Below are 288358 nucleotides of genomic sequence, written 5' to 3' on the forward strand. Positions count from 1 at the left end.
ATACATGATAAGACATATCATTTAAAAAATTTATAATAGTCAAGGCAAAGAGATTGTCTTATAAGTTTCTGAGGAGGAAAGTGTATATCATAAAGAGGATTGAGAGTAAGAATAGATTTAGACTTCTCAACAGCCACCTTGAGTGAGGACTATGAAACAAGTGCCATAAAAATTCTAAGAGAAATGTTTTCGAGCTAGAATTCGAATGTAGCCAAACCACAAATTAACTGTAAGGGCAGAGTGAAAACATTTCATATCTGCATTATCTCCAAACCTAGTCATCCATTCCCAGGCTACTCCTGAAGGATATACTCCATTAAAGCAAGGGAGTTACTAAGAAAGGGGAAAATATGAGATTCAGAAAGCAAAGTAAAAGAAATTCCTAAAGAGATAATAAAGGGAGACCCTGAGCTGACGCTGTACTGCATGTCTCAGGAACAATCAATCCAAACTAGAATACTGATTAATAAAGGAAGCAATAAATGCCTTGGCTTTGTTGACCTCTAATTAAAAAGGTTATTTTTCAGTTATAGCAGCTAACTACTGAGGCATTTTAAAACCACTCCAAAGCAGAGCAATTTAAAATAACAAACATTGGTTATTTCTCATGAGTCCACCCATTGACCAGGTGCTTCTGGGATCTGGCCAGGGCTCAGCTGAACATGACTGGACTGCTCATGGTTGTACTTAGCAAACAGGTCAGCTAGAAGTTGGCTGATCTACTATGGCTTCATCTAGGATGGGGGGACCATTGGAGGCTCTTTGTGTGTGTTCCTCACACACCTCCAAGGTCTGGCAGGGTTCCAGGTGAGGGCAGTTGCCCACAACACTTCTTGAGGCCAAGAACTTCTCCTCTACCCTAACACTATTATACTATTCACCAAAGCAAGGCACAAGACGAGCCCAGATTTGGACACTGGGAAGCAGATTCTACCTCTTCATGGGAATTGCTGCAAAGTCCTATCACAAAAAACGTAGCTTTGAGGAGATCAATGACCAGGGCCATCAGTACAATCAACCTATGACAGATGTGTTGAAAGATTCTTGTGCTCAAGGGCACCTCTCCTGTTTATGCATAAGATACACACTCCATTTTGACTGTGTTGGCAATAGCATTCTTTTAAAAAGCCATAAACAACTTCATAATTGCTATTCACTGGAAAAGGAAGGAGCCGGATCCTATGTAAAATATAGTTTGGGAGATAGGACAGTAGAAAGAACATGAGCTCTAGAATTAGACAAATCTGAGTTTTAATATCGACTCTACCACTCTACCACTGCTCAACCCTGCTCACACAGCTTAAATGCTTTTAGTCTTAGCTTTCTCATCTGTAAAAAAAAAAGACCACAAACCTTCACAGGCTTGCTGTGAGGGTTGAAGGAGAGAATCGGTACATGGCTGTGGCTGGCATATATCAGGTCCTTAAAAATATTCTTATCTGAATATTAATTCATCTCCCACAGACACACTCTAGGTACTTAATCTCCTTCTTCCTCACCCCCTCCAGTTTTCCAAACTCTAACCGGGTTTTTGTTTTTTTTTTAATTTTTAATTGGATGATGATTACAATATTGTGATGGTTTCTGCCATACATCAACATGAATCAGCCAGTTTTTAAATGTGAGTGACTATTAACTGAGGGTATCTGGACCCAGAATATTTCAGAATCCAAGGCTCTCCTTTAAAGCAAGACTGAAGAGCAGTCCAGGAAGCAGGGTAGCTGCTGTCCTTTGAAGAAATCTCACTATTCAAGCTGTGGTTGCAAATTAACCAGAGCTGGAGCCCCACCCACGGCTTTGATCCTGACCTCCAGGAAGTAGCCTCACCCACCCCCACCTGAACGGAGATCTTTCTTCCCCTCAGAGCACCTTTCCACCGTGTCCACATGTCCCTGAAGCAGGTCTTACTCTGCCATTTTCTTCATTTGCCTGTGGGCCTCTCTTTCATGAGACAAGTGAGTCTCTTGAGGGCAGATTTGGTTTTGTATCTCCAACACACAACGGAAGGCCCAGCCTCATAACAGCCTCAAAAGTTACCATCTGCTGTTCACTTATGGATACCTGGGTTTGCACATCTGTTAGTCTTCCCTGGGTTTCCCCGCTGGTTCTGTGGTAAAGAAACCACCTGCAGTGGGGCTTCCCAGGTGGCGCAGTGGTAGACAATCCGCCTGCGATGCAGGAGATGTGGGCTAGATCCCTGGGTTGGGAAGATCCCCTGGAGAAGGAAATGGCAACCCACTCCAGTATTATTGCCTGGGAAATCCCATGGACAGAGGAGCCTACAGGAGCATGGGAACTGCAGTCCATGGGTTTGCAAAGAGTCAGACACAACTTAGGGACTGACCATACACTCATGAGTCTTCCCTACTACCCATGAAGGGGAATTCTTACCCCATTTGAACAAGTGAGGTACTGGCAGGTACTGAGAAGTTAATGATGTCCCCCAGCTACACAAGTAGGAAGTGGTGGGGCCTGAAATGGAGCCCAACTCCATCCAAAGACTCTGACTTAACCTACTTTATTGCCTGTTGCAGACTTTCGGTAAACTGAACTTGGCAAACTTAAGAGATGGTCTCCAAGTATCACAAACCAGGTCAGCATGCCCTCTCTGTGCCTGTTGGGGCCAAAGGAGGGGTTTGGAAACCACAGGAAGGGTTTGGGGATGACTAAGTGAAGATGCATTTACCATTTTGGCCATAGTGGTAATAGAATTAATTTAGGACACCATAAACAACTTCATGGAAGCTGTCTTTATTGAAAAGTGAAGGAGTCAGACACACGTAAAGGTGATTTTTCCCATGACGCCTGGGGGAAAGGGCCAGGCGAGCAGGCAGTCTGGCTGAGCCATCCTTCTTGCCCAGTTACTGCGCGTCAGCCTCCAGCCTCATCTCATGCCTGTGTTGACATCTGGTCTTCATCACCAGTAGTTTGCCCATCACGGCTCCCCATCACCCGCCTCCTCAATCCCGCCCCCTCAGGTTTCCAGACTGATTGCTTCATCATGTGATGACTACTGTTTTCCAGGAGTCTGGTCCAAACCACTTCCTTCTTCCTAAGTCCTTGAAGAGGAGTGACAAAAATCTCAAGAAAGGCAGCTGAAGTTTAGTTAGAAAATGACGGTCTTTAAAATGAAACAGGGAATTTCCTGGTGGTAACTTCCCAGGTGGCACTCGTGGTAAAGAACCCACCTGTCAGTGCAGGTTGATGTAAGAGAAATGGGTTCAATCCCTGGGTGGGGAAGATCCCCTGGAGGAGGGCATGCCAACCCACTCCAGTATTCTTGCCTGGAGAATCCCACAGACAGAGAAACCTGGTGGGCTACAGTCCATAGGGCCGCACAGAGTCGGACACGACTGAAGTGACTCAGCATGCACACCAGTGGTTAGAATTCCATGATTTCTCTGCAGAGGATGTGAGTTCCATTCTCTGGTTGGGAAACTAAGATCCTGCAAGCTGTACAGTGCAGCCAAAAAGTAAAATAAAATAAAACTGAGTTCAAATCCACCCCCTGCCACTTACTCCCTTTATGACCTTCACAAGTCATTGAATGGCTCTGTGCCTCATTGCCTCATCTGTAACTTGGGAATAGTAATTACCACCAGAAAGACTGCTGGGGGATTAAATAAGATAATGCGTGTAAAATACATGGGATATTGTAGTTGAACACGCATTTCCTGTCTCTTGACATCTTCCAAGTTTTTATTGTGTGAATCCACAGTAGGGACCCAGATAAAATGTGAACCAGGATGCAGGGGAAGTCAGAGGTATTCCAGAATTTTTCAGCCCCTCCCAAACCCTTCTAGGAATTGGGGTCCTAAGAACCTCCCACCCTGAGATGCCCAAATAGAGAAGAAAAGAGGTTCCCCTCCTGTTTTCTAGGGAAGGGTGGAATTATCAAAGCATAGTATTGACAAATCTTACTACACAGAGGCCCTGCCAGAGCCAAGCTTCAGGGTGGCTCTTTCCTGGGGAGAGAGAGGAGACAGGTTGAAATTCCAGGGACCGAGCTCCAGAGATCACAGGCCCTCACCGTGGGAAGTCTTCCACGCAGAAGTGGGGAGACAGGTTTTAATCTGTAAAGGCTTAAGGGCAATTCCAACACAGGCAAGCTTACTGGAGTTCAGGAAGAGCTGCGCTTTTAATTTTCTACTCCTCCCAAGTTTCTTTAAATCTCATTAAGAAATGAAGAAAGAAATGTCAGGAAAAGCAGTCAGAAGGATAAAAATAGAATTAGAAGAAGACAAAGAAGAGCGAGACTTGAACAATTGTTCTGGAAAAAAAAAGGTAGTACCTATTTCTTAAGGACCGTTGGCATTTAGCAATCATAGAAAAAAGAATAGGTGTGTGTGTGTGTGTGTGCTCAATCGTGTCCAAGTGTTTGTGACCCCGTGGACTCTAGCCCACCAGGTTCCTCTGTCCATGGGATTTCCCAGGCAAAAATACTGGAATGGGTTGCCATTTCCTGCTCCAGGGTAATCTTCCTGACCCACGGATTGAACTCAAGTCTCCTGCTTTGGCAGGCAGATTCTTCATGGTCTGAGTTACCTGGGAAGCCCAAGAATAGGTGTAATTGGCCTCAAAAAGTCTCAAGAAGGACAGCATCGCTCCCCCTCATTCTCAGTGAGGTTTGCCGGCTGCACTCCCAGGACAGATTGAATAGGCCACACTTGGCTGCTCTTGTCTTGCGCCCCCAAAGCCACATTCCCTGGGCTCTGGGGTCTGGCACCTTCAGAAGGTCTGGACAGGTTACAGAGTTGTTGGTGATCTGGGGCTCCATCTTAGGACAGCACCAGGCTGAGACTTCTCTCAGCAGACAGACTTTCTGACCCTGTGTTTTACACCTATTTTCTCTTTGGCAGAATTTAGAGATTCATGGAAAAGCTAAGAAAAATCCTGGGTGTTCATCTGGCAAACAAAGGATGAGATCAACGTGAATTCTCCCACCTAGTTTCAGTCTTCTCAGAAACTGAGTATTTTCCCTGTTAAGTCCAACGTCCTTGACGGCCTTTCCTGACCTGTTGATCATGCGCCCCCTAGTGGACACTTCTAAACATCCCTGTGATCCACGTGGAAATTGAATCCAGCCATCTGGTCATAGCAAACACCCTCTTCCAACAACACAAGAGAAGACTCTATACATGGACATCACCAGATGGTCAACACCGAAATCAGATTGATTATATTCTTTGCAGCCAAAGATGGAGAAGCTCTATACAGTTATCAGAAACAAGACTGGGAGCTGACTGTGGCTCAGATCATGAACTCTTTATTGCCAGATTCAGACTTAAATAGAAGAAAGTAGGGAAAATCACTAGACCATTCAGATATGACCTAAATCAAATCCCTTACAGTTATACAGTGGAAGTGAGAAATAGATTCAGGGATTAGATCTGATAAAGTGCCTGAAGAACTATGGATGGAGGTTCGTGACATTGTACAGGAGGCAGTGATCAAGACCATCCCCAAGAAAAAGAAATGCAAAATGACTAAATGGCTGTCTGACGAGGCCTTACAAATAGCTGAGAAAAGAAGAGAAGTGAAAAGCAAAGGAGAAGAGGAAAGATATACCCATTTGAATGCAGAGTGCCAAAGAATAGCAAGGAGAGATAAGAAAGCTTTCCTCAGCGATCTGCAAAGAAATAGAGGAAAACAACAGAATGGGAAAGACTAGAGATCTCTTCAAGAAAATTAGAGATACCAAGGGAACATTTCATGCAAAGATGGGCTCCATAAAGGACAGAAATGGTATGGACCTAACAGAAGCAGAAGATATTAAGAAGAGGTGGCAAGAATACACAGAAGAACTATACAAAAAAGATCTACATGACCCAGATAATCACGATAGTGTGATCACTCACCTAGAGCCAGACATCCTGAAATGCGAAGTCAAGTGGGCCTTAGGAAGCATCACTATGAACAAAGCTAGTGGAGGTGATGGAATTCCAGGTGAGCTATTTCAAATCCTAAAAGATGATGCTGTGAAAGTGCTTCACTCAATATGCCAGCAAATTTGGAAAACTCAGCAGTGGCCACAGGACTGGAAAAGGTCAGTTTTCATTCCAATCCCAAAGAAAGGCAATGCCAAAGAATGTTCAAACTACTGCACAATTGCACTCATCTCACACGTTAGTAAAGTAATGCTCAAAATTCTCCAAGCCAGGCTTCAGCAATATGTGAACCATGAACTTCCAGATGTTCAAGCTGGATTTAGAAAAGGCAGAGGAACCAGAGATCAAATTGCCAACATCTGCTGGATCATCGAAAAAACAAGAGAGTTCCAGAAAAAACATCTACTTCGGCTTTATTGACTATGCCAAAGCCATTGACTGTGTGGATCACAACAAACTGTGGAAAATTCTGAAAGAGATGGGAATACCAGACCACCGGATCTGCCTCCTGAGAAAATCTGTATACAGGTCAAGAAGCAACAGTTAGAACTGGACATGGAACAACAGACTGGTTCCAAATTGGAAAAGGAGTACGTCAAGGCTGTATATTGTCACCCTGCTTATTTAACTTCTATGCAGAGTACATCATGAAAAATGCTGGGCTAGATGAAGCACAAGCTGGAATCAAGATTGCCAGGAGAAATATCAATAACCTCAGATACGCAGATGACATTACCCTTATGATAGAAAGCAAAGAAGAACTAAAGAGCCTCTTGATGAAAGTGAAAGAGGAGAGTGAAAAGTTGGCTTAAAATTCAACATTCAGAAAACCAAGATCATGGCATCTGGTCCCATCACTTCATGGGAAATAGACATGGAAACAGTGTCAGACTTTATTTTTCTGGGCTACAGAATCACTGCCGATGGTGACTGCAACCATGAAATTAAAAGACGCTTGCTCCTTGGAAGAAAGCTATGACAAACCTAAATAGCATATTTAAAAGCAGAGACATTACCAACAAAGGTCTGTCTAGTCAAGGCTATGGTTTTTCCTGTGGTCATGTATGGATGTGAGAGTTGGACCGTGAAGAAAGCTGAGTGCCAAAGAATTGATGCTTTTGAACTGTGGTGTTGGAGAAGACTCTTGAGAGTCCCTTGGACTGCAAGGAGATCTAACCAGTCCATTCTAAAGGAGATCAGCCCTGGGTGTTCTTTGGAAGGAATGATCCTGAAGCTGAAACTCCAATACTTTGGCCACCTGATGTGAAGAACTGATTCATTGGGAAAGACCCTGATGCTGAGAAAGATTGAATGTGGGAGGAGAAGGGGACAACAGAGGATGAGATGGCTGGATGGCATTACTGACTCAATGGACATGAGTTTGAGTGAGCTCCGGGAGTTGGTGATGGACAGGGATGCCTGACATGCTGTAGTCCATGAGGTCACAAAGAGTCAGACACGACTGAGCGACTGAACTGAACTGAACTGAACCTTTCAAAGAACCCACCTTCCAATGCGGGAGACTTAAGAGAGGTGGATTCTTTCCCTGGGTTGGAAAGATCCCCTGGAAGAGGAAATGGCAACCCACTCTGGTATCTTTGCCAGGAAAATACCATGGACAGAGGAGCCTGGCAGGCTACCAGTCCATGGTGTTGCAAAGAGTCGGACACGACTGAAGTGACTTAGCACTAGCACCTGACTTCAGTCCTTGAATCTTCAAAGTAAAACCAGAAAGAAGAAGATGAAGGTGGGAGTCTGTGCACTAAGGCTGTGTGGACTGGAAATGAAACTGGGTTGCCTGGGTGATGGGACCAAGGGTCAGAGTACAGCTGATGGTCTACATTTTCTTTTAAATCACTCCCTTGTGTTTTGAAAAGGATTCAAAGATGCTTAAAGGAGAAGGAAATATTAATTAATTGCCGTTTAGTCATAATACTGAATACCTCCTCCTATGTACTGGGCGTGTGCTGTGTGCTGGGCTTCACGTCTTTGTCTGAGGTACACAGAGAACTGTGGCAGAGGACCCGCTGCTGTGATGGGGGCTGTAGAGGAGGGTATCTGTCTACAGAGGCTGGCACTGACTGTTTATCATCTACCTGACACACTATTTAAAACATGTGGTGTGATGGGAGCAACTTAAGTATCCATCAACAGATAGCAGGATAAAGATGTGGGGGGTGTGTGTGTGTGTGCACACATGCACAAGCACGTGTGTGAATATTACTCAACCATAAAAATGAATGAAATCTTACCATTTGCAGCAACATGGAGGGTATTATGCTTAATGAAGTAAGTCAGGCAGAGAAAAATACTGTATACTTTCATTGATATGTGGACTCTCAAAAATAAAATAAATGATTGACTATAACCAACCAGAAACAGACTCACAGATACAGAGAACAAGCTAATGGTTATCAGTGGGAGGAAGGGTTGGAGGAGGGGCAAATAGGAGAAGGACTAAGAAGTACAAATTACTAGGTATAAAATAAGTAAGACATAAATATATAATGTACAGCCCAACTAATATTTTATAATAACTTTGAATGAAGCAAAGCCTATAAAAATATCAAATCACTTTGTTGTACACCTAAAACTAATTAACATTGTAAATCAACAATGTTTCAATTTGAAATTTTAATTGAATTGAAAAAATGTGTGTGCTTATCTGTTAAGTTATTTAACCTCTCTGGGGCTGTATAGGTCTTAGAATATAGCTTACAGTGTTATCAGAACTAAACAAATTAGCATCTTGAAGGTCTCAGAATAGTGTCTGGCACAGAGCACACATGTGTGCTAAAATAAGGAAACTGAAATAAGACTCACACAGCCATGTGAGATCTAGTACTTTATTATTCTCACTCTGCAGATGGGGAAACGAAGGCATGGGAGCACGGTTGCTCAATTAGTAAGTGGCAGAGCCAGGATGCCAACATGAGCAGCCTGGAGCCAGCGCCTACTTCCCTTCAGTTCAGTTCAGTTGCTCAGTTGTGTCTGACTCTTTGCGACCCCATGGACCACAGCATGCCAGGCCTCCCTGTCCATCACCAACTCCCGGAGCTCACTCAAACTCATGTCCATTGAGTCGGTGATGCCATCCAGCCATCTCACCTCTGTTGCCCACTTCTCCTTGCACATTCAATCTTTCCCAGCATCAGGGTTCTTCCCAATGAGTCAGTTCTTCACATCAGGTGGCCAAAGTACTGGAGTTTCAGCTTTAGCATCAGTCCTTCCAATGAATATTCAGGACTGATTTCCTTTAAGATGGACTGGTTGGATCTTCTTGCAGTCCAAGGGACTCTCAGGAGTCTTCTCCAACACCACAGTTCAAAAGCATCAATTGTTTTGCGCTGAGCTTTCTTTACAGTTCATCTCTCACAATCATACATGACTACTAAAAAAAACATAGCTTTGACTATATGGACTTTTGTTGGTAAAGGTCTGATTTTTAATAATATGCTGTTTAGGTTGGTCATAGCTTTTTTCCAAGGAGCAAGCGTCTTTTAATTTCATGGCTGCAGTCACCATCTGCAGTGATTTTATAGCCCAGAAAAATAAAATCTGCCACTGTTTCCACTGTTTTCATGTCTATTTGTCATGAAGTGATGGGACCAGATGCCATGATCTTAATTTTCTGAATGTTGAATTTTAAGCCAACTTCTTCACTCTCCTCTTTCACTTTCATCAAGAGGCTCTTTAGTTCTTCTTTGCTTTCTATCATAAGGATAATGTCATCTGCATATCTGAGGTTATTGATATTTCTCTCGGCAATCTTGATTCCAGCTTGTGTTTCATCTAGTCCAGCATTTCTCATGATGTACTCTGCATATAAGTTAAATACACAGGGTGACAATATACAGCCTTGATGTACTCCTTTTCCAATTTGGAACCAGTCTGTTGTTCCATGTCCAGTTCTAACTGTTGCTTCTTGACCTGTATACAGATTTCTCAGGAGGCAGGTCCAGTGGTCTGGAATTCCCATCTCTATCAGAATTTTCCACAGTTTGTTGTGATCCACACAGTCAAAGGCTATGGCATAGTCAATAAAGCCGAAGTAGATGTTTTTTCTGGAACTCTCTTGCTTTTTCGATGATCCAACAGATGTTGGCAATTTCCCTTAACTCAATATTTCCCTATTCCTTATTTCCCTCAACTCCTACATATACTGCCTGAACCATCTTTTTTTTAAACTTTTAATTTTATATTGGAGTATAGCTGATGAACGATATTGTGATAGTTTCAGGTGGATAGTAAAGGGACTCAGCCATACATATACTTGTATCCATTCTCCCCTAAACTCCCCTCCCATCCAGGCTGCCACAAAACATTGAGCAGAATTCCTCGTGTTATACAGTAGGACCTTATTGGTTATCTATTTTAAGTATAGCAGAGAGAACCTACGCATCTTTTCAGCAGGAATGATTCTCATTACATCTCTTAAAGATGCTGGCATCAGCATTCACCAGCTAGTAAATGAATTTCAGAATCATCTGGGATTCAAGCAGTCTGTGCCTATTAGTTGGTTCTAAATACAGCACATATTACTTGTCAGTTTGGTGTTTGAGGAAAAAGTCAATCCCATACCAAATTGTGGCTCCTGATTTTGGTTTGGAATTATTCTTTTGACTAAATGAATTTGCTAAAAGAATCTAGACCTCTTCAAAGAAGAGACGGGCTCATTTGGTGTTTTGTCTTGTTTCTTAGAGTTAGCATTTAAAACCCCAAATTTGGAACAGCCTCAGTGGTCCAGTGGTTAAGAATCCACCTTCCAACGCAGGAGGCGAAGGTTTGGTCTCAAGTTGGGGAAGAAGATCCCACGTGCCATGGGAATGCAGCCTTCCAAAAAAAGTTTTTTAAAATACAAAATTAATGGTCTACTCCATTACTATGGAAAGGTAAATAGACAACAAAATATCTGTTTTCTGGAAAACTCTTTATTCCTAGAAGTCTTTCTTTTGCTGGAAATATTTTCTGTCCCCCAAAGTATCCTCCAGTTTATTAACAAATTATACAAATGAGTTAAATATCAAATAACATCAGTGGGACCAGATGAACTGATATTTCCTCATGCCTTCAGAATTTAGGGTAACATGATTTGGATAAGATATTCTCTACTATCCAATATGGCAGAAAGTGAAGAGGAACTAAAAAGCCTCTTGATGAAAGTGAAAGAGATGAGTGAAAAAGTTGGCTTAAAGCTCAACATTCAGAAAACAAAGATCATGGCATCTGGTTCCATCATTTCATGGGACATAGATGGGGAAACAGTGGAAACAGTGTCAGACTTTATTTTGGCAGGCTCCAAAATCACTGTAGATGGTAATTGCAGCCATGAAATTAAAAGACGCTTACTCCTTGGTAGGAAAGTTATGACCAACCTAGATAGCATATTCAAAAGCAGAGACATTACTTTGCCAACAAAGGTCCGTCTAGTCAAGGTTATGGTTTTTCCAGTGGTCATGTATGGATGTGAGAGTTGGACTGTGAAGAAGGCTGAGCACCAAAGAATTGATGCTTTTGAACTGTGTGTTGGAGAAGACTCTTGAGAGTCCCTTGGACTACAAGGAGATCCAACCAGTCCATTCTAAAGGAGATCAGTCCTGGGTGTTCATTGAAAGGACTGATACTAAAGTTGAAACTCCAATACTTTGGCCACCTCATGCGAAGTGTTGAGTCATTGGAAAAGACTCTGATGCTGGGAGGGATTGGGGGCAGGAGGAGAAGGGGACGACAGAGGATGAGATGGCTGGATGGCATCACTGACACAATGGACATGAGTCTCAGTGAACTCCGGGAGTTGGTGATGGACAGGGAGGCCTGGTGTGCTACGATTCATGGGGTCGCAAAGAGTCAGATTCGACTGAGTGACTGAACTAAACTGAACTATCCAGTAAGAGTAAGGTGCCTGAAAAATGACCTCAAAGGCCAGGTTGGTATGAATGCTCTAGAAGCATATTTAGTCCAGCTATTAATTCTTCTAGGGGGAGTGTCAAAATGAATGGAAGAAAATATGTGTTATTTAGGTCAGAACAGGACGTTTCTGAAAGAAATTAATCCTAGAGATGATGAAATATGCCTAATTGGTGGTGCTACTGGTAAAGAACACACTTACCAAAGCAGGAAAGGCATGTTTGATTCCTAGATTGGGAAGATCCTCTGGAGAAGGAAATGGCAACCCATTCCAGTATTCTTGCTTGGAAAATACCATGGACGGAGGAGCCGTGGCGGGCTACGATCCACAGAGTCGCACAGAGTTGGACACGAATGAAGTGACTTCGAACAGCACAATCCAGGAGAAGCCCAGCCACCACCCAGGGTGGCAAACTTTCATCAGGCTTTTCCTCTAACACTTCAGTAACCAGCACCCAGGGCTCACCCCCAGGGGACCCGGAAGACGCAGACACGGAGCCTACCATTGTCTGTGGAGAAGCTATAACTTGAAGTAGGAGAAAAGTAAATGACATTTAACACAGCAGGCTGGGAAAGCTGAGGGAAGCCAAGAAAGCTGAAATCACAGAGATGTGATTATGTCTGTGGGAAGGGGTGGCAAATGCAAGGAGGAAGGGAGGAGACACCAGAGATGGATGGCATTAATGGAGGAGATATGATGACGGATGGGAATTAAGCACATCTCACACTGCCCACTCCAGGAGGAAACACCACCCCCTGCCACCCCCCCGAAACACACACACACATACCAGCTCGAAATGAAAATTAAATCAGTCCACAGTGTCTGGGCATCCTCCCCCTACTGTATTGCTGCAAATATGGAAGTTTTTTGAATCCAGTAGCTGGATTACAACCTTCACAATAAGCTTCCTGTTCCCTGCAGTGTCCTCTGCACTTGCAGGAATGCCCGGCACACAGTAGGTACTCAGTCATGCGTGTTGATCAAATGCACCGGAGAAGCATAGCAAGAGACACATCTTACGTGGCAAAAAATGGAGAGACCTAATTCACTGGCTGCTATTGGAGGTTTTTTCCAGGGTATTTGAATGGGGATATGGAGTCTGGTTATTTTCAATCCAAGTCATAACTTAGAATTAAGCTGTGAATGTATTCCCCAGGCCAGCTGCCGAAGAGTTAGCAGAATGCCACCCAGCTGTCAAAGTGGACCTAACTAGTGAGTGCACTGGCGGTGTATAGAAGAGTTTCTTTTATACAGTGATGCATATAAACAAGGGACGTGGGCATGGGCGGGGGGGCGGCCAAGTCCTAGCCAGGCACTTCCAGTTGGGAAGGGACATGACACACACTATTGTTCCCATTTGAGAACGGAGAGTCCAACTCAGACTTTCTGTTAAAGTCAGCAGATTGAATGTAAGTGTTTTTCTTAATGCTTACACAAGGACTTCCCTGGTCGTCCTGTGGTTAAGAATCCATCTGACTATGAAGCAACATGGGTTTGATCCCTGGTCTGGGACAATCTCATATGCCTTTGAGCAGTTAAGCCCTTGCACCACAACTCCTGAGCCCAGGTCTGTAACTACTGAAGCCCGCGTGCCCTAGAGCCTATGCTCTGGAACAAAACAAGCCTGCAGTGAGAAGCCCTGGCACTGAAACTGGAGCATAGCGACTATAAAAAGCCCTAACAGAGCAACAAAGACCAAGCACAGCCAAAAAAAACCTTACTCAAATGATAGCAAATGCATCAAAAGTTTAGACCAATCCACACAAAAAGACTGAAAGAAGACACTTAAGCAGAAAAAGAGACTTCGACAGATTTTGGAAGACTCAAAGTAAATGGTAAGGGATTCCTGATTCGGGCTGTGTAGGAAGCTCTAACCCGAGGTGTGTGCAGAGCAAGTGTCTCTGGGAAGAGGTCCAGCAGAACCCAGGAGAGCCCTAGGTCTTGAGGCATCACGTGGACACAGTGTGGGTGAGAAATGCAAAAGTGTGACTTAAACTTGCGCTAGGCAAGCTTGGCTAAAAGGACACACCTGTCTTGGGCTTTGAATCTTGAGTAAGTGACACACAGACAAGAGAGCCGCAAAGAGAGAATGATGGCTGTAGGAATGCGGCAGCATGGCCAGCGGTAGAGCTGGTGGTGGAGGTCATGGTGGCAGCATTCTCCCAGCCTCCAACTACCCAAGACAAGAATAGAAAAAGGGGTATCCTTTCCTCCTAATGGACATTAGGTGTGAGTGTGCTCAGTCATGTCTGACTCTGTCACCCCTTGGACTGAAACCCTCCAGGCTCCTCTGTCCATGGAGTTTTCCAGGTAAGAATATTGGAGCAGATTGCCATTTCCTCCTCCAGGGGATCTTCCTGACCCAGGGATTGAACCCATGTGTCTTGCGTCTCCTGCCTTGGCAGGCAGATTCTTTACCACTGTGCCACCTGGGAAGCCCAGTGGACATTATGCCTGAGAGCACCTTATTTAACATATTTGGGCCTCAGTTTCTTCATCTGTTAAATGGGGTTAGTGACGGCACCTATGCCATAGAGTTGTTGTGAGGATATAGATAAAGATATCCATTCCATAGACCAGTGTCTACCACCTAATACAGGTTCAATACATGTTAAACAAGAAACTGCCCATGTGCCCCACTAGGCAGCAGGAACATTCCCCAAAGCAAGAATCCAGCTGGAGAAAGGACAGACTTTCCTTCTGACTTCCATCATTCAGAGGACAGTGAGATGCCCATTCCACTGGGGCAGAGATAAAGGTGTAACAATAGTATTGTTAATTAACAATATTTTTAATTAGTCAATTCATAATTTTTGTTTCCAATAACATAGCTGGTTTAAAAAAAAATCTCATTCCTAATTTGAAATTGGTGCATTTAAAATATAATTTTTTGTGATTGTGAAACTCTGGCCTCAGTCTTCAAAAAACAACTTATTTTAATGCAGCCAAGACTGCCTTTATCTCTGCTGTCTCTCGTCCATTGTGCCTTTGGAAGCCTTTTTTGGCTTCCACAGGGAACAACTGAGTTCCCTTTCCTTCAGGACAGTTAGACATACATCATCCTCAGATCGTTACCGAATCATAAATGATTTTTTTTCCAAATGAGGCTGCCTCAGAGAGGAAACATTTAAGCTGAAACCCAGAGCAGGAAATAAATTTGCCTAATATATCAGGCAGCCGTTAGCAGTACAAACAACTGCAAATTCTCCGTGGCCCCAGATAACCAAACCGAATTGCCCACTGTATGCTGTGTGCCCATTCCAGGTCCCAGACAGACTCTGCCATCAGAGTCACCGAGAGACCCTGACAAATGGCACAGTGACTAAGTCAAATACTTTTATTATCTCCCCAGAGGGAAGGAGAAACTCTAGAAATGTGAAAACATGTAGAGCTGGAAGAAGTTAGCACTTTTCAAACCCAAAAAAATGGAGAGATGCTTTGTGCCCTAAAGGTCAGCTTAGCCTCAGAAACAAAGTCAATTCAAGTACATGGTCATCATGTCGATTGTGAAAACCTCTGCAGAAACTAATGTGGCATCCAGCATAGTCTTTCTATGAACAAAAGGTAGAGAATGTTTGTTCTATGAACAAAAGCAGAAATTGTTTCTGAGTATCCTCTTCATGTGCATCAAAAAAGTATAATGGAAAGAGAAGGGCTTACTAGGAGGTGGAATTAAGGGTCATTGGTGGGGTGTGGGGAATGGACTGGCTTCCAGGGAGCTAGATCAAAACCTAATCAAGAAATTTCTTGGGGGGCCTCTAATGTCTTCCCATCAGGATTTCTGAAATTCTGTGGCTCTAGGTCTTCTGTTTGTCTCCTGTCCAGATGGGAATAATTTAAGGTGACTATAGGGCTTCCCAGGGGCTTCCCTCATGGCTTAGAGGGTAAAGCGTCTGCCTGCAATGCAGGAGACCTGGGTTCAATCCCTGAGTCGGGAAGATCCCCTGGAGAAGGAAGTGGCAACCCACTCCAGTACTCTTGCCTGGAAAATCCCATGGACAAAGGAGCCTGGGAGGCTGCAGTAGTCCATGGGGTCACAAAGAGTCGGACACGACTGAGCGACTTCGCTATGGGGCTTCCCTGCTTGTTTAGACGGTAAAGAATCTGCCTGCAATGCAGAAGACCCAGGTTCGATCCCTGGGTCAGGAAGATCCCCTGGAGAAGGGAATGGAGACCCACTCTAGTATTCTTGCCTGGAGAATTCCATGGACAGAGGAGCCTGATGGGCTACAGTCTATGGAGTTACAGAGAGTCAGATGTTAGTTGTTAGAGCAACTAACACTTTGACTTTCACTTTTCAAAGTGACTAAATTGATCCTATTTCACTATGGGACTATGTTGGTAGGAGGGGTATGGAAGAGAGATTAGGAGCTGCAGAAAACTTGGATTTTTGTTTGTTTGTTTATTGGTTTTCAGGCCAACAGGAGCCACATCTGAACCATATGCAGAAATGTCCACACATCACCCCAAGATACTGGGCTTTGAGCGTGGTGCCACAATTGGGTGAGACTTTGATATGGTCTCCATTGGCCGAGTGGTAAACAGATTTTGCCTTTGGAAAACAAAGTACATCCGATAACAGATGACAAGAGAAGTGGGCCGTAATAATTTGTTAGTGCTGGTCAACAAATGTTTCTCCATCTCCCGCATCCTGAGAATGCAGTGAGACTGCATTGCCTTCTCCCTCGGGGCTGGGTGGGACCCTGTGATCCTTCTGGCTAATAAGTTGGAAGCCGAAGTGACATTTCACTGTTCATGTTGAGGATCTTCCTGGCGCTCTTTCCTCTCTATTATGAGATAGTAGCTGTTTGATCATTGAGGGATTGAGAGTAACTGCAGTGAACAGAGTGACCTCTGTAACCCTAACTATGGTTGAGCCAGTAACTTATCATGCTGAGGCCACCAAGACCTGGGTGCTCTTTGTCACTGCTGTGCAACTCAGACTGCTACAATGAAAGACGGCAGATATAAGACAAACATAAATCACAACCTCTTTGCTTGCAGTCATTATTGATAATCAAACAGGATTCTTCCCTAGTGAGCACAGATGGCAGCTGGGAATCCCCCTCACTCTCAGTTGATCAGAGTTGACACTCTGGATGACACTCATTGGCCTATTGACTTAGCAAATATTTTAAGGAAGAGAAAATGTTCTAACAACCTGGGCCAGCTAAGGACAGGTGTACCTTAGGACTACAGGTATCTTTTGAGATCTTCTCTTTACCAAACATGGGTTTCATGGTTCCTTGGAGCAGTTAAGTAGATGATGCGGACGTTATGTGATGATAAGCATGACCAATCCTCTTTGAATGAATGCCCTAAAGTCTCATGCATAATTGGACTTCCAAATTAGACATTGAGGACTATTGCATTCAGCCCAGAGGTTTAAATGCCATTAAAACAATCAATAATGTGGCAATGTACTCTGCTGGGTTATTAGGGGAAATGGAGCCTGTATAGTGGGAGATATTGAAATCAGAAAGACCTCCAGGCCAGCTTTTTAATTTTTAATTAATTTTGGCTGTGCTGGGTCTTTGTTGCTGCATGGGCTTTTCTCTAGTTGTGGCAAACAGGGGCTACTCTCTAGCTTCGGTTCCCAGACTTCTCACTGCAGAGGCTTTTCTTGTTGTACAGCATGGGCTCCAGGGCTGGCAGGCTTCAGTATTAATAGTTGAGGCTCCTGGGCTCTAGAGCACAGGCTTAGTAGCTGTGGTGCATGGGCTTAAGTTGCCCCACGGCATGTGGGATTTCCCGGATCAGGGATTGAACCCGTCTCTCCTGCATTAGCAGGTGATTCTTCATCACTGAGCCATCAGGGAAGCCCTGAGCCAGCTTCTTCTTAGGTCTATAAGTTTCTCAATCTCTGTTTATGTTACCTGTGAAACAGGGAGGGTGATAGCACCTGCCTCACAGAATTGTTACGAGAAGACAAGCACCCAAGGTCTACAAGAGGCTGCCACGTGTGGAAGGGAAACTGTAGCAGATGCCATAGGTATTCTGCCCAGATGCCCTTCTCAGGTTCATCCACCCATCTCGTAACCGCTGTGTTGACAGCTAACAGCTCATGGCTGCTTCTTCTCTAGTGGATGGCTTTCTGCAGATGAGAGCTGCCTACCCTGCAGGTTCTGCCCACACCTCCCCTACAGGGCCCGCAGTCACTGACTGACTGATACAGGTGCCAAAAACAAGCTTCCTTTCCTCAAGTGGGGACAACACAAGGTTAGACTCTCCCTGAAGCTATCTTCTTGCTCGGTTCTTCCCTTTCCCTCTTCCACTACTCTCCTAGTCTCTTAGGGTTTCCCGAGAAGTACGCCTCAGACACACCCTGTGAACTTGAATCCTGTCTCAGGTTCTGCTTCTAGGGATACCACCTATGATAATAGCTACTATTAATCATAACTATCAGGCTCCTCACTGATTCCCTGGTGGCTCAGATGGTAAAGCGTCTGCCTACAATGCGGGAGACCCAGGTTCGATCCCTGGGCTGGGAAGATCCCCTGGAGAAGGAAATGGCAACCCACTCCAGTATTCTTGCCTGGAAAATCTCATGGATGGAGGAGCCTGGCAGGCTACAGTCCACGGGGTCGCAAAGAGTCAGATGCGACTGAGCGACTTCACTTTCATCAGAGTGTGGCCATGCCCTGAAGCAGCTGCAGACTGAAGAGGGGCGCCATTTTGAGGTGATTCTAACACAGGAATGGATGAGCTCCCCAAACCAAAAGGTTCCACAAAGTTTCTCCCAAGTTCTGTTCTTGACACTGTTAGGGGAGAAAGCGAACATCATTCTTGCAAGAAGACAAGGCAATGGAGAAAAGGATGATGGGAAGAGAAACTGCCTGGAATAGACTCAGCCAAGGGGCTCTGAGGGACCTGCTGGGTTGGCCACATTCCACAGCAACAGCTTTTCTCATGACATTTGTCTCTACTACTACACATAACGCTGCAAGCTTGGGACTCCCCGAGGGCCTTCTATGTGAGGAAAAGGATTGCTTCATTTCTGGATGTCATGTTCTCCTTCCTGTTGGAAGAGCAAGCTCAGGCTTCCATCCCAATGAGAGGCCACTTGGGTAGGGCTGAGATTCAATTCCCGTCCCTGAAGAAATCCAGGGCCTTCCCTCATTGTCAAGAATCAGAGCTTTGGTGAGTAGCAGAAGAAAGTGTAGAGGGGCACCAGGAACAAGAGACTGAAAGGCTCGTGATGTTCATAAAGCTCCTCTAGGAGTAGAGATTATCCCGGGCTGGGTCAGGAGAGGTCATGGTCTAACAATAAAGCCCAGATTTTTGGAAGACCAGCTGAACTCTGTTTTACAGGCTAGTGTCAGTGTGGTATGGCTGAAAAAGAGGCCAAATTGGGAAAGAGAAAGCCAGACTTCTTCCAGCTTAGTCACTAAGAAGCTGTGACTGATAGTGCTAAGGATGGTAACAGTGACGTTGATGATATCTATCATTGACTGAACCCTTAATATGTGCCAAGTACTGTGTTAACTGCTTTATGTAGCATAGGCATGATTAGCCCCATTTCACAGATGAGGAAAGTGAGGCTACATAAACTCTCCAATAGTCCATAGTTGGAAAAGTTACAGAGTCAGGATTTAACCTTGGTTTGCCACTGTATTACCTCTAATTCATTTTAATTATGCTACTGATTTCCTCATCTGCAAAGAAAATGAAAGTGTTAGTTGCTCAGTCATGTCTGACTCTCTGTGACCCCATGGACTGTAGCCCGCCAGGTTCCTCTGTCCATGGAATTCTCCAGGCAAGAATACTGGAGTGAGTAGCCATTCCCTTCTCCATGGTATCTTCCCGACGCAGAGATAGAACGCAGGTCTCCCTCATTGCAGGCAGGTTCTTTACCATCTGAGACACCAGGGAACCCCCCATCTGCAAAAAGACATGGCTAAACTTCAAATATTTTCCCCTGAGGTCCTTTCTAACCTTCCAGTTTGAAATGATTTCTGTCCTCCTTACTAAGAGGTGAGGAAAGTTTGAGATCAGGAGAGTAAGCAACTGGAAAAGAGAAGCTGGGTTCCAGTTGAACTTTTCACTCAGATGAAGGCAGTTTGGAAATTCCTTGGCCCCTCCTTCTGTGAGCAATACATTACCCAGGCCTGGAAAGCATCTGAGAAGTGACAGAAGCCGTTGGAGAATTCCAGGAGAGTCAGCTCATGCAACAAAAGGAGTGTACCGTAGATGACAGCAGTTCTATATTTGTCTTTTTTCCTTCACTAGTGGCCTCTAGATTTTTCCAGACAGTATTTGGAAGGCTGAAATCTGATCACCCTAAATCACAGACAAAAATAGATGTTGGGGTTTTGCGTATTCATTCTGACCCAATCAAGAGTGACAGGGGAAATGCAATAATGTTTTATTTGTCTGCTTATGGAATTCAGAAGAATTTAAAGTCACTGCTTTTATTTTTAAAATTTTATCCGTTTATTTATTTTGGCTGCACTGGGCCTTCGTTGCTGTGCATGGGCTTCCTCTGGTTGTGGCGTGAGTGCTTCTCTTTGCAGTGGCCTCTCTTGCCGTGGAGCATGGGCTTTAGGGCGCATGCCCTTCAGTAGTTGTGCTGCAGGGGCTGAGTCACCCCCCCGCATGTGGAATCTTCCCGGACCAGGGACTGACCCTGTGTCCCCTGCACTTAACCACTGGGCCACCAGGGAAGTCCTAAAATCACTGCTTTTAAATGTTTGAGGGTAAGAACAGTATTTCTATTGGATGGCTTTTGTTCTCTTTAGACTGTTCTTGAACAGGCCGTGGAGGTCAACTAACACTCCTGAACTTCAGCCTCTGTGGCTCAGTTTTTCTTACCATGACATGGGAATTAAAGATGGCCTCTCACTGCCTCAGTAAGAAGATGAATGAACGGAAGTTTAAAAATTACCAGGAAGGAAAGTATTATTTGCTGGGGACTCCACAGTCTTTTATTCTGGCGGGCCCACATCAACTGTGTGGGCATCTCCACCCATGCCTTCCTGTCTGAGCTGAGCGGTGACGAGCAGGGAGAGCACCTCGTGAATGCTTCCTTGGAGGTGCCTAACCCTCCGTTACCTGTGGTTCTTTGAAGTACCGAGTCCTGGCTTCCTGTTTATGTCACCGCGCCTGGAAGGAGAGATGCCCAGAAGGTTCAGGGCTGTAGGTGGTAGCTGCAGAGCCCTTTATGGCTCCACAATCTTCCACTGTGGGGGTACAGAGTGCAGCTAATTGGGCTATTAGTGGTTCTTGGGGTAGGTAGAGATATTTCTTGTGACTTCCTCTAGCTTCTTCCTTCAAACCACTGTTTGCATCATAGCAAGCAACCTGCTGATGTTGGGTGGAGTTGCTGGGTGTAACACATTATTGCTTAAAGAAGAGGTCAAAGGCTGAGCGGGCCCTCTCTGGCTATGTCAGAGCTGTGCTCTCTGACCGTACGTATCATGTGAGCCTGAGGAAAGAAGGCTTCAGCTTTAAATTTAAATTCCTCTTTTAAAATGCTTGTTTTGGACTTCACCAGCTGTCCAGAGGTTAAGACTCCGTGCTTCCACTTCAGGGAGCATAGGTTCAATCTCTGGTCAGGGAAGTTCCACATGCCGCGCAGTGTGGCCACACACACACACACACACACACACATCATATAAAAGGGACTTCCCTGGTGGTCCAGCGGTCAAGACTGCCTTCCAGTGCAGGGAATGGAGGTCCCATCCCTGGTTGAGGAATTAAGATTCCACGTGTGGCCAAAAATTTAAAAATTAAAATACTCTGGTTTTGTCTGCCTCGGTGTTCCTGCCAGTGAGATGGACTCCATTAAATAGCCAGCAGTGTATGAATCACCAAGAGTTCCATCAGTGGTTCACAAATGAGTGCGTTCAAGGAGCCATGGACAAATAAATGGAAGACTTGAAGAGGAACTTTTCAGTCATGCGTGCACACATACACAGACACACAGAGACACACAAAAACACACATTATTTTATTTATTATCTCTAGAAGCACATGTGTCAAAGCCTCCCTAGGTTGTACGCCCAGGGAACATACAGAAACATTCATATCAGCCTTATTTAACATCAGAAAACAACTGGAAATGAGGCAAATATACCCTGGCAGGAAAGTGAGTAGCCAAAATACGGCACATTTCACATACTATGTAATTATACAGAAATGAAAACGAACCACAGCTACTTGTAACAGCATGAATAAACTGAGAAGCATGTTAAGAAGAAAAGAGACGTATTGGAAAAGACTACATGCAATGCAATACCGTTTTTATAAAGCTCAGAAATAAGCAGAGCTTGTGGAGTCATGCATATGTGTGAGATTTATAAAAAACTATTTTTAAAAGTAGAGGAATGATAAACAAAATTTCCAGTAGCAGTTTCCCCTGGGGAGTAAAGCAGCTGAATGGAATAAGGAAGGAGTACAAAGGTCAAGCGAAATACTTGGTGATGTTTTAGTGCCTACACTGGCTTACCGAGTCATAGGATTCTATAGCATGCTGCATTGTAACTTAGATATAGATTACACATGTCCTTTTGTATGTATGAGACATTATGCTAGAATAATCAGATTAAAAAACAAAATTATCTGTAGTCATGATAACTTACCCAGCTGATAGAATTCAAATTTCAGAGTTCAGAAGTTTAGAAAGTATCTACTTCAAACCCTTAATTTTACATATGTCAAAATGACTTCCAAATTGCTAAGGGACTTGACCACATTTGCAGAACCCTTTAGTGACTGTGCGAAGGTCAGAACTCCTGCCTGCTGGTTCCTAACCTATAATCCTTCCTTCCATTCTCAGCCTCCAAAGGATTCTTATTATTTTTCTTCTTCTGCTTCTTCTTCTTTCAATAAGTGAAACCAGTATAGTAAGTGGCCTTACAACCACTGTGGGTGGATTAAACACCTCTGTTCCAGAAGAAAGGGCAAGCAATTAAAACATGGGGATTATAGCCCCTGAACAAGCAAAGTCATGTTTCTTAGGAAGGAGTGGTTGATAATGATCAAATGGCATCCATACTGAAGTGTTAAGCTAACTTAACTCTAATCGGTGGCTCTCTGCTACTTTAAAACAAAACGGCAGCCCAGAAATTTACTGATGAGCATATTTTCTGTAAATAAGATTTTAATAACATTTGAACATGGATGTGATGTACACTTGACTCCAAGAGAATAAAGAAAAGTGTCTTTTCAAAGGAAGTGTCCATTTTCATCAACAATTTAAATTGCTAGCATTGGTGAAAAGTGTGGTGTGTCACATTTAGGTACTTACTTAAAAATCAAATATTTGCCTCCTTATCCTCCCCCAAAAGAATGAGAGACAACAATTCAACTAATCCAAAGTATCCTATTAAATCTGTGGGTTCTCTGAAGTGTGAAAAGAAAACATGTCTTGTTCTCGATGGGGGTCCATTCCTATATGTCTACCTTTCACTGGATGAGAATCTCATTCTGCTGAATGTGACCCTACTCTTGAAGACCATGCATTTTATTTCTACAATGTAGCATTAAATGCTAGTCACTTACTTCCATAGCATTGGTTTTTCCAATACTAGAGAAAAACTTACTGTGTTGGATTTACTGAAAGACTACATGTTTGCATACTATACTTTATGAATAATTTAAGGGTATTTTTTTAATGGCCTAATAGCCATTAGAGCTGTTCATCAGCTCTTTTCAGTTTTATTCCTGGACACCAGGTCAGGTTGCCCTTTCCTGTTTCCTTGAAGTTAGGTAGAGACATGTGACTTGTTCTGGCTATTGATAAATGAGCAGAAGTGAGGCATTATCAATAACCTCAGATATGTAGATGACACCACCCTTATGGGAGAAAGTGAAGAGGAACTAAAAAGCCTCTTGATGAAAGTAAAAGAGGAGAGTGAAAAGTTGGCTTAAAGCTCAACATTCAGAAAACAAAGATCATGGCATCTGGTCCCATCACTTCATGGGAAATAGATGGGGAAACAGTGGAAACAGTGTCAGACTTTATTTTCCTGGGCTCCAAAATCACTGCAGATGGTGACTGCAGCCATGAAATTAAAAGACGCTTACTCCTTGGAAGGAAAGTTATGACCAACCTAGATAGCATATTCAAAAGCAGAGACATTACTTTGCCAACAAAGGTTCGTCTAGTCAAGGCTATGGTTTTTCCAGTGGTCATGTATGGATGTGACAGTTGGACTGTGAAGAAAGCTGAGCACTGAAGAATTGATATTTTTGAACTGTGGTGTTGGAGGAGACTCTTGAGAGTCCCTTGGACTGCAAGGAGACCCAACCAGTCCATTCTGAAGGAGATCAGTCCTGGGTGTTCTTTGGAAGGAATGATGCTCAAGCTGAAACTCCAACACTTTGGCCGCCTCATGCGAAGAGTTGACTCGTTGGAAAAGACTCTGATGCTGGGAGGGATTGGGGGCAGGAGGAGAAGGGGATGACAGAGGATGAGATGGCTGGATGGCATCACTGACTCGATGGACATGAGTTTGAGTGAACTCCGGGAGTTGGTGATGGACAGGGAGGCCTGGTGTGCTGCGATTCATGGGGTCGCAAAGAGTCGGACACGAATGAGCGACTGAACTGAACTGCACTGAACTGAGGCACACTCCATTTGGAAGGGCGGTTTAGGAGTCAGTGTAAAATCTGCCCTGTTCCTTTCTTCTTGCATTTGGTAAAGGCAGAAGCACAAGGAAGAAGTCTCTCTCAGACTCCCTCATTGAGGATGGTGTGGACCAAAGTCCCCCAGACAAACAGTGATGGACATGTCATATGAGTAAGAAATCAACCTTGGTTGCTTTAAGCTCCTGAGTTGTGGGAGATAACCCATACTGGCTGATTCACAAGCGTAATTTTGATTATATGCCATTTTTGTCCAACTCATAACTTTATAGCATAAGATGTAACTCCACTGTATATTTAGGCTTCCTAGAAAATATTAATTTAGACATTGTAGGTTTCAATTCACAAATTTTTCCAAAAGGAACACTGGAGACACTTACTATGTAATAAACACTAGCTTAAAATTGGAATTGAAGGAGAGTCAACAGCCAAGAGAAATTGGAATCCACATTTATTAATGAGAGATATATACATAGAAGTTAAAACACTTAGTGAAATATTGGATTTAAAGATTATTTCCAGTATATAAAGAATATCCAGTTATTTTACACATGTAATGTTACAGTAATCAGTCCACATTGTAAGAAAGCTAAAGGTGAAAGTAAAATACTTCAAATACCCAAAATGTGCTTTGCCAACAAGGCATTTCCTAGTACCATATGTAAGAAACAACCCCCAAATTAGTTGAAATTTTTTATCTTTTTTCATTCATTAAACCCAATGTGCTATAGATGCTCTACATTACATGACTTTAGATCAATGGGGATTGTGAATGTGAGGGAAACAATTACTCTTATCTTTCATTCTGGATACACACAAGAATCTTCAAAGGTAATTCTACCTAAAGGCTAGATTTCTTTCAGTAAGGTTTCCATCCTGAATATGACACAAGTTGAAGAAGCCACATTTTCAAGGAAAAAAAAAATGTGCCTGTTCACACTTACATCCTTTCACCCCAGTCTCTGGAGTAGACACTGAAAATTAACATGCTTTGTGCCCTCAGAGGATCTCCTAAGCTTCACATTTCTTGTGAAAAGAGAGGAACACTCAGTGTTCCCAGCTGCACATGGTCATTTTTCTCTGTCCTTAAAGAAGGAAAAGGGGGTTACAGGAGCTATAGACCTCATAGCATTCAACTCAGTGATAATTAGAATGTGTGTTTGGGAGGCAAGTATATAATTGCATTAGTTAACCTTCTCTTCAAACACTTGAAACACACACAAAGCCTAGGAGCTAGAGGTCCTACTCCCTTCACATATGCGGGATCTGTGCTTCACTAGCTGTTTTTTTTGCAATCCCCCCAAGAGTATACTGACCATGCTTGTGCTTCTCATGCTCTTTCTAGAGACAGCTGTGCAATTTACTACCAGAAGTGTGCTTTCGTGGGATTTTACCTGCATGGCAGTTAGTGAATGCCTTTCCTGTACCCCAACTCAAGAAACCAAGAGGGACAAGGCTCTTCACAACCTTTAAGTCATGAGCATGATGATCGGTATTTGGCAACCAAAGAAGCAGAACTTTAACCTACAGACATAATGCTAACATGCTTATGCTCAGCAGATGAACCTTTCGTCTCTTTGAGCTCAATTTATCAAGCAAATACAAATGTCTTGGCTGCAGATAAATGTCCTTGTTCTAAATCTACCTAGGCCTAGATAATCAAAAGTTCCACAGATGTATTCACTGGGTACTACATAGACATCAGATGACCTTTGACTAAGGATCATGACACATATCCAACACCCCCTTGCCCTGAATCACATATTTACAAAGATACTGGATACACACAGACTTTCAACCAATCATCAGTACAAAGGATTCACAGATAAGTTCTTCACTGATATACATTCCCAAGTCACTTTAAGAAAGAGGAGAAATGATTTACCACTAGCTATCTAAGAAGGAAAAGAAGGATTTTCAAAACATCAATCAACATGTCTACTGCACTTAGATAAACAGCCAAAAATAACATTTAAATTAAATTACAATACATCTATATACCATTTCACTGAAATTACACATAGATATCTACATTATAGCTACACAAAGTGCATAGGCACTTTTCTTCATGCGTGAACCATGTGTTACTGTGTATACACAAGAACTTCATGCTTGACAGCTATCTGTACTTGAAAATCACAGATATAATTGTTGCCAGTTGAGGGCACATCTAATCTGATTGCTTAATGAGGAGTGGATTTAAATACACACCAGTACACTTTCTATGTATCTATTTCCTAAAACATAGCAAAAATACTAGCCCTACAATCATATTATCAGAAACTGTGTTTGGCGGAAGGAAGACCCTTCCTTGTCTTTGCAGTGATTATTGATTTGTCTTTTGGGGAAATTTACATAGATTGCTACTCACCTGAGGACAGAATCTACCTGGGCTGCTTCTGAATAATTTCAGTGAGACTTTAAGCCCCATTGATAAAGTATTGCTTCATAGCTGGTACTAATGTGTTTTATTTTAACCTTAAAAATATGTGCTCAATTCACATAACAATGTGACATTTACTACCAATTTGCTTGGCAAGAATGAACTGCAACAAATCTGTACTGATTGGCTTCCTCACACTCACCCTCAATCTCTGCTATCCGAAGTTTTCCTAAGCTAATTTTCACATAAATTATTAGGAAGGCATGGAGATTATAGAGATGATTCCACTATTAATCATCTTATTTTTCATGTTCTTGGAGAAAAGCAAAATTAGAAAGCTTAGGTGGAATAACCAGATGTGGTATCAAAAATAAAGAGTCAGCACCATTCCTTGAGTTAAAAAGCCTAATTGTTTAAATATTATACATATCCTAACCAGCTAAAGGATTTAACTGACTCTTTGTTCTTAATGGTCATTTTGTTCATTGCATCGCAAAGGACTGAGTTGTTACATTTTTCAAATGTGACTGTATGCTCAGGAAACAATGACAGCTCTAAATTGCTGTAGAAATGTCTTGTGCTTGAATTAGTTGTAATTATACATATGTGGTTATATAGAAAATACCGTAAGAAAATATCTGTCTGCAAAATTACAGATACTAAATAGATCCATTCAGTCTACACTGAGTTCTTTATGGTTTATGAAGAATAGATACAAACCTATATAAAATTATTAAAGGCTAAATCAATATTAAATATACACTATCCAGGACTCTAAATAAGTTTTCTCATGCTTTTTATAAATAACAGCAAAGAAGCCCAGGGATTTGTTTAAATAAGAATGTAAGGTTGGATTGGAGGAATCTGTGAATTTTGGAGAGTACAATACTGATCAGAGGGCAATATATTTTCCTTGGTAACATAAATTTTTACCAGGAAGCCAAAATATGTCTGCTGGCAGCAAGATCAAATTAGATTCACAGTTTGCCAGCTCTCTCCTCGAGCCATAGAAAACAAATAGAAAAACAATATACAAAAATCCTCACAAAAGTATCTTTTTATATACAAATCTCTAGAGTGACCAGATAACCTGGTCTGTCCTGTGCAACATGGAAATGTAATGCTGAGATTTCCTGGGGGAAGGAGTGAAGGTCATTTATGGAAAGATTTGGCTGCCAAAGGATGAGATCCGAGTAAGGAGGAGAACTCTCCTGGGGAAGTAAGAAACCAGAGTACCAGCTTGCTGATCATACATCTCAGAGAACTTGCTACATGGGGGCGAAACCTCAGAGATAGGCTAAACTAACTTCCTGGGCTAGTGTGTGCATTTCTCTCCTACCAAAGGCAACAGACTGTTTTTAGGCAGCTTACATGGTTGCCATGAGAAGAAACAGAACCCCAGAAGGAGTGAGGCTCCCACTGCATCATCTCCACCTCCGCGGGGAAAGATGACAATGGTCATGGTCATAAGTTACGTTCTAACACTCACCCAGGGATGAGGGGTGTCTCTGGAGAAATTGGAGACCTGTTGTTACCTGGGCTCTAGGTCAAGTGCTGACTCTTCAAGGTACAGGGATCTGTTCAGTAGCAGGTTTTATCATCAGCCCCAAAGGGCCCTGTATAACAATCAGAAGGACTTTAAAATATATCGAAATGGATACATGCTCCAGAGGTAAGAGAGTGAGGCAAGGCTGGACATAGGCAAGCTGATCAGTAGTTACTCAGAGTGAATGAAATAACAACTTGAGGGCTTCTCTTACTTTTTCATATGCTCTTATATGGGTCATACTACTTGATGCTCTGGTGTTAGGTCTTCTGCAAGAAAGATTTAAACAAACAGAAACTAACTCTATCCTTTCAGTACTAGCTGTACATCTCTCTGCCCCGCGTTTACAGAGCTGAGGTCTTTGTTAATGAAAATGAAATGTTAATGAAAATGAAAATGTTCGTGGCACAGTAACACAAATCCTATTCCGTATTTAGCAGAAGTTTGGACAAAGAGCAGGGATGCAAACAGCAGCCCATTGCAGTGATACTGGAATGTTCAAGAGATTGTTCAAAGGCCATGGCTGGTCACACGCCCCCTGCAGACAGACCATGCATCTTATTCACTTTAAAAACTCTGAGCATAGAAGAAGATCTAGGATCACCAATACAAGTCCACTCTTGTAAGATAGACCTTCTCCACCTGTGATGGGATGACCACAGTGAAAACAAACCAAGAGGAAATTTTGAAAATGAACTCAATCAAACATCTCTGCAAACCTTTCCAGAGAAAGGACTTGGCTCGATCCCACCCTGTATGTGGATGTGCGTGTCTGAGTACTGGTGGAAAGGAAGGTATTTACAGACAGCTGCTGTTATTGTGTAAGCCTTGCACCAAATTTCATAAGAGTGTTCAAGTTGATTTGCCAAAGGCTCCCAAATTCCCATACTGCGTTGGCAATTAGGACCGTCTGGAGGAAACTGTGTGTTTTGGGTATTCAGTGTGGGCTCTGTTGCTACAGCAGGAATGATGCAAGACCTTGAGGGAGGCCACAGATTCATCCTGGCCCCTCATGGTGACTGGGGCAGCATTTTTCCCTGAGCTGAATGGCTACTTCCACTAGGACAGCACATTAAGTAAAGGACAGTTTTATAAAAGGAGGTTGGTTTGTATTCCCAAACACCAAATGGTAGATGAACATGGCCATCTTCCAAGCTTGTTCTAAGACATCAAATGAAGAGAGAGGCTTGAACTTAATTTCTCCCAAAGGGAATGAGAAAAATCCAAATTGATTATTCTTTATTATGGGCTCCTCTGACTTACAATACAAATAAGTAATGTGTTATAGCAGTAAGTAAGTATCCCAGGCAGAGCTGGTGGTAAAGAACCTGCCTGCCAATGCAGGAGACATAAGAGACGTGGGTTCAATCCCTGGGTGGGGAAGATCCCCTGGAGCAGGGCATGGCAACCCACTCCAGTATTCTTGCCTGGAGACTCCCATGGACAGAGCAGCCTGGTGGGCTATGGTCCATAGGGTTGCAAAGAGTCGGACACAACTGAAGTGACTTAGCATGCACATATAGAAGTAAGCCTCTTAAGAAAAAGAAGTTAAAGCAGAGATAATTATATGGTGGTTTCTTAGGAATGGATGGGCATTTTAATAATTTAATCTAGCCTGTCCTTTTTTTTCCCCCCAATGGTGCTAATGTGTAAAGTGACTAGTGTAAGTTGTATGAATAAAAATGGGCAGAGTCTCAGTCAAATGTTTCTCTTCCTAACTGCATTATTTCTCCTCATCTCTGTTATTTCTGTTATTTCCTAAACTAGCTGTGCTATGAAATTAGATACTACTCAATTAAGATTCCTTGTCATCTGTTCTAAAAGCAACCTTTGCACTAACTTGGATGGTCATTTACTAAACTGAGCAACAATGATCACTGGAATAAGAAGAGAGGAAAAGGAAGAGCGGAAGTTGAATTTTCTTTTCAGAAAAAAATCAAAAGCAACTGATGTCTGAATAGCTTTGCACTCACTTCATCCCAGAGACCAACCTGCCAATACTGCAACCTGTCTGGGTTGGTGCTCAGTGGCCCTTCTTGGTTTTAGACAAAATTACCAGATACTGAGACCATTTATCTTCTTTGACAACTAGATTTATAAAACTCTCACTTCAAAATTCCTTCAGGCCTTTTGCTTTTAACCTTAATCTTTTCAGGCTCCTGGATCATCATATTGTATTCAAACAGCAAGTATTATATAATTGGAAAATCCCACTTGGTCCCTTTCCTTGGCTTGGAATGAATTTATTTGGAGAATAAGCAAAGCCCAACCAGCAACCCATGCGACTGTATGGCCCCAAGCACTGAAGAGTAATGAAGTGGGAATGGCCGCCTCCACTGGGTATAAATTCTGAGCATTTAGTCATCACAGCAGGCAAGAGCTGCTGAGGCTTATCAAGAGTCTGAATGATAGAGAATTCTCTCTGAACATGTGGGTACCTATTTGAATTCACTGCTGAATTTCTAACAGCTACTTGGTTCAGATCATGAAGATCTGCATGCTCTAGATGACTGCCTTAATTCTTTAACGCTCTTTGTATGGAAAACATAGCACAAACAGAACCCTTGATTCAGACAAAAGTGAAATATGGTACCATACCTTTTGCTATTGGGAACAAACTGAAGTGTGGTATTTGCAAAAACACGGCAGGATTGGGTTTCCCTCTGGAGATCCAGTAGGTGAATTGTTGTTACTTAGTCATTAAGTTGTGTCTAACTCTCTTGCAACTCCAAGGACTGTAGTCTGCCAGGCTCCTTCGTGTCCATGGGATTTTCTGCCTGACTCCAAAGTGGCTTCTTGACTAGATATACACTCGCAAATGACATATGTCTCTGTGCACAGGTGGAAATGATCTGAGACTTTCTAATTAACCAGCTGTTGGGATTCCTGACCTTACTGACCAAGAGTACATCTCCCCATAAACTGAATTTCCCCTAACCTTTCTTAGCATCCACCAGTTCAAATCCAAAAACCAGGCATTTTGGCAACCTTTCTTTAGACTTTCCTGAACATCGAAGCTGATGAGTAGTTAAAGAGAAGTCAATATTTATATTTTATGGAACATGGCAATTCTGCAGGCTATGGGTTGTGTTTCCACTCCCAAAAATAAGAATCAAATCTGATAACTACTTGATTCAGAACTTACCATCTAAAGTTTTATATCAAAGATCTGAGTGATTTAGATGATTGCCTTGAATTTCTGGTGCTCTTTTCATGGGAGGCACATCCCCAAAGGTCTAAGATAAAGCTCTGCCTTGAGAGCTACTCCATTCTTTTCACGAATAGGACTTGATTCATTGAATTGCAGTAGGTAATCAAATGATGATGCCACTTGGGTTTTTCAAAGGATATAAAGGAGAAAGGAGAGAATAAAAGTCTACTTGCTTTTCTCCTGAAATGGTTCTGATTCCTAAATATAGTAAATGAGTCCATAAAAAATGATGTTGCCAAAGCCCTGACTTAACAGAACTTACAGGGTACAGTGTGTATATCTAGCCTGCCATGTCTGTGTACAAATGTAACATTTATGCATGATCAAACATGAATGGAGTGTTATAAGCATTCATATTTGTGTTTGACTTGTTAAAATAAATCTGTGCATACAACTGACAAGTTATAATATCCTGTTTAGAAAATGGTTGTTAGAGGTATATTCTGGATCTACTTGTCCTGTTTATGGCACATATGCTGGACAAGGAAACCCCAATGGGCATGGCATGAGAAGAATGAGAGCAGCCTAAAAAACCAGAGGACACAGTCACATGTCAGTTCTACATATACCCTGGGTTTTCAAGCTACTCCTGAATTTGAGAAATTGCTTATTTTTAACTGATTTGTTGAACTTCCAAATAAACCGATTTCCTAAGGATATTCTCATGAAACTTACTGCATACAGTTTCAAACTAGAAAAACCCGCTTTGTTAAGCTGAGCAACTAGTTTCTTCTGAATACACTGTCCCCTTATATATGTATAGGCTAACTCAATAACTAGGAAAAAACTGAAGACAAGCAGTCATGGAAGACTTTCAGGCAGAATCTTTGGAAGACAATCTTGAGACCACTCCTTTGAGCAGCCTGTCAGTATGTTCAAGTGCTAAGCTGGCCTTAAACAACAAAACCACCTGTTCCTAGATGGACAGCTACATCCTTCTCCTCACCATAAAAAATGCCCTCAGAAGCCTGACTTAAAGAGACTCCTTAACAGTTTCACAGTTAAATCCAGGAACCATCCCTATGACCCATGACGTCTACTATAAAGGATGCATTTACCACTACTACATTTCAGCAAGCCCTTGGCCACCCTCTTAACCGTCCATCTAATGAAAATGAAGACCAATGCATTATTTTCTTTTAAAGCAAAGAGCTACTTAATACTGCTCAATAGTGATTGTTATTAAAAAAAAGAAACCAACTAGGGTTAAGAGACAAAACTACTAGACTCTCATGTCTCTTGTGTGTTCCAAAGTTTCCCTACAGGAAAGAGTAAGGTCACAAGGAGTAGGTAATGAAGGGCATGTGATGTCCATACACACCTTCTCCTGTGAAAACTTGGACTCTACAACTATCCATGAATATCTCAGTACACATCTGCTGGCCTCAGATGACCACCCTGCTCCCACATTGGACCAAGGTTTGCAACATTCCTTAGAGTCACCTTACGAAAATACTGTGGGTTATTCAGTAGACAATGATAGTACAGACACTGGAAAACACAGCTTGGAGATGCCTGCAGCATGCAAGGCACTGATGAGTTACTCCAGTATTATATTACGTATCCCCGCAAACTTCCACAGCTTGGAAAAGATTCCGTCTGTGAAGTTCCGTAAAGCCACACTTTTCCCCTACTCTATGGTTCAAGGCTGCCTTGACTTTGCTGTAGAAATGTCACCTTTATAGGATTTCGCACATGTGTTTGTTTTCTGGTTCTTTCCACAGAGAACACTGGGGAGGAAGATGGGTTCTGCTTTCAACTATGCCCTGTAATTGGTTTTAGGTGCTTTGATAAAATATAACAAGAAGCTTTCTACATATTAGATGACGAATCGTGTTTTGGTTTTGCTTTTATCATGAGATTAGTATGAAAAGAGGCACAGCCAACGTAACTGTTTTCCATCTGTGAGGACAGTAAAATGATTAAGTCTTTTAGTCTGATGAGAATATGACAGAAATAATTTGGAGATGAAGATAGAAACCCAAATAAGAATTTTATGGACAAAACATAGATCAAATAATGTCACTTGATTTCACTATCCAAGGTGATGTAACCCAAACACAAATTTGCATCTGGTTAAAATTTGTGTTGACTGTGCTCTCCAAGTATTGTCAATATATACAGCAATTCTATGTAAGCTACACCCTAATCCATTACTGAATTTAGAGCAAGTTATGAAACATACTTTGAAATTCAACAATTATTCCCATAGACTATGTGGGGTAGGGCAGAGACTCAGTGGGTTCCGTAATAGGCTGCTCTTAAGATATGGCTCCAAATGTGACTCTCTTTGAAACATTTAGTCATTCAACTTAAAGACAGAAATTCAACAGAAGAGAAACTGTCAGAGTTCCCTAAGATGGGTACTTTCTTTTCACCAAAAAACACAAGGGCAAACGCTCTAAGACGTTGAAGGGGATTTCTTACAAAGGCTCTAAGAGAATCTCTTGTGTGCTACCAGGTGAGGCTGGGGAACACTGGAAAGAGTAACACACCAAGTGTGTGCTCATTATTCCAAATCCCCAGAATGTGCCACATGCCTTTAGTTGTGTCTCCTGGAAAAGAGAGCACCCACGCTTCTACATCTTGAGAGAAAAGGGAAGCTGGCAAGAATGCGTCTTCAATTCAAACTGATTCCTCCAGCAGCATCCATTCAAACAATAATACAAGTGAGAAAATGAGACATTTACGAAGCATTATTTGGCAATGACACACAGCACCGTGCCTGTCACTGACTCACAACAGATCCTCTAAGCCTCAGCTAATAGATTAAGTAAACAGAAATAGATGTATTTTTTTTCTTTTTAAAGAAAGCTTGTTTATATCCTCTTTTACCATAAGATACGTTGGGGGGTTTATTCAAGAATTTGCTGAGAGTCATATCCTTATTTTTCATGTTTCCAAGGTTCTTCCTCAACACTGCAGTCGGCTGACTTTCCATTGGCTGCCAGAGTTACCTGAAAATAATTATCATCAACATCCAACTTACAGGTCATGAACCAGAAAACCACCCCGGGGGTTATGTGGAGGAGCACCAGACCCAGGTTCTACTACGCAACTTAAATATTAATGTTAGACACTGTTCTTTCCAAATTGATTTTAAGCTGGTCTTGGTTTTCAACAATGACTTGCACACTTTAAAAATGCGTATTTGCCTTGGGGAGGTATCTGAAGCACTAGAGCGACTTTGCAAGTTGGGGAATAAATAACTTGTATGACGCTTTTAGGGTTGTGAGGGGGTCTAATTAGCCATAGACTCACCACACAATAACACAGCCCTTAAAACACAGTGCCCCGTGCTACTCCAGACAACCGCAGAGAAACAAAAAATCCAGAACCAGCATCTAGTTCTACTCATGCACGTGAAAGGTTCGGTTTCAATGAGCCCGGGTGGATTTTATACATGTCCAATTTTAAAATCAGAAGTCATGGTGGTCTGGCTCCACCTTATAAGCTGTCCAGGCTTTAAACGTTGAAAGAAGAAAAGAAGGGAATTAAAAGCCGGGGATCAGTAAACCTAAATTATTTCAATGCAGACATTTATTAATCAACTATAATCACCAGACTGTCCGGATTATGCTTCCTGGGCTCTAAGCAAACTGAACCCTTCCACAAAATGGGAGGTTTCCCCCTCCACATCTAAATCGTTATCCTAGCTTACCTTCCATCTGTCTGTCCTCAACGTCATGTGCAAACTTAAACCCACGACTGATATTCCACATAATGGAGAGACTGGATTTATGGAAGCATTAGGACATGGAGACATGACAAACGGCAGCAATGATTGAAAGAAATCTGACCTTCTTCTTACCCAAGTGGAAGGGAGACACATGCATTATGAACACACAAAACATGCTAGGGACAGAAAACCAAATGCCTTTCATGAACCAAGCAAATGAAAATAAAAACTACTCCTTCCACCAGTCCCCATGAAGCCTCCATTTAAAAAAAAAGACCATGCAAGAAGCAAATGTAAGCATCACATGCAGTTATTCTGGTTAAAATAAAAAACATTGCATAATTTCCAACTACGGTTACAAGGCAAGAGTCTGAAACTGGAGAGGCCAACATGACATCACAATGCTTAAAATGGTTCAAGTTGTGACCAGAGCAGCAGCAAATTTGTTTCCCCTTCGGTGACCTGTCAGGAAAGACTGCCAGGGACAAACTGCCTGGAGCAAGCTGCCTGTTCTCCATGACCTCGGATGGGCCCATTTGCCTTTTAGCAATGAACCAGATCAATAGCTGTGCAGCATCATAAATCTCAGTGTGGTGCCTTTGGAAAACCAGACAGAACCTGGGTGGTGGTGGGGGGGGGTTGTTTTCAAATATTAGGACCTCTGTCTCTAAAGTAGCTGGGACAGCAGTTTTGGGGGGGCATTCCCTTTTTCTGACTGGATTAAAGGAAGTCGGGGCTCCACCACCCCCATCCATTCCACCCGGCTCTTTCCCAACATCTGGGTAATAGAAAAGCCTAAAGGGTAGAGGACTGGTGGAAAGCACTGAGGTCCCCAGCTCAGTTTTTAAAACAGTGGAACAAAACAGACCAGAAAGAGTTTCAAAGGCAGGAGTAAACATAACTCCAATACTCTGGGTAAAGCCTGCGAGTTCATCTCTGTAGCTCTGGCTGCCTCCTCTGTGCATGGGTGTCAACCCAGCGGATTGGTCAAGAACAAGAAGAGTCAGTTGCCTGACCTCACGATCTCCACAGAGCTGAACTCGATCACTTAACTAAAAAATGAAAACAGTGAATACTTATTAAACCAATATGGTCGTTTCATGACCTGCTCAGTTTCATTACTTGATTATCTAAACACTAATTCACCAATGAGTGGTTGGTTCAGTGGTTAATTACCTAGAGAGACTAAGCCACTATCTCTATGGAACAGCCCAGCAAAAAAAAAAAAAAAGGTTATCTGAATTAAAGCATAGGGTCAGGATGCTAAAAGGATACACTCAGTAAATATCTCTGCAGAGCCCGTTGCATCCCTGGCACTGCTTTAGGGCACAGCAGTGATAAATAGGAATACAGTTTCTTTTCTCATGGGCTTATTTCCTAGTGATAGGGAGAGCAGACCAACATTTCCCTTTGGGGGTTGAATTGTTTGCTAAAAAAATGAAAGGAATTTGTCCTGATATGCTTGATGTCCTTTAAGGGAAAAAAAAAAAAAAATCTGGGAAGTCTGAAATCTAAAACTATCCCCACGCTTACAAATCTTCCTCAAAACTTGTCCAGTACAATATTGTTAAGAAGTATGCTGAGATGCTCCAAAAGGGTCACTCCAAAGGTAATTAACTTCCAAGATCCTTCTATTATATAACTGCAAAATTAAAAAATACATATGGTGATTTTATTTTGGTTCATACTACTGTATTTCCTTGTATGGCAGCCATTGGGATCAAGCTGTATCTTTGCTATGTAATTGTACATTCATTTTGCTGTCCTCCAGTGCCTAATTCAGGGCTTTGCAGGTTATGGGCACTCTGTAAAATGTGATTAGTAATCAAAATGTAGGAAGTCATAGGAATAAGATGGGGGTGCTCAATTAAACCCCACAAGGCACACAATAAATACTTGTTAAATATAATAGAGCATAAACCTATTCCATGAAGTACTGACTCTTGTTGACCAAAACTAACGTTTTGATGGAGAATAATCCAGCATATTCATTTAGATGTGGAAAACACTGACTTTCCAGGAGAATGGAGTTTACCATTTAGGTCCATCTTAATTTCCAACAGTTTTAATTGTTTTCACAGAGTTAATTGATTTATGCAATTGCCTCTTGATGAGTGGGATCCCTCCCTAATTTTCATTAGAAAATTTATGCACAATGTAGCTGATACAGAGGGGATGAGCCACTGGACTATGTTATAGTCCAATAAAGAGAATTGCTTCTATGTCATCCTTAGTTGTCTGGCATATATTCGGAATGACCCAGAAACATAGGGAGAAATTAATTTTTAAATGAGATCAACAGGAGTCAAAAAGGTCTCAGAAACCTGTGTTGGGTTCGGATTGTCCTCAACTGCTGTCTAGACCCTCCAAAGTTGACCTTGCTCACCTGCCGGGGTTTCTCCAAGTTTGCTTCACTCTGGTCATGACACTCAGTCTTTGACAATGTCAAGTTAGTTACAATGAAGGCAAGACAGAGCCCATTGAGCTTTAAGACTTAGCATCCAACAGCTTGGAAAAGAGTCCAGAACATCCATGCTTCAGGGATAATGGTGCTGCCAGGCAATGTGTGACATGTTGTGTTTTTTAAAAGACATCTATGGATAATTGTCCTGAAGGAGACAATTGCTTCCCCATTCTTGGAGCAAAGTGGCTTCTAGGTCAAAACTCATGCTCCCATGAAAATAATTAAGAGAATGATAGCTTTGCAAAGTTATGTGGGCATGTTTCTCTTTTTCTTTTTTTTTTAACCAATACATGATATACAGCTAGGAGGAACACTTGTGCTACGTAAATCAAGTGATTCTGGGCATTTCTCTTGATGTTTCACTTGAGGAACAGAATATCTGAAAGTCAGCAAAGCCCTAGAAACCACAAATTCTTGAGCATAATATTCAGACAAAACTGATCAAATTTGCAGAGTAGGTGGACAGGGGAATCAGAATGATTGTTTTGTATCACAGAGACGAAACAAGCAACCATCTGACTCTTTCACTGTTAGACTTACTGATCTCCTGCCATGTTAGACACAGAGTTAGATGATCTGGGACTCATCGAAGCTTGAGTTATATGATTCTTTAGAAAAATAAATGTGATGATAATACATGCAGGGCTTTTGTGTTTGCTTTAAGAAACTGAGCATGCACTATTATATACAGGTCTCGATATCCATGAATGGGAAAGGTACCTTGCACTCATCTACTATGACTGAGTTGTGTGCGGCATAAACACACTGGTTTGAGTTGCTCTCCCTATGGTTCTTCAAGTCATCATAAATGGACTGAGTCTTGGTCATTTCGATATCTTCATGCACTCGGTGCTGAGAGTCAATGGTGTCCAGCTCAGACTTGGAGAGGTGATAGACAATCCCAGCCCCAAAAGAGTCACCCACAACATTGACAGACGTTCTCATTCTGTCCCTGGAGACAAAGAACAGAACACGCTTAGTGAGGAAGCAGTATGATGTGAGGGTTGAGAGGTCAAGGTCTGGACTGGAGAGCCCTGGGGTTGAGTTCTAGCTCTATCTTTCACTCTGGACTTGTGACTGGCCTGGACCAAGTGACTTCACTTTCATGAGCATTGATTTCCTTGTTTGTCAACTGGAGATAACAATCGTACTTCTCTCATAAGCTTGTATGAAAATTAAACGAAATGATGTACATAAATTGCTAGCAAAATGTCTAATGAAATGGTAAGCCCAATAAACAATGGACTCTCTAGAGTCCATGAGAAAAGAAAGGAGGCAGGAAGGAGGAAGAATTAGAGGGAAACAATGTCCAGTAGTCATGTAGTCATGAGAGGTGGACCATAAAGAAGGCAGAGTGCTGAAGAATTGATGCTTTTGAACTGTGGTGCTGGGGATGACTCTTGAGAGTTCCTTGGGTGCAAGGAGATCAAACCAGTCAACCCTAAAGAAAATCAACCCTGAATACTCATTGGAAGGATTGATGCTGAAGCTCCAATACTTGGTTACTTGATGCAAGGAGCTGACTCATTGGAAAAAACCCTGATGCTAGGAAAGATTGAAGGCAGAAGGAGAAGAGGGCGACAGAGAATGAGATGGTTGGATGGCATCACCGACTCAATGGACACGAGTTTGAGGAGGCTCCAGAAGTTGGTGATGGACAGGGAAGCCTGGCATGCTGCAGTTCACGGGGTCTCAAAGAGTCGGACATGACTGAGCAACTGAACCAAACTGAACTGAAAGGCGTGCAGCACCAGTAATCAAGTTTGAATCCTCTTTCTTTCATTTTGCTTCACATTCTGTGTACATGCTAAGTTGCTTCAGTCATATCTGACTCTTTGCAACCCCATGGAATGTAGCCCACCACACTCCTCTGTCCATGGGATTATTCTGGCATGAATACTGGAGTAGGTTGCCATTCCCTTCTCTAGAGGATATTCCAGATCTAGGAATTGAATCCATGTCTCCTGCACTGCAGGCAGATTCTTTACCATCTAAGCCATTCATATATGATGGGAAATTCAACGGACATGAACTTGGGCAAACTCTGGGAGATGGTGAAGGACAGGGAGGCCTGGCATGCTGCAGGCCACGGGTTCACAAAGATTTGGAATGACTTGGTGACTGAACAGCAACAACAACGTCCAGACCTCAGAATTAGTACCCAGACAGCAGCCATTTCTAGTTATGTCCAGCAAGTCCTCTTGATTTAAACTGTTCGAAGAGTCCAGATTACCTCTACTTATTTATTAATTTTTTGTGAAAGAGTAACCACCTATGAATTCCCTCATAATAGAATTTTATCTTTTTTGTAAGGATCTCTGCCCAACACACACATACACACAGACACAGCTGTTGGGTAAGACACCCAGTCACAATTTCCTCCCTGACTAATATGTGTAGTGACGATGTGCCCTGAAAAAAAACCAAAATACTTTCTCTTGCTCTTTCTGTTAATCTGAAAAAAATAAAATCTTCCAGAGGGCCTCTTGAACCAGGAAGGACTGAGAAAAATCCTTCCTCAAATCTGTTTCTCAAGTTCTGACTTGGAAAAAATAGGATGGCTCATAACACTCCCTCTCAAAATGTCAGCATCGGGAAAACTAATTAAGTTCTTAAGAGTAGGTTGTAATCTCTCACCCATAAGTTAAAAACAGTGTGAAGAGTCCTTTTGACCAGATTTGTGAGATACTCAAAGTTCTAAAAAAGAAGGATGCTGGAAAATCACAAAGAAAAGAAAAAGGAGTTTAAGTAAAAATGCTACCGAGACATCTTAGCCCAGCACTTTAGCATTCGATTCAAAATTTAAAAAAAGAAATAAAATGAGGATACCAGAAGTGGTTTAAGGCAAAGTGGAAACCTTAATTGGTTCTTGGAACAAAAGCTTAAAATAAATTCTACCTGCTCTGATCAAATCTATTTCTCATGTAAAGTGAAAGTCACTCAACCATGTCTGACTCTTTGCAACCCCATGGACTGTATGTAGCCTGCCAGGTGCCTCTGTCCATGGAATTCTCCAGGCCAGAATACTGGAGTGGGTAGCTATTCCCTTCTCCAGGGGATCTCCCCAACCCAGGGATCAAACCCATATCTCTTACATTGCAGGAGGATTCTTTATCATCTGAGCCACCAGGGAAGCCCAAGAATACTGGAGTGGGTAATCTATCCCTTCTCCAGGGGATCCTCCCAACCCAGGAATCGAACCCTGGTCTCCTACATTGCAAGTGGATTCTTTACCAGCTCTGTTACCAGGGAAGCCCGGTCATTATGAAGTTGCAGTAGAAGGAGTCTGGCTTGGTTCTCTTGCAAGGAGCTTGGGAGCCAGCCGTCCTTCTGGTTTCGAGCAGGAAGATACTGTCCATGAAAAAAATACAGATCACAGCCCGCTTCAACTCTCAGGGACATCTCTATATCTGAGAAGGTTCTTGCTCTCCCTTCTGTTTAGAGAATCTACCTCAGAGTGATAGTCTTAATATGAATGAAGACTGGGTCTTGAGGTCATCTATAAGTCTCAGGCACTTGACATGGAGATCACTAAGAAGCCCCAATATAAGGAGATGAGATGGAATTATGTAGTAAGAAAAAGCCTGGGACTTCCCAGGTGACACAGTGGATAAGAATTCGCCTGCCAATGCAAGGGACACGGGTTAGATTCCTGGTCTGGGAAGATCCAACATGAACCCAAGAAACTAAGCCCATGAGCCACAGCCACTGAGTCCCAGGGTCTAGAGTCCATGAGCCACAACCACTGAAGGCTGCATGCCTAGAGCCTGTGCTCTGCAACAAGAGAAGCCATGGGATGAGAAATCCATGCAATGAAGTGAATAGTAACCCCCACCCCCTGCAACTAGAGAAAGCCTGCATTCAACAACGAAGACCCAGAGCAACCAAAAAGAAAGAAAGAAAGGAAAAGCTTGGATTCTGGAGGCAAGCTAACTTGGATTCAAATGCCAGCTTTTCCCTTTACTTGTTGGACAACCCTGATCATACATGTTTGTGAGCCTTGGTTGTCTCATCTATAAAATGGAAATAATAATTAAAAAATGTTCCTTACAGAAGGGTTGTTGTGAAGATTAAATAAAATAACATAATTCTTAGAATAGTTCCAGACATTTACTGAGAACTCACAAAATTAATTATTGCATGTTGTATACTTTTACTTCTAATAGAATTATGGTGAAGATTAAATAAGGTAATATCTATAAGGTATATTCCTGTTCAGATAAATGTGAGCTACCATCATTACTGGGCTTCCCTGGCGGCTCAGATGGTAAAGAATCTGCCTGCAATGCAGGAGACCTGGGTTTCATCCCTGGTCTGGGAAGATGTCCTGGAGAAGGGAGTGGCTACCCACTCCATTATACTTGCCTGGAAAATTCCATAGACAGAGGAGACTGGAGGGCTACTGTCCAGGGGGTTGCAGAGTCAGACACAACTGAGTGACTAACACTTTCACTTTCATACTATTACTGTTAATCTTATTAAGTCAATTGTTATACTCTTTTGGCACCTCCTAGGTAGACCATCCAAACATGCCTGCTTAAGTTACTGTCTCCCTTTGAAACATCAACCCTATTTATAGGCCAGTTCCTAAGGCGGCACTCCCAACTAACCAGCTGAGTTATTTATTCCTCAGAGAGTTGTAGTCTACTTTGTCATTTTTCAACTATACTTCCCATCCCTCTTGGCCTATGCTCTGCACTCCTGGTTAACTGTTAATTCTGAAGAGAACTAAAGCCTCCAAGAAGAACGCTCTGAATACCCACTCATCTCATGGCCCAGAAGAATCTGTCTTATTGGCAAATAGAGGGACCAAAGTAATGGTGGTGGTGATGATCACAGTTGTTGTTTAGTTGCTAAGTTGTGTCCAACTAGTTGCCATCCCATGCGACCGGGAAAGCCTGATGATGATGCTGAAATGTGGTGATTCCTCACATTTATATGAATAGGAATACACTTTATAGATATTGCCTTATTTAATCCTCACCATAACTCTATAAGAAGGACTATTATCCAAATTTAAGAGATGGAAACACTGAGGTTGAAAGAGATTACGTGGCTTTTCAAAGTCACACCCCCTTGTAGAGTCACAGAACCAAATCTGGACACAGGCAGTGTGACTCTAGAATCTACTGTCCACCATATGACACAAAGCACTCAGGAGCCAGACAGCCCTGATTGGAAAAATGGCTAAGTTTGAAAATGGTTGCTGCTAAGTCACTTCAGTCGTGTCTGACTCTGTGCGACCCCATAGACGGCAGCCCACCAGGATCCCCGGTCAAGTGGAAACAAGATAAGAATGTGGACTCTAATACTTGCTGAGCTCTTTGTTATTGGGTTGGCCAAAAAGTTCATTTGGGTTTTTCCATACTATCTTATAGAAAGATCTGAATTACTTTTTGACCAACCCAATGGTTTATTGATTCATTCAACAAATACATAATGAGCATTTTAGTGTGTGCACTATGCCAAGTGTCCAAAGAGTAAAGAACAAGAAAAGATCCTTCCTATGCTCTCTTTTCTGTGAAAACTCACACTCTCTTTACTTGTCTGTATCCTCCACTAGAATAAGATAAATATTCTAATAGGAATAAGTACTGGATGTTCTTGGGTTTTGTAGGCAGGGCACTTTATTTACACTGGGGTCTCACCAATGGCTGGAATCGAAGTGTCTTGAGTTAGGCACTAAGGGTGGATCTGAGATGATGAGCTAGAGAGAAGAGAGAACTAATACGTGTGAACTCTAAGAGGTAGGTACTCTCAGGAGCATTCAGGATGGCTAATGAGTACAGTGGGAGTGGAAGGAAAGGACTGACCAAATCACATATGGCCTTATCAGTCAAGTGCAAGGCTTAGGACTTTACCCCAAGTGTGACAGGAAGGGAAGCATCACACTTGTTTCACTATAAAGAATGGCAAGACTGAAAAAGCAGAATCTGTTTAGTAAAGATAGATACAGAGAAGATCTGTAGATCTTCTCTGTGGTAGATACAGAGAAAGATGAACCTGAGAGACAGTTAGATAGCATCACTAACTCAGTGGACATGAATCTGAGCAAACTCTGAGACAGTGAAGGACAGGGAAGCCTGGTGTGTTGCAGTCCATGGGGTCGCAAAGAGTTGGACATGACTTAGCGACTTAACAACAAGAAGCAGGAGACAGAATTACAGGACTTGAGGACTGATTGATTACGGAAAAGAAACAAACAAAAAGAGTCAAGAATTCCTCTCAAGTTTCTGGTTTGGGCAACCAAAGGACAAGGCTACCACATGTAGGGGGCATGACTGGTTGGGAGGAAAAAGATTCTGGTGCCAGAGTAAATGTGAGGACTGCGACCCAGCCAATGGGAAATGTCCCGCAAATGACTGGGAACATGGAGCAAAGGTCAGGACAGATATCTGAGCTGCAGGTAGTGAATGAAGAGTCAACCCCTAAGGAGGCCATGGGTGAGTGCCAAGGCAGGTTCAGTTTATCCTTGGAGAGAAAGTAAAGTGAATCAAGCAGATAATCTAGTCCTGAGGAAGACAAATAATCTAGTCCCTGAGGAAGACAAAATAGTTAAGGAATGGGCAAAGGAATAAGAGCCTGCAAAGGTGGCAGGAATTTAGAAGAGGCTAGGGGAAGCACCCATGACTGCCTGGAGGTCGGGTAAGATGAGGAAAAGAAGTGCCTCTTGGCTTCAGCAATGAAGAGGCCATGATCAACCTGGCAAGGGTAGCTTCAATCCCCAGGCAGGGCCGGAAGCCAGCTCTCCACTGGAAGAAGTTTACATGAGAGGCAAGGAAGAGGGGAACACTGTGCAGAAGCACCTCATTCAAGATGCCTGACTGCGAAGCTGAGGAGACAGAACGGTAGAGGCAGGCAGAAGAGAGAAGTCTGGGTTTGCTTTTGAGGCCACCAGGGGAATATCTGACCGACTGTGGGGAAGTCCGACTCCAGCCAAGAGCGGGATACGGGGGTTTATGGCTCACGTGTGGAAAATTTCTCCACAGACAAATGCTTTCATTTTCTCTCCCAACAGCCCCAATTGTTCATGAAACCCCACTGATCTCAGGAGGTTTTTAGGCTGCTTCGTACAAAGAATTTTAGAGTGATTCCTGTTATTCTCTGGTCTGGATATGGCATGTCCAGACCATGAGAAGGGGAAAGACGTGAGCTTTTAATTGAATGAATTCACAAAATGATATAGCTATTCTTTGGAGTTCCGGGAATGAAAACCAAAATGGGGACTTGATGACGCTCTTTCATGCTGAGGCACTGGGTCGGGTTTCTTGCAAGAAAAAAAATTGCCAAGGTGCTCTCTCTTTCTCCTTCTCTCAGTCTAAATTGTCTGGCAGGAGGATGGTGGGATTGTCTGAAAGTCTTATTCACAGAAGAATAGTCTGGCAGGAAGATGGTGGGATTGTCTGAAAGTCTTATTCACAGAAGAACAGATCCAGGGTCACTCACAATTCAACTTGTGCCTTGTACTGGAGTGAACCCTATGAAACTGCCGTTTTTATAAGTCTAGAAAGGCCAACCACCCACTCCAGTGTTCTTGGGCTTCCCTTGTGGCTCAGCTGGTAAAGAATCCGCCTGCAATGCAGGAGACCTGGTTCAATCCCTGGGTTGGGAAGATCCCCTAGAGAAGGGAAAGTCTACCTACTCCAGTATTCTGGCCTGGAGAATTCCATGAACTGTAAAGTCCATGGGGTCACAAAGAGTCAGACTGAGAGACTTTCACTTTCTTTCAGAAAGGCCAACTATTGGCCATTTCATATGAGCCAGCCTAATACTCATAGAAACAAACCATTGTGTCTGCCTCTCAGGATGTGGGTGCACAATGTGGCAGACAGGTCACCTGAGGCCCCAGACCTTGCAAAGGCTGGCACCATTCTGGGCATCAGAGGGCTCAGACCACATGCGATTAGGGAAGGCAGGAAGGAACCACAGGACACTGAATTTTGGATTTGAGCCTGGATTGCAATCCTGGCTCCAGCAGAGAAGGTTGTTTGGTTTTTCTGCTCAGTTTTCTCATTTGTAAAATATGGAAAGCAGTATCCACTTCCAAGCGTGTTGAAAAGATAACAACGGCTAACCCACAGAAGTGCTCAACCTCTGAGAAGTCTTGGACCAAACTGCCTATAAAAGCCTTCACAGAGCACCTGACCGAAGTTCAGTGCTCAGCCCTAACTGCATCACCACCCTCATCATTGGTCCAAGCACAAAGGGGAGCAAATCACTTCCTCTCTTATTCCTTCATAACGTCTTAGACGTTCCTCCTCTGTACCTACCTCTGTTGGGATTTTCTGACCACATCTGTCCCCATGACCAGACTACAAGCCCTTTCAGAGTGGATACCATGTTGTATTTGTTTATGACACGGGCAGGAGGGGAGGAGGGCTGGAAAGGAGGTAAGCGGGTATGTGAAGGAGGCAGGGTGGGGATGGATCATTGTTTAAGAAGGGGAAGCAGATTAACCCTAGAAAGAGAACTGCCTTCTGTTCACCAAACCTCCGGCTGGCTATTGCAGTGGTAAAAAGTTCGGACACTGGGTGAGATCTAGAAAAAGGAAGAGGGAGACACAGCCCAGATTCCCTTGCAGAGCAAAATGAGAGCAGTGTCTTGAGAACTGAGGAAAGACACAGAGGTGGAGAGTGAGGAGGACCAGCCAGGTAGGCAGAGACTGGAACTAAACAGGTGCAGGAAGAGATTCCCAGGGGTGGGGTACACCAAAGGATGTTTCAAAAAGAAAATAGATGCCTATTATTAAGTTTTTACTTTCCATAAATTATTATTCTGATACAAGAGAAACACGAGATAATAGGGGAAGAAAACAAATTCCCTTCTTCCCTTCTAGACTCTTTGGCTGGTCTAATAATTAAATCTACATAAGAGATTAATGGGAAAATGTAATTTTGTATATGCCTGAGCCTTAATAAAATAGGAGACTCAAAGGCAGTCAGGTAATTGAGGCTTACATGCCATCCTGAGGGAAGGAAGGGGACAAGGGTCTGGGGCTTGAAAGGACAGGAAGACAGCTCACAGGAAGAGCAAATATTTGGTAAACAAATGTTTGCCCGGCCATGCAGATAAGCCTCTCCAGTGAAAAAAGTTCTCTCTGGTAATAGAGTTCTTCCTGGTATAGGCTTCCTTCTAAATCCTTTCAGTCAGTTAAGGAGGAGGAAAAAAGCTTGTCCTTAGTCTGATGGGTCCTGACCACTTTCGGCTTAAAATAAGCCACATGCTAACCAGCATTTTGGGGAGTCTCATATTCTGCTCCTTTTCAAGATGCAGCTGCAAGGAAAAGGAGATTTTTCTTTCTCATTTTATAGCTCTTCTGAGCTTGGCCCCTCCTCTAATCTTTCCATGAGTGTATATATATATATATATATATATATATATATATATATATATTTCTTTTGTAATGCATTAAAATGTGACCTACCTCCACCCCACTCCCTCGATGGGGAATTACACTGCGTTGAGTCAGGAACACTTTGGCAGGGGAGAGAAGGACTTAATCAAAAAGGGTAAGGCTGGCATGCTAAAGGATGACAAAAAAATGAAAGATGAGGTAAGATGCAGAAAAGAGGAGAAGTCAGTGGAAGTAGGAAATTGAAGCAAAAGGCTTAAACATAAACCTGTAGACTCTTCAGAGGTATGGTATGCATAGGAATTGGTTTTCTTTTCCACCAGACACAGAGCAGGGGTTACCTCAGCTAAGTGTGTGTAAATATGCATGTGTGCATGTCTTAAATGAGCTAATGAAAATGTAGATGGGCAAGCCTGGGACACCCAAGGAACAGCCAGATGGTCTGGGTTTAAATCCCACGTCAGCCCTTTAAGACCTACTAAATTGGGATATATTTCTTTGCTCTAAGCCTCAGTTTTCTTAAGTGTAAAACAGGGATAGTATTACTACTGCCTCATAATTTGCTGCAAGTTTTTAAACAAGTCCATGTGACACGTAGAGAACAATGTCTGACACTGAATGTTAGTTATCAGAGTCCGGGGTCCTCTTGATCTCCTTTCATTGAATGGATGCCCCCAATGTCAGCTGGAGCTCAGAAAAGAGTAGAGATGCTCACATACCACAGTCAGGAACTCCTGCTCCCCCTTCTCTACCTCTGCTCTGCTCCATTGCTTCTGGAGCTGAGGTCCCTGGATTGATCATCAGCATCCTCTGGGAATTTGTTAGACAAGCCACTTCTTGGGCCCCTCCCCAGATCTTCTGACTCTCCAGTAGGTTGAGTGCCTACTCACGTTTGAGAACCAAAGCTCTCTTCCCTCTGGGAGGCTAATGGGGGAACTTCAGGGTGCCCCCTGCAGGGTGGAGGCCCCCCTTAGGCTTCCTTATAAGGAAAGAACTCAACTATATCTCCAATGAGCAAACACGTCCCCAGAAACAATCTCATAAGCAGTCCTATGTGATAACCGGGCTGTAGGTCCACCTGGCTTTCCTTTTCCCACCTGTGGTCTGACTCAGTTATTTATCACCTTTCCCTGGTACTGGCTTCCTGGGTGGCGCTGGTGGTAAAGAACCCACATGCAATGTAGGAGACACACTGAGATGTGGGTTCAATCCCTGGGTCGGTCCCTGGCTGGTCTGAGGGCATTGGTGTTTACAATTAATTGATCATAGCCAGGTACAGATTTCTCTGGAGGAGGAAATGGCAACCCATTCCAGTATTTTTGCCTGGAAAATCACATGGACTGAGGAGCCTGGCAGGCTACAGTCCATGGGGTTGCAAAGAGTTGGACACGACTGAGTGACTAAGCAGGCAAGTCTGGTACTGATCCCCCAGTTTTCCTTCCATCCTGACGCCTTCACAGAGAGGGGGGATGTCAGTAAGGATTCATAAACATCTGCCAAGGACTCCTGACGCAAAGGGCTTCTTGGACCCTGGGGGAGGTTCTGATTTTACCAGCCCCTCCCATCCAGTGTTCTAGGACTCGGACACTTGCAGGGCCCAGAATCTTGGTTTTCACCATGACATTTACAGAGCAGCTAAGCCTGCTCATTGAAAATCATCCAGGGCTTGGCAGACAGTAATGTGGCTGGCTGACCTCCAGCAGTTGGCAAACGGCATGGCACACTAAATGTCACTGTGGGCTTTGTTTGGTTCTAAATTGAAAAATTGCTAGAGTTATGAAAGCTTACAAACCTCACAAACCTGGGGAGGAAAAGAAATGTCCTGCTTTTCTTTGTCTCCTGCACAGACTACATCACCAGGGAAAAACCAGAGCCCCCTGCACCCCTCTCTCAACCCATCCCCCTGCCCCACTCACACACTGAAGGGCATCCGACAGCCATGGAGCCCATGACCAAGAGTGTGTTTCCAGAACTCCTCTTGCTGGTGAGAAAGAATGTGGAACCGTTACTAATTCAAAGCAGATCTGACCTAGCTACAGACCCCTGCACACTTTCCCAGGATCCTCTACCCTCCCTTTCTCTTTGCTTCTGAAAAGGAATGTTCATGCTCATTTGTATATAAACATCCATCACCAGCAGATTCCTAGTCTGGGTCTTAAAACTGGAAGGGCATTCAAGGGCACAGGGGTCTAGACTGTGCTTTCAAGCTGGTAGGTTTACTGCTCCCATTGTCCGCATGACACAGTTGAATCCAGAAAGTAAGTACCTAGCCCACGGTCCTACCAGGAGTAAGTGCAGAGTTCAGACCCAGGCCTCTGGCTTTCTCCCCTTGATCACAGAGCCTCTTTCCCTCTGAGATCAGACCCCAGAACTAGAAGCGTGTTCTTCAATCACTCTACCCTTTCCAGCTGCAGCCTGCAATGACGTTTTCTCATATGCAATCTCATCAATAGAGTTAATCCAACCGGATCATCATGTTTTTGCTGTTGTTCAGCCAACTCCCTCCCGCTAGCACGTTTCACCTCCAGAATGAGGACACCTTGCTCTGGGGGCAGGTGTGAGCCTGGGAGCGCCCATTCGCTGACATTTAGGTCAGGAGGAGGCAGGGTCGTGCATGTTTCACGAGCTGACTCTCCTCCAAGAGGCTTGGAAGAAGATGACTGCCAGGAAGCCCAGCCCACAGTGGCCGATCCAAGGAGGCCGGAGGACTTGAAGCCTAAGAGTAGCTGAGACCTTCATTGTACCCTGCTTGTCCCCACTCAACCTCCTTGTTCTGTTTTGTTTTAATCCTGAGAGAGGGGGAAAAAAAACAAGTCAGACAAAAAATTCTCTGGTTAGAATGTAGCACGAGGGGTGCCCCGAATCAGCCTGTTTTTCCCAACCTCTCTGATTCTGGACCCCTTTGCGCCCGTGTGGGGTGGGGTGAAGGGCCCTGACCAGGCCGCACAAGCCACCCTGTGCCTTCGGACCTTTGGTCTCCTCATCTGTGAAACACACCACTGTGCTCTTTATGGATTAGCTGTAAACCAATGTAAAGAGCATGGTGTAAAGACCAGCTCCTTTTCTTCATTCCTGATAAATCAAGCGCATTTTTCCACTTAAATGAATTTGCATTATAATGGGGGGCAGCTTCAGGCCTTGGCAACAAGTCCAAGAAGAGAGTAGGCAATGTGTCTGGAGCAGGCAACGGACCCTAACAACAAAAGTTCAAAGGTCACAGAGGCAGAGGAGGCTAAAGTCACAAGGGAAGCAGCTGGGACTTCAATAGTTTCTTGTGTCATTCTTCATGTGTGGAAAGGCCCCTGGTTGTCACAAAGCAGCTCTGCGTGTCACTTTAGCGTGCAATTATTGAGCTCCTGCTCTGTGCTCTGTCCCCAACAGTTGCCACAACGTCTTTATTTCCACTTTGTCCTCCTCCTAACCAAAACCAACCCCACCTTAGTCTCTCTTATCCTATTTTCTCCAAATCCTTCCACCAACCCCCACCAACCAATCTCAGCTGCCCCCATACCTGCCTTGTTTGGATGGACATCATGAGAAAGCCTGCCCCTTGGGGCCAGCACAGGGCACAGAGAACTACCCCCATTGAAAGAGACGGGCAGGGACAGATAAGATTCATCTCCTGAAAGGCATTTCCAGGGTATTTCTCTGGTGACAGAAGAACCAGTCAGGAAGATCTGTGCCCCTCCTGAGTTGAACAGATTCTGTCTACTTCTCATTTCTAACTAAACCTCAAGAACAGGCAAGTTTTCTGGAAAGACCAGGCTTCCTTCTAACCTTCCACGATGTCCTTCTTCCCTTCGGCCACTTGCATGTTTCTCTCTTCGGAAGGGTGCTTGTAGAGAAGTGGAACTTCTTTAGCATAGAGGAACTCAAGTCCATAAAATGTGGCTTCTGGCTCTTAAAATCTATGTCAATAAATGTCAGAAAAATCGCTACTGGCAGGTAGGGCAATTTTACAAAATTAAGTGTGAACACTTTGGATCTCTGCACTTGTCATTCCGAGGCTCTGACTCTGAAGCCAAGGGCTGGCCCTTGTCATGGAGTGCCAGGACTGGACTGGAAGTATCAGTGTACATCCCATAGAACATCAGAGCCCCAGTAAGGCCTTGGCAAGAATATGCCAGCCTCCTACTGGGGGCCATCTGGATAGACTGACCCACCTTTGGGAACAGATAGTGAGTCTCACACCAGGATAATGTCCTTCACTGGAAAGCAAGCTGTGCTCATGTACACTGTCAAGTTCAAGCATCTCTGCACGGGCTCAAGGCTGTCTACCTTACGTCACCTCTCACCACGCCCTACCTTACACTTTGTGCTCCAACAGTAGCGAACCACTCAGAGGCCTCCACTTTATCTGTCGCCTCTGTGCCTTTGTGCAGGCTTGCCTTGACCAGAATGTCCTACACCCCACCCCGTGCGTACCTGGGTGATGTCTACCTACCTGTTAGGGTCCAGCTTAGGTATCACCACCTTTAGAAACTTGAATGTGGCCATGATTATGAATGCGGTGGCCTCCAAACCCAAGCAGGCCGAGGGTCGAATCTCTATTCATTCTCCCTAAACCTCAGTTTTCTTATTTATAAAATAGAAGCGAAAACATCAACTCTTTAGCGGTGTTAAAGAAAGCTGTGAAGGACTCAGGGTAGCTGACCCATAGTATTCAGTAGCCATTTCCCGTGTTTCCTCATTTCTCCACTCTGCCTTTCCATCCTAGTGTGGGCTGGGTGTCTATCTCTACTATTCTATGTGTGTGCAATTTAGAAATATACATTATTGAAGTATAACTTACATACAATAGAATGTACCCATTTAAGTGTATGTTTTGACGAGTTTCCATTTATGTGAACACCTGTGCATACCTGTGTCTATGGAACATTTCTATCACTCCTAAAGCCTTCTTTGTGCCCTTACTGGTTAATCCTCATGCCTCGATTTCTGGGCCCAGGCAACCATGATCTCTTTTTACTGCTAGAGATCATATTATCTTTTCCAGAGCATCACATAAACGGAATCATACAGTATATATTCTTTTGTGCTTTGTACACTCAGTATAATCAGTTCATTCAGTTTTGAGATCCCCAGCATGCTTCAACAGTAACTTGTCCCTTGTAGCTCTGCTTTTAACTTTGGCTTTTAATTAATTTGCTTCCTCCACTAGACTCTGAATCTCTCAAACATTCTTTTTCTTCTCTGGTTCCCAAAGAGGCACTCAGTAAATGTTAGGGGGAAGAAAGGGGAGAGGAAATGAGAGAGTTGTCATGGGGACTGGCGAAGATCTTGGCGCAACCTTGCATCTTGTCCACCCCTGGGCGGCAGTATTCACATTCCCAGCAGAACCACACACAGACACTTACAGCAGCCAGTCCACAGCCACCAGCAGGCTGATGTCCTCGGTCGGCAGGCCTACAGCCGTCAGAATAAGGAGCATGGTGACCAGCCCAGCACTGGGAATACTGGCTGCACCAACGCTGGCCAGTGTGGCCGTGAGGCTGTGAGAACAAAAAAGGTCAGGTCAAAGGAAGAGAAAGTAGCCTTGCCAAAACCATCACTGGCAGGCAATTTTAAGCTCTAATTTTCCCAGCAGTCATAAAATCCCTTTTTCCTCCCAAGGAATAGAGGAATTTGGAGTACCACGAGCCAGGAAATAGGGTCTATTTGAGTTTTGCTCATCTGATAGAAGCTTACAAATTCATGGATCAGAGTCTTGCCCCCATCATGACATGCAATTCACCAAATATATCACAGGGCTCAAATAAGGTAAGCATGGCTCTAAACGCAGGCAAGGAAATACTAAAGAAGAAAAACAAATCACCCTTAATCCTTCCACAGGAATACCACTGCATTCATTTCTGCTTACGTCTTTATGTCTCTGTGAGAAACAGAGACTTCTAGACTAAGTGGCAAGAGAGTCTGAGGAGGTCATTGCCAACATTAACATGAGAACTCAGAATAGCAAACATCCAGACTCAGTTGAGTGGACATCGGGGAAACAAACTGACAGAATTCCAAATGACATTAAGCTTTAGATGCCTGGACATTTCACCATGGGCTGGGAAGTACATTATTCAGAAAGAGGGTGCCAAGAAAAGATAATAAAACAATGGGAGCCCTTCCTCCCGAAACATCTCATTCCTTGCTTTCCAAGGAATGCCAAGGGCATACCCAGTGCCATTTTGAAGTTGTCTCTGGAAACGAGTTTAATCTAGGGTTCAAGCACCCCGCCTAGACACCAGAGGGCCTCTGTAGTCCAGCAAAGGACAGTGACTTTTTCTCCCTCTATTCTGGATGCTATTTATAAAAGCTGTCATTTATGAATGGACAGCTTATAAAAATATGGATTCCCAATTTGCTTTTCTGACTGCTGAAAAGAAAAAGGGGGCGGCTTTCTCTGTGGTTATATCAAGTTGTTTTTTTTGGTTTTTTCTTTACAGTTTTTATAGAGTTTTTAGAGTAGGTCTTCTGGCTTCAAACAAAGAATCAGACTCCCAAGCTGGGTTGCCAATTGGCGTGTCCATGTACAAAACCCTGGTATTACAGTAAAAAGGAACTTGAATTTACCTAATCTGACACATGAGGAAAGAAAGTTCCCAGGAGGCTTTGTGATTTGCACTGGTTTTTCCATATTGCCATCCTTCCCCCACTTAGGCTTATCACAAAACAGATACTCCCCCTAGGTGGGATTAGAACCCATCTTTGCTTCTACCCTGCCCCAGCAATACAGAGCTGATGTAAGGGTTTAAAGAGCTCCATTTTGGGGGGTGGGGAGCATCCACTTAGGTCATAGAAGATAGTAATTAGTAGTGGTTATCAGAGAAGGTTCTCAAGTTGAACGACCCAGCTTCAAATCCCAATTCTGCCACTTGTTAAGCACGTGACTTTGGGCAACTTACTTAACCTCTCTGTGCCTTGATTCCCTTATCTGTAAAATAAGAGACAACAATGGGGTCGCACTCATGGAGTATGCAGGAGCTCAGAAATTAAGCACTTAGAAGAGGCTGGCACACTGCAAATTCCCCTCCCCCTAATACATGTGAATTCTTATTCTTATTGGGAAATTCGGGCAGGATGAGGCCGCTTTGCGATGAAAACTTCCCTAAAGTCCCAAGAGCTGGCAGGTGGGAATTCTCAGTCATCTCCCCAAGATGGAGAGAACACACCAGGGAAGGGGAACTTCCCAAGTTCCAGCAGTCTCGGCTGAGGCTGTTTTTTTCGCAACCTCAATTGCTTCTGTTCTGTGAGTCACTCTTGCACATCCCTGGGTGCTGTGCCCACATTGTTACCCCTTGGTTGTGTGAGACAAACTTCTGTAAAGAAATCTTCCTGGAAGTTGGTTCTCTTTCTGTTCCTCCATCTGTCACTCCCTGACCTGAACATAGGCGGGGTGTCTATGGAATTCTAAGCCCTGCAATAGCCCCTAGGTGGAGATCTTCCCTCTCTTTATCCCTTCCAGATTTTCACATCATTCTGCTCCTCTGGCTCACTTCTCTGGCTGGTTTTTGGATGTTGTACAAGATACCACACACACATTAATTGCAGCAGAACCTCACAGTAACCCTGTAAGGTACATCTGGCTGTACCATCAATTGGACGGGTGGAGAAACTTAGGGTCACTCAGCTTGAACATGGTCTGCTGGGATTTGAGTACTCGTCTGCTCGATTCCAATGCCATGCTGCCTTTTTATGTCTCTTGATCCCTCCTCACATTGAACTCTGCTACTGCTACTGCTAAGTCACTTCAGTCGTGTCTGACTCTGTGTGACCCCATAGACGGCAGCCTACCAGGCTCCCCTACCCCTGGGATTCTCCAAGCAAGAACATTGGAGTGGGTTGCCATTTCCTTCTCCAATGCATGAAAGTGAAAAGTGAAAGTGAAGTCGCTCAGTCGTGTCCGACTCCTAGCGACCCCATGGACTGCAGCCTACCAGGCTCCTCCACCCATGGAATTTTCCAGGCAGGAGTACTGGAGTGGGGTGCCATTGCCTTCTCCGCACATTGAACTCTAAGACTTAACAAATTTGCTGAGAATTCCTGGCCACTGTTTTGCTACATGCAGGGAACTGAGAAGACGAGAAATGTACTTGGAAGCACAGCAATGAAGCTAGACTTGGCTATTTTCCTCTGACTAAATTGGAACTACATACACTACACATACTATGTAGCAGCCAGGAAACTATCTAACTACATATACTACATATACATATACTACATATGGAGTATATGAACTACATATACTCCTTGGTGGGGGGTGTCTCCCAGAGATAGCCCTTGTGATGTCTACAAACAGCAGAGTTGATTGAACTTGCCAGGGGCACCACTATTAAATATATTTGGCCAACTTTATCCTTTGTCCTGTGAAAATTCTCAGTACTATCATTATTAAAATAAAGGGTAGATTTAAATAATTCAAGCACTATCTCAGTCACCTGGTCCGATCTGCAAGTTCTCATCTAATGATGTGGGCTTGATGGGAAGCATGGTTGCTTCATCAATGAGAGACTTCAGAGACATTAAAAAGCCCCATTTGTCTTTGAATTTTAAAGTAAGGGAGGTTGGTTTGTCTTTGAATTTTAAAGTAAGGGAGGTTGGTTTGTCTTTGAATTTAAAAGGAAGGGAGGTTGGCAGTCCTATACACAATCTGTTAGGACATGACTTAGAAGGCTTGATAATTTGACGTAAAGCATGTTTTCCACTGAGTAACATCATGTTACTCACTATATCACTGTCACATTTTTCTGTCATATGCTAGGAGTACTGTATTTGATTAATAAGCATCAATAATAGTAATAATACTAGTAGCTAAGATTTATTGACAGGTAACTACATATCAGGCATGGTGCTCTAAACCACCCTAGAATACGTGATTATTGTCCTATTGTTTGAAATTGAGGCTCCTTTAGAGTACTGCTATAGACTGAGGTGCATCCTCCCCAAATTCATTTGTTGAAGCCCTAATCTCCAATGTGATGGTACTTGGAGATGGAGCCTCGGTCATGAAGGTAGAGTTCTCATGGTGGGATTAGTGCCCTTGTAAGAGGAGACATAAGAGAACTTGTTGTCTCTCTCCAGGTACCAAGGTAAGGCCATGTGAGTGAACATCTAGAAGGCTGTTACTTGCAAATCTGGAAGAGGACATTCTTCAGGGGCTGAACCCACTGGCACCTTAATCTTGGACTTCCCATCCTCCAGAACTGTAAGAGATAAACACCTTCTGTTTGAGCCAAATAGTCTGTGGTATTTTGTTACACAGCCTGAGCTGACTGAAAAAGTACATACCTCCTAGGATGGTTGTTAGGATTAGATAAATTAATACATACAAGTAGGTGTGATCTTTAAGTCTGCAGAGAAGCGATATGTCTTTAATGACATATTGGAAAAGTATTCTTTCTGAATTTTTAAAAATGATAATTACATAGATAAAATGACTTTAGCAAAAACAAAAAAATTATTATTTATTTGTAATAAAATGTTATGTGCTACATTGAGGAATCTCTTCCTCCAAGTACTTTATCAGTTATGCTGTCATTCCCTGGAATGCTGAAGGGAGCATATTTTAAGAAAAACTGGATCCAGAGTCAGTTGATGCTGGTCCCAGTAACAGCCCTTCTGGCTCATTACTGACAGTATTACAGCTTCAGACTGAAGCCTGTGCTTCTTCATCTATTAAATAAACATAGAAGCAACTGCCATGGAACATCACGTGATGGTTAAAAATCAATTAATATCAAATTTCTGAAGCAATTTCACATAGGTAATACAAACAGAAGACATTAGTGTGAGCCTGCTTCATTCCTCTTCCAATCTTCCCTTTGAGCTTGCCAATAATTCCTCTTCTCGTTTATGTCCTTCACCATCCTTCTACCCGGATAACTGAAACTGAAGTGGCCTCTGTGAAACGGAATTAGTGTGGAAGGGACAAAAAGGTAAACGGTTGTTTCAGTGCTTCACCCCACGCACTTCACTCACCTTACGGTCACAATCTGGCCTCCGTCTAGGACGACGCCATTCATCTGGGCTATAAAGATGGCGGCCACCGCTTCATAAAGGGCCGTACCATCCATGTTAATGGTTGCTCCGACTGGCAGGACAAATCTAGTCACACGCTTATCAATCCCCAGATTTTCTTCCAAGCAGCGGAAGGTGACGGGCAAAGTTCCAGCACTAAGGGATAACAAGAGAGACGAGAGTTATGTCCACTTTAGAGAAGCAGGACGAAGCACGATCTGAAATGCCAACACAAAGCTTTTGTTCTTTGTTCCAATCAAACAATGTGACTTGAAAAAAGCAGCATCTAGAACTAAATTAAAACCCACCGATTTGCCATATAGGCCATTACACAGTATTGAATAGAGTTCTGTACTCCAGTAAAAAATGTTCTAAATCCAAATAAATTTTAATTCTAGCAATAAAGCAAAACAAAAAACAAAACAGAAACAAACAAAAAAACCCTTGATTTGGAGGCTCAAATTCTATCTTATTAAGATGCTAATTAGGCAGCAAAATATTTTTGTTGGTTCTAGTTTTTGAGATCTACTCAGGGCTTCAGTTCTCCTTTCCCTTTGGTCCCTGTTTCCATCTTGGATTAAATATTCAAAACCTGTGTGATTGCCCACATTAATGGGGCTGCAAAATAAAGGTAAGGAAAAGGATCAGCTACTAATAGTAAGACAGAATGAGGAATTTTTGAATGACCCATAATTTTATGCTAGAAACACTGTTTCCAACAAGATTAACTACATGGGTTGTACCCAGCCCTTGGGAATTGCCCTGAGCTGGCTTGCTAATTTTGAGAAAGCTGGAGAAATATGGTAAGCACCATTCAGCAAGAATCCAAGTTTCTAGAAATTCCCTGGGGATCCTCAAAGACATTCCAACTCCCTGATAAATGGTCATTGCCAACTCTAGAGTCTCTCCTATGACTTAGGGCAGAAAAGCTCTGTAGCTAATCAAAGACCCAATGTGGAGTGACTTCACTCCCACTCCTCCCAGGCGTGGGATGCAAATTCATGACCATAGGAATCAATCTCAAAGGCCAGAACTCCTGACATGTTCAGTGTCTTCTAAAAGAGGAGACCTACAAGAGTAAGAGTTGCTGAAAGCCAGACTATTTATTTCCATGTGGATAGAGGTGATGGGAGGGCAAGTGGATTTGCTTCAAAGTTTAATGAATATGGAAAGCAACGCAGAACATTCCAACTGCCATGGGAATACCTTGTGAGCCATTCTCTTTTTTCTTATTCAAACTTGAGCAAACTGACTTGAGAGAAAGCCCTAGTGTGGACGGCACATTTGTCTCTCTTGTCTTTATAGCCTTAGTCATAGTTCCCTTCTACTTGTCAGAATTAGGGCTAGACAAAAACCTTTGCAAAGGTCTCGGTTTCTCAGAGCGGAAGAGGACCATCAGCTTCAGGCATGATAAATAAAACGCAGATTTCAGGACCAACTCAGAACCAAGGACCCTGAAGCTCCAAACTTAGGGTCTCCTAAATCTGCACCTTAACATCCCACAGACCCACAAGCCCTATTAACAACCTTAGAGAAGGCAGAGTCATCTTACTGAACCATTCTTTGTGATTTCAGGTCAGGGGTCTGTCTCATGCCTCCTCTTTGGCTTTAGGTAGGGAAAAGTTATGGATGTTTGGAGACCTCTCATTAAAAAAACCCTAGGAACCCCAGGGAAAAGGTTGGGGTCTGGCCTCATTTACATGCAGGGGTGTCATTGTACCTGGCTTGCTGCCCCAGCTATTTCAAGAGAAGTTAGTGTCCTTTGGCTTCCCTGGTGGCTCAGATGGCAAAGAATCTGCCTGCAAAGCAGGAGACCCAGGTTGGCTCCCTAGGTGGGGAAGATCCCCTGGAAAGGGAATGGCAACCCACTCCAGTATTCTTGCCTAGAGAATTTCATGGACAGAGAAGTCTGGTGGGTACAGTCCATGGGGTCACAAAGAGTCGAATACAAGGGAGCAACTAATATTTTCACTTTCACTTTCACTTCAGTTCAGTCGCTCACTCGTGTCTGACTCTATGTGACCCCATGAATCGAAGCACGCCAGGCCTCCCTGTCCATCAGCAACTCCCGGGATTCACTCAGACTCACGTCCATCAAGTCCATGATGCCATCCAGCCAAATCATCCTCTGTCGTTCCCTTCTCCTCCTGCCCCCAATCCCTCCCAGCATCAGAGTCTTTTCCAACTTTCACTTAATGTCCTTTATTCCTCTCCCACACCCCCAGCCCCTTTCTAAGACCCTTTGACGTCACCAGGACACCACGATTGGTCTGAAATGGCAGCACAGCTGTGGTCTGAAATGGGCAGCTAGATTCTCACTGGTATGAATCTAAGGACACTGCTGGGACGACTGGAATATATCCACTATTATTGCTGCATTCATTTCCCCACACTGTCATCAAAGGGTCTTTAGACAATTCAACAGACTAAGGAACACAATTGGTGAGGCATGAAAATATTCTTAGTGCCACTAGGGAATATGCTTTGTGTCTTAAAAATCCATATGTACCCCATCAGTCCAAATTAGGATTTGAGAATTTTAAGTCTTTCTTGTATTGACAGGCTGACATTCTGACATTGGTTTTTTTTTTTTTTTTTGGCTCCTGCCTCCATGGTCATATGACATTCTTCAAATGTTGCTGATTATAACTGTCTGGTACTCCAGATTTTTCTTTTTTTTATCCAGATTAGTTTTAACAGCAGGCACTGAAGTCAGGGGGATGCAGCGAGATGTGTCCCAGGCCACTCCCACCCCAATCCGGCTGCCCTGATACCAGCCCCTGTGCCTATTGAGAAAATGGGGCTAACCCTCCCCTCTATGTCCCATTCAGGCCAAGGTCCGAGGAGGTAGAAAGTGTATTTAACTGGCTGTCCCTGGGGCTTTTCCCTTGTGGTCATAATGGGAAAGAAACCTTGAGTTAATTCTCAGTACATGACTCCTGCCACAGTGACTTTAAAAAGAAAATAAAAGAAATTCTGCTGCTGCTGCTAAGTCGCTTCAGTTGTGTCCAACTCTGTGCGACCCCGTAGACGGCAGCCCACCAGGCTCCTCCGTCCCTGAGATTCTCCAGGTAAGAACACTGGAGTGGGTTGCCATTTCCTTCTCCAATGCGTGAAAGTGAAAAGTGAAAGTGAAGTCGCTCAGTCGTGTCTGACTCTTAGCGACCCCATGGACTGCAGCCTACCAGGCTCCTCTGTCCATGGGATTTTCTACATCCAGGCAAAAGCCACATTTTAACCAAAGATTAAAACCATATTCTTTTTTCAAACAAAATACAAGGTAAAAGGGGAGAAATGAGTCTAATATTTGTGGTCTTGGTCAGATAACCCAAGAATTTGTCTTTGATTTAGATATAATTTTGGGTTTTCCCTATGATTTTAAGATTTACCTTTGTTGTATAAAGAGACTAGGATAATTGTCTAGTCATTCAAAAGAAAAGATAATATTTTGAGATAGTATAGATATCAAAACCACAATGGCACTGGAAGAAAATATAAAGTAATATTTTACAATCTTTAGTGGAAAAGATATTCCTAAGCAAAGTCAGAATTTTAAATACTAAAGGAAAATATTGATGACTTTGTGCTCAGTCGCTTCAGTCATGTCCAACTCTTTGCAACACTATGGACTGTAGCCCGCCAGGCTTCTCTGTCAGTGGAATTTTCCAGGCAAGAATACTGGAGTGGGTTGCCATGCCCTTCTCCAGGGGATCTTCCTGAGCCAGGGATCAAGCCTGTGTTTCCTGTACTGCAGGGAGAATCTTTTTATCACTGAGCCACCGGGGAAGCTCCACAAATTAAAATCTGCTAGTGATACAAAGCACAGTAAAATTTTAAGACAAATATCAAGTGAAGAGGGGCATTATTTGCAACATATGATACATAAGTTGATATTTTTATACATGAAGAGAGCCGAAAATCAATCAGGAAAGAATACCCCAACAAGAAATTGAGCTCACAAACAATTCACAGGGCAGGGGAGGGGAGAGAAGGATGGTCAAAAAGAACACAAAAAGATGTTTTCCCTCCCCAGTAATCAGAGTAACGCAAACTCAGTGAGATCACTTTTCACCAATAGGTTTGGAAAGTGTTAAAATGACTGCTTTTATGTCCCCAGTTAGTAGGGACATAAACTAACGTACTTTTCCAAATAGTAATCTGGTGATATGCTTCAAAACCATCAAGGTGCTTACCAGCAGATTCAGAAACTCGAAATTTATCCTGAGATCATCAGACATCCTTGCAGAGATGTATTTACAAGGATGCGTGTCACAGCCCTATTCAATATACAAGGCTTAAATATACATTTGGGATGTGGTTGTAATATAGTACATACAGCGTATTATTACGAAGTTGAAAAATAGTAGTAATATAAATATAGTTATAGTAAGAGCTATATCATAACTCTTATGTTGACCAGTGAAAATTTTGTTGTTTTGGGTTTAGTCACTAAGTTGTGGTCCTACTCTTTTGCAATCCCATGAACTGTAGCCCGCTGGGCTTCCGTCCATGGGATTTCCCGGGCAAGAATACTGGAGTGGGTTGCTATTTCCTTCCGCAAGGGATCTTCTCGACCTGCTTTAGCAATGTACAATATCTGCACATAATAAGAAATGGAAATGTGCATAACTGTAAAGATTAACTAAAATGTTACTACTTAGGTATCAGTGGTGATGCCTGTTTTTTCTCCAAACTTTTATTCACTGTCTGAACTTGTCATAATGAGCAAACATCATGCTCGTAACCAGAAAACAAAAATAAAACTAAACCTGATTGTTTTTATTTTTGAAAAAAGTTAACTTTTTCACTAAAAAGACAGGATGTTTATGGATAGAACTCTTTAGCCATAAGAAATTTATAGGACCAAGAAGGAAAAAGGAAATTTTGGAGTGCTTACCTTCATCTTGGGAAACCAAATGCAGAATCTAGATCTCCCAGATTGTATATATTTTCACTTTTTCTGAAACCTTACATTCTACTAGTCCAAACTTCTCATTGATTTGCACGATGGAAATATAATTTGGCTTCCTAGGTATTAGCACTAGGGGCCTATTATGTAACTTAAGAAAAACCTGATGGCCTGCTCAGTAGTTCAGAAGCAGCAGTTTCTCTGTGTCACAGAGTAGCTGCCTTCCTGGCAGAGCATGGTCATGGGCTCTGTAACAAGGACCTGCCAACCTGTGACTCCAGAGATAACACTGAGCTGTGGGTTGCGGAGTTTGTTTGTCTCCCTGCCACCTACTTTATGGCCTCAATCTTTGTTTCTCGAACCAAGGATACATGTGCAGAAATAAAAGCAAATATTGCAGGCGGAGAAAATAAAACTCTCTTAGTCTTGGAAGTTCGACATTGTTTGGTGTTTCTTATGTACTTGTTTTTGTTATTTGTTGGTTTGTTTTTGCTAAATTCAGTCCAAAGTGGTATCCAAGAAAGAAGAGTTTTTGCTTTTTTTGTCTGCATATCTCTGGAGCCCTCGCTGCCTTCTGAGGCACTGGAACTAGGTAACGAAGAAGGAACCAACTCTTAGCCAATATCAAGTCAAATCAATACCAACTGGACTTTCCTCAAAATCAATGGGACTGAATAGTCCATTACAGGTTCAAAGACTTGTTTGATTTCCGGTTTGTTTGAAAAATCTCACCTAATCTACCATTCACCCTGCAAAACCTTTTTCTCTTATTCTTGAAAAATTACTCAATAGAGTGATATGCTGTAATAGCATTTTTCAAATCACAGGTGAGAGAATTTCTTAAATAAAATAGCATCCTGTTACACCCTTTTGGAAAATATTTAAAGCTGAACTAATGCTATATGTGCTTCCCTGGTGGCTCAGATCATAAAGAATCTGCATGCAATGTGGGAGACCCTGGTTCAATCCCTCGGTTGGGAAGATCTCTTAAAGAGGGAATGGCTACCCACTCCAATATTCTTGCCTGGAGAATACCAAGGATAGAGGAGACTGGCAGGCTACAGTCCATGAAGTCACAAAGAATCGGACATGACTGAGCTACTAACACTTTTCCTTAATGCTATATGTGGCAAATTATGCCTAAAGATGAACAGTATGCATTCACCTGGGAAATGTTATATGAGATCATAGTTCCAGGACAGCAGCATACCAGCAAAAAGTTCAGCAGAAAAATCAAAAGTTCCTAAAAGGATCCAAGAATCTACAGTGTTCTACTTTTTCAAAAATATTTTAATAATATGTGAAAAGTGTTCTCATTGAATATTGTGATGGGAAGATTTTGAAAAAGGAGTGGCAAGTTAAAGGAGCGAGCAGAGAGAAATGGTGATTTCTTGTGTTCTCTACCTGGAAGCGGTACCCAGGGCAGTGATCCAAGCTTGGAAAATGCCAGCAAAAAAGGAGAAAGGGTTTTTCCTGGTCACTAGAAAGTAAATCAAGGGGAGAAAGATCCCCCCATGGATGATGAGGCCGACAATCACCGTGATCATGTACATCCCCAGTTGCCTAGCAACCACTTCTAAGTCCTTGATTGCAATGATCTTCCCACAGATTAGGCAGGCAATACCCAGGGGAGAGTACCTGAAAAATAGAAAAGAAAAAGCATGAAAGAGCTGGTGATGGGATTTAGAATTTAAAATCTGGGCCCTCCTAGGTACCATACCCTGAGGAAAACCCTCCACATTTCTGTACAAAGAGTGTTTACAAAAGAGGACCAGGAGATTCAATACATACTATATTTTGCTTCTGACTAGCCACATCATCTGAAATCTTTCCTATGGACCCAGTGGCTCCTGCTCTGATGAAAAATCCCAAGATAAACTTTGTTGCTCAGGTAATTTTTTAGGGCTAGAGGAGACAAGTTTTACCACCTCTTAAGTAAGCACCACGCTTAAAGTTAAGAGACACCCAGGTTACATCTTTACTAATCTTGTTTGACTTCTCTATTCCATATCTCCTTTCTTGAAAACTGAGAATAAATCTAGAGCTTCCAAGAAAAATTATCCGAGTTTCATCAATTTATGAACACTGGTGTTTGTAAATTGTGCTTTGTTTTTGGCTTGGAAGGAATCTAGAGAAAGAGAGAGAGAGCTGCCCAAACAAGAAAATCATATGAGCCAACGAACATGTTTAGAGAAATGTGATTTTATCACTTCCAAGTTTGAAAGTATTTCTTTCCATACTTACTCCAACAAGAATGCTGGCTGCCACTCATCATATTTCAAGCATTATGGGGAGAGATCCACACATTTAATTCTTACCACAACCCTAAAACCAAGATCTCATTATGGCTGTTTGGCAAATGAGGAAATTGAGGTTTGGAAAACTTACATGACTGGCCCAAGATCATGAAACCAGGAAAGAGGAGGAGGAGAATAATCTCAGATCTGTGAAACTCTACCACTGGGGGTTTTCACCTCTACCCACCAAACCACTTCCTTGAAGGAGCAGTTGCAGCTTTTTGTACAGAAGCAAACAATTTGTCACCTATCAATCTATCCTAAGATAAACTTATTTTATATGTCTATATTATTATTATTTTATAGTATGCTTGGAAACAATCTACTATCGTCCTCATTCTTCATTCAGCCAACCATGTTTTTTCTCTCACCTTGGGTATACTTTTCACATTGCTGCTGCTGCTGCTAAGTCGCTTCAGTCGTGTCCGACTCTGTGCGACCCCATAGACGGCAGCCCAGCAGGCTCCCCTGTCCTTGGGATTCTCCAGGCAAGAACACTGGAGTGGGTTGCCATTTCCTTCTCCAATGCATGAAAGTGAAAAGTGAAAGTGAAGTCGCTCAGTCGTGTCCGACTCTTAGCGACCCCATGGACTGCAGCCCACCAGGCTCCTCCGTCCATGGGATTTTCCAGGCAAGAGTACTGTAGTGGGGTGCCATCGCCTTCTCCATCATATGTTTGGCAACACCCCTTTTTCACTGCTTAACCTGCTGGTGTTGGAGCATGAAATTGTTCAGCCTGTGACACTTCTGACTGAAATGAATATGTCTGTGGGAACATTGCTACCTTATTAAGAATTATGAATATATTTGAAAGAAAGACTGTGGGGCAAATGAAGTCAGGCTCCCAGCTGGGGGAGGGGAGTCAGAAAAAAGAGAAGGACAGCGAGCAGATTTGGTGGGTTTTTTTCTATCAGTTGTGTTTGGAGCAAGCAAGCACTTCCTGGATTAAAGCCAAACCATGAGGCGTGGATGAGAGTCATATGCACAATTGCACGAGGTGTGGAGCTTATCCAGCCATTTACCAGCTCTATAACCTTCGTTGATGACTTATTTCCATTTTACAGATGTGCAAGTCAAGGCTTAGAGAGGCTAACTACAACCTCATGGGATTGGTGTGAGAATTAGGTTTGTTTGTTTTTTTTAATGTGGATTTTTTAAGTCTTTACTGAATGTGTCACAATACTGCTTCTGTTTTATGCCTTGGATTTTTGGCCACAAGGCATGTGGTATCTCAGCTCCCCAAGGAAGGAAGGAAGGTGAAGTCGCTCAGTTGTGTCTGACTCTTTGTGACCCCATGGACTGTAGTCTACCAGGCTCCTCCGTCCATGGGATTTTCCAGGCAAGAATACTGGAATGGGTAGCCTTTCCCTTTTCCAGGAGATCTTCCCGACCCAGGGATTGAACCCAGGTCTCCCACGTTGTAGGCAGACATTTTACCATCTGAGCCACCAGGGAAGGGAATCAAACCTGCACCTCTGGCATTGGAAGGCAAAATCCTAATTACTGGTCCACCAGGGAAGTCCGTGATCACATTTTTGAACTTTCATATATGGACACACTATCAGAAGTCCTGCCCCCACCAATCCTTGTCAGCACCATTAGCTCTCCGATTGCTGACACAGGTGTGCATGCTTAGCCGCTCAGTCATGTCCAATTCTTTTCGACCCTGTGAAGTGTAGCCTGCCAGGCTTCTCTGTCCATGGGATTTTTCAGGTGAGAATACTGGAGTGGGTTCCTATTTCCTCCTTCAGGGGATCTTCCCAGCCCAGGAACTGAACCCACAGCTCCTGTGTCTCCTGCATTGCAAGCAGATTCTTTACCCATTGAGCCATGGGGAACCCCCCTGACACAGGGGTCCCTTGCATGTTCTGTTTCCACACATCTGCTCCATGTCCCCTAGTCACCATGCTGAATGAGTCAAGTCCGAGTTAAAAGAGACTTCCTAAGGCTTCCTTGGTGGCTCAGCTGGTAAAGAATCAGCCTGCAAAGTGGAAGAACTGGGTTCGATCCCTGGGTTGGGAAGATCCCCTGGAGAAGGAGTCGGCTACCCACTCCAGTATTCTGGCCTGGAGAATTCCAAGGACAGAGGAGCTTGGCAGGCTACAGTCCCTGGGGTCACAATGAGTCAGACATGACTGAGTGACTTTCACTTTCACTTTCAAGGTATCTCACAGGCTACTGCCACCCGACTACAGGTGATTTTATGAGCAAGCGCTCAAGATCACCACTTAAAGTGATGAAGCAAACAACCAAAGCCGTAAACCAAAGTGCATGAAGAGGCTGAGAACTCTCGTGAGGTTTCTAAAGTCAAGTGATGCCCAGCAGTTTCTAAATCAGAAGGATATGACTACAGAGTTGGGAGAGGGAATGGCTCCCATGCTGCCCTGAAACTGGCTGTATCCTCAGCTCTCGGCAGCATTTTCAAAGCCATTGATTCATCCAGGACTGGCCCGTGGCATCTTTTTCTTACTGTTGCATCACTCTTTCCTTCCTCCGCCCACTTCGCACCTCAGTTCTTGTTATCTTAAGGTTCTCACCAAGGTCTGCTCTCTACTCCACAAACAGGCTCATCCACAGCACTAATGTACTCCGATCTCAGTCTGTGTAACCGCAGACTCCTGCCTCCAAATCACCTGGCCTGCCTGAAACAACATGGATTCCCTAGACCCACCACATAGGGACTGAGTTAGAATTTCCCAGAGCTAGCCACTTTCACTTTTCACTTTCATGCATTGGAGAAGGAAATGGCAACCTACTCCAGTGGTCTTGCCTGGAGAATCCCAGGGATGGGGGAGCCTGGTGGGCTGCCATCTATGGGGTCGCACAGAGTCGGACACGACTGAAGTGACTTAGCAGCAGCAGCAGCAGCAGCCTTGGGGCATTTATACCTCAAACAAGTTCCCCAGGTCATTCTGATGTATCTAGAAATCACTGTTTTCAGCAATAAAACCTGATATGCAATGGCTGAAATACAGATATTCCTTGGTTAGTCTTTGGAAACCATTTCCTTTGTTTAGCTGCAACTTATTCTAGGCTTCCAGTTTTAACCCACTAAAATGATTAACTGGGGACTTTCAAAGACAGGACAGATGGTGGGCCAGATGCTTGGAGTGGATGGAGGTAAGTGGAGGGACTTTCTCAGTCCTGCCCTGAAGTCACTGTGGTTCTGTCCCACATGTTGCCAGTAACAACACTGGTCTACCAGTTTGGGGCAGATTTCAAGAGAACTCAAGAGGTGGAAGAGCTTGTCAATAAAGATAAACATTCCAAAAATTACCCAAGGTGCTGTCTGAATTCAGGGTAAGGAAGAAACACAAATCTCCATTTTCCCAGTTTACTTTGGGAGAGGTTCTGGCTATCCAAAAAGTCACTTTTGCTGAGAGTTACCATATGGGGGTTAGAACTTTTTATCAATACAGAGTGAAAGTCAGTTCATGGAGCCTCCAGGCTCCATTATATCACATTGTTGTTGGCAGAGAAGACATGCTCAAAAGTATTTTGGAAGTGAAAGAATAAATGGACGGATGAGTGGGTGGGTGGATAGGGAGTGGATGGATGGTGGTGGTAGTAGGTTAACTGAGAAGGAGAGTTGAAACAGTGAGGAGAGATTTCACTTCTTACTGTATGTTTCTATGGTGGTGAGATTATGAAAAGTTTTACTTTCTATATGTTTTGCAGATTTTGAAAAAAAGTGTTTTAAAGCATTCTGCAAAAAATGAGGATATGAAAATCACACCGAAATTAAGAGTTTTTCTTTCTTTCTTTTAGGTGATTCAGAGGGCTTTGCAGGCTTTTTAAGGAATTCATGAGCACAGAGAAACAAATGTTATGGATTGAATTGATAATAATGGTAATAACAATATTGTGCCTGCAAGCGTGCTAAGTCACTTTAGTCATGTCTGACTCTTTGTGACCCCATGGACCGTAGCCCACCAGGCTCCTCTGTCCCTGGGATTCTCCAGGCAAGATTACTGGAGTGGGTTGCCATGCCCTCCTCCAGAGGGTCTTTCTGATCCAGGAATTGGACTCACATCTCCTGTGCCTCGTGCAGATAGATTCTTACTGCTGGGCCACCAGTTAAGAGAAAGTCGCTCAGTCATGCCCAGCTCTTTGTGACCCTATAAAGCAATGGCACCCCACTCCAGTACTCTTGCCTGGAAAATCCCATGGATGGAGGAGCCTGGAAGGCTGCAGTACGTGGGGTCGCTGAGGGTTGGACACGACTGAGCGACTTCACTTTCACTTTTCACTTTCATGCACTGGAGAAGGAAATGGCAACCCACTCCAGTGTTCTTGCCTGGAGAATCCCAGGGATGGAGGAGCCTGGTGGGCTGCCATCTATGGGGTCCCACAGAGTCAGACACGACTGAAGCAACTTAGCAGCAGCAGCAGCAGCAGACTATACAGTGAACTATACAGTGAATTGAACTGAAAACTATACAGTCCATGGAATTTTCCAGGCCAGAACACTAGAATGGGTAGCCTTTCCCTTCTCCAGGGGATCTTCCCAACTCAGGGATCAAACCCAGGTCTCCCGCCTTGCAGGCAGATTCTGTACCAGCTGAGCCACAAGAGAAGCCCCCTGAGCCACCAGGGAAGCCCTAATGACAATACTAGTTCATATAAAATGCTTAGACGGGTCCCAGCACACAGGAACTGCTCCACAACTATTTGTCACAATTTCACTCAATTCTCACAGCAACCCTATGATGTGGATTCTATGATCAATCTATCTCACAGGTCAAGATGAGGAGTGTAGAGTGTATCTGACTTACCTAACGTCACTCAGCTCATAAGAGGAGGATCCCAGGTTCAGATAGAAGTTGAGTTTAATAACACTTTTCTATAATTCCCATTACTAAGGCTGTGCAACACTGGGCAAGCTAACCAATGTGCATGGTTTTCTCATTGGGAAAATGAGGTTCACCAAAGTACCTATTTTTGGTAGGTCTTCAGTTCAGTTCAGTCCCTCAGTCGTGTCCGACTCTTTGTGACCCCATGAATTGCAGCATGCCAGGCCTCCCTGTCCATCACCAACTTCGAGAGCCTACTCAAACTCATGTTCATCATGTCCGTGATGCCATCCAATCATCTCATCCTCTGTTGTCCCCTTCTCCTCCTGCCTTCAATCTTTCCCAGCATCAGGGTCTTTTCCAGTGGGTCAGTTCTTCGCATCAGGTGGCCAAAGTATTGGAGTTTCAGCTTCAGTATCAGTCCTTCCAATGAATATTCAGGTTGGATCTCTTTGCAGTCCAAGGGAGTCTCAAGAGTCTTCTCCAACACCACAATTCAAAAGCATTAATTCTTTGGTGCTCAGCTTTCTTTATAGTCCAACTGTCACATCCATACATGACCACTGGAAAAACCATAGCTTTGACTAGACAGACCTTTGTTGGTAAAGTAACGTCTCTGCTTTTTAATATGCTGTCTAGGATGGTCATAACTTTTCTTCAAAGGAGCAAGCATCTTTTAATTTCATGGCTGCATTCACCATCTACAGTGATTTTGGAGCCCCCCAAAATAAAGTCTCTCACTGTTTCCATTGTTTCCCCATCTATTTGCCATGAAGTGATGGAACCAGATGCCATGATCTGAGTTTTCTGAATGTTGAGTTTTAAACCAACTTTTTCACTCTCCTCTTTCACTTTCATCAAGAGGCTCTTCAGTTCTTCTTCGCTTTCTGACATAAGGGGGTTTCATCTGTGTATCTGAGGTTATTGATATTTCTCCTGGCAATCTTGATTCCAGCTTGTGCTTCAACCAGCCCAGCATTTCTCATGATATACTCTGCATATAAGTTAAATAAGCAGGGTAACAATATACAGCCTTGACGTACTCCTTTTCCTATTTGGAACCAGTCTGTTGTTCCATGTCCAGTTCTAACTGCTGCTTCTTGACCAGCATACAGATTTTTCAGCAGGCAGGTCAGGTGGTCTGGCATTCCCATCTCTTTAAGAATTTTCCACAGTTGGTTGTAATCCACACAGTCAAAAGCTTTGGTGTAGTCAATAAAGCAGAAGTAGATGTTTTTCTTGAACTTTCTCACTTTTTTGATGATCCAGCAGATGTTGGCAATTTGATCTCTGGTTCCTCTGCCTTTTCTAAATCCAGCTTGTACATCTGGAAGTTCATGGTTCACGTACTGTTAAAGCCTGGCTTGGAGAATTTTGAGCATTACTTTGCTAGATGAGTACAACTGTGCGGTAGTTTGAGCATTCTTTGGCATTGCCTTTCTTTGGGATTGGAATGAAAACTGACCTTTCCCAGTCCTGTGGCCACTGCTGAGTTTTCCAGATTTGTTGGCATATTGAGTGCAGCACTTTCACTAGGTCTTACTGTGACAAATAAAAGAGTCAATGCATGTAAAATACTGGAACAGTATTAGGCATGTAGCAGGAATTTGGAAAATCTTAGTTATGACCTAAAATAATAATTATAATAATTATTACCTTCTCAATAATAGATACAGGGGAGTAATTGAAAAAGTGCTGAACATATAGCAAGAATTTAGTAATTCTGTTATTAATTTAATATCCTAGTGGCTCAGACAGTAAAGAATCTGCTTGCAATGCAGAAGACACGGGTTCCATCCCTGGGTTGGAAGATCCCCTGGAGAAGGAAATGGCAACCCACTCCATTATTCTTGCCCGAGAAATCTCATGGACAGAGGAGCCTGGCGGGCTACAGTCCATGGGGTTGCAAAGAGTTGGACACAACTGAGTGACTAACATATCACACACTAGCATTGTTAGATTAATAGCAATCTCCTCAGTGATGCTTTGTGCTATTATTACTACTCTTTTCTAAAATTTTTAAACAACTTTTTATTTTACATCAGAGTATAGCCGATTAGTAATGTTGTGAAAGCTTCAGATAGACAGCAAAGGGACTCAACCATACATATGCATATATCCATTCTCCTGCAAACTCCTCTCTCATCCAGGCTGCCACATAACATTGAGAAGAATTCCCTGTGTATCCACTAGGACCTTGTTGGTCATTCATTTAAATACAACAATGTGTATGTGTCTATCCCAAAGTCTCTAACCATCTCTTGCCTCCATTCTTCCCCCTGGGAACCATAAGTTCATTCTCTAAGTCTGTGAGTCTGTTTCTGTTTTGTTCAGTTCAGTTCAGATCAGTCGCTCAGTCGTGTCCGATTTTTTGTGACCCCATGAATCACAGCACGCCAGGCCTCCCTGTCCATCACCAACTCCCAGAGTTCACTCAGACTCACGTCCATTGAGTCAGTGATGCCATCCAGCCATCTCATCCTCTGCTGTTCCCTTCTCCTCCTCCCCCCAATCCCTCCCAGCATCAGAGTCTTTTCCAATGAGTCAGCTCTTCGCATGAGGTAGTCAAAGTCCTGGAGTTTCAGCTTTAGCATCATTCCTTCCAAAGAAATCCCAGGGCTGATCTCCTTCAGGATGGACTGGTTGGATCTCCTTGTAGTCCAAAGGCCTCTCAAGAGTCTTCTCCAATACCACAGTTCAAAAGCATCAATTCTTCGGCGCTCAGCCTTCTTCACAGTCCAACTCTCACATCTATACATGACTGCAGGAAAAACCATAGCCTTGACTAGACGGACCTTTGTTGGCAAAGTAATGTCTCTGCTTTTCAATATGCTATCTAAATAAGTTCAATTGTATCATTTCTTTTTAGATCCCCCATATAAGGGATGTCATATGATATTTCTCCTTTTCTGTCTGACTTACTTCACTCAGCATGACAATCCCTAGATCCAACCATATTACTGCTGCTACAGCTAAGTCACTTCAGTCGTGTCCGACTCTGTGTGACCCCATAGACGGCAGCCCACCAGGCTCCCCCGTCCCTGGGATTCTCCAGGAAAGAACACTGGAGTAGGCTGCCATTTCCTTCTCCAATGCATGAAAGTGAAAAGTGACAGTGAAGTTGCTCAGTCATGTCCAATCCTCAGCGACCCCATGGATTGCAGCCCACCAGATTCCTCCGTCCATGGGATTTTCCAGGCAAGAGTACTGGAGTGGGGTGCCATTGCCTTCTCCGAACCATATTGCTACATATGGCATTATTTCATTCTCCTTAATGGCTAATATTCCATTGTACATATGTACCATATCTTCTTTGCTCATTCACCTGTCAATGGACATTTAGGTTGCTTCCATGTCTTGGCTACTGTAAACAGCGCTGCAATGAACATTGGGATGCATGTATCCTATCGGATCATATTTTTGGGGGGTATATGGCCAGGAGGGGGATTGCAGGGTCATATGGCAGCACTAGTTTGTTATTTAACTATTATTACTGTTCTTACTATTGCATAAAGAAGACTACAAAAGAACTCTGATGATTTAAGCCTTGAGGATGTCAGTTAAGATGTGGTTGGCTGTTTTATCCAGAACCTTCTTATACACATCGTTATCAACTGCTGGCAAGGCAGCTGAAGAATGAAATAAATGTGTAGGATTGACATCTCATGTCATACTACACCCTCCAGACTGCTGGGCTGGATGTGGTAACCAAGCAGCTGTCAGAAACCATTCCATAGGCCTTGCTCCTGACTCACAATTGCTCTTCATCTCCAGGGATATGATGTTAAATCTTTAGGAGTTTTGGTTTCAGTGAGGAGGAAACATTTTGATCCACACCCACTCCATCCCTGGGGAGAAGGGAGGCTACACTTTATCCCATGACTCATTTGATTTCCTAGAAGATTCCTCCTGCTTCAAGGGCTCAGTGGAAATGACATGGCATGGATGAAGGAAGGAATTTTCATACACAACCCACATCATTGGCATCATAGTAAAGAAAACTGAGCTGCATACTTGAGGGTGCTCACTTTGCTAGGAATTCTAGGAAGTAAAGGCAGATCTTTAATGTTTAAAACTAAGAGGCCTGTTCTGCATTGCATATTCAGTTCAGTTCAGTCACTCAGTCATGTGCGACTCTTTGCGACCCCATGAATCACAGCACACCAGGCCTCCCTGTCCATCACCAACTGCTGGAGTCTACCCAAACCCATGTCCATTGAGTCAGTGATGCCATCTAACCATCTCATCCTCTGTCGTCCCCTTCTCCTCCTGCCTTCTATCTTTCCCAACATCAGGGTCTTTTCTAATGAGTCAGCTCTTCGCATCAGGTGGCCAAAGTATTGGACTTTCAGCTTCAACATCAGTCCTTCCAGTGAACACCCAGGACTGATCTCCTTTAGGATGGACTGGTTGAATCTCCTTGCAGTCCAAGGAACTCTCAAGAGTCTTCTCCAACACCACAGTTCAAAAGCATCAATTCTTCAGCTCTCAGCTTTCTTTATAGTCCAACTCTCACACCCATACATGACTACTGGAAAAAACCATAGCTTTGACTAGACAGACCCAAAGCCTTTGACAGTGTGGATCACAATAAACTGCAAAACCCTGAAGGAGATGGGAATACCAGACCATGTGACCTGCCTCTTGAGAAACCTGTATGCAGGTCAGGAAGCAACAGTTAGAACTGGACATGGAACAGACAGGTTCCAAATAGGAAAAGGAGTACGTCAAGGCTGTATATTGTTACCCTGCTTATTTAACTTATATGCAGAGTACATCATGAGAAATGCTGGGCTGGAGGAAGTTTTACATATTACCATTTATTAAACTTTCAGCAAGCTCAGAATGGATTCAAAAGACAAAAGACTATTTTTTTTTGGCCGTGAGTATGTGGGATCTTAGTTCCCCAACCAGGGATCGAACTTACGCCCTCTGCATTGGAAGCATGGTGCCTTAACCACTGGACCACCAGAGAAGTCCTTAAAAGATATTTTAAAATATTTTTACAGCATGACATTGTGTGTGACTTTAAATCTTCACACAAAAGAAATATTTAGAAATCTAGCCTTGCCTGGGAAGTTGAAGAATCAATACAATAATTGAAAAGAACACACTATTGTACGAGAATCTTTTCCGTGTTTCCAAAGTCAATAAAGCAATGATCAGAACAGACCTGAACTATTAACTATGGTTCATGAAATCATGAGGAACATCTTCTTGATCTGAGACCCTGGGGCTTTCAGCTCGCCCACTTGTTCCTGAAGTTTTAGTAGGAATTTACTACAGGCACATCACTGTACTTGGTGATAAAATACAAGTTGAGAACAGATTTTTTCCTTGTAAGGTGGGAAGTAAGGGCCAAGAAAAGGAAGAAGAGATGAAACAGGTGGAATTTCAGGGGAAGGAAAGTGGAGGAGGATTGGGGAGGCAGGTGCAGGGGGCTGGAACAGGCAGAGTGAAGGACTCTGTAACCCAGAATTCCCGTGGCAAACAGAACACAAGTGTTGTTTGGTCTAAGAGTGGTTTTACTTTATTCCCAGGTAGGCATACAGGACCATTGTAGGGATCTGAAATGAATACATGTAAAAATCGTTCTATCTGGTAGATACTGAACACGAGAAATTTCCAGTAACTGGAGGTGATACAGATCCCTTGTGAAGGAGAAGAAGCTTATGCTGTCCTGGGCTACCCTAGACTTCAGAACCACTGACCATAAACACACATGAGATGAAGTGGAGACAACACCACTTACATGATTCAAACAACAAAACCCCCACCCCACGTACACACCAAAGACTTTGATATCAGTATAAACACCAGCTCCTCTTCTCCCTGGCTATATAATCTTAGGCAAGTTAATTCACCTCCATGAACCTCAATTGCCTTTTCTGTCAATTGGGAACCATAATACCATCTTTGCAGGGTTGTGGGGATTACACTTGAGAGGTACGAAGCACTCTCATGACTCTTGGCAGATAAAAGGAAAGCCAGAAAGATCATGATGATCATAACAATGTTAAAGAATCAAGATTTAGCGTCTCTGGACCACAGCTTTCTCTACTGTAAAACTAGAGGGTGGAACCAGATTTCCAAGAGCACTTAATCCTGTGTGATGGCACTTTTTCTTGCATGGCCTGAGAACTGCCTCTTATTTATTTATTTATTCATCATCTGTATGAGTCATGAGAACCCAGATCTAAGAGGCATTTCATTTTGGACACCAGAATACTGGAGAAGTGATTCTTCCACACACCCTGGGTCATGCCACATCCTTGGGATCTTGGCCCTATCTCAGTGCAGTGTATCCTGATATTGCTCAGATTCACTATTACTGATTGATATTTCCAGCTTGTCTGATTTTTGGTTTTTTGGTTTTGTGTGTATGTGTGTGTTCTTTTCCTCCAGGGCAGAGATGGGTGAACTTTTTATGTAAGGGGTCAAACAGTAAACTTTATAGGCTTTGCAGCCTATGCAGTCTTGATCACAACTACTCAACTCTGTCTTTTAGCACAAAAGCAACCCTAGACAATACATGAGCAAATAGGTAGGATGGGTCCCAACAAAACTATTTATGGGCACTGAATATGAATTTTGCATAACCAAGTGTTGTGATTATTAATATTCTGGATTTTTTTTTCAGCAAAATAAAAACATAGAACCCATTCTTAACTCACAGGCCACACAAAACAAATGGCAGATAAGATCTGGCCCACAGGCTTTATAGTTTTCCTGCTCATTATCTATGGAAAGTTCCAAAAAAGAGAGTTCCATTCCTTTTTTTCAAAGTCTTTCCAGAGAAATCTTTCCTTGATTCATGCCTGCTCACTCTTTCCTGCTAGGAGGGTTCAGGGTCCTATGGAGACCCCATGACCACCTCACACCCCCACCACAATGATGTAAGAACAGATCCACTTACCACATGATCATGATCACTAACTTCATTACAATTTCATTCAAAATGTTGAAGAATTCCACCATCAACTTGGCCTGCTCGCCCATCTTCCCCATGGCAATGCCAAAAGCAATGAAAAACCCTATCAGACCTGTTGGGGGAATCACAGAACACAAAAGGACAAATGATAAGATATGTGTTTTCTTCTTGTTCATAACCATCCCCTGTGTATGCAGCCACATTCTCACCACCAGCTACCCTATGAATTAAGCACTAAAAGACAGAAGTATTATGTCCCACACTGAAAATACCTTTCCCCTGCATAATTATGGCTTTCCTGAATATTTTCCACATGAGCAAGTTGAACTATAAGCAGGTTAGGTCCTTGGAGAAAATTAATTCATTTTCATTCCAAACTAAAAAGTATTCTCTTCTCTCTCTCCACCCCACCACTCACTTATGAAGTCATGTGTAAGCAGATTCCATTAGTACATAGATTAATGATGAAAGGCTTGTTGGGACTTGGGGATTATCATGCAAGCCTTGGAGCCAATATTAGAAGAGTAGAGACCAATTAGCCAATTCAGTCTTTGCCAGGGTTATATCTGTATTAGTTTGGTGTTATCCCAAATTAATGCATGGTTGGTATATGTTTCACTCTAGGAAAATCCTAAACATGAAATTATTTTTCTATTGCTTATTTGAGAAGGAGGAAGAAATCTTGAAAAATCAAAGGGAAAGCAATGAGAAATCCAAAACAGCTGGGAAACCCCAGATGACCCAGTTTGTTTGGATTTAACCTGTTATTTATTAATTCATCATCATTTTTTCCATGGTCCAAACGGTTAGAACACTTTCTTTTTTATTGTGTGTGCTTTTTTTTTTTTCAGAATCATAAAACTAGAATATACTCTTTGTTATTTCCTAGACCCTTGGCCCTCTCCTCCTTTTACTTGATGTCACTTGACTTCCATCTAAGTGCAGCCCCACCCCAGCTCCCAGGATAGATCTAATCCCAGGCCAGGAGGGTCTGGGGAACCCTGTCCCCACCTCTTGATGTCAGTGTCAAAATGCACTAAGTCCTGGACCAAGACCAACCGCCAACCTTGGATCTTATTTCTGTGTTGTCTTTGCCTCATTCTCTGAGTATCTGTCCTGGAAACCTGCCTGATATGTTAGTTCCTCCAAGGCAAGACCCAGCTTTCTCTCTCCAGAAAATTCTCTCTGCCATCACTCTCTCTACCCCTCTTCCTCAGCATCTCACCCTGGAGTCTCATCCAGACTCCCCCAGTGTCTGGGGTGTGCTCCATGGCTAACAGATGTCCCCATACTGCCTGTGGGGGGTGGGTGTCTCTGGATTTCTGATAACCAGTCATCATGTGCCCCTCAACTACCAATCTGTGATTGCCAATCTTCGTGCTCCAATGCTAATGACTTGCATGGACTATAAACCAATGTCATTGTTCCCTTGGCAACAGGCCCTTGCTTGCCCATCTGACTTATTTTCTGCCCTGCAGTATGGGCCATCCACTCTTCCTTCTCTCCCCTTCCTCTTCCCTCTCTCCCCTTCCTCTTCCCTACACCTACTCTGTCCCACTTTGGCAGACTTTATTTCTAGCCCCTCCCTATTATATCCAGTTTCCTATAGTGTCCATTTATGTCCACAGTCTTGAGCCATATCAAGGTAAATTATAGCATTATGATTTGATTCTCTTAGAGGAAAATTCTTTCTGTCCAAACTTCTGAATTTACCTTTTCCGTAGTTACCAAAACCATTCACTTCTCATACCAAGTACATATCAACCCAGATTGTTCAACTATCCTTTGCTGGACCTTCTCTTCTTCAGAAAAAAGAATCTAGCACTTGCACTGAAATTCTTAATCCATGATATTTAATATTTCCCCCTTTTCAGCTCTTAGCCAGAAAGATTAACTAGTGACTTACAAGTCAGTTTTGGCCATAAACACAAAGGCTTAATAAGAATTAGTGTGACCTAGAATTAGAGTGACCTAGTTCTGCAGTAACAGAGGAAATCAAATTTAGGCTCATCTCAAACCCACAGAGAGGAGTTTTCTAGGTGTATGGTGAGTGATAGTCTGTGAATATCATGGCTGAGAAAAGCTAGTGTCACATGCTTAATTCCATCTGGAAAATTTAAGAGAAAATACCCAAGGTTTCAAGGTTCCAAAGAACTAGAATAAAATAGCATCCCTGGCAGGGTCAGCAGAAACTGTCCATCTCCATGAGTATAAGAGAGAGAGATGTTGAAAGGAGTAATCTCTCACAGGAGTTGACTTAAGTGGTTGAGATTGAATTGAAGTGAAGCCTAGAGTAGTCTGGAGGTTTGGGGAGTAGAGAAATGAGTCTTTAAAGAAGTGGGAGGCTGGAACCGGAGTTTTTATCTTCACTATTGCAATGCTTGATCCTCGGGACTTTCCAAAGCCAAAAAAACAAGCAAAAACAAAAAAAAAAAAAAAGCCACCATCTCTGCCTTGGAAGACTATGGAAAGAACCTTATTTCAGCCATGATTTATAAATGGGAAGTTTCTCAACAGTCTAACTTCCCTTAGCTTTCCAGGGCCTCAATCTGCACTTAGAAGCCCATGGCCTGCCTGTCATTTCCCTCTGTAAACACTGCCTCATTGAACTCACTCACTGGAACAGCCAGTGTTTTGTTTGAACAAAGCCCTCTTAGACTTGGTCACTGGGATTGAGCGAGTCCTGAATGGTGTTGAAACTCCCCAATACAGCCAAAGGTCATGTGACTTCCCAGAATCCACCAAGACCCTGGAAATGACCACAAAAAGTCTTCTGAATGATTCACTCCAGAGCCCTGACCCCATTACTCATGGCCACAGTACAAAACGGTGGGGCTACATTGACCGTGGGTCGTGGGGGGGTCAAGGGGAGTTGGGAACGCCTGAAAGGGCCCCAGATATCCGGACAGTGGCAAAGAAGAGCCACTCAAGGTTGGATGCGGAGGGTGTTTGCAAATCCTTCTCCTCAGAGGAACTCTCCCACTTTCTCCTTCCTCCTCTCGCCTCCCACTGATTGTCAACAATATTTATTGATCTTCTGTTGCCTGGCAACCTGGTCTGCTTATCTCTTCCCTCACTCTCACTTCCTGCCAGGTCAAAGAAAAAGACACTTTTTAGTGGTGGGGCAATCTTGCTGAGTCAACCATTCTGGATGAGTAAGGAGTACAGTTACCAAATTGAGGGGAAAAAAAGGACTACCAGATGAAATCTGAATTTCAGATAAAGAATGCATTTTTTCAATACAAGTATATCCGGTGCAATATTTGGGACATAACCCTTTAACACTATCTGTTGTTTATCTGAAATTCACATGAAATGGGCACCCTGTATATTAGCTGACACCCCTACCAAAGAGACAAGGGCATTTGATCTCTTAGATGACAAAGCGAGCTCAATCTTTTCTAAAGAGCTCTCATTCAAATCCTTAGAAAGCTCGCTCTGCATGGATCAGCATATTTCTTCCACATAGATTTCCCATTTCTCGTACCTTATAACCAAATGCCCCTCTGTCTTGGCTTGGGGACACCATTCTAGCAGCGGACTGGGTTATGGTGGGGAATGGACCCGGGGGTGGGTGGGGAGTAAACTGAGTGGGGAATATCCTCTGTGGGTTTTTCCTACTGAGCAGCTCACCTTTAATGACGAGAGCAGCTCACATGAGAAAGCACACGGCACGTACCGCTGGGCCCACATGCACAATCTCACTGAATCCTCGCAATGATCTACAAGAGAAATGCCAACTCCATGCCCACTTTATAGATGAATCTTGAGACATAGAGGAATCTGTCCACAATTAGATAATCAGTGAATGGTCCATATGGGATCTAAACAGGATCCAAACTGGTCTAACTGCAGAGTCCAAGAACCCCTGTGATGGCATGCTCAGAAGTTTCCACACTTGGGGAAAGGGCTCCCCGGAATACCAGAAAGTTAAAACAAAAGCTTCTCCTTTTGAGAAGTTCCTTTTAGCACCAATGCAACACTTCCCACTTCTAAAAGCACTGCCTTCTAAAAGACTGTGAGGACTGGGGTGGGACAGCTCCTATGCCTACACAGTCCTGGGACTCACACAAGGGTGGCTAGAAGAGAAAGAAATGAAAGACTCGGATGTGTAACCTCATGAAATGGAGAGTCAGAGAAAGTGACTGGCCAACACCAGGCAGAAAGTCGGGGGAAGTGCCCCGTGAGTGTCAGTCCCTCTCCTTCTCCGACTCCGGTCCCCACACCCCGACGACGTGGTATTGCTCCTGCCTTCTCCCTTGCCCTTCATCTCAGCTCTCAGTCCCAGTTACCCTCAAATCGCTCCCCAGAGAAAGCCTCTTGCTCCACCTACAGGACAGCAGGGCGACTGGCTTTCTGAGAAGGAAACCGGGAAGGCCAGCCGTGGGGCCCCGGCAGAGGTGTCTCCCGCAAGGAGATGAAGACAAGGGTACTCACCTAAGACGTTCATGCCGTCCTTGAACTCCAGGCCCTTCTTGATCACCACCTGGGTCTCCTCCGGAACCTCAGTCACAGTCTCATTCAATAGCGAGAGGACAGCATTGGTGGCATTGCCATCCTCGTCTGATGGGGGGGCCACCAGGACTTTCTTCGTCACTGTTTGGATCTAATGGGATGGAGGAAAAGAACATAAAGATGAGACACTGTTAAAATCACCAAAATCCTAGACAATTATGTGTTTCTAAATTCCTAACATGTCAAAAATAAGAAATGTCATAAACGAGATTATAAAATTGGGGAATATTTTATATGTCTGTGTTTGACAGGGTGATGCCTTAAGGCACAAATACAGGTGAGAAATGGCTGTCCTCATCCCATGGTAGGGACAGGATTTATAACATTCTCTTGTAGTTACTATGAGCAGTATGGTCAGTAATGGGACACAAGCTTTGAGCGGAGGGACGCCTGTCTGCTTCTTTCATTCCCGGGGAGACAATATCAAATATGAGACCCAGTTGGATGACCTGCTGGCCCCCATGACGGGTTCTGGATCTGGCCAGGAATAGGAGGGTCTTGGTGGGGGTCAGATCAGCACCCCATGACCCACACGATTTGCTTCTCTCTGCCTGGTTTCCGTCACATGGAGTCTTCACAGACCCACTTTCACGTGGGCTCCTCCCAGAGCCTGGCTCTGCTGGGGATTTCCATCTGGCTGCCAGATGTGCCAGCCACCAGCAGCCCCCACAGCAGGGAGGTGTGAGGTGGGAAGACAGCCTCTCCTTCCGGGCAATGATACCAAGACTTGCTCCATGTTCCCCAAGCATCTCTGGGCCAACAGTCCCCTAAGAAGCTCTCAAGCTGTTCCTCGACATCTGGGGCAGCCATCCTATTTTCAAAGGTGCCAGGCACTCTGCATGCTGTGAAAATGCAACGTCTGAGCCCAGAGAATCACTACCTCCCTGGGCATGAAAATAGAAGGCGTGCAGAATCCTAGAATGTCAGTGCCGGCACGTAGTAGGCAACAGATGGCTGAAGCCTGAATAGATACGGAAGAGGCATGGAGAAGTCAAGTGACTCGTCAGACGTCATAGAGTTATTGGGACTTCAGCTCAGATGCACTGACCACCCCCGAGTTCTTTCACCACCTGTACTGCCTGCTAAACTATATGGACACAATCCTCCAGCAGCTGAGCCCAAGGGTAAGCAAAGCTGAACAGATCAGCTCTCCTAACTGGGAGAGGGAAATACAGCGTACATGCCCTGGGGCGGGGCAGTGCTCTGTGTTCCAACCTGACAAATTTATATATAAATTTCCCATGCACTTGTGCTGGGAGAGGAGCAGGCCAGCTGAATGTGAGCAGGCAGCTCACAGCCCCCTTGGCCTGGGCAATGATGGCCCAAAGGGAGAATGCAGGGGGGAATCTGAAGGGACACCTCCATGGACAACAGAGTCATGTGCCTGGGGACAAAGTGGGGACCGTAGCCAAATACAGGCCTATTCTGAGAAGGCTAAAAAAGCTAAAGCTCAGGAGTAATGGCCATGTGTGTGCTCAGCCACGTGAGTCTTATCCGACTCTTTGTGGCCCCATGGACCGTAGCCTGCCAGGCTCCTCTGTCCCCAGGACTCTCCAGGCAAGATTACTGGAGTGGGTTGCCATTCCCTTCTCCAGGGGATCTTCCTGATCCAGGGATCAAACCCATGTGTCTTGAGTCTCTTGCATTGGCAGGAGGATTCTTTACCACTAGCGCCACCACAGCCAACGGCCTGAATGAATGGTGGCCTCCAGGATCAGGTGGCCAGGTATACCACATTCATGCGACATCTGTCTACCTCTTATGTCAACAAGAGCCCCTCAAGACTCACAGGGCTGAGTAACCCTAGGACAGAGAGCTAGTAGTTACTAAACCAGGATTCAAAGTGAGTTCTATTGACTCCAAAATACAGCTCCCAAAGAGCACAGGTGAGTGGCTTGAGCTGGAGGCCAGGTGCTAGGGATGCTACCACTGAGATGGGGTTCTCTGCCTTTCTTTCTGGCAATGCCACAGTGGTCTAAGCATTCTCTGTCTTCCAACCCTCTTCAAGACCCTCCTAAGCCATTGGGATTGCGCATGGGTTAAGCTCCCTTTCCTCTGGGCTGCCCGGAGACTGGCCTACGAAATCTGCACCCTCCCTCAGCCTGAGGTAAAATATTCCACATTTTTTTTTTTTCCCGGTAGTCCTAACCCAAAGGGACCATGTCCTTGGGCTTCGCTGGAGGATGAAGAGCTCACTCCTCATGTGAATTTTGCCAGTGGAGGGGTGGATCCAGGGCTGGGCAGGGCAGGGAATGGCCCGATCGTCTATCCTGGTGCTGCCCCCCACCCCCCAGTGCCCTTTGCTCAGAGCAGCAACATGCAGAGATTGCCCATCGACCAGACAGCTCAGGAAGCGTGAGCATGGCTGACACCACAGAACTCTCCTCTAGCTTACATCCACAGCTCTGGGGGCCTGCCTGCTTCTCAGTCCTGCCCCAGTCACTCAGACAAAAGAGGCTCCTTCTTGCATGGAGCATGGTCGTGATTGGGTACTGGAGGGAAGCCCAAATCTGTCCCTCTCCCCTCCCTCCGATACTGCTCCCACCGCAGGTCTCCTACCGGCTTGGCCTCCAGCTGCTCCAGCTCCAGGAAGCTCTTTCCAAAACGTTAAGAATAGACTTGGCACTTGGTTGTGTCCATCGCCCCAAAGCCAGCAAGCTCGTCTTTCTAAACAGGCTGGCTGAGGGGCAGGGGCATTAGAGAGAGGGTACCCAGAAGCACCCCTTCCCTAGCCTGTTTCATTCTTTTTTTTTAATCTGTGACTGCTTGCAGGACAAAGAATGTTTTTATTGTCTTAAATGTATTTATTTATGGCTGCACTGGGTCTTCATTGCTTTCTCTAGTTGTGGTGAGTTGGGGCTCCTCTTCTTTGGGGCGTGAGGGCTTCTCGTGGCCGTGGCTTCTCTTGTTGTGAAGCACGGGCTCTACGTTACGCAGGCTTCAGTAGCTGCAGCACGCGGACTCAGCAGTCACGGCGCATGGGCTCAGCCATGCCGTGGCACACGGAATCTTCCCAGACCAGGGGCCACACCCATGTCCCCTGCACTGGCAGGCGGACTCCCGTCCACCACACCATCAGGGGAGTCCCCTAGTCAGTTTCTGGTCACTCCCCACTCAACTTCTCCTGCCTGGGACGGTTCCTTTAATATAGCTCCTTGCTACAAGTGCAAGTGAGCCTTGCAATGAGCCATCCAAAGTGGCCTTGGAAGGCAGAGACCTTATTCCAGATTCATCCAGAGTGCAGTGGCTCAGCAGTGGGTGGAAATGGCACCTTGAGGGCAGCTGGGAATGCAGACTTCTCTTCTCTGTAACCTGTTTCCTAAATTTATTCTTCTGTGAGTCACTGGAAATGGCTGAAGGAGGTTCCTTGGTTGTAGTTTACTTCCAACCAGGGCTAATGGGAACTGAGGTATATTCTAACCTAAACTAACTTTGGGTCTAGACGGCTGGCTGTCTGTTGAGGGGGGTCTGGGCAGCTGACTCAGTGGATTTACTTGAGAGAGGCTAGGATTTGGGACCCGGGACCCGGGACCCTTTGCTGCCATGCTTGCACCGAGGCAAATGTCTCCTCAAGCAATGGTAAAAAGAAGCTCTCAGGGACTAAAGACAACTGCAGGCATGCACAGTTGAGGCAAATTATGAACAACATAATGCAAAAAGACCCAAAACCCAACTGCCACTTCTGAGGTTTCTGGAACAAAAGCAGGGTACCAGGCATGACCCCTGCACACAGCACCACCAAGGGAGTGGGCAGACCACCCAAGGCACCCTACTGGCCTAACCCCTGGACTACCCTACCCTCACCCAATTTAAGGGACCCGCTTGTCTTGCACCCCTGCACTCCCCCAACCCCTGGCCCCCGCCCCCCCCACACACATTCAGGGACAGAACAAGAGAAGCTGTTACTTGTTCTCACTCCCTCCAGCTGCAGCCTGAGGTCAAATAAAGCCTTGCCTAAATTTCTCATATGACCTCTTATCAATTTCTAGAGTCTAAGAACTCTGGCCAGTAACATACCCAGCAGAATCAACATTTTTAAAAAATTGTGTGTTAAAAAAACAGATATGCGTGTATGCAGTTGGTAGGAGTATATACTGCTACAAATTTTGTAGGACCATTTTTTATAACATGAGCAAATTCAAAATATCAACTCTTTGGCAGGGCATGTTTTGCTTCTAAAATTTATCCTTTAGAAATACTACACAACAACAGAAAAAGAGATGACACTAAAACACTGTTAAACAAGAAAGTAGAATGTAACACTGTATGTATGATGCAATATTCCCAGATTGATATTTTTTTATTCTATACACACATACACAATATATATGTGACAAATATATATATGTATATTTATAGGAGGAAACATGAGTAGCCTAGGGAAGGGACATGGGGACTTGAATTTTTACTTTATGTGCATTCAGAAATTTCTTTAAATTTCTACAATCCTCAAATATTACTTTGTCAATAGTATTAATTTGATGAATACCCAATTACTGGGCCCATTCTGGAGATTCTGATTCTGTAGAACATAAATAAGCATTTTGAAATGGACCACACGTGGTTTTGCTACATTGCTAAGATCGAGAACCACCGGGCACTCTACCGGGCACTCTAGAGGGTTGTGGGCAAGGGTGATAAAAATGTGCCTGTGGATGATACAGAGACAAGAACCAAAAAGAAGAAAAAGAGACAAACAGGAAAAAGGAGAAGAGAGATTCCGGAGCTAAATGCTATTAAAAGTACTGCAAAAGAAATGGAAGTTAAAAAAAAAAAGACTAAGCGACTCCTATCCGAAAATTCTGCCCCAGAGGATCCCCCACACTTAGGCAGAGACATAAATATGAAACAAATTATTGCCCACAGCTGGTTTGCTGAAATAGTCTCAAAGTTATCACCTGCATAACTTAAGAGTTTGGAGAAGCAAGACTATCAGAACTCTGGGTTACCTGCTGAAAACAGGCTTGGACAAGGTTTTCAGGGAAGAGATTCCGAATAAGGTCCAAAAAGGCATCTAAACTGGACACTTCATCGTTCTTCTTCCCAGGCCCCAGTTGCTTCTTGAGTTTGGGGTTCCCTGGGTGGATGGCCAGGACAAGGATGACCCCCAACACCGCAGCAATGATGGTTGTGGACATGTAGTACACCATAGCTCTTGTGCCTAAGCGGCCGCTGGCTTTAGCATCCAGGCCTGACAACCCTGGATAGAAAAAGAAATCCAGAAGGATTAGTTCCGTTATCTTCCTGTTACTTGCCCCTGTCTGCATACCTATAGCTTCCCCAGGTGCTCAGTGGTAAAGAATCCGCCTGCAATGCAGGGGACCTGGGTTTGATCCCAAGGTTGGGAAGATTCCCTGGAGGAGAAAATGGCAACCCACTCCAGTATTCTTGCCTGGAGAATCCCCATGGACAGAGGAGCCTGACGGCCTACAGTCCATGGGGTCGCAAACAGTCGGACACCACTGAAGCTACTTGGCACGCATACCTATAACCAACCCCCGGCTTTGTATTACTCAAATGTATTAATGATTAATTAAACCTCCTTCAACTGAATATTTGGTCAACGCCACAGTTTACGATTCAATTTTCCAAGGATATTTTTGAGGTTCTAGAGGGTGGTGCTAGTGGTAAAGAATCTGCCTGCCAATGCAGGAGACGCAAGAGACACAATTCTATCCCTGTGTCAGGAAGACCCCTTGGAGGAAACAGCAACCCACTCCAGTATTCTTGCCTGGAAAATCCCATGGACAGAGGAGCCTGGTGGGCTGCAGTCCATGGGGGTCATAAGAGTCAGACACGACTGAGCAACTTGATCAGACGCACACAGGGAACTGGGAAGAGTTGGAGAACATCTGGTCCAGGGTTTATAAACGGGTTGGTGACAACATTTTTTTCAGCCTGTGATAGTGAAAGTTGAATGCTCTATTCAATTTTCAATTCTGAGATTATGTCCTTCCCACTTCTTAAGTATTAAGAAATCCTTTCCTTATAAAGTGGTGATGCTGGTACATACTAGGTTTTTTTTGTTTGTTTGTTTGAAGGTCCTCACTTAGGGAAACAAAAGGTTGGTAGCCCTATGTATTCAAAATCTCTTTTGAATACATTGAGCGAGTGAGTGAGTGAAGTCGCTCAGTCATGTCTGACTCTTTGCGACCCCGTGGACTGTAGCCTACCTGGCTCCTCCGTCCATGGGATTCTCCAGGCAAGAATACTGGAGTGGGTTGCCATTTCCTTCTCCAGGGGATCTTCCCATCCCAGAGATCGAACCCATGTCTCCTGAATTACAGGCAGATGCTTTAACCTCTGAGCCATCAGGGAAGCCCCTGATGAATACGGGTCACAAAATCCAAAGTCTGGGAAAATGGAAGTGGTTCTAGCACAGCCCTATCACTCCTCACAGATGAAACCTGATGGAGACCACGTTTTCTGACCTTGTGTAGGGATGTGAGAACACATGCACAGAACACCCAGCATGGGTGGAAGCTCCATCGATATCTCAGAAGCTTCTGTGATGGTTAGCAGAAACTCCAAGCAAGTCACAAAAACTCCAGCCTTCACTGGGTTTTTTTCCAGTAGTTTCTTCAGTTGTTCTACTTCCTGGTTTCAGTTCCTGCTTTTACAGACTGAGACATGCAACATTTACTGGGCATCAGTCTTTTTTGCTATGGAGGAGGAAACTATTATTGACATTAACTTTTCTGAATGAAGCTGACCCATATATGACCTATTTGTCCTTACAGTCAATCTGAAGTCTAACTCTAGCTAATGGAAATGAAACTTCCTTACTGGGTTGGCTAATGTACAATCTATTAAACAGGCATGGAAAACAAATTTCTCTGGTTTCAAAAGGAGCTTTTAAAGTAAAATACAGCTTCATGCAGTCTGAGGCTGAATGCTAAGACCTTCCTGACACTGAGTGCCAACTCTTTCCCTCACTGGATTCATTGGCCAACCAGCTATGAGGCTGTAACAGCTGAATCTCTTGGAGTTACCAGAGCTTCACTACATTCATAAGGTGGACGGTCTAGAACAGATTTCTCAAGATCACCCAGCCTGTTGGTCCCCCAGATGCAAACCAAAGCCCAGCTCTTCATCCCTAACCCAGAGTTTAGTCTCTAAAATTCAATGATTTCAACAACATTTGAGTAATATTTGGTAAGGAGGAAACTACCTGTATAAGCCCAGGGAGGAGAAAAAATAAAATCCTTTCAAATGAAACAACTCTGAACCAAAAAATAAGTAGACATGAACTACACATTAAGGGTATCTTTCTTCTGAAACACTCCAAGAGTTTCATATCTAGTATTTCATTTATCTTTAATAACCACTTCCCTCTACACTCAATTAAATATTAAAGAAAAAACTTCTTTTTCTACATGTTATCTTTGTCAGTTTCTGAACAAATACAATTTAGAAAACGAGAAAAGTGTACATTAAAAATCAACATCTCTAGAGATGATCACTTTTAACATGTGGTTATTTCCTTTTTATCTTTTGTCGCTACACAGACAGATGGACCGACCAAACTCTTTTTCTTAGGGTTGCTTATTTCAGTTTTAGAGTTAGGAAAATCAAGACTCTGAAGAGAAATGACACAGAAGATGATCAGATTCATTGATTCAACCAAATTGAGATTTTATGGTCAGTCCAAAAGCTAGAGGAGTATGACCCACTTTGACCCAGTGCCAGAGAAGTGGTCTTACCTGTGATTAAACTGGAGATAATGAGAGGGAGAATGAGCATTTTCAGCATCCTCATGAGTATATCCCCTGGGAAGGCTATTAACATAACCACATCTGGGTGGATAGGAGATGCCAAGCGAAGAAGTCCTCCACATACTGCCCCCAGGATAACACCTATAAGGAAGGAGAAAAAATATGAATCTATTTTTTGCCCTCATCAAATGAATAGCTCTAGGGATATAGTTGGGAGAAGGCAATGGCACCCCACTCCAGTACTGTTGCCTGGAAAATCCCATGGATGGAGGAGCCTCTAGTAGGCTGCAGTCCATCGGGTCACTAAGAGTTGGACACGACTGAGCGACTTCACTTTCACTTTTCACTTTCATGCATTGGAGAAGGAAATGGCAACCCATTCCAGTGTTCTTGCCTGGAGAATCCCAGGGACGGAGAAGCCTGGTAGGCTGCAGTCCATGGGGTCACACAGAGTCGGACACGACTGAAGCGACTTAGCACCAGCAGCAGCAGCAGGGATATAGTTCAGTAACATTAACTTTTCTCGTACCTCTCTATTATCAGATGATGATTAACACATAACAAAAATACCATTAGAAAAGTGAAGTTAATTTTGTTGACTTGTGAGAAAATGTTTTCTATCTCCAACTCTTTGAAAAGGCCACACTGGAAGAGTCAAGAAGAGCCTTCTGAAGGCTCTGTGGGAAATATAACCTGGCAACTTGATCCCAATTTCTTTAGGATATCATCCACTTGCAGAGTCAGAGATTGTCAGTAGAAATAACCCACAACATCAGATATGATTCTCTTCCCAGCCTAGGCTGGGTACATGCCATGGTGTCTAATATATTTCTTATCTTTTTAACTGAATATCAGACAAAAGGAACATTTATGTGACCAAACTGGCGTTAGTTTTCTTTTTTCTACTTCCAGTCATTTGCCCATGGCTCATCCTCAAAGAGCTTTGTCTTTGACTGCTATGTCCTGATACATAATCTTGAAACGTGTTGATCTTAAGGGAGATCAAGGAGGGTGTCTAAAAATATAAGATTTGGGAGGAAACAATTTGAGCAGAAAAGCTACCAGGAGCCTTTCGCTTTGTATACTCAAGGATTCCACAACAAAACCTTGGATCGCTCCAAACTGGTGGCTCACATAAGCCACCCTTGTGGAAACCACAAATGGGGTCATAAGCATGACTAGAGTCGGGGAGGGAGGCAGGGGCATCCTAGGTACATGGCTATGGGATTAACCCCAGAGATGCAAAGAGAGTATGTAACACGGCCGGAAATCTGATATTTTTTTCTTCCACAAGGGAAGAGCACATTTTTTAAAAACTTACGATGAATGAAATTTCATCCTTTCTGTGGAGGGTAACCCTTGGAAAACCCTACCATGTCTGCGGTTTTCTTCTATTAAGTGAACTGAGCTGGGGCAAATGTCCACTCCCGATGGTAGTCCACTGACACCCAAGATGACTGGCTCAAAGGAGAGGGCGTGAAATGCCATGGTTTCAGCACAAGAAACTGCAATTTCCCCCATTTTCAATAAATCCTGGTTGAAAACCCAAGGCCAAGTCTATGTCAACCGTCACACAAAAGTACAACCAGAGCCTGGGTGAGACCTGAAGCAGAGGAGCAAGGCTTCTGAGGTGGAGCTGGAGCAGGTCAAAGCTTCAGGACAAGCCTCTTCCACACTGACCTTGTTAGCTACCGTGCTAACTGAATCTAAGTTAATGAAGTGCATGGAGAATGTGAATCCTTGGAGTCCTGTTGGTGAGGTTTTGGCAACTGTTGCCTTTATCAAGATGCAGGTACTTCTCTAAATGTGGTATACTGATCATCTGTTTTGGAATCACCTAGAAGGTTTAAGGGGCTTCCCCGGTGGCTTAGTGGTAAAGAATCCGCCTGCCATGCCCAAGGTATAGGAGATGTGGGTTGGATCCCTGGGTGAGGAAGATCCCCTGGAGGAGGGCATGGCAACCCACCCCAGTATTCTTGCCTGGAAAATCCCATGGACAGAGGAGCCTGGCGGGCTACTGTCCCTATTGTCACAAAGGGCTGGACATGAGTGAAGCAACTGAGTGCACGCACACACACACACATATGCACACATGCACAGAAGGTTTAAGATGCAGATTCCAAGGTCTCATGCAAATGGCCCACAGCACAGTCTGTGAGCAGGACCCGGGAATCTGCATGCTCATTTACCCACAGAAACTGGTCGTGCTCACTGGAATCTGAGATCCACTAGAACCCCAAGGAGGAAATCATGGCTGGGGCAGGTGAAAGGGGAAAGAGTCTCATTGAGGCGGCTGTGCCAGGGAAAAGGTGGGGTTAGGCAGCACGTGTGGCTTGCTTTCTGGGTTAGAGTGCCTGCTGCCAGAACCAGCTTCCACACAGAGCCAGGAGAGACCCGGGGCGGAGGAGTGGGTGGGGCCACCTGTCTCCTACCGAACACAGTCAGGGTGAGCAGGAGATTCTTCCCCAGCTTGTCGCACAAGCGCAGCCCCAGATGCCGTGGCTTTGGCTCCTCCGCACTCAGGTGGCTGTCGTGCATCCGTACTTCCACCTGCTTGGGCATGTTGTTGGCACTGAAACAGAAGTAAAGGCAGTGGTTAGAGTCTGCTGGGCACTGCCTCTCTGCAGTTTGAAGGGCTCAGGATGTAGAAGGCAAAACAGCCTCCCCAGGCACAGCTGGGATTCCGGAATCACTGGCAGGGAAGTAAAAAGTCAAAGAAACTCAGGGTGCCCTGGATGATAGTTCACCTGTAAGCAGGACACCAGGACACACCAAATGCCAATGAGCTAAGTGCTTTTATCCCTATTTTCTTGAATCATCGCAGGAAAGGCATTGCACAGGCAGTGGAAGGTTCTTCCAAGAGTCCCATGGTAACTCTCCAAGGCAAGTGTCCCTACCCCATTTCACAGAAAGTAATTTGTCCAGATATGTCTGGTTCCAAAATCTGAGCCCTTTCATTCTTGTATCAAGAACAAAAAGATGACTTTTTAATAATCTAAGGTCAGGAAAGTAACAGCCTGAGTCATTGCTAAATTAAATGCCTCTGAGCTCCAGTCTTCCCCATCCTGGACATGGAAAACTCAGACATGCTAGTAGTCCAAGTTCTACCTTTCTTTTGGAAAAGATGATTTTTCTAGTTTAAAAAAAATTGATTCCATTGTGGTTTTTAAAAGGTCACTTGCATTATCAGGACTCCTCTGAGCTGCCCAAGAGTCATGCTCCTCAGTGTCAAAGAAGCATCTCTCTAAGCAGCCTGTGATCGCCTCCAACTGCAGATGCATCCCAGTCCTCTTCCAGAAAAACCCCACGTGAACCCAAGCTCTGCTAAGTCATCCATCAGAGACTCTGCCAGGACAATGAGTAGATTGTCTCTTTTTTCCAGCTCTGTCACTTCCTGGGCCAAAAAGATTTCAAGTTTAAGCTTGGGGACCAACACAGGGAGGCCAGTTTTTTTTTACTTTGACATCTAAGGACATTTCTGTTAGCTGTCATTTATACTACCATCATGCAACAAACAAAAAAAAGATCTTTAACACCTTGAAAGACAAGTCACAGTCTCTGAATAAACAACTATTTCTGGGGGCGCTAGTGGTAAAGAACCTGCCTGACGATGCAGGTAGACCCTAAGAGATGCCGGTTCAATCCCTGGGTTGGGAAGATCCCCTGGAGGAGGGCATGGCAACCCACTCCAGTATTCTTGCTTGGAAAATCCCATGGTCAGAGGAGCCTGGTGGCCTGTGGTCCACAGGGTAGCAAAGAGCTGGACGCAACTGATTCACCTTAGCACACATGCCTTTCTTCAAGATAAACAGGTATCAGCCTTCCCCAGATATTCCCACCACAGACTGGAGAGACATTCCTTTGAAGTCAACACCAATCTGCAGACCAGTGGTTTGAAATCACTGGTTATACTGGAAATAGTGTGGATTTTGGAATCAGAGAGCCTGGGTTCAAATCATGACTCTATCACTTGCTAGCTGTGTGGTTTATAGAAAGAAGGGCTCGGGACTTCCCTGGTGGTCCAGTGATTAATAATCTGCCTTCCAGCTCAGGGGGAATGTGTTTGACCCCTGGTCGGGGAACTAAGATCCCACGTGCCGTGAGGCAACTAAGTCCACATACCGAAACTAGTGAGCCCAGGGTCTCAACTAGAGAGCCTGTGTACTGCAAACTACAGAGCCCAGGCACTCTGGAGCCTGCAGACCACAGCTGGAGAGAAGCCTGTGTGGCTTCAAGGAAGAGTCCTCATGCCATAACACCTGACATACCCATAAATAAACAAATATTCTCTAAAAAAAAAAAAGAAAAAGGAAAGAAAGGCTCAAGGCCTACCTTGTGGAAGTTAAACATGATGATGTGTGTTAGGCAGCCAGCACGCATGGTCCCTTTCTCCAGGGAATATTCACGACAAGTGTGACATTTAACTTAGGGGACCCATCCAGTTGCACCACCATTCAAGACACCGTTAGGGACTTATAGCCATATGGTTTCCATAATGTAGTGGTTATCACGTTTGCCTAACACGTGAAAAGTCCCCAGTTCAAAACAGGGCAGAAACAATCTTTGGAGAAGGAAATGGCAATCCACTCCAGTACTCTTGCCTGGAAAATCCTGTGGAGGGAGGAGCCTGGTAGGCTATAGTCCATGGGGTTGCAAAGAGTTGGACACGACTGAGTGACTTCTCTTTCTTTCTTTCAAGACACCAAGCTTAGCTTCTGGACTCTCAGAATCAAGACCAGGGACCCAATACAATGTCTTACTTTTTCTTAACAAACTGCTTAATGTACTTGCTTCTAAAATATTTTAAAATTAGGAATAATGTAGCAAGGTCTGGTGGAACACTCAGATGAAAACATTAGTCAAAATAAAAGCATCTTAGTCTTCCTACAGTGGCCTAATTTTCTACTCATCTAGTTAGTTTGCGGGCACCCCCCGACTATCTGGCATGTGTGTATGTTAATGATCATTCAGGCAGTCTAAAGAAAACAGGGCAGGAAGTTCACTGCAAGCAGACAAGGGCTGTCTGACCAGCAAGCAGTAAAGACCATTTCCTCCCATCACCAAATAAAACAGACGGAAAAGTTCTTTTTACAGCACAGCAGGGAAAATGATCAAAACGATCTTTTTAACATAGATGGACCATATTTCCATGCTTGCATTAGGATCTTTTTATAATTTTAAACACTTTTCTAGCCAATAATCTGAAGCTGTAAACCAGGAAATTGCCAATAAAGAATGGCGGCCATACATGTTCTGAAATGGTGAATGCATTCGTTAGCCAGCCCTTGGCAAAATACTCTATGAGCGCCTCAAGAGCGTAATCCCCTGCCTTCTGTTTCATTTGAAGCCCTCCTGCCACTGAAGTTAGAATCATGGTTGGTATTTCAGTGAGACTATCAAGTATTTAAACCAGACATTCTGGCAAGATCCATACGATGTAATGAAAGCGTCAGGCATCAAGACAGCCACATCCAAGGAAAAACACACAAATATTAGGTTAACGTCCACACCCCATCAAGCAGTGTGGTTGGATGCCTGTTGGCCACCCTTCTGAGTCACACAAAATCTCTGTTTAACGATTTGTCTTTTAAGCCACGGCAAAACATCTCTGAAGCCCAGAATCAAAACAGCCACATCAAAGTGGGCAGCATCAAAATCTCATGAACCCACAAGTATTTATTGAGAGGATGCCTGTGACTTTCCCACTTGGAATTAAACACGCACTCCAAGCTCGAAGGAGCTTCTAACATCTGCGTGTAGAAAATCATCGTTAAAGTGCATCAGGACCTCGGCTTGCCTCTGGGGATGCAGGGAGTCCGCCAAGAACTCTTTGTAAAAATCCTTGACAAGTCTAAGTGATCCCTACACCCGCCAAGAACACAAAGAGAGCTTGAAATGGAGAATATTATAGAACATAACATTAAATGGCATGGTACAGCTCAATACGGAGCTGCTTCTAAGCCTTATATATCCTCAGAAGAAGAGACACATCGCTTTGTTTTTATTTTGTATTTACCATTTCTAATCATCTTTAGGGTTGGATAGCATCACCAATTCAATGGACATGAACTTGGGCATACTCAGGGAGACAGTAAGGGACAGGAAGGCCTGGCATACTCCAGTCCATGGGGTAGCAAAGAGTAGGACCCGACTTAGCAGCTGAATAACAGCAATCATTTTTATTCCTTCCTATGGTTGTAAGGTTTTTTCCCTTCTAGTTTTACTGAGATATAAATGACACACAGCACTGTATAAGTTTAAGGTAAGCAGCATAAAGATTTGATTTATATACAACGTGAAGTGATTATCACAGTAAGTTTAGAAAACATCCATCATCTCATATATGTACAAAGTTAAAGAAATAGAAAACACATTTTTCCTTGTGATGAGAACCTTTAGGATTTACTCTCAACAACTTTTATATATAACATACAGCAGTGTTATTATATTTATCATGGTGTACATTACATCCATGGAACAGATACAGTTTTTCATATGACTTTACACACATCCACAGCTATATGGATGCTGGTTACTGAATGTACCTGGTAAAAAGGATAACAAGGATACCTGGTATTTACTGAGGACTCTGTGTGTCAGACATGACAGTCGGTAATGAGTAAGGTATAATCCTTGCCCTTAAGGAGTTCATATGCGGAACGCAAAGTACAGGGTCTGGTACTTGTCTCCTTACATACTGGCCATGATAAGATCCTGTACAGGATACTATGGGACCTGGTAAGAATGGTGCCTAACCTAGCTTTGGGGAAGAAGAAGAAAGTTCAAGAAAGGTTCCCAGGAGGGACTGATACCAGAGCTGGATCTTAAAGGATGGATTTAAACGTCTACATCCTCCACCACTCTTCAAACCCTGAGAGCAGGACTGTGTTCTTTAACACCTGGCCCCAAGCACTTGATAAATGTTTGTTCAAAGAAACTATGAACCAGAAAGCAGCTATACAGGGCACTGTGCTTCCTCCTGGGAACCAGGTCCTTCTACAGTAGCTGGCAGCATACCAGCTAGCAACCCTCTCACCATTCTGCATTTATTCCACAAGTTCCTGTTGGGCATATATTACGGGTCCCATGCTGTTACAGGTGCTAAAATAACACAATAGGCAAAAGAGACAAAGCTCTTGCTCTCGCAGGATATACATTTTAGTGGAGAACAAAGAAATGAATACATATATTTCAAGTGGAGACAACATGCTAGGAAGAGGGTGACATGCAGAAAGAAGACAGAGCTATTTTGCATCAGCTGGTCAGGAAAGGGGAGCTTCTGTGATAAAGGGCATTTGACCAGAAACCTGGAGGAATGAGGGGTCTCCTAAATTAAGAATGCAGTTTGTCTAGAGCTTAGCAAAATAAATGAAATACACACAATTTAGGAATGTATTTGTCCAAACTAGCGCCTGAAGCTCCCGCCAGATGCCAATTCTGGTGTCCACATGTTGGTTTTTAGCACAGACACAGATTCAAACAAAAGTCAAGGCAGTAATGCTACATCTCATTATCATCGTGAATATGGCGGATTTCAATGACTGTCCTAGCTTCAAGAGAAATGAATTCCAGAGAAATGTGAGTTGGACCCAGGAGGAAGGTTGAGGTCACAGCAGCCTGCAGATTTGCTACCCTGGTAATGAACAGGAAGGGCAAGGCCTGATCTAGGTAAGTCTGTTGGATAAACACAGTAAGTTAATCCAAGTACACACACTTATCCTTATATTAATACTCCATTCCTACAACTTGTGGCTATGCAGATGGGACTAGGTAATAAGGATTCTGAAAGCCCAAGTGTGAGGCTTGGTTCTACCAAATCCATCAAGCCTGATGCTCTCCCCAAACTGTTCATCACCTCTGTTTCTACTTGAGTACCTTCTGGATGGAAGATTTAGCAATGCAATTCCTTAACAGAGTACTGGAATGTTCTATAAGCCAGTTCCACCAGATCTCTCTCCACTGCCCAACAAAGTAAGGCCATGTGATGGGAGAGCTTCTTGGATAATCCAGACTTGAACAATGAGCCTATAACTTCTTTCTGCCTTAGCTCCTCCACTGAACTATTTAAACAGCTGTTAATTTTGCAGTCAGTTGCTGGCCTGTTCTTTCTCATGCAAATCCACGTGAGTTCTGTTTCAAAGGCAAGCTCAGCTTAACGTGCAGAACATCCTCTGTGAATCCAAAGGGAGTGTGTAATGGGGCTGGTACTAAGTTTTAAACTGTTCTCAGAACCTGTTATTCATTTGCGTTTGTTTTCCCTCGATCTGCCAAGAGCCTCTAACGATAGGCTCATTAGATGTGATGTGGTGTTGGATACAGATTTCCTGCCTGCACGCTTCTGTGTCAACTTAACTGGCACTGAATTCCCTTTTTCCTCCTACGCTGGTTCAATGAGGTGACAACAGAATGTTCTCCAGGGAACCTAAAAGCAACTGGTGTGTTTTTATCTGGAGGATGTGAGATCTGCCATGAACATCACCCCTCCCACCCTCTGCTGCCCAAATCAAAGACCTCAGAGGTGCAGAAAGACAGTGTCCAGAAACTGCCCTAATGGGAGACACTAGGTTAGACCCTCAAGAATAGCAACAGTGTTTGTTGAGGGGGCTTTCCCCCAAGGTGGCCAAGGTCTTTGGAGAAGAATTCCGGAAATACCAGTGCTGTCAGCTCTGAACACCACAAAACGGTGGTTACAGTTGTGATTGTCCCACATCTGGGAATTCCCTGGCTCCTTAAAGAACACCAGCCCCGTAGGGAAAGGGACGGGAACTCTAATACAGTTGGGAATTTCCAACAACCACTCCCTTCACCCATTCTAGATCCTGTAAGACTGGGTTTAACCATGTCAAGGATGCTCACTAACCAAGAAGTCAGAATCTCTCTGACAGATGCTGTGCCCTCATTGATTCTGAGAATAAATGAAACCTAGAGGTTCACAGCCTCCAAATCTCCTTCAGTCCCTTCTGTTCACTCTGTCTATTTCCTAGATCACATACTTGCTGGAAAAGCTCTGCCAGTGAACACCAGACTTCACAAATGATACATCTTAAGCTTCTTCTTGACTATCGGAGGGTCTGGCTAAGGAGCACAGTTTACAATTATCCCTAATCATGATGGGATTGGACCTAGTAGACAACATGAGATGGGAAGCCAGAAGGTCTGGGTTCTAACTCCAGGGTGCTACTAACTGGCTGTGTCAGAAATAGTATCAGATGGATGTAAATTTCCTTGCTCATAATCAGCAGACAGAAGAGTAAAGCACTACGAAATGACAAAAACACACTCTTGAAATACCAGTGGGGTTTAGGTATCAATTTTGGCAGCTTTTTACATTTTAGGTCCCAGGCTCTTAATTTGTAAAGTAAAAGGGCTGTATCAGAAATTCTCTTATCGTTCTAAAATTCTGTGATTCTCTAATTCTCCTGGAGTGCAAGGTGGTAATTAATAGCCTTCAGTTCCAGAGAGGCAGCCTCCATTCTATTCTATTCAAGACTGAACGAGCTTAGACCTTATGGGTGACTTACAGATAAGAGACAAACCAGTGGTAACAACAACCATTGCTTAATGTCTTTACCTCCATTTCCTCCTTTCTTATCTCTGTTACTTAAGCATGTTTTTCTAGAGTTACTAACACTGAGTTTGGGGTCAAATTCAGTGTATAATTCAGACACAGGAATCATCTTAATACCCTCTCAGGTCTGACCAATTCTTAGTCTAAGCTTCTCAGAGGGGCAGATCAATGTCGTGGAAATATATTCCAACAGGTGAACTGGCATTTGACCAGCCAATTGCCAAATTCACCATTGAATCACTGAAAGGTCACCTATCTCATTCACAGCCAATCAAGATAAAAAAATGATTTTTTTAATTGAATTTTTATCACTTTCCAGGCCAAGGGGCCCAAACTGGCTAATGACTTAAATGGCAAATAGAGTCAGTTGGGACTTCAGGTGTTCTCACACAGGAAGTAGTAGGAGATATATATACAATGGAATATTACTCAGAAAAAGGAACTAATTTGAGTCAGTTATAGTGACATGGATGAATCTAGAGACTGTATACAGAAAGAAGTAAGTCAGAAGGAGAAAAACAAGTATTGCATATTAATGCATATATAGAATCTAGAAAAATGGTCCAGATGAACCTATTTGCAAGGCAGGAATAGATGTGCAGACACAGACAATGGACTTGTGGACACAGGGAGGAGAAGGAGAGAGTGGGATGAACCGAGAGACTAGCAGAGGCAGCCCACTCCAATAGTCCTGCCTGGAGAACCCCCATGGACAGAGGAGCCGGGTGGGCTATAGTCAATGGGGGTGAAAAGAGCCGGACATGACCGAGCGACTCAGCACACACACACATACATTTATACACACACGCACACATACATACACACTACCATATGTAAAATATATAATGGGAAGCAGCTGTATAGAACAGGGAATTCAGCTTGGTGCTCTGTGATGACCTAGAGGGCTAGGATGGGTAGCGGGTGGGGTGGCAGAGAGGCTCAAGAGGGAGGGGATATATGTGTAACTACAGCTGATTCACTTTGTTGTACAGCAGAAACCAACACAACATTATAAAGCACTTATCCTCCAATAAAAAATAAGTTAAAATTTTTTAATTAAAAAAAAAGTACTAGGAGAAAAAAACATAAAGGAATAAATAAAATGACACTCATTCTGCTGAGAACCAAAAGTCAAAAACACTAGCTCTGATTAGCAGCTGACAGAAGGGACCTTGGCAGAATGCAACTACATAATTACATGGTCATCGGATTCTTGGTTAAAATCTACCTTTTCCAGTTATGGCTGGGACAAGGCATTCATTTCATCTCTAGAATCATAACGTTCAACTCACTGGGTCTTTATAGAACCTTCAGTAAGATTTTTTGTTGTTGTTCAGTCGCTAAGTCCTGTCTGACTCTTTGTGACCCCATGGACTGCAGCATACCAGGCTTCCCTCTCCTTCACTATCTCCCGGAGTTTGCTCAAACTCACGTCCATTGAATTGGTAATGCCATCCAACCATCTTTCCTCTGTTGTCCCCTTCTTCTCCTGCCTTAAAATCTTTCCCAGAATCAGGGTCTTTTCCAATGAGCCAGCTCTTTGCATCAGGTGGCCAAAGTATTAGAGCTTCAGCTTCAGCATCAGTCCTTCCAGTAAGTATTCAGGGTTGATTTCCTTTAGGATTGACTGGTTTGATCTCCTTGCTGTCCAAGGGACTCTCAAGAATCTTCTCCAACACCACAGTTTGAAAGCATCAATGCTTTGGTGCCCAACCTTCTTTATGATCCAACTCTCACATCTGTACATGACTACTGAAAAAAAACCATAGCTTTGACTATATGGACCTTTGTTGGCAAAGTGATGTCTCTGCTTTTTAATACACTGTCCAAATTTGTCATAGCTTTTCTTGCAAGGAGCAAGCATCTTTCAATTTCATGGCAGCAGTCACCGTCCAATGTGATTTTGGAGCCAAAGAAAATAGATGGTACTTATGAAAGCACCAACAGTATTTAACGCAAAATCAACATTCTATTTTAGCTTCCTTTCCTTGTCTTAAATGCCTAAAATGGTACAAAATGACCACTCAGATAGCTTAGCTACCAGTATGTCACTATAGCAACAAACGGTATTTGTGCTTTTTACAAAAAGAAAGTACCAGAAGGAGGCCCAAGTGGGTGGGAGTCTGGGAAGTTCCCAGGGCTGTAAGCTCCACACTGTGAACTGGCCTGGATCACCTCTGGAAGAGCATCAGGAGAACATCCTTAAATAAAACCTCTGGACTTCGGTGAGGTCCTCCCCAGGGTAGAGACTTGAGTCAGCCTTGACCCAATGGAATCACCCATTTCCAGAAAGGTTCATCACCCAAAACAGAAATAAGACACCAAGGAACAGTGAATCTCCAGGCCCAAGTGACAGGCTTGGGTGGAGGTGTTTGATCTTCCCAAACTGGGAACTCCTTCTAAAAATAAAGATTGAGCCATGGCCTAGAAACACACTGGCCAGCCCAATCCCCAGGGGCATGTCGATTCTGAAGTAAATGCCACTCCCTCTGGCTCTGGTTCACTGAACAACATGAAAATAAATTTGAAAACTTCATATTAGTCCAATAAAAGGAGGCAATTCATGGGGCATGGGCTCCAGGTTTGAGCCACAGGGAACCTGGCCTCAATTAGTTTGCCTTGAGGCAAACTGTCTCTTCTGCTAAAGTTTCTTCTTCCCCACACTCTCTGACCCAGGCTTTGTAGACTAATCTTAATTTCCTCTTAAAAATTCATCTCTGCTATGACTTCCCTCGGGAAGTCTTTGTTGATTCCCGAGTTTGCTTTTTGGATGTTCTTCCTGCAGCTTATCTCTCTCAAGGTATTTATCACAATTCACTTGTCTTTTTCCCCACTGGACTAGAATTAAGGCAAGATCTTGACTTACTTGATTCTGTCTTCCCCACACTCAGTGTGGTTCCTGGCATATAGTAGACACTCAATCATCGTATGTTTAGAAATGAATGAATGAATGGGTGACTAGATAGAAAAATAGGTTGTAGTCACAGGTTCTGTGTGATACTTCATTCTAGATGGTAGGGTTCTAAAAGACTAAGAAATCTGTGAGGAGGAGAGAAAAGAGAACAGAAGTGCAAACACTCACATTAGAAAAACCAGTGGGAGGTAGGAAGGGCAGGTCAGCACCACTCAAGCACTGGCCCTTCCTTGCTGGTGGTTTTGATCCAGTTGCCCTGCCCAAGCGTGGTGGCCTCACTGCTCCCAGCATTCTCGGGGAATGTGGAGCCATGAACCTCAGCTAATGAGGCCTTCAGGGAAAACTGATGAGGACACAGGAAGATACATTAGGACTGTGGACTTAAAAAATATTCAAAAGCTCAAAGTTGAGAGTTATGTTTTATTTGGTGGGAATTTTTAGAACTTAAGGCTGGGAGACAGCATCTCAAGTAACCCTGAGAGAAGTGCTGAGATGAGGGGAGGAGCCAGCTTGTACAGAAGTTTTGCAAGATAGGACAGGTAGTCTGAACATCAAAGGATTACTATTAATTAAAGGAAGCCAGATATCCCAAATTAAGAAATTTAGCATTTTTCAAATTGATGCTTTTAAACTGTGGTGCTGGAAAAGACTCTTGAGAGTCCCTTGGACAGCAAGGAGATCAAACCAGTCAATCCTAAAGGAAATCATTGGAATATTCATTGCAAGGACTGAGTGTCCTTTGAAAGGACTGATACTGAGGCTGAAGCTGCAATACTTTGGCCACCTGATGCAAAGAGCTGACTCATTGGAAAAGACCCTGATGCTGGGAAAGATTGAAGGCAGGAGGAGAAGGAGGCGGGAGAGGATAAGATAGTTAGATAGCATCACTGACTCAATGACTATGAATTTAAGCAAACTCTGGGAGTTACTGGAGGACAGAGGAACCTGGTATGCTGTGGTCCGTGGGATCATGAAGAGTCCAACACAACTTAACAACTAAACAACAAGAGCTTTTCTATGTTTGGGAAGATGCAAGAGTCTGGGCTCAGTGAAATCATTCCTTTGACATGCACCTCAGCTAGCTGGGGCTGGATTCTGGCATTTTTCACATCCTGAGTTTTTCCAGGGCTTACAGTAGGGAGTGGCTGCGGTCTGATGGCTGCTAGGTAGCAGGTATTCTTTCTTTCCTGAGTTTCCTCAGGGCTCACCACCTCACCATTAGTGGTGGCTGCAACTGCTGGTGACTATGACATCCTTGTTTACTGATACGGCAGGAAATATTCCATTTCTCAGGACTCCATTGCCAAGATCAACATCCCTAAATCTGGATTCTCGAAAATGTGATCCTTCGACCAAAGAGCCTGGACATTTATTCCTTTCCCAATGGGACTCTGACTTCAAGGCACTCCCTTGATTAACAGAGCTCTGGATTTGGCCCGGAGGCCTGGGAAGTTCCTCCTTTGGCCCCAGAAGCTCCCCAAACTGGACCTTCCCAACCAGTCCCCCAGACATGGGAGTGGCTAATATGTTGACTAAGTAGCTTAATGAGCTGCACCGCCTTCAGGCACCAGTAGAAACTGGGTGAGGCATCCAGTAGCTAAGACTTTCTGGGCGTTTTGGTCACACCTCACCATTGCGTCTCTTCAGTGCAGTCTTCTGTGAACACAGTGGTCTGTCTGTTCACAGACCTTTTCTCTCCAGGCAGCCAATCTTGAAACGTGGTGTCAGGAATAAGCAAGAAGGCAAGTCACCATCATGACCATGTAAATGATAGGGGCAGGGAATCAAAAGGCCAGAGGGGTGACGCTTTAGGACTTCTTTAAGGTTTTTCATCGCTCTTCAAAATCACCCACTCCTGGCTCCCAGAGGCCTTGAAAGTCCTCCTCAAGAGAGACCTGCCCCTTTATATCCCTGCAGGAGACCAGATGAAAGCTAGAAATCCAAGGAAAGGCATTCACTGACACCTCAGTGTGAAGGATCTTCTCAGACCTCTCCCAAAGAACAGGACTGGCTGGGGGAAAATCCCTAGACACAGATCCTGACCAAAACCACATCCAGAAGCCAAATAAAAGGAGGGGAGGCCAGAACACTGGATGTGAATTTTGCCCCAGTCAGTTCTGAAGTCACTGAGTTCAAATTCTGTGGCCTCAGCAGGGTTTCTTAAGGCTACCGATATTCTTTTTCTTTTTCTACTTTCCTTTTTTATTTGGAGGCTAGTTTCACATGTGTGTTCAATTTACGAAAATTAATTAAGCTGGTGATTTAAAGTCTATGTGCTTTTTTGTGTGCACCTTAGACTTGAAAAAACACTTTAAGAAGATCCTCTGGAGAAGGAAATTGCAACCCTCTCCAGTATTCTTGCCTGGAGAATCCCATGGACAGAGGAGCCTGGTGGGTTACAGTTCACGGAGCCACAAAGAGTCGGACACAGTTGAGTGACTGAACAGCAGCAACAGCAGCAAAGGTCTTCTTCAGATGAGACAAAATTGGTGGGTAGCCCAGGTTAACCCGAGAGTGATCTCATGGGTCCCAAGAAAGAAATTCCCGGTCTTTATCTGCCTCTTTATCTGTGTTTCCATGCCCATAACTGCAAAGTACTCTCACACAGTTTAACTTCCAAAAGAATGTTCCTTGTAGTCTCTTCTCTTTTCATTCTTCTTTTGAATTATAAATAATAACCAACATTTTATCCATTGAACTTAGTTACTTAGTTAAGTCGCTCAGTCGTGTCCGACCCTTTGCGACCCCATGGACTGTGTAGTCTACTCCGTCCGTGGGATTCTCCAGGCAAGAATACTGGAGTGAGTTGCCATTTCCTTCTCCAGGGGATCTTCCCAACCCAGTGATCGAAGCCAGGTCTCCTGCACTGCAGGCAGATGCTTTAACCTCTGAGCCACCAGGGAAGCCATTGAACTTATAAACACATAAGTTAATAGTAACTTAATAAGGCCTTCCCTGGTGGTCCAGCGGTTAAGAATCTGCCTGCCAAGACCGGGGACATAGGTTCGATCCCTGGTCCAGGAGGATCCCACATGCCGCAGAGCAACTAAATTCGTGCAACCACAACTATTGAGCTGCGCTCTAGAGCCCAAAAGCCACAACCAGAGGGTAATTCTCGGCTCGCCACAGCTAAGGAAAGCCCAGCAGCAGCACTGAAGACCCGTGCAGCCAAAATAAATAAATTAAAAATAGTCACAACTTAACACTTGCATAGTTTACAAAATATTTTCACATCTATTAACTTATTTCTTTATGACGTCCTCTACTGGGAAGGAGTTATTCCATCTCAGACATGGCAATTCTGAAGCTGGCACAAGTTCAGAAGCAGCTGAGCTGGGGCTTGAACCAGGTGGTCTTGCAGCAGAATGAAATCCTGTATTGTACTCTGCCTTTGGGTCTAGGGCCCTTTGGCTACATCCTCACTAGGGATGTCTGCAGAGTGATGGACACAAAAATATTTCCATCTCTGCCCAGGCACTGGCAACTTATGGGACATGCAAGTCTAGCTCCTGGAGAAGGAAATCAGAGAGAGGAGTATGACCCTAGCAGAGAAAAAAGGCAATGTGAGCTCAGGGAACCCATCATCTTGTCACCTGTCCTGGACAATCAATGCTCCTGGGTGCTATTTTTTTTTTTTTTTAAGAAAACACAGACCTCTAAGCCCCATCCCTGACTATCCCAGTTCAGCACTTCGGTTGAGTCCTAGACCTCTGGACTTTTTAGAAAGCATTCAGGTGGCTTTGCTGTTGTCGATCCACAGGCTGATGTCCAGTCAAAATCTGAACTGGTGTGATGAAGGGGAGCTTATGATTTCACACATCTCACCGTCTTGCCACTGGACAGCTTTCACTATTACAAAGCTCCTCCTTTACGATGAGACTAAATTTTCCCTGTGGCTTCTACTCATTGGTTATTTTTCTACCCCATGGAAATCAGTTAATAATAATAATAGTTAGCACCAGGCAACATACTAGACATTTCACATGCATTATCTCACTGACCACTCCAAACACTTTCACGACATAGATACTATTATTGTTCCTTTTCATAGACGAAAAACTGGAGATCAGAGAGGGGAGATCATTTGCCCAAAGCCTGGTAGCTGGCAAGTGACTGAACCGGGATGGGAACCCAGCTCTAGCTGTGTAAGGCGCATGTTCTTAATCATGACACACTTGTAACACCTGAAGCCTAATTCCTTCTCTACCCACCATCTTTCCCATAATTTTCTCTTCCTCAAGTTCCTGAGCACCCTGGTTGCAGCACTTCAAACCACTTACATCCACTTACAATGTACCTCCTAGGCCAGACACAACCCTCCGGGTGGGGTCTGGCCACATCCCTGCCCCCTGAGACAGTCAAGGGCAGGCTTTCTAAAGTCTACCAGAGCTGAGGCTTTGGTCCTGCATTTGAAGAATGAAGGCCAGTAGCTAATCTTACACTTGAGAAAGAACAGATCAAGAGTACTGATAATAAACAGGGACCATTGATTGACTTTTATTGTGTACCAGCATAATAGTACAGATACCGAATCATGCCCACTCTCCCAAAATGTCCATGCCCTAATCCAGGACCCATGAGAATGTCAGTTACATGGCAAAGGGGAATTAAGGTTACTCATTAACTGACCTTGAGATGTAGTTTATTCTGGATTATCCAAGCGAGACATATATCATCACAAGTGCTCTTGTACGTAGAAGGAGGCAGGAGAGAGAGAGAACTAGAGAAATGGCAACACAAGAAAGACTCTGTCTAACATCATTGGCCGTGAGTCAAGGGATGCGTGGACAGCTTCTGGAAGCTGGTAAAGGCAAAAAACCAAGCTCTTCTTTACAGCCTTCAGAAAGAAACACAGTCTTGCTGACGTCTTGATTTTAGACTGTGTGTATATGCTAAGTTGCTTCAGTCATGCCTAACTCTTTGTGACCCCATGGACCATAGCCTGCAAGGCTCCTCTGTCCATGGGATTCTCTAGGCAAGAACACTAGAGTGGGTTGCCATGCCCTGCTCTAGGGGATTTTCCTGACTCAGGAACCGAACACATGTCTCTTACATCTTCTAGGTTGGCAGGCAGGTTCTTTACCACTAGCACCACCAGGGAAGCCTTTAAAACACTTACTTTGTAGTAATTTGTTATAGCAACAATAGAAAAGTAATAGTCCCAGACCATAGGCTAAGTGTCTTATTTGGTGTTTATAGTAAGCTTAAGAGGTAAGATGGCAGACAGTGGGAGTTTCTGATCAATATTCACTCCTCTCCTTCTAGAGTTCTGTTCAGAGAGGCAGCTGGCTTGCCTCTCAGTCTCCCTTCCTGTGATGTAGGCAGACTTCTTCGACATCACCCTTCCTCCCTTCTTCCGCTAGCGAGGGAAGCTCTAGATAAACAAGAGACTAAAGCACCATCTTTCCTTAACCATTAGCCTGTTTCAAAGACTGGTCAACATCCTATCTCTAAATGGTACCCATCATCTGTGAAAATTAATAAAAGGAAACTCACTAGAGTGGAGTTAGGGGACCAGAAGGGAGATCTCTCATGCACAAACCAACAGGAAGAGACATACCTTGCATCTCCAGCAGGGAGAGACACTACCCTGATCAGGAAGAAGAAAGATTTCTGCTTTCCTGGCAACAGTTCAGCCAATGAGAGACTCACAACTCAGCCAATGAGAAGCCACTAGATTTTGAACTCAAAGTTTCCTCTGATGGGCTTTTTGTTTATAGCAGTCCCTCCCAACTTCCTCTTCTCCTCTATAAAAGTCTCCTCTTTTTTTTTAACCAGATTTATACATGTTTCATTATAGTTGCATGTCCCAAATTTCAGTTCTTCACTTCCCCTAAGTAAACCTGTCTCGCTAGTAAAAAATAACTGGCTGTTTCATTGTTTTAGGTTAACACACCCAAAGAAGCACTTCAGGGCCTCCTAGATGACTTGTGTTTTTTCTTACCTTGGTTCCTTCTAATGAGCCGATAAATATATGGCTATTAATCTGTCAGCTTCAAGGAGTTGCAAGTGACTGCAAGGAGATCAAACCAGTTAATCCTAAAGGAAATCAGTCCTGAATATTCATTGGAAAGACTGATGCTGAAGCTGAAACTCCAATATTCTGGCCACCTGATGTGAAGAACTGACTCATTGGAAAAGACCCTGATGCTGGGAAAGATTGAAGGCAGGAGGAGAAGGGGACAACAGAGGATGAGATGGTTGGATGGCATCACCGACTCGATGAGTTTGAGCAAGCTCTGGCAGTTGATGATGAACAGGGAAGCCTGGTGTGCTGCAGTCCATAGGGTCACAAAGAGTCGGACACGACTGAACAACTGAACTGAACTGAATCTGTCAACTAGATATTCAGTCCCTGTTAATTCCACCAGATTGACTGCCCAATCTCCTCTTAACTAGTCTTGTATGTTTATTTTACAAGTGATAAACAGAGCCATTCAATCACCAGGAAAATTCCTTCTTAAGAGAAGAATCTGCATTTCTCAAACTGGTAACTTATTGAGACAGATTGGTTCACAGTGGTCTACATAAATTTGGCAAAGCCCACAAGTGGAATATATCCTTTTTTATGATCCATTCCTCCTCCCCCCCTACTTTTAATAGCTAGATGTATAGTTCATGGTGTTCTAGGACTATATTACTTCTTATATTAAACCTGAAATCTTAAATGACTCTTTGACATTGTTTCTTTGAATAATCCTTTCTTGAGTCCCAATCTACTTTTCATGCCTGTAAGAGCTTGCACTTCATACTTTATCACATTCAAATTGCCTCCTTAACGTTTGAATATCTTCCCCATTAGGCTTTAAACTCTGTGAGGGAAGGCCGTATCTACTCCTGGATCCAATATTTATTAGGTGCTCATTCAGATTTCATTGGGGCTTCCCTGGTAGCTTAGCTGGTTAAGAATCTGCCTGCAATGCAGGAGACCTGGGATCGATCCCTGAATTGGGAAGATCCCCTGGAGGAGGGCGTGGTAACCCACTCCAGTGTTGACTGCAGAATCCCCATGGACAGAGGAGCCTGGTGAGCTACAGTCCATGGGGTCGAAAGAGTCAGACATGACGGAATGACTAAGCACACAAGATTTCATTGAGAGACTAATGATTTGCAGGTACCAGGGGGACCCAAGTCTTTAGGATCTAGGAGGTGACTTTGTCAACAAGTGCCAGATCAGGCACTAAATAAGAGGCTCTTCCTATGGATATGGATTTGGAGAGAAGCACAAACAAAGCACAAGGAAAGAATATACAAAACTCCTCAGCCTTGAAGTCGACCGGAAGCTCAACTAACATCTGATGACCCTGCCAAAAGCAACCAGGGCCTCTAATTACTGAAAGTAGTCATACCTTGACTTTTTATGCACCCTTGAATCATTCCAGTCACAGCTCTTCCGATATCCCTGGAAGGGGTCTGGTATGTTGGCCATTGGACCATCAACGCCATTTCACTCCACACAACTGAAGTGAAAGTTCTTCATCCCAGGTGCTTGGGAAGAAAGGTTCAATCTTGCTCAAACCACTAAAATCTTTCATTTATTTCTGAGTGTGCTTTATTTCCACATCAAGGACTTATCTAGTTGGCTCTTAAATCATGACATCAAAACAAGGATCATGCCTTGTCTTTCCTTGAATCCACTATACAATGGCATGCACAATGCCAGGCACCTAATAGGTGTTCAGTGAAAACTAGTAGATCAAAGTAAGTGCTAGGATAAAATATGATAATAGGGGTTGGATAAGATCTACAGTGTTCCTTGAAATCAGTTCCTGGGACTCCAGGACATCCTAGGGCTTTGAGTTAATACAGAAGTGGCAGGCTTTCTTGCCATGGGCAATTTCGCCTACTTCTTCTACCCAGCCCATCCCTAAGGTCACATTCTGCTGACACTTGGGCCATTGTCCCTTACTTGAGAACAGATCTAACTTCACAGTGCAGTACAGAGAACGGGGAGAAGAGGTTTTACATCACACACCACCTAGCAAACATATAATAAAAGTTCATTGTAATCATCTTTGTCCTTCTTCCTCATACTCCTCCATATTCCTCACTCTCAGTTACCATAGTCCATTGAGCAAAACACAAGCCTGATGGACTGTCCAACAGCTGCCCAACTGTCGTTCTTCAAGCATGCTCCTTTTAGTGGGTCTCTTCCCCATCCCTACACGGTATAACAAGTACTTCCAAAGAGCTCTTTCTTAGACACTAAGAAAATAGTCTTATGTTTTTACACCAAAAATAAAGGAGAGAAGTCACAGAACCCATTCACTCCTTTAGGCAAATATTCCTTTTATTTTTGGCTACGTTCAGTCAGAAGTAACTTTAGCAATGTTAAAGGTAACAATTTGAGAATTAATCCTAAAAATCTCTTTTAATTTGCAGTGATAGATGCCAGCAAATTGTTAACCATTTACATTTTTCTTAACTAAACATCATTGCTCTTTGTTTGGATCTAAAGTACCAAAGGTGTTTGACCACTTTCCTGCCTTTGTAAGTAAAGTCTGAGGAATATGACGAAGCTTAAATGAAATAGGCAAGATTTTCCACTTGGAGAGTATTACAAGAAATGCCAAATACCATTTTTTGAGGTGTTAGTCCACACAACTATCTTTCCCCCAACTTCATTTTTTCCCCACCAATTCTTCCTTTCAGTCTATGGAAGGGCTTATAACACAAGAGTAACACACAGTTGCTGTTACTACTTTTTAAAATTTTAATTATTGAACAATGTTTAAAACCTAATATACTTCATGTCAAAATTCAGATTTCTCTTATCTCTTAGAGTACTAGAAATATCTAGGTATCCTCCAACTTAAATCCTGAGTGATAACAATCAACTAGAACTGAGAAGTGATTGTCCTTTAGACAGACACAAATTTTCTACTCTGCCCCAGTTCCCACCATTGCTCCCTGATGTCAAAGCCCAGTGTCACATACAAAAACAGCTTACACTGCTGTTTTTCCTGAAAGAAATGTTGAGAGGAGCATAAACCACCTCCTGACTTCATTTATACACCTGCCTGGCTCCTGTTAAGTTAGCAATCCCTGTTCCCTGTAGTTCTGTCGCTGTATAGATGAGGACTTTTCCTGCGTGCATAAACGAAATCCCCAAGCAAGCCTGAGTATTTATTGGCCAGGAGTGTGGTTCAGAGTGAATCATGTTGTTACTAAAGATGTCACATAATTTACAACTTTGAACAAAGTTTCCCAGGGGACAAGAGTGAAAAGCAAGTGACCTGTGCCCGCACCTTCCCTGAGAGCAGGTAGAGACAATGCAAGGAAGAACAACTAATGTCAGGCCAGCAGGCTATGGAGGGTGGAGTAGGCTTTACATTGTCTTTTCAGCAGGTCTCCCTGTTATCATGGCCCCAGGATTAGAACCCTCTAGAGCAATGACTCAATATGTGCTAAAATGCTGAGAATGACTTCAGCCTTTTATTTTTTTTTAACAAGTCTACAGTGAGGGGCAGGGTGTGTAGATTTGGTAATTTGAACTCCAGTCTGTACAGTCCGGCTGGACAGCAGTTACTTGCAGCATCTTTTAAGACAGACATTTTGTATAATATGAGAAGTGATTGTTAAGTTATTTTATAGATAAGTAAACAAGATTAAGTAATTTGCCTGCTGTCAAATAGCTAGGAAACGACAGAGCTGGAAATCACAGCATGATCTGTGTTTACTCAAAACCTCTTCCTTTTTACCATAAAAATGGCAGCTGCAAGAACCTGGAACTTTCAAATGAGAATAACATTCTTAGTTACTGAATCATAGACCTGACTTCCAATTGTTCTAAATAGAGTGTGGTGTGATGTGATGTGTGTGTGTGTGTGTGTGTGTGTGTAAGAAAAAGAGATTACTATTTTGCACTTTCTTTTACTTTGCCCTTCGGAAGTAAACTTTTCATTCTCCAGTCTTAACCAACACACCCAACTTCAACCTCATAGCTCATAATTCTTCTGAAATAAATATAAAATTTAGTTATTGAAAGCTACATTCCCCAGTATATTGAGCATATAGGTGGCTTCAGGCCAAATTCTTTCAAGTTTCAGCCGTGGCAACAAGGGTTGCAAAATCAAGACAGCATGATGAAGTCACTGGGAAGTAATTAGCAAGGTCCCAGAGCTTCCATGGCAGTAATCCCTCCTCCTGCCTGTTCTCAGATCATGTTGACGATCCAGACCCAAAGCAGGCCACTTGCCTTAACTCTCTGACTGAAGAAAGTGTTCAGAAAAGAGATTTTAATTTGAGATTTTTCCTCTGAATGATGTAAGGACTCAGAGAAAAGGAACATGGCCTGTCATGAGTTAGCACTAGCCTCCTAGCAACAGTGCAAAGCAAATCTAGTCTCAGATTCCTCCCTTAGAAAATGATGATAAAAATAGGTTTCTTGGCATTCCCCACCTAATTTTCTTTGAAGGTAACCAGATAGGTCAATTCCTCAATTGCATCCTACCGAATAGCTCCTTTTACCCATTGACCTTGGTTATCGATAGCTGTGCACATTATACTACTATAATTTAGACAGCACACCAAGTCTGGGGCAAGTGACTTTCTTTGGTTGATCTTCACAAGTCATTAAGGGAAGACTGCTAATATTCCCATTTTATAGGCAAGAAAACTAACATGCCTAAATTCACCCACAAAGCAGCAGAACCACAGAGCTAAACCTACATCTGTCTAACTCTAAAGCTCGAGTTTTTAAAGACTGTATTTGAGAAACTGGGCAGCCCATGCAAATACTCCATCTTTTGCTCTGCTTTTTGTAACTAACTAGAGTTTAGAGCAGGAGTCAGCAAATCATAGCCCACCAAATGGATCACAAAGCATAAGATAGTTACCATCCGATCTTTACAAAAAAGTTTGCTGACCCTTGCCTTCAGATCAGATCAGATCAGATCAGTCGCTCAGTCGTGGACACGACTTTTTGTTTGCAAGGGTCAGCAAACTTTTTTGTAAAGATCGGAAAAAAAAATTTCTTTTTGTTGATTTATGTAAATTAACTGATTTATAAGGCTGAGTAATGACCATCGGAAATAAATTTGTGGGAAATAAGAGAAGCTACAGAGCTGTGGTTCTACAATAGCCATCTCTTGGATCACTGTGGGGCTGTTTATTGGTTAACCAAACCCCACAGAGGGCTTTGCTAATCATGAAGACTTTGCCCAAAGGGTATGACCCTCTTTTGTTGTCATTCAGTCACTAAATCATGTTCGATTCTTTGTGACCCCATGGGCTGCAGTACACTAGGCTTCCCCATCCTTCACTATATCCCGGAGTTTGCTCAGATTCATGTCTATTGAGTCAGTGATGCGATCTAACCATCTTATCCTCTGCTGCCCCCTTTTCCTATTGCCTTCAGTCTTTCCCAACATCAAAGTCTTTCCAATGAGTCAGCTCTTCTCATCAGGTGGCCAAAGTACTGAGCTTAAGCATCAGTCCTTCCAATGAATATTCAGGGTTGGTTTCCTTTAGGATAGACCAGTTGGATCTCCTTGCAGCCAAGGGACTCTCAAGAGTCTTCTCCCACAGCACAATTCAACCCTCTTAGAGCACAGGGGTCTCTGTAAATGTTGATGGGGGATATCAGGGGAAAGCTTTTATCAGCATATAGCTAAATCGGACACTAGCTGTTTGGATGGCTACCAGCATGCTAAGCCAACAGAAACAGTGACAAAGAGGGAAGTAAGTAAGGCAATGAGTATCTATTCACTTTATTCACTGTTTTCAAAAGCATCAAGAGGTGTTCAGTAATCTTCGTGTAAAACAGACATCTGAGTCATCCCAACAGCAGGCAGTTCCCCTGGGTTATAAAAACATACTGGTCCAGAAGAAGGTCTTTCCACTGGGTCAAGAATGTGCCAAGAGCTGTACTGATACAAGTCACTACATTACTCAGTTTGGATTCACAACCAATGAATACTTATGATCTGAGTCTACTTCTGTTGTAAAATGGACTAGGTGTACCATGTGTCTATAGGGCAGAGTCCTTCAGGACTGCAGGAGAGGGGCCAGAGGTAACAGCTGCAAATTCTGAAAATGCCACCAGTTTGCTATATAAACTTGTACATGAGTCGCCCCTGGTCTGAGCCTAAGATTCATGGCTAAAAGGAGACATTTGCATTGGATACCTCTGTGGTGCCTTCCAGCTCTTTGAGTAGGTGCAGTGGAAGCCCCACTAACAGGGTAGAAACTGTCCTGGAACACATGGCTGACATATTACTCACAATGCATTATGTCTCATTATCCAATTAGTGTTCTCATAATTATTCTCAATGTTATCATTGTCATTATCTTTACTTACAGCCTAAATGCTAATAATAGCCAGTATCTGTTAATTACTTTGTATGTGCAGATGTCATTTGGAATATATGGGAGAAGATCCTGTGCATTCTTTTAGATCAGGGATCACCAAACTCTAGCCATTGACCAAATCCTGCCCACTGCGTTTTTGTAAATAAAGTTTTATCAGAACATGGCTAGGCCCATCATTGTCTATGGTTGCTTTTGCACCACAAGGGCAGAGTTGAGGAGTTGTAGCAGAAACCCTATAATGTTTGTTATCTGGCCCTTCACAGAAACAAAAATTGCTGACCTCTCATTTAGCCCCTCGGAGAAGGCAATGGCACCCCACTCCAGTACTCTTGCCTGGAAAACCCCATGGATGGAGGAGCCTGGTGGGCTACAGTTCATGGGGTCGCACAGAGTCGGACACGACTGAGCAACTTCACTTTCACTTTTCACTTTCATGCACTGGAGAAGGAAATGGCAACCCACTCCAGTGTTCTTGCCTGGAGAATCCCAGGGATGGGGGAGCCTGGTGGGCTGCCGTCTATGGGGTCGCACAGAGTCGGACACGACTGACGCGACTTAGCAGTAGCAGTAGCAGCAACATTTAGTCCCTACTCTGCAAACCTGTTGCTCTTGCCTACCTAGTATCCACATACTATGTTCTTGGTTCTGCCATTTTAACTTCCCTTAGGACACCTCCTTTGGTGACCCTGTGGTTTGGGTGGAGCTGACCCACTGCCCACCTCAGGCCTGACAAATCAAGATACTCCATCCCCAGGACAACAGAGATTCAGAGGTGGGGATGTAAGTTTCAGTCCTAAGACTGAAATTGGAAATTGTGAGAAGGAAAAACTTTTTTTTTTGCAGAGGTTTCTGAGCTGTTAGGATGTAAGTCCAGAGCCAACAAGACCCTGCATGGATATCTGTATTTGAAGACAACAAAAGATGGAAAAAGAACAAGTCCTAATGATAGGATTTTAGCTTCTGGATCCAATGCTGCCTGAAGCTACCTCTGGATTTTTCAGCTAATAAGCCAATACATTCACTTATTAAAGTCAGATTAAGTCAGGCATCTATCACTAGCAAGTAAAACAAAACAACCCTTTGATATAGACAATTATTTTGCCCATGGAGACTTACCTGCCCAAAGTTACATAGCTATTGGGTAGCAAATGGCAGAGGCTAGGACCCAATTCTACATGGGGCTCTTTGAGGAAGAGCCAGATGTAGGAACCAGATGTAGAGTTCTCCAGAAGATCAGATTAGGACAGGAACACAATCAACAGGTTATTTTCCTTTCTCTGAAAAAGGAATCTGCCTAACTGTATCTCTGCTCTCTAGAGAGTAGTTCTTTGGGGATCATCCTGTTTTCTACTTGTGACAAGGCCCAGTAGAGTACTGGTTTCTCTGGTGGTAATTCAGAGGGAGTTGTAGTAAAAAGTGGCGTCTTAGCCATTTCGCAAGCCCATTATTCTTGCCATACTTAAAGGGGGAAAAAATTTGCTGCAGAGAAAACTGACCTTCTGTTAGAGCATATGGTTATCTAGCAATCAACATAGGTAAACAGGAAGTCTCCATGCAGGAAGAAAGGATTATAAATTAGGATCCTTCTCTAGCAAAGGATGAGTCAAAGAGGGCTTTGCTTTTGCTGAAGCAAGGATTCCATGAAATCTCACCCAACTGGATCCATCCACCCACATGTCATTGAAGGGGAGCAGAACATGCCAACCCCAAAATATGCCTCTTTGGCTTAAGGATCATCTTGAGTTGAAGTCAATCAAGATCCAGCAGACTCAGTAAAGCTTTTTGAGCATGATCAGTCTCTCAGTCATGTCTGACTCTTTGCGACCCTATGGGCTAGAGCCCACCAGGCTCCTCTGTCCATAGAATTTTCCAGGCAAGAATACTGGAGTGGGTTGCCATTTCCCATTCCAGGGTATCTTCCCAACCCAGGGACTGAACCCGCATCTCTTGCACCCCCTGCATTGGCAGGCAGACTCTTTACCACTGTGCCAGCTGGGAAGACCTTTTTACCTTCTTCTTAACTGTCTAAAAGAACTTAGAAAGGAGGTCTGTATTTCTGGAAGAAAACTATTACCAGACATAAATTTTTCATCTGAGAGACTTACCAGCATGGCAGGGCAAACATGTATCTACTAAATATCTGCCCTTCTTTTCTTCCTATGAATTGCCTTTCTCCTCTTGAAGCTCTAAACTCCTATCCCTTTTCTTAGCTCAGGATAATATATACGTCTTGATTGCCTGGCTGCCTTTGGGTCTCAGATCTTTGTGGAGTTCCTGTACATATATGCATAAGTAATTAAAAACTGCTTTCCTCCTGTTAATCTGCCTTTTTATTACACAAGCTATGATCCAAGAACCTAGAAGACTAGGGGGAAAATTATCACCTCCTCCTCCAGCATCTCCTTATATTCTCTGAAGAGAAAGACAGACACAAGGAGGAGTATAGAGCAGGATATGGCAACCCCACCTCAGAGAGGTCTCTGGTTGCTGTGTGATTCAGTGCTACACTTTCACCAGCTGGAGGACTTTAGAATGAGGGCTGGACCTCAGACAGGCATCCAGGGGACACACAAGACCTTCTGTCAGGGGTGTAGTGACCCCCAATAAACCAAGATGAGAAAATAAATTTGAGAATTCTAAATAATTTTCAACTACAAGAGTTAAGCATAGGCTGGAATAGAATGATGATTCTATTCTAGCCTATCTGATGAAAAATGATTAGATAGAAAATATACACACTTATTATATATTAGGTTGGTGCAAAAGTAACCATGGTTTTTTGCATTGCTGAAATTTGCCATTTGATATTGGAATAACTTCTTAAACAAATGTGGTTGTGTTATACATCATTTTAATGCACATTTCCTGCTTTATGTTTTTTTGGTTAAGGACTTATTACTTACTGTTTATTATATATTTCTTTTAGACTGTGGAAATGATGTTGGACTAAAAAGTAAATTCAGGCAATTTTCTCATTCGAAATCAAAATGGGTTATATAGCAGTGGAGACAACTCACAATGTCAACAACTTACAATATCAACAACACATTTGGTCCAGGAACTGCTCACCAACATACAGTACAGGGGTGGTTCAAGAAGTTTTGCAAAGAAGGCAAGAGCCTTGAAGATGAGGAGCATAGTGGCCAGCCATCCAAAGTTTACAACAACCAACTGAGAGCCATCATCTAAGCTGATACTCTTACAACTAAATGAGAAGTTGCCAAAGAACTCAACATCAACCATTCTATGGTTGCTTGCCATTTGAAGCAAATTGGAAAGGTGAAAAAGCTCGATAAATGAGTGCCTCATGAGCTAACCACAGATCAAAGAAAAAAAAATCATCGTTCTGAAGTGTCATCTTCTGTTATTCTACACAACAACAATGAACCATTTCTCAATTGGTTTGTGACATGCAATGAAAAGTGGATTTTATACGACAACCAGCAATGACGAGCTCAGTGGCTGGACCAAGAAGAAGCTCCAAAGCACCTCCCAAAGCCAAACTTGCACCAAAAAAAAGGTCATGGTCACTGTTTTGTGGTCTGCTGCCCATCCAATCGACTACAGCTTTCTGAACCCCGGCAAAACCATTATATCTGAGAAGTATGCTCAGCAAATCAATGAGATGCACTGAAACCTGTCAGCAGAATGGGCGCAGTTCTTCTCCGTGACAACACCAACTGCGTGTCGCACAACCAACACTTCAAAACCGAACGACCAAGTTCTGACTCATCCACCGTACTCATCTGACCACTTGCCAACCGACTACCACTCCTTTAACCATCTCGACAACTTTTTGCAGGGGAAAATATTTCCACCATCAGCAGGAGGCAGAAAATGCTTTCCAAGAGTTCCTTGAATTCTGAAGCACAGATTTTTATGCTACATGAATAAACTATTTTTTGTTGGCAAAAATATGTTGATTGTAATGGTTCTTGTTTTGATTAATGAAGATGTGTTTGAGCCTAGTTATAATGATTTAAAATTCATGGTCTGAAACCACAATTATCTTTGCACCAACCTAATACATAAAGATTACAGATAATATTGTTGGTGGATCATGGGGCACTGTTAATAGAGGTGGCCTCTTAGGACAAGAATATGTAAATAGGTATCTCATGTGAGAGGCAGACACTCTTTAGCACAATCTGAATGTTTTTCCACGTGTTTTTATTACTTTCTCAATGTAAGAATTAAAACTAAGAATTACCAAAAATATATTTGCTGAGAAACCCCTCTATTTTCATCTCTCAGTGACCCTAAAAGTTAAACAACCAGAACCCCATTTCCTCAGGCTTCCTGGTTAAGCTTTTTCTTTGAGGCTTGGTGAGCTTTGTCATTGCACACACTCACCCTGGTGTGATCTCCTCTCCACTTCACTTTGAGCAGAGGGAGAAGAAGCAGGGAGACCCAGCCTGTGACTGGCAAGCATGTTACATGGGACCTGCTGCTTCGGTGTCTGCCATAGCTCTGAGGTAAAGACGAAGGGGATGGGCATTAGGGAGCCAAAGTGCCAGCCTCCAGTCCATCTGGGCACAGCCAGGCCCAGGGAGGGTGTCTCTGGCACAGAGATCAAAGAGGTGGCCTTAGCCTGGCCCCCAAGGCACTGAAAGTGCTCAGAACAGTCTGAGCTTCCTATCAGCTTTAAATCAGTAGGCAAAATTTGGCTTCAAGAGAATAGGACATGAAACAGAGTGGTCTAGCATGATTCTGACTTACTCATGCCCCATCTCTCTCTCTCTCTCTCCCTCTCACACACACACACACACACACACACACACACACACACACAGGCTCGTTCTATACACAGAACCTGGGTCTGACTGTACAACCCAGAGCTGGTATCTCCAGCCACGAGTCTCAGCTACTCGCTTTTGTCCCTGAAAGCCTGGGTCTGTTTAGAAGGAAAGAGGATTGCAGAGAAGATTAAATTAGATACAATAACTTCCGCTAAGCATCTGACACAGAATAGCAGTACTGTCCTTTCTTCTTTCTCCCTTCCGGTCAGCTATCTCTGAAATAACACAATGCTTTTGAAAGAATTCAATTGACTGAAAGAGACAACACAAACCCCTGTCAAAATGAACTTTCAGACCTCTTGGAAAACGTGGCTGACACTCTCCAGTGAGACTCGGATCTCTGGACTCTTACATAACAAGTTACATAAGGGGCATCTTATTTCCCTGGTATGCCCTCTGGGATTATGGTGTGCAGGCTAAGAGCACAAGGAAATTATGCAAGCGTAATCCTGGAAAACCAGCAAACAAAACAGGGACCCATTCAAGAAGCAAACCAGCAGTATGTTCCAGCGGCTCTCTCAGAAGCCAGAAACTGCCAAATGTCTTAAAACACAGGTGGAGCACACGCGGTTGCGAGTAGGGGAGAGAATTGTCTAAATATTGTTTAAATAGTACATCAGGGCACCAAACCATGTGAACAGAGGCTGGGACTGTGACAAAGCAAGGTCTCAAAGGTCTCCTGCACCTCTAGCCTGCATATTAACCTCTTCATTGCTGCCTCCCAGGCAGGTGCATGGCATGGCGTGAGGGAATAGGAACTAAAGGTCAGGGCACTCTACCAACAAGCATGAAAGTATTTCAATGTTTATTTGTTTCTTATTGTTTCATCTCCTGGTTTATTAACTAGTCACGGGCCATATTAGTGGCAGAGGTGGCCTCAGTCCTCTAATACTAACTTTAAAAGTATAATTATAACCCAACTATGTACCCCAACATATTTCTTTCCAAAGGATTCTGTGTTTTCAGAGTTATGGAGAACATATAACATAACCAGAAGCTGTGATTCCATAGTGATTTCCAGATTAGAAAATGCTTTATCCCTCCAAGTCACTTTCATATCACTATCAACACACATACGGTAAAAGCTGGTTGTTTTTGCTAAAGATTTCAATATTTTAACTACCAACTGTGTGGTAGTCCTGGAAGAGAAGCATTTCTGGGGTAGTCTTATTAATGAAAATGTTTGAAAATAATGTTAAAAACCCACCAATGCTGGGAGCATCACAAGCAACAGATTCTCAAATACCTTGGAAATCAGAGTATAGCAATGGAAAAGAGCAATTTTGCACATCAAGTTGACAAAATAGTTTAAAATTGTGATATCTAGGATTGGCAAGGATGTAGGAAATTAAACATGGGAATCTAGATTGGTAAGGCGAGTGGAAGGAGGGTTAATGTAGTTTATATCAAAATTAAAAGTAAGCAATGCTCTTTGATCCCCTGGAAATTTTTTTCTTAATATCTGTCCTAGAGAAGCATGCAAGCCTATGCACAAAGATGTATAGTCTTTGCAGATTTTCTTATAATAGTAAAATCTGAGGAATAACCTAAACTCCATCAATATGGGATAGCTAAATAAATTCTGATACACTTTGATGCAATGAAAGACTGCATCTGTTTTAAAGAATGATGTATCACTATTTGGAAAAATATACAGGATATAAATATATAAAAATTGTATACTCACATGTACACTTATAATGCATGGAGAAAAATTCTGGAAAGAGAAGTAAAAACGCTCTCGGGGTTAACTCTGGGAATGGAAGAGGGTTTCAGAGGTGAGTGTGTGTATACATATTTTTGGTAGGCTTTTTTTTAGGTTTTGACTTTTGAAACAATGCTATCCATGAGTCTTGCTCTATAGTTAAAATTTATTTTGAAGAATGGTGAATAAGCCATCTAAAATGCCTGAAAGAGGACAGAATATTTTTTTTTAATACAGGGAAGTATTACCTTTTTAAAACACAAAACTTAGAAGCTGTCCTTTAGAGAGGAGTTATCAGGGAGGTCATAAGCCTGAGTGCTGAATTTACTTCCAAGCTTATCCCATACAGATACTGACTAAAGACAACCTTCTGTCCAAAATGATTCTGAGGTTTATGCCCCCAAAACAAAACAAATAATCTGACGAGAAGAGACCAGAAGGGATATACTTCCTGGAAAAGTGAGTACCTTTTATTTTCTTCTCTAAAATTAGAAGTAAATGGGGCTTCCCTGGTGGTCCAGTGGTTAAGAATCCACCTGCCAGTTGCTGGGGACACAGGTGCAATCCCTGATCCAGGAAGATTCCACTTGCCGTGGGGCAACTAAGCCCGTGCACCACAAGCACTGAAGCCCACGTGCCTAGAGAGAGCCCATGCTCCACAAGAGAAACCACCGCAAGGAGAAGCCCACGCACAGATACGAAGAGTGACCCCGCTCGCTGCAACCAGAGAAAGCCCTCACGCAGCAACAGAGGCCCAGTACAGCCAAAAATAAGTAAATAAATCTTTTAATTTTTTTTTAATTTTTAAAAAATACAATTAGAGGAAAATGCAGAATCTCCTTTCCTAGTCTTAATTCCACTTCCCCTTGGTCAGTAACAGAGGCCGTTGTATCCCATTCACACAGGAGTTCATGCATGAGAAAATACCAGCCCCAAACCGGTCCTGGTCACTTCAGTTCAACCCCTGGGACATCTCCCCCAGAATGTGGTAATAATGATTCTAGGATGGGGCTGCAGCTTGCAAATGAGACTTTCATCATTATCCTGCTCTGACAGATTGTAAGGGCTCAGGTAAGTCACAAAAACCATGCCAATGTGTCTACAATGTCAGTACCCCATTTTCAAAGGGGGGAAACCCATTATCTGTGCCCCAGAATATAACAATTAATAATAATAATAATATCTGTGCACCAAGATCTGACTGCTTCATTTTGAGACACACACACACACACACACACACACACACACACACATGTCCATTGCAGTGCCCACATGCATTTCATAGCAGATGAAATGCTTGAGACCCAAGGTACGTGGCTGAGAAGCAGCCCCACTAATAACTCACACCGCAGTGTTCATAGCGGCACTGTCTGCAGTGGCCAGCACATGAAGGCAGCCTGGGTGTCTATGGATGGATGGACAGATGGACGGATGGAAAAGACGTGGGGTGTGTGTGTTGAGTGCTGGAGGCGGGGGTGGGACAGAGAGCTAGGGATGGATTGTGTGGTATTTCTTGTGTGTGGGGTTTAGAAAAGTGATGCAGGTGAATTTATTTGTGGAACAGAGATAGACTCATGGATATGGAAGGCAAATTTGTGGTTGTTCAGGGAGCAGGAGAGGGACAAATTAGGAGTTTGGGACTGGGCTATACACACCACTGTGTATAGAATGGATAGCCAATGGGGACCTACAGTATAGTATAGAACTATACTCATTGTTTTATAATAACCTATACTGGAAGAGAATGTTAGAAAAAAGGATATATATTTTTAAAATATGTGTGTGTAACTGAACTGCTTTTCTCTGCATCTGAAACTGAAACCAGCACAGAATTGCAGACCAACTATATTTCAACAAAAATTTCTAAAAAAGAACTGACTTCCATCTTCTATCATTTAAAAAAATACATTTGACATCTGAGACCCAAATATAATCAAAGATATTAATTTGTTCATTCACTCATCCATTCAGATGGTACTGAGCGTCTGCTCATCCATTACTGAGCATCTACTCTGGTCTTGGCACTTGAGCATCTACTCTGGTCTTGGCACTTGAGCAGCTACTCTGGTCTTGGCACTTGAGCATCTACTCTGGTCTTGGCACTTGAGCAGCTACTCTGGTCTTGGCACTTGAGCAGCTACTCTGGTCTTGGCACTTGAGCAGCTACTCTGGTCTTGGTACTATTCTACATACCACAGAAAGAGCAGTGAACACCATAGAGGCTTACCCAGAGAGAGATCATAAACAAATAATGTCATACAGTGTAAGTACCACAAACCACTGTGGCAAAACAATGGAGTGATGCAATGGGACCGAGAGTGACGGAGGACCATTTTATATAAGCGGGTCAGGAGGGCACATTCGATCAATGACTTGAAAATAGTCAGGGTGACCATGTGGAAACCCTGGGATATGTATTCTGAGAGTAAAAACAGCAAGTGCCAAGGCCCAGAGGCAGGAGCGAGGTGGTAAATTCTAAAAACAGCAAGGAGGATTTCCTCACCTTCACACAGACAGGCAAATTCCGTCGAGTACATGTTTGATGTGATTGAAGGCGTTTCCCCCTGAAAACGCACATACGTTCTCCTTACAATCCAAGACCCCCAAAGCCTTTTACTCATGGACCCTGGTGAACAACATCTGGTCCTTCTCCAACCACTGAAGATTGTCACTCTGGATACAGCATGGCTCCAAAAGCCTGAGTCATGGCGGCCATCCCTCACGGGGTAAAAGAGACAAAGAGGAGACCACATCCCTTCCTCAGGCAACCTGCAGGTTCTGGGGTATCCAAAGGAATGCAAACCCCTTCCCTCAGCTGTGTGTGCGTGCTCAGTACTGTCTGACTTTTTGTGACCCCATGGCCTGTAGGCCCACCAGGCTCCTCTGGCCATGGAAATCTCCAGGAAAGAACACTGGAATGAGTAGCCATTTCCTTCTCCAGGGGATCTTCCTGACCCAGGGATCGAACCCGAGTCTCCTGCATTGGCAGGCAGATTCTTTACCACTGAGCCACCTGGAAAGCCCATCCCTCAGCTCGGGGGACTAAGACATTAGGCTGGGGCAATGATGAGCGGGATCAACCGTGGGCCTGACAACCGCCCTCTCTATATATGGCAAGGGCTTCTGGGTCCTGAGCTCACTGACTGGGTCCCATTCCCCTGCCCTCTGAGCTGGAAGTGACCCAGGGGCACTTTTCATCTCTAGAAGGTAGTAAGAGGATCGAACCACTCAATGAGGCTTAGCAACTCTGTTTCAGAGAGACAGTAGGTAACTGTCAAATATATCTGGTTTGTCTCTAAGTTGAGTTTTGAATGTCCCAGAATAAAAACTGAATAACAATAATTTAAAAAATAATAAATAGGCAGATTTAAGCAGTGTGAGGAATCCAAGCAACCCACTCCACGATGCCTACTTCTCTGTTTCCCCTGCCAGTTTCTCTCAGGTCCCCACAGGACTCTCAGCGTTAAGACCATCACACCTCATAATTCTTGCTAAATAACAGGGTTCCAATTACAGCTTCACCATAAAACACTTCATAAAATGTATGGACTTGGCTCCTGCTTTTGCAAACACAAGCTGGCCCCCTCCTTCCTCTGCTTAGCACTGCATATACCTTCCCACTTTCAGAGACCTCTGCCCAGGCCTGAGGAACCCCTGCTACCACACTACTCAGCGAATCCTCTCTGCAGGGGAACCCTTGGGTGATTCATTTCTGTTCTCCAAGCAAGTTATGAGAACAGACGACTCTAGGGAGCAAACCATGACACCATCCAGGAAGGTTGGAGCCTCACACTGTGAAACTCTTAGGACAAGGAGGGATCAAAGAGAACAGGCAGGGTGGCGGGATTGAAACTTACCTCCCGACACGCAGTGCACCAAGAAATCTCCACATGGGCCAAGGAGCAGGAGCTAGCGGAGATGACTGTGACCCCCTTACCCACCAGACTCTTTCCTTGTCTCTTAGAAAAATAGTTTTTTGTCTGTTTTTCAGGTTACATAAATAATATGCACTTTGTTTACAGAAAGGTACTTTAAAAATCCCCAGTAAATCCCACTGTCAGGAAAGTCTAAGTAATAGCCGATGTGTAGACCAAGCATTGTATTCAGCGCTTTATTTTCATTTAAACCCACTTGCTTATTTAAACCTCATAACCGCTCTATAAGGGTGACATTTTAAGACCCATTGTGCAGATGAGAAAACTGAGGCACAGAGAAATTAACAACTTATTGACCAGAGACATAACATTTGTTACCCAAATGTTATTGATTGGAGATGTAACAATATTCACTTATATAACAAATCGTCAGCCACAGGTTTCTGTAAAAATCCCCTGGTCAATAATATGTTAAGTTACTTGCCAAAGTTTCTTAGTTATTAAGCAGAAGAGCTGGAATGCAAACCCAGCTCATATCCTTAACGCGTTTTAACCACAACTGCTTTCCATTCTAGGCGTCCATCCCTGGCCCCAGCTCCCAATGCTCTGGGGTCCAGCCGCCATGTTCCAAGTTCCTTCTTCTCCAGCCCTCCACCCTTTCTGAGCTGCCCTAAGGACTACATATTCGTCAAACTTGAGAGAGGCCACCTTTCAGTCCGCTCCAGGATATGTGGGGCATCTAGTTATACACAGGACTGTGGGGACACAGTGGCCACCAGGGGTTTGGTCTGATGGCAGAGGTGTGACATATGAACCAGAGCAACTAGCAGCAGAAGTGCGACCAGACTCCAGGCTCCTTGAGGGCGGGTGCGCGTCGTATTCACTGCAGATCCTTAGGACGCAGTTAGCAGCTATTTGTTGAATGACTGAAAGAGGAAGATAGTAAGAATCTCAGCCCCTGGTTCTCTTCGGAAATCATAAAGAAGCTGGGGATGACTTTCCAGGTGAAGTGACAGTTCGGTTGAGACTCAGATGCTGGCTGCTGCTGCTAAGTCACTTCAGTCGTGTCCGACTTTCTGCGACCCCCATAGATGGCAGCCCACCAGGCTCCCCCATCCCTGGGATTCTCCAGGCAAGAACACTGGAGTGGGTTGCCATTTCCTTCTCCAATGCATGAAAGTGAAAAGTGAAAGTGAAGTCGCCCAGTCATGCCTGACTCTTAGCGACCCCATGGACTTCAGCCGACCAGGCTCCTCCGTCCATGGGATTTTCCAGGCAAGAGTACTGGAGTGGGGTGCCATTGCCCTCTCTGCAGATGCTGGCTAGGATGTGACAAAGCAGAGAAGAGAGGCATGGGGGCAGGACACCCCATAGCTGACTCCACATGAGTGGACCCAGACGCTCCCAGCAGAGGCTCTGGAGGCAAGAAGTTGGGGCTGGGGAGGGAGTAGGGAAGATAATGCAGGCTTAGGTTATCCTGGTGCTCCGATGCCAAAGGAAGAAGACTTTGGAAAAAAAAAACATGTACCTGAAGATAAAGATTGGGGAATTGACCACTTCAATTAACTCTCCAAGTGGGAGAACAGGCAAAAACAAAGACCTTAAAAAGGATGAGAGCTGAATCTCACAACTACTTCTGTGGGGAAAGAGAGGAAGAAGAATCCTTTAAAACACAGGCAGAAAGGAGCATGAGAGAGCAGGGGAAGCATGAAGATGTCATGAGGAGTGATCTTAGGGGTTTTCCCCAAAAGCAGTGTTACTTTTGAGCACTTCCACTAAACAGACAGACACAGTAACTCAATACAATGAGTCCCCTCCCTCTATCTCGGTGGCCTTTAGACTGCCTTAAAGATTAGAATTCTTTCGAATTGTGGTGCTAGAGAAGACTCTTGAGAGTCCCTTGGACAGCAAGGAGATCCAACCAATCAATCTTAAAGGAAATCAGTCCTTTAATATTCACTGAATATTCATTGGAAGTCCTGAATATTCACTGGAAGGACTGATGCTGAAGCTTCCATACTTTGGCCATCTGATGAGAAGAGCTGTCTCATTGAAAAAAACCCTGGGAAAGATGCTGGGAAAGACTGAGAGCAGGAGGGGCCAACAAAGGATGAGACAGTTGGATGGCATCACTGACTCAACGGACATGAGTTTGAGCAAACTCCGGGAGATAGTAAAGGACAGGAAAGCCTGGTGTGCTGCAGTCCATGGGGTCACAAAGAGTTGGACACTTAGTTACTGAACAACAAAGATAAGAATGCTCACAAGCCAGTTGACTCTTGCCCAATACCCAATTCAATAACGGCGGCTGCCTAGAATAATGTATTGAGAAGGATTCTGAACTGAATTCAGATTCAAGGTGAGTTCTATGCTTGATTAGCAATGTTTGTCAAGGACACGATACTGAGGAGTACCCATATTTGCCATCTTTCTCTGAGTAATTTGCATATGCCTTCTTTCTTAGATGTTGACTTAGAGCAGAGACAGTCATATTTATCTTTGTGCCAGGGAGGAACTAGGACATCAGAGAATGGTGTGCTCAGCAAATATTTATTAAATGAATTATCACACTCATTTATTCCTAAGAAAAACGACAACAAAGAAGCTGGGTGTAGTGAGCTTTAGGACATGCAGAAGTGGCAGAAGGGGCCTCTCCCTCTGAAGCCAGCTTTCCATTCTGACCCTGCCAAGGACTGTACTCCCTGTGATGGTCTGGGCTCCACTTGGGTTGAGCTGAGGCTGCTCTCATTCAGAGAAAGTGCCCAACCGAACAGCATCCACATGATGCCCAGTGGGAGATGCTGAATTCACATAGCTGGTGGATTCTGGGACTGATGGGCACAACCTCGCTAGGAGTTAGACTGTGAACCCAGGCTAACACTAAAGCTTTCCTCAGGCATCTGCTTCTGCAGACAAGAGATGAGGAAAGTCAAAAGCAGAGGCATGCCTGCCTTGGCTTCCTCTGCTGTTGGTGAAAGAACTTCCAGCCATGAGTCAGGCCAATGGATACTTATTTCTGGGGTGTCTTCCCTCAAGCATCTATTGATGGGCAAACCCGATATTCCTCTTGGCTGTCCCTCAGCTCTCAGCAGAGTGCCTTGTATGTAGTGGGGTCACCATAATAAGACAGACATTTAAAGACTTCCTGAGTAGATGGGAGAAAGGCTAGAGGGGACAGAGGAAGCATGTGGTTAAGTGCCAGAGGAACAGATGCACACACATCAGTGCAATCGGAGTGACAAAGGGACGGACGAAACAGTTTGGGACATAGTCACAGAGGAGGATGTGGGCTGACCCTAGAAGGCTATAGGTAGACACTGCCTAGGGACAGAGAAGTAGAGATGTGCATCAGAAGAGGAAGGGGAGGGCAAATGCCCAGGGGCGGGCTGGGAAAGGCAAGGTTCAGGAACAGGCAGAACCATGTGGGCGGTGAATCTGGGAGCAACAGGCAGCAAAATGGGAAGTCAGGATGTGAATGGGAGCACCTAGAGAGTGAGGAATAAGGCCAGAATTACGGTGTACACTATATGGATGAAATAAAGATAAAAACCAAGGCCACATTAAAAGGGAGAATCAGAGACTTCCATGGGGGTCCAGTGGTTAAGAATCCACCTGCCAGTGCAGAGGACATGGATTCGATCCCTGGTCTGGGAAGATTTCACACGTGGTGGGATGACTAAGCCTGTGCGCCATATCTTCCAAAGCCCACACTCAAGAGCCTGAGTTCTGCAACAAGAGAAGCCACCGAAATGAAAAGCCTGCGCACCACAATAAAGAATAGCTCCCGTTCATCACAGCTAGAGAAAGCCCGCACGCAGCAACAAAGACCCAGCACGGTCAAAAAAAAGAAAAAATACACAAAATAAAAATAAAATTAAAAAAAAAGAAAAATCAGGAAGGAATCAAAAGCACAAAGGGAATCAAAGGCCAACATTCCCGGGAACAAGAAATTAAATGATGGATGAAGTTGCAGTTTTCTATAAGTCCTTAGAAACAGATTCTTTACATAGCCTGCTAACCACCAAACCTTGTCCAGCTAATGTCCAGGTCCTGGAAATCAATAATTCAGATGGTTTTCTGCTTTGAAACCCATGAAGCTGTCTTCTTCATCTCTGGTCCTTTCCTCCCTTCCTTTTGTGGGGAAATGAAAATTGAGGGAATGTCCTTCCCCTCCAGATTTTCAGTCTCCTTTGCTCCGAACAGTCACCCAGGGACCGGAGAAAGTCCTGGACTCTCTTATAGTGGAGTTACGTGTCTAAGGCACTTGCTGTTCACAGGACATCTTCATTTAAAGGAAGCCTGACTCAAATGCTTAGATTTTCCATACATTCTTCCACAAGTTCGTATTTGCTGCTTGCCTGCCTGGGAGGGGACAGAGTGGATAACCCACAGTCCTTGGGCTCAGGGGGGCTTCAATTTAGTTGCTGAAATGGCCATTCTAGTCTGTTTTGTACTTATCTTTGCCAACGGGGGGCGGGGCAGAAGTCTTTAGTTGTAAAAGTGGTCTCCAGAAGTAGAGTCGTTCAGTCACTACATTATATCTGACTCTTTGCAATCCCATGGACTACAGCATGCCAGGCTTCCCTGTCATTCACTATCTCCCAGAGTTTGTTCAAATTCATGTCCATTGAGTCAGTAAGGCTATTTATCCATCTCATCCTCTGCCACCACCTTCTCCTCCTGCCTTTAATCTTTCCTAGCATCTGGGTCTTTTCCAATGAGTCAGCTCTTCACATCAGGTGGCCAAAGTATTGGAGCTTCAGCATCAGTCCTTCCAATGAATATACAGGGTTGATTTCCTTTAGGATTCTCTGGTTTGATCTATTCTCTGTCCAAGGGTCTAGGCACAAATCCCACCTCCACCACTTATGAAGTAAGAAACTTGGAATGAGTCTCTTAATAATGTCTCTGAGCCTCTGTTTTTCTTCTTTATGGAATGTAACCCCTGAATGGGATGACCCATGCAAAGGGCTGAGTTCAGTGCTCGCCACATGTTATACACACAAAGATTATCTTCCAGGATGTGCCAGCAAATACTGGAAACTCACTACTGATGTTTAGGACTAACAATCGGAGGACAAAACAAATATTTCCCAAACCCTAGAGGCTGAGTGAGCCATTAACTTTTATTAACCCTTCTTATTTACAGATGGAGAAACCAAGAGACTCTCTTATTCCTTGTTTTATCTTGCTGAGTGAGAAGGTGGAAGATGATATCAACATTTTTTTAGTATCAATAGCAAGTCCAGCATGGTGCTAGGCATGTCCTAGACTTTATCTCTTTTAATCCTCAACATCAACCCACAAGGTACAGATATTTAACTTGGATCAAGTGAGAAGGTAAAGAGCAATTGAGTGTGTGAAACTTACCCAAAGTATCCTAAAGCTACTGTAGAAGTAGGATTCAAACCCAGGTCTGTCCAACCATCTCAGATGCTTTCTTGATCCTGACTGGAACCAGACCTGAACCCCTGCTACCTGGCGATCCTTCCACAAAGGCACTGGGAGATAAGATTTCATCCCAATGTGTCAATTCCAAGTCAACGTTGGCTGCAGCAACAGAACTGCTGCTGCTGCTAAGCTGCTTCAGTCCTGTCCGACTCTGTGCGACCCCATAGACGGCAGCCCACCAGGCTCCCCCGTCCCTGGGATTCTCCAGGCAAGAACACTGGAGGGGGTTGCCATTTCCTTCTCCAATGCATGAAAGTGAAAAGTGAAAGTGAAGTTGTCCAGTCGTGTCCAACATAGCGACCCCATGGACTGCAGCCTCCAGGCTCTTTCATCCATGGGATTTTCCAGGCAAGAGTACTGGAGTGGGTTGCCATGATGTACTAAATACTCTTAGCTGCTCCATCAAGCCTGATTAGGAGGACACCCGGCTGGGGTTGGAGACTCTGGTCTAGACCCAGACTCTGGGGTGGGTGACCTCCTAGCAGGCATTGGAAGCATTCTCCACTAATGGCCTCAAAAGCATAATGGAAGGAGCCCTAACTCCATTCTTTGGACCACCCTATATCTTGACTGCACCTCCCCTCTGGGAGAACATACTAAATCCAATCCACATTTTTATTTTCTTTTAGACATTTTCTTACAGGGTGAACCCATCTACCCACTATCCTCATAGCATGGAGTCGGCTGACCCAGTCTTCATTTGAGGGATTAATCATGATAGCATACTAATGATCACTACTGTGTACCCACTCTGAGTCAGGTACTATCCCCAGTAATCCAAAGAAATAGACACAATCATTAGTTCCATTTTATAGATGGGAATACTGAGGTTTAGAGGGTGAGATAGGTTAATCAAAGTCAGGGAAATGATTGGTGGCACAGACAGAATACAACCCAGAAGTTCTTTCCTTAGGAGCCCACACTCCACTCCCTCTGCCACGCTTTCTCCAGGGCAGCTTGCCAGCCTCCCATTCCTTCCCCACCTCCCAGAATGACCAGCATGTCTCTGCTCCCACAGATGGCACATCAGTTCCTCCTGGGACTGTGGAGTCTGAAGAACACTCCAGTGGCTCCCCAGACCAGAGCCTCTTCCTATTAACATGTACACTCAGCCCAGTCAAGAGGAAGTTAATAAGCCAAAATCCATCTGGTTCTCAAGTAATATATTTAATGACCGCATGAGATATACTACCCAGGTTCAATCTCTGGGTCAGAAGATCTTCTGGAGAAGAGAATGGCAACCTACTCCAGTATTCTTGCCTGGAAAATTCCATGGACAGAGGAGCCTGGTGGGCTACAGCCCATGGAGTCACAAAGAGTTGGATACGACTAAGCAACAAGATTGCCAGGAGAAATATCAATAACCTCAGATATGCAGATGACACCACCCTTATGGCAGAAAGTGAAGAGGAACTAAAAAGCCTCTTGATGAAAGTGAAAGTGGAGAGTGAAAAAGTTGGCTTAAAGCTCAACATTCAGAAACTGAAGATCATGGCATCTGGTCCCATCACTTCATGGGATAGATGGGGAAACAGTGGAAACAGTGTCAGACTTTAATTTTGGGGGCTCCAAAATCACTGCAGATGGTGACTGCAGCCATGAAATTAAAAGACACTAACTCCTTGGAAGGAAAGTTATGACCAACCTAGATAGCATATTCAAAAGCAGAGACATTACTTTGCCAACAAAGGTCCATCTAGTCAAGGCTATGGTTTTTCCAGTAGTCATGTACGGATGTGAGAGTTGGACTGTGAAGAAAGCTGAACGCCGAAGAATTGATGCTTTTGAACTGTGGTGTTGGAGAAGACTCTTGAGAGTCCCTTGGACTGCAAGGAGATCCAACCAGTCCATTCTAAAGGAGATCAGTCCTGGGTATTCATTGGAAGGACTGATGCTAAAGCTGAAACTCCAGTACTTTGGCCACCTCATGTGAAGAGCTGACTCATTGGAAAAGACTCTGATGCTGGGAGGGATTGGGGGCAGGAGGAGAAGGGGACGACAGAGGATAAGATGGCTGGATGGCATCACTGACTCAATGGACATGAGTTTGAGTGAACTACAGAGTTGGTGATGGACAGGGAGGCCTGGCGTGCTGCAATTCATGGGGTCGCAAAGAGTCGGACACGACTGACTGAACTGAACTGAACTGAAGCGGCTAACACTTGAATTGAATCTGAGATGCAGTATCATTGTGAGTACTTTGTGTGTACTTTTGAAATGAAAAGACAGAAAACTGCATATGATCACAATTTTAGGAAAACTGTACATTGCATCAAGATGCAAGAAAAACAAGGCACAAAATGTTCCCAGTGGCTGTAATGATAAGATGATGGATAGATTTTAATTTCTTATTGATTCTTTATGTTCAAACCTTCTACAACAAACATGAATTAACCTTTAGAATGAGAAACAAAAGTTAAAAAAATAAACTGATTGATCCAAAAAATAGGTCTTCATTATTTAAAAGACAAAGAATAGTTAATCTATAAGTAGCCTCATTGCACATGTTCCCGAAGCTGGCGCTTATATATCATTCCTGGTTAGGAATTTACACCCGCATGTAGCACTACTCAATTTCCAAGGCTGCCTCTGATGCAAGGAGAGGAATCAGGGTTGGGAGTGAATTACCTTAACCCGTCCCTGGCCCCGTTCCAGTTGGAACCACAGACTGCTGCAGAGGAAAGGTTTAATGACCAAAAGCCCTGTGACGCAGTCAGCCTATTTTTGGCTGGCAGGTGGAGTAGGTTAGCTCTTTATCCACTCTTGCCTTGGCCGATCCTCAGAGGTCACAGAGATGAGGCATTTTTATCCTGTCCTGGTGCCAAGGTTGTCCTTCTAGAAGCCATTCCAATGGTGGACGAAACAGCTAGGTTCCAGCTTGCTTCTCCAAAGGACTGGTACAATTTTTTCTCTTTCTCTTCCTAATAGTATCATCTCCATTTAGATTGATAAAAATATCTCAGAAGGAGTTGCACCAAACCCGAGACAGAGAGAGAGGGAGAGAGAAGGGAGAGGGCAGGAGAGAGAAGGCAAGTTGCTCTTATTTTGTAATAAACATAACGCACACTTTTCACTCCAAGGATTAGGCTGGGAATGAGTGGGCTAATGTGATGGTAAACAGCGCTGCAGAAGTAAATGAGAAGTCAGGGGGTGAGAGAGGACGGACCTAAGCAGCTTGATCAGGGAGTGAGAAGCCCTATCGACACGATCGGGAGGCGGGAGCCTGCAGGCGAGAGATGGCCAGTGATTATCCCAGCCGGTGGGGGTGGCCAAAGGACCCTCAATAATAATAGCAACAACAATACCATTGATAGTAATGGTAGCTGATATGTCCAAAGCACTTACTCCAGGTTTCCTTCCAAGCATTTCATGCCCACAACGATCCCGGGAGGTCACAGAGGTATTTGACAGGTAAAGAAACTGAGGCCCCCAAAAGTGCAGTTATCTGCCCAAAATGACAGAGTAAGTGGGTTTTGAAAATCTCAGCCTAACTTCAGAAACTTTGTTCTTAATCACAATACTCTTCCTCAAGAACAGAAATACTCTTCCCTAATACTCTGTATTGGTCCACTGCTTTGGGAGCTTCTTTTTGGCACTAATGCAGTAGCTCTTAAGCAAGGGCAATTCTGTAGCATCTGTAGACATTTTTGGTTGTTACAACCAGGGACAAGGGATGCTCATGGACAGAAGCCAGGCATGCTGCTAAACATCTCCCCAAACAGGGTTAATTGGCTCCAAATGCCAACATTGCCAAGGTCTAGGAACTCTGTCCTAAGGGATGACAGAAAAGAATCCAGAATGGGCACTGGGCAATTCCTTACACCTCTCAGCCCCAAACCCAACACACTCCCCACCCCCACCCCACAACACATCTAAGGTTGTGCATTAGATACCAAGGTACTTGTCTGCCCCTACATGTACACAAACATATACCAGAAGACAGACTCAGCCCCACCAGAAACATGACACAGCTTCCAGGAGCGGCGATTTCACTCAGAATTTGCTCAATGTCTTCATTCTAAGGTACACCTTGTCCCCATATTTCAATATTTCTGAAAATGGAATGTGCCTTTTAATTAATGTAGTTCCCTCCCCATCCATGTGGTGTTTTGAAATCAATGGAAACTCATAAATGATTGCATAGTAGAATCATTTAAATGGTAATTTAAAATAATATAACATACAGAAATAAACACAGAGATATGATAGAAGATGGTGTAAAATGTGCTTGAATGTCAAAGACAAAACACAAGCCTTCAGAGGATTCCTGCCTTGCAGCAGGCTCTCTCACCCAGTGGGAAGTCACAGTCCTCCCCCTCATTGGAAGAAAAGTTCAAAGCACAGACTTTATTCTTAGGATGAAAAACAGCGAGTATGCAGAGGGTTTGTGATGATGCCAACCATGGTGGGCTGCCCTCCTCTTCCTCTTTTTGGCCCTCAGTGCCCTCCTGTTGCACTTCCACCCTCTTCATCTCCATGGCCCCTTTTCTATTCTCTCCCATAACTGGCCCCTTTTCTTGTGATTAGCACCTGGGGGCATTCGGCGGCTCACTGGGAGGGCAGCACCCATGGGTCCTGCCTGCTGACCGTCTTGTCTGACTGCATAGGTGCTGCAGATCAGTGGGGATTGGTCAACACATGACTCTGGAGTGAGCGAGGTCAGTTACAGGCGGAGACTCAGCACCTTGGCTGACTATCTCACTGGATATGGGAAGGTAACTCTGCTCGGTTTTCTCAGACAGAGAGTGGCAGGGGATGATCACAGCACTGCCCACTACAGAGCTGTTTTTTCTCTTTAGATGTTACATAAAATAATCACGTGAAAGTAATCATGTGAAATGCACAGCCTCGCAGCAGCTGTTTTAGTCTTCCGAGTGAGTTGTAAGACATCCAGCCATGGTGATTCTAAAGCCTCAAGAGCCTTGTACTCTTTGGATGTTTACACTCTGGATGTTCTTGAATTCCACTTGATGGTTGAGTGCCATCAAGTAGACCAAACTGAGGGAGCCTGTAACTTTTTTTTCCAAATTCATACTCACAAACCTACAACCAACCCATACAATATTACTAATTGATTTTTAACAAGGGTATTAGGGGCTTGTGTTGCTTTGTCTTATAAATGTACAGGGATAAGGTCTTCCACCCCACTGGTGTCCCTGGAGAGTAGAAAGGTTCATTTGGAGAGAATCCGCTCATATTTACGTGCTTCTCTAGCCAAATGTTATGACTGTGTGTTTGCTAAGATTAAGACTCCAGGCAGTGACCAGGGCTCACCTGGAGTTCTGGGCAGAATGCCTTTGGTTCGGATGTGAGAGAGAGGGGGTGCATTCTAGGACAGCCTCTTTGGGTCAAGAACTCATGGCATCTTTTCTTTCCAAGGCAAGGAAATCCAAGGACCCTTTTCCACCACTTGAAAGGAAATTGGTTCTGAAGGTCTAGAATATCACTTCTCTTATTGCTTAGGCTTGCTTGAAACATTTAGGGCAAGCAGGTGAATGGCATTGAGAATGGTAAAATTTCTGAGAATTTGGTGAGAAGACAAAGAAAAATGAGGGAAAATCAAAATGGAAGCAAGTCTTTTCTTTCAGAACTTTTCCCAAACATTACGTCCTTATGCTAATTTTATTACTTAGTAGAAACTAAGTTTTTAATAATACATTACATGTTTTAAAGTATTGTTTAGGTAATAATTAACAAACTCATTTCACGTTTTTGGCAAGCATTATATGTACCTCTGGTGACAAAAAGGTAAGAGTTTCAAAAAGTAAATTCAAATCTGTTTCACTTAATTTTAGATCCCTATTAAGGCAGCAAATATAAATTGTTGTTGTGTCCGATTCAGTCATGTCTGGCTCTTTTGAGACCCCACAGACTGCAGCCTGCCAGGTTCCTCTGTCCATCGGGTTTCCGAGACAAGAATACTGGAGTAGGTCACCATTCCCTTCTCCAGGGGATCTTCCTGACTCCAAGGATCGAAGCCGGGTCTCCTGTATCGGCAGGCAGGTTCTTTACCACTGAGTCACCAGAGAAACCCAACAAATATAATGACTTAGATTGGACAGGAGTGGGCTTTCTGCAAACAAGTACATTTGGACATCACAGGTGGCAGTATTAATTGGATTAAGTAACACTGTAAAGAGGTAGCAAGTATTATAAGTCTGTTTATATTCATGGGCCTGGCAACCCCATCTTGGGAACAATGTCCAAGAAAAGTGAATTCAATTCAGACAAAGATGATTACTTGTAGCACTATGTAGATAATAAGAAAATCAGAAACAACTCAGTTCCTTCTCTCTGAAAGGTGAAGCAAACAATGCCACAGCAGCAGTGAAGTATGACAACGCCATTAAAAGATGTAATTTCTTATCCATGTTTCCGTTTGTCAACCTCGTGCCTGTCCATGCAGCTGGACATAGAGCAGGCCCTTCACACAGCCCACACAAGACAAGAGTGGACTCAAGAGTAATCACTAGGAGTAGAAGGGACTTCAGAACAGGAATTTACAGTATAATGACTTGAGTTCCCTTACTTAAAAAAAAAATGATGGAGGGGGATAATCTAAAAAACAGATATAAGACTGAAGATATAAAACATGGTCCCAAATATTATCCTACATTATGACTAGAAAAAGATATATTTGAATAGCGATTATCTCTGGTTGAAGGAATTACAGGTGATTCTGCCCCCTTATTTATATTAAAAAAAATTCTAACCATAGGTTATAATAAGCATATAGAACTTTTATAATCATAACATTAATAGCCTTTAAAATGAAACTATGAACAAATGAACTTTAAGAAATTAGTTTAAAGAGTGAGGAGAAATAAGCCAAAATATGAACAGAATAAATCATTTGAATGAATGTAAAAAAATGCAAATCATAGGTTTTTCACAACTTGGTAGTGTCAAACACATACAGAGAGTCCTTGCTCAAAATCTGACCTTTCCACACTGATCCCTTTTTGATTTCCTGAATTATGGCTATCAGCAATTTCTTCTTCACTAGACTTTTTAAAGTCTTTTCGGGCTTCTGCAAATACAAATCAATGTATAAAAGGATAGAGTATTTGAGTACCATCCCAATTTAGTAAACCCTAAAACTGAGCCCAAAACTGGTAACACTCGATAGATACACTTAACAAATGAACTACAGCCATTTCTTCCCAATTATGGAGGGAATTGAAGAGGAGCGATTGGAAAAGGAAAAATGACAGGAGGTGCTGGTGGTCTTTGTAACACCTACACTTTGTGCTGCAAGAGAGATAAGAAATGCTAACAGGGTCCCCGGAGAAGGCAATGGCACCCCACTCCAGTACTCTTGCCTGGAAAATCCCATGGGCGGAGGAGCCTGGTAGGCTTCAGTCCATGGGGTCGCTAAGAGTCGGACACAACTGAGCGACTTCACTTTCACTTTTCACTTTCATGCATTGGAGAAGGAAATGGCAACCCACTCCAGTGTTTTTGCCTGGAGAATCCCAGGAATGGGGGAGCCTGGTGGGCTGCAGTCTCTGGGGTCGCACAGAGTCGGACATGACTGAAGCGACTTAGCAGCAGCAACAGGGTCCCAGAGTACAACACTGAACCAAATACCTTATGTATTTAGCAACATCAGAAAGTGTCTTTCCAACCTGAAAACCAAGCCTGCTGGCTTTCCCATCACACCAAGTTCAGGTCACAGAGCAATACCACTTAAACACTTTTGCTTTTAAATCTTTGGACTAAAGAGCTTTTGCAACAGGGTTCACTGACAACACAGTCTCAATGAAATCGCACCGGGTACCTGCTTGCACAGGGAAATACAGTTATCACATGCCAGGTAAACGGCAGAGCTGAGACACATAGGCTTTTATCTGGACCAGTTCCTTCAGCAACGATGCTGAAAATGCTAACATTCGCACCTCTAGAATCCGGGATTCAGTGCGAGTGACATCCTCATTAAGGACTATGGCTCACATCTGGGTGCTTAAGTTCTTTAAGATGCAATCACAGATGATGATTTTAGTACAAGGTACAGTTTTTCCAAGTCATCACTAAACACCTTATTAATATGTTATGTAAGCAGTCATCTATGGACGAGGAGCCTGGTGGGCTACAGGCCACAGGGTTGCAAAAAGAGTCAGAAATGACTTAGCGACTAAACAACAACTAAAGGAGAACACGCCTATATGAAAACATATGAATATCATTCATTCATTCATTCAACACACACTCATTGGAAGGGAACCATGTGCCTGGTTCATCGCTAGGCATCAGGGTGAAGGGACCACACATTTTCTTCACCAGTCTGAAACATTTCAGAACCAGTTGTTTTCTGATGAGCAGATTACATTTCCCAATTTTCACTCCTTTCTTGACACCTCTACATTTCCAGGAAGGACTTGGTTCACAGAAGGAAGCACATTACCTCAACCCCTGGGGAAAGCAAGTGTCTTTGCCAGATACCGAAACAGGCTTCAATGAGTGTGCTATAATAACCCATTGTTCCACCTGTCACTTCTCTTTTCCTCCAGGAATATAAAGTGATTCTTCCCTTCTCATCGCCCCGCACAGCCCAGCCCCACCCCATCCCAAGACTCCTGACCTGACCATGCTCTCGTCTCCAGGAATGCGCTGGCCCCGTAGCGCGGGCATGAGTTCTGTCTTGCATCTCGGTGCTGCTGTACCTTGCAGGAAGATCGGTCAGGTGCTTTAAAGTTTACCTAGCCGGTGTCCCGACGTCACAGAAGTAACAAACTGTCCTACTGAGTGTATACTTTGGCTGAAAAGCACCAAGGGCACTGTTTGAACATTGTGTAATTACTGGAGTTTGAGAACTCGACAGGATCATCTTAGACCTCTGATGTCCCTCTCCTTTCCATAAGCAAGAACTACACCTCTTTCCTCTCAGGGTTTTGTGACTTTTTACCCAGCGAGCCCAGCAGCTAGCTGGCAAGCCCCAGTCACTGTTACCACACTATCCTTCCTTGGCACTTACTCTCATTCCTCCATTACTAGCCGTACACCCACTGTGATCATTAACCACTCATTCCCGGGCAGCCTCACTCCCTGACATTTAACCTGGATTCATCAGGTTACAGAAGCACATTAGCCATTGCCTTTATGAGCCCTTGGGCTTCCCTGGTGGCTCAGACAGGAAAGAATCTGCCAGCAATGCAGGAGACCTGGGTTCAATCCCTGGGTCAGGAAGATTCCCTGGAGAAGGGAATGGCAACCCACTCCAGTATTCTTGCCTGGAGAATTCCTTAGACAGAGGAGCCTGGCAGGTTACAGTCCATGGGGTCACAAAGAGTCAGACACAGCTGAGTAATTAACACTTTCACTTCATGAGCCCTTAAGGTCCTTTGAACAATTTCACGATTGAAAGTTGCCATTAGAATCCATGGCAAGGAATTTCCTGGTGGCCCAGTGGTAAAGAATCCGCCTTGCAATGCAGGGGACCTGATCCCAGGTCCGGGAAGATTCTGCTTGCCGCAGGGCAACTAAGCCCATGCACCACAACTAAGACTCAACACAGTCAAATAAATAAGTAAAGAAAAAATTTTTTAAAGAATCCATGGCAAATCCACAGCCAACTGGATTTTCGATCCCAGATCCCCTCGGCAGCCTGACTACACGCAAGCTCTTATGGTTGAAGCATCACCATCCCCTTTTGCTACCTCTTGTCACTGTAAGATCTTGTATCAGCCAAGCTTCACTGAAGACTCACCATGTGTCAAAGCACATTCTGTGTGCTTTACATGAGCTTGGCTTGTTTAAATCTCTCAAAGACCCTGTCAGGTAGGCACTGCTATTATTCTCATTTATAGACCAGGAGAACGCACAGAGAAGCTGAGTAACTTGCCCACGTTCACACAGCAGCTCCACGGAAGAGCTGGGATCCACACCCTCCAAGTTTGGACTCCTGAGCCTGAGCCCAGACCCACTACATGACCCTGCCTCTCCCTGGGGGAGCTGACTGTCTCTCTAGAGAAGGGGTAGTGTGAAGCACGCATATTCAAGAAAGAATAGAAAGTGGAGGAGGCAGGAATGGGTGTGGGTGAGGCATGGAGAGTAAAAACATTTTGGGGGGTCTTGTTCAGAGAAAACAACCAGCCAATCACATAGTCAGGCACAGTCCAAGTGGCATTCACATTCTGCCCCAGATGTTCTGGGGTTGCCACCAACCCACGCACATCTGAGTAGGAGGCAGACAGCAGGTGCTACCTGGCAGCGAGGAAAGGGGGCCAGCTGGAGCCCAGGCAAAGCTGCTGCAGATGCCTCTTTCTCTAGGCTGCCATGGTTTTTGTCATTTGGAAAACATGGGCTCACCAGAGGGTGTCAAACATCATCTGGAATACAGAACCTGAGGGCACCTTACTATCCCTCCAAGGGAAGGCTTGGGGAATTCTAGGATGCCAGTCCCTCTCCCCCACCCAAGGATACCGCCAACGGATCCAGCTCCATCTCGAAATGATAAGCAAAAGAACTACCACCAAGAGTACTTTCTACAAGCCAAGTACTTTAGACTGACTTCCTGCAGCCTCCCTCTGCATGGAATTATTATTCGCTCCACCTTACCGATGGGCTTCCCCGGTGGCGCCAGCAGTAAGGAATCCGCCTGTCAGCGCAGGAGACACAAGAGACACAAGTTCAATCCCTGGGTCAAGAAGATCCCCTGGAGAAGGAAATGGCAATCCATTCCAGTATTCTTGCTTGGAAAATTCCATGGACAGAGGAGCCTGGCTGGCTACAGTCCATGGGGTCGCAAAGAGCCAGACATGACTGAGCACACACACAGGCCATCTTACTGGCGGGGCATAAACAGGGGAAGTAATCTACTCCAGAACACGTGGCTGGCAAGGACTGGAGTCTGGACCTGAGCCCAAGATGGGAGAAACAAAGGCGAAGGTGTAGTCCAGGCACGTACAGGTGGTATTGGGAAAGAAGGAGCATCCGCACCTTTCACTCACTGACTCTTTTTTGTTGGAGCTCCTCCAGTGGGTTCAGGACACAGAACTACGTATGGCACACCAGCTCCATGCCCTCACTGAGCTGTATATTCTGTTCCTACAAGGAGAGGCCATCAAAGATGAGAGCTCAGCCAGAAACAAGCGTATACGAGAAGAAGGGTATTCCCCCAGACACTGGGACCCTACGCTGATTTCCACCGCTGGCACACGGTGGGAGGCTAGATTTAAAAGCAGTCCTTGGAACACATTCTGCTCCCCGTAACGCCAAGAACACCATGTGTGTCCCTGTCACAAAGGGAGAGAAGACAAACCCCCTCCTGTTCTGGACCTGGTATCCTGGAGGCTGACACACTTTCAGCATTTTTTTTTTAATAGCCTGGGGGTGGGGACTGGGGAGGGGGAGCATTAAGCAGCTGCAAGTTTCCCTCTGTGTTCCTCTCACAGACATTTCTAGAAGGGGTCAGCACTGGGTGATTCATCATCTACCCCAGTAGACTCTCACTGAGAGGCCAGCACAGATACTGTGGTTAAAAATAAGTCTCTGCTCACTCACTTTCTTATTAATATTCTATAACTGCATTAAGGACCTTCAGTCAACAGTGAGAAAAGTTCATTTATTCAAAAGTTGCTACACTGGCTCTAAAACTTTGGTGAAAGTAACTTTATAACCAAGCCCTTGATTTCTTTTCAAAAAGTTAAGGAGAAATGCTAAGTACCAAATCATCCAGCAAAGAGACTGCTTGTTCAGACATCTGCTGCCATCTGAGTACCATTCACCCACCGTACACATTACTTCATGCCTTGGCCTCTTCCTGTGTAAAATGGAGATAGCAATCATAATACCTGTTGTGACAGACAGGCCCTTGTGCTGGTTCCTGGAGCAGAATACACTCTCATTCAAAGTTAGCTATTATTATGTAAATTCAGCCTATTTCATAATATTTATGGTAATTAACTGTCACTTATTGTTCTCATACTACATGCCAGGTACAGGGCTGAGAGTTTAGCATGATTTAGTCCTCAAGACAGACCCATAACGTAGGTATTATACCCATTTTATAGATGAGAAAATGGGGAGGGAGTCAGAAAAGTTCACAGCTGGTGGATGGACAGAAGAGGGCTGGAACCCAGGTCCCTATGCACTCAGAATGCTTTGTTATCACAAGGTAAAGCAGATTCAATTACAGTCCTGCAATCTGGCCTGAGTGTGAGAAGGCTCTGAAGTCAGCATTTCCAGCATCAATTATTACAGCATTCCCAAGTCTCCACCATCATCAAAGATTATATTTAACTTCTACACATGGTATCACTTACCGGGAAAACTCCTCTTCATCCTTCAAAACCTTAATCAGCTGTCTCTGGCTCTTTGCTTCCTTGCCCATCCCCACTCTTCAAAGAATGCATTCTTTCTGTTCCTGAACTAGTTCTCCTTCCTTTACATATTTCAAAGTGCTGCAGCACAGAGTAACTTGTCCTTAGAGTTTATATTTGTTTGTCTCCTCCACTAGATTGTGAACTCCTCTGCCCAGGCACCTATCATGTAATTCCTTGGGAATTAGGAATTTATTCCAGTTCTCTGGGAACTAGCAGTGCATGCATGATCTACACCAGCGGTTCCCTGTGGGGGCAATTTCACTCCCCAGGGGACTCTTGGCCATCTGAGACATTTTTGGTTGACCCCACTGGAGGTGGGAAGGTGCCACTGTCACCTCATGGGTGGAGGCCAGGGATGCTGCTAAACATCCTACGGTGCATAGGACAGCCCCTCCGCAGCAAAGAACGACCCAGCCCCAAATGTCAATGCTGTCAAGGTCAACAATCTAGTCTACCAAAAAGTGAGAGTGTTAGTCGCTCAGTCCTGTCCGACTCTTTGCGACCCCATGGTCTGTAGCCTGCCAGGCTTCTCTGTCCATGGGATTCTCCAGGCAAGAATACTGAAGTGGGTTGCCATTTCCCTCTTTAGAGGATCTTCCCGACCCAGGGATCAAGCCCGGTGCCCTGCACTGCAGGCAGATTCTGTACCACCTGAGCCACCAGAGAAGCCCCTAGTCTACCTAGTAGTTCTCAATTAAGCATCACTCCTGCTCGTGACTCAAGAGTTTACTGCGCTGCATACATCAGGGCTCAGGGGCTGCTGCACGCTGTGCTTCAGACCTCAGGTAACAGTTGGACCTCTGGGGGAGGACCATTTGCCTCCACCCCTGATGCCACGTTTTGCCTCTCCTCTTGGGTGAGTGGAATAAGAGATGTCTCAGACATTTTCCATCTCACTGTAATGTGTTCCAGCTAACTCCCACTGCCAGTATCTGTATCTCTTTGCCTGAGGGCTTTCTCAGAAGCTAAAAGGCAGCTCTGGCTCCCTGTGGGCCAGAAACGGTGGGGAATTAAACGTTTCTGCAAGGAGCAGCCCTCAGCCAATGACTGGCAGATTTGAATGTATAAATACATCAGCTCCTTCATTCCTGGAGAGGATACCAGGACACATGACTCCAGGGCTAACAGGGAACGTAATTTGCCCCGTCTCCACGATTTCCTGTGGGTTAAACTAGAGTCGCCCACAGAGGTGGTGGGCTTGATAACCTACCCTCCCTTGGTTGCCCTTCCACTTCAGCCCTCCCTCCTGGTATTTCCTGCCCCTCCCAAATAAACTACCGGTTCTGGATTCTGCTCTGGAGTCTGCCCAAACCAAAACAGAATAGAAGCAACACATTTCTCTTCCTAGCAGAAGCCTCAAGAACTTTCAGGTGATTCTGTCACTGCTTTTTCCCTCTCCTGCGAGAATGGCATGACCCAGCTGAGGGCTGTGTCTTCAGCCTGGGTCCCTTATGGAGGAAACACGGTGGCTACCTGCTGTTGACCCGCAACCAACATGTAACAGACACAAGAAACAAATTTCCGTGGTTGTAAGCCACAGAGATTTGGGAGTTGTTGTTACTGAAGCAAAACCTGGTGAAAGCCGAGTCATACAGGGCTTATCACTCCTAGAGGGACCTTCCTAACTGATGCTACTCTAGAAAACCTGGGCTACTTACCTCTCAAAGGATGCTCGTCTAAGGGCAAAATCACACAGCAGAACTTTACCAGATCCTTGAGGTTGGAGATGATTGTTTTTTCCCCTCGTGGAGGTTCCTGTAACTCAGGATGCCTCATGCAGTGCTGAGAAGTGGTGAGCACCTAGAGATGGGGACTTATCCCTGAGCCATCTGGGTTTTACCAGGAACTAGTTCAAGCCTGGTGACTATTTTGGGAAAAGAGACGAAGACGAGGCACTTGGCTAGAAACAGATGGAAACACCAGTTCATACTTCAGCTGCTCTCCACCTGAGTGACTTTGGGGAAAACCCTCCCCCCATCTGGAGCCTCCCATTTGTAACTTCGGGTCTGACCCTAAGATCTGAGTCCACCACCAGACTCAGCCACCTGGGTTCTCTGAAGACCAAAACCAACCTCATTCTCTCCATCCTCTGCTTGATCCATCAACCTTCAGAACAAGCTGAACTCATACCCAAAATTTCAAGGGAAAGACTGTCTCCTGCAGTTTACCAGGGGCTCATTTCTTTTCTCCAGTTCCCAGATCAGAAGACAGCATGGTATCCTCCCTTCCCTCTGTTTTTAACATTCATTGAGTACGAACCCCGTGCTATGCATCAGGCTGAAACCTATTCACGATCTATCACAAGATTTCTCATGCCTGAGTCACTCACAAGCATGAGCCTTGGCTATTTTTGCCTTATCTGAATACCACCTCTACTAGAATTGGCTTAATAATGTTTAGTGCTGATGGACTCTTTGTACGTAAATCCATGTATCTTCAGAGGGATTTTTACATGCCTACTATCAATGAAAACCCAGTAACCCTTGTCATAAATAGAAGATAGGCATGAAAACAAACATGACAACAAATATCTTTATTGAATGCGAGCTGGATGTTTGCAGAAGCCCCAGCCTCCTGCTCTCTTTGTTTAAAAGGGAAGCTGAAAGGCTTTAGGACAGTGATAAAGGCCTAGCAGCACCTGACCAAGGTTTTAACTTTGTCATCATCAGAAAGGTTGGAAGAGATTCAGAAAAGGAGGAAGTTTCTCACCATGTGATAAAACGTTCCTTAATTTTTCACCAGTGCACAGCCATCTAAATCACCTTTCATTTCACCGGGACGTGTTTCATGCTCTGAATAAAGCTGTCTCATTGCGCTGGACTCTTACCATGTGTGGTTTTATTATTAACAGCACAGGTTTGAGTCCAGCTCTACCACTTCCTAAACCTCTCTGGGTTTCTCTTTCTTCATCTGCAAAATAAGGATAGTAATACTCCCACCTTCATAATGTGAAGACCTTCAAATAATGCTTGACCCACAGTCAGGTTCAATTAATTATGGCTGTCATTACTATTTATTACTGTTAACTTTGTATGATAGGTATTTTTTTATATTTATTCAGCTGCACCAGGTCTTAATTGTGGCATGTGGGATCTTAGTTCCCTGACCAGGGATTGAACCTGGGCCCCTTGCAGAGTCTTAGCCGCTGGACCTCCAGAGAAGTCCAGTGTGTGCTAGGTATTTTGATGCCCATTCTACAGACAAAGAAAGGAAGGACCAGTTGCCTAATCTGTCAAGGTCACACAGCCTTGCTTGTTCCACTCATAAACAGCTGCCTTAATGTGCAGTCAGGATTATTACCTATTTTAAGTTGGATATTTTTATTCCTGTCCTATTTTATTTTCTCTAACTCTACAGGCCTGCTCGGTTGCCTCCGACTAAAACACAGAAGGCACTGATGCCTGGACATAAACAGTCAGTTGGAGCAGATTCAGGCCAGTGTGTGAAGTGCCTGCCTCATCTTTGGCCCCAAAGTGTGCCAACCTGCTCTGGGGCTTGCCATTTTGTGGAGGGCAGCATGTGAGGGCAAAGATCTCATCTAAAACCACTCAGAGACACATGGTTACATGCAGAGCCCTGCCACTTATCATGGCAGAGTTCACTGCAGACAAGGCTGACATTTCTTGTGCCTTTTTAATATTCCATTTATACATGTCTCACCTGATTTTAATCCTACTCTACTTCAGATTCACCACCTGCAGAGAACACTTTAAGATGATACATGCATACATGTTTGGTGCTCAGTTACGTCCAACTCTTTGTAACCCCAGGGATTGTAGCCCACCAGGCTCCTCTGTCCATGGGATTTCCCAGGCAAGAATATTGGAATAGGTTGCCATTTTCTCCTCCAGGGGATCTTCCCAACCCAGGGATCGAACCAGGGTCTCTTGCATCTCCTGCATTAGCAGGCGGATTCTTTACCACTAGCCCCACATGGACAGGAAGCACAAGTCTGGAAGAGAGACAGCGTACACACCTGCCGCTTGCCTTCCCCCCCACACCCCTCACTGGTCTTAAAGCACCAGCCTCAAGTCCTGCTCTGGTGCTGACAGTGGGGGTGCAGCAGAAACAACACATCCTAGAGAGGATTTTTCTCCCCCACTGCCTTCCCAGAGACTGGGGGCTCTGGAGATTAATGTAATCCCCAGGGGATGGGGCTTTTGTCATGGAACTCAAGGCAGTGGTGGTGAGGGTGGAGGAAGTCAGATACTCTTTAGCATGAAAGTTCTATTTCAGCATCGCCCACAAGGTCTGATTGCGCTGGTGCCCCATCCTCAGTCTTGTAAGGAATCAGTTCAGTTCAGTTCAGTCGCTCAGTTGTGTCTGACTCTTTGCAACCCCATGAATTGCAGCACACCAGGCCTCCCTGTCCATCACCAACTCCTGGAGTTCACTCAAACTCACGTCATTCGAGTCAGTAAAGAGATGGGAATACCAGACCACCTGATCTGCCTCTTGAGAAATCTGTATACAGGTCAGGAAGCAACAGTTAGAACTGGACATGGAACAACAGACTGGTTCCAAATAGGAAAAGGAGTACGGCAAGGCTGTATATTGTCACCCTGTTTATTTAACTTATATGCAGAGTACATCAAGAGAAACGCAGGACTGGAAGAAACACAAGCTGGAATCAAGATTGCCGGGAGAAATACCAATAACTTCAGATATGCAGATGACACCACGCTTATGGCAGAAAGTGAAGAGGAACTCAAAAGCCTCTTGATGAAAGTGAAAGTGGAGACTGAAAAAGTTGGCTTAAAGCTCAACATTCAGAAAACGAAGATCATGGCATCCGGTCCCATCACTTCATGGGAAATAGATGGGTAAACAGTGGAAACAGTGTCAGACTTTATTTTTCTGGACTCCAAAATCACTGCAGATGGTGACTGCAGCCATGAAATTAAAAGACGCTTACTCCTCGGAAGGAAAGTTATGACCAACCTAGATAGCATATTCAAAAGCAGAGACATTACTTTGCCAACAAAGGTCCATCTAGTCAAGGCTATGATTTTTCCCGTGGTCATGTATGGATGTGAGAGTTGGACTGTGAAGAAGGCCGAGCACCGAAGAATTGATGCTTTTGAACTGTGGTGTTGGAGAAGACTCTTGAGAGTCCCTTGGACTGCAAGGAGATCCAACCAGTCCATTCTGAAGGAGATCAGCCCTGGGATTTCTTTGGAAGGAATGATGCTAAAGCTGAAACTCCAGTACTTTGGCCACCTCATGCGAAGAGTTGACTCATTGGAAAAGACTCTGATGCTGGGAGGGATTGGGGGCAAGAGGAGAAGGGGACGACAGAGGATGAGATGGCTGGATGGCATCACTGACTCGATGGACGTGGGTCCGGGTGAACTCCGGGAGTTTGTGATGGACAGGGAGGCCTGATGTTCTGTGATTCATGGAGTCGAAAAGAGTCAGACACGACTGAGGGACTGATCTGATCTGAATGCCAAAGTTTAAGCCAACTTTTTGCCTCCTATCATTTCATTCATCTCCTATCTATGGCCTCCCCTTAGCACCTGGATGGGGCACCAACTCCACCATAACCCACATTCACTCTGAATTTTCATGAGTTTTCATTTTCCTGTTGACTTGGAGAAGTGTCTACCATGGTCCAGCTGGGCCCTCAGGACCCCATCCCTTGGCCACAGTGGATTTTTCTCGCCCTCACATACGACCTTGGTGGCCAATGACTACTGAGTTAAGAAGCTGACTGCTCCCTAAGAGGCTGATTTTGAACTTGTGGCCTCATTTTCTTTGGTACCAGAAGATGAGGGATGCCTCAAAACCTTTGCCAAAGCAGACCATGACCCCATTTAACATCTTTAGGAGGAGGCAACATCTGCATTGACACTCAAGACATTGCTTTTGTAGCCTGAATTTCTTATTGAACAGTCAGAAATGCCACTGGCTGAATTACTGTGCTCAATCTGTTGTTTATCAATGGGTACTCCAGCAACCATCACCTAGGAGACAGAACTGCAGAGTCCCAGGCTCTGTCTGGCCCCGCGAAACAGAATCTAACAGAATCTCCAGGTGATCTTTAAACACTGAGGTTTGAGGAAAAGAGCTTCCCGGAACCAGGGAACAAAATGCTAGCCAGCTCCTGCTCCCTGCCTCTCCCACAGTTGTCCTTTTGATGGCTTAGCAGTAATGAATCCACCTGCCAATGCAGGAGATGTGGGTTCGATCCCTGGGTCGGGAAGATCCCCTGGAGAAAGAAATGGCAACCCACTCCAGCATTCTTGACCAGACTACAGTTCACGGAGTCACAAAGAGTTGGACATGACTTAGTGACCAAACAACAACAGCTCCTTGAACACCTTCTCTCAGACCTCAAGGCCCACAAACAGGTGCTGCTGTTTCCACCACAAGGCAGAGTTCCTTCATGACTTGGGCAAACCCAGCAGGGACACCGGTCATGAGGATCTGTCTCAGACTGTCCCACATGACAGGCCCCCGGCGCTGAGCTTGGGGACAGGAAGCAGCTGGTCCAGAGCAGGCATTGAGGCCAGCTGTGGGTAAGGGGAAGGAGGCAGAAACTGGGCCAGAGAAGCGGAACCAAAGGTCGGAGGTGCAAGGTGAAACTAACTGGAAAAGGAGTAAAGACACTGGACAGTGAGCCGATTAGAAACAGACAGAGGAGTGAAGGCTTGACTGTATCAGGTGAAGGGCTGTGGGCGAGCCTATCTGCTGGGTGGGGGGCTTGTGGGACTAATACAGCATGGGCAGAGTGTGGGTACACTGGTCTGGGAACTGGGCGAGGTATCCATTGCTCACAGTGCAGGGTGCCAAGTCAATGACTGATAAACCCTAGGACCTGCAACCCAGAATCATATAAACCACGAGCCAGAGGAAACAGAAGTCAGATCATGGGATTAATGATAGTTAAAACTGACTGAACATTAACCCCAAGCCAGGCACATTGATAAGTGCTCTATGTAAATGATTTAACCCCCTGAGAATTATTTAAACCCCTGTAAATTATTTACAGAACACCCCCCACCCCAAGACTCCATGTGGTGAAGAGCACAGGGTGAATAGAAATGTGAAGTCCGAGACCAGGTGGGGTTTGAATCTAGACTCCTCCATCTCTTAGTTCTGTGATCAGGGCAAGCTAGTTAAATTCTCTGTTTCTCAGTCTCCTCGTCTGTAAAATGGGAGCATGTTAGTAGCTCTGTCATATGGTTGTAATAAGAGAGGTAACATGTAAAATGGTGCATCACAAAGAATAAAGTAAATTTCATTATAATAATTGTTCCTATCATTTGCCCTTTTCAGAGACAAAGAAACTGAAGCACAGAGATCTAAGTAACATTGAAGTGATGGGCCAGGGAAGTAAAGCCAGCCAGTGTTCCTATGGAAGCAGTGTGTGTAACCATTATGCCTTGCTGCCTCACATCAAGTCAGAGGAACAAGGTGAAGAGAGGGCGCCAAGGTGAGAGGCCCGGGAGAAGGCAGAACAGAGAAAGGACTCCTGGAGAGAGCTCTGAGCAGATCCCAGGGCTGTCGGCAGGGGCTGAGGGTGGGAGATGAGACAAGTGCGCTCTAAGAGCTGAGCACAGCCAGGACACACTGGAGACTGAACTTCTACATGGTTCTGGCAGCCGAGATTCAATCCTCCTGTTGAAACAAGTTTTCTAGATGGGATGTGTGGCCTATATCCAAAAACCCCGGGGCTTTGCTGCCAAGTCATCACTCTGGCAAGAACCACACCTGACTTTGTAGACCTGAAAAGTGACAACAGGAAATCGTTAGTCCTGAACTCCCGTGGGGCCAGGTTGCAGAGGAGAGCAATGGTAACAGCTAAGACATACTGAGTGATGCCCACATGCAAGGTACCATTTGATGCACCGAGTGCTGTAACTGAGTCTTCACCATAACCCAAAGAAGTCCCAATAGTATCCCCATCTTGTAGATGATGACACAGAGAGGTCAAGTAACATTCCTGAGGTCACACAGCAGGTAAGTCACAGAGCCAGGAACAAAACCCAAGCTCTCTGGCTCCACAGTCCATACTCTTAACTGCTAGGATTTATAATACCTAATCAGCTATTCTCAAAAGCAACTAGATAATTTATCAGACCTTGAAACATTTATCTGTGAAAGGTTTCTCAGCCTGAGTAGTCAAGTATATATAGAACAGTCAACTAAAAACCTAAAAATGGAGAAATTATTAGGCAATTCCAACTTGAGAGGTGTTCTACAAAATAACTGATCAGACCTCTTCAAAAGGGGCAAGGTCCTAAAAGACGAGGAAAGACTGAGGAACTGTCACTGGTGGGAGGAGACAGGACAGCTAAATGCACCATGGGACCCTGGACTGGATCCCAGAACAGAAAGGACCTTCCTGGAAAAACTGGGGAAATCCAAGCAAGTTCTAATAGTATTGGAGCAAGGCTGATTTCTTAGTTTTAATCAATGTCCTGTGGTTATGTAAACTGTTGCCATTACAGGAAGCAGACTGAGGGGCATACGGGAACTCTCTGTCTTATTTTTACCGTTCTTCTTTAAGTCTAAAATTATCTAAAATTTTTACAGAATTTGGCGTTGAAAAAAAATATACATATGGCAAAAGGATCAAAACCAGTGACATTCTCAGTTTATAAATGAATGTGTTTATCTTTGTCATTGTAATCAGACTACATTTCCTCCTAAATATGTAAATAAGTACTCATTTTAACTTGACATTAAATCTGTTTAAAATTGTGAACAACAGAAGCTAGCAATGATTAAGTTTAGAAACCTGGATCTTCTTTAGAAAAACATATCACTTCGGTTTTAAATGTATAGAAATGTTGAATCACTAAGGCATACTGTTGTAGGTCAATCATACTTCAAAAAAAACACCCAAAGTCATAGAAAAAAGAGATCAGAAATGAGGATTGGGGGCAGGAGAATTGGATGAAGGCAGTCAAAAGGCACACATTTCCAGTTAGAAAATAAAGAAGCACTAGAGAGGCAACGTACAAACGATGAATATAATTAACACTATTGTATGTTGTATATGGAAGTTAGTAAGAGAATACATCCTAAGAGTTCTCATCGTAAGGAAAGATTTTTTCTATTTATTTTATTTTGTATTCATGTGAGATGATGGATGTTCACAATACTTATTGTGATCATCATTTCATGATGTATGTCATTCAAATCATCATGCCATGAAACCGACACAGGCCTGCACGTTAGTTATATCTCAAAAGAACTGGGAGAGAAAAAAGAACAGATCATTTACACGTGCTTTGAGGTGTGTCTCTCTCTCATCTTTCCCTCTCTGATTCACATTCTCAGCATCACTACTCAATAGATCTACTCAGTATCCACAGGTTGATGGCCACTGCCCAGGAAAGGCTCGGATCCCCTGGAGGTGAAGTACCACTTCACAGGCATGGGTGAGCTTCCCGAAGTGCAGCCCGTTTGACACACACTAGGAGGAATGGGAGCCGTGGCTGCGCGGGCGCAGGAGGGCCTGGAGGAGCTATTCCACATTGAAGGTCAGGAAGGGCAGCGGTGAGGAAATACCCCTCGTCCAAGGTAAGGAGCAATGGCTGTGCTTTGCTGGAGCAGCCGTGAAGAGATACCCCACGCCCAAGGTAAGACAAACCCAAGTAAGACAGTAGGTGTTGCAAGAGGGCATCAGAGGACAAACACACTGAAACCATGCTCACAGGAAACTAGTCAATCTAATCACACTAGGACCACAGCCTTGTCTAACTCAATGAAACTAAGCCATGCCTGTGGGGCAACCCAAGACGGGCGGGTCATGGTGGAGAGATTTGACAGAATGTGGTCCACTGGAGAAGGGAATGGCAAACCTCTTCAGTATTCTTGCCTTGAGATCCCCATGAACAATATGAAAAGGCAAAATGATAGGATACTGAAAGAGAAACTCCCCAGGTCAGTAGGTGCCCAATATGCTACTGGAGATCAGTGGAGAAATAACTCCAGAAAGAATGAAGGGATGGAGCCAAAGCAATACAATACCCAGCTGTGGATGTGACTGGTGATAGAAGCAAGGTCCAATGCTGTAAAGAGCAATATTGCATAGGAACCTGGAATGTCAGGTCCATGAATCAAGGCAAATTGGAAGTGGTCAAACAAGAGATGGCAAGAGTGAATGTCGACATTCTAGGAATCAGCGAACTGAAATGGACTGGAATGGGTGATTTTAACTCAGATGACCATTACATCTACTACTGCGGGCAGGAATCCCTCAGAAGAAGTGGAGTAGCCATCATGGTCAACAAAAGAGTCCGAAATGCAGTACTTGGATGCAATCTCAAAAACGACAGAGTGATCTCTGTTCGTTTCCAAGGCAAACCATTCAATATCACAGTAATCCAAGTCTATGCCCCAACCCGTAACGCTGAAGAAGCTGAAGTTGAACGGTTCTATGAAGACCTACAAGACCTTTTAGAACTAACACCCAAAAAAGATGTCCTTTTCATTACAGGGGACTGGAATGCAAAAGTAGGAAGTCAAGAAACACCTGGAGTAACAGGCAAATTTGGCCTTGGAATATGGAATGAAGCAGGGCAAAGACTAATAGAGTTTTGCCAAGAAAATGCACTGGTCACAACAAACACCCTCTTCCAACAACACAAGAGAAGACTCTATACATGGACATCACCAGATGGTCAACACCGAAATCAGATTGATTATATTCTTTGCAGCCAAAGATGGAGAAGCTCTATACAGTCAGCAAAAACAAGACCAGGAGCTGACTGTGGCTCAGACCATGAACTGCTTATTGCCAAATTCAGACTGAAATTGAAGAAAGTAGGGAAAACCACTAGACCATTCAGGTATGACCTAAATCAAATCCCTTATGATTATACAGTGGAAGTGAGAAATAGATTTAAGGGCCTAGATCTGATAGATAGAGTGCCTGATGAACTATGGAATGAGGTTCATGACATTGTACAGGAGACAGGGATCAAGACCATTCCCACAGAAAAGAAATGCAAAAAAGCAAAATGGCTCTCTGGGAGGCCTTACAAATAGCTGTGAAAAGAAGAGAAGCGAAAAGCAAAGAAGAAAAGGAAAGATATAAACATCTGAATGCAGAGTTCCAAAGAACAGCAAGAAGAGATAAGAAAGCCTTCTTCAGCAATCAATGCAAAGAAATAGAGGAAAACAACAGAATGGGAAAGACTAGGGATCTCTTCAAGAAAATCAGAGATACCAAAGGAATATTTCATGCAAAGATGAGCTCGATAAAGGACAGAAATGGTATGGACCTAACAGAAGCAGAAGATAGTAAGAAGAGATGGCAAGAATACACAGAAGAACTGTACAAAAAAGATCTTCACGACCCAGATAATCACGATGGTGTGATCACTGACCTAGAGCCAGACATCCTGGAATGTGAAGTCAAGTGGGCCTTAGAAAGCATCACTATGAACAAAGCTAGTGGAGGTGATGGAATTCCAGTTGAGCTATTCCAAATCCTGAAAGATGATGCTGTGAGAGTGCTGCACTCAATATGCCAGCAAATTTGGAAAACTCAGCAGTGGCCACGGGACTGGAAAAGGTCAGTTTTTCATTCCAATCCCAAAGAAAGGCAACGCCAAAGAATGCTCAAACTACCACACAATTGCACTCATCTCACACGCTAGTCAAGTAATGCTCAAAATTCTCCAAGCCAGGCTTCAGTAATATGTGAACCATGAACTTCCTGATGTTCAAGCTGGTTTTAGAAAAGGAAGAGGAACCAGAGATCAAATTGCCAACATCTGCTGGATCATAGAGAAAGCAAGAGAGTTCCAGAAAAACATCTATTTCTGCTTTATTGACTATGCCAAAGCCTTTGACTGTGTGGATCACAATCAACTGTGGAAAATTCTTCAAGAGATGGGAATACCAGACCACCTGATCTGCCTCTTGAGAAATCTGTATGCAGATCAGGAAGCAACAGTTAGAACTGGACATGGAACAACAGACTGGTTCCAAATAGGAAAAGGAGTACGTCAAGGCTGTATATTGTCACCCTGTTTATTTAACTTATATGCAGAGTACATCATGAGAAACGCCGGACTGGAAGAAACACAAACTGGAATCAAGATTGCCAGGAGAAATATCAATAACCTCAGATATGCAGATGACACCACCCTTATGGCAGAAAGTGAAGAGGAACTCAAAAGCCTCTTGATGAAAGTGAAAGTGGAGAGTGAAAAAGTTAGCTTAAAGCTCAACATTCAGAAAACGAAGATCATGGCATCCGGTCCCACCACTTCATGGGAAATAGGTGGGGAAATAGGTGGGGAAACAGTGGAAACCGTGTCAAACTTTATTTTTGGGGGCTCCAAAATCACTGCAGATGGTGACTGCAGCCATGAAATTAAAAGACGCTTACTCCTTGGAAGGAAGGTTATGTCCAACCTAGATAGCATATTCAAAAGCAGAGACATTACTTTGCCAACAAAGGTTCGTCTAGTCAAGGCTATGGTTTTTCCTGTGGTCATGTATGGATATGAGAGTTGGACTGTGAAGAAGGCTGAGTGCTGAAGAATTGATACTTTTGAACTGTGGTGTTGGAGAAGACTCTTGAGGGTCCCTTGGACTGCAAGGAGATCCAACCAGTCCATTCTGAAGGAGATCAGCCCTGGGATTTCTTTGGAAGGAATGATGCTAAAGCTGAAACTCCCGTACTTTGGCCACCTCATGCGAAGAGTTGACTCATTGGAAAAGACTCTGATGCTGGGAGGGACTGGGGGCAAGAGGAGAAGGGGACGATAGAGGATGAGATGGTTGGATGGCATCACTGACTCGATGGCCGTGAGTCTCAGTGAACTCCGGGAGTTGGTGATGTACAGGGAGGCATGGCATGCTGTGATTCATGGGGTCGCAAAGAGTCGGACACGACTGAGCGACTGATCTGATCTGATCTGAGGAGGAATGGGCAAGCCAGGGAGACCCGCATCTTCATGAGGGTCAACATGGCTGGCAGCCAGAGAGATAAAGGACAAACAGAGGCACAGCTCCCGATAACTACGTACAGGGCCCGGAGGTAAACACTCTGCCTGCATTAGCCCATTTAATCCTCTCCACAGCCCCAGGAGGAAGAAACTATGATTATAACTCTCAAGTCACTGATCGGGGAATTGAAGATCAGAGAGGTTAAACAATTTCTAAAGGTCACACAGCAAGTCAGCAGTAGAGTCGGGATACAGCATGAAAAGCATGTTATCATGAGAGACTGTAGGTTTCCCTTTCTTTGTTGACTTTCTTACTTCAGCCAAAATTGGATTGGCTCTCTCTAACAAATCATCCTCTGGTTTGTCCTCAACTCAGAGAGTAAGATGCAAAGTGAACCAGACAAATATCACAGAACACACACCATGTACCAGATGCTCTATATCCATCATTCCATTTGATCATCGCCAAAGAGGAGTGGTTATCAACTCCATATTCAAAGGAGGTAACTGGGGCTCAGAAAGGTTGCTGCTGGGATTCTCCAGGCAAGAACACTGGAATGGGTTGCCATTTCCTTCTCCAGTGCATGAAAGTGAAAAGTGAAAGTGAAGTCACTCAGTCGTGTCCGACTCTTAGTGACCCCATGGACTGCAGCCTACCAGGCTCCTCTGCACATGAGATTTTCCAGGCAAGAGTACTGGAGTGGGGGTGCCATTGCCTTCTCCATCAGAAAGGTTACCAGACAGCTAAGTGGGCACACTGGAATTTTTCAAGCTTGAATCTTCCTGATAGCCAAGGCCCATCATGCTCTCTTCATTCATTCCATTTCCAAGGAAGACTCACAAAGTGAAAAAAAAAATCAAGTAGGTAAGAAGAAAGAAAACCTCTTCTCAAGTCCCTGCAGAGTAACCTTAAAAGACAGATCTACATAAGCAAATTCATGCAGATTCTGCCATTGTCCTCGATTTCACCTGTCACAGTGATCAAATCCAGATTATTTAGACCCTAAAAAATTAGAGTAGCTTGTTTGTTTTGCTTGTTTTCTTTTCTTTGGGGCCTACACCTCTTATTTTAGACATCTCCATGACTTAAACCATCTAGATAATTGCAAACACCCCTCTCCTGCATTCCAGTGTGTTTGTTTGTTTAAGAAACTCAGATTTACAATCCCTTTCACAAAATAGGCGTTCCTAAATGAAAACACGTGCACGTGGCAAATGGGCCCAGCCTGGCACTTGGAAGTTCCTTTACTGGTTTCAGCCAGAATAAAGCCACACCAAACCAGCTTAGTGCCCCTCAATGCAAGCCCAGTCCGTTGGTTTCAAACTTGGAAACAGAATCAGCAATATCACTCTCTCCTTCCTCAAAAGTGAATTCTCGGTATAGCATTTCACATTCTGAAAAGAAAAGCAATATGGAATTTTGGAAAGGACAGAAGCCCCAGATCCTAACACACAGGCGCAGTGGAAGCAGCCTGATGCCTCTGCACTATAATACTTGGAGGACCGATTATTCTGAAATGTTGTTTGGGCGATGACACACAGGATACTTGGGGGACCCTGCCTCCTGGGAACTCAGCAATCTTAGAGCAGCTCGCAGCTCCGCATCATACATCGCCTACAAAGGCAGAGGAAAAGCCAGAAATGAATATTAATGACTGATCTGAAGCAGTTTAAAATTGTCACAAACCTGAACTGTTTTGTCAAAATCTTCATTTCGGAAAACACTCACCCTTCCCATTTGCATCAGCAATTGGTGTCTTTATGAGCAACTCTAAAAGTCCACAGCTCTTCTTTCTCATGAAATTTAACTACTTAGCATACAATGAGAACCTTTCCAAAGTGCTGGAAGCAAGAAGGGCAGAGGGAACCAAAAGAGTCTCTTCCAGGAACTGAAACTCTGGACTGGATTGATAAATAGTGTGCTTTGAATTTACGGCTCACAGACCAACAAGAATATGAAAGATATGTGTGTCCCAACAAATACATAACACGTGGCTCTCTTCAATTAAATTCTATTGAAAGTCAAATCTGCATGGATGTCATTAAAAGCTGGCAATCTTGGAAAGTGTGTGTAGGCATCCTGGCAAATGGTAGCTCTGAAAGGAGAAGATAGACGGGTAAGCCGAAACCCCATTGTTTGTGGATTGACTGCATTAAAATCTGTGACACACAGACCAGTGTCTGGCATAAAGGAAGTGCTGCAGCAAGGTTAGTTAGCTGTCCTTCCTGCTGCTATTGTTATTACTAACATTCTTATTAGACTGCCCAGATGCACAAAATTTTTAGAAAACCTTCATCACCTTTAGGCAATTCCAGTTAGATAAGCAATGCAGATTGTTTAAAGAAGGCAGACATGACATCCAGAATGAGCAAACTCCCACCCACAAAGAGCAAGAAGCCCCGGCCTCTGACACTTTCCTAGGGAGAGACCACCTAGCAGCTGGGGAGCTGAGGAGTCTTTACTTGAGCCTTGAGAAGATGCCAAGGACTTCTGATGAGAACCAGTTCAGAAAGATATTTGATCGCATTTTCCAATGAGAAGCATATGTCCAAGGTACATACGCTTGCTTCATTCACGTAAGGATGGAAACAATGCTAAGTACACTCTGTCCTAAGAACTTAATTACTCATGCTTACCCTGCCATAAATCAGCCAACTGAAAGGTTGTTCTGAGAACAACTTCTGGGCAATCTTAATCGCGTGGCAATTCCCAAGAGCTAAAACAAATGCTCGATGTAGTCTGGACATCCATAGAGTTGATAAAAAGCTGTGTTTGATTTTTTTTTTTCTCCTTTGCATGAGCATCACTCATGACATCTATTATTCCGGGTAAGCACAAACAGCAAAACCCTTACTCTCAAGCTTCTATTGGGTTCAGGTTCATTATCTTCAAGAGACATCTGATTCTTCCAGGAAATCTATAAAAGGTCTGATCAGTAATGACTCACATATTTTCATAACCCATCTGATTTTATCATTTAATCCCTTGGCCAAGTTCCAAAAACAACCCAGTGCTCGTTGATTTGATCAAACAACACCCAGCACCTTCCCGAAACATGTGATGCCAATATTCTTAGCACCTCTGCCCCACAGAATGGGACACCTCCTTGAAACAGGAAAACCTCAATACCCTGGATGAGGCAACTCCACCTAAACATTTCACCGAAAGGGGGCTGGGTTTTGCTTTCCTTTGAAAAAAGCATCCAGGTAGCGATCCAGATGGTTTGTGAGCACTAACCTTCTCCGAATAGGGTCCTGGGGTGTCTTCATGGACACACATGGGAGAGTTATTCTGGGTGACCTGGAGTTAAAGAGTTTTATTTTAAATCCTGTCTAATCTTTGCTGCTCCCTGGACTGATCTCTTGACACATCTTAGTTCAGGTCTACAAGAGAACTGCAAAATGACAGCGTGAATTTGTTGGGGGTTCGTTTCTCTTTCCCTTTCTTCCAGTCAATTCTGTCCTGTCAATAACCTTTTTCCTCCTCTGTGTTAAGTAGCGGTATAGTTGAGCCAAAGCGGAAAATAAAGAATGAAGAATGGAGCTGAGGGACCCAGTGGCTGTCTTTCCAAGGACAGTGCTAAGGCTCAGGGAGCTGGGCTGCGGTGGCGCCTGCAGACGCCGCGGCCTCGCTGTTTGTTTTGACAGCCACTGGGTATTTTTAGAATCTGTAGGGAGAAGTTAAGCGGCACAGGCTGGCTGTTATGCCACTAATGACACCCTGAGCTTAAAGAAGCAGGATGCACACAGCGACTGCTGAAGCTTCGGGCGTTGGAAGGCCACACCTGACTTAGCAATCACACATACGTGGAAGCAGAGGTGGAAAAGGGAGAAAGAGTTCTTCATAAACTTAGTAAATTAAGTACTGCAGAGCTCAGGTGTAAGCCACATAACCATGAGATTTTTAGGAGTTTTTAGTAGCTATATATATTTCTTTTCCTTCCTTCCTTTTCCCTCCTTCTTTTCTTTTTCCTTTTTTTCCTTTCTTTTTACTCTTCCACCCCTTTCCATCTGATCCTAGACGTGAACCAAGTGATCTAGTCAGATGACCTTTCCTACACCGGTCAGACCAGGAATGGGTGGGACTGGGAGTCCAGCTAATGAGGCTGTTCCCTGGGCCTTTTCCTTGAAGCATCAGGAAAGAAGCACTTTTTATTACTAAGCTCATCGACGGTGAGGATGCTGTAAGCTTTGAGCTCTCAGGAGCCTCAAATCACTACCTGAAACAAGACAACCCAGGAAAGCCCAAGAGATGGGAGGGAACAGCATGATCCTCATGATGTCTGTGCCCTTGGCCCTGATCCATCACTGACTCCCTAGACACCCTCGTGACCTTAACCAATAAAGCTCCCCTTTGCTCCCTTTGAGTTGGGGTTCCACCAAGAGTACCCCAAAGAAGCGTAAGGCAGAGTGATCTCCAAACGTAGATTTCTAAAAACGCCAGAGGAAGGTTAAAGTACAAGCCATACGCCTATCCACTCACGCCCATCCTGCTGCCCAAGGCCTCTTAACTGCCCTCATTTGCCCTCAGAAAGCAGGTGGGAAATTCCCAGCTGATCCTACTTTGTACTTTCGGAAAATAAAGAGTAGCATTCATTTCCCACAGTTGTCACATGGCACGCTTTCATTTGTTGTCATTCCCAGAAAACCAAACTTTCCTGATGGTTTTCATGCCCCACAACGGAGTGTGAGTACTGACCTCTGATCACACAGTCCCCTCCATTGAGTGATACTGACGATGATGAACTTGCCGTAATCTACGGCCCTGGGCAAAGCAGTCAACAACAGTTAGACGTTTCCTTACAGTTCAGTTCAGTTCAGTCTCTCAGTCGTGTCCGACTCTTGTGACCCCATGGACTGCAGCACGCCAGGCCTCCCTGTCCGTAACCAGCTCCTGGAGTTCACGCAAACTCATGTCCACTGAGTCGGTGATGCCATCCAACCATCCCATCCTCTGTCATACCCTTTTCCTCCTGCCTTCGATCTTTCCCAGCATCAGGGTCTTTTCAAATGAGTCAGTTCTTCGCCTCAGATGGCCAAAGTATTAGAGTTTCAGCTTCAGCATAAGTCCTTCCAATGAATATTCAGGACTGATTTCCATTAGGATGGACTGGTTGGATCTCCTTGCAGTCCAAGGGACTCTCAAGAGTCTTCTCCAACACCACAGTTCAAAAGCATCAATTTTTCAGGGCTCAGCTTTCTTTATAGTCCAACTCTCACATCCATATATGACTACTAGAATGTTTACTTTACATATATATAATGTTTACATACATGATCTGGTTAAATCCTCACAACAACTCTTTGAAGCAGATAACTATCACATACCCATTTTACAGGTGAAGATACTGAGGTTCAGAAAGATGGAACAACTTGTGCAAGATCACACAGCAAGAAAGACGTGGAGTCAAGCTTCCAATTCAACCCCATGTACCTCCAAAGCCTGTGGTCGACTGCTATGTATCGAACCACCCATTGCTTGATGGACCTTTACTTGCTATTTATTCACGCTGTGTGTTCCATCCTGGTCTGTCAGCCTCTCTACATTTTCACTCCCACAGAGCTCCTGTTAAACTGATGTCTTCCTGAACTTTGTGTGTTTGATTCGCCAGCATTTCACTGTGATTCTTCAAGAGGGAGGAAGAGAGGCAACCAGACCAGTTACATCGTGATTTAGCTAATCTTTGGCAGAATCACGAATCCAGTCCTCAAGATGAAAATTCTATTTCCAAGAGAACAAATCCTAAGTTTAAAATTGTTCACCGAAAAAGTAAAAGATGATTGAGATCATGCTTCAAACATTTATGGTATTACTATTTCTCAGCTCTCCAGGAATAAGAAGAACTTAAGTGCTTCTTTGGAACTGGATTCCAAAGTCTGGTTCTGCTTTCCTCACCCAAACACAACAAAAGTTAAAATCCAACAGACAACCATCTAAGGAAACTGTTAAACATATATGAAAAAATGTATATACAAAGATGTGCGTGATCACATGGTTTGCAACAGTGATGTGTAAGAAGTAATGTCCAACAATAAGTGATTAAGTCAACAGCACAGTATGATTTGAAAACTTGCAAAGTGACGAGTCATTAAAGTTATGTTGATGAAGAATATAGTGGGGAAAAAAACAAACCTGTCACAGTGCTCAGTGAAAGATGCAGACTTTAAAATGTTGATTAAAAAAAAAAACAGATTAAAAAGACATTAAAATGATTGTGGTGATTTTTTTTTTTTTTTGGTTGGTTGCTCTCTTGCTTTGTGATTTTTTTTGGTTGAAATCTGTTTTGTTTTGAGCACCATTATTTTTATCATGATGTTATTTGACAAATGATTGTTAATACTGGTTATTAATAAAAAAGCTACAAAGATTAGGCAGATGAAGATGTTACTGAGGTTATCAGAGAAAAGGAAAGTATTAGCAGAACGTGCCAGGGTGGGTGGGAGTCCAGACTCAAGTCAACTGCCTGGGATTGGATTCTGGTTCTGTTACTCACTTGCTTTGTAACTGAGCAAGTTGCCCATTCTCTCAGCATCTCCATTTCCCCACCTAGAAAACAGGGTTGAGAACAGTAATAGTGACCCCGGGGAATCGTTCTGAAGGTCACAAGAGCTAACACACGTGAAGCATTTAAAACAATGCCTGGCATAGGGCATGTTCTGGATAAGCTGTTGCTTATTATGGTGAAAGCCACTCAAGGGCAAGCACCCTATCTTATCCACATTTATATTTCCAGCAAGTATCACGGGGCTTCATGCACAGTGGGTGTCTGATCAATGTCTGTTGAATGGTACCCAGATGGGTTCCTGGGGGCAATGCTAGGGCTTGCAGGAGCAGCCACCACGATACCACCTCAATCATGATGCGTTTTGTGGAAATCTCTCTCCAGATCCTGTCCCTGGGGCTTCTTGGTGCCGAAGGGTCAGCAGTCGTTCTAGTGGTAAGTCTGGAGCATTGACAGTTAACAGAATAAAGGAGACAGCTGAAAAACAGTACGGCCACAACCCAGTAAAGTTTAGCAGTGGCCTGCCATCTTCCTCTACTGTTCTGGTCTGGACTCTGTTGGTTACTTGAAAGAGAAATGCACTCACACACAACAAAAGGGGAGAGTGTGATAGTGTGAGGCGTGGGTATCTCATGGAATCCAAGAATAAGAAACAAAGTAATAATAGAAGTTGTCCTGCCAAATGCAATTTGGACCAAGGACTGGATGACTGGTTAGTGAGAGCTGAGGATGACTTTGTGAAATATCATAATTCTAGAAATATTTTAACTCAAAGTATATAACAACAAGCATTTGTCAAACTCTGGATGACCTCAGATCCCACATGGACTATGGAAGAAGAGTGTTCTCATCCATATGGCTTGATCCTAGAATGTCTTCATTCTGAACTCATCCTTAAAATCCCATGAGTTTTAGAAATATAATGTACAGATAAATGAAGATGACCTGTTCCCGCTCAAACAAGGAAGGCCAGCCCAGAGGCCATCTGCTCAGCATATGGCCATAATTCAAAACAACAAGCATGCGGAGGATCCAAGAATCCTGAATCCTAAAAGAGTCTCAGACTGTTCCAGCTTTCAGCCCAGTGGATTAGAGAACATCCATTCATCACTGAGGCTTACTCACTTGCTGAGTTACCTGTCCGTACTTGTGCTGTGGCATACTCATCAGTGTCCCAACCTGCAAACCTTCAGAAGATTCACCAACTTCACGAATGAAAAATACCATCACAGAGGTTTGGCCATTGATCTGTTTATGCTATTAGACAATTACACAAATAACTGAGAACGTCAATCATAGAATTTGGAGGATGTAAAAGGATTTTAGAAATCGAATCATCAACCTTATATTTTACATATGAAAGAAAGAATAAAGATTAGAGAGGTCAAGGTGATTGCCAAAGCCCAGAAGCCTACAGTCAGAGTCTCAGGGCAGTATAGTTTTTCTACTCTGCTGCTGCTGCTGCTGCTGCTAAGTCGCTTCAGTAAATAGGTAACCACCTGCCTACATATGGCCCAACTCATAGAGAGGCACTTATGGTTAAACTTCCCAGAAATTTGTTGCTTATACAAGGATAAACTAAAGACATATGATAATAAAAATTTACTCACATGCTGAATGATGGTAAGATCATAATCACATATACATCATATGTGATCGGGCCTCAGAGTGAAATAGAAATATTCAAAAACAAAAGTTCTCCCCCTCTCCCCTAAGTGTAACTTAGAAAGACCAGTAAATCTCCCAGGTCAAACCATCTCTGCCGTCCTCTTTATGAATTAGAAAAATGGACAACTTTTTCGATACTCAGAAGAGGAATAATAGAGGTTGAAAGTATATGACGTGAGAAGTGCATCACAGATTGTTTCTCATTTCATCCTCTTCACAACTTTACAAGAAAAATAGTATCCCCCTTTTTTCAGATGAGCAAACTGAGGCCCTGAGAGGTCAGGTAATTTCTCCAAGCTAGTCTGTTTTATTCTAAAGCCTCCAAATTTTGCAATACTGTGTCTCCCATTCTTCCCAGGCAGAAGATCCTGCAGCGGAGCATGGTTGCCAGAGAAATGGTCTTTTTGGAACTCCTTAAACATACACTGTTTGAGACCTGTAAGTTATCTCAGAACAGTAGCTCTACAAGGAACCAGGCGAGCCCATCTGCTCTCCTGATCTTCCCCCAAGATGGGTTCCTTCAAAGATACAGGGCTTAGTTTCATTTCTCTCTGCCTGATTCTCCTTAGTATCTTCTAACCAAACTCATATAATAATTTTTCTTGACCCTACAGGAATTTGACTCATCAGAGTTAGAATTTAGGGGCTTCCCTGGTAGCTCAGTGGTAAAGAATCCATCTGATAATGCAGGAGACATGGGTTCAGTCCGTGGTCCAGGAAGATCCCGCATGCCTGAGAGCAACTACGCCCACGGGCCACAGCTGTTGAGTCAGTGCTCTAGAGCCCAGGAGCGCAACTGCGGAGCCCACGTTCACTGCAGCCCATGTTCCACAACAAGAGGAACCAAGGCAACGAGAAGCCCACATACCGCAACTAGAGAGTAGGTCCCTCTCGCCACAACTAGAGAAAAACCCAAGGAGCAACGAAGACCCAGCACAGCCAATAAATAAACAAAATTATTTTAAAAAGAATTTAGGCAGAGGAAACACAAAGCAGCAAGCAAAATCATCCTTTGGAAAATACTATCTCTGAGCCTCACCGTGTTCCTTGCCATGTTTTTTCCATATCACCAGGTTTTCCTCTTCAATGGGATACCAAAATTCTTAGGCCCGTCTTGCCTTCTCATCTCTCTCTCCCCTACTGTGTCAGGAAAGGAAAATTCCATGGACAGAGGAGCCTGGCGGGCTACAGTCCAGGGGTCACAAAGAGTTGGACATGACCGAGCTTGCGCACACACACACAAAGGAACGTGTCTTTTTAAAATGCATATATTTTCTATATACTTTCAGACACTGACAACCTCAGATACCACTGCAATGAAATTCAAAGATGTGAGTATAAAGCAAAACTCAATACTGAAGAAAAGCCATCAAAGTGTTATTACTTGGATGGCAGGTTCAAGCATTTTCTTCTGAAAGGAAAACAGGAAACCAATTCTTATTTTTGAAAATGAAAACAAAGTCACTTTAAGATGTTTTCTTTTGAATATCCTAATAGATTTCAAGAGATTCAACAATGTTAGGGAAATAATGATGTGTGGCATGTGAATCAACCATTTTAGGCACAACAATTAGCACACTGAAAGCTTACTGTGTGCCATAACTTCGCTCTACATTTTCTATGAATTTATCCTCACAACCGCCGCTAAAAGATCTGGTGAAACCTATATTACCTACGTGGAAACTGAGGCTCAGAAAATTTAAGCAAGTTGCTTTAATATTACTTTGTCTGAGAAGGTTATCTATGACTTTAACACGTGGCATTTCTTTAAAATAAAAATGAGGACAGCCATTTATATCTCAATAAGCTGCAAACCTACACTTTCTGACTTTCTCATCTTCCAGCAGCCTCCTCCATTCTCTCCTGGAATTGGTATAACAACTTGCTCCTGACCGACCAATCACTGTAGATGGACATCTTAATTATAGGAAGGATTATCTGAGCAGGAACAGGTCAACTCTTTCCGGGAATGAGAGAAAGTGCTCGTTTACGCATCCTGCTTCTGAACAAGTGACTCAGAGAGACACTCAGTCTTTTAAGCAACCTGAAATTCTGGGAAAACAGACTCTTTAGCCACGGAAGAGGATCAGGTGCAAATGGTTGGCTCATTTTAGTCTTTCCCTGCGGATGAAGTGAGAAAGCAAGCCCATACCCCATTTTCCAGCACTGCAACCGTCTCTCACTATTAGAGCCATGTAACCTTCCCCTTGGAGCGACTCTCTGGACAGCTCTCTTTAATAATTCACTCTGGATAACTGACTGGAGAGGGTTTGGTTGTCGTGGCAACAGCTGAAAGCCCTTATTTGTTTCTTTTTAAGTATCTAAAACGTAAGACCATTTCTTCTCAAATGTGAATTCATGACGGAAACTGTCTATATGTGAGAGTGAAATATGAACAGGTGGAGAAAAGATACCGTAAAATGCAGTCCCTAAGTCATTAAGTAATCAGGACATTAAAATACATGCCACAAAAACATTCCTTGGCTCTATACTGCACTCTCCTGGAAGGAAGAGGAAGTGAAAAAATATAACATTTCTATACTCAGCTCTATTATTATGAAAACATATTCATAAGGAAAGTTCATATGTAAAAGAATTTTTCCACACAAAGTTTTTTTATCTTAACATGTATTTCTCCAACTAATCTTTACCACAAACTTATGAGGCCAAAATTAGTATCCCTATTTTATAGGCGAAGAAGCTGAATCTTAGAGACCATGGCTAAGCCTCACAGCCTAGAAGTCATGTAGGCAGGATCTGTGCCCAAGTCAACCTGAATCCAAAGTGTGTATTGTGTCCTCACACCAGTCCTGTGGGAAAGGGAGAAAACTGAACCCAACTGAGAGGGGGATAAACTCAGAATATACTTCAGGAAAATGGACCTTAAATCATTTTTACTATACACACTATTTAAAATATCTTTCATCACACAGCTAAAGAGAAGAAGGGAAAATGAGTTTCATCAGTTTCCTATCTTCAACTTTTATACAATTAGGAACCAGACAGAACAACATGCTCTTCTCCACTACCTTCCGAAAAATATTAGACATATTATTATAGAAAGATAAAAGCTGAGCTGTTTGAGGGCAGAGCATGAACTTACTTCACTTTTGGGTCATTGCTCAGAAAAACGAGTGGAAGAATCAATGAAAGAATCAAGAAGAGAAGGAAATACTTTTAAGCAACATCCCTTTAACTTGTGTTTCATAAACCCCAAAGTTTCAAGCCTCAGGGACTTGTGACACTTAAGTCACTGGGTGAGTTGGACCGGCTCCCGTCCACGTGCACAGGTGGAGCCCCATCACGTGAGACAGGAGCTGTCCCCAAGCTGGGCACACAGAGCGTCTCATTGTCACCCCAACACACGGCTCATGTTTGGGATCTTGGTTATGCATTGCACCACTCTGGGTTTCAGCTTACTATCTGTAAAAGGAGGAGTCTTTGAAATTAAGTACAGCGATAGTAAAGTTTAAAGTTGAGAATTTTGATTTGTGCTTTTAAATGGTTGGCATGACACTAGGTTACTCGTTTGACTGGTTCTACACCCGTCATGCGGTCAATACAAAGCTCCTGGCACAGTCCTGCACGGCCTAAGTGAGGAAGGAACTAAACATCTCAGCCTGGGTTTAAAAAAAAAAAGCTTGACTATAGTGTGTAAAATAGTGAACATCAAGCATGTTTGACAACAGCCCACAGGAAGAAATACATCTGACGTTTCTCACCATGACCCAGCACACACTTACACGCATCACACACACACATGCATGCACATAGACACATGGGCAAGTACACACAAAACTGCAGGAAACAATCTGTATCCTTTCAATACGGAATGTACCCTGACAGGTTCTATCCTTCTCTATTTCGTTTTCTTAATTTGACTTTTTTCTAACAAATGGATTTCTTGACCCACTAAATGGTTATGATGGCAGTTTGAGAAGTACTGTCCAAAGCTGTGCTGTTCAATGTAGGGATGGAGCACTAGAAATGTGACTAGTATGAAATGAGACGGGCGGTGAGTTTAAAATACACAGCAGACATTTAAAAATATTACTAAACATTAGAGTAAAATACTTCATTAATGATCTTTCCTAGATTGCATGTGAAAACAAAAATAGTTTGGATAATTTGAAGCAAATGAAATATTTTACTAAAACGAATGTCACCTGTTTCTCTTTACTTTCTGTGGCTATGAGAACATTTAATATTACAGAGGAGGCTCATATTAAGGTTCTAGCGGGCAGCGCTGACCTAGAGCAGGGTCAGCAGCGACTGTCTATGTCAAATCCACCCTGCCATCTGTTTTTGTAGATAAACCCTTTTTGGAACACATCCTCTCTGCTTCATTCACATACTGTATTGGTGAAGAGTTGCCACACAGACAGTGTATGACCTCAGTTCAGTTCAGTCGCTCAGTCGTGTCTGACCCCATAGACTGCAGCATGCCAGGCTTCCCTGTTCATCATCATGCCAGACTTTCTGACCCCATAGACTGCAGCATGCCAGGCTTCCCTGTTCATCATCAACTCCCAGAGCTTGCTCAAACTCATGTCCATCAAGTCTAAAATATTTACCACCTGATCCTTTGCAGAAAAAGTTTGCTGACCCCTAAAAGCGCATCAGATGCTTATTGTCTGCCAGTTAATGTGTGTGTGTATACACACACACACACATATGCATACACACATATATATGTTATTTGACTTGATACTAATGACAATCCTGCAAGAGGAGTTTCATTATCACACTTTACAAAAGAGATTACAAGCAATTACGTAACTGGCTCCAGATCACTCAACTGGGCAGGAAAAAACAGAGCTGGGATTTGAACCCATGCTAGTCTGATGAGGGTGAAAGAGGAGAGTGGAAAAGCTGGACTCAACATTAAAAAAACTAAGATCATGGCATCTGGTCCCATCACTTCATGGCAAATAGATGGGGAAAAGTAAAAGCAGTGACAGATTTTCTTTTCTTCGGCTCCTAGATCACTATGGGCCGTGACCGCAGCCATGAAATTAGAAGTCGTTTGCTTCTTGGAAACTGTGACAAAGCTAGACAAAATATTAAAAAGCAGACATCACTAGACAAAGGTCTATATAGTCAAAACAGTGATTTTTCCAGTAGTCATGAGTGGATGTGAGAGCTGGACCATAGAAAAGGCTGAGCACTGAAGAATTGATGCTTTCAAAATTTAGTGCTGGAGAACTCTTTGAGGGTCCCTGGGACTGCAAGGAAAATCAACCAATTTTAAAGGAAATCAACTCTGAATATTCATTGGAAGGACTGATGCTAAAGCTCCAATACTTTGGCCACCATCTAATGCAAAGAGCCAGCTCATTGGAAAAGACCCTGATGATGGGAAAGATTGAAGGGAAAAGGAGAAGCAGTGGCAGAGGATGAGATGGTTGCATGGCATCACTGACTCAATGGACATGAACTTGAGCAAATTCTGGGAGATAGTGGAGGACAGGGAAGCCTGGCGTGCTGCGATCCATGAGGTCTCAAAGAGTCGGACACGATTCAGCAACTGCATGACAAGGCCTGGGCTACCATTTCTACCTTGTAGGCACCTTCCCCTCCCTCAAACAATGCCTTCCTAGCTAGATATAGCACTAAACTCCACCTTTGTGGCTCGAGAACCGGCCCATCAGACTGTCAACCAGTCCATAGGAAAGTGGGGACAGGTTTGGGGAAGAAGGCCTCTCAGGGAATTCAAGGATTGTAACTATTCCTTTAGTTCTAGGGGAAATGAGCAGCTTTTGACCCACCATGCAAATAAATACTGCTCAGATGCTGCTCTGTGAATAACCAAAATGCCATCATTTCAAGCTTCTCTTCACTTCAGTTAGGGCTTTTCATTAAGGTGCTTCTTTTTTCATTTTCAACCATAATACTTCAGGGCTTCACACCTCAGATTTGATGGCCCCAGATAGCTAAATAAAGTTATTTTGGAAAAAAAAAAATAGTGTGGGAAAGACTGAAAAAGTCACTGGGGCTATTATAAAGTGAAAAAAATAAAATAGATTGCTGAGTGATATTCTATTTTGGTGAATAAATAAAAATCACTTATAAATGTCCTATTTTGTGTGTGTGTGTGTGTGTGTGTGTGTGTGTGTGTGTTGAAGACTATTCTCACAAGGTGTGTGGAATATTTATTTGTTACAATGAAAACATAATTGCTGTCAAATTTTTGATGTTTCCTAGTTGAAGAAGTCACGCACATTTTCTGTGTGTGCAATTTTAGGTCGCTGCCATCCTTCCACTGATTTCCACATAGGAAAACACAGAAAAAATGAAACCATGTAAGTACAAAGGACTAGGATCTTCAGGGCTCAGTCAGGAAACCCGGGGAGCAGCTCAATTGTTTTTGAGGAAAAGTGGGGCCACAGCGCCCCCCTGTGTCCAGGGCGGGGGATGTCACCAGCAGCGGGCAGAGGAAGCCAGCCTCTGCTGCTCTGGGGCAGGGGTCCTGATGCGCAATTGCATATAGACTATTGCATATAGTGGGCACAAGAAATGCCCGGGGGTCAAACAATATTTATGCTTGTTGAGTGAGACAAGTGAGAGAGCTCGAGCTCCAAGGCCCAGATTTTGCCTGTCAAAAGAAAGGCGTCCAGGGTTTCCAGACTCTTCTCGGTGGCAGCGGAAGGGCTTGGGAAAGCCACCGGGAAGCGATGCCCTGAGTCCAGCACAGCATCCGTCCAGGCCTGGCGTCCTCAGATCTCTCTTTCTGGCAGATTTTTGGCAGCGACGAGGTGCGCATGGACTGTAGCCTACCAGGCTCCTCAGTCCATGGGATTTTCCAGGCAAGAATACTGGAGTGGGTTGCCATTTCCTTCTCCAGGAGATCTTCCTGATCCAGGGATTGAACCCCGGGTCTCCCGCATTGTAGGCAGACGCTTTACTGTCTGAGCCACCAGGGGGACGTGCATAAATGTAGAATTAGTACACTTTGAATAAAGGTTTTTTACATTTTGAAGGCTCAGTTTCTGGTATTCCAGAGAGATTTAAGCACTATTGTGCTTACCTGGGAATATGTTTTATATTTTACACTAATGTATTTATCATTTCTTTTTGGCTGTGCTGGGTATTCGTTGCTGTGTGAGGTTTTCTCTAGCTGCAGGGAGCAGGGACTACTCTTCATGGTAGCGTGCCAGCTTCTCACTGCCGTGCCTTCTCTTGTTGCAGGGCATGGGCTCTAGGGCACATGGGCTCAATAGTTGCAGCTCCCGGGTTCTAGAGCACAGGCTCAGGAGTTGTGGCTCATGGGTTTAGTTGCTCTGAGACATGTGGGATCTTCCCAACCCAGGCATCAAACTTGTGTCTCCTGCACTGGCAGGCGGATTCTTTACCACTGAGCCAGAAGGGAAGCCCTGGCAATATGTTTTATAACAGCCACCTTTTCCCCCAAGCACTTGTTTCAGGACCAGTCAAATGGCAGATGACTTTCATTACAGCCCTGCAAAGTAGATGCTATTATCTCTACTTTATAGTAGGGACAGAAGAGGAATCTGAAGCTCCAAGAAGCCAAGTTGCTCATCGGGAAAATAACCAGTCCGATACTCAAACACCTCTCACTCCTTCTAGGTGCCAGGGGTCCTGCACTAAGGTTCTGGCCAGACTGTGAGGACAGCTGGTAGCAGGAGACCAAAATGCATTCTCTCCAGGCACCAGGTGGCTGGGCCCCACCAGACGGTGGTATCTGACTCACGGAAAAGTGAAGTCACTCAGTCGTGTCCACCTCTTTGCAACCCCATGGACTATAGCCTGCCAGGCTCCTCAGTCCATGGGATTTTCCAGGCAAGATACTGAAGTGGGTTGTCATTTCCTTCTCTGGATGATCTTCCAACCCACGGATCAAACCCAGGTCTCCCACATTGCAGGGAATCCCTACAGAGGGTCATCTTTAACACCAAAGCAGAGGGCCAGCTACTCTACAAGCAACTGTTAGATCAATGCTGCTGCTGCTAAGTTGCTTCAGTCGTGTCCGACTCTGTGCGACCTCAGAGACAGCACCCCACCAGGCTCCCCCGTCCCTGGAATTCTCCAGGCAAGAACACTGGAGTGGGTTGCCATTTCCTTCTCCAATGCATGAAAGTGAAAAGTGAAAGTGCAGTCGCTCAGTCGTGTCTGACCTCAGCAACCCCATGGACTGCAGCTTACCAGGCTCCATCCATGGGATTTTCCAGGCAAAAGTACTGGAGTGGGGTGCCATCGCCTTCTCCGGTTAGATCAATGAACAGCACCTATTTTACTGCAGCTTGAGCCGGGGGCCCAGGTGATATTCCATAAGACTCCCCTAACTTCTAAAGCTCCCATGCTGAATACAGAGGCCAGCCCAGACCCTGATATTGCCTCCATCCTGCAGTTAACACAGGAGTCCCTTCCCTGGTCACTTTTAAGCCAGATGGCTGCAGGTGACTCACAGCATCTGCATTCTTTCTTCCAATTCTTTTTGCTATCTTAACGTCCTGAGCAGAGATGGCAAAAGTAATTCCCAAACTGGTATTCAGTGCTAAGCCTTTCATCAAATTAATCTTTGGTCATCAGGAAGAGGCTTCAGACAAGATGCGAAGGATGTTTCACGAATTTGAACAAAGTCATCAGTCACTTTTCTTCCAAGTTTTGAGCATTCTCTAGACTAATCTGTTCAGTTCAGTCGCTCAGTCGTGTCTGACTCTTTGCGACCCCATGGACTCCAGCATGCCAGGCTTCCCTGTCCTTTACCAACTCCCAGAGCTTGCTCAAACTCATGTCCATCAAGTCAGTGATGCCATCCGATCATCTCATCCTCTGCCGTCCCCTTCTCTTCTGCCTTCAATCTTTCCCAGCATTAGGGTCTTTTCCAATGAGTTCATTCTTCGCATCAGGTGGCCAAAGTATTGGAGTTTCAGCTTCAGCATTAGTCCTTCCAATGAATATTCAAGACTGATTTCTAGTAATCTGTGGCCTCCTTCATATATGAAATATAACCAAATGAAAATTATTATGGGTGTGACTAGAACATGCATCTTAAAATGGCATGCAGATATTTAAAAGACATTTTAAGTAATTCTTTGCCTAAAAATGTTCAAGTTTTTTAAATATAAGAGAGAATACAGACTCCCTTTATCATCCTGTGCATTTCTTTCACAATTTTCCTCTTCTGTCTCTGAGGTTTTAATCTTGTGGGAATGACTAGAGGAGGTTCCAGACATTTGAGCCCCTTTTATAACCATGAGCCAGCATCCACCAGTTCACGTGTGAAGGAAGAAGATGTCTTTGTTCAACGGAGCCCTTCCGTCCTCAGCAATTTGCAAGCTTACTGCCTTTCTGTCACCAAATCCATCCCCAGCTCCTGAACAAATCCCAACCTTAACCCCAGGAGTCTTGAAAGATAAAGTCCCCTGCCTTGTACAACGGAGAAGGCAATGGCACCCCACTCCAGTACTCTTGCCTGGAAAATCCCATGGATGGAGGAGCCTGGTGGGCTGCAGGCCATGGGGTCGCTAAGAGTCGGACATGACTGAGCGACTTCACTTTCACTTTTCACTTTCATGCACTGGAGAAGGAAATGGCAACCCATTCCACTATTCTTGCCTGGAGAATCCCAGGGACGGTGGAGTCTGGTGGGCTGCCATCTATGGGGTCGCACAGAGTCGGATGCGGCTGAAGTGACTTAGCAGCAACCTTGTACAAGGCCCCCCAGCTGTGATCCTTTCCCCCACCTCCCTCTCACAGGCAGTGGGGGCATCCTGCTTGGCTCACGTGGTCAAAGTGAAGGCTGAGATTCACACTCTGTGCCCAAACATGCCCTCAGCCAGGTGTGGAGGGGTCAGAGACACAGCTCCTGGGTCTCCAAAGCCTCGGCCCACTGCTCGGGCACCAGATACCTGCCACGATGTCCTATACCTGCCTGACCGTCCCTCGTACACTGGATGTGCAAATCTGGCCACCTGAACCTGCTGGAGCGAAAGAATGCTTTTCAACTACATAAATGTGCAAATAGCTCATTTAATTCTCCTGATTAAATATTAAAATTCCCTTAACATTAGTCAAAAGCATGAACTTTCTGGCCTAGAAAATGACCGAGTGACTCAGCAGAAAAAGGCAGGCCAGGCCAGGAGGGCAGATCCCTTCCTTTCTATCCTGGAGAGCTCACCCCATGGCCACAGCTTCAATCACCCCTCACCAGCTGGAAAGCCACCATCCCACTGGGCAAGAACAGGATGGAATTCCAGGAAAATTCGAACCTGTAGATTCTGATCTAGTTAGTGGAAATGATCAGAGCCAAATGGCCCCGGGGTTTGGAGAGACACAGCTCTGGGTCCCATTTCTGCTGCACAATTAAATCACTGGTCATGATGTTGCAGCTGGAGAATAATAATTTTTTAAAATAATATTTTTTAATTTTTTAATTTTAAATAACTTTTTTAGATTAAAAAAAATAATATTAAAAAATTTTTAATACCTTAAAAAATATTTTAAATTTTTTCAAAAAATGTTATTTTTTTTTAAATCATCATCCCCTCTTATATAGACTTCAATAAAGTCTATACATTCACAACACCCTTGTATGTGAGAGGCTCTGGGGGAATTAAAAGGCAAGGGTGCTAAGGGAAGGTTCGCTTTGCCACCTCACCTTCCACCAAGACTGCAGACAGAGAAGCATCATCCAAGGGACAGTAATGGTCCCAGGGACCCCAGAATAGCCAGCGGAGGCCCAAGGTGAAGGGACAATCACAGGTGAAGTGAGCAACACACCTTCTAAAACTGACACACTAGGAGGGAAGAAGAAAAGCTTAGAATATGCCTGAGACAGTCTTCAACTTCCATTTCCTTCTTCCTCCCAATCCTTCAAACTCACAGTACTCAGGGTATTGTGAGATTTAATGGACTGATTTCTGGTCCAGAAGCCAGTAGCAGAGCAAGGACTAAAACCCAGGTCTCTCTGCTCAGTTGGACTGTGGACTTCTGGCTAATGAGGGGGCTGAGCCAAATGTTCTGGAACATTCTGAGTCCATGGTGACAACAACAAGAAACACCTTATTATCCTTATCGTGACATAGAAGCTGATTCAGCATTCCTTGCCAAGGAAATTTTGCATGCCCTGACCGCTCTCTCTTTTGAAGAGGGTTGAACAAAAATAAGATCCGAGTTTGGCTAAGGAAACACAGCCCAAACTTGAAGTGCTACCCTGGGTGAGTCATCCAGAGGATATTAAGTTCACAGCAGCTCCACACTGAGTTAAGTAAAGCAGTGCCCCTTCCTCTCCCTCAGGGAGTTGCCTAATCTTAAGAGATCTAAATAAAGGCAGAGTCTTACCCTAAGCAGCAGCAGCTTAGCCTCCTACTCAGCTCCACAGGGCTGTGAAATACATGAGATGAGCAGATAGGCCATTCAGAGCCTTTTGGATAGGAAGGAGGGACACTGGCCCTGTGGAGCCTGCCCACGGCTGGGCCACCAGCTGAGAGACTCCATTTGTGAGTTTATTGGGTGATCAGGCTGCAAGTTACTTGCAAAATAGAAATTTTCAGCTGCATCTCTTCTTACCAGCCTGGAAAGAGCAATCCCATCTACGCGGACCTGAGCATGGCCATTCTACTCCCCCTGCTCCCTGACCTGCCGTCCTCCCCACGTGGACCCCCTCCATCCTTAAGGAAGTTGAGAGCTGTCCAACAGACTCAGCTCCCCACAGACATCTCCTAGGTCACACAGGAAAGGAAAGCAAGAACTCTGAATTACTTGGTCCCCACACCTTAAGTCTGACCTGCCTGGATAATAAAGACAAATGGGATGATTCTCCCTGTTTGGTTGTTAGGTAGATGTCACCTCCTTAGGCTTGGGGCACAAAATCCAGATGACCAGAGCTGGAGGCAGGGAGGTGGCCTGGATTGGGTCTCAAGACAAGAAGGTGGAGAACGGGAGAACCAGCGCTGGCACTCAGCACCTGCGTGTAGGTGAAGCCCAGCAGTTCGAAGCAGCTTATTCAACCATCTCTTCCTAGACAGCGCAGAAAGGACACTTAGTTCTTGCCATCTGCAGCACAAAGACAGCTTCAGGCTGGTGGCTGTCACCAGTAAGACCAAAGCATTAGAGGGTTGGAAACTTCAGCCCCTCCTCCCACCTGGACCCTGGGGGAGGAGAAAGGAGCTGGAGATTGAGTTAATAACCAATGGCTGGTGATGTCATCAATCATGCCAACACCATGAAACTCCCATAGAAATCTCTAAAGGAAGCTTTTAGAGCTTCCGTATTGTAAACACATCAAGGTGTGCCCAGAGAGGGGACCAGACCCCCTTTTCCATACCTTGCCTATCATTTCTTCCATTGCGTGTTCTTGAGTTGTATCCTTTACAATAAACTTGGACACATAGGGGGCTTCCCTGGTAGCACAGCTGGTAAAGAATCCGCCTGCAATGCAGGAGACCCCAGCTCGATTCCTGGGTTGGGAAGATCCCCTGGAGAAGGGAAAGGCTACCCACTCCAGTATTCTGACCTGGAGAATTCCATGGACTGAATAGTCCATGGGGTCACAGAGTCGGACACGACTGAATGACTTTCACTTTCACTTTCTGGAAATGTAACTAAAGTGTTTCCCTGAGTTCTGTGGGTCATTCTAGCACATTAGCAAACCTGATGAAGGGGTTATGGGAACCCCCTTAATGTCCAGCCTGTCAATCAAAATACAACCTGGGCTTTCAACCAGCATCTGCAGTGGGACTGAGCTCTTAACTTATGGAATCTGATGCTAACTCCCAGGTAGATGGTGTAAGAACTGAACTGAATGGTAGGACACCCAGCCGGTATCGGAGAGTGTGGTAGAAAAAGCACCACGTGTTGTGAGGCAGGTGTGTTATGAGTAAAAAGAGTTCAAGGGTTAAAAGCACAAAAAGAGAAAAACCTTCAAACAAACCATCACTAGTGCAAATACCACCATAAGATCAAAGAAGTCTGGGACCAACTTTCTAATCTTATCACCTATGGTTCTCAAGAAAGAATTAGCAAACACACACCCGTGCATGTGAGTGTTGGCAACCTAGCTTGCAAAGTAGAGAAATTGACAGATAACCCCACCTAAGCTCAGCAGGCTTAAAGCAACCCAGTAAAGGCTATTCCAAGATACAGAAAAACAACCATCATTACAGGTGGCCTCTGTGTCCCAGCCTCACATTCTGCCTCAATCCTTTCCAAACCTATCTGGTGGGTGAGATTGTCCCTATTTAACAGATAAATAAACTGAGTCTCAGGCTAGTTAACTTCCCTGGAGTTTTACTGTTAGGAAGCCGTGCAACAGAAAATCCTTCCAACCACTACAACAAGGGTCCCAGAAGCTGTTTTATGCCAAGTATCTCATGAAACAGTCTAGGGCACTGCAAGAGATCAGATATTCTCAAGGTTATCACCCTCTTCCGTGCGCTTCATGGTGGGACTGGCCATGTGATTTGTGGGGCTCAGTGCAAAAATTAAAACCCCAGGACTCTGTTATTAAGAATTTCAAGAACGTGACTAAAGAGCATTAAGCCAAGGACAGGTCCCTTCTGAGCCCTGTGTAGCTGCCCATCCCATGCCCAGGAAGTCAGCTCTGCTTCCCTGTGTTTCTATGTGTATAATCAATAAACTCAAATAATCTAAGATTCTCTTGAAGGAGGACTCAGAAATTCTTGCAGTAAAGCTCACCCCCAGTGATCTTTTTGACTGTATTCATGTATATATTCTGTAAATATCCTATGGTTCTATGACATGAGAAATTCAAAAGTTAATTTTAAATGCCCCCTTGACCAGACACTAAACTCACAGCTACACAGAAGCCTGATTTTCCTGCTGCTTGAACACTCGGGAAGACCTCCATCTTGCTGACTGGCCTGGGCAGCTTAGCTCAAAGGTGGAGAGCAACGTCCTCTTTCGACCAGCATATGGACACATGGCTAAGGCCCTCCTCCTTCCTCTATGGTCTCCTCCTAAAGGAGTGAGCCCAGCAACCAGAACACAGTGCTTTCACACCTGTTTGAATTCGATTTCCTGCTTCCAACTGGGTTGGAACACAAGCTGGACTTCTGGGGTGGCTGGTTAGTCATTTGGAAGAGAGGAATATCTGCTTTCACGCTTCCACTCTTGCCATGTTTATTCTGGGGCCTTTCCAGTCCTTTCGAAACATACTTCTCAATCCCTTGTCTTTTTCCTCTCTCATTAAAAACCTTCTCTTCCTCCCCATGATTGCCTCTTCACTTTTAAAAAGTCTGCCAGGAACCCAGACCAAACCAGATTGGACCTACCCAGGCTCTGGAACCAGCAAGTCTCACTCGAAGCCCCCCAGTGACGCTCAGGGAGAAGCCAGGAGGACTAGGATGACGACCCAGGACCAGGCTGGCAATGGCGACTGCTGTCAACTTGTTCTCAGCCTCAGTCCTGTTGCCCAGGTATAGCCTTGTGCTCCGGAGCTCTGGTCCCCAGGTATTTTAACAACTCCAGGTCACTTGGAAGTGGTAGGGCTTCCCTTCTCAAAAACCGTGGCAATAGCTGGTGCTGGCCTGGGGAGGGAAGTGCCCTCTGGCTCCTGATTCAGGGCAGCTGGAGAACCACCCTTGCCCCACAGCTCCCCCGTCTGGACAAACTGGGTAGACTTTTCTGTGTGCTGAACCATTATACATAGGGATTGTGTGTGGAGATCTGCAGCTTACTATCCTGGAAACCCACTGAGAGTCTTCAGAGGGAAAGTGAAAGCAAAGAAAGTAAAAACATGATCCGTGGATGCTCCAGCTAACAACGACTTCTATGTCAGAGGAGACTGGAAAACACAGCATCTCTACTTCGATTCTACTTTCAACTCAAAAACAGCAGTCTGACTGCCCTGGCTCTGAATCTAGGAAGAATCTAGCATTCACCATTAAGGATGATGAGGGTGGTTCCAGCTGAAGACTTTCTCATAAGGCTCAGGAAGGGGTTCCATAAACGGGCCCTTCATCCCATCACAGAATTCACCCTGAGGATGGAGAAAAAAGCATGCCGAGGGAGCAGAGTTTTTATTTTCTTATCCCACCAGGACACAAAAAACAGCCCTCAACATGTCCGTCCCAGCCCTAGAAAACTCCAGCAAAGAATTTCAAGAAATATAGGAATATCACACATTTTTCTTTACATTACTGTTAGGGGAAGCACATTGAAACAGCCCACCCTGGACAGGCACCATAGTAACCATTTGCATGAGCTGTTTTACGACAGGAGGTCCTGGTAAGGAACACGGAACTAACAACCCTCCGCCAACCGGAAGAGTTTGGGAAAGGTCAAAAGGAGACACCACATGTCCGACCACCTCCCAGAATCCTTCTCTCTGGCCTCCATCTTGGCTGAACAAGGCTTGCACCACCAGGAAGAACTCTGAGTCAGAATGATTGGCCAAAGACAACCCGGAAACTGATCCCATCACCATAAAACCCGAGACTGCAAGCCATGTGGCAGAGCTGCTCTCCTGGGTTCCCTTATCCTGCTGCTCTCCACCCGGGCGCCCTTTCCCAATAAAATCTCTTGCTTTGTCAGCAGATGTGTCTCCTCAGACAATTCATTTCCAAGTGTTAGACAAGAGCCCAGTTTCGGGCCCTGGAAGGGGTCCCCCTTTCTGCAACATTACCAGAAAACATATACCAACAGCAAGATGTTTCTATTTTTAGACCCAGCGCTTTTTCTTTTCCAACCACAATAGGAAGTCAAAGAAGGAACTCTAATGGGAATGTTTAAATACATTCAGAATCTCTTTAAAAGGTAAAAAGCATCAATATTAACAACGGAGTTGTCAGCTACGGGGACCTTTTTCTAGACCAGTTTCACAAGCAGTTGTACTGTTGAGCCCTGGATTTATTCACTGATGTAATTTACACATTATTTTTTACTTAAATCCTTCTTTGAATATCAAATGAGTGCTAACGTCTCCTTGCTTTCCTTCAGAAGGAAAGAGGAAAAGGAACAGAAAGACATCACTCAGAGAAAGCCAGAAGTCTTGGGAAAGGCAGGGGGAAGAGGGGGAAGCAGACTCAAAAACTCTTATCTGACTCCATTTTATTGCATTTTAAAATAACAGCAGCTACAGGAGTTTGTAATCTTTCCCAGACAACAGCATGGGAACATAATTGACTATGACAAATACATTTTTGGCCTCACAAGATGAGCTGCTGCCCAATTATTCTTATAACCTACTTGAACCTTGTCAACCTTTACAGTAAAAAGGCTGGTTATTGACTGCTAGGCAGAGAAGTTCAAATGATCGCCAGGACCTAAAAAGGAGGACTTGTCCTAACAAGCAAAAGAGCAGGGTTGTTTTTTTTTTTCAACTTTGGTGCTGTTCTTCCCTTAAAACCATCCTCTCTATGCCCCTGCATGTCTCCTTCCCAAATCAGACAATTCAGTTACACCAACATGCACTGTGATAATGATAAATTGGGGCACAAAGAAATGAATGTAGCCCTCATCCTCAGAGAGATCTCAGGATTGTGATGGCTCAGACAGACAAGAAAACACTTAGCACACTCCTGTAATAATGAAGCCTGTAGTAAATGTGATGGGGACAAAGTTCCTGGAAAAGGCCCAGCCCAAATGTCATCTCTCTAGAGAAGGCTTCCCTACATCCCCAGGCTGAGGTGGGTGAGTATTCAATTAATAAATGTGTATTGAATGCATAGCGTTCGGATCCTGGGAGATGCCATGATGAACCAACCATCAGAGTGCTTACCTTCTGGTGACGAAGGTAGACAGACATAAGAAGATAAATAAAATTGTAACTGATGCCATGAAGAAGGGGGAAAGGAGAAATGATGTAGGACTAAGAAAGGGGGACCTACTTTCAGTGGTGGGATGAGCACTTCCCAGAGAAGAGCTCTCTGGGAAACACTGCTCCAGCTAAGAACTAAAGAATGTTTCCGTGTAAGAGGGTGACGGCCAACTGGAGAATGGTGGTAGGTGGAGGATAGGAAGTGGTCCAGACAAAGGGAATGGGCCCTAAGGTGGGCAAGACTGGAGGGTGTTTGAGGAAATGAAAGTTAGGAGGTTGGGAAGCTTCCACTGGAGAGATGACTTGCCTGGGCTAGCATGAAGCATGACCATGGAGAGAAAAGGCCAGACTTAGATATGTTTTGGAGATAGAACTGAGAAAGCTGTAGGTTGGGACTGATGGAAGAGAAAAAAACAGGGCCGATACTTACCTTTCTAGCTTTGACTCTCTAGAGAAACTTGGGAAGGAGCAGGGGTGAGTCTGCAGGGAAAATAACCAACAGTTCCACTCTACCATGGTCATTTTTTTGTGCATTGCCCAAATGGAGATGTCCATTAGGGTGAAGGATACAGGAAACTGGAGCTGGGAGGAAAGGTCTGAGATAGAAACACACACTTGGGAGTTATCGGTATACATGTGGTATGCAAGTGCCCAAGAAGGGATCCAAAGAGAATGCAGAGCCAAGAGAATGGGGATCGAGAACGAGTCCGAGGAAGTTTTAGGAGCTACACAAGAGCACAAACGAAGCATTATGAAGAAAAATAGAAGAGATCCAGCTAGTGAGACTTAGAAAGGCTATGGACAGTGAAACAGTATAAAAAAATAAATAACAACCACTACTAAAATATGCCCAGCTCCAGCCAGCTGCCCCCTCTCTCACTCAAAGGGCCACCAGGGTTGGCTGCATGGGTCTAGCAGTTTAGGCACATGAGTTTTTCCACGCCCTCTGCTCTGAGCTCTCCTTCCCGGCATCGTGGGTTGAAGCAGGAAGACTGCAGGCAGCTCTGACCAAGCACTCAGAGCACTGCCCTGTCCTCTCCTGCAGGAGCCTCCAGAGCAAGTGATGAGTCACCCTCTGGGTCTACTCCTTTTCTTCATCAGCTTCTCCCACAAAGGTCACTCAAGATCTCAGCATCACTTAGACAACCTTTTGAGCATGCATACCTCACTCCTATACTGAAACGAAAGCAAGTAAACCAAAATGTAACCCTGCTCTCGCATCCTTCCCTTGATGCCCACTCTTAAAAAAAATCACATTCACTTTCTCTCCAGCCATTCCCAACTCACAATAACACGCCAACAGTAGCCCTTATTTTGCTGACTCTAGCTCTGCTCAGCAACCACCTTGAAAATGATCCCTTTTCAGGACTTACATTATTTAATGTCACTGTAGCATGAAGCAGTGTCAGCCACTCCAAGACCCTTAATTCTCTCCTGATTCCCCCCCTTACTTCTCAACATCCTAAGTACCCTGAAGCACTTCTGTCCAGAGAGACACATGGGAGCTCCCTAAGAGTCTTCCCTCAACCCACTACATGTGCTTGGTCACTGAGTCCTTCTAAATATCCTTGGAATCTGGTAATACATATGCATCTCTATAACCTAATATAGGCCAGTATTTTCCACCCAGATGTCGTCTTCTAACCAGTCGCAGTGGTCCTGCCTCATTCTCTTCTTCAAATTCATATTTCACTCAAAATTCTCCTAATAATTATAATAACAAAGACTTGGAGATGACCTAAATATCTATCAATTAAGGACTGCTTAAGTCAACTATTATATAACCATAGAGTGGACAGTGAGCTATTACCAGATCAGATAAAATCAGTCGCTCAGTTGTGTCCGACTCTTTGCGACCCCATGAATCGCAGCATGCCAGGCCTCCCTGTCCATCACCAACTCCCGGAGTTCACTGAGACTCACGTCCATCGAGTCACTGATGCCATCCAGCCATCTCATCCTCTGTCGTCCCCTTCTCCTCTTGCCCCCAATCCCTCCCAGCATTAGAGTCTTTTCCAATGAGTCAACTCTTCGCATGAGGTGGCCAAAGTACGGGAGTTTCAGCTTTAGCATCATTCCTTCCAAAGAAATCCCAGGGCTGATCTCCTTCAGAATGGACTGGTTGGATCTCCTTGCAGTCCAAGGGACCCTCAAGAGTCTTCTCCAGCACCACAGTTCAAAAGCATCAATTCTTCGGCACTCAGCCTTCTTCACAGTCCAACTCTCACATCCATACTTGACCACAGGAAAAACCATAGCCTTGACTAGATGAACCTTTGTTGGCAAAGTAACGTCTCTGCTTTTGAGTATGCTATCTAGGTTGGTCATAACTTTCCTTCCAAGGAGTAAGCGTCTTTTAATTTCATGGCTGCAGTCACCATCTGCAGTGATTTGGGAGCCCAGAAAAATAAAGTCTGATGCTGTTTCCACTGTTTCCCCATCTATTTCCCATCAAGTGATGGGACCAGATGCCATGATCTTCATTTTCTGAATGTTGAGCTTTAAGCCAACTTTTTCACTCTCCACTTTCACTTTCATCAAGAGGCTTTTGAGTTCCTCTTCACTTTCTGACATAAAGGTGGTTTCATCTGCATACCTGAGGTTATTGATATTTCTCCTGGCAATCTTGATTCCAGCTTGTGTTTCTTCCAGTCCAGCATTTCTCATGATGTACTCTGCCTATAAGTTAAATAAACAGGGTGACAATATGCAGCCTTGACGTACTCCTTTTCCTATTTGGAACCAGTCTGTTGTCTCATGTCCAGTTCTAACTGTTGCTTCCTGACCTGCATACAGATTTCTCAAGAGGCAGGTCAGGTGGTCTGGTATTCCCATCTCTTTAAGAATTTTCCACGGTTTATTGTGATCCACACAGTCAAAGGCTTTGGCATAGTCAATAAAGCAGAAATAGATGTTTTTCTGGAACTCTCTTGCTTTTTCCATGATCCAGCGGATGTTGGCAATTTGATCTCTGGTTCCTCTGCCTTTTCTAAAACCAGCTTGAACATCAGGAAGTTCACGGTTCACATATTGCTGAAGCCTGGCTTGGAGAATTTTGAGCATTACTTGACTAGCGTGTGAGATGAGTGCAATTGTGCGGTAGTCTGAGCATTCTTTGGCATTGCCTTTCTTTGGGATTGGAATGAAAACTGACCTTTTCCAGTCCTGCGGCCACTGCTGAGTTTTCCAAATTTGCTGGCATATTGAGTGCAGCACTTTCACAGCATCATCTTTCAGGATTTGGAGTAGCTCAACTGGAATTCTATCACCTCCACTAGCTTTGTTCGTAGTGATGCTTTCTAAGGCCCACTTGACTTCACATTCCAGGATGTCTGGCTCTAGGTCAGTGATCACACCATCATGATTATCTGGGTCATGAAGATCTTTTTTGTACAGTTCTTCTGTGTATTCTTGCCATCTCTTCTTAGTATCTTCTGCTTCTGTTAGGTCCATACATCCAATTCTTAATATGCAAACTGCATCATCCTATCCAGCTTACTTCAGCTTGCTTTTCACTTCATACCTCTAAGTATATAGGCATGTGATATATACATATATATATCTTCTATATATAATCTATATATCTATATATTACCTATATATTTATATACAATCTATATATACCTGATATATAGATTATATATAGAGGATATATATATGTATATATCACATGCCTATATACTTAGAGGTATGAAGTGAAAAGCAAGCTGAAGTAAGCTGGATAGGACGATGCAGTTTGCATATTAAGGATTGGATGTTTACATTGTCTCATGTTACATGTTCCATGTCTGTCTCAAAAGACCCCAAAAGTGAGTATTTTTAGAGAACAGGATTGAGCTGAGAGACAATCTTTTATTTCTTTATGCTACTCTGTAATATTAGAAGTTTGGGGGTTTTTTGGTTTGTTTTTTAATAAGGCCACATTTTTCATTATGGGAAAAGAGCCACTAACCCAAAGGACAAAAAGTTTTTCTTTTAATTGTTTAAGATAATCTATTTGACAGTGGATAGTAAATTCTTCATACCCCCTTATCTAGCTGATATATTTCATGTGCCAATTGTAGTCTCTAAATGTAGATTGAAAACAATCAGTGTTGCCTTACCCATTTGCTGGAAACATACACGATATCTATCTGCCATTGTAAATAAGAGACGTGTAACTCTTAAAAACAGGTAAGGAAGGAAGGAAGGTTTCGATGTTGGTTGCTTTACCTTCTGTTACTCTATAACTGGGCCATTTGAACTGAGTTGTCATGCTAATAAAAATACAAACACATTGATAACTGATGTCCTGGTCTCAAAGCAGACCAGGTCTCACCCGCTGTGAGAAAACAAGTGGAAATACCCGCAGAGGTATAATCTGCAAGGCCTTGGATTACATACAAAAGTGCTCTTTCGTCTCTGAACACATCTGCATATTTACCAAGGGAACAGAGCAGAGAAAAGTCAACATACAAGCGCTCTGGGCTGGAGGTTGACAGAACGCATGGCTTCTTGAATCAACAGAACAAGGCAGTGGATGTTCCAGAAAGGGATGACCCAGTCCCCTGCCTCCCCTCTTCCAAGGCAAGGACTCCACGAGAAACAACAGTAGCAGGAGCATAGAAACAGCTGCTGTGAACGCTGGAACTATCAGTAATAGCTAGACTCTGGTTCCTGGGATATTTATCTGTTGATATTTCTGGCCCCTTCCATTCACTAGAACAGGTTTCCCTTTCTTGGGCATCAATTTGAGATAATCAGGCTCCTGTTGGACCAGATACCTTTGGAAGGTCTGAGTGATGAGAAGGGTTAGGTCATCTGTCTTTGGGGGCTGTGTGGGTCACAGCTAGAATCAAGGCAGTGACGCCTGCTAATGCTCCCCAGCCTTGCCCACCAGAATCCACCTGCCTCCCTATTGCCCAACGGCACCCTCCTTTTAAGGCACAGTATTTTATTACAGATGACAGTTTTGTGGAGCCTGGATATTCAGATGGAAAGCAACAGAACCTCTCTCAAACATTTGAATTTGGAGCTAACAGTGGATGCTGTGGTGAGTTCCCCTGAAGGCCCCCATGTTCAGGACTGAGGCGTTTATCCCCCCAGCTGCCGGGAGTGTTGGTAAGTGACAATGCTTACCAACTCTATCTCTGTCTAAGGCCTTGCCGTGTCTTCACCCAGGGCCAGGCCCACTGCCCGAGCACAACCCAATCCAGAGGCGGGTTGTTCTAAGTGGTAGAGGTCTCTTTTCTCTCCATTCAGGACCTTTCTGCACCAGAACTTCCTGAAGGATGGGACAGGCACTTTGTTGGACTGTTTCAACTGCTTCCTCTGCTCCTCCTTGTTCCCTTCTCTCTTCTACAAGGATTTATTCTGAGAAGTTCTCTCAATAAATTTCCTGCACACAAGTCTCCATCCCAAAGTATTTCCCAGGAAAGAACTGCAACAGGTCCTCAACCCCAGTGTATTAATGTCTTGAAAAGACTGCAAATTTTGGTCTTTTCAGACTAAGACAGAAATGCCTGCAAATGATTAGCTCTTCGTTGAAATGTTAGCAATTAATCATGATGGAAAAATCAATGATCCCTGCAATGCTTCTGTGCTATGATGGTTTTACTAATGTCTGCTGATGGATGACTTTGAATCCCAGGAAAACACTAGGGGAACAGATTCAGTCTATAATTCCATTACACTCTATTCTCTTCTTAGAAATTAGTCCAATATTTACTTTTGACACTTCCTCTAGACCCTGTGTTGCATTTCAGTATAAAAAGTAACAGCTGAACCCATCCCCCAGAACTCATCATCCCTTTAGCATGTCTAAGCGTTGTCAGTTGATATTCATCCATTTCACTTCTAGACATATTAACCCAATTTCGCTTTGTTCACATGGACTTCTCTAACAAAGCTGGTTATCAGATCATAACTGTCTTTTTACATGAATACTGAGATTAAAAACAAGAGCTTCCCAGATGACTCAGTGATAAAGAATTCGCCTGCCAGTGCAGGAGATGTGGGAGACAAGGGTTTGATCCCTGCGTCGGGAAGATCCCCTGGCAGTAGAAATGGCAATCCATTCCAATGTTCTTGCCTGGAAAATTCCATGGGCAGAGGAACCAAGCGGCCTACAATCCATGGGGTCACAAACAGTCAAACACGACTGAGTGACTAAGCACAGGAGGTAAAAACAAAACTACAATTTGGTCTACAAACAAAAATACAATTTTGCCTGATACCTAATTGAGAAGAATGCTTTCCTTCTTTTATCTGTTTTCTTTTACCTTATCTCCCTTCGTGCACTGCAACTGCTTCTTCTATTTGAAAATCTTTAGATTAATGTCTACAAGCTCAGGTCTAACCATCATTCTCAGTTGCCTAACTTTATTCCCACTTTGTTTCAATGGCAGTATTTTCTTTTGACTGTCACACCTCTGTTCAAAGATAAGTTCACTTCTTTTGGTCACCATTGCCATCCTTATTGTGCGTTGCCTCTTAAATTCTTGATTATCTCTTCTTGCAAGGACACTTGGCTATCTTGCTTCCTTTGATCAAAATGATTGGAGCAAACAAATGAACAAAGGACTATAGACAAGTGGTCATGCCTTGTACTGTTTCAAAGCTTGTGAAATTTTAATAAAATGTGAATTAATTGCAAAATGTGGATACTATGAAACACAGTAGAAGTAACAGACAAAAAAACAGGTACCCAATTACAGTGTAAAAGCAAAATATCTCTGTTCCCCCATCTGTAAAATGAGCATAATATTTCATAAGTTTTTCAAGGACTTGATGAAATCATATATGTGTAGTCATATAGACTTGGAATTCCAAGTTCAAGAAAATGGTCATATTTGTATTTGTTTATGGTGATATCTGGAGAAGGCAATGGCACCCCCACTCCAGTACTCTTGCCTGGAAAATCCCATGGACGGAGGAGCCTGGTTGGCTGCAGTCCATGGGGTCGCTGAGGGTCAGACACGACTGAGCGACTTCACTTTCACTTTTCCCTTTCATGCATTGGAGAAGGAAATGGCAACCTACTCCAGTGTTCTTGCCTGGAGAATCTCAGGGACGGGGGAGCCTGGTGGGCTGCCGTCTCTGGGGTCGCACAGAGTCGGACACAACTGAAGCGACTTAGCAGCATGGTGATATCTGTAAACAGGGCTTCCCAAGTTGTGCTAGTGGTAAGCCAGTGCAAAAGATGCAAGAGACAAGGGTTTGATCCCTGTGTTGGGAATATCCCTTGGAGGAGGAAATGGCAACCCACTCCACTATTCTTGCCTGGAAAATCCCATGGGCAGAAGAGCCTGGAGGGCTACAGTCCAAGGGGTCTCAAAAGAGTTGGACTCGACTGAGCACACACACACATATGAGAATCATCTCACAAACACCAAAAAAATATATTTGGTGGAGACATTTTTTAATCAAAAGAGAATGGGATCCTGTGAGAATTGAGATTCCCTAAGGACCAAAGGGACTCAAACAGCCAGTCTGGACCAAGTGCTGACATTTACTGCCACCTACTGGACAATCAGCAAACTGTGCCACTCTTAAAAATGCACAGAAATACATTCTCTGAGGGTCTTCCCAGGTGCCTCAGTGGTAAAGAATCCTCCTGCCAACGCAGCAAGACATGGGTTTGATCCCTGGATCAGGAAGATCCCCTGGAGGAGGGCATGACAACCCACTCTAGTATTTTTGCCTGGAGAATCCCATGGACAGAGGAGCACGTCAGGCTACACCCCATAGGGTGCAAAGAGTTGGACAGGACCAACTGAACATACTGTAACAATACACAACATACACAATTGTAACAATACGTAACAAGAGTTGGACACGACCAACTGAACATAAACAATTGTAACAATATGTACAATTGTAACAATACACAACATATACAATTGTAACAATATGTTACAATTGACTGAACATACACACTCTCTGAATGATTCTTCCTCAATTTAAAAGGCATCCCCAGTCATCACTGTCTGCATATGTTGCAAAAAAAAAAAAAAAAAGAAACAAACAAATCAAGGACATCAGCCACACTCCTAAGGAGATAAGAAAAGTAGCTGGGTTAGGAAATGGGTAAGTGAAGTCACAGCCCTAACCAGCCACGCTTGAAAATCACATAAGAAAGAATAAATTCCAGGGCCTGCTAAATGCTCCACTACATTTGCCACTAAGAAGTATATTCTCAAGGCTTGATATTCCAAAGGATTGAACCCATGTGGTCGTGCACTGGGCTGTCTCAAAGCACTGCATCTGATAAGACCATGCTATTGGTGTCTGGACAACCAATAATTACAAAGGAACTCTTCATTAAGAACACAGTTAATGGAAACAAAAAGAAGGGAGTGTTTTGAAGGGATTAACAAGAAAAGTAGCCACAACTGCTAGACAGCGTCATACCCTGAGAAGAGAGACACCAAGCTCTCTTGCTCAGTAGCTGCCTTAGAGAAGTAAGGGGTCAAGCAAGAAACACGAGCAACTGGTCTCAGAAAAGACGGTGTCCAACCTGGAGAGCACATGGCCTGTCTTGGGGGACAGCCACTCTTCATCCCCAGCTGACTCTTCCCACCCTCCACCCCTGTGGGACCAGTGTAGCCTAGCGGTTAGAGTCTGGGTTCCACAGCCAGGCTGTCCGGGTTTAAAATCTGGCTTTGCCACTCACTCGCTGTAAAGCCAACAGCAAGCTGCTTAATCTTTCTATGCCTCAGTTTTCACACCTGCGAAATGGGGATAATAATAGTCTTTTTAAATCACATTGTTGTGGGGATTAAATCAATTTATACATGCAAAGTGCTTAAGCAACTGTAGGGCTGTTAAGTATTTCAATAAATGATACCAAGACAAAAGGGCTGGTCCTTTATTATCAGATTTCCCAACATTTGGGAGAAACCAGAATCAACATTTTTTTTTTTTTTTTTAGGTGAAACATTGTTAAGTCTAAGCAAACTATTTAAAGGTTTTCAGAATCCTGTATGACCCAAAACATATATGTCTGTGGGCCACCTATGGTCCACGGGCATCCGATACCCCAAATCTGCTGCTATGGGAAGAGCGGAGCTTGGGAGGCAGACAGGCCTCCACCCACTTCCACCTTGGCCACCATCTCCGGGATCCTTCAGGCACAGGGGCTGGGAAGCTGGGGTGGCAGGGGCACATGATGGGAAGTTCCATGCCAGATTACAAAGACTGAGTGACAGATGGCACTCCTGATGAAATGTAACAGAAGAAAGTCCTCTTGGTTTAAATGAAGCCTCTAATATGCAGGGTTTGTAAGTGGGGGAGTGGGGGTTGTCCCTCTCCTTGTCCCCATGGACTTCATTCAAGGTCTTTAACACACACCACCACCTATTCTACTGGGACCCAGATGGGCAAATCCAGCCGCCAAAATAGAGTTCATTCCATTTTTTCTGATTTTTTTTTTTTTTTATATTTTATTTTCTTTTTTAACTTTACAATATTGTATTGGCTTTGCCATATATCAACATGAATCCGCCACAGGTATACATGTGTTCCCCATCCTGAACCCTCCTCCCTCCTCCCTCCCCGTACCATCCCTCTGGGTCCTCCCTTTTAAAGGACAGTCCTTGCTCAACGAGTCCATAATCTGAAGCAGCTGCTGAGACTGCCAAGAACACCAGACGGCCGTTCAGCAGACAGCCATGAGAAATTAAATAGATCCACGAATGAAAGATAAGTAAATAAATATCAATATCATTGGAAAACAGCCATTTAAATTAAAAACAAAAACAAAACAAAAACACACACTAAGGAAATGAGGTATCCTTTTCTGAAATTTAAGGATCTACCCCTGCCTTTATTCATTCCCCTTTCATATTGCTGGCCTATTGTCTTTTCTGCCATCATCTGATGCCAACCAGACAGATTTATAACGAGATGTGGATCCTTTTCTATTCTACTGACAAATCTGCAACCCATCTGCCTCCAATCAATGATGGAGCACGTGGAGATGGAGCAATGAGATATTTTTAAACACTCCTTTAATTAATTCACTCCAAGGACTTGGCCGCTTGGTGAGGTGAGGGGTGAGGGGCAGACAGAGGGAAGAGAGAGCAAGCTCATGATCTGGTAAATAAAGAGATTTGCCGTAATCTGGATACCTAAAACCCTTGCTATGAAACATTCTGCTGGCCCCAACAAGCTGTTAAGGGTATGGGAGAGAAGAGAGCAGGCAAGGCGGTGTGTGGCATTTATTTGCTTTTTCAAACTCCCAGAACAAGTTCTGAAAATGCAAACAAAACTAAAATTTCATCTTGAGAATGACTCTTTTGCCTACTATTACTAGATTTGAAATGACCAGTGTCTGGTTTGATTAAAATAAGTATAGCAAGTGATTGAAATGAGGAGATGTAGTTGGTTCCAAGAGGAAGCAAGTCCCAAGGGGGGAAAAATCAGCATGAAAAACAATTTAGTTTGCCTTTAAAAGAGGGAAAAACCAGACATCTGGGCATTGTGTGATACAGCCGTGGAGGAGGGTAAGTAGGCAAGATTTTCACTGAAATCAACCTTTCTTGAGCTTCAAACTGTCAGTTTTGCAATCCTGGATCTGTATGATTTATGGCACACTGACCCAGAAATCTCACACCTTGCTGTTAAATATTGCCTGTTTCGGTACCCCAAGCACTGCCATCTCTTAAAGATTTTTCCTTATCTGACAATTCCCTTAAATCCAAAGCCAGGGGAGACAGCCCCTAATCATGTTGCATTAGAGAAGAAAAGAAGTGGCCATTGATACTGATGGGCAGAACTGTTTCTGGTTTTTAACATCTTGGCTTTTTCCATATCACAGGCTTCATTTGGTTTTAGAAATTGTTTCATGAGAATTAAGCTTTCAATCACTCACAAGAGGCGATCTTAGTAAACGTGAAATGGCTTTCTCATTTGAGTTTCACGCATCTTTATTTTACCCAGGGAGGCTGATTTTATACTCTTGAAAATGAGAAATTAAAACTGCATGAGGCAGGCAACATGCAACCCCCTCTGGACCCTACACCTATGCCCTCCGTTCCTTTTTCAATAAGTCTATTCTGTGGGTTCTTCCTCCCGCTGACCTCAACTTCACTCCCAAGGGGAGGCGGGAGAAGGCAATTGTTACATTTTGCTTTTTGTTTGCTTGAAATAATAAATCCAGTGGTCCCTCTTGCGGGGCTTTTCTGCTGTCAGCAGCTTTCTGTTTTGCTGGCTTTCAAAGTCAAATTGAAACCCAAGCCCTTGCACTTGGCTTTTGCTCTGACCCCTTGGCTCCTGGGAGCTGATCAGAAGACAGATCGCCTTGGGTCCATGACATACTTGGTAACCTAGCCATCTCCCACCCCTAGAATGTATTTCTGAAATGCCTGCCACTACGCATATGAGTGCTCCAACATAATTCAGTATATATTGGACACTAGCCAGTCTAATACTAATAATCTCTTCCCAATTTGGATCAGGACCAAAACCATAATTCTTAGCCATGTCTGAGGACTCAGAAAGACAGAATCCTCAACTATCAAATTAGACACTGCTTTGCAGGAAAATGCCCCCCAGGGTCTAGGAACTACCAAAGAGTCCATGTAGAGTCTTCCAGAAGCTGGATGCTAATAATCCCAATTCCAAACAATCATAAACCTCACATAACCAGATCGTGTTTGAGTATGCTGTGCAAAGGCAATAATCAAGTGCACAGGCTGATAATGAGAATATTCCCAAAGGCAATTTGCACAGTGTATGCCAAAGTTTCAAAAGAAAGCTGGTAATATCCTGTGCCAGACATGCCTAGCACACTCTTCCATGATAACTGGTATTTCCAGATGGTAACTCTAAAGTTGGGTCAAGTCCTGGAATCTTCCCGGAAAGATGATGATATATTCTATGTAATTTTATCCTTAAAGTTCATCCTCATTGGACCGCCTATTTCACAGTTACTGGAAGAATCAAATGTGATGATGACACGAAAGAGCTTTGAAAGTGAAGTGCTAAACAAACATAAGATGTCACTATGGCTTCTAATAATTCTTTCAAAATTGGTAATCTGCCTATGTTGTTGACTGTAACTACATCACCAAATAAATGGTGACCAGATGGCCAGTTTGCCATACAGTTCCATTCCCCAAACATTCAGGATCAATCGAACTCAAAATACATATATTGAAAGCATAAGACTCTGTTGCTATTTTTTGTTTCCTTCTCAGCAATGTTTGTTTCAAGGAAACAGCTTGACATGGGCTAACAAAGGCAACCAACCAGTCTGTGGATTCTCCGTGAACTTCCCTTTACAAGGTACATTAACTAAAGGCATCAGAAGAGGCAAGAGAATCTCACTAAACCATATGAACAGTCTACTAATCAAAGTCTTACATCTTTGGAGCCCCCACACACCCAGAGTGCCCACCACGTAAGGTCTACCCAACAGGTGCTGAGTCAATGCATCTGGTGAAAAGATGGAAGAAAGGAAGAGAAGAAAAAAGGAAAGACCAGGGCTTCTGAGAGTGTCACCTGCTCATCAGTATTGCTCTGAAATGATAAAGGGTCAGAGTTCTTTCTCTATTTGTTTCCCAGTCTTTCAAATTTTCTCAGTTCCTCCCTAAATACAAATACCTTTGACCAATCTTTTCTTGACAATAGCACAGGGCATAATACCTTACTAATAGAATGTGAATCCCTTCTGCTCTATACTTAAATCAAATAGAGAGTCAAATCATTTGGCAGCTCTCATTTAGGACAAAGGTGAGATAAACACCACTTGACTGGGGGATTCTTGTTGTCTTAACCTCTCCCTTTACTATCTGGCCATCAAATAAGGATGCAGGACTTGAAACACTGCCATCATCCATCTTTTTCACAGATGTTGTCCAACCTAGCCCTTACAAGCAGGGGCAAATCTAGAAGGGACCTGAAAGCAGCCAGTAGTGCCTTTGTATCTTTTCTAATATGAATGACTAATTAAACAGGCAAAAAGACTCTGAGGATGAGGCATATTAACATTGAACTCTAGAGATCTGTGTTAGAACAATGTACTGCCCTCCTTGTACACAAACCTCTTTCCAGAGCATCGGTTTGGAGAAGAAACAGTCAAAAAGGTCCACACAGCTGAACTGTTAGGACGAAAAGAGAGGAGAAATCTCATGCTACAAGATACCAGCTGCCCCCCACCCGCTTTGGAAGGACTCCAGGGGCCAGAAGGACTCCAGGGCCAGAAAAAAGATGGGTTCCTTTTCCTGGACACAGAGCAGACAGTTTCAGAAATATTTGTCCTTCCTTGGAGGTTGAAGTTTAGAGATCTAACTTTGGGGCTGCTTTACATGTCTACTTAGCGATCGATTTTCCAAAACAAGCCTGCAGAGTTGGTAAAATTTGTTAGAAGCCCTGGAAAGCTCTGGCACCAGGTATGCTCCACCTGTGCTTAGAGGAGCCCCTGGTACTGGCTTGCCACTTAATATGGATCCAGTGATGCCTTGCAAGAGGCTAGTGCACTTTTGTGAATGGACCAAAGGGCTGAGCTCCCCAACCAGTCCTTTTATTCTTACTCAGACTCTACCAATCTGAGAGACTTCCCTGGGAAATACTGATCCAGGGACCTAGTTTTGGACCCTTCCTTGGGCTTCCCTTGTGGCTCAGCTGGTAAAGAATCCACCTGCAAGGTGGGAGACCTGGGTTCGATACCTGGGTTGGGAAGATCTCCTGGAGAAGAGAAAGGCTACTCACTCCAGTATTCTGGCCTGGAGAATTCCATGGACTGTATAGTCCATGGGGTCGCAAAGAGTCGGATACGACTGAGCAACTTTCACTTTCTTTGACATAGGAGTACTTAAGGGTTTCTTGCAGCTAAATCTCCTTCCTAGTAAAGAAGCTGCCCTTATTATCAGCGGGAGCATTCTCCATCCAACTGCAGCCTCAGGAGGCAGGAGACAACTGCAAGACAGCGGGGAGAATCGGGGAAATCAACGCTCCCCCCGCTGGAATTTGGGGACTCCTGTCCCTCCTGTCCTTGCCCGAAGCCACTTATTTTCCCGCCTCTTCTCGGGAAGCACCCAAATCTTTTCCACGCTTCCTTCAAACTGGCTAGGGAGATTCCGCCATCCAGGGACAAGGAGAGATCAGAGCAAGCTGGGTATCTGCTCTGCGACTCTGCAAATCTGACATTCAAGGCTGCGCGCGCTGGGCTTCGCCCCGCCCCAGCCCGGGTCCCAGTTCATTCATTCCCGGCCGGTCCCCACCTTCCATCCGGCGCCGAGCTCCAGGCGCTGCTTCGCTCGGCAGCGTCTGCCGCTCTTACTGTGCCCAATCCCTTATTGTTTGCAAATCTCAAAAGTAACCCCAAGAGGATTCTTCGTCACTCTTTTGCACACCTCCACCGAAACCTTTTTTAATTAAATGAAACAATCCTCTGTCTCTCGCATCTTCAAAGGGTTAAGCAGCAAGCTTCGCGAAAGAAAATCAATATCCTCTCCACCATCCCACCCCCAGCCCAGCCATCGCTCCGTCACGGTCTCCGAGGCCCGGCGCCGGCGTCTCTCTGTTCTCATCCGGGATAGGGAACCGCCACTCCGCGCGCGCGCCGCCCCCACCCCCATCCCCTTGCCTGCCGGTAGCGAGCAAAGCCCCCCTCACCCTTCAGTGGATGCCATGTCCTGGGGTAACGCCCCCTCCTCTTCGGCACTATCCGGCAGCGGCGGGCGTGGAGTGAGCGGGAGCCGGGGTGAGCGCACGAGTGCAGCAGAGCGCAGTATTTAAGGGGGGAGCCTCTCCCCGCCCTTCCACCCCCCTCCTGGGTAAGCCCTTTAGCGCCTCAACGCGCGCAGGAGGCTCCAGCCGGCTCTAAGCCGCGTCCCCGCTCTCCGCCGCGCGCGTCCCGTGCTCCCTCCGCCGGCCTCGGTGTCGCTTGGCTGGGTGCTCTGGGTGGAGGGCGGGGGAGTGGGGGTGCTTGGAGGGTGGCTTCCCCGAGAGAGCGCCGCCCTCGGGCTGCAGGAGGGGGCGCTGGACGGCGTGCAGCGGCCACCTGTATTTGCTCCGGGGCTCGCCGCGTGGCGGAGCGCGGGCTCGGAGGACGGTGGCAGGGGGGAGGGCGGCGAGTGTGTGCGGTGGGTGTGCAAGGGAGTGGGTGCGTGCGTGCGCGCGTGTGCGGTGTGTGTGTGCGCGCCAGGAGAGGCGGTGGAGGCCCCTGCACCCTGGCTCGGCGCCGGCCGGGGAGGGATTGCAAGGTTTAGCCCCGCCGGAGCTGGGGATTTGCAGGCGATCCCTCTCTATTTTCGTCGAGAGCTGACATCACCAGGGCAGCCGCCTCGGGAGACTCCTTTAACTGCCGCCCCCTCGCCCCCAGTCTCTAGACGCGGTCCCTCCTCTGCCATCCCTCCGCCCCCAGCCTCTCGCCATAAATTAGCCAAATAAGAAAAGAAGCCCGGCTGGTCTCCCGGGAAAGCCCGGGCTGCCCGTGGCAGGAGCCCAGGATCTAAGGAGTCGCTATTGTTTCCCCTCAAGCCCGCGTGGCCCCGGGTCACCCCTCGCTGGGCACAGCGCTGGCCACGTCGCGGAGACCTGGGATGCCCCTCCGTCCTTGCCTCCCTGGAGCAGCCCCCGGCACCTCGCCTCACTCCTTGGTACACCCGCTCGGTCTCACTTCATTCCCAAGCTCATCCTCACCGGCGGCACACCCACTCCATCCTCCCACGTCCTGGGTACCAGGCCTAGCGAAACCCAAGCGGCCGAAACACATGAGTGGCCACGGCCGAAATACAGCCCAGCTGCGCACCTCCCTTGCCTCGGCCCGAATAAATCTCCGGCCTTCAATTATTCATCGGGATTAATATTAATGCAGCTCCCTGGGGCGGCGGGAGGGTACGGGATTGGGGGCGGGGGGGCTGTAGGTGTTTTTTTTTTTTTTTTTTTAAGCCAAGGGAGGTCGGCCTCGGGGGCGCTGGTGGTGAAGAAGTGGAGAGATGGTGAGGCAAGTAGCGGGGACGGGTTTCCACCCACTCCACTCTGCTCAGAGTCGGCTTCTGTGCCCCGGGGGCGGCGTGCGGAGACAGATGGGCTCGGTCAAGGGAGGGTCCGAGCCTCCCCGCCGGCTTTGCATAATAATGGCAAAATCCGTGCAGATTTTATTATCTCTGGGAAGAGGCAGACACCTACTGCTCCACCACCTGCCGACGTAGCGGCCACTGGGGAGGGCACGCCTCATTTTGCTCTTCCAAGAAATGGAGCCAAAACAATCCCCTTTGCAGGGCCGCGGTGAGAATTAAACAGACTCTCTTGATTTCCAGAGTGGCAACTCGCCCGAGAGATGTCCGCGGTGCAAACCTGCCCCTTGGAACTTGCCAGATTTCTCCCGGCGGGGTCTGGGACGCGGGTACTGCCCTCAGTCGCCGCATGCCTGGCCTGGTTCCTGGCGCTCTCCAGCCCGATGGTTGTGCTGACACCTTTCCGAAGACCGAATGCAGCTGGCCACGTAGAAACTCGGGAGTTCCTCTCGGGGACCGTGCCAGGGGAGCTGGAGCTCCAGCAGGGCGGCTTCGTGGTTAAATGCCTGACGCTGATATCTGAAAGCTTGAGTTCTTCACCTTCCAGTGGGATAATCTGGGAGGAAATTCCTCAACTCTTCCTCACTCCTTCCGCAAAACGGGAGTACCATTCCCAACCGCACAGAGCGAAGAGATCTAAATGAAATTAAAAGACACTCAGAGTTCTTAAACTAGAGTCTGGCACCCAGTAAACCTTCAAAAAGTGTTCAGTTTAATCTAAGCGTCCTTGGAGGATAGTTTTCTGAGCACGATATCCAAGAGGGAATAGGCAGATGAGGGAAATAACAAGAAAAAGAGGAAAGAACTAAATAGAAGGTTTTTAAACGTTTCTGTGCACCTCCCTTCTCCAAATCTGAATTCGAACATCTTCCTTCATCCAAAGCTTCCCCCATCTCGTCCCTTCCCTCTCTCTCTCTTTCCTGCAAGCCCCCGTTAGATTAACCAGACCTATATCTTATCTATCATAGGACCCCTCATAGCACCTCTAATTTTCTTTTTTAAAAATTTAGTTGCGATTTATAATCATTTGTAGATGAAAAACGACCTTCCTGAGCCTCCGTGTCGTGTTTGGTTCTCCCCTTTGAGTCCCGTCAAGAGTGGACGTGTGACTTTGTATGTGAGGTTTTCAGGTGCATATCTGTACAGTCTCATTTTCTCTTTATAATTTAAAGGTTTTACTGCCCTTTCTTCTGAGGTGGCAGCTGGAGAACAACACCTCGGGCATCTCCCTAGATGTTCGTGCTCCCAGCACACTACCACACCCCCTTTACAAGCAGCACGGAGGAACTCCTCTGTCTGAATCCCTCAGTACCTGCATGCAGGTGAGGAGCACTGAGCCACACCATTCCTCAGCTCTCACTGCCAAGGGCAATACAGCTGGTGGCACAGAAACACAGAGCAAGTAAAAGGACAGAGAAAGGGGGATGGTGTTGATTTTACACATTAAACCATCTGATCAAAAGCAGTCTTAATTATATTTTCAGCATTCAGGATCAGAGAGAATTCTGGTGGGTCAACAAGCATGGCCAGGTTCCATGGGAGAAGTGGCTCCACTTTGCACCTTCCCTGCAAGCGGCTTTGTTCGGGAACCTTCACATCTCATGCTACAATGAGAGACATTTGCATTCAGCTGCCCTTGGAGATGAGGCCTATTAAATCGTGTGGAACATGCCGCAGATAATTCTGGATAATAATCATTAGCTAGAAGGAACCGATTCTTTTTCCTCGCTCCAGAGGGCCCTGCCAACATCCCCACTAATTCTTCAATTTTTTAGCAGCAAATTGGAGCAGTGCTTTCCCATATTGACTACTGATTAAAATGTACTGAGAGAGCTTTTGACAAACAATAATGCTCAGGCCACCTACCAGAGATTTGGAGCAGGGTCCTGACTCAGTTTTTGGTCTTTCTCTTTAACTTCCTCAGGTGATTTATCCTACTCCAGCCAGCATCAGGAACCACTGGACTAGAGATGGTTCAACAAGATGAAAAGGGGTCCAGAAACATGGCCCTGAGGAGCACTTGAAGTGAGTTGGTGTGTTTAGTCTTTTGGGGGTATGGGGAGAGGAAGAAAGATCCCGGCTGACTCTCTTCTCATCAAACACAGGGCATGTAAAAATCTATTCAGGCAAACGTGTGTGCTGTTGTGGACAACTAACACGAAAAGCTATCAAACATGGAGTTTAATTCTCAGTTTGCACATACATGGAACACTGGAGGGTAAGCCAGGCTCTCTCTGCCCCAGTCCTGGATCTAAACTCAGAGCTAAGTGAGGCAGAAACACTTTCAATACTGCCCCTGGCGTCAGTAAGACTGTATAGTCTTAGACTGGGCACTTTAGGTGTTCAGCTTTCTCATCTGAAAACCAGAGAACATAATAGTTCCACCTCATAGTTGCCATGAGGTTAAACCGGATAACTAACATGGAGGAAACGCTTAGCTCTGAAGCCGGCACACCCTGAATGATCAGCAAAGGGTCATCTCAGACATATGGAAGCAGCAGCATGCACCCCATTTAATTTCCCACTGAGCCCACTTTAAAATCTAGCCTCCCCTAAAACCATCTAAAGTGTGACCCCATTAACTCCTTTCTGTCTTCACAGCAAACTACAAATCTCCCAGCCAACATTAAGTCGATAAAGCTCTGATGTGAGAACAGAACGAGGTCAACCCTATAAGCCAGCAGGAACACTTTAGAATTTTCTAGCATCTCTCAATCTCTTCTAGGGATTCCATGGTTATAGCAGAAGCAGAAGGGGTGGGATGCTCTGACATTTGCATGTAGATTCACCTTTCTTAAGTCTCACCCACAGGTTATCAAACTTGCCGTGAATAAAAACAGCTCTGCAGGACTGAATACCAAAAAATTGACTACACCATCTTGAGGGATGTTCAAGGCTAATTTGACTCTGAGGAATTATTTTTTTCTTTTTTTCTGTATTGATTGTTGACTTAAAACCTAAGTTAAGCTATGAGAAGTAACTTACCATAGTTGAACTAAGGTAGTGTTCAGGTTGAGACTTCATGGTAGTTGTATTAATAGTTTTACTCATTTACTGAGTCCTTACTGCGTGTTCCAAGTATCTTTATATATCATCTCATTCGATTCTTAAGATGTCCTTCTACAGCATATATTATTATTATTACCCCCAATTTACAGAGGAGAAAACCGAATCCAAGAGCGGTGATAGAATTTGACCAACATTACAGAGATAGTGAGTGGTTGTGTCAGTCAAGGTCTCAGCTAGGAAAAGTTGGCATATTCAAATTAGGGAAGTTGTGCAAAGTTTAATAAAGAGACAATTTAGAAGGGTAAGGGAAGGATGTGGGGAAACTCTAAGGCATAAGGCAGAGCCCACAGGTTGTAACAATGGGGCATCATTACCCACCCTAAGCCTGAACCCAAAGGACACACCGGTTCCAGCTGATGCAGACTGAGACTTTGTTGCCATGGCAACATGCTGGCAAGGGGTCTGGCAATAAATAACTTGACCCCCACTTCCCTCCTGTTCTCTTCTCCCCTGCGGGGACTCCCTGTTGACTATAGCTGGAAGCAGAGGGCAGGGGAGCACATTGGCATAACTCATATGCAGTAGTTATAGTCCAATTCTTATAGTTCAGCCTCCCGGGGAACAGTGCAGAATGGAGACAGTCAGAGAATGAACCTACAGGACCGATGGAATAAGGGGGGCCAAGACTGGTGTTTGAGTACAAGCAGTCTTTCTGCAGAATCTTGCTTTTAATCTCTCTTCTATGCAACCTATAGTAATAATAATGACATCACTATTGGAACAGTTCACCCCCATGCAACACCCTCTCCATCATGGAGGATCTTCTAGCAGAGAGGACCCAGTCAGGCCATTTGCTAGAAATGAGAAGGTGGTACGTTTAATACCATGGAACAAATCACCAGATGGCCTCAAAGGTTCCAATCCTAAATCCTATAATTCTCAGTGTTCTTCTCCAGTACTTTTAGGAGCTTAGTTGGACCAAAGAAGGGATAAAGGCTTTGCCTTCTCTTATTTATTCTTCTAAGGAATTCATTCCCTGTCTTGGTTTTCCTTTGGATCGCCTGAGATTGGTTATTGCATCTCTGATGCTGCACAGGGCGGGAGGGCGACTCCTAATATAGAAAAGAAAGAAAAAAGTCTTACACTGCTTTTCCATAAAAGGCCATTAAATAAGCCCATTTCCCCATCATGATGACAACAGAGGAGAAATGTTTCAATGTCCAGAGTTTATCAGAAGAAAGTGACCCAGAGAAACAGCAGCATGTCTGGATCTGTCTTTTGAAACTTTGGTCCGATCACTTAGGCTACAAGTTAGACACCGTGAGGTTTTTAAGAAAGAAATAAAACAGAGAGGATGTTGGAGGCCCTTTCATCAAGACAATTGAAATGAGTATGCTAATTTTTCAGAACTGTGAGCTATTTTTAGGATGAATGAAAATCATGAATGAAAATCCTTGTATAATATTCTATTTTAGAAGGTGATATTCTTGCACAGCATTGGCTCCGAAGCTGAAAGCATCGAAGAGAGACATTAGAGAAGCCTGAAACTTAACTTGAAAATGAAAAGATTGTAGAAAGAGAAGGGAGTTTAGGGTGATAACTGGTGGGAGGAAAATCTTCATAGCAGCAGCCACAGGTCATTGTCTTAAGAAAGTGACGGTGGCATCCACAGAAGTTATAACATGGCCTTCAGAATTGGCTTACCTGATAGCTCAGTTGGTAAAGAATCCACCTGCAATGCAGGAGACCCTGGTTTGATTCCTGGGTTGGAAAGATCCACTGGAGATGGGATAGGCTATCCACTCCAGTATGCTTGGGCTTCTCTTATGGCTCAACTGGTAAAGAATCCACCTTCAATGAGGGAGACTTGGGTTTGAGCCCTGGGTTGGGAATATCCCCTGGAGAAGGGAAAGGCTACCCACTCTAGTATTCTGGCCTGGAGAATTCCATGGACTATATAACCCATTGGGTCACAAAGAGTCAGACAAGACTGAGCAAATTTCACTTTCAGAATTACACTGACCTGGGAACCACTCATTTCAATCATGTTTGGAGTTGTGAGCTTCAGATGGAATCCATCTCCCCCCTTTGCATTTTGAATGAACATGAGTGAGTCACTTAACCTTCTGGGCACTGATGGGACTAGTAATGACCCCACCCGCTGTGCTTGGAGGAGAACTAAAGGAGGTGATGTCACAGTTTCTGGCATACAGTGGTGGCTATTGTCATCTTTATTATGTCAGCCTCCTGCCTGTCACGCTGTCGTCACTCTGGAGTGATAATGGCGGTAGTGCGTCAGATCCAACCACACAGTACAGCTGCAGATGAGCCTGCCTATAGTACTGTTTGTCCACTGTGGTCACTGAATAGAAGAGAAAGAGAATTACCCCTCCCACAGGTGTTCAGAGCAGTAAGATTCAAGTTAGGTTCATTCACTCTTTTCTTGTTAACACGCATTAGCAAAAAGGAAGTAAGGGAGTTCTATTTTTACCTGACTCTCTATACTGATGAGAAACGAGATGTCACTTCAGAGAAATCTCAATTCAGACTGAGAACTTGGTCTAAATATAATCCATTCTTCAGGCAGAAACCACCTCATTAAGTAGAAGGCTCAGGAAGACTGAAGCATTTGTTAGCCACACTTATTGCCTGATGAATTCTAACAGAAGGAGCGTGAATTCACTCCATTTACTCAGCACAGATGAAAGACGTAAGGACACAGGGGAAATGATGAATTGTGAGTCCCTGGTTCATCATTCCTGTGTGTCAGCATCTTCTTCTAGGAGATAACTTGAGACAAAATGTCAGGGTTGGTGCAAATTCTTTATGTCCACCATAAAAACCACACAATTTTGAATTAGAGTAACTGTCTCTTTTTTAGTAGCTTGATCCCAGTGTAAAGTAGAAATGCTTCTCAAGAGTTATTGCTGGTATTTTCATTTCTATCTCCCCCGCCCCGCCCCCATCTCTTCTAATCATGGCAAAGAATGCTGCTTATACATCTCTCACTTCGCTTTGTTCTGCTAGGATGGCATTCAGCAGGGACATCTTTATGATGGGCAAAATGATGGAGAGAGGGGTTTTTTAACCTTCAGGAGAGGATTTTGTTGCTTGACACAGCTTACTGGGGTTAAATGCTAAATGATTAGGCTAAAGGATCAAACCAAGGACCCAAGCTAGGCTTCTGTGACCCCAGAAATCCAGTGATGTTATTATGGTTCTATTTTCTATATTCACTTTTTTTTTTATGAAATAACTTGGTAATTCTGAGAGGGGCTTTGTTATCAAATCCCAAAATATTTTTCTCATAAAGTTATTTTCTTTATCAAGAGAGAGAGAGACAGCAACCATGTAACTGACTTCTTAGTTGAAGTTACAGATTCAGTGACATTTTTTTAAATCAGAGGCTAAACTATGCCTTTGGGGAATAACAGCAAATTAGGAGAGTCCCAATTCACTTGGAGGTTTTATTTATTAGCACCTACTTTTATTTGTAGCATCCTGTCCCCCTTTTGAAACAAGGATTAATAACATTCTTTCTTTCTCTTTTGTTTGGAGTTATCTTTTCCTAGAAACCATAAGTTCAGATACATAACACTGTTTTTTGTTTCCTCTGAGAATTCAATCTCTAATATTATTTGTCACCCAAGAAAGCTATTCCCTAATTTTATCTACTGACTCTTTTTTTTCTTTGTTGACAAAACCCTCTATCGTGCCTGGTCCACAAGCCTCTGGATAAACACTTGGTGAACTGGAATACAAACGTGAAGTGATCCCTAAAAACCTCAGCCATTGAGACAGTCTTCTTAAAATGCTGGGCCTCAACAGCACATCCGGCAGAGTCCTGCCAGGGAAAGCAGGTCCTCCTGCCAAGAAAAGCAAAAAGAGACCACAAATGGCTACCAAATCACTCCAAAATGTTCTCATCTTTCCAACAGCCCTAAAAAGATAAACTTCCCCAAGCCCTAGGGATCCAAAAAGTATTTCACTCAACATTTTCACAGGATACTAAAGAAAGAGTAAAAACTAAGGCAGGAGTGAAGCTATAAGTGTCTCACTTCTTTGCCTCTTGCACTGACTTTCGGTCTTTTTTTAACTCCCCTCATCCTCATTTAAGATCTTTTCTAGAACGTGATGCAATTGTGTCATTGCTGGGAGACTCAAGGTCTTCATTCATAACCAGGTTAGAAGGATAACAGAAAAACTCAAGGTCAAAGCCAAAGGCTATAAGTGATGAGTTGATGGCCTCACTAATAGTTCCTAGCGCACATTCTTGGAGTTCATGGAGTTTGACATATAGAGTGTGGTGCTCCCAGCTCCCTGGGTGGCCATACACACCAAAACTACATTTCCAGCCTCCCGTCACACCTCTCCCTTCCTCATGCTTTCCTCTGAAGCTTTACTGGGTCTCTGGAAGTTCTCTATATATGCCAAAAGCCCTTCTCTCAACATCTCTGCACATGCTCATCTCTGCCTGAAATGTTCTTCCCCTCTCCCCATCCTCCATCCAATAGTCGACCTCTTCCCAGATCAATCATCACATTCTCAGGGAGGCAAACCTTTTATCCTGCCCCATCCAGGTTAAATCAGCAACCTTTGTTCTACAATTTTACAATACTCTGTATTTTCTTCCCAGTATTCATCATGATTTCTGATTATTCATGTATTTCTGGGACTATCAGATTAAGGGCAAGCACCAAGCTTATGTTGTCCACCTTTAGTATTTCAATCCTTAACACTCAATTTTTGTGGATGGATGAATGATAGGTAGAAAAATCAATGAACTCACAATCTCTGATTGAATTCATGATGGAAGAGATTTTATAGACTAATATTCCAATCAGTTCAGTTCAGTTCAGTCACTCAGTTATGTCCGACTCTTTGCAACCCCATGAATTGCAGGCACGCCAGGCCTCCCTGTCCATCACCAACTCCCAATAGAGGAGGCAAATGTGGAAGCCCTAGTAAGTTATGAGTAGATGATGAATTTGGAGGCATGAAAATCCCAAAGAACTGTAAAGATTAATATTCAAACTCCACAGCCATAACTCCAAAAAACAACAAGTATTATGCTGGTGAGGACTCAGTGAGAGGGCTGCAAATTTCCTACTTGTCTAGCTGTACCTGATCCTTTTTATTAAGTCCATCCTGTATGCTCCTGAACTCCCACCAAACACATATATACACACACACATGCAGACAGGGAAATGTGTAAAAAACTGGTGCAAGCTCTGACACTTTTTCTTAGAAATTTATCCAGACTACTCCCACTTACAAAGTCCTATTGCTTTTTGTTTGTTTGTTTGTTTGTTTTTGACTGTTGCACACAGGATCTTTAGTTGCAGGCATATGGGATCTAGTTCCCTGACCAGGGATGAAACCTGGGCCCCCTGCACTGGGAGCACGGAGTCTTAGATGCTAGGCCACCAGGCAAGTCTCTAGTCCCATTGCTTTTTGCTCTCAACCCTGTTGGTTCTTTTAACCTGAAGTGAAGTGAAGTGAAGTGAAGTTGCTCAGTCATGTCTGACACTTTGCAACCTCATGGACTGTAGCTTACCAGGCTTCTCTGTCCATGGGATTTTCCAGGCAAGAGTACTGGAGTGGGGTGCCATTTCCTTCTCCATCTTTTAACCTGAAACCTCATTTATTTCTGCCCACCCTTTCCTGTTTTCAACCTCATTCCACAGATTGCCAAACCTCTTTCCACATGCTTGTACTTCAACAGCATTCTAAATCCTCTCCTCCTCTCTCCACCCCTATAAGGTCACTCATAACTGGTTTCTCCATCTCCAGTCTCCTCTTTGAAGAACAGCAATGAAACAGCAACCGTCGTAACGGTGGCCAGTATCTACAGAGTGCAGTAGGTCAGATGCGGTCTTGCCTGGAGAATCCCCGTGAACAGAGGTTCCTGCCAGGCTACAGTCCATGGGTCACAAAGAGTCGGACACAACTGAGAGACTGAGCACAGGGCAGATGCTGTTCTACACACTTCAGTCACAGTCATGTTAACTCCCCGAATCCCCATATCATTTCACTCCCATTTGTGGATAGAGCAACAGTAGGACCGAGATTGAATGTCATGCTCAGGGCCACAGCATGTAAGTGACAGAGCTGGGAACTTGAACTCAGGCTGGGTCTTTTAACCATTGCCTCTATCTAGCATAGCCAGCCTGATGGGTCTTTCTAGAATTCCACTTCTGTCCTTTCACTCTCCTGGAGACATCAACATGGGCTTGAATGTTTGCAAATGGGCAATAAGAAGCCAAATTCTTGATCCTAGCTTTTGAGAGCTACCACCAGCTGGCCTTACCTTGACTGGTGCTGGCTGGCCAACCTGGCCTGTCACTGTAATAAAGAATTCGTGATAGGAAAGAATTGGCTCTTCCCAAACTTCCCTGGTGGCACAGTGGATAAGAACCCGCCTGCCAGTGCAGGGGACATGGGTTCGATCCCTGGTCCTGGAAGATTCTGCATGCCATGGAGCAACTAAGCCCGTGCGTCACAACTACTGAGCCTGCTCTCTGAAACCTACAAGCTGCAGCTGTAATACTGAGCCCATGCACTGCAAATACTGAAGCCCAGGTGCCTAGAGCCCATGCTCTGCAGCAAGAGAAGCCACCACAATGAGAAGCCCATGCACCAAAATGAAGAGCAGCCCCAGCTCATTGCAATTAGAGAAAAGCCTGTGCACAGCAACGAAGACCCAGTGTAGCCAAAAATAAATAAATTAATTTAAAAAAAGAGAATTGGCCCTTCTCTAAGCCAGCCCCCGCTCCATGTTTAATCCTATGTACTTTCCAAGCATTTTCTGTACTTAGAATATCCTACACTTTCTTTCCACCTACACTCAAGACTCAATTTGAAGTTCTAACTACCCTGTGAATAAAAATATTGCTTATTTGGATTGCCCCTTCCTCTCAATTCCCGCTGGAGTTTAAGTAAAATAAAGCAGTGTGGGTGACTACTCAGTAATTCTTGAAAGTCCACTTGATGTTAAACCTGGCCAATCCTAGTTGAACAAGATGGATTTATTGCTCTTCGAAATGCAAGAGAATGTACATCATCAAGCGAGTATTAGAGGGAATTCCCTGGTGGACCAGTGGTTAAGAATCCAGTTAAGAATCCACCTCCCAATGCAGGGGACCTGGGTTCCATTCCTGGTCAGGGAACTAAGATCCCACATGTCACATGACAACTAGAGAAAGCTCCCGAGCGGCAATGAAGACCCAGAACAATAAGAAAATTTAATTAAAAAATAAAAGAGTTTTAGAAAGAACTTATTCTAGGATTTGGGCTTCTATTAGGTGATTTTGAGCAAGTCCCAGGGAAGTGGGGCTTTCTTGTGGATTGGATGCTATCAGTTAAATAGAGGTAATTCTATTATTGGCTATCTTTATAAATCTTATCTAGGAGGAAGGAAAAATAGAGGTTAACACTGTAATTGGTGAAGAAGTAAAGACAGTCACTGCTCTCAACCACGAGAGGGGGACCATTTGTATTTTTTAGTTTGTATAATGACCTTGCTTTTGCCTCTTCACTGACAAGATATAAAGCAGCCTTGTGTCTGCCTTGATCCATCACAGTCACAGAAGGATCTTGACTGATACCAGCATGCTGTGAAATAATTGATCTTCTGCAGGAGAACACCATAGCTTTGAAGTGAGTGCCAGGCCAGCTCCTAGACACCAAGGCTTCACTGATAGAATGTCAGATGTTGGGGGTTGCACATGTCTAAAACAAAACAAAACAAAAAGCCACTACAAAAGAAATTAGAGCCAAACTAATCTGGATGAAACAGAAGCCTTCACCAGCTCTCCACAAAGGCATCCCCAGTCAACAACCACATTAATATTTCTTGCAATGATTTGTGATGACTTTTGTTCCTTGTCGACTTAGAGAGGGGCTGCAACTATGTTTGCAGAATCCCCTTCCCTATGTGGCTCCAGGTTAGAGTGGGCACCAGAGAACTTAACATGAGATTTTAAAAGGAGAGTAAAGCTACAGCTGTCTCCACGCTCTGGAAGTTGGTAAGAGCATCGCGCACCTTGGCAGTTCATACACAACGGTTGCCTCGTTCACCTTTCTGGGGCGGAACAGCACCCTGGCCCACAGCCCTCCCGTACCTGCTGGAAATCCTCTTCCAGCTTCTCTGAGTCTCCTGGACTAGGTGTGTGGGGGTGCAGGTCACTCAAATCATTGAGGTTGGGGACAGCAGAGACAGACATGACTTTCGATGTTTTGTGGATTCCAGCTCATTCTTGCTCTTCCAGTTTCACATCTAACTTTCCTTCACAACTGCTGGCCACTTGAATTCAAGTCCAACACTGGATGCAAAGGCCACAACCTCAAGGAGACTTTGCCACCAGTCCCCATAATTGTCTGTGGTCATTGTAATCCCTTATGCTACATGGACCTTATAAGTTCTGAAAAATCCCTGACTGATACGCACTCCAGACTTCCAGCTAAGAAGAGATCCCTCATCCTTGGCATTCTATCCCTAGGATGTAAGGACCACATGACAAAGAGAGACAGATAAGATTCCTCCAGTGCCAGGTATGGTCCAGGGACAGGCTTGTATCTGACTCCCTCGTCCTGATTAGCGTGGTTGAGTGCTCGTAGTGAGAGCAGTTCTGGGGCAGGAAGATCTAGGGAGAGTGGCAAGTGGCCATGAGGATATTATTAACTAAGCAGCCACAGGCGGTGTCACCCGGCCTGGGGGCCAGACTCAGCTTCTAAAGGGAACAAAGTCATAGCAGAGATGATGTATCGAGAACCAAATCTGAGCGGTGAGGCAAAGATAGAAAATGACACTAAAGAGTAAACAGAGTGTCAAGAAACTAGGGAACGTGTTAATGCAGGGGAGGAGTCAGACCAGCGTGAAAGAATGGAAGGTGTAAGCATGGACGCCCAGGTGAGAAGTGGTGGATATGAAGGCTTTGTGGAGCTGTGCCCAGCTGGACAGCCCTGCCCCTGCCAGGGTTTAAAGGCACTGAGCTGTGTATCAGGTACTACATTCACTGCTTTACACAGTAGCTCACTGAACCGTCACAGCTACCGCAAAAGACAGACTTCAGCATGCCAACCTAATAAATGACGAACTGACGCAGGTGACATTAGGTGACCTGCCCAAGATCACTCAAAATAAGTAGAAAGAGAGGAATTTAGATCTTTTTGATCTGACTACCATTACACCTCTTGAGATCTAAACTTTCTAGGCTTAAAAACAGCAAGGAAAAAACCTTTTGAGTAACCTGATAAATGTTTGTCAAATCCAACAGTCCAGCTTAACCTATTACATGTTGGATGGTTGTTCCTCAGAAGTCGATAACCAATACATTGCTCTCAGATTAAACCGAGAGGATGGAGGGAGTGATTGAAAGGCGGGGGGTGAGGAGCCTGACTTATGGAAAGCCTCAAGGAAGCCTAACCAAGAGAGAAAGTACCAGAAATTCTCTGCTGGCTCAGGGAATGATGCAAAGACACAGAGATGGGAATGCAGGTTGGGGGACAGATGTGGCATCCTGCCTTGGGGCTAAAGTTCTTGGGGTCGAAGTTCTCACTGATAAGGGAGGGAAGAGTTTCTGTTGGGGTCTGTAGGATGGGACTGTCCCCAGGCATCCTGCACCAACCTTGGGCTTTCAGGCCTCAGGAGGTACAGAAAAGACCTAGATGTTCCACAACATCTAGGTTCCACAAAAGACCTAGATGTTCCATGGGAGGAAGAGGAGGTCAGTGAAAGGTCAGCTGGGGAGCCTCCCAAGAAGGCTGCCACTGTGGCCAGGAGGCTGAGTAACCCTAACAAACCAGTGTCAAGACAGAGTCCCCCTGGATCTCAGGAGTATCAGTGCAAGCCAGACCCAAAGAGCAGCCAAGTGAGCGCAGAGGACCGCAGAGTCCCAGGGAAGCAGAGAACTCCGCACAAGTTACACTCGTTACAGACCTGAGCACCAATGTCCCCCAGACGCCCAGGAATGAGAAAGTAATACCACACACACCCAAGAGCCTGCAGAAACTCAGGAGTCCTCCAGTGTCCCAGGGCTCAAAGTCACTTACGCCTCCATGGCACCATCTGGGACAGGGAGGAATCTGGTGAAAGCTGGGGAGAAAGGATAAGACAGTGAGTCACCCCAAAAAGAGAATGTTCCTGAAAAGACCCCTTCAGGGACTGGATTGCATTCTTTTCTTCTTTTTCCTCTGCTATGCAGTGGGAGTCAGGCGTGGGGCTGGAAAGGAAAGTTGTGTAAGTTATAGAGAAGAATGAAGTAGCGGGTTCTTGGCATATCTCAATCAAGTGTGAATAAATAGGTGATTCCAATTCAGATGCTATGAAAATACGTCCTAGAGATTTCTGGAGATTTAAACCAGGGTCTTGTGCTTGAATGTAGAACATGAGAACCAGAGGGGACACTAGAAATTGTCAAGTCCCTGGTATTTTCCTCTGCTTGTGCCTTATCTGATGGTGCCCGTCCCCTTTCTCTCCTACCCCATGAACAGCAAACTGCAAGCACTGGCATTGAAAAGATGGCACTGGCTTTGCTATATGCGTTATTTGGAAATGATGATTCATTAAAAGGCTTCCCCCAGCCACCGGTCCCAACATATGTAGCTCAAAAAAGGCTGCAGGCAGGAATCAGAGCCATAGGACATGTGTTCTGTGGGTCAGAAGCCAACCCTGGTTTTATTAAAGTATGTACAGGTGACTGGGAAGGAAAAGGACCACTCTGTGATATGGCCAATGCCACAGCCAGGCTCGCTGTCTGGGGCTGGCCCATTGGTGGCTCTTTGGAAGTCAGTCTGGTTGGAGCCTTGGAAGAGACCTGATGAATCCGATCTTGACCTCCTCTTGACCAGAGCTGACCATGGCATCTGGTCCATCCCCAAAAGGCGGGAGGGGAAGCCCACTGGGTTGGTAGAATGGGGTGAATTTCTTTGCCACTTACATAGTCTCTTTGGAAGAAACTGAGTTCTTGTAAGCAGCATGGGAATCTTCCAGAGGACCCCAGCAGTCAGGGAGGCAGTGGCCTACCAGAAAGTAAGCTCAACTCGCCCTCCACTGGTTTTGAAATCAGAAGCCCGGGCACAGCGAAATTCACGGGCAGAATCCCACTCTGGGTCCATACTGCCCTGGCTGACATGTACACGGACGGCTGCACAGAAACACTCCTCCCTGGGCCTGTGGCTCACTTCATGTTTCTCTCGATCCAGTCTTTAAAAGGCAGCACTTTGGTGAAGGCTGTGGAGAGGCTGTGGCTGCACGTCTTGTCATAGCTCCAGCTGACCAGCCCCACCAGGTGCCAGCGGGGCTCCGGGGATGCCCGGCCCGGGAAGGACACAGCCGCGATGCCCCCTGTCTCAGCTGTGCAGATGTCAGAAGGGGCCGTGGGGTCCCGGCCGGCACAGAACATGCTGTCCGTGACACTCACCGGGATCCCCTGCGCCTCGTGCTGCTCCTCACACAGCAGCGAGTCCGCCACCCTCACCACCCCCGAGCGCAGCGTGTCATCCTTGTAGCCGGGGCTCCTGGAGTCCGCCAGGACGTTCCAGCCAGCCACGGTGATGCGGGACTCCTGGAAGGAGGTGCTGAGATCCCGAGGGGCCGCCAGGCAGATGGGCTGGACGCGGGTGCTCATGCGAGCCTTGTCCAGGAGCTTCAGGATGGCAATATCCATATCCAGCAGGATGGGGTCGTAGTTGGGATGGAGGATGATTGCAGAAATCTACGAAGGTAAAGAGAATGGATAGCAGTGGTGAGTGGCCGACTCCACGGTGACGGCAACAGGCAAGCCCCGGGCTAAATTATTGAGAGAAAATGTCTGAGAGCCAGCTGCAATTATTCGGATACACTTCACTCAATGGATCACAGAAAGCAATTGCTCTGTTTCCAGGGTCGCAAACTGAAATGCCTACCAGGGCTGGCAGGTGGTTTTTAAATAAGTGGAGTGGACATGCGAGGCTTCGAAGGACGGGGGTGCATACCCCAGGGAAAGAGGCACACCACTCTGCTCAGCTGACCACTGCCATGCAGAGATGCTCATTTTGCCAGAGAGTAGACTCCAGACCTCTGGCTGAAACCTCTTGGTTTTTAAATGCTGGCTGCTGCTGCTGCTAAGTTGCTTCAGTCGTGTCCGACTCTGTGCAACCCCATAGATGGCAGCCCACCAGGCTCTGCCGTCCCTGGGTTTCTCCAGGCAAGAACACTAGAATGAGTTGCCATTTCCTTCTCCAATGCATAAAAGTGAAAAGTGAAAGTGAAGTTGCTCAGTCATGTCCGACTCTTAGCAACCCCATGGACTGCAGCTTACCAGGCTCCTCTGTCCATGGGATTTCCAGGCAAGAGTACTGGAGTGGGGTGCCTTTGCCTTCTCTGAATGTTGGGAAATAACTGATTAAAAAAATATACAGTAGCACTACCAAAACACAAACTTCTACAGGCTACCAGGTGGCAGCCTCTGGTCCACTGTAAACATTTCATTTACCGTCAAGCCAGTAAGTTAGAGCTACACCTAGGATGGTCCACGGGACTTTTCCACCAAGCCTCCCCTGATTATCCCCATTCTTGCTCATCACCCTCTTTGATGGGGCCCCCTGGAGCTTAAATCTATGATACGCTATAACATTTTTATAGACTTGTTCTATATCTGAGCTCATTTACCCAGGGATTCTATTGTGCTGGATTAGTCACAATATACTGGTCTGTCTCATCCCCTAGCCTGTGGACTCTTCAGGGCAAAAATCATGCCTTGTTCAGTTCTGTGTGTATTCCCAATGAATGGCATGCTGTGGGAGCTCAACAATGGATGGATGGATGGACAGGTGGATGAGCTAGATTGCATGAGAGGGTGGATGGTACAGAAGGAGGGAGGTAGGTAGGGAAAGAAAATAATATTAGAAATTTATTGAGTCTCTATGTCCTCACAGTCTACCTAGCACCATGTCCTAAACATAATAGGTGGTTGGTTACCTTTCAATGACCCCAATGATAGAAGATATTTTTTATTATCTTATTTAAAAAAATTTTTTTTTGGGGGGAAAGACTGCATAGTCTTTCTAGATGCCCCTTTCTAGTATCTGCCAATCATGAAAGATTAGGCTTCTAGGTGGCACAGTTGGTAAAGAATCTGCTTGCCAATGCAGGAGATGCAAAAGACAGGGGTTCAATCTCTGGGTCAGGAAGATCCCTTGCAGGAGGGCAGGGCAACCCACTCCAGTCTGCTTGCCTGGAGAATTCCATGGACAGAGGTACCTGGTGGACTACAGTCCATGGGGTTGCAAAGAGTCTGACAGTACTGAGCAACTGAGAATGCATGTGCCTAATCTTTCCAGGCTCTGGACTGGATGTCAAGGTGACAGACTGACAGAATAACTGCTCGCCCGGTGCTGGGAGCTGCCGAGAAATAAACCAGACTTCTAGTCTGCAGCCCTGTCTCACCCGCAAGCTCTGGATGCTCTTCTCATCCCGGTCGTCATCCCTGTAGAATTTCCCCAGGACGACTTTGAGGTCTGCCGTCTTGATCACGGTGACCCTGCCCAGGTCAGTGACGCAGTGGGCAGCCACCACCACGGTGCGCTCGTTGACCAGGGCACCACTGCACACCAGAAACCAGGCGTCCTTGTGCAGACCACCCCCGTGCACCCCGCCGGCCCTCCTGTAGATGGCAGCCTGCCACGGCCAGCGCGTGCCCTGGGTCTTCGGAGCAGAGACGTTCTCGGTTTTCCCACAAACTACGGAGAAAGCACCAGCTCAGTGAGATAAACTCAGACCTTCCCATCCACAGGGGAATGTGTCAATCAACCAACAGAGCATATATCTGGAAAGGTGGGCCCTACGGGTGTCAAGACCACAGAGCATCTAACCTGTTTTGTTTTTTTTCCTTTAAATACTAATCAACCACCTTAACATGCTTGACTATAAAGTCGAGGGTTATAACTGGGAGTCTTACCATCCCAGGCACTTACTGTGTAAGTTGCCTAATCTCTTAGAGCCTCAGTCTTCCTGCCTGCAAAATGGATACTGTAATCACAACTGTCTCCTAGGTTCTTGCAGAGAGTGGATGAGATGATGTATAATGTATATAAACAGATTCAAAATATCGTGACTACTGCTCTTCTCCTCTGACAAAAAAGGATGGGGTAGTAGCTTAGTATGTGCAAAAGCCCACTCCAGACATTTCCATGTATTACCTCAGTAATCATTATTACATAACCTGTAAGTAACTGATACCTCATTACTTATGAACAATAACGTAATTAATCCCATTGGGTGATCAGGATGAAAACGGGGGCTCAGGTAACCAATATGACATAACTAGAAGTTCTCTGGCACTTTTAATCCCTTCCCCACGTGGTGTTTAATGACTGTTCTGTCCCTTTTCTCCAAGTAAATATGATAAAATCATCCACAAGAAAGCATGCCCCCTCTTCCTCAAAAATTCATCTAAGATTTAATCATCTCTCCAAATAAGTTTAAGCCAAAGGAAGGAAACTCTAACTGTGGAATTTCAGACTTCACCAAGCTGGGGGAAAGTATTAGAGGACTATTCTTTTGGACCAGGATTTTTTCCCCAGAAGTCTTCAACAGGGTCAGGGGCTTTTCATAGGCAGCCATGAGAGATGCAAGCTGTTTTAGTGCAAGGACAAGCCTTGACTCACTAGGGATGCAGGATGGGGCACGGCCACTCCACTTCCCAGTCCTTAGACACGTCCTCCGGCTGCTGCCCAGGCGGCGATAGAAGGGTGAGATGCACTCGTACTGGAGCTGGGTGTGCAGATGTTGGTACCCAGGCGGCAGGTCTCCAAAGGGAAGGACTGGCTTCTTGGTAGGGGCGTCCTGCAGTTTCTGCTTGCTGAAGGCTGATGAGTATAGCTGATGTAATGGCGTCTCCCTGCATCATGGCAGAGGGGCCCGGAGAGAGAGGAGGGCAGGAGACAGTCATTACAGCCCTTTTAGCATCCATGCCAAGCTCCACGAAGATGTTCAGTTACGAAGGAAGAAAACAACAGCTATCTCATCCTCTGTGTGTGGGTGATTTGCTCTCCCTTTCACCCCTCACCCCTCTCTGTCTCTGTCTCTTTCTCACACACACACATATCTCTTCTACCACTGAGCAGATTTTCTTGCACACTTCAACCTTTTATTTATTCCTCCATTTCCATTTCTGGCATGCCTCCAGCTACCCAGGGTTTTAACCAAAGAGCATAATATCTGACATAATAGCTGCTTTCCAAAGGTACGCTATACATGCACACACACACACACACAAATTAATTGTGAAATTAAACAAGAAAAGAAGTTAATTTCAAGGAAAGAAATCCAAGTGACTGCTCTGCTCTAACCATTATCATAATGGAGCAATATAAGGAATTGACTCGAACTAAACTGTGTTGATACAGTGGCTTGATTTAGCAATTAACGGATATAATTAGTCCACCTCAGAGAATAGAACCTTCTCTCAGAGCGCATTGATTGGGAGAAATAAGAAGCGCTGTGTGCAAATGTGAAAAGGCCTTTTAAATGAGCCCTGAAGTTGAAGCCCCAGAGGCCACTCTGGGGTTCTTGGGAGAGAGGTATGCATACTACACAGCTTATGCTCATTTTATATCAGTGCATAATGACTATTAACTGACAAGTTAGATTTCCTTTAGGAATCAATGTTTTCATCCCTGTTTAATGCATGGAGAAAGGAAGCCCAGAGAGGTAGGTGGGGATGCTGAAGGGCACACAGGAAGCCAAGACAGGACCCCAGACAGCACTGGGCAGTCACGATTCTCACCCCGGTGAGAATACCATTGTAAGAAATGTTTCACGTGTCTGTACAATGCTTTGCTCAGAGCAAATATTCCACCTACATTGATTCCATTCTACAAATCTTTAGCTCATATTTAGAACCAGCTCTGTAGCTCAGGGGGCTCTTGTACTTGCAAACAAGCTCAGGTTTTGGCCACTGAAGCTTTGCATTGCCTTTGGGGGTTCCTGGATGAGCCTGTCTGCTGAAGACCGTCATATCCTTGCTCCAGCAATGAATCTTCCAGGGAGATATTTGCCTTGCATTTAATCCTTAACAATTCCTAGAGGCAAACGTTAGTGTGATTGCCCTTATTTTTGAAAAGAGGAAACTAAAGTCTCTGCAAATTTAGGAATCTGCCCAAGAATAGCCAGCACTAAAGAGAGATGACGGAAACAGCACTTGAACCCGTCCATCCAATCCAGCCATTCACTCATTCACTATTTTGGGGGTGTCCACTATGCGGCAGGCGCTATTCTAGGTACTAGAAGTTCAGCATGAACTAAACAGAAAATGTTCTTGCACGCGTAACTTTCACAATTTTTTGGTGGGTTGTGAGGAGACAGAAATTGAACAAATAAACAAGCAAATGTCAGTAGGACAATAGGTGAAGATGGATGCCCAGGTGCAAATTGGAGATATCTGTAAAGGTCAGAGAATACTGGGTAAAGAAGTCAGCTCAGCAGTCAGGGTGGAGGCAAGGGTGCTATCCTTTTTAAAGGACGGTCATGGAGGGTCTCTCTGCCAGGTAAAAACTGAGTAGGGAACTGAAGGAAGCCAAGCATTAAGCCTCGTTGAAATCCAGGGGAAGCAACTTCCCTAGCTTGCCACCAGGGGTCCCCACCTCTGTCTTTCCAGGAGAAAGACTAGGTGGGCTCCCCGCCCAACCCCGCCTCCCGCCCCGAGGCTTCACATCCTTCATCAGGGGCTAGTCATTCATCTCTGGTTCCTAGCTCCACCAGCCTGCTTTATCTGATTGATCACTACCAAGGACATCTTCCTAAGCCATGACTGACTGTGTTTGGTAGGAATGCCATCTCCCTAAAAGCTGCATGATAAATACGCAGTCATTTTAGAAGGACTCAAGTATTAAAATCCAGCTCCTCAAAGGCCATCTTAAAGTCTGGCTTCCCACCAGCCACTGACTTTCCCACGATCCAGTGAAACCTGTACATATTCCAACAGTTGCTACCTCTTGGCTAAAGGCAGCTAGCTAATAAGCCTCCATCTAACAGGCCCTTTTCTTTCCTGGCAAGTCAACACGGAGTGTCCCTAAGAAACCTCAGACTGTCTTTGGCCAAACACAAGTAGGGAAAGGGGGTGGAGAAAGGAATGGTCATTTGCCTTTAAAGCAGAGTTCAGGTGTTTCAACCTCACCTTGACTGAACCTGCATTGGAAGAACTTTCCGTCTCACCAGGTCTGAGATCTTTGGTTCTCGGCAGGCTAGAAAGAAAAAGTTAAAGCTGCATAATCCTTTTCCATACTAACTGTTCACACCATGAATTCAGATTCATACCTGACCACCCTCTCTGGACACCAGTGCACATTCCCCAGGCTCTCAGAAGTGAGACGTGTCAGCCAAGCACGAACAGCTCGCTTAGCAAAAGAGCATCCTGAGAGACTTCCCTGGCGGTCCAGTGGTTAAGAATCCACCTGCCAATGAAGGAGAGCCAGGTCCGGTCCCTCATCCAGGAAGATCTCACATGCTGCAGGGCAACTAAGGCTGTGAGCCACAGATACTGAGCCCATGCTCTACAGTCTGTACTCTATAACAAGCGAAGCCACCCCAATGAGAAGCCCACGAGTGCAACTGAGACCCAGCATGGCCCAAAATAAATAAATGAATTTTTTAAAAAACAGAGCATGCTGAGTTTCATTTATTAATAAAATGGCATCCCCCTTTGAAGAAACCAAGTAGAATAAGAACGTCTGCAGAGCTGCTCCACCCAGGTGATATGAAAGTGTGAAAGGATTAGTCGCTCAGTTGTGTCCGACTCTTTGTGACCCCATAGACTATAGCCCACCAGGCTCTTCTGCCCATGGACTTCTCCAGGGAAGAATACTGGAGTGGGTTGCTATGCCCTCCTCCAGGGGATCTTCACAACCCAGGGATCAAACCCGAGTCTCCTGCATTGCAGGGCAGATTCTTTCCTGTCTGAGCCACCAAGGAAGCCCAGTGATATGAAGCAATAGTAGTTAATAGAATTATCCATTTACGTAAATAGTATTAGCAAACTGGATCAATATGGAATAAAAGCCAAGGGCAAGGTTCTAAAATGTAGCCCAAGATAGGAAATCACAAGGTTCTCATTTAAAACTGAACAGCAGTGTCAACCAACAATAAGTCTTGAGTAACTGATTCCTCCAGGTCCTTTCTCTGCAATTAAGGCTTCTAATGATCCTTTGAGGGCAACTCAAAGCCTGGTTTAATTTTGTTGAAGTCTCTCTTTCTTCACAAGTGAAAAGGAATCCTTCCCATCTCACTTTCCCAATCAAGCAGCCAACATTTGTCTAATTAGCAACCTAGGGAACTCTAGTTGTATTAATTTGTAAGAGAAGGGTTGACAAAAAAATCTCCAAGGACATAGGTAACACCATTTCCATACCTAATGAAATCAAGACTCATAGTCTGTGCTGCTGGGGATGAAGGTCTCTCCTGGCTAAAGTCTAAAGTCTTCCTTTCACAGCCTTCCTCTTTCATTCCTTTTCCCATGATTCAGGTTGTTGACAAACACTCAGAAGGCAAAGTGGAGGACTGAAGCAATCATCTGGATAATCTAGGCCACGGACATGCTTTTCTTCAGGAAACAACCAGTTAGTTGTGTGTGTGTGTGTGTGTGTGTTACTTGCTCAGTCCTTCCACCAAAAAGAGCTATTATCGACTTGGAGCAACGAGTGAATCAAGTTGATAAGAAACTACGGGGCTTCCCTGTTGGTTCAGTGGTAAGAATCCACCTGCCAATGTAGGAGACACGGGTTTGATCCCTGATCCTGGAAGATCCACATACCATGGAGTAACCAAGCCTGTGTGCTGCAACTACTGATCCTGGAAACCTGTGCTCTAGAGCCTGGAAACCTCACCTACTGAGCCTACCCACCCTAGAGCCCGTCCTCTGCAACAAAAGAAGCCACTCCAACAAAGAGCAGCCTCCGCTCTCCACAACTAGAGAAAAGCCCGCACAGCAACGAAGACCTAGCACAGCCAAAAACAAATAAAAAGTAGATAAATAAAAGTGCATATTTATATATATATCATGTATACATGATATATGTATAAAAGAAACTACACGTGCCTACTGTCATGGAGTCAGGTCCAAACTTCCTTATGCAATGTCCAATTTGTTCTGTTCTCAAACTACCTTTTAAAATTTACCTCCCAGATTCGATTGACTGATTTTTTCTACTTACCATGATTCTTTCACTTCTACCTATACCACTTTTTGTCTTCCAAGTGGAATACCATCCCAACTCCTCTTTATCTCAGTAAATCCTTCCCTGCTTCCCAAAGGGGCTCCAGTCCTCCCTGCTGCAGGAGAACTGGAGCTCATATTTCTCAGAATACACACTACTCATTTGCTCTATAACTCTCCTTTGAATGTTCAAGGGTTTATTGTCTTTTAAAGATGCTTTTAAACATTTTAACATTTCAAACCTCCCTCCACACAGGCTGGCAGGGATGATGTGTCTATTGTGTCTTTTATTTCTTGCATTGATTTAATGTTGCACAGAGAGTAGATAAATGTAGTCATATAAATGCATATTAATTGTTTCAGTTCTATCCTTGGGGTTACACATAAAAAACTCAGCCTTGTCATCTCTCTAAACTGCTCTGATAACTACATCACTCTTCTTGATCACATCAAGACATTGTGATGAGGATAAACTGGTCCTTTGGCGGTCTAAAAAAGAAGCACATGTTTTATGGATGTGTTTTTGACACACCAAAATAAGAAGAATGTATGGTTTCAGTGAGAACTTAAAAGAGATGCAATTTTTTTTCCCAGGGCTTCAAAAACAGGTATGGGAGCTACCAAAATGTTCAGCAACTCCACTTATCTCTACAGACTTCAGAAATATTTGCCAGTCACCTTTTATGCAGATTGGCTGTTTCCCTGACCACTCTCCATTCTGCTGGCAAGTTCTCATCTCATTACCACTGAGAACATAGGAGCTGTTACAAAAGAAGGTCAGGACGGTGCCGATTTTTGCATAGTGCCCATGGATAAGCCCAGGGCCTCCTGTAATTTTCTTGTACCCATTGACTGGCCCCCCAGGGTCTGAGCAGTTTCTTTCTTCAAGGACTGAAAGTGAAAAGAAAAGAAAAGGAGCGTTATTAACAGTCTGAAGCATTCCATTTTAGCACTGAATCTTTTCACATCTCATTGAATTAAAAATGCAGTGATATGGAGCCTGCTAACAATGGTACTCAAAGGAATTACCAAGAGAAAACGCATAACAGAAAAATCCATGCATTAGACATATCTTCTTGTTTTAACAATTTATTCTTAAATTGAGAACTGTTTCACACCATATATATATATATAAATTTGACAGCACATCAGGCTCTCATGTAATCACATTCATTTGCTTCCCAAATTGTGAAATCTGGACAGGCCTGGACAAAATACACATTTTGCCTAGATTTTATGCTCAGTATGCAAGGATTGTTGGTATTCAGTATTGTAATATCATCTTCATTCCCTAAAGCTTGGGCAATTAAACCACACTATTCAGTTTCCTATTTGTGTTGTACCCAGAAAGTAGAATAGATTAGAAATGAGAGTACATTTATGAATTTAGATTTTCTATTTCATCTGCCAGAACACTGGGTGTGTTAAAAGTTGTAATTAAAAAACACTAGAGGCAATATAAATTCAGAGATACAACAAAGTCCCTTAATCTCCAAATAGAACTTTCCATCTAAACATTTAACAATACTCATTATAGGAGATCTCCATTCTCTCATTCATACTGCACAGCTACTTAGAGTAAAATTGGCATCAACAAAGCTATCCTGAGCACTGAACAGGATAGTAGATATATCCTGGAAATATTCGATCAGCTAGACAATATATTTTTCTCAAATGGATTATGGTACAATACTGAATATTACTTGCCTAAGGATACAGAGTAAGTCCCCTTAGAATTCAACCTTTAATTACTGAGTTTAGATAACAATCACTCCATCAGGCTCTCTAGTCTCTTTTTAATCATTTTTCTAAGATATGGGCTCATCCCTATAAAACAGGGGCTTTCCCAGGTGGCTCAGTGGTAAAGAATCCGCCTGCCAATACAGGAGACACACGTTTGATCTCTCATCCAGGAAGATCCCCTGGAGCAGGAAATGGCCACCCACTCCAGCATTCTTGCCTGAAAAATCCCATGGACAGAGGTGTCTGGCGAGGTAGCAGAGTCAGACACAACTGAGCACATTATAAAACAGTCTCCACACAACTCAGTTACGCATCGGACATTCTTTTCTTCCCTTAAGTGTCCCAGTTACTTTTCAAATAACCTGCTTGCTTGCCTCCAGGCAAGAAATGAATATCCATTCATATAACGCTTCTATAATATTTCAGAACTAAAAATTAATACATTGTTCCTATGTGCAATTTGGCAAAGTTGCTAAAACTGGTCAAACTCCTGGTTTGTGTACTCTAAGATTGCTCATAGCTCACATGACAGATGATCTCAATGACACTGTGTGCTTTGGACTATGCATTCTGCACGATCTCCCTGGTGGTTGATGCCAAAGTCCCATTTTAAATGTTAAAAAGGGATCTCACTGAGTGAGTTGTTTAAAAATACCAAAATGGCATAGAGAAGGCACTGTACTTTTTGAAGCTTCAAGTGGACTCAGAAAAATCCCAGTGCTTATACTTCTAGGAATCCCTGGATGATGTGGAACGAAGAGGCAGAAAGAGCCTTCCATATTGCTTCATTGATGGGCCACTGTCTTATAGTACAGACTCAGTCAAAGCTGAATACATAGCCCAGAAACAACTGGAAGAGCCCACAGACTTCAATCATCCCCAAAACATATGTCATACCTGCAAGTTTCAGAGAGTGGAATTCGTTGTCAACATAAAAATCAGACAGTGTCTCATAAAAATCTGTGTTACTAGCTTCTGACAAAATTTAGCTCTGGAAACCCTGGGTCTATATTCTCACACGGCAAGAATCAGCTGGTGCAGGGCGGAGCTCTCTACTTAGACAGGATCACATTCTTGCCTTGGTCACAGTCCCCACCCACCAGCTGTATGGTACCCGCAGAGACTTCAATCTTTGACCAGTTAGACTATCAAAGGGCTATGACTTGTGTAATTCAAGTGTAGCTCCTCATTCATTTTGAACTTTGCTTGCTAGAGATCACAGCCAAGAAAGACTGAGTGATATTTAAGGCCTGTCCTGGAAAACAGAAAGAAAATGAACTAGCCTCTAGCCATGTCAGCCTCAGTGAGAATACAAGAAATCACTTTTCCTGTAAGCCTAATCATTGGATTTTTCTCCGCTTAGAAGTAAGTACCTTCACGGTCCATTAGGCTTCCACTTCATGATCTCTTACGTGTGAGATGGGTCCGATTTCTATTACATTTCATGTGGGTTTAACTGGCAGGAACCTTGGAGAGTTCTCAAGCCCTTCCAGGTAATAAAGCCTCATGACAATCCAGGTTCTTCATGTCATTGAAAAGGGTTTAAAGGAAGATTTAAAGGGCAACAGACTCAGGATATCTAAACACGTCTGCCCAAGGTGGAGGAATTCTGCCACATTTCTATAATTCTTAAATGCATATTCCTTTCTAACATGACATGTCTGAAATCAAGACACATGCCTACTTTTCTTGTCTACTTCTCTTTCATTTGGTTTTAAGTTATGCTCATGAAATATGACCAGGGTTGAGCAGGATGATGCTTCCAAGGGAAGGTTCAATGGAAGGTGAGACCATGTGGCTGAAATTCAAGAGAAATGTAGATGTTAGAAATAGATTCATAAAGGATTCAGATAATGGAGTTGTCTGACACGACTTAAAAATAGACTGAAAATATTCAAGGAAATAAAATATAAAATTGAGGACTTTGGAAGAAAACTTTCACCTTAAAAAGTAACCCAAGGAGAAATCTAGAACACATAAGTTATAATGACATAAAGTAAAAAATTCACTGGATGAGTTTAATAGCAAATCAGATACAACTGAAGGGTACTGACAAACTGAAAGATAGCTTCAAAGAAAAGACTCAGTATGAAGCCTAAGAGACAAAAAGATGAAAAATGTACAGGAAAATGTAAAGATATATTAAGAAGGTTAATAAATACATGTAACTGGCATCCCAGAAGAAAAGAGAGAGAATGGAGGAAAACCAGCATGTAAAGAGATAACTGACATTTTTCTGATGAAAGACACTGACCTACAGATTTACAAGGTCCCAAGCCAGATAAGTATGAAGAAAATCACACACAGACATAGTGTATAAAGCTGTTCAAAATCAAAACCAAAGAAAGAAAATTTAAGCAGCCAAAGGAATAAAAGGACTGGAAAAGCATACTTTAAAATAATTGCAGTCAGTATCTCTGGTTTGTAATTTTGAGAATGTTTCTTGCTTCTTTCTACTATTTTTTCAAGTTTTATAATCAGAAAGTGTAGCCATAAGATTTTGTATTTTATAATTTTGTTGTTGTCCTATAGCTATTATTTTTTAAAGTGTCAGGGAGATGGTTTGGGTATCCCCCACTAAGCCTATAAATCTACATTAAGTCTTCATGCCTTTTTTGTGTGTGCTCCCAGACCCTCTCTGCCCCCCGCAAATCTCTTTACCATCCTGCATAACCAGAGTGTAATCCCACGTTCCATGAATTCAGATTTAAATGTTTTGTCACTAGACTCTGGTGGAAAAATAGTAGCCTCCAGGATCAGATAGCTATAGGCTCAAATACACAGGTATTCAATAAATGTCTGTGTGTGGGTAGAAAGAATAAAGGTCAAAATGTACTCATTCTTCCACTTAATAAACTAGGGCCTGGGAAAATTAATCTTTTCAGATCTTGTTTTCCTCATCTACGAAGCAAGATAATAACACTTTTCTGGTTGGTCTGGTTTTGAGTAGCAATTTAAACTACACATAGTCTCTACTTCCCTTTTTTGCCTTTATTTACAAAGCATCCAACTGCCTTTAAAAATCAATTCCTCAAATGCATACACAAAGAAAAATCTATAGAGGAATCTAATTATCGGACCTTTTCAAGTACAAAGCAATACTTTTTGGTCTCTCGGCAATACAATGAGTTTCCAGATCTGGGTCCAGTGTGTTGATTCAGACTTCCGGGTACACCAAGCATGATCTCTACATTCATCTATTTTAATCCTGTGTAATGAAGTCTTAAAATTATATTCTTACATCAAACATCTACTGAGCATTAGTCTCTCTTCCCTCATTTATTTCCTGTGCTTTTCAAAGCTACACCTTCTCCTCTGATGCTTTTGAAGAGAATTCTAAGACTTCCTCATCCATCCTTTTCTCTCCCGGTTTAGACCTCTACCTGTTGGGTTCATAGACCATCTGCATCTCATCAGAGCATCTACCTAGGGTTAGATTTCAAAGCTATCTCTCTTTTCTCCCTGTGGGTTCTCTGTTTAGAAACCTCTGTATCTCCCCACTGAACAGACTCATGATTCTTTCCTATTTGATGTTTCAAGAGCTTTTGATTTCATTTCTCCTCGGTGGGATGGATGTTTTCACACAAAGCCAAATGAGAATTTAAAACATCTGCATCACTGGTGTGAAGGAGCATCAAACTCCTGCTTTGCTAAATAAAATATTCCATAAGTAGTCATAAATAGCACATTGTCCTATTACTTTGGGGACTCAGCCTAGGGATATAAACACATTAAGTTTAGCATGCCTTTACATGCTACCTTGTAAGCAAAGGCAGTACTCAGGATGCACTTCTCTGCAACACTGTTTCAGATAAACATTTTTAAAAAGACCTTCTCTCCCTTGTCTTCTTTGCTCTTCAGAACAGCAGTATTAGGCAGTTCACTGTGGTACCACTTTACAGAGGAGATGCAGTAGCTTTGCAGGGCTCTTGTAGTGATCACTGTTGATGCCCCATCGAGGTCTCCTCTTATCCTTTCCCAAGCTCTGCTTCTATACGTGTGCTTTGCTGCTGAGAGCTGGCACCTGCCACCTTCACAGACTGCCCTTGGGCATGGGCACCATCTCACCCAAATGAAGAGCTAAAAAATGCCTAGATTTTCGGCCCCTTCATGCTCACCCCAGGGTTGCCTGTAGCCAGTGACAGATGGGTGCGGAAGCACAAAGGCCCCACTCCTGTTCTTCAAGGTGTGGTTTACACTTCCCAGCACCTTACAGGATGGGGCTGAGTCTGGGAGTTCAGTTAAAATCACTCATGCTTGGCTTGTTCCTCTTTCCCATTTTCCTTCTGCAACTTCCTTAGTGGTTGATCCTGAAGGTACTCCCTTTAATAAATCATGTGGACCCAAATGTGGCTCAGGACCTGGTTTGGGGAGTTCTGTTTTCTTAGCCCTGGGCATCAGAACCCATCATGCCTCCCCATGGCAGCACTCCTGGGAGTGATGAGAAGCCCAAGAGGTGGTTAAGTCAACCCCTGGCACGGGGCTTGCTTGGCTTTCCGCACTCCTAGGAGATCTTGGGGAGGATGACTGGCAGGGCAACTAGAAAGATCACATCTCATCAGAGGGTCTCCAGCCTTCACAGATAGTCTCAGACTCCAGCATCCCATCCCCCAGGCTCCATCAGCAGGGCTGTTTTGACCTGAAGGGAACAGGAGCTTTAAGACATGGACTTCCCCAAGCTGAACAGTGTGGACCCAGAATACACCATCCAAGGATTCTCCTTACTGATTTGCTGCTGTCTGTGTAAAGCCAGGGACCTTTTGCAACCCTGGGGTACAGAGATGGCCCCAGCAATGACTGAACTTCCCATGGGCCTGAATTGTGGGTCTTAGAGTTGGACTTAAGTTGACTTAAAGCAAATAAAATTATATCCTTTTCTCCCCTGATTGGTCCACTAAGATTCATACTCAGCATAAGGTATAATAGCTAAGATGACCAGGTCCAGAAGGTTTTATGGACCATGACCATAAAAAATGGACATGATGATAGAGACATCAAGAAGTATATCAGGATACTGTAGAGACATTATAAGGAGAAGCAGCTTTTTGGTGCACACAAGTAACACCGCCTTCTTCGTGCCCTCTGCTCAGATCAACTACACTGACCATAACAAAAGGAAGTTCATACTCTTCATTCCTAATTTAGGGAGACGGTCCATTTCCCATCACCCTAACGATCACAAAATTCAGAGGGCAGATCCAGCTGTGGCAAGAAAGCAGACTGCTTGTTCCATTATATTACTCTATCCTTGCTCACAAAATGCCTTTTTATGAATGAATTTAGAATTTCAATATGATACACCAGATTCATGAGTATTTGTCTTTTCCTTTCTTCTCAAAGCTATAAGTTCAAATTTGGAGATAATACATAGAAAAAAGCCCCTAGGAACCAAAGAATTCAACCACCACTTGTCTTTCTGGAAGCCCAATATGTCTTTCTGTAAAGGCTTGTGAATTGCCGTTGGCTGTTGGTATCACTGATGACTTTTCTTGCATCCTCTATTCAATGGGCGTCGCCTCTGTGTCCAGCAGAATCAGGTATTGGCAGATGTGCTTCTGTAATTTTAATGAAAAATTTTCATTTAAACCCAGACAACCCAAGGCCCTCCCCTGCCTTATTAAAATAAGTGCTTATGTAAGCACTTATTAAAAAATGGTTTGAGGCCTTCCAGAGACTTAACCCCCAAGTCTTCAGGGGAATGGAGACACACATATATAATTTTTTTCATTAGCACCATTTCATCCTAAAAGACTAGTGTCTAACTTTGCTTATAAAATTATATCAGAACATAGGAAGGTCTAACCAGAGAATAAAGTAAAGGTAATCACTGGGGCCTTAAATAATTTAAAGAGGTGTAGGGGGGTGGTCTCAGAAAATACTAGCCAACCATAGCAATTGATGGTGGTCTGGGTTGCACCAAAGATTCCATCAGGTACGATTAACTGGGTTGATACAACTCAGCCTTTGTGTTGCCTGAAAGATAACCTCTTAATCTACAGGCAGACACCTGGGTGAAATGGAACCAGGCTCTATTTTAGATGCTTATGCTAAGAATAATCATTTGGGATTTGTTGGAATCTGTTGTATCACATGTGTGTTCTCCTTGTGATACTAGACAGATGTGTTGACACAGAGACTACCATTTAACCAGGGCACGTGTTACAGTTAATGCAGTGAGACCAACTGATCAAGGGCACAATTAGGAAAGAGGACGCAATTAGCACAGACCCGGTGATGCTTCCTTACGATGAGAGCAGCCACTTTCTAACACGTGTCTGAAAAATGGTAGATGGCAGAGGATGACCAAATCCTTCAGATTTTAAGTCCTTTGGGAGACATTATAGGCTCTCTCTAGAAACATTACTGGCGTCTCCACTCACTTGTACTACCCCATCTCACAAAGGACTGGGCTGGCTCTTTCACACCGAGAACAGTGTGTGTGTGAGAGTGAAAAAGACAAAAGACAGAGAGATCAATTCTTGGATTTAACATTGAATCTTTTTAAATCAATAATACAATCATACTTTGAGCATCCTTTAGACAATGTAATCCTGAAATGTATGTTACTTAGCATTGATCAATGTCTTACCCAATGTTTTAAAGAACCAACCAAATAGTGATCTAGCTGACTTGAGCTCTATAACTCGATTAAGTTAGCTCCTCAGAGAAATATCTTCACAAATTATTTTAGGTTGGGTTCTTCTAGAAGCAGGCTGGGAGAGACAGATTTGAGTATAAGTAGCTTATGTAGGTGGTGATCCCAAAGAAAGAAAGTGAAGTCACTCAGTTGTGTCCAACTCTTTGCGACCCCATGGACACCAAGCTCCTCCGTCCATGGGATTTTCCAGGCAAGAGTACTGGAGTAGGTTGCCATTTCCTTCTCCAGGGAACTTCTCGACCCAGGGATTGAACCCAGGTCAAGAAGGGCCAAAAGTAGTGTAGGGAAGTAAGACACAAAAGTGTTTATTATTAAGAAAGTTACTACTGGGGGCAATGGAGTTTCAATGCCATTGGGAAACTCTGGGAGACAGTGTAGACTATGCCTCAGAGTCATACTACCCAGAGAGCAATGGATATGAGTTATTACCTACAGACCACCATCAATTATTTGCTGAAAGATGATGAGATGAACATTAGTTCCTCAGCACTCCAGTCTTTGCTCATATATGAGTCAATGGACTCTGAGAACCAGAGAAAGCCCTTAGGCAGAGTTGCAGGAGCCTGGGGCTGGAGATCACTGGGTCAACAGTAATAGTGTTAGCATAATAAAGTCTAGCTACCTTTTGTTTTTCCCAGGAAGGTGGAAGAACCCAGTTTTTACACGTTTGGTATAAAAAAGGTTAAATTTCTGTTATTTACAAAGTTGAAGTGAAAAACACTTCTCCAGCACCCACCTTTAGATAAGGAGAGGAAAGAATTAGGGATTAAAATAACACAAACAATATTTGCATCTGCAAATGAACTTGTATTTGCTTTCCGTTAATATACAATGAGAGCTATACCAGCGAAGGCCTTTCTCTTTTTTGCCTTTGCTGCCAAGAAACTCAGAATCGCAGACTTTCTGAGGCTGATCATTTCATCTGACGCAAACGTTGAACTTACTCTCTCATCCCATATAGAGTCCTCCTTCTCTGTTCTTGTCCCACTTCTAAACTCTCTTACTTTAATTATTATTTATACCCTGTGTGTGTGTGTTCAGTCGCTCAGTTGTGTCTGACACTTCACAGCCCCATGGACTATAGTGCTTCAGGCTCCTCTGTGCATGGGATTCTCCAGGCAAGAATACTAGAGTGGTTTGCCATTTTCGTCTTCCAGGAGATCTTCCCAACCTAGGGATAGAACCCGCGTCTCTTGCATCTCCTGCATTGGCAAGCAGATTCTTTACCACTAGCAACACCTGGCAAGCTGATTGCTTACAAAAATGGTTTGATGTCTTTTACAAAACTGCACCTAAAAAGTCATACATTTTTTTCCTCAAATTTTATATTAATGATACATTTAGGGTAATGAGAGAGTCACCTGAGCAAAACACTAAGGGGACCACTCTGTCTCTTTAACAGGAACTATTAGAGCTATAAGAGTATCTTGAGAGTTCCAGACACAGATCCAAAGTCAACAACATTCAGGACTCCATTATCCAGCTGGCAGTGTGAGCTGGGGTATTAGCCTCAACTCTTCAGATACTCTGCTATCCACCCGTTCTCACTTGTCACCAAATTCAAAGGAACAATTTGTGATAATTTCAGTTCTATTTGGAAAATGCATTAACTTTCTTTTTTTTCCTTAATATGTATATTTTATTGAAGTATAGTTGACTTACAATGTTTCAGGTGCACAGTAAGGTAATTCAGTTATACATATACAATATATTATTTTTAAATTATTTTCCATTAGAGATTATTACAAGATATTGCTATAGTTCCCTGTGCTATACAGGAAACCTTTGTTGCTTATTGCATATCTGTTTTTTTAATTAGAAATCTAGCATTCTATTCATACTAAGTCAAACAAGTGGAATCAAAATGTCAGAAATTTTTTAGTTGGGCAAAAATTTATAAGTTTTCTAAAATACATATATTATTTATATATAAAGCATTAACTTTCTTACTGGGACTTCGTTCATCCTGGAAACCTAACTTAATATGAGACCAACACCCAGAGACAGCCTTTGGATAGGCTTGAATCCCTTTCGCACTTCTTCCTGTTCAGTTTTTATCTGAGTCTGGTGCCTCTGGATCCAACATCTTTTACCTCCAAAACGTCTTCCCCAACCAGGAACAATGACACCAACTGGTGATATAACCCCTCCACTGAAAACCCTTTTTATCCCTGTCCAGCTGATGGAACTCTGCCCCCCTGATGTTTTCCAGCCTTCCAAGGTTGTGAATGAGACAGTGCCCATGTGAAATTATACTTGGACTGCACACACTGCTATTTGTTCATCTGGCAGCAATTTGGAGGCTGAGGCTTTCAATTAGCTACTTGATCTTAATCAGTATTGTCCTTGGCTCCTGGTACACTGTGTCTTTCGGATACCACTTTTCTGGTGTTTAGATGGCCTATTTCATTAGACAGCTGAAACTCCCTGTGCCTAAGAGACGGGTCCGCTTCAAAAAATCCTCAGAAAGTCCTGGTTACTTTGCTTTTGTTCAAAATCAACATCCTCATTTGGTAGAGTCGATGGGTAGCTTACGTAACTACAGAAATTTAGTCATCTTCTACCTGGTGGATGTGCTCAGTAGGTCTTCTGAGGGCTCCCTCGAATTTCAGAGTGTTTCTGAGTCAGCTCCAGGCGGGTAGGTAATAACCCTAAACTACTAGGGGAAATGTCCCCCAGCGGCATTCATCGTCAACTTTTCAAACGTGAAGTATGCTCACGGTGAAAATAGTCCAAACAAGGAAATTCCGTTTAGCCTTGGGGATAGAGAGGATGACCTTGCAGAGGAGTCCTGAGCTTCAGAGGACATTCGAGTCCTGAGATCCTGCCCACTTAGTAACTCTCATCATCACCATCATTACCAAACACCTTTCTAGAAGAAGTAGTATCCGAGAAACGCATGGCATGACCACTCTCCTGTGTGCCAGAAAAGGGCTAAAATTGGAACTGCTGTACAGTTCTGCCAAATGAAGCAGGAAAATACACCAAAGAGCCCTGCCTTACCTTACCAGTGCCTGGTAAGGTAACAGACACTCAACTAACAGACACTCAAAAATGTCTGGTTGGATGAGTCTGCAAAGTGGGGAGGATCACAGTACCTACCCCAGGGGGATGTCGTGACAATTAAATGAGACAGTGTCACACAGAGCACTGAGTCTGGTCTATATTGAGAATGCACAGAATAACTACCATTGTCATTTTTAATACTTGGATATCAATAAACATGCCTTGTGTTTTGCAGAAAAGAAGCTTTCATCTTCTGAAGCAGGGTGAGGGACAGGTGATGAATGCCCCACAAGGCAGAAGTTTTTAAGGAAAATGGGAACACTGTAACCTCTGTCAAGTGGCTGGAGTTGGTCTCGGGGTCTGCGATAGCAGGTAAGTTGCTTCCATCAGAAGGTAATTTGGCTTTGCTCTCAAGTTCTTCTACTCTTCTTATCTTCCCACCACTTCCCTCCATGGGCATATAGTCCATCCCAGCTCTGACGGGTTACTTCTTAACCCAAAACCAAAATAAATCCTACCCCTGCATGAAGTCCTGCCTCAGGGACCTTGTCTGCCAAAGCAAAAGCCAAGAGGGTCCCCACAAGGAGCAGGCAAGTGGAAGCAGTGTCTTAGTAAAACAGTGGTAGACTTGGCCCATCCCACACTGATGGGCACTCCATCCCAAGCTCTCAGAGTCAGTCAGGCTGAAGAGCTGTTTATGAGGCTTGATCTGTCCTCTTACTATTTGGCTAGAACGCCATCCATCACTAAAACAATTGCTGACCAGCAAAATGCACCCCATATATACCAATCCTAATCATCTTACTCTGAGTGAGAAGAGGCAATGCCTTGATTAAAAGGCCACAGATTCATGGAGCCCAGCAGAGTTAAGGATAACATGTCATTTGGTCTATGTAGACTCAGATTTATCCAACAAATTGAAATGATAAGGAAATTTTCTCCCTGAATTATAAAAGCAAGCAAATATTAGATAGTTATGAAAGGGCAGCTTCTACTGTGTTCAGTGACCACTTTGGATTTCCAGATCTAAATCCAAATGAGACAGCATCCCTCCAAACATGCTAAGAGGGGTGGCAGAGATTCATCTCCATGTTACAGAGAGACAGCAGATGGGAGGCTCCAGTATAGGAAGTGTAAGAAGGAAGCAGACTACTAGCTAAGCATCCTCCCAGGGCTCCTTCCATCTCCAAAGGCTCTGGGTTACTGAGTGCTGGTGGGTAATAACAGTGGATCCCCAGGAACTGTTTTTTTATGAAGTTATCCTTATACCTCTCATGTCCTCTCCAGCCAGACCGTGAATTCTCTTTTCTGCCCTGTTGCTCTAATTTAATATGCAAGGGATGCTCTGGACACTTGGTCTCCTGTATAACCACAGGGGACAGACATAGAGTCCACTTCATGTTAATGAGTGACCATTAAAAAAGAACCATGAGGAATAAGGAGGCTGACCAAGTAACATGATGCTTGGGGCAACCTGTCCCAGAGTTTCCCAATGCAGTTCCCCCTGCTATTACTCCATGTTTCATCTCCAACAGCCCCCTATTCTGGCTGTTCTGGCTACAGAGACTCCCCATCCATAGTGCCACTGTGCGTGTCTACTCCTGGGATCCAGGGTTTCTTTACGACAATGGCATTGGCAGTATCTACCTGTCCTTTAAAACCCAATCTTTCTTGCCTGGATGCAGATGTAATGGTAGCAGTCCTCAGCATCTGGCAATGATTCAGGAGGAACAGTTCACAGAAAAAACTCAGAAACTCTTGGGAGAATTTTCTTAAACCTTGAGAGTCTGAGAAAGGTTTGTCATGATCATCTAGTTTATAGAAATGAGTGCTGATGCCCTAACCCCTTAGAACATCCCTGCTTTCTGCCAAACTTTTAAATGGCTACAGGGCCCAGAAGTAGTCATAAGAATAACTTCTTCTATTAAATTCAGTATAATTCTATCACTATCTGTATCAATACACAAGTATCTTAAATGGATCATCTCATTCCCTCCCTGCCATCACCCCTGAGAAGAACTTGATAAGATTTTCCTAGAATTTATAAGTGGGGAGACTGAGACTCCTAGGAGGTAAATTACTTGCTTAAGACTTACCAGGCTGGTAAATCGCAGATTTAGAACCAAACCAAAGTCTTTCTGACCAGAGTCCAAGCTCTCCACCCTAGGTTGTGTCATCCCAGTGTGGACAAAGGCATTCTTACCCGTCTTCTACATGTTAAGGATGAAACAGAGCTTTTGAACTCTAAAGAAGCCAGTACAAAATTCCATTTTTACAATGTCTCCCCTAAGAGATCTTAGAACAAATACGCATTAATCCCAGCAAGCCTGCAGCCCATTATTTACCTGTGATGGGAGAGGTGACTGTGACCCACAAGGGTTCTCAGCACATTCATCACTATTAAGGCCTCCCGGAAAACCCCAAAGTTCCCAGTCACTTATTTTGATGAGAAACACGGGTTGGCCCTTTGAAGCTAAAATATAAAGTGTGCCTCTTATCCAAGGCTGTTTTCTTCCCAGTCCTCGGGACAGGCTAGTGGGAAACCTCCTGATGCCCCAGAACCCCAATGAATCCAGAGACACCATTTGTCTTTAATTGGTGGAAGCCGATTTGTGTTGTTCAAAGGCGCGTCTGAGACCGCAGGGTGAGCATTGTGCCCCAAGATTTAGCCCGTTTCATCGCCCTTCATTAGGATGCAGGGGGGAGACCTCGGCACCGTCAACTGGGCCAGAGGAACAAAGACGACATGGAAAGTGGAGCGGGCAGTGAACCCCTCACTCTCTACTTTCAAAACAAGACTCCGACCCTTTACTCAAGAACTTACTTTGTCCTTCTGTTCCATCCAAAGAAACAGGAAACTTCAGAGGAAAAAAAAGGGGCCCCAGTTTCCTACATGGTGGCCCAGGGAGGCTGGGGTTGCAGAGGGTGCTGGCAGGAGGTTAGCTTGGCCCCAGAGCTCAGGAGGGGCCACTCCCCTGTTTTGTTCTCAAAGGAGGTCATCTGGGAGCAGGAGGAGGTGGTTCTTCCCTGGAAAACAACTTGAGGAGAAGGTGGAGTTGCAATCAGTGAAGACTGCCCTCAGGGCTCTCGCACCCTCTCAGGAACCCAACGGGAAAACCTGTGTTGATTGTATCTTCTTGTTCATCTTGCTTGCTCGTTTAGTCATGAAGTCGTGCCCAAGTCTTTTCGTGACCCCATGGACTGTAGCCTGCCAGGCTCCTCTGTTGATGGGATTTCCCAGGCAAGAATACTGGAGTGGGTTGCCATTTTCTTCTTCAGGTTGTTTATCTACTACCCCACAAAATCTGAACAAAACATCTCCCCTCAGACTCAAAGAATTCCTTTGAAAATAAATCCATTTCCAACTTGACAAGCATAGACTGAGCTGCTGACATGCATGTTCTAATTCTTCTTTTGAGGACTGGTGTTTATAATGGCTTGTCTCGTAAGCTGGTAAAGTGACTTTTGGTGACCACTTTGGCAACAGCTCTCCAAAGTTTAAATACGGGTAACCTTTGGACTAACAGTTCGACATCTAGGAATTTTTTTACAAAATACCTTTGCATGTGAACAAAGAAACATGTGAGGCTATTCATCTCAGCCTTTTTCATAATAGTGAGAATATTAAAAATGACATTAAGTCCATCTTAAGCGATGGAATGATTATATGATTGGATAGACATTCATATAATGGAGTCCTCAGCAATCATTTTTTTCTCCCAAGAGGGAGACCAACATGGATTGACCTGGGAAAATGTCTATGATATGAACACTGAAGGCAAAAAGTTGAAAAATTGTATGCATGCTTTAAATTCACTTTTGCTTGAAACCAGGTTTCTCAGTCTTGGCACTACTGACCTGTTGGCCAGACAGCTCTTTGTTGTGGGGCTGTCCTGTGTGTCTTGGGGGGTTTTGCAGCATCTCTGGCCTCTACCCACCAAATGCCAGGGGAAGCCTCCCCTCCTGCTGTTACAACAACCAAAAAAGTTTCCAGTTTCCAAAAGTCCCCTGGTCCTGCCCCAGATCAAAAATCTGGGACAAAATCACCCCTAGATGAGAACCACTGGTTTCAAGTAATGACATATAGACCGCCTAGGTTTGCACGCCTTAGAAAAAGGTTTAGAAGGATCCTCATCAAGTTGCTAACCCTGGCAACCAGGATTGTTCAAGGAAAATAATGTTCTTTTTATTTTATACACCTCTGTACTGTTTGATTATTTTTACAAGTCTATATTTCTTCTGTAATTAAGCAGAAAATCTGTTTCAATTCTATTCCCACTCACGGACATAAACACACACAAGGAAAATAAAGAGAATAACTCATATCAAGAGACAGTTAATTGGGACTTTCTAGAGAAGAGAGACAGGTGGGTCTTACCTGGGAAGAGAAGTCCTCTGAGAGGACTTGATAAGACAGGATGCTAACCAGAGCTAATCAATCCATCATCTGTAGTCTCACCAAGCCAGGTGGTGAGAACGGTGTCTGAGAGATTGTAAACAGGGTGGGAAGTGTGGAATTCTGGCCTCTGGTCTTGAATTCGACCAATTTAGTGTCTTAAGCCCTGTACTTCAAATCCTTCATTTGCTTAAAGGATCATCTACCTTCCCACAAAACCTTTAGGAGAGTAGCACATTAACGCATCATCCATGAAATGATTTCCCCCTGTCAGATTTGGTGCTACATAAACAAAAGACGGAATTCTCATTAATATTTGTTTTGCTGCTTTAAAAGTCATTTTTTAAAAACATATGCCTAGTCCAATATGGGCATTTTAGAATTTAGAGTATCCTAGAATGCTTCAGTTTCTTATTAATTTTGAAAGAATTTCCTCCAGGGAGGTGTTTTCAGCTTTTTGATATACCTATGATAAAGTTTTTTTTTTTTTTCTTTTTGTTTTTTTCTGGAAAAATGGTTAAAGTTTGTTCAGAAATTACAAGGTAAACTGTTACAATTGTGATGATTCCCTTATTGAGTTAGTTGGAATTCATGGTGAATATCCTAAAATGGAAAAACAGACCTAAATCTTATGGAAAATTATCAAACATTTGGTCCCCCAAGGCTTTCCTGGTGGCTCAGTGGTGAAAAAAAAAACAAAAACTCGGTGCACTGCAGGAGACGTGGGTTTGATCCCTAGGTCAGGAAGATCCCCTGGAGAAGGAAATCACTACCCACTCCAGTATTCTTGCCTGGGAAATCCCACAGACAGAGAAGCCTAGTGGGTTACAGTCCATGGTGTCACAGGAGTCAGACATGACTTAGGGATTAAACCACCACCCCCACGTTGCTGCCAGCAAATGGCTTATCAGATATCTACCACCAGTATCTTCCCCCAATCTCAACTACAGGGTACTAAGAGAATTATGGTTTTTGAACAACGTTTTGAAAAGTAGCTAGAAAGAATTCTCTTGTCCATCTACGCTGATGTTTTGAAACCAAAAATGACTTGAGACCAAAAGGGATTTGAGACAGTTCATGAATCAAGTTATGACTCAGCTCATAATGACGTCGTTTACATTCTTTTTCATCATGTTTATTTGTTTTGTTCTGGTTTTTTTTCTGGATAGAGTAATAATGCCTAGAAGTCCGTTTTTCACTCAAAAGCTACTCATAAATATTCTAGTCAAAACTTTTGGACCAATTTCCTTCCCTCTGCTCCACTTCCCTTCCCCAATTTGACTCAGCTTCTTACAGGTATTTCGACTAATATGGTAATGTTTTACTTTTCTCCAATTTTGCCTTTGTTAATCAAAGCCCTAATATGGTAAAGTTAATTTGTCAAGAATTTAGGGCTTCCTTCTTGGTACCCCTCTGCATCTAAAGGGTAGCACTCATGATTGGTCATTATCAAGACTCCACAATCACTCCATCTACAAATTCCTAAAACAAAGGGAAAGCAACACTTCTTTTCTCCACCTTGTACGCCTCACAGAGAACTTGAACGAGACAAGAACCACAAAGCAGAACATAATTTTCTAAGAATCCGGCATAATCACACTTAGGTCAGCTGAGACGCCCAAAGCAACGGGTGTGTTAAGTAGAATGAAATGTACACTCAAGGACACACTCCCGACACTGGCTTCATGCACTGTTTGCAAGGAAAAGTCACGAAATTAACCGAAAATGCGTGAACTTTATAGAACGTTGTCACACCAGGTCTCTTATATCTAGAATGACCCCAGAGTAACCTGAGCATGCCAGTCAGAAGTGACAGCAGCAGAGGCTGCTGGGGCTCTGTCCTTGGATGCCCCTTACGTCCCCTCCCCCACCCAATGTACTGTTTTACTTCCAGTGGCCTGCACCAACCAACTCCACTGCTCGAGTGTTACTGGAACCACCCTGGCACATGCACAGAAAGGTAAGCACGTCCTACTTGCCCAAGGCAGTCCTTAGCCAATCGCCAATTGCACTTGGGATAGGAAAGCCCAGCTGTCTTGCGTTAAAGCCAGGACACACTCTGAGATGTGCATTCCATTCCAGATTCCACTGCCTGTTAACACTCGGGCTGGGATTTTGCCCGAAATCACGCCTTTGCTTGGCTTCCTTCCCTTCCGGTCCAGCCTCCCCACTCCCTCACCAGCTTCTCCTGGAGGACGTGTCCTTGACATGTCATCTGTACACACGTTCCCACGTCAGGATCTGCTTAGGGGGAACCCTCCCTAGGTCATTAGCTGCCCTCCTTTGCTTTTCCCCAAACGCTGACTCCTCCTGTTCTTCTGCTCATTTCATCCATGTGACAGCTGCGGCGTGGGATACCAGTTTTAGGTCTCAAACTTCGGTTAGGACCACTTGTCATGCACAGACAGGCTCTTGATTACCAAAGACCCTTGATAGTTGATTTCTGGTCATAGTGTTTATGTTCCTCTCTGCCAATGGCACAGTCCTGGGCACCACCCCACTGGGCTGGGTGCTGCCTGACGCTGCCATATGCATTGGCCTGTGTGTACCCTTCCCAAGGGCAATGCCATATCAGACACCATTATCAGATAAGGATTTGCCATATCAGATACATGTTCTAGTTTCTCTCCTCTGGCAAAAGTTTGAGTCCAATAGCACACAAGAGTCACGTTCTGCCTTTCAAAAGCATGAATGGGAAACTCCTACCTGCTTTGGAGTAAGTCATTTGTTTGACTTCTGTCTGCAAGAAAGTGTGGGTGACCCAATGGGACAGCCAGGATATGGCTCAGGCAGGAGGCGGTGAGGACTCGAGTGGCAAGGGCAGAAAGGGAACCATCCTAGAGAATGATATGTGGACTGCCATGGCTGGTAGACTTCTTTCCTCTATGACTCCTCTGGGCTATACCACCCTCACAGCCCCATCGCCTCTCAGACCTGCTCAAGAATTACCAGAGAAGCACAGAGCTGAGCTCACAAGTCGGGATAAGGTCCTTCAGAGAACAGTAAGACATGCTTTCTCCTGCATTCCCATAGACCTCAGTGCTTAGTAGTCTGTCAATAAAATGTTGCTTTGCCTGTGACTCATGTAACCTGGTCAGATCATCATAAGATGATGACTGTACTTTGTCATCCACTCAGGACACTTGAGTATGAAAGAGTATGCTATTAATAACTAGACATAGACAAAATGCGTAAACTGTCCCCGGGAATCTGGGGCTCATAGTTATCCTATATCTTTACCATCCTCAATGCAGGGCTTCAGACTGCACAGAAACACAGTGAATGGTGCCCTGGAGCATGTCTCCAAAATTCAGACAGTGGGATGGAGAGGGAGTTCAGACTCCGGGCCTCAGGAGCGTGTATGATGGTAGCTTTCTACTGTTAACTCTTTCTCAGTGTGTTTGAGCACTGGATGCTATTTGAGGCCACTGAAGGCATATCTTTCTAAGATAAGATATTTCTAAGCGGTATTTGCAGCAGGTGAGGGCAAACTGGGGTGGTTCCAGACATTCTGACCCAGAGGGATCCCAACCCTCTTGAGATTCACTCAATGGGAGAGTCCATGTTACCTGTTATCTTGGACAGACCATGTAGACACCAGGGAACAACACTCCCCAGACCCTCTCCATGCCAGCCCCACGTGACGCCTTCACTCCCACTCTGCAGGCAAACTCACGATTTTCACAGTGCTTCCCGGTGTAGCCCGCCAGGCAGGCACACTTGTAAGATCCGGTGCTGTCAAGGAGGCAAGTGCCATCGTGGAAACAAGGGGACGAGGAACACGCTGTAAGAGAGAAGGCAATTGCTCTCAGTGCCCCTGTGCGTGAGCCCTTCATTCAAGCCTGGAGTCCTGATCACAGCCTCTCACTTGTCTTTTAAAGTCCTTTTATTGAAATCATGTTAACACTGTTTCAAGATTGCCTAAAACAGCTACTCACTAATCAAATGCTGCTGATGTTATTTGATGTTTTCCAAGCCCTGGAAGTCTGCTCCAGACACCTCTAGTCTAGGACAACACACACGAGTGCAGCACATAATTAAAGCAGAAGCAAGCTTCACCCCTCCCATGGGGGCTCCTATGGGGAGAGAGCAGGCTTGGCTAACACATCATCTTTTATTCAAGGAAGCGCAGCATCCGGGGTACTGGGGGAAAGGAACCGGAAGACGACTTCATGACACTGGTGAAAGGGTACTCAAGAATTTCCAAACATGCATTCTGTAAACAGTAGTCCCTTGATGTGTTGAGAGTTAATGGTCTCAGATACGGTGGGGAAATGCTACTGGGGTTAAATGATAATTCACCAGGTTTCCGCACTGCAGAACTTCTCAGCACATTCCACGTTCTAATGTGCATTGTGAATTTCTAAGAATGCACATAACATTCTACCTTTCACAGGCTTATTTGATCTGAGAGACTGCATTTCACAGAGTGTCCTGGGGACCATTTTTCTACAGAGAACACTTTGGGAAACACTAGTCTGCTTGTTTCCCACTAACCCCACCTTCATTTACCCTGGTGTAGAAATACATGGCTAGGCCAAGTGCAACAAGCCTGAATCGAGCGCTGGCTCGGTGGAAGGCGCTGGTGAGATACAAAGACGAACAGGAGAGCCTGCTCATCAGGACAAAGCTTTGTGAAGAAGAGTCGGCAGTGACTATAACCTGAAGTTTGATTCAGTGAGTGTCAGAAAAGAGAGAAAGTGCTAGAAGACATTCAGAAAAGGGCAAAGCCACAGCTCATTGGAAGAAGGGAAAAGGCTTAACAGGGCAGGAGAAATCTGACAGGGCCTCCGGGGATGGGACATGACGTGCAGGAATGGGAAGGGGGCTTTAGGCAGGAAATAAAGACTGCAGGTGGGTCACACCAGGTGCCTGAGGAACAGGAAGATCACACAGACCAGAGTCCTCCAGGGGAGAGTGAGGAAGAGACCCTCCTGACCCTTCCCTCAGACACAGGGTCGCAAGCTGGTGAGCCGCCTCTGCCCCCAACTTCTGACTGCCATGAACACCCCCAGACAGATCTCAGCCTTGACTGGCAGGGCGGCACCGAGGGGCAAGGACTGAGCCGCAGGCTGACCACAGCATAGCAGCAAAAGCCTCTAGAGCTCCCAGGCCCTGCAAGTCTGCATAGGAGACACACGTCCTGGGAGGAAGTCAGCACACAGCTCATAGGAGCAACCGCCGGAGGCCCTGGCAGAACGTTCTCAGGGGGACCACGTGGAGAGGGTGAGGTGTCTGCTGGTTTTGCTGAATGGGTGAGGCTAAAGAAAGGCTGATTCCACCTCCGCCCACCTCCCTTCCTGAGATATCCGTATCAGACCTTCCATAAGGGAGCTTGAATGGTCAAAAGGCCATTGCAATTTCTTAAATTCAGTTATTTGTTTCAAAAAATAAATATTTCAAGCTGGAGTTTATTTTGTAAAACCTGATGCAATCCCATCTCCAAGGAGTAAAAAAGATCTGGGGTGATTCCTTAGCACTGAGCCCGTTGTTCATTTTGGCCAAATGCTACTTCCTCATTTGACAGGACAGGAGGTGAAGTCAGACGCAGAGTTCCTCATAAAGCGAGTGGCATTTCCCGGGTAGTGTCAGACTTGGAACAATTATTTGAAAGATGACAAAGGAGGCTCAGGGCACGCCTGGGGCAGGGCGGCTACTGAGGGTTTCCTCTGCACCAGACATTGCTCAGCTCTTCATCTGTTCTGTCTCCCAGAGACTCCTTAACGGAGCAGGATCTAGGGTCACGCCCTTATTCACTGATTAGGAAACTCAGGCCCAGAACAGTAGAACTTGTCTAAGCCATACCGTTTAACCTGCCAGGGACCAAAGCTAACTCTCTTAACCATGAGAGCCCCTAACAGGAGCTCCAGAGCCAAACTGTGCAGATTCCTAGTTCCATCTCTAGAGCTGTGCAACCATAGACAAGTGACCTGATCTATCTGTACCACAGCAGCTTTACAGGAGAAGGAGAAGTAAGAATTCCTAGTTCTGGTTCTGGTGAGTGTTTCTGAAACACCCCTTGCCATTTCTCTCTACCTTCTCAATGTGCAGGTCATTTCTGAGAACCCAGAGGGTGGGGTTTTAACAAGGCTGGGCAGGAAGGAGTGGGATACACAGAAAGGAATGTTTATCTAGAGCGTAGCCATAAAAAGTGACATTTGGGAACTTCTCTGGAGGTCCAGTGGTTATGAATCCATGTTTCCACTGCAGGGGGTGTGGATTCAATCCCTGGTCGGGGAACTAAGATCCCACATGCCGTGGGGCATGGCCAAAAAATAAATTCTAAAATAAAATAAAATTTGGCCTTTCTCTCTCTGGCCTTTACCTGTGATCTCCTCAAAGATGGCATGGAAGCCATCGAAGTTCTTGGAGCCATCTGAGTGGAAGAGGATGTGGAGTGAGGAGCCCGTGCTTCGGATGGGAGCTGGCCGCTCATTGCCACAGAAACGCTTGATGATCTGGCTGTCGCTGCTGTCCCCGTCACGGACCTCAACATAGTCATATTGGCACATGTAATCAAACTCCAGGCTCAACATGACAATCCTGGAGGAGGAGAGGGTGAGAACAGGAGACAGGTGAGGCCCTGAAGAATCCTTCCACCCGCCCTGGGCAAGTTCAAGGCCAGATGATAAGCAGACCTCCGGAAGAGAGGAGCTATGCCCTGATCTGAGAGAACCGTGGCCCTGGAGGACTTGCGAGCAGCTGCATTTCTTTAAATGTGTGTGGGCAGGTGTACTGTGGGCAGGTGTGTGGACGCATGCCAGGTGCAGGGGGCAGCACAGTCCATTCCGAGAACCTCTGCACACACCAGCTCCCCGTTTAGGGGCACTGCTCCTCCCAGGCTGCATGGCTGGTTCCTTCCTAAACTCAGAGCTCAGCTAAAATATTCTCTCCTTAAAGAGGCTTCCCTGACAACTCTTTCTAAAGGAGAGCCCTTGTTTTCGTCATAATGTGTATAGACATTTTACTTTCTCATATTTATCTCCTTGACTTTGTGAGTGTGTGTGTGCACACATGCATGCCTGTCTGCTCCCCTAGCTCCCCTAGACTGCAAATTCCTTAAGGGCAGGGTGTGGCATCTGTCTTACTCCATCAATGTTTGCTTAGTGCCTAATGCAGTGCCTAGCATGTAGAGACAATAAACAAATGTTGTTGAGTAGGTGATAAAATGGATACTTCAATTTTACAATTGGAGAGTGATAGAGTATATGTTATCTTAAAGACCAAGTAAAGGAAAAAACTCTCTGCATGCATACTCTTCTGTCTGATGGAAGGATCAGAAGATAATTATCCTCTTGGTAACAATAACTCTTGCCCCAAAGAGTAGAAAGAGTAGCATCATATCAAAATTTCAGAATTGAAAGAGACATATCTTTGATTACCTCAAAGGGATCTTGGGTTTGGAAATATTGGGGTGCAATGGATCAAAAACACAGAAGATAAAACCCTAAGCTCTCATTTCCAAGAGGTAAGAAAAGAGGCAGATACACACCAAGGCAAGAGAGGAAAAGATAACTTTTCAGAAGATTCCAAGGGAATGCCTGAGTTATCAAGTTCACAAAATGTACATCTGTATCTTCTTCCTCACGTTCTGGAGAAGTGGGAATAGACAGAGAACTCAGAACTGCCACCTGAAAAGTTCAGACCAGTGCCACTTCTATCACCTTGGGCAAAAACTCCATGTGCCAGAATTAGAGAACAATCAGGATATTGTAAATGATCTTAAAGATCTTATTTAAAAAAGGAATGATCACTGAGTATGGCTAGTGTTTATTTTTCAGAAATTTTTATCACAAAACCTTTTGTACGGGAGTGTAAGTCCTACTCACCATAATGTGTGCAACTTGCTATAGTTTTAAGGATCTGGCCACACCAGCTCACTGCCGGCCTTGAGCAATCCCTTGCTTCTCTGGGCTTTGGTGTCTTAATTTGAAAAGGGGGAAGGGATGTGGCGGGGGTGGGGGGGGCAAGGCCACCACCAAACCGAGATCACAGCTTTTTCTGAAACTGAAACACGAGACACTGCAACCTGCATTTACATTCACTCATGTGTTCCTTATTCAATGCATCTATGGCAGGTCTGCACTGTGACAGGCGCTGTTCCAGGTGCTGAAAGTACGGCAACTTCCCTAGTAGACACAGTGCCTGCCCTCATGAGTTCTGATTTGAGGGACAGAAAATAAGCAAGGAAACCAGAAAACAAGGGGATTCCAGAGAGTGTTAAGTCCTAAGAAAAACAGAGCAGGTAAGAGCACTGAGAGTGACTGGGAGGATAAGCTTTCTACATACATGGTCAAGGGTAGACACTTAACTGATGAAATGGAGCCAGCCATGTGCAGGTCATGGGGAAGAGTGGTCCAGGCAGGAGAAATCTGTAAGTACAAAGGCCCTGAGGTAGTCATGAGCATCTCTGAGGAAATGAAAGGAGGCAGGGATGCTACACTGCCAGGCAGTGCATACCTGGGAGAATGGTGTGAAGGAAGGTCAGAGAGGACAGCAGGAGACGTTTTGTATGGTGAGGAGTTTGAATTTTATTCCAAGCTTGAGAGAAACCACTGGAAGGTTTCACTAACAGAATGACAATTTGAGAGAGGATTTTAAAGGATCACTCCAGCCACTCTGAAGAGAGGAGATGGCAGAGCCAGAAAAAGTGGAGGCAGGGAAGCCAATTAGGCCACAAGAGGATCCAGGTAAGAGTTGGTGGCAGTTCAAAGTAGAATTTTGGCAGTAGAGACAGTGGACAGATGAGATTATTTTACAGCTGAGTAAATAGATTCTCTGGTGACCTGGCTGTGGTAGGCGATGGAAAAGGGAACACCAGGGATGACGACCAGCTTTGGGGCTGGACACTAGGCTGCAGAGTATTTCCATCCTTATAATTACCCCTGGCCAGCAGGTCCAGGTTTGCAGGGAAGAAACCTATATACTTCTGTGCCTTCCTAGGACCCTTTCCTAGGCAGGTGATGCACTTCTCAACCCCTCCAACATTTTGGATTTTTGGTTGGTGGAGTTGGGGAGGGGGAGCTGATTTCTTTTCATCCTGGGTCTTGGAGAAGCTCTCCAGAGGCCTCTGGAGAGCTTTTGTCCTGGGACATTTGTCCCAGGGGACCATTTGTCCTGGTCCCTGAGTTGCTGAAAAATTAGCCTGTGGCATCCAAAACTGTCCTTATCACACTAAAAGATCCAGCCTGGAGCCCATTCAGCAGAATGGTGTAGCCTCTCACTTGCTTCTTGAACTTCCTCTAGGAAAGTTCATTTACTGAACCTTAATCCTAACCCCAGGACCTCAGGGAACAAGAAGACCAGCAACTAAAGGGTGGCTTTGATGCGCGGGTTGGGAAAGGGACCTGAGTTCTGGATCCTCTCGATGTGGGGTACCGTGTTGCCCCTCCTGCACAACAGAGTGCCATCGAGGAGCCAGCTGACATAAGGGAACCTCTGGGTGCATCAATCCACCCAGAAAACACCGATTGGAAGCCTGTGCTCTAGAAGATTAGAGATTTCCATCACCGCCAACATCTCCATGAGTTAGAAAAGGGAAGAGCTAGGTGGACAACGTCCCTAAAAGTCCTGGGCTGAGTGGGCCACTCTGCTTTACTAAAGAGGAAGACTAGAGGTGTCTGCCAGGAGAGAGGAGAAACACTGGCAACAGGGAGCAGATCTTTCAACTTTATCTATGCAGGAAGGGTCTATCGAGCACCTGTCGTGTGTACCATGTCCTGTTCCAGGCTCCTGGATGCAGCAGTGAACAGTTCTCACAAAGCAGGATGCACTTGTGTTATTTATCTCTAGTTACAACTGGGTCCATGGCATGAATTAAACATTTCTGTGGACCCCAACGTTCCATAAGATGAACGGCTTATCGTCCACACAAATGAAAGAATCAGCTTATTGGTTGTGGAGGTGGTGGTTGGTTTCTGAGAACAGCAATGAAAGAAGCTGTGACAAACATAAACCCCAATCTAGAGTACAAAGTCCTTGAAGGTTAGGCCTGGCCTTATTTCCTCCCCTTCCATAGAATCCAGCCAGTACTAAGTGAATTAGGTGACCTGGTCAAGGTTATGGGTGGGCAGGTTGCTCTCAGTGCTGTGTTCTGACATATTGGTGTCTTCCTGGGGTCATCATCACCTGAGCCCCACTGTCTGCAGTCAGTGAAGGACAAGCATTTAATTGGTGGTCGTCTTACCCAGGCCTTATCCCACAAAATCACTAAGAGGTAAACAGAAAGGCTCTAATATACATTTTCTGCTTTCAAGAATAAAATGTAGATGGTTAGCCCTGATTACTAGGGTCCAGGACCTTTGGTTTTGTTACTGCACTTCCTCAAACCTCAGGTTCCATAATTCTGACCGCAGCCCCTTACCTGAGTTGGATGATAAATCCAGGTTTGGCGTGAATGGTCCACTCACAGTGAGCATTCAGGGGGTAGCTCTCCAACAAAATCTGACCCTTTGGAACACGTAGAACCTGGCCACATCCTGAGAAGAGAAGATTGAGGCATAGAAATTGGAGTCAACAGGAAAGAGACGGTAAAAGGTCTCGAAGCCTCTGAGCTCATCCCCGCCCCTAAAAACAGAATGGAGAAGGATATTTCTATTTCTCAAGCCCCTGGCGATATGCTCAGCAACTGGCAATGAATTATTCATTCATTTAACCCAACAGCTTGAGAAGGGAAATAGCATCATTCCAGTTTTCCAGATGGAAAAATGGATAACCAGAGATTAAATAATTTGTCTAGCTATTAAGTGACAGAGCAGAGATTTAAAACCTAGCTGTGTCTGAATGTGAGGTCCAAGCCACCCTCATCCTACCTCTCCAAGACTGCCACACCCCAGCCTGCTGCCGCCACCTTACAAGGCTCAGAAAGTTGGCCCTCCCAGCAGCTCTACCTGGGACACTGTGGCCTTTGTTCAGCGTCTAAATTTACGTAAGCCCCTCTGCTCTGTGTCCCCTGCACACCCTCAATCCACACATATAATCCCAAAGCAACTCCTTTTTACGTGCCTCCATCCAGTTAGAAAATGTATGTATTAATTTGTTCTATGAGCAATTATGCAATAGCGAAAGCATTAGTCGCTCAGTTGTGTCTGACTCTTTGCGACTCTATAGACTGTAGCCCACCAGGCTCCTCTGTCCATGGAATTCTCCAGGCCAGAATACCGGAGTGGGTAGCCATTCCATTCTCCAAGGGATCTTTCTGACCCAGGGATGGAACCTGGGTCTTCGGCATTGCAGGGAGATTGTTTACCACCTGAGCCACCAGGGAAGCACCTCTCTAATGCAAATACCAGAAGCGGGACATGAACTCCAACCAGTCCAATTGGATTAGTGATTTTCGATTTTTTTCCTGGCTCCCAAGACCCTTTCCCCCCCCCCCCAAACTCTTATGAAGACCACCAATTTAATTAAAAAAAAAATGAATCCAACAGGGGGTCCTGGTTGAAGTAGAAGCTGGGACCCCAAGCCCTCCATCCTCACTATCACCTTGGTCCCCTGAGCTAGTTCCAAGGAATCCCCAAGATTTGAAAACCACAGAACAGTCTCCATTCAATTACATCACATCTCTAGCGTCGAGATAAGCAGAGGTCTGTACCCTCGTTGTAGGGAAAAAATTATCTCGGTCATGTAAATAAACTATATTTTCTGCCAGAGTTGGCACACTATGATCCATGGGCCAAATGCAGCTCACTGCCTATATTTTAAATGAAGTTTTATTGGAACAGAGCCACATACACTTTTAATGCATTGTTTAAGGTTGGTTTCCAGCCACAATGACAGACTTGAGTAGCTGCAAAACAAGACAGCAGAATCCACAAAAATGTAACTATTTACTACGCCCCGCTATAGGAAAAGCTTCTTTAACCCTATCTACACAGAACTCAGTTTGACATCATAAACTCCAGACCTTCAGTTATCTTTAATAACCTCCCCCAATAAATTCCCAAGCTCAAAAGAAAAACATGAACATCAGTGGATGGTACCTCATGGCAAGATGATGGTGGTAATATTTCTACAGTGGTAGGAATATAGCTTAAACTCTGTTTTCAATAAGCTGTGAGGTCTGAGGTGTGTGATTTTTGCAAAATTGACTGCTAGGTTGCCCAAGGCATCTCATCATTAGGATGTTTATTGCTTCTATTTCCGCGTGGGAAGCATCCCTCGCCCCTTTCCATGTGAGTCTCTGGATTTGGCCGGGCCTCCATCGTCTCTCTGTGATCTCAGTCTCCCTGCATCCATCCTTTTCTCCCAACTTTCCATTCCCCATATAGCTGCCAAAGCTACCATTTAAATACATGAATGAGATCACATTACTCTCTCGACTCGCCCCTCCAAAGACTGCGCCCTGTAGCTCACCTCCCCACAGCATCCACGGCCCTGCCCTCTGTTCAGCCTCCACCACCACCCACCCAGTCCTCACTCTGAGCCAGCCACACGGCCCCCTTCCTGTCCCAACCCCAGGCCTCGCACCCACTGCTTCCTTAACCTAGAAGGTTCATCCTCTTCCACGTCTCCTCCCTTTGGGAATTAAGCTCAACTGCTACTTCTTCAAAGAGGCCTTCCTGGACCACCCAGCTAAAACGGACCTTCATATTTCTACGGTCACTGCCATTACTTGATTTTGTTTTCTTCATAATGGACATCGCTACTGGAAATTTTCTAGCTTATTTGCTCACTCCCTTTGGCAGAGCTAGCACCCCTCCAGTTTGTATGCCTAGAACGGAAACTGGCACAGAACACGTGCTCAATAAAGAGCTGTTGAATGAAGGAACGATGACATTGTGACAGGCCAGGGACTGGCTAAAAGGCTTACACCTTCTCTGGTTTAATCCTCACAAGAAAGCTTGGAGATAGCTGAGGTAGATGGAGAGATTGGTTTAGTTCATCCTTGGGGAGGGGGTGGATAGGAGAGAAAGGAGTGAGGAGAAAATAGGCCTGGCCCAGGAGGACAGCCAGGGTCCTGGCAGAGTATTCACTAATCATTCATGGACAGAGGAGCCTGGCAGCCATGGTCCATAGGGTCGCAGAGAGTTGGACACAACTGGAATGACTAAGCATGCAGCACACACGCCTTAATTTCACATTTTGCACATTTACAGACAGTTCCTAAGGGAATACACGACACACTGCTATATTTAAAATGGATAACGACGAGGTTCTACTGTGTACACAGGAAATTTTGCTCAATGGTATGTGGCAGCCTGGATGGGAGGGGAGTTTGGGGGAGAATGGACACAGGTATATGGGAGTTGGTGATGGACAGGGAGGCCTGGCGTGCTGCGATTCATGGGGTTGCAAAGAGTTGGACACGACTGAGCAACTGAACTGAACTGAACTGATACGTATGGCTGAGTTGCTCTGCTGTTCACCTGAAACTACCACAACATTGTTAACTGGCTATACCCCAATATAAAATAAAAAGTTAAGAAAAGAAAGCTGGGCGAATGACATTTATCTCCCCATCCCCCAGACGAGGAACCCTAAGGATGGGAGAAGTTAGGTATCCCCATGGCCAGACAGCCAGGAAGTCGGAAGGTGGCAGATGACTGTTCTGGCTGTAGAGCAGTGGTTGCCAGGGGACGTCGGAGTCCCCTCTCAGTATGGGTCTCAACCTTAGAGTCACCAGCTGTGTGGCCTTCGGTGAGTTACGGCATCTCTCAGAACCTCACCAGACCTGAGCCAAATGGGAATAAAACTGGCATCTACCCCATTCGTTTTGTGAGATGTGAATCAGATTATGCACACCGAAAGCCCTTAGCAGAAAAACCAGCAAATGTTAGCTGTTGCTAGTTGGTGGCAGATCAAGGACTTGAACGTGAATCTGCCTAGTACCAGCGCTGGATCTCTGCTAGTACATTAACCTGTCTTAGGGTTTCCTGACCCAGCCTTCTCCCGCACCATTTTGAAGCGGCAGGATTTCCCACCCCCGTTCCCAAATACATTGAATCTTTGCCCGTCCCCCTCCCCGTCGAGCTATTGGAAATGCACGTGCCTTCTTCCTGCACACCTCACACTCCTCATCGCCCCCATCCGCCCATCTGCTGCCCGGCTATGGAAGTGATACACGGGGTGTGAGAGACAAAAAAAGAAACCTTCCTGCACAGCCTCCGCCCCCCCGGGGACTGGCAGCTTCCCCACCACAAGGTGTTAAGTCCCAGCTCCGCAGCAAACCTCCCGCAGGGACCCCAAGTTAGAACCGGCAGCAGATGCTGCCAGCCAACTTCTGGTTTCCTCCCTGGAATCAGACAGCAGTGTCACTTTCAGATCCCCTCTCCCCGTCTCAGATCTGGGGGAGCCAGCAGGCTTTGGCCAGCCTGAGGGTCTTATGGCCTGGGGAGTACTCGGGGTCCCACCCCCAACCCGGGTGCTGGCCCCTGGCCACGTGAGATGTGAGACCACTGGTTCCTGGAGACCAGGGGCTGTCCTTCAGAAACAGCCAGGATTCCCAACCACACGCAACAGCCGGGTCCTTCATGATGTTTCCCTTCTGTCTCTGGAGGGGAGGGCAGAGTCGGCCTCAAGACAGGGTGCAAGTTCCAAGCAGCCAGAGACACAGAGGCCACTTCTCAGAAATGTGCTCTGCAGGGGGAGGGGCGGGGGGCGCAGTTAGTGGGCACCGGGCAAAGCAGAAGGCACCCCATGCCCTCCTCACACCAAGGGGCTCCTTCAGCCCCCATCTCACTCCCACCCCCACGGGGAGTCCAAGGAGCTGGGTGCAGGGCAGACTCACTGCACCCTCTGTCTAGGGCTGAACACAGCCAAGTGTCCTCACTAATGAAGTGCGGCTGGCCAACCAAGCAGGTGGTCCTGGGGCTGAAAGACGGGAGTGGCAAGGGCCCGGACAACGTGCTCGGATTCCCTGACCACGTCTGGCTGCAGGAGAAGAGGTGTGCATGTGCGTGCGTGCGTGTATGTAGGGGATTTTGCCAGCCATGCCAGACTGGCCCTTGGGATCTCAAATCCTGGACTCATCTCCAAGCCTGCCTCCTCCCCTGTCCTTGCTACAAACCCAAACAGGAGAGAGAGCTGGATAGACTCTGCTTCGACAGAGCTGAAAGGAAATCTTCATGAATTTCCAAACTAGAACGAGAGCTGGAAGCTTCCCAAAAGCAGTGAACACCCCCAGCATTCTGACAAGTGTCCTTATCTCCAGCTGGGGGACAAAAGAGGGAGGGGCGCTTCTGAGAAGCAGTGGATTTTTTTTTTTTTTTTTAAATCTTTCCTTTAGGCTGGGGGCAAGGAGGACTAAAGAAAGAATTCTGTTAGCTTCTTTTTTTTTTTTCGCCATGCTCCACAACTTGCAAGATCTTAGCTGCCTGACCAGGGATTGACCCACACCCTCAGCAGTGAAAGCTTGGAGTCCTAACCACTGATGCATGTGTGTGTGGGCATGCTAAGTCACTTCAGCCACCTCTGACTCTGTGTGACCCTGTGGACTGTAGCCCCCCAGGCTCCTCTGTCCAGGGGATTCTCCAGGCAAGAATACTGGAGTGGATTGCCATGCTCTCCTCCAGGGGATCATCCCAACCCAGGGATCAAACCCATGTCTCTTATGTCTCCTGCACTGGGAAGCGGGCTCTTTAACCATTATCGCCACCTGGGAAGCCCCTGGAAGCCAGACCAGGTCCTAATCTCAGTTCAGATTTTTCCTAGCTGTATGACCCCAGACAAGTTCTTCAGATTTTCCAAGCTGAGCGTCCCTCATTTGGAAATAACAGGAGTAGCTACAACCACGCTGTTGTTGCTGATTTATTATTTAAGGATTAAATGAGATAGTTACTGTATGTGAAGCATTTAGCAAAGTGCCTGGCACACATAAACAATAAATGGCAGCTAACACTGTCATTTCTCAAGTCTTGTCTGGATCTGAGACACAAATTTGGCAAAAGAATCACAGGTGGCAGCCCAGGTTCTGATCCACTGCTCCAGGTCTCCTAAGAGCCTCTTTGCATCATTGGCTAAAGCTCTAAAGCCTTTAGGCCCAGGAGCCTAGACAGGGATGGCAGAACAAAAGCCTGGATAATGACATGGGAATGACCCACACACCAGACAGGGAGCAAGAAGGAAGCTGATACTGCCCATGTGATTTGGTTCATCCTACCCTGACCTGCTCATCCCTCAGACAGGTGTTTGGAGTGAGGACCTCAAGGGCCTCTCACTTCAAGAAATAGCTTAGTTCAGAGGAAGAGGGACTGGACTCCGGGGCCCAGCTTCTGAACTGGCATCTTGGCTCTGCCACATAACAGCTGTAAGACAGCAGGTAAAGTGACTCAGCCTCTCTGTGCCTCGAAGCCCTCACCTGTAAAAGGCTGGATGAGGATGAATGGTTCATACATGAAGGTACTTGAACATTGTCTGGTTCATAAAGAGTGCTGCTGCTGCTGCTATGTCACTTGAGTCGTGTCTGACTCTGTGCGACCCCATAGATGGCAGCCCACCAGGCTCCCCCATCCCTGGGATTCTCCATGCAAGAATACTGGAGTGGGTTGCCATTTCCTTCTCTAATGCATGAAAGTGAAAAGTGAAGGTAAAGTTGTGCTACGTGATAGCTTTTACCAGGGGCTCACGTCTTCACTGGCTCTCTAGAAATGACTTCATGGCTCACTCTGTGATCTGGCCTATAGTTCCAATCAATCTAATACTTTAGAATGGTTGCTTAAGTGTGTGCTTCCTCCATGACACAGTTCCATGAAAGCAAGGACCTTTGTCTGTCTTGCTCACCTCTATATGCATGAAATATGTGCTTAATTAATTAACTGAATGAATGACTCTGCCAAATTGTATCAAGCCTCTTCCTGCCCAATCAAACCATTTTCGAATCCTCTTCCCAATACTGTACCAAATGGCCTATCCGTTCAGTTGAAACCATTGTCCAGCAAAAATACTATCTGCCACTTTGTTGCAAAAAGGTTTTTCTCCTCCAGATTCATCACAATCTTCACAAAAAAAGCATACACTGAGATAACCCTGACGATCCAATTCAAAAGTCGAGGACTGGGTTTGAGCAGCATAAAAAATTAGACAACTAAATATTTTTTCTTTTCTCTGTGCTTCAGTTTGGTTGATTTCTACCAGCCTGTATTTACATTCTCTGATCCTGTCTTCCATCATGATCAATCAGCTGTTAACCCCTCTGATGATTTTTTAATTTCAAATATTACAATGTGTTCAGTTCTGGGATTTCCTTTTGGTTCTTATTAATGCTTTCTAAATCTATTCTCAATTTTCGCATCTCTTCATCCATTATAATTACCTTTTCTTGCAGATCCTTTAATATATTCATTTTTAAATTATTTAAAACTCCTTGTCTGAAAATTCTAATAGTTGATCCCATGTGGTGTGTTTCTCTTGACTGATCTTTCTCTTGACTATTGGTCCTATTCTCTTCTTGCTTATTCACAACAGAAAAGACATATTTTCTTTTGATTGGTAATATCTTTTCCTCCATTAGGCAGGTAGAATGAGGTACTGATCAATTTGATCAAATCAGGAAGCAAGGTGGTTTGGGGCAGGGCTGAAGCTATAATCCCTCGAGAAGCATCTTGAAAGTCAAGCAGTGGGAACCTTAGAAAACTTATTTTTGATTTTCAACACTCCCCCTGCCCAACTTCCTGCACTTCCATGACTGTAAGTTCAGGAATCTTTGATCCTGTGAGACCATGAGACTCTGAGATGACAAATTTTTGAAACTGGAAAATGACAACAATATTCCAAGATCTTCTGCTTTCTAGCCTCACCCCCAGCCTCTGCTTGCTCAACAAAATTTCACTAATGAGAAGTCTCAGTGGATAGGGTAATCTTTGTTTGGGGGTATTTTTTAGATGTAAGTTCAATAGGCCAGCCCACAGGCTCATCCCAAGTCTGGCTGGGTCCTCCTCCTTCTCAGGCAGGCCTTCACCTGCCCTGGCCCTGACCTCAGTAGCTGGCCTCAGGTAAGACGTATCCTGCATCACTTGCTCTCCTAGGAAGAGCTTTTTCCTATGGAGTTTAGTTTCTTTTAGATTCTGTGTTCATAGATATGAGAGGGCTTTAAAGTACATTCTGAATTTCCTTTGATTTAGAGTGATTTCTTGCTGTTTGAACAGGAAGGAAGGCCTTTTTCATATCCCTCTCCACCCAAACCAGAAGTTGAGCAATAATCGATGAGCTCTTTAATAACATAAAATCATCTGCAGGAGTTCAAACGTCAATTCTCTAGAATCAAGAACTTCAGCACATAACGTATGAAAAGCTGTTCGCCACACATACAATGCTTGTCCTGGAAAGCAGCCTCCCGTGTGCTGTGCTCAGTCGCGTCCGACTCTTTGCGACCCGTGGACTACAGCCTGCCAGGCTCCTCTGTCCACGGAATTCTCTGGGCAAGAATACTGGGTGGGCTGCCATTTCCACCTCCAGAGGATCTTCCCGACCCAGGGATCAAACCCACGTCTCCTGCACCTCCTGCATTGGCAGATGGATTCCTTACCACTGGGGCCACCCTAATCTCCTCATGGCCAGCATATATCCTCTTCTTTCTTAGGGAGTTCTGTTTTAGTATTTTTCCTCTGTGGCCCCACACTGATTTCCTTCCCAACAAAGAAAAGACAAAGAGCACCCTTCAAGGCTCTGATTTAGTAATAATACGAATAGCAGCTACCATTTATCAAGCACTTATTATGTTCCAGACTCTCTATTAAGGAATTTCATAGATAGCACTTCATTTAACCCTCACATTAATCCTTCATTAAATCCTCTGATGGGGCACTGTTATTTCCCCCATTTTGTAAATGAGGAAGCTGAGATTTACAAAGATTGGGTGGCATTGCCAAAGTCACAGAAAGAGTCATGAAACAGATTAAAATCCAGGTCCTACAGATTAAAAGCCTGGTTTCAAGCCCAGCTATTAACCATCACATAATACCATCCTCGATTTGTACCAAATTGAGCACTGTTCCTTTCCTGGAGGTGCCAGGACACAGAAGCCCAGACTTCCACGAGCCAGTTTTCAGTAACTCCACCCAGGCGACTCTACTCTTCCCCAGCAGTACAGCTCCAGAGATGATGAGTAAATCAGTGACACCCAGCTTTGTGGGCCTCTTCTTCCCCTCCCCTCCTTCCTTCCTTCCTTCCTTCCTTCCTTCTTTCTCTTTCTCTCTCTCTTTTCCTCCCTCCTTCTCTCCCTCTCTCTCTCCTTCTCTCTGTCTTTCTCATCGACTCTCAATCATTCCTGGACCAGCCAGCACAAACCATGCTCCCCTCTGATATTCTACCCCCACATTTTGGTCACCACTGAAGGCCCGTTCCTCTGCTCCTCTGTGTCTATCTACAATATGACTAAGGAAATAAAAAGTATCCCAGGCCTATTAAGCTCTCCCCACAAACCCTCTCTCATCTAGGTTGCCCTCCTAACCTTCCTACCTCCCCGAGACCCTTTGGGGCCTGAAGTGTTGGCATCACTTCAGTGCTACCTGGAAGTGTGACATCCGGGAGGCTCTCGGGCCCTCTCCTGCTCATCTCATTTAGTGGCTTAGGAACTTGGTCTGAAGGCCAAGTTAAATAAACTTCACTCTGGAAGTCGGCAGAGTGGTTCCACTTAAGAACTCAACTTTCCAGTTTAAGAAGCTTTGAAAGGACGCCTTGATTTTAACTTTGGAGATCAGTGCCTCTCATTGCCAGCGCCAGGTCACAGTTCCTAAATATCATTCCCCACAACAGGAACCAGGATTGGAGAAATGGCTCATTTCAGGACTTGCACATAAAAATGAAGGTGAACTTGAAACCCTGAGTGGGTGGGGGCAGTGCCAAGAAGCAAGGAAGTGCTCACAGAATGAGGCAGCGAAGTCATCTTAAAGGGACTTTGGTGGCCAGTTCTGGGACAATTTAAGCATCAAAAAGAGGACGATAGGATTAAGGGGAAAAAAATGAAAATTCATGAGCTCACAGTACAGAGGAAGAGAGAGAAGACAAATGTGGGAAAATTATAATAATGGGTGAATCCAGGTAAAGAATGAATGTAGTATTCTTTCAACTCTGCGTATTTAAAACTTATCAAAGTAAAAAACTGGAGAAAAAAGGAATCACTCCTCTGAATATTCTGCGATTACTAAACCAATCTCTCCTGGCCAGGAAAATGTGAAGAAAGTTTTCCCCTGGGCTCAGTGACCTCCAGCCCTTCTCCAGTTCTCTTGCTTAATGTAACTTGTCGATGGTTATGAGTGAATCGATCACATAATGGATGTTAAGACTGTAAAGAGTTGGGTCAAAACCATCTGTGACGAGCATTGTCAAAGACAGTGAGTAAATAAAGGTGCTACCACGTCGGCTCAGTGCTGAAAGGTCTATAATTAAAATATAAACACGTGTGATCCTTTCTGGCATTTGCCTGGCACTCCTCCTTTCTTCTAAGGTTCTATATGGCACTCAGGAAAAGGTGCCAGGGTTCTACAACGGTCTTCAGCAAGAAGCCCTCCTCCTCCAGAATTAAATGATCTGAAAGGAGCACTTGGGCGCCATCTACTGGGCAAATGCTTGCACTGCCACATGGCTCCAGCACTGTGCCCCAGCCATGCACAGACCACCCAGGTGTTCAGCTGCCCCTTAATAGAGGCAGGCAGCAGCCTGCCTGCCTAGTCAGCAGGGCAGACAGTCAACAAATACTGAAATGAATTACTTCTGCCTGGGAATTCCCCTTACATTTATTTAGTATGAGCTGTAGGTGATGAGAACCTAATAACATCATGTTGATGTCTTATGGTCAAGTCCTGTTTCCACGAATGTATTGTAAACTCATGGAGGGTTCCCTGTTTCCCCTGGTGACGTGCCTAGTGATCCATAAGAAATGCTCTCTTTGTGTATGTGGCTGTGATCAGGTAAACATACACTGCATGTAATGAGGCTTTCACCATGGAATTGAACAAGCATAACTGAGCCAACACAGAATGGAATAGGAGTATGATCATTGCTTTGTTTCACAGCATTGACCACATTCTTTTTGTCTCTCTTCTCTAAATTTCAGGTTCTAAAATGGCAGTGACTACATCTGTCTTGCTCATCATTGCACATAGAAGAACATTCTTTCAAGAAGCATTGTTTGAATGGATTGTTGTTTGTTCAGTTGCTAAGTTGTGTCCAACTCTTAGCAGCCCTGTGAGCTGCAGCTCGCCAGGTTTCTCTGTCCTTCAATATTTTTGAATGGATGGGTAGATCTATTCATTACTTCTTTTTAATGAATGGGGGCATGCGTACTCCACTTTGCCTGCCTAGTGGTGGTGACCCATTGCCCTGAGCCAATTCTGCTGTCCTTGAGAAAGTTCGATCCTATACATGGAAACCATCACCAATCCAGACCAAACAGACCTACACAGTCGGCTGTTAAACTGAGGCTAAACGCAAGACTCAACCAACAGGTACTATTTGGAAAGATACATCTACAGGATTTCTTTGGGAAAATGCAGTCCTCTGTCTTTGACTTCCTGCATGCAAATATTCTTCCCCTTCTCTGCCCTGTCCTCTAAACAAACTCACTCACAGTGTTTAGAGTATTGTTTAGGAAATACTTGTATCCTTTTGTTTGAGGTAGAATATACTCTCATACTTGACTGATTTGTGGCTCAGCCACGTGACTTGCTTAGAATATAAGTGAACGTGGTGAGAGCAGAGGCCAGGAATGTGGCCGTGTGTTTGGCTTGACTGCTTGTGCTTCTGTGACACACTCAAAGCAGATCATACCCCAAACTGCCCGCTGTGATCTGAGCTCCGAACTCTAGAGTTCAACCCAGGCCAACCCAGCTGACACCAGTTAAACCCCAGCCAACTCACAGATGCATGATAGAGAAAAATACACATCTATCCTTTTGAGGGTGACTCTTATGCCCCCCAAACTGACTAATACATATGAACACACTATCACCACCACCTGTGAAAGCTTTGACTTAGAAATTCTACTCTCTGACCACAATACCTCTTTCATCTACATGTTCGGTGGCTTTATTACCACTGAGCCTGCTTTTCCATCTCACCGACACCTCCAGTCTCTATTTTCTTTACCAGGTTCATTTGGGTTTTGTGTCCTGCCCACGCTGGACCCCTGGACAGTCACGTCTCTGCCAACTCTTAGGTCAACCATGTGACTGCTTTTATTCACCTCTGCTACCATGCTGCTGCTGAGTATCACCCACCTGTCCAGGCTGCATCACCTACACATTAGTTCCAGCTTCCACTGGGTCCTTGGCCATGCTTGGGCATGCTTTAACTTTTTGGTAGCTGACACATTTCCTCATTCATCAGGTGGCTCTCCCCAAATTTTGGTACTCTCAAGCCTCAGCTTCCCTTCTACTCTGCTCTCATTAGAGACTTCATATGCTGCTTGCAGAGAAGACAGAGCTACAGAAGAGTTCACCAGTAGGAGGTAGGTGAGACAAGGGGTCTGAAATCACACAGACTTAGGTGTCTTAGGTATTTTCCTTACCCTTTGACCTAGACTCTTGCATTTTTGCTACATGTTTGATCAGGCAAGAAATACCAATAACACTCCATCCTCTATTTCTGTGGACTGGAAATATCGTTCGTAAGAGTAAAATTAATGAGGCTCTAAAACCATCCTGATTGCTTCTAATTTAAATGGGGAACATGTAAAATAGGCTTAACAAAATAATAACAGTTTATACGTTGCTCCAGATCCTGCTGCTCAGAGTGATATTCACCACTGGGTTGCTGCATGGGGGAATCTTAAACTGAGAGACAGTTTAGATTTCCACTCCATTTTCAAAGGATTATTGACACAGAGGGGAGCACTAATAAAGATTAAGCAATTCTTGGAGATCAAGCAGAACCCAGCAAGGATCCCTTTCCTGGGACAAGTGGCATGCTGACAGTTTGATGTGGTTCCAAGAGTGGAACTCAGGATTTAAGAAGTTTTCCAATAGGAATTCATATTTAAAATGCACTACAGACAACATTTTTGAAGCCTTATTCACTGCCTGCTGACCAATGATAGCACGCAGTTGCTTCTGGAATGGACATGAGGCATGCTTGTGTGCAGAATGCCTTGGCTTCATTCAGGAGAGAGGGGAAGATTTAAGAGGAGACAGAAACCTCCCATGGCCAATTCCAAACAGATGTCCACAATCCACACCCAGCAGAAGGAAACATATTTTTGTTTCTTACAGTCTTACGTAGGAAGTCTTCTGGCCACAAGCTTTCCAGAACTCACAGAGTCCAACAAGATAAACCTTAGTCCACGGCAAGGTGAGACTTGACAGGAGCCTGAAGTAGAGACGGAGCTAGGTCAGGGACTACTCACGCATGCAGTCTCCTCCATACCAGCCCGCACGGCACTCTGCACAGTAGATCCCCTTCACGTAGAAGTCGTCGAGGGTACCCCCCCAGGAGCCGTTTCGGCACGTCTTGCAGTTTTCAAAGATGGTGCAACCTGAAACATTTCCAAGCAGAATGGTGTTCGATTAAGCACATGCAGGTTCTGATGGGTTGCACGAGAAACTGTGGACTTTGCCAGGATCTTGTCTCACCTAAGAGCATCTGGACTCAGAAAGGTGCCCTTAGGAAAAAATGCTCATCCCTGGGAAGATGCTAGAGTCACCAGCATTCAGACTGAGGAGTTTAGGGGATGGTCTGAACCATCTTCCAGGTTAGCAGCTGATGGCTTGTTTTAAAAAAACTTAGCTTCTGGTCATAATTATGAACTTCAATTTTCAATAAAATACAATGCTATTTAAACTTATTTTTAATCATTACGCTTTACAAAGCAAATAATATTGATGAAAATACCCCCAAATCTAAGACTGGTAGCAAATGCTTATTATTACATTAAAACCAAATCTAAATTACATTGCTGTCTGTGCTAAAGGAGAAGCCTCTTGCTGATTGTAAATTTTTCACATTTTTTACAAGGATGCCTATCTCATATATCATCAGTAACCTGAAAAGTATTATGAGATATTGAAAATATTTAGTAATAACCTTCCAGATTGATTCCACATTTTGGTTCTAATTAATAATTTTTAAAAAAATCAACATTGACATAATTCAGATGCCATAAAATTTACTGTTTTAAAGTTTGCAATTCAAAAAAAGAAAAATAAAGTTTATAATTCAGTGGGTTTTAGTACATTCACAGAGTTGGGTAACCATCACCACTATCTAAATTTAGGATATTTCATCACCTCCCTCCATAAAGGACCCCATACTTATTAGCAGTCACCCCCTTACCCTGTCCCTGATCCCTGGCAACCAGTAATCTACCAGTCATTTCACATAAATGGAAACAGGCAACACATGGCCTTTCTTGTCTGGCTTTTTTCGTTAGTGGCTGATGCTCTAATGCAAAATGAAACAACCTGTAGTAAAAGGCAGACTACACCAATATAGGTATTTTTTCCTCTTTATAAAAGTATCACATATTGATTGTGGAATATTAAGAAGATTCAAACAAGCAAAAAGAATTCAATTGAAAACACCTAAAATTCCATTACCCAGAGAAAACCATCTGTAATACTTTCCCTCTGTATACACACAAACATTTTTTAAAAATTAGGCTTATATTATACACTGCACATTCTGTTTTACTTTTTGATTTAATAAAAATAGTAAACATCTTCCCATTCCACTAAATATCCTTCTATGTCATATACTCCTATAGCCAGAGTGTGCTGTTGGAAACAGCCTCAGTGCCTATTAATGGGCTCACCTTGGAAGGTGTCAGGCTCCTCCAGATCAGAAGACCACACCAGAGAGGACTCAGCAGACCTCGATCAAGGGTTGTTTTTAAAACATGGCCTCCTGAGAGGTGGGGGATATTGAGGAAAGGTGGAGATAATCCAAGCCCGCTTATTAAAACAGAGCGCTAAGTTCTGGCTTCCCCATTCATTGTCCAGCTGTGTGTCCTTGAGCAAACTGCTTAAGTTCCCTGTGCCTCAATGTTCTCATCTGTAACCCTGGGGTTAAAAAATGTACTTATCTCATAAAGTTGATTTAAAAATTAATCTCACACCAATAAAGGTCCTGGCACATAGCAATTCCCCCCAAATATGAACTCCTATTATTATTCTGCATTCCTGTACTTCCACTTAACTGGGCTTATCCCCACCATAGCATTTGGCATGCTGAATTTTAACTGCCTATTATCTGTTTTCCTATATAAACTGAAGTCAAGGACTGCATCTTATTCCACACTATATCCTCCCCACACTTAATATAGTATCTGGCACATAGTAAGTGTTCCAGAAATATTATATGAGATTCGAGTGAATGAATAAATGGATAGATGGACAGTTGGAGAGATGAATGAACTGCTAATCCAGGCTTCTGAAGTGTCTGAGATAACCATCATTTCCTTGAGCTGATAGCACACTTTTCTCTTTGGCTAAAATTATTAGGTTTTCATTGGCCCATAATGCACATGTGCAGTGCATACGTGTGTGATGTCTGTAAGAGACAGACTTGCAGCTCTCTCTGCATACCATTCTGAGTTTGCTCCCTTCTTCCAGTGCTTGCTTCTTTCAACCAGAAAAAAATTGCTAATATGACTCATCAGAGTTCATATGACCCACAACTGGGTCCCAGGGGGGACCTCTGTGTCTTTAAAGGCCATCTTCACCCATGTGTCACATTCCCATCTGATTCCCTCCCCGCTGTGCCGCCGAGGAGGTCAATGGACTCCATCTGCCTTCGATGACCCTGCCAACTCTCTCGCTCTCTCTCCAGGCCATTAGGGGCAAGCCATTAAAAACCAGTTTGGTGATTAAGATGAACAAGGCTATGTTAAAAAGACACTAAGCAGCTCACAGAATTGCCCAAATGGTAAGAGAACCAAGGTCAGAGCTAACAGCCTAGAAATGCACTAAAAGATGCAGCCAACCTGCTCCAGTGAGGGCCCCGGAGCTGCTGGATGTCAGCACCACCATCCCCACCGCCGGGCCTCCCGGTGGTACAGCGGCAAAGAATCCGCCTGCCAACGCAGGAGATGCCAGAGACGCGGGTTCGATCCCTGGGTCAGGAAGATCCCTTGGAAGAGGAATGGCAACCCACTCCAGTATCCTTGCCTGGAAAATCCCCATGGACACAGGAACCTGGCAGGCTACAGTCCACGGGGTTGCAAAAACTTGGACATGACTGAGCACACACACCCACACGCCACCACCAGGCCCCTGGACATTGGTCCTCCTGCAATTACTGCCATCATAGGAGAAAGAATGGTTGTCCATCATGATGACAGAAGTGATAGAAATTCTAAAACCAGGCAGAGATCCCGTTTCTCACCTTTGACACTGAAAAAATTCCAAAATGGCACATTCTGTTGTAAGACTTCAGGCAAAGAATACTCTCATGGATGGCTGCTGTGAACGCCAAACGCATGGAGAAGAATTTGGCAAAGGCTGGCAAAATGACACATGCGCCCCGCTTTGACTCAGCAATCCTTCTTCCAGGAACCTGTCCCAGAGATATGCTGCAAAAATACTAGCTGATGTACGCCTGAGGCTATTCACTACAGTAGTATTTATAACAGCAAAAAGCTAGAAACAATCCAAATACTCATAAACTATGGTAATCCACAGTTTATGATGCACAATGCAGTTTCGTGCAACTGTAAAAAGGAGTGGGAAAAAATGGCTTTATACTGTCAGTGAGCCACCTCCAGCATATATTGTTAAGAGAGAAAAAAGCGAGGTAGTCAGCAGTGTTTATGGCACACTGTCTTTGGTGCACGAAGGGGAAAGACACATAAATGCACACACAGATTTGCTCCTATTGTCAAATATAAACCTACCTACATATCAAGCAAGTGGGTTTCGAGTAACTGGTATAACACCATAGATAAAAGAACTACAATTGACTTTAAAACATAGTATTCTGACTCTACAACCTAATGAGATATATTCTAAGGTGAATAAAAACCATAAGCATCAGTGCTCTTATTACTAACACCCATAATGCTCTAGTGTGGCTTCGTACAAGTTTAAGATAAAGCGAGTAAGTAATTGGTTTAGTATTATTGGGACACAGGATTTTCACCATGAAAGAAAAGGCATACAAATACAAAATCCAAGAAGTTAATTAACAACCTTGGAATGTTACATTTGAACTTGAGTAGCAGTAAAAACATTTTAAAAATGCACGTTTCCCAGTTCTAGACACTTAAGAAAACAAACAAACAAAACCCTATAGCAATGACGGTTCAACAGCAAGGAACAGCTCAGGTGACCTGATCATGGTCTCAGACCAGAGTTCCTTGGAGAAATGGCTGATTCCAGATCTGGGGCAAAAAACAGACAAGAAGAATTCAAGAAGTCTTCAAAATCAGTGTGGTCATGCCAGAAGAACACAGACAGACACAAAGGGGAGCCCAGTATTAAAAGATGGGATGTATGCATTAAAATGAATAATGATTGACATGGATTAAACCACATAATAAGTGAAAATGCCTGAGTTCATAATGACACTCACACACAGAGAGAAACCTCTTTGATCACTGATAGGGACTGCTCAAACATGAATTCGCTATTTTTGAAAATAAAAAAATTTTTTAAAGTCTTTCTCTGGCTCTTTCTTTCAGGGCACCCATATGGTTAATGTGGAACAGCTCTTCACTACTCAGTTGGGAAGACCCTTCCTAGCATCAGTCCAGGTGGGTGCCTCCTGTATTGATGTAATAAGTTGTTGGGTGCAGTGTGGCAGATGTTGATGGCCTTCTCTAAGATGTGATATGAAGCGACAGCACTGCCTACGAAGTTCCCTTACTTACCCCATGACCTCATGCCGTCTCACAAAGCCAAAGCCAGCCCCAGCCCCTGCTGCCACCACAACAGGAATTGTTAGCCTTTTGAAAATATTGAAAGTTGTTCAGACTTCCGTACTCCTGCCAAGGATCCCTAGTCTGGAGACCCTGACTTAGCTCTCAGATTTTCCTTAGAAAATCTAGAGGCACTGCTCAACGATTTCCCTGCAAACCCTACTCACCATCAGGGAACTGGAACAGCGGGTTTCTTTTCTGGATCAAATGTGCAAGGGTCATGCTGAGGTCACTTCTATTTTAAAGCTCAGCATTACTCTCTTCCAAGAAGGAAAATGGTTTAGACGTAACACCTGTATACTTGAGCCCTGTTTTCTCTCCCCTTCTATGATTTTCCTCAAAAGGAAGTTCCTGGTAGTAATAAGCATCATCCTCTGTGTTTGTAAAAGAAGGGGAGAGGCAGAAAGGAGAGAAGTTCCCAAAGCCTATTTTTGACATCCTTTTAGTCTTCAGTGTAAGGAAAGTGTATTGGAAATTCTCTACATCCTCTGTTTGATCAGGCCCAGAAGGGAAAAGGACTCACAAGGCAGCAGATATGAAAGCACCAAGAAACCATTCAGTGAGTTGCTAATCACACTAGAAACACATTAAGAGTGAAACTCAGTGTCCACACGGCTCTCAGCAGACAGACACTTCAGTGAAGGAAAATCACCATCTCCTCTGTGGTGGGGGCCAGGGAAGTTGGGATTTGGGGGAAGGCAAGTCTAGCTTGATGTAAAGCCAAAGGAATGGGCACCGTGACCTGGGAAGGCCCCATCTCGTCCTAGGATGCTCTCATATCACTGGGTGGTGTGGTGGTGCACGCGTGTTCAGTCGTGTCCGATTCTTTGTGACCCCATGAACTGTAGCTCACCGAGCTCCTCTGTCCATGGGATTTTCCTGGCAAGAATACTTATTACTGGGACCAGTTCCCAAATGCCCAAGCATCACCCTTGACTTCTGCGCTTCCCTTCCCTTCCAACCAACTCCAAACTGCCATCAACTGCACTCTCTGATCTCTCTCAGATCCCTCCACCTCTTCCCATCCACAGGGCTTCTCTTCATCAAGGTCTCCGTTATTCTTCCCCTACCTCTAATTGTGCCCTTCCTCCAATCCTTTCTCCATATTGCGGCTGAAAAGAAAATCGGCTTTCACCTCTTTACTAAAAGATCTCCAAGTGTTACATAAAATATCTTCAGGATATAGCTTAAACATCATAGTACTGCCTGCAGAGCCCTTCAGCATCTCACTGATTCTCCTTTGCTGAAGTATCTGTCTGCTGAGAGCCGTGTGGACACTGAGTTTCACTCTTAATGTGTTTCTAGTGTTTCTAGTGTGATCTGCAGTTCCCTAAACTCCATGCTTTCTCTTGCCATGGAACCTTAGCACGTGCTATTCTCTATGGCCTGACCTCTCTACTAGATTCCCTTCACACTCCTCAGTTTGCTGCTTCCATCTTCAGCATGCATATCACCTCCTCTAATAAGTCACCCGCCCCCGTCCCCACCCAGGCTCCCACGGCACCCGTGATCTCTATCACAGCACCTCCCGTGATACATTACAGCTACCTATTTACTCTTCCATCTCCCCCACCAGGCTGCAAGTTCTAGAAATGCCAGGAATGTCTCTTTTTCTAAAGCACTGTGTTCCCAGTACTTGCCATAGTATACAGGCGCGCACAGTCTGTTTGTTCAATGAATGAATAAGTAGATGAATCCACAGCTTTGTAAGTTTGGCACTGAAAAGGGCACTAACCCTCCAATTCCTCTGCCTGTATTTAGAGTGGGTAGAGTTATGCCACTTTTAATCATTATGGCATCACAACCCCTGATGTCTACCTGTCAGAATTCAAGTGTTCTGCCTGCTTCCATCAGTGACCTCAGAAAACATGGAGGCGATCCAAGGTCTCCCAGCGCACACTCACCTGGGTGAATCAGGCAGGAGTCACATTCATTCTCCTCGTTCCTGCAGCACGGGATGGTATAACCCACCACTTCCTTCTTGCCAGGGCACTCACATTTAATCTGATCATATTCACAGCACTCCCGACACATGATATTCCACTCGGCTCCAGGGCAGGCTTCATTGATGACTGTGTACTCTGAAACAGAAAGCAGCAAGTGAGGAGGGAGGGCCTGGCGGGAACAGGAAAGCCCCAGAAGTACTCTACTGCCAAGAAGCACCTTGCCCTGGAACCTGCCCGAAGGATGTTCAAAACCATCCAGTGGGGAACAGGAGAAATTTGTTATTTCAAATTTCAAAGGTGCTATTCATTTTTATTTTTAATAAAAAAGAAATCATGTTTTATCAATATAGAATCTAAGTGGATTAACACACATGCACATAAATAACAAAAAGCATACATTTCCTGAGTGTCTATGTTTATTTCTATTTTTGCTAGAGTATATCAGACCACCGTTTACAGCTACACAGGTTGTGCACTGCACAATTCCAAAAGGAACCATCCAACTGTACAACTGCACAGCACAGTCCAGGCATTGGGGCCGTCAGGAAAGTCTGGTGACCACTCTCTAGGCTAGTTCTATCAAGTACAAGGCTGAATGCCCAGTAGAGATCATGCCATTTCCTCCAAACTTGGCTCCTGGATTTTGCAGCAAACCATTTTTATGGTATCTTCAAAGCTAAAACCAGCAGAAAAGACAAAAAGTATCTTAATTAGTATGTTTGGGAGAATTTCAACGTTTTATAAGAGTGAACTCATTGGCAGAACTTCATTCAATCCCTCAATACAACTGAGTGTTCTTTCCCATGAGAAAGCAGTACTCCTTTCTGGATAGAATTTCTCTCTTTTTTCCTAAAATATATCTTAGGTAAATGAAAAGGAAAAACCATCTGGCAAAAACTATAAGAGTAATCAGTTGGAGGTTGCCCAGAGGAATCCAGGGTAAGAAACAAGACCTCACTTTGATTTCCTTTTCCTCCTGTCCCAACTCTCTAGTCCTAAAAAATTTTGCACTAAGATGATTGAATCAGAAATAGGTCAGATAGGAAATGGCATGGTCTCTACTTGGCATTCAGCCTTGTACTTGATAGAACTGGCCTAGAGAGTGGTCACCAGACTTTTCCGATGGCCCAAATGCCTGGCTGTGCTGTGCAGCTGTGCAGGTGGGTGGTTCCTTTTGGGATTGTGCAGTGCACAACCTGTGTCGCTGTGAGCAGAGGTCTGATATACTCTAGCAAAAATAGAAATAAACATAGACACTCAGGAAATGTATGCTTTTTGTTATATGTATGCTTTTTGTATGCTTCCTCAAATAGCAGATATTTGAGGAAGAAAACGAATCAGGCTTCCCTGTGAAGGCTTCCCTAAAGACCCCAGACCAGGATCCTCATCAAACTTTGCAGACCCATTAAACCAACTCTAAAATCTATGGTGGCTTCTAACCTCTTAAATTTCATAACTTAGTTTTCTGTTTTCCTTCCCTAAATTTGCAAGTCTGACAAAGAGTAGATCATTCTTAATTTGCCAAGTAGAGTCATATAGAAAAACTCTCACCATCTTCTCTCAGGCTCTGGTCATAAGAATATTCTAGCATCATAGAAAGGAACCGCTTGCATGATAAGGGACAGTTTCTTAGAATGAATACATGCAGTTTTATGAAAAAAATCCCTCATTTCTTTTCCACAAACACTGGTTAGGGCAGCAAAGCCCTTCATCCTGGCATTTGGGAACAAGCGGCATCGATCACTATGAAATTGTCATCACTGGAATTTTGTTTCCTGAACTATTCTGGGAGCTCCTCTAGGACACACTAAAACTTACTCAGCTGAGCTTCTCATGTTTCTGATTTTGGTGGGATGAAATGAATACTTTTTAAAATCTAGAAGAGAATTTAACGGTTAAAAGTGAAGGGAAGTAAAGGAAAACATAGGAGTAAGTCTCCATGATGCTTGACTTGGTATGATCTTGGATTCTTAGGCATGACATGAAAAACAACAAAAGATAAACAGACAAACCGGACTCGTCGAAACTAGAAACTTTTGTGCAACACAGTGCGTTCTTATGAAAGTGAAAGGACAACTTAAAAATGGGGGGAGATTTTGCAAATCATATATCTGATAAGGATTTAATATCCAGAATATATAAAAGACCCCTTCAACTCAACCACAAAAAATGAAACAACCCAATTTTAAAATGGGCAAATGACATGAATAGACATTTCTCCAAAGAAAATATACAAATGGCCAATAAACGCATGAAAAGATGCTCAACACCACAAGTCATTAGGGAACTGAAAATCAAAGGCACAACAAGATAACACCTTACACATACTTCAGTTCAGTTCAGTCGCTCAGTCGACTGAACCATAGCCTTGACTAGACGGACCTTTGTTGGCAAAGCAATGTCTCTGCTTTTGAATATGCTATCTAGGTTGGTCATAACTTTCCTTCCAAGGAGTAAGCGTCTTTTAATTTCATGGCTGCAGTCACCATCTGTAGTGATTTTGGAGCCCAGAAAAATAAAGTCTGACACTATTTCCACTGTTTCCCCATCTATTTCCCATGAAGTGATGGGATCGGATGCCATGATCTTCGTGCAGCCATGAAATATCTTCGTGCAACCTAGATAGCATATTCAAAAGCAGAGACATTACTTTGCCAACAAAGGTCCATCTAGTCAAGGCTATGGTTTTTCTTGTGGTCATGTATGGATGTGAGAGTTGGACTGTGAAGAAAGCTGAGTGCTGAAGAATTGATGCTTTTGAACTGTGGTGTTGGAGAGACTCTTGAGAGTCCCTTGGACTGCAAGGAGATCCAACCAGTCCATTCTGAAGGAGATCAGCCCTGGGATTTCTTTGGAAGGAATGATGCTAAAGCTGAAACTCCCGTACTTTGGCCACCTCATGCGAAGAGTTGACTCATTGGAAAAGACTCTGATACTGGGAGGGATTGGAGGCAGGAGGAGAAGGGGATGACAGAGGATGAGACGGCTGGATGACATCTCTGACTCGATGGACGTGAGTCTGGGTGAACTCCGGGAGTTTGTGATGGACAGGGAGGCCTGGCATGCTGCGGTTCAGGGGGATGCAAAGAGTCGGACATGACTGAGTGACTGAACTGAACTGAACTGAACTGAGGGTGGCTGTAATTCAAAAAAAAGGAAAAGGAAAATATCGAGTGTTGACAAAGATGTAGAGAAACTGGAATCCTCGGATATTGCTCATGGGGTTGTAAAATGGTGCAGCTTCTGTGGAAACCAATTTGACAGTTCCTTCAAAAGCTAAACATTGAATTAATGTGCAGCTCAGTAATTCTACTTCTAGGTATATTCCCCCAAAATCAAAATTAGAAACTGAAACAGATACTTGCAGCATTATTCACAATAGACAAAGGGTAGAAACAACCCAAGTGTCCACCAAAAGAGTGAATAAGCAAGAAGTTGTCTATGCACACAATATTTTGAATGTGGAATATTGCTCTGCCGTGAAAAGGGACAAGATGCTGATACAAATTATGATATGGACAAACCCTGCAAACACACTAAGAGGCCAGACACAAAAGGGCAAATATTGTCCCATCAAATTGTATGCTTAAAATGCCTAATGTAGCAAATTCTGTATTATTTTTATTATACTTTTAATGCTAAAAAATAGTGCAAGAAATCAAAATGTTTAAAGGCTTAAGCATCAGAGTCAGACAGATCTGGGTTTGGAATCCCACCTCTGCTACTTACGGGGTGTGTGATCTTGGCTAAGTTAGTTTACTGCCTCAGTCTCAGTTTATCATCCAATGAAATGAATTCATTATATAAAACTCAGGAACTAGCTGAAAGGTCTAGACAAGACTGTACATAAAGAGTTTAACATAGTGCTTAGTATATAATGAACATTCAATAACTATCAGCTTAAGAAGATACTATAACTCCATATTTCTCAAGGATCTCATTTTTTGAATATACCACATATCAACTCCTTACATAAAATGTTTCTGTTGTTTCCAGCTGCATTTGGAGCAAACCTTAAATGCTCTGGTATGGTTCCCAAGGCTTTAGAGAGCTGCTGTCTCCTGAGTCCTATAGCCTTTCCTTGGACTATTTTCCACCTTCTATTTCTCAAAGCCACAGAGGTCTTGCTCATCCCAGGGCCTTCACACTGGCTTTCCCCACTGCCTCTATCAAAGCTTTGGGCTTCGGTGGAAATGACACCTGTTGAGAATGGTCCTCACTGACTTTCTCATCTGAAGTTTGTGCCTCTGCTCATCCTCCCATAGTATTCTCTATCAGAGCATCCCAGTGGCCTGCTTTCGCAGCCTTTACCACAATGTGTAATCCCTTTCTGTGTTTCCACTGACTGGTATGTCATCTGTCTCTCTCACATGACCAGAAGCTGGCAGAAACCTCATCTGATTTGTCCACCATAGATAGGGATGGGCCTGGCATGCAAGAGACACTGGATAAATCCTTGCTGAATGAATCAGCCTCCACTCTAGAGCTTCAACAGTCAAGAATTTTCATCCAGTGGGTCAGAGCGATGAGCCAGGAGAGCTTGTTCTGCTCAATAATTTGCTGATATCAAACAGGGGCAGTTTCCCTCCCATGATGAAGGGTGTAGAACAACTGGCCTAGGTTATCTAACTTGGGTCCCAATCCCTTGGCGCCAGCCTCTGCCTTGTCCAGCCATATGATTTCTCAACTCTCTGAACATCTGACATGCCTGTGGGGTGTGGCTCATGTCTTACCCCTCCCTTTGCTCATCTGAGGGCAAGTACTCCATCCTTCCAGGTTTTCTAAGAATTTACAAATATTGATGACTCCTGGGGGACACTGACAGAATAAAAATTACTTGCAACTTTTGTAAGTCTTGTACTTTTATAAATGTGGAAAGCCAAGCAAGGTTTGCTCCACTGCAGTAGAGGGTGGAGCCTGTTTTTCCTAAAGCAGCAGGCTAGTCCAGCCATGGAATACTGTGGGCCTCCCTTTACCCAAGAAATTAATTTCCTAAAATGCCTTCACTGGCATTTCTCTTTATTTCAATGAACAAGTCCACTCTGCCCCCCCCCCCCCCCCCAGCACATACATTAATTTCATAGGTACGGTCCAGAATATTGTATCGTCTTAGCCAAAGGGAATGACCCCAGGGAAGTCCATTTCTATACTGTCTGCCAAGTCAGCCAGCTGGCTCCTTCCCAAGCAGTCTGTCTGGAAGACAGAAAAACAGCCCCAAAGATGTACATATCTTAACCTTCAGGACCAATGAAAATGTGACCTCACATGACAACAGGAATTTTGCCAATGTGACTAATTTAAGGATCCTGAAATGGGGAGAGAATGGGGGCTTGTCCAGGTAGGGCAAATGTAATCTCAAGGGTCTTTATAAACGGGAGGCAGGAGGGTCAGTCAGAATAGAGTGTGACAACAGCAGCATTAGACAGATCAGAGTGCTGTGCTTTTGACATAGAAGAAGGGACCACAGCTGAAAGAACACAGGCAGCCTGCAGAAGCTGGACAAAGAAAGGAAACGGCTTCTCCCCGAGCATCCAAAGAATGCAGGCCTGCCATCACCCTGATTTTGGCCTCCTAAGGCTCACTGTAGACCACTGAGCTCCAGAACTGTACAAAAATACAACTGCACTGTTTTAAGTCACTAAGTTTGTGGTAATGTTACATCATCCACAGGGAACTTAACACACTGTGTCTTCTCAAAAGAAAGGTTAACCCAAGGCCAGTCTTTTAACCATTCCGGTCCTCAGTTTTCCCACTGAGCACAGTGCCAAGACTGTGGGTGAACTGATGAGTTCATTCTTTCATCCCACAAGTGTTTACTGAGCATCCACCACGTCCCAGGTAGGAGGCTGAGTGCTGGGATACAAGGGAGAGAAGAACAGACACCATTCCCATGGAGTTTCATAGGGGAGCAGATGTTGAATGAACTCACAGCCTCATAGAGGAGTAGACATTGGATAAAGGACCTCACAAACAGAGGATCACTCACCGTGACGAGGAAATATGCAACGCAAAGAGAACAAATGGATGGTCATGGAGGGATATTAGCACCACATCTACAGGACTACAGGGTTCAGTTCAGTTCAGTTCAGCTCAGTCACTCAGTCGTGTCCAACTCTTTGCGACCTCATGAACCACAGAACGCCAGGCCTCCCTGTCCATCACCAACTCCTGGAGTTCACTCAAACCCATGTCCTTTGAGTCAGTGATGCCATCCAACCATCTCATCCTCTGTTGTCCCCTTCTCCTCCTGCCCTCAATCTTTCCCAGCATTAGGGTCTTTTCCAATGAGTCAGCCCTTCACATCAGGCGGCCAAAGTATTGGAGTTTCAGCTTCAGCATCAATCCTTCCAATGAATATTCAGGAATGATTTCCTTTAGGATGGACTGGTTGGATTTCCTTGTAGTCCAAGGGACTCTCAAGAGTCTTCTCCAACACCACAGTTCAAAAGCATCAATTCTTCGGTGCTCAGCTTTCTTTACAGACCAACTCTCACATCCATACATAACCATTGGAAAAACCATAGCCTTGACTAGACAGACCTTTGTTGGCAAAGTAATGTCTCTGCTTTTCAATATGCTGTCTAGGTTGGTCATAACTTTCCCTCCAAAGAGTAAGCGTCTTTTCATTTCATGGCTGCAATCACCATCTGCAGTGATTTGGGAGCCCCCAAAATTAAAGTCTGACACTGTTTCCACTGTTTCCCCATCCATTTCCCATGAAGTGATGGGACCAGATGCCATGATCTTCGTTTTCTGAATGTTGAGCTTTAAGCCAACTTTTTCACTCTCTTTCACCTTCATCAAGAGGCTCTTTAGTTCTTCACTTTCTGCCATAAGGGTGGTGTCATCTGCATATCTGAGGTTATTGATATTTCTCCCGGCAATCTTGATTCCAGCTTGTGTTTCTTCCAGCCCAGCATTTCTCATGATGTACTCTGCATATAAGTTAAATAAGCAGGGTGATAATATACAGCCTTGATGTACTCCTTTTCCTATTTGGAACCAGTCTGTTGTTCCATGTCCAGTTCTAACTATTGCTTCCTGACCTGATACAGATTTCTCAAGAGGCAGGTCAGGTGGTCCGGTATTCCCATCTCTTTCAGAGTTTTCCACAGTTTATTGTGATCCACACAGTCAAAGGCTTTGGCATAGTCAATAAAGCAGAAATAGATGTTTTTCTGGAACTCTCTTGCTTTTTCCATGATCCAGTGGATGTTGGCAATTTTCTCTCTGGTTCTAAAGCCTTTTCTAAAACCAGCTTGAACATCAGGAAGTTCATCGTTCACGTATTGCTGAAGCCTGGCTTGGAGAATTTTGAGCATTACTTTACTAGCATGTGAGATGAGTGCAATTGTGCGGTAGTTTGACCATTCTTTGGCATTGCCTTTCTTTGGGATTGGAATGAAAACTGACCTTTTCCAGTCCTGCGGCCACTGCTGAGTTTTCCAAATTTGCTGGCATATTGAGTGCAGCACTTTCAGAGCATCATCTTTCAGGATTTGAAATAGCTCAACTGGAATTCCATCACCTCCACTAGCTTTGTTCGTAGTGATGCTTTCTAAGGCCCACTTGACTTCACATTCCAGGATGGCTGGCTCTAGGTCAGTGATCACACCATAAGGGGGGTTAAATAAGATAACAAATAAAAATCTATCATTTCCCAAGAAAAGGTCACTGCCCAGGAACATGGAAGTGAGGGAGGAGACAGGGCTAATGGTGTTACTGACTCGGCCCCCCTAAGTCCATCACCCTACTTCTCACCTGGCTGGAAAAGAGACAGGAACGTGCCCCAAACGTATATGTAAGAAATAAACAGGTAAGTTGATTAAGAAATATTCTATGAGAAATATTTAAAGTTGATCAGCTGAAGAGATCTGAAAATACAATAAGCAGACAAAAACAATCTCCTGGACTTTTCCTCCTCCATTTGTGACAACGGGAAAAGGGCACACTGGTCATTTGGCTTCTGATCTCCTGGAGGAGGAAATGGCAACCTACTGCAGTATTCCTGCCTTGAAAATGTCATGGACAGAGGATTCTGGTGGGCTACAGTCCATGGGGTCACGAAGACATGCATGCATAAACGTACAAACTTCAGGGAATTTCAATATGATGCTAAAAGCCAGTTACAAAAACTAGGATTTAAAGAAATATGAACAGCGGAAAAGCAACTGAAGGTTTTCCTGCATGTATGCTAAAGCATTTTAATATTTGTTTAGCTAAAGTGTTTTTATATTGTTCATGCAATTTAATTTTAAAAACGATCCAGAAAAATGGGTAATATTTTCTTGTAAGTTAAAATGAGTTACTCTGACCTCTTCACTTTATCAGTGAGGAAAAGAGCTAAGTAGGAAATAAGCAAAGAGAAACTCCAAAGACATTTTTTTAGGGAATTCTGAGAAGAAAGGGAGGCCTGCAGAATTTCAGGCTTAGGGAAGACATGAGCAAGCCTGCTGCTGAGGGCAAAATAGGCCAGGACAACCTCCAGTTTTTTGGGTAACAAAGGTTACTTTGCTGTCCACATTTAAGAACAAAGCCTTACTGGTTGTCTAACCTAGGGATTGGTAAATGGTTTTTGTAAAGAGGCAGGTACATTTTTCTTGGCATTTTAACTTTATCTTTTTAATTTTTTATTAATTTTTGTTGGAGTATAGTTGCTTTCCAATGTTGTCTTAGTTTGTGGGTCACGTGGTCTCTGTGGCAACTACTCAATAGAAAATAGCCACAGATAATATATAAACAGATGTGCATGACAGTGTTTCAATAAAACTTTATTTACAAAACAACAACAAGAAAAAAAGAACAGTCTTATTAAACCACAAATGAGTTTATTCTGCCAGTGCTTCCTAGGAAATAAGTACAAACTAAGCATCAAGAACTCACAGAGCACCACCTGGAATCATCCAAGGCACCAAAGAGTCAAGCACGTGCCCATAATCACATAGCAAAATTGAACTCACAAAGTTCAGGGCATATTATACATTCATTCATTTATCTGAACTCTTCCATTGGATAAAGTATTTTTTTTTTTTTATAAAACACTCTATGAAAAGTGAAAGTGTTAGTCGCTCAGTCATGTCAGACTCTTTGTGACCTCAGAGACTATAGCCCACTAGGCTCGTCTCTCCATGGAATTCTATAGGCAAGAATACTGGAGTGGTTTGCCATTCCCTTCTCCAAGAGGGTCTTCTTGACCCAGGGATGCATTGCAGGCAGATTCTTTACCATCTGAGCCACCAGAGAAACCCATAAAAGACCTTATACTGTAATAGAAAAGATTTCTTGTGAAAGCATCAAAAAATAAAATTATACATAAAGAAAAAGTATTCAGAAATAACTTACCATTCAATTGTCATCTTTTAATTAACATATACATTCACACATAGACGCTAAAAGATGTGTACAGTCTTCTTAACCTCTCAAAACTGGTAACCTATTATATTTTTGGTTTTCTTTAGAAACTGCTTTATTTCTTTACTTCAGTCATGAACGTCTTCTCTTGACCTTGAGTAGTCCTGAGAAGTGATTTTAAATTGCTGCATCATTATTTTGTGTGGACAAGTGCTTCTCTTTCCTCTTTTTTTTTTTTTTTCGTAAATCAGGGTAAACAAATATCCAGAGAGTTGCAGAGTATTGGGTTGGCCAAAAGTTCATAAAATTTTACGGAAAAACATCAACAAATTTTTTGGCTGACTCAATACTTTGGTATCACAGGCTTTGCCCAAGCCCTTCCTCAGGGGCAGCCCCCATGAGTGGAGATTTCACTTACAATGGTCCAGCTCTGCTTTTTCCCGAATTCACGCTGGAAAACACAAGACACTTAACCTCTCAGTTCTGTTTTATTCATGCAAACACCAAGGCAGTGCCGACTGACTGGCACAGGTTCTGCTTTTGCTTATTTTAAATTTTATTTATTTATTTATTTTTGGTTGCGCTGGGTCTTCGTTGCTGCTCAGGCTCTCCTCTCCTTGCGGTGAGCAGGGGCCACTCCCCAGTTGCCGTGCACGGCTTCTCACTGCGGCAGTCTCTCATTGCAGCATGGGCTCTGGGGCACGAGGGCTTCAGTAGTTGCGGCCCCCGGGCTCTAGGGAATAGGTTCAGTAGTCGTAAAGCACGGGCTTAGATGCTCCACAGTGTGTGGGATCTTTCCAGATTAGGGACTGAACCCATGTCTCCAGCATTGGCAGGCGGATTATTTACCACTGAGCCACCAGGGAAGCCCAGGTTCAGTTTTTATAGATGTGGTGAAAAAGATGAATGAATGAGTGAGAGAAGCTGGCTGTCCTCAGGGCCTTCGGCATTATTTTCACAGCCTGGCAGCTAGCGTTAAGGCTCTCCAACACTGATATATTTCTCCTGCTGACAAGACGGAGAACACTTAATCCCTCAAACAACCAGGGCTTAACTCCACAGAAGGGCAGAAGGGGCAATGGAGTCCCCACAGCATCATCTCTGAGTAGCACACTTTCAACACCAGGTTTCAAGGAAGTAAGCTGACACAGTAACTGTTCAGGCGAATCTGAAAAAAGTCAGAGACTTCTTGATGAAAATGTGAGTTGGCCTGTTCCATATATGATGTCGGTTGTCAGACCAAAGGCCCAGGCTGAGGCCACCCCAGAAGGTGGCAAAGAAAGGGGCTTTCATCAAGGGCTCACTCCTCTTTGATGTTAGAATATGCCTTTGTCTCCACTTAAAAACCCCACAGCCCTCCCCTCTAACCACATTTAATGAAAATCTCTACTGAGTGTTTTGCTGTCCTTCACATTATAAACCTAAGACCAGAAGGGGAAAAAAAAAAAAAAAAGATGTAGGAATCATAGTCCTACACTTAGGCAGCTTGGGCTGCCCTCTCATCCCCACTCACTCCCCCACCTCCTCTCAGGCTCTCTGAACTCCCCCTATTGATTTCTAACACAGTACATTCCTAACCACCTGAAGGTTTGACCGCCCACTCCATGGGGCTGATGACAGATGCCAGGCAAATCCCAGATGGAAATGCTGTGAGTCAGGGGCGATGGAATGGTTACTAGGGCTCTTGATGACTCAATATCTCCTGTGACTTTGAAAACCCTCCCACCACCAGTGACTCTCAGTCCCAGCCTGGCTGGATTCCTACCCTCAGTTGACCTTGGTCTTCCCCTTCTCATAGCTCCTCTTGGTAATAAGATAATGATAGCTCGAAAGTCAACACGTTCATCATCCCCTTTGGGTATCAGGAGTGATAAGTCTTTTAACAGACTCCCTAGAAATCTAGTTTGCAGGCCTTAGTACATTGGGGAGGAAAGGGAAGCAAAAATCAATTTGTCACTTTCTTCCCCTCTTCATCCTTTATTAAGCACACTGCTCCACTCTGTCATGTCTCATTCATTGTCCCCTCTCCCTGGGTCCCAGCCCCCACAAGAACGTATCCAAGCCTTTGAAAGAAACCAGTTCACTGAATCCTCAGAGCCACCCTTCAAAGTAAGTATCATTTTCTTCATTTAACAGATGAGGACACTCAGGAACAGAAGGGTAAATAAACTGTCCTAGGTGGCAAGCTTTCAGGTGAAAAAGCCAGCTCTTTCTAGGGCCAAAGTCTTATTCTTTTCAACACAATACTTTGATTCTCGACAGTTCACAACTTTGACTTTACAGATCAAGAATGCATCACTGGTGAAGTGAACACACTTGGGAATCAGATTACTCAAATTTTAATACTGAATCTGCCTCTCATTTATGCTGCTGGACAATCACAAACAAGACATCTTGCTGTGGCATTTTCCTCAAATCTCAAGAGAATGGATGTAGACTGATGGGGTTGTTAATGTCACTGCAGTTAAAGAGGCAATAAGCATAAAGTGCTTTGGAAGAAAAATTGCGTGTTTGTTGAGACATTACCATTATTCACTGTAGAATTAAAACAATCAACAGATAAAGAAGATACGGTGCATACACATGTTGGAATATTCAGTTCAGTTCAGTCACTCAGTCGTGTCCGGCTCTTTGCAACCCCATGAATCGCAGCACACCAGGCCTCCCTGTCCATCACCAACTCCCAGAGTTCACTCAGACTCACGTCCATCGAGTCAGTGATGCCATCCAGCCATCTCATCCTCTGTCGTCCCCTTCTCCTCCTGCCCCCAATCCCTCCTAGCATCAGAGTCTTTTCCAATGAGTCAACTCTTCGCATGAGGTGGCCAAAGTACTAGAGTTTCAGTTTTAGCATCATTCCTTCCAAAGAAATACCAGGGCTGATTTCCTTCAGAATGGACTGGTTGGATCTCCATGCAGTCCAAGGGACTCTCAAGAGTCTTCTCCAACACCACAGTTCAAAGACATCAATTCTTCGGTACTCAGCCTTCTTCATAGACCAACTCTCACATCCATACATGACCACAGGAAAAACCATAGCCTTGACTAGATGAACCTTTGTTGGCAAAGTAATGTCTCTGCTTTTGAACATGCTATCTAGGTTGGCCATAACTTTCCTTCCAAGGAGTAAGCGTCTTTTAATTTCAATATTACTCAGCCATAAAAAAGAATGAAATAATGCCATTTGCAGCAATATGGATGGACTTAGAAATTTTTACACGAAGAAAGTCAGACAGAGAAAGAAAAAATATATATCACTTATATGTTGACTCTAATAAAAAATGATACAAATGAAGTTTTCTTACAGAACAGAAACAGACTCCCAGACCTGGAAATCAAATCTATGGTTACCAAAGGGGAAACATGGGGGGAAGTGATAAATTAGGAGACTGGGGTTAATGTATACACACTACTATATATAAAACAGATAGTGAACAAGGACTTACTGTACAGCACAAAGAACTCTACTCAGAATTCTGTAATAACCTACATGGGAAAAGAATCTGAAAAAGAATGTGTGTGTATATATATATATGTATCTGACTCACTTTGCTGTACATTCTAATATACTCTAATGAAGTATAGTTGATTTACAATATTGTGTTAGTTTCAGGTTGTAAATCAACAACTATATTCCCAAAAAAAATTTTTTTAAGCCATCACATGTGTGGCTAAGATACAGATGGCTAGGGGAACAAGAGGGGTGAGTAACTGTCTCCCTCAGAGGCCCACACATACATGGCATTTCAAGCAGTCTGTTCTTGTTTCTATCATGGCATTCTGAGTTCCTCCCCCTTGCTTTTAGATTTCCTAATCTCTTCTCTCTAAAACCTCCTCTTCAGACACCTATTTAAATAGGACATACCTCACCTCCTGCTGCTTCTCTTCTAGGAATAGAAATTCTGCATCTATAGCCAAAGGGAATGAAGCCCAAACTTGAGCATCTTGGAAGGGCCCCAAGTTGCCATTATCCTCAACAACTGTGCTAGAAATCCCTCGCACAGAAAGACAGCTGCTTCTGGGTTATTTCCAACACTGCAATATGAGCTGAATAGATCTTATTTTTTTAATTAGCATTGGCTACTAAAAATTTTTTAATAATGCACCTAAAAGTTCCTGGCCATAGAACCCAGCAAATATTATTCAAGCAAAGCATTAGAATATATAAATTAAGAAACAATAAAACTTGGGAATTCCCTGACAGTCCAGTGGTTAGGACTCTGAGCATTCACTGCAGAAGGTGCAGGTTCAATCCCTGGTCAGGTAACTAAGATCCCACAAGCTGCACGACACAGACAAAAATATATAAATATTTTTAAAAGTAATACAAGAAAAGATATTTCCTTAAGAAAACAATAACACTTATGCTTACCCTAAAAATCTAATCTGGATTTCCTCAGACATAAGAATTCTACAAACAATCCCACCTGTTCCCCAATCCTCCACATGTTTAAAACCTTCTTTCTGAGCCAGAGTCTGCCAGGGCTCTATGGGGGCCTTGGTCAACCACATCTATCCCTTTGCCAGGAGCCTCCAGAGTCAGTGTTACTGTGTTCACGTTCAGGTTCACTGATGCCAAGCAGAAGCAGATGGCCAAGAGCCGATGTCAGGTTGAACGAGGGTGATGCGTTTATAATGGTATGTCCTATGGTTCACTAAGCCCTAAGCTGGCAGCAGCTTCATGCAGGCTAGTCCTCATTATAGCTGCCTCCCCCAGCTCTACAAGCTTGAACAAGATGAAGGGGAACTTCTTTTGGCCTGAGGATTCCTGGCTGGCTCTACCCTTGAATCACAACAGGTGGCCATGGGCACCATCTCATGTTTGGGAGACAACATCACTGACCCAGAATCCCCCACTCTGCAAGACTCCAGCCCCTCAAATCCCTGCAAGAATCCAGCACATGGACAAACTTAGGCATGTGGAAGGCATTTCACCCTAAGGTTGGAAGGCAGATGCATGATAAAAGCAAGGGGAGAAAGCAAGTCTCAGAGAAATAAACATACGGTGAATCTTTAGGAGATTTTTTTTTCTGACACAGAGTCACAGGTGACAGATGACTAGGATAGGACTGTGCACCAAGATGAAGTGAGCCTGAAAAGGACCATGTAAATTCCAGCCTACTAAAGACAGAATACCCAATACTTCTCTTTCTTAATTCCTTCTGTGCTAGTGGGAAAAATACTAGAAAAGAGAAGAGCAGAAGATGACTTTAATTTCCTGAGTACTCCTTTTTGCAAAGCATTATACTGAATAGGCTCTCTCTCTCTCTTTTTTTTTTTTTTTTTTTGGCCATGCCATGTGGCATGCAGGATCTTAGTTCCTCAACCAGGGATCGAACCCTCACCCCCTGCAGTGAAAGCTCAGTCTTAACCACTGGACCACCGAGATATTGTCACACTGAATGAAGTAAGCCAGATAGAGAAAGACAAATACCATATGATATCACTTATATGTAGAAACTAAGAACAAGGTGACAAATGAATTGATCTACAAAATAGAATTACAGATGTAGAAAATAAACTTATGGTCACTAAAGGGTAAGGAGGAGGGAGGGTAAATTGGAAGGGAGGGATAAATCAAAGATTGGGATTGACACATAGACACTACTATATATAAAATGGATAACTAAAAAGGACCTTCTCTATATCACAGGGAACTCTAGTCAACACTCTGTAATGGCCTATATGGGGAAAAAATCTAAAAAAGAGTGGATATGTGTACATGTGTAGCAGATTCATTTTGCTGTCCACCTGAAGCTAACACATTATAAATCAACTGTAGTTGGTTTTCTCTTTCTAACTTCACTTCACTCTGTATGACAGACTCTAGGTTCATCTACATCATTACAAATGACTCAATTTATTCCTTTTTATGGCTCAGTGCTATTCCAGAGCCTGCTATATAGCACAGGGAGCTCAGCTCAGTGCTCTGTGATTACCTAGAGGGATGGGATGGGGAAGGTGAAGTGAGGCTCAAGAGGGACAGGGCATAAGTACACATATAGCGATTCATGCTGTTATAGAGCAGAAACCAACATGACATTGTAAAGCAATTATACTCCAAATGAAAATAAATTAAAAAAAACAATAATAAATCAACTATATCCCAATAATAATTTAAAAGTAAATAGGTTATCTCATGTGTGTGTGTTAGTCGCTCAGTCATGTCCAACTCTTTGCAAAGCCATGGACTGCAGCCCCCCAGGCTCCTCTGTCCATGGAATTCTCCAGGCAGGAATACCGAAGTGGGTCGCTATTCCCTTCTCAAACTCAAATAAAGACACTATTATTCTCAGTGTACAGGTTGGAAGGTTGTAAGGCCACATGAAAGAGGTTAAGTAATTTTTCAAGAAAAGAGCCACAAATGATGGAGGCAGGATTCAAACTCTGGCCCATGTTTTAAACCATAATACTCTACACCCCATGTTTATACATATCCATCCATATACACACATAAGTGTATACATAACTATATCTATTTCCTAAAGGAAATCAATCCTGAATATTCATCGGAAAGACTGATGCTGAAGCTGAAGCTCCAATACTTTGGCCACCTGATGCTCAGAGCTGACACATTGGAAAAGATCCTGATGCTGGGAAAGATTGAAAGCAGGAGGAGAAGGGGACGACAGATGATAAGATGGTTGGATGGCATCATCGACTCAATGGACATGAGTTTGAGCAAGCTCCAGGAGACAGTGAAGGACAGGGAAGCCTGGTGTGCTGCAGTCCATGGGGTCACAAAGAGTCAGACACAACTGAGCAACTGAACAACAACAACCATACCTATACTTTTATTTTTCTGTATGCATGTATATTCAAACTTGAACACATCCATACTAAGATATCAGCAGCAAAAACGAAATACATACAATGGCCAGGAAGAGCTAAATCTTTGCTGAGAAGGCTATGGATTGGGCAGAAAACCCTTAAAAGGAAGAGCTGCTTCATTCCTTATCCATTGCCACTGTAGTCATCCAATCTGAAACAAGTCTGGGCAGAGACAGGAGGCAGGCAACGGGAGGGCTAAGGGAGAAACTGTGTTGCATGCCAACAAGAACAATATTTAGGAAAGGGAGGAATAAAGCTGTTCCCAGAAACAGCAAACAAGGGGTTGATGAACAGCTCAAACTCACGTGCTGTCTCTATGGGATACAGCACCAGTGTAAACAGCCCAGACCGCTTCCGGGTTGTAAAAATCAGGATCATGGTGCCTGAGCTATACCCAAACTAGCAGACAGGAGGGTAAATAAGAAAAGATTGGAGACAAAGCAACATGTGTGTTGAGATGGGGGGAGGTTAATGAATGGACTTGGATCTTGAACTCAATGTTCCCAGGAGCTAGAAGGATGCTCGAATATTCTCCTCATTTTTGAGGTGGGGACAGTGTAACTGTCACCAAGGTTACAACCTAAGTGGGGAACTCAAGTCACAGCTCTTACCACTCCCTGGGACTGTCACATCACCACGTGCACCTTAATCAGAGTCACACCTCATTCCACCCAATGATCCCAGGGCAATCACATTACTGTGAGCACCTTGTAGGTCAAGAATAAGCTTTCTTGGTGAACTACGCAGGTCGATGCTGGTGAGGACTTTTATCACAACAACAGGGCCGGGATCACCCCGACGGTTCTTTCAACGACTCAGCAAGTGTGAAGTGAGCAGACAACAGACTTCCTGCCTGTCTCTCAGCAGAAGGCCGAAGAGACGCTCCAATTTTATAGATTTTCAAATTCCCTTCTTACCTTGTCCTCCATAATGGTGAGAGAGATATTCTTCAATGTTTTATCCATTATGAACAAGAGACCTGAAAAAAACTGTGTTCCATAGAGTGCCAAATCCACTGATGGTATAAGGTCTGACATGAAAAGAGGTTCTGCAGCTGAACAACCTTTTAAATGCTAGTAATAGCTTGCTTTATTGTAGGGCTTTGCTGAGCCTATAATATTCTTTGTACCAAGTTAATTCCCACATTCCCCAAACTTATTTTACCATGACATCCTAGGTTTTATTATTTCTGCTGAATATCCTTTAATATTAGTATCTCATGAAACCTACTTTGGAAAACACCAGGCTAGACCATGACCTCTCTCAACAGATTACAAGTGTCTTTAGGAAAAGGACTGGTCTCATTCATCCTGCTATCTCTAGATAGTTTGTTGAATAAATATATGAATGCAGACATATCAGGCATATGTGATTTCCAGGGTCAGGTTATTTGTGACAAAGACTGCTGTTAGAAATGGCTCCTGCTATGACCTTTAGGAGTCTATTTTACAGGGAATCCATTGGGTCCACTTCTGTTGTTGTTTAGCCACTCAATCGTGTCTGACTCTTTGCGACCCCAAGACCTGTAGCCTGCCAGGCTCCTCTGTCCATGGGATTTCCCAGGAAAGAATACTGAAGTGGGTTGCCATTTCCTCCTCCAGGAGATCTTCCTGACCCAGGGATCAAACTTGAGTCTCCTGCATTGGCAGGTGGATTCTATACCACTGAGCCACAAGGGAAGCCCCAGTTGGGTCCATTACTGCTAAATATATTTTGCTTTTTGTGTCTTACAGTTTGTATCTCATTTCCATGAAGACTTGAATATTCACTTGTTCTGTTCCACCAGTGAATTGGCCAGGGGAGCCAGGTTTGCAGAGAAAGGAGGCTGAACATCACTTAGAAGCAAGCAGTCAACCACCCAGTGGGAGGCAGAAAGCCAAACAAGAAGTAAGGCAATAAAGATTCTTTATACCAGCCAAGCCCTCCCTTCTGCTTGCATCCCAGGTGAGGAAGTCGTATATTAAAACATGGGAATAGATGCTACCAGCTAGAAGCTAAGCTCAGGCAACTTGTCCTGGGCTTCCTAGATGTTCTCCACCATCACCACTGACTTCCAAAGTGGGGTCGCACAATATAGGGGATTAACTGATCATCTTCAAAGGAATCCTATGAAGTAAATGGGCACAGAACTGGGTTTGAAAAACTGATACTTCAGTTCGCCAGAGTTCTCAAATGATTTGATTTGAAGCAAACCAGGCCAACATCCCTCCTCCACCCAGTGGTTTTCCACTAAGCTAGATGGAAATTTATTTTAACCAATCATAAATTCAGCTTATGAGGACACTTGCTGCACCTCCCCATGAGCTAAAGTTGCCTGAATGTGTTCCTCACTCTGTTCTGGCAGCAGCAGCCCTGGTTTTCCAATCACCAAACCAACTGACCAGACTTCTACTTACCGACACTCGCTGCCAAACCACTAACTCAGCCCCCTGAAACAACCAGAGTCTCGGAGAGGGCAGTGATAAAGATGCCTACACTGCAGGGATAAAGGCATGTCCCCAACTCCAGAGGCAGAAGGGTGACAGAAACATGTGTCTTCATTTGGGCTCTCTTAACCACTCAACAAAAGACTCAAAAGACAGCAGATCCTCATTCAAGGTTGGAATGAACTGGTTAAAATCCATCTCAGTATTAATGGAGGGAGGCTGCATCTCCATCCCCTGCAATATCCATCAGCTGTGTTATGCCAAAAAAAGAAGAAAGAAAAATGCCTCCCCTTATTCAGGCCAGGCCTGCTACTCCTGTTCCATCACCTAAGAATTTACACATTGACGATTTTGACAGAATAAATCCATAAAAGACTAGTGCTCCACGGTCTCAGGGCCAGGCATGAAGCACGTCTCAGCCTTAACTCTGTCACTCCACAAACAGAAACGTGATTTTGATTATAAAATTTGACCATGAGACAAAGAAATTCTCACTTCCCATGTCTAATCATAATGAGATGCATGTGCCTGTGGACAGCTACCCAGAAATGAGTGGGATTTGTGATCTGCTTAACATTCCTGTTTCCTCTAGAAAATGGCTCCTCTTGGGTTCCACGTGGTCCCACGGGGACTGCTGAGGTCTCTCCCTCGTCACTTACATCCATTCGGCCTCCACAGTGCTGAGCATGTGACCTTACTGACTCAGGGGCTGGGGAATATCAGCTCTTGGAATATCCACAGGATAACCAGGACTTTTTACTAATACTGTGATTCCTTATGTTTTGGCCAAAATACAGACAGAAGATCTACCATAGTTGGTAGATCTTCTATACCACTACTGACTATAGCAGTGTTACTGCTTCCGTACATGCATTATGGGGTCAGACTGGGTTCAAAACACTGATGTCCAGCTCTGCGACCTGGGCAAGTACTGTGCCTCCCTCTCAGTATGTAAACTAGGGATAATAACTACTTACCTTCTAGGTATGTTGTGAGGATTGAATGAATACATGTAAAACATATAGGAGAATGCCTGGTATTTACCACAAATACCAGTAGATTATTTGGGATCTGGTCCCTTAGGTATGAGGCTTCCACCACTGGTGTTTCCACCATTACAGGTGAAATATCTGATGTGCAGCCCTCCTTACTCCACTCTCAACCCACACAGGCTCTGTGTCTGTATCACAAATAGCAACCGAGAACAACGAAAGGAACAGCACTGGGCAGTGAGTAGTAGAAAGTCCCATTGGTTAAGAGAAATATCTCCAGCCAACTCTAATTCTCTACCTTCCCTGAGTGGTTTTGTTCATAGATATGGAGTTTGACTTTTCCTGCATTTTACTTCTTTCTCTCCATTATAAACCTAATGCTTTGGCCCAGATCTTGGGATGATTGTCAAACAGAACTCCTTAAACACAGACCAGGCTTGAAATCTGATAACTTTCTGCCACTGATCTGGTAGCTTTCAAAGCTCCAGCTGGCCTCGGGGTCTTCTGCCCTGGAATTCAGGAATTAGAAAATATAAACACTGGTTTTCCCTCCCCTTTAAAATAAAATGAGAGAGATCTGGGCTCTTGTGACTTTCAAATATCCACAAAGTGGGGGTGACAGGTCTTCCCACATGAGGGGAGGAGCAGGGTATCACTTTCCCTCATTTACTACTGAAATGTGCACCCTTCCCCCCAAATCAATTGCAGCTTCTAGAACTAGGCTCAGAAAAGGCAGGTAGAGAGGTTTTCTCTTGCATCGGGATCGGCCACCCCTAGGAGGGCAGATGGAAATAATTTTCTGACTTAAGGCCAATCATTAGGTCCTCCAGACACCAAGAGACGCCATAATCTCAGCCGATGCTGTCTAGCCAGGGTAACCCAGATGCAGATAAATTTAAGTCAAAACCACAGTCCCTGCCAGTAGCATTCCAAAGCCCTCCCTAAGGCTTCTGGATATTTCTAAGGGACTTACATGCTCCAGGTCATCTCTGCCTCTGGATCCAAAGGTGCTTTGTCCCCAGCTTACTGACCCAAATATAACACCCAACCTCACCCTCAACTTCAACCAACAGCTCACCCTCAAGGGCATTCATAAAACATTTTACTGGTGGTCATAGAGGTGAGATTGTGTTCCACAACACACACAAGTGAAAATACATTTATGTTCCTGTCCGCTGCAAAATGCTCACTTGTACCTCTCCCCATTCAGCACCCAGCTTTCCACTTTCTCTCTTTCACATCCCATTTCTCCCCCATCCCTCCCAAGAACAGAGATCAATAAGGCAAATACAAGCAGGGACTAGCAGGTAAGACACCTGTGAACTGAGAAGTGGGGTGTCAGACCAGACAGAGGACCCAGCCCACCTCAAAGCATTCAGGTTCAAAACCTTTCAAGCACTGCTGAATACTTCTGAAGACCTTTACCCAAAGGCTGCCAGCCCTTCCATGCGATAGTCTTCCTCTTTGTAGAGTCACCCCACGACACAACAGCGCCACCCACATGGGAGAGAGCAAGGACCCTCTCCTGCCACGTGTGTCCTGAGACCGTGCCACGATTACATGCGCATCACTGTAGGAGGCTGTTAGCTGTGTGAGTTTCTCAGCCAGGTACCAGGTGAGCTTGAGCTCAGGAATCTGACAGTCTGGGCTCACCCCAGGCTCCACTAACCTTCTTGTGTTTTCTTTTTATCATGTTGCTGTACTGTGCTAAGTCACTTCAGTCATGTCCAACTCTTTGAGACCCCATGGACGGTAGCCTGCCAGGCTCCTCTGTCCATGGGATTCACCAGGCAAGAATACTGGAGTGGGTTGCCATTTCCTTCTCCAGGGGATCTTCCAGGCCCAGGGACTGAACCTGCATCTGTTTGTATCTCCTGCACTGGCAGGTGGGTTCTTTACCACTAGCGCCACCTGGGAATCATTTCTGCAGCAGAATGTAAATAACACAGATTTACCATTTTGATCACCTTTAAGTGTACAGTCCAATGGCCTGTGTAACAATCACTGCTATACATCTCCAGAATGTATCATCAGATCACTGACACTCTAAGCCCATTAAACACTAAGTCTCCAATCCCTTCTCCTCCAGCCCCTGGTAACCATTGTTCTACTTTCTGCCTTTATGAATTTGACTCCTCTAGGCACCTCACATAAATGGAATCATACAGTATTTATCTTTTTGTGTCTGGCTTCTTTCACATCATGTTTTCAAGGCTCATCCACGTTGAGAACTTCACTCCTTTTTAAGGCTGAATAGTATTCCGTTGTGTGTATAGACCCACATTCTGTTTACCCATACGTGGGTTGTTTCTCCCTTTTGGCTGCTGGCAATAGCGCTGCAGTGGACACGAGTGTATGAATATTTGCTGGAGTTTCCGCTTTCATTTATTTTGTGTCTATTCCCAGAGGTGGAATTGCTATATCAAATGTTTCACTTTTCCAGGAACCTTGCCTAATGTATCTTTGAATAGGTCACAGACCCTCTCTAAACCCCATCTGGGAAATAACAGCACCTACCCTGCTTCAGTTTAAGCACTGAGCCCATCATAAATGCTCAGAGGTTTACTCCCCTCGCTCTCTGCCTTTTAAGGTACTCTGACTAAATGATCTCTCCAGTCACTCCTAGCTCCTGAAACCCATGATCCCACCATCAAATTATTTCCCTGTTGGAAAAGCTAGGAATTCTCAGAGTATATATCAAGAGAAAACCCTCTTCATAGTCCCCACAAAAATCTAGCTCTGCCAAGAAGGCCCAATTTTCATAGCTCTCTCCTTGGAATTTGCTAACACATCCCATTATAAACCAACATCTAATTTTTCTTGCCACTCCTTCCCCCTTGCTTTCTTTCCACATTCCCTCTCTCCACTGTTGCTCCTGCCCACTGCATATCTGGGCTTCAAATTATCCTCCCCGGTTGCCTGGATGCTCGCTCCCCACCAGCTAATGTCTGTTGGAAGCAACACTTGTGAAGTTATTCATGTGAAAGCTTCATTCCCCAGAGTCACATCTTTTCAATGAGTTGTTCCTTTTAGGCTGGATCCTGCTGGCAGAGCGACTGCTGTTTGGTGAAGTCAGTGGAATTGGGTTTCTCCCCTCACATGCTGTTTGTGTTGGATTATCACTTGGCCTGATGTTTGGATTCTCATCCTCAGACACGTGTCCCGAGTCGATGAGCAACAACCGTCTGCCGTGCCATCCCAGTGGGTGTTTACATCTCATCAAATGCTCTTTTTAGAAAAGTAATTAGAGGAAATATGCTGCTAAGCTTTCCTTGACGGGGGCCAGATTCAGAATTCCAGCAGGGAGTGGACTCACTCGCTCACAACTTGAAATATTTTCCTTCTCCACTCCATCCCTCTGTGCTCCCTTTAAACGTGAATGTTTGACAGACAATGAAATAGCCTTGCTCTCCAGCTCAGTCAGCAGCTTGGCTGCCCAGACGCCATGCACATTCCCTGAAGCTCTTCTTTTCTGTTTGGCTTTTTTTGTTGTTGTTGGTTTTGTTTTGGTCTCTAAGTCGCGTCTGACTCTTTATGACCCCATAGACTGTAGCCCGCCAGGCTCCTCTGTCCATGGAATTCACCAGGCAAGACTACCGGACTGGGTTGCCATTTCCTTCTCCAGAGGATCTCCCCCACCCAAGGACTGAACCCCTGTCTCCTGCATTGGCAGGCGATTCTTTACCAGAGTCAGCTTTCTTTCCTGAGTAAAAGGTATAAGAGATTCTCAGGTCAGGGATAAACGGGTTTTTCAGATCCTGGGCAAGGAAAAAGGGGCAGCTGAGCTTTAGTTTTCAGCTTTTATGGGTTTCAGCCATCTCACCTGCCACGTTAGAAAAAGAGATGCGGGGACAAGAAAACTACACGTGGGAGCCCTGGCACTATAGGAGGAAGCCGGCTCCTCTGGAGCTGGGCTTGGGCCACTGTGCCCTGGAAGGTCGGCTCCAAAAGGCAGAGGTGGAACAGGGACATGTCTCAAGGAAAAGCCACCAACTAAACCCCAGGCAAGAGGCTGGGTTAAAGGATTATCAGACTCCACCCTCCCGGGCTCCTTCTCCCTACATTATTGGGCTGTTTCAGACACCAATAAGGCAAAATTCAAATGAAACACTCTTCAGCTTGAGAGTAAATCACCAAGGAAGATTTCACTTGGGGCTGGCAGGTAGATGGAAAGTATTGACTAAAGTGGGCGGGGGTGCTTTTCATGTATCTCGGTTTTTGTTCACCATGAAGCGACATGTGCCAAGGTCCGGCTTCCCTTCTACAGTAGCTGATGGCTTTCTACACCCTCACCACCCAACTTCCTCTGTTTCATTGTTGGGCACTTGCCAGCTCCATGCAGCAACGAAGCAGCCACTTCTTAAGTAAAGCAAAGGTGTCAGGTCACCAGCACAGGTGTCAGGTAACCCCCACAGTGGGGAGTAACAAAGGCTTATGCACTCCCTGCTCCTTCACAAAGCTGCCCTATTTTATCACCTGTGCATCTTACCTCTTGAGGTCTCACCTTGCCTCCTGACACCTGGCTCTCTAGCCATAGAGGGACAGATGCTCCTAAGAAGTCCTCCTTCTCTGCTTGCCCAGGAGCAGTCACAGGACAAGCCTGCTCTCCCCTTGCTTCTGCTGGCTCAAGAGGCTCCCAAGAGCTCTGTCTGGGTCTTGTTTCAACCTCACTTGCCCCAGAAGCCTATCTGACGTGGGGTTTGTGGCTCAGAAAATGACATGTGAAAAACACAGAAGCCACAGCTCTTTCTAAATAAACTCTGCGCATCCCCCAAATCAACTTGCACTCTTCACCCTGGCTTTTTCTTCTTCTTTCTCATCCTTATCGGAAAGGAAGTGTATATATGCTGAGTGAGCACCTCTCCCTTGCTGGGAATCTGTTCTGAATGGTTGTGGTGTGAGATTTCCTCAACCAGATGCTCAGGACAAATACCCTCGCTGTAAGCCCTGCTCTTATTCACCTCTTTCCTCCCAGCTCACCTGGGAGGGGGCTTTTTCCAGGTAGATATTTGGCTTTTGCATGTCAGAGAGGGCACCTGAGCCTGAGTAGAACCCCGGCGATAATTTTGTGCTTTAAAAAGCTTAAGAAAAAAAAAAAAAAAAGGCACATAAAACTGAAGCTGGTACGTTTCCTGAGGGAGTTCAGTCCCGCAAGTTGCGATGGCAGAAAAACGGTGTCACGTTCTTAGAAAGAGGGACACTTCAGCACCACCAGCCAAACCCCCAAGATTCCCACTAGAAGAAAGCTCACCACCACCACCCACAGACACACAGCACCCTCTCTTGGGACACCTCGCTCCTGCCCCCTAACTAACCCCAGGAGACAAAAGTCCCCTCCTGGGGGGTCCTGAATGCGACCCACAGTACCTCTTGGCAAGGACGAGATGAGAAGGAGCTGCAGGAAAGCAAGCCCCAGCTGCGGCCACCAGCCCAGCTCCATCGTTCCCGCGGCGGTGCCCGGAGTGACTGCTGGGGAGGGACCGAGGGAGGCCGGCGGGCAGGCGGCTCCTACGCGGACCTCCCCAAGCCCCAGCTGAGCGGGAGCTCGGGTTTCAGCTCGCCAGGCTCTCCCATCCTCATCCGAGGGGAACCACCTTCAGCCGGCGCGACGTCAGCCCAAACCTCTCCTCTCCGCGGCCGCCTTAACCCTTGCGGAGCCCGGGGAGGTGTGGCCACGAGGGGAGGCCCCGGGCTGTGGCTGGAAAGGAAGCTGCGGGGCACGGAGGCCCGCCCAGGTCCGGCTGGGCTCCCCGAGGCGGTGAGGGCAGGGGAGAAGCCAGCAGGACCCTGAATTGGGGGCGGAGGTAGCCGGGGCTGGGCCCCCTGTCCCCCCACCGCAGGTGAGGTCTGAAGCCCCACCCCCACCTCCAGCCCGGATGGGAGGTCTAGTGGGTGCTTTGACTGCACACACTGAGTCCGCCAGATTAAACGCCTGGCCTTGGGGGAGGGGGTGAGCTGGAGATGGGGGGAGAAAAGCGGTCAACCCGCCTCCCCCCTCCACCTGTATCCCCAGTCTCCTTCCTGCCCAGCGTTTGCTCCCAGCGCTCACAGTCTGCAAA

At 44.3% G+C, this 288358-nt stretch overlaps 2 protein-coding genes and 1 non-coding gene across 7 annotated transcripts; 1 reads left to right on the forward strand and 2 right to left on the reverse strand.

Moving 5' to 3' along the window:
* Positions 1-18215: 18215 nt before the first annotated feature.
* TRNAC-ACA (transfer RNA cysteine (anticodon ACA)) lies at positions 18216-18287 on the forward strand. The gene has a single exon. It is a non-coding gene; the product is annotated as a tRNA-Cys (tRNA).
* A 6531-nt stretch (positions 18288-24818) lies between these two features.
* On the reverse strand, positions 24819-194609 carry SLC1A2 (solute carrier family 1 member 2). 5 transcript variants are annotated; one of them, XM_070804037.1, is made up of 11 exons: positions 194588-194609; positions 90617-90756; positions 88173-88325; positions 85419-85669; positions 80392-80560; positions 75940-76066; positions 63338-63571; positions 56986-57180; positions 52377-52511; positions 38388-38619; positions 24819-34481 (listed from the first exon to the last, which is right to left on the reverse strand). In XM_070804037.1, the coding sequence occupies exons 1-11, from the start codon at positions 194605-194607 to the stop codon at positions 34410-34412; spliced, it is 1728 nt and encodes a 575-aa protein (XP_070660138.1). In that variant the 5' UTR covers positions 194608-194609; the 3' UTR covers positions 24819-34409. The 5 variants fall into 5 exon arrangements, with proteins under 5 accessions (XP_070660138.1, XP_070660139.1, XP_070660140.1 ...); XM_070804038.1 differs by lacking the exon at positions 194588-194609 and adding an exon at positions 193559-194209; XM_070804039.1 differs by lacking the exon at positions 194588-194609 and adding an exon at positions 176475-176496.
* Positions 194610-208619: 14010 nt separating this feature from the next.
* On the reverse strand, positions 208620-287942 carry PAMR1 (peptidase domain containing associated with muscle regeneration 1). The gene is made up of 11 exons (XM_019975723.2): positions 287667-287942; positions 262658-262834; positions 256248-256376; positions 243333-243447; positions 239295-239512; positions 236646-236753; positions 217845-218057; positions 215133-215199; positions 212623-212855; positions 211403-211695; positions 208620-209690 (listed from the first exon to the last, which is right to left on the reverse strand). Exons 1-11 carry the CDS (start codon positions 287737-287739, stop codon positions 209154-209156), a joined length of 2163 nt encoding a protein of 720 aa, XP_019831282.1. The 5' UTR covers positions 287740-287942; the 3' UTR covers positions 208620-209153.
* Between the last annotated feature and the right edge of the window lie 416 nt (positions 287943-288358).

The sequence above is a fragment of the Bos indicus genome, chromosome 15 (assembly GCF_029378745.1).
Source record: "Bos indicus isolate NIAB-ARS_2022 breed Sahiwal x Tharparkar chromosome 15, NIAB-ARS_B.indTharparkar_mat_pri_1.0, whole genome shotgun sequence".
Taxonomy (NCBI): Eukaryota; Metazoa; Chordata; class Mammalia; order Artiodactyla; family Bovidae; genus Bos; species Bos indicus.

Coding starts and splice junctions, on each gene's coding strand:
- PAMR1 (XM_019975723.2), bottom strand. CDS start 287,739: ATGGAGCTGGGCTGGTGGCCGCAGCTGGGGCTTGCTTTCCTGCAGCTC. Junction 243,448..256,247: donor GTATGGAGGAGACTGCATGC/GTGAGTAGTCCC, acceptor TTCTCTTCTCAG/GATGTGGCCAGGTTCTACGT. Junction 218,058..236,645: donor CGGGAAGCACTGTGAAAATC/GTGAGTTTGCCT, acceptor TTTCACTTTCAG/TCCTTGAAGAAAGAAACTGC.
- SLC1A2 (XM_019975506.2), bottom strand. CDS start 137,439: ATGCCCGCGCTACGGGGCCAGCGCATTCCTGGAGACGAGAGCATGGTC. Junction 85,670..88,172: donor TATCTCCAGTTTAATCACAG/GTAAGACCACTT, acceptor TTTTCTATCCAG/GGTTGTCAGGCCTGGATGCT. Junction 38,620..52,376: donor GTGGCTGTGGACTGGCTGCT/GTAAGTGTCTGT, acceptor CTTTGTCTCCAG/GGACAGAATGAGAACGTCTG.